Below are 284,176 nucleotides of genomic sequence, written 5' to 3' on the forward strand. Positions count from 1 at the left end.
ACTGGCATTGGGGGGGGGTTACCTGGTTTTCGTAACTCAGAGGCCCCAACTGGCATTGGGGGGGGGGTTACTTGGTTTTCGTAACTCAGAGGCCCCAGTCGGCATTGGGGGGGAGTTACTTGGTATTCGTAACTCAGAGGCCCCAACTGGTATTGGGGGGGGGTTACTTGGTTTTCGTAACTCAGAGGCCCCAACTGGCATTGGGGGGGGGTTACTTGGTATTCGTAACTCAGAGGCCCCAGCCGACATTGGGGGGGGGTTACTTGGTATTTGTAACTCAGAGACCCCAACTGGCATTGGGGGGGAGTTACTTGGTTTTCGTAACTCAGAGGCCCCAGCCGACATTGGGGGGGGTTACTTGGTATTTGTAACTCAGAGACCCCAACTGGCATTGGGGGGGGTTACTTGGTATTCGTAACTCAGGGGTCCCAGCCGGCATTGGGGGGGGGGGTTACTTGGTATTTGTAACTCAGAGGCCCCAGTCGAGATTCATATGGTTACAGGGCGAATTCGCATGACATCTTGGTTTTAGTTTGCAGCTGCGGAAGGGATAACAACTGGTATAATAATAATAGTATTGTGGCATTGGAAGTACCCGGGCTTATTTGTATTTAAGATAAACAGATATTGTAAAGTTGTGATGTGTGTGTGTATTGAGTGTTAAATGAATGAGACGCAGTCTGACTGCGAAGCGAGTGTGGAGTCCTTATCCGCGGTTCCGTATCTCCGCCAGGAGACCGTCCGGAGACGGATGAAGCGTGTCAAGTAATTGTAGTGTTTGTTAACTTGTCTACATATGTTTTATGTGAACTAAGGGAGCCAAGAAATATTTTAATAGTACTGTTTTACACTATCAAGGTAGAAGATAAGGAACGTGAACGAGTTTGCCGGTGGCTTCAGCTCCCCGGTGTTAATGCATTAATGAAAACTTTATAGTGCCCTGGGGGGGGTGGGGAGAAGATCCCGCCCCAAACGGGAGGATCCGGAGTATATAAATATCAGGGAATATACTTAACTTTTGTGTGTAAATTATACAGCGGAGAAGCAAGAACTCCATCCACTGCCCCCGTTCGAAATTCCCTGTTTGAAACGCCCCTTTTGGAACATGCTGGGTGGGTAAAACTGAAGCGTACTTTTTGCTAGAATATATAACTGTAATAGCATTGGAAGGGGTGGTGACTACAATAAGCATTGGTGCTGGTGTCCTGAGTGTGAAGAACACATAGCTGAGATTACAACCGTGTTTTGTGGTTGGGGGTTGGAATTACCTATTTTGAGAAACATTTCGGAGAAACAGTTACAAAGGGTAATTGGAGAATATAGAAAAATAATGGGAAACTCTCAGAGTGTGAGAGCCGAGAAAAGTCCATTAGGATGCATATTGGCACATTGGAAAGATCTTGTGGGGACTAGGGGTACAGAAAGTAAAAAACCACTTATAAAATACTGCAACCAATGGTGGCCGCTCTATAAACTAGACGATGGGGAGAAGTGGCCTCAAAATGGAACTCTGAATTATAATACCCTCCTATAGTTAATGTTGTTTTTAAGGAGGGAAGGAAAATGGGATGAGGCTTCTTATGTAGATATGTTTTTCACTCTGAGAAATTACCCAGAGTGGCAGCAGGCTTGTGGGCTAACTCCTCCCCAAGATCCCCTGGTACCGGCCCTAGAACAAGAAAACAGGGGAAGACTAAAAAGGTGCTGTTCGTCCTGTAGTGTTGGACAACACTGCACCAATAGAGATAAGGTGTATCAGGCAAATGATTTAGAAAGCCTAGAAGGCTTTTCTCCATGCCCCCTCCTAATGAAAGGGGGACAGAAGTAATAAAAGAGAAAATGAGAATGGAATATATGGGTCCTCAGGGGACAGTGAATATGGGCGTGCCTACTGGCAACCAGGGCCCTCCTCCAACAATGAGTATAAATATGAATGACAGAGGAACTTTACCTGGCCCTGCAATGGGTCCTGGTCCTTCTGTGGGACCAGACAGGACTGTAAATATGGGAACACCACCGATACCAGACAAAGGAACAGTGAAAAATGAGCCACAGGGCCCTGGATTCAGTCCCATTACATCAAGGACTCTGAGTAAAGTGGATCCAATAATTCAAGCCCCGCTGAGACAGGAGATGAGCCCAAAGGGGCCTGCAAAAATAAAGGTTCCTTTTACCATTAATGACTTAGATTCCTGGAAGGAAACAGTAAGAGATTACCGAGAGGACCCTATAGGCATTGCTAAAAGGTTTGATATGATTATTAAAACTTTAGATCCAGACTGGGGAGACATAAATGCTATGTTGGATGCACTAACCGAAACAGAAAGGCTGTTGGTATTGAAAACACAAGTACAGGCCCAAATTACAGAAGAGACATTAGTGGGACAGACAGTTGATCAGCGTATACCTTTGACAGACCCAGGGTGGGATCCAAATGATCATGACGATTATCAGCAGTTGCAACAATATCAACAGTGGATAAAATATGGGTTGGAAAATTGGTCAATGTTATATGCCATAAGACAAGGCCCTTCTGAAACCCCTTCAGAATTTCTAGATAGAATAAGACTTGCTATGAATCCGCTGGTTACACTAAAGCTGGGGAAAAATGAAAAACAAGTAGAATTTCTAATAGATACAGGGGCGACATTTTCGGTCTTAAATGTTTTGGCCTTAAACTGTTACCGCAAAGTAATGATTATGTTATGGTGATGGGAGCCACTGGTCAATGTGAAAAGTCATACTTTTGAGTCCTTAAAGTACAAATTGGGGAAAGCAAGTAAAATTCACAGGTTTTTGTATATGCCCAATGCCCCAAAAGCTCTTTTGGGAAGAGATTTACTGGAGCAGTTGCAAGCCACGATTAAATTTGAAAATGGTCACATTAGCTTGGAGGTGAATGGTCAAAATTATATACAAATTATGAGCCTGTTACTAACTAATATCGATACGGAAGGAAACATTAACGAAGACATCATGAACCAAGTATATCCAGGAGTATGGGCCACAGATGTACCCAGAAGGGCAAAGAATGCCCTACCAGTGGAGGTAAAACTTAAAGGACAACAGCCGGTAAGGACTAAACAGTATCCCTTGAGGAGGGAGGACAGGGAGGGGATTAAACCAATAATAGAAAAATTCTTACAGTTAGGACTTTTAAGAGAGTGTGAGTCCAGCTTTAACACTCCCATATTACCAGTCCGCAAGCCGGATGGGTCTTATCAGATAGTCCAAGGTAGTCCATGAAGCCAGCGAGAAAGTATTTGCATTTGAATGGGAAAGTCCTAAAAGTGTACGTAAAACTCAGCTTAAACTCAGCTTACTTGGACTGTGCTGCCTCAAGGATTCAAAAATAGCCCCACCATATTTGGCAACCAGCTAGCCAAAGATCTCGAATCATGGGAAGCCCCATCTGAAGAAGGGAAACTCCTGCAGTATGTGGACGATATATTGATCGCTACCAAAATAAAGGATGCCTGTCTCACCTGGATGCCCTTTATGTGATGATGAATCTACAATGGAATGAAGAAGCTGCATGGACCTTTGATTAGATAAAGAAGGCTCTGATGTCTGCCCCAGCCTTAGGACTTCTAGATGTGAGTAAACCATTTTTTTTCTTCTCACACGAAAGCCCAGGATTTGGGCCCATATCGTTGGGCAGTTGCTTATTTTTCCAAACAGCTGGATGCAGCAGCAAAAGGCTGGCCTGAATGTTTGGGGCAGTTGCAGCCATTGTAATAAACATTCAAGAGGCCCAGAAATTTACTCTGGGCCAGAAGACGACAGTGCTGGTGTCTCACACAGTATCGTCAGTTTCAGAAGAGAAAAGGGGGACACTTGCTCTCTCTCCCTAAAGATTCTTAAAATATCAAGCCATAATAGTGGAACAGGATGATGTGGAAATTGTGGTCACTAACATTATCAGTCCAGCTTCATTTCTTAGCAGAAACTCAGGAGAATCAGTGCAGCACGATTGCTTAGAGACCACCGAAGCAGTATATTCAAGTCACCTGGACCTGAAGGAGACCCATCTGGACAATATGGAAAGCTGGTTTACAGATGGACTTGATGCCATACAACTCCCTGAGAAAGTGGCTATTATGCATGAGGGCGCACCAAAAAGTAAGCTCGGAGTTGGAAAGAGGAAATGAGCTGGCGGACAGAGAGGCAAAACAGGCTGCAAAAGGAGAGGTAAGGTTTGAGGGAGCCTTGATTCCAGATGGACAAATCTCCCTGGAAGGTAAGCCTAATTATACTAAAAAGGATAAGAAATTGATCACAGATCTAGAGGGCACATATAATGAGGAAGGATTGTGGGCTGTTACCCCACAAGGAAAATTAGTATGGTCTTTAGTGAGCGAAGAACAAAAAGGAACACTGGGGAGGCAGAGGCTCTGCACAGACATCTAATCAGGCAAATTATAGCCAGGAATTTATATAGTACTGTAAAACAAGTAACTAGCCAATGTGATCTTTGCCTCCAAACTAATCCAAAGAACGTTCCTAAACCAGAGATGGGTCAAATTGGCAGAGAGAAGGGACCTGTTAGTGCTAACTGACACCTTTTCAGGTTGGCCAAAGGCATTTCCCACAAGAACAGCAAAAGCGTGAGAAGTGACAAGAGTTATGAAGTAAATTAACTTCATGGTTACCTAACTTTGCTGGGTTGAAAGAACTTTTGTGGTAATAAGTCTGATAATTGTTATCATTGTGCTATTTGTCATCTGTATCAGATGTTTCTTTTGTTGTCAGCACCGGAGATGCATGCTCTTAAGTGGAAAGAACACCAGCTAAGACAAGCCTGATTCAAATAAGTACTTTAGTAAAATCCTTAATAAGGAATCACTGTATCAATAGTAAAAGAATTTACTAATTTTATAGAAAAAGGGGGGATTGATGTAGAGCTTTATAATAACATGTGCTAATAAACCTTATCCTAACTTATCGCAATAGTATAAAGCTTATTTCTCAGACAGGACAAAATTCACACAAGCTGTAAAAGGTCACGCTTATCTCCTCACACAATACCTCCGGGGTCCTCCAACTTCCTTGAGGGCAGAAACTGGTTCTGCGAGGGGCCAAGCGATATCTGAAGATCAGGGGTGAGAAAGCCTCAGGACTTATCAGCCTTCATCTCCCAAGGCCCCAAAGACCATCACCGGCCATCACCGGGAGACATCACGCAAATGAAAGGAAGAAAAGACCTAATTTACATGTGAAAATCGGGACAGGTTGTGTCTTTGTCTAGGCGGATAATGTCATCATATGATTTTGTAACTTTGTAACAAATATAAGTTTGTGGTGGAGAGATATCCCCCCCCCCCCCCGTGCGACCGGCGCCGAATAAACATACCTTCTTTATAACTCTTTGAGTTACAGAGTCTGATTCCGCAAGTCACCTTCTCCTTTTGTTGGAGCTGGTTTCACTATGCTGTTAACAAAATCAATTCCTGTCTTCCCCAGCCCACAAGATCCTTTTCTATTTCAATAGACAATTTTCATTTTTCTTTTTTTCCTCATTCAGGAACGTTAAGTTGAACTGATACGTTTAGTTTATAAAACAATCCTCTCTGTGACACTACATTTATTTTGTCAAATGACAGGGACAATGAGAAAGACACAGACATCAACAAAAAGACCAGTCCCACTTTACCACTTTACTCTCTACGTCAAAATGTCACAGAAAACAAGACAATGCATTCAGCCACCACAAAAAGTCCACTACACTCTGAGCAACAACAACAAAAACCAAAAGAAAATGACAAAACAAAACAACACACGTAATCATTTATATATTATGCAAGTTTTCAGGTGAGCTCACTCAATGTCAATAATTGGATGCTTAGAGGCAACAAAATCTAAGGTCCACAAACACTCATGCTGCCAAAACTTGTTTCCTCATCTCTTTAGACCACATAAAACAACAGTACTGTATCCTGAGTACCCGACGTCTTCTCAGCTTCCAACATCCTCCCAAAGGACTATCTGGAGGAATGTTCCCAGGACCCTTTTCCTCGTCCCTTTTATTTCCCTCAGGCCTGGCACTTCTATTTCCCATTCTGACTTCCCGAGACTTTTACTGTCACTCTGTGCTTTTGCTTCGTCCTTCTCCGTCTGTTTTCCTCGCGGAACAACAGAACCGCGGATCCAGACTCCGCACTCACTTCGTACCTGTGGTACGTCTCAAGCACACACACGCACACAGAAAGTCTCTCAGAATGCTCCATCCAGGTAATAATTAATAGTCAATTTTCTTACCCTGGATACCCGACCACCAAAGTAATACTTAATAGTCAATTTTCTTACCTTGGTCCATGCACAGAGTTTCCTGGTCGATATGATCGTGCCTACTATTCCTATTCTTTCCCCCTGTGGTTCACTGGGTCTGTCTTGGTCTCAGGATCCGGTCGGTCTCCTCTGGAACCCCTGTCGATGATTCACGGGACAGTTGAAATCAACGGGACGCGTCTTCCCGTCCTTCAGTGACAGAGGTCCCCCAGGAAGACGACTTCATATCCCAGACGAGCCCCCAACTGTGAGAAACAAAACAAGCTTTCTCGCGAAAGACTCAGGTCAGACTCTGCAGTGAAGCACTTTTATTAAGCGTTCTTGCAAGAGCGGGTGTCCTAGCTAGTAGACACACCCGATGGATACAACATTTGGCTTTTTATTCCCTATCCCGGCCTCAAGGTCCCTCCCTTGTTTCCCCATTGATTAGGTACTCCAGGATTTACAACTTCTCGAGGCGCCTAAAATCCTCCCCAGAGGATGTCTGGTTTTTGTATCTTATCGTGGATTCCCCCCCACAATCCTAAGATTTAAACTCTAATTACAAACAAACAGATAACAGTCTCATGGTTAGTCTACTGATTTACACTACACAGAGGCAGATAACAGTCATGGTTAGTCCACTGATTTATATTACACAGAGGCAGACAGCCGTCAAAATTCCTTGTCTTAATTTCTTTCTGATTCTGCAAAAGCAACATCAATATTTCTCACAGGGAGCTCAGGGGTATCTGAGATGGCCTGAGGACATGGCCAAGGTATGGTGGTAGCAGCATAATTTCTTGGAACAGCTCCTAGAAGATAGTATCTCTTGCCATAGCTGCTCTGGGTAACACTTTGCTTTTTGAAACCCAAAAGGTTATTGCTTTCAGGGGTGTGGGGGCTTTTGAACGCTCTTGAACTGGTTGGGGCTTTTTCTTCTCTAAAAACAGAGGCTTTTAAAGAAGCAATGAAGCTCTGCTTTTGAGGAGAGAAAACCACCGGCCTCACTGGCCACGGAGCACACTCCTTAATCCCTGGTGCCTCAGGGGAGACGGGAAGTGGAGCCCAGGAGCAGCGGCTGGAGGAAGGAAGCGGAAGAGGTACTGGTGCAACCTCGCAGGAGCGGACGTGCTTTATGCAGCCGCGGGCGGGCTCTAGGACACAGCTCTTGGGCTAGGGGGCGGGGCCGCAGGGCAGCTCGTCACGATGACTGACAGCCCTTTGGGGCGGGGCAAGGGCTGCCGGGCGAGTGGGCGTGGCTATCCCACGTGATTGGCCCTCGTGATTGGCGGGCGGTGCGTCTGTCGGCAACGCCGATTGGCCAGCGGCGCCGTCGGGTGGGTGTCTCGGCGGCGCGGATTGGCGGCTGGCGACGGGTCGCTCCCTGTGATTGGCAGGCGGCGGCGGGTGCGCAGCGGCTGCCGAGCCGTTTGTTTTGCTCGCGGCCCGGGCGCCTAGTAGCGGCAGTGGGGAGCGACTGCCCCTGTCCTTTCCCCATTCCCCGGCCGCCGTGCCGGGACCCCGAGCGCGGCTGCCGGAAGGAGGCGGCGGCGCGGGCTTGGGAATGTGGCGGCGGCTGTGAGCCCTCCCCCTCGGCCCAGCCGCCATGGAGCCGCAGCGGTGACAGCCCCGTACCTCAGCGCGCCGCCGCCCGCCGACATGGGTGAGAGCCGCGGCGGGGGATGAGTGGGGCGGGCGCGGCTGGCTGCCTCGGCGGGGCCCGAGGCCGCGGGAACGGGCCGCGGCGGGGGCTCCGCACCGCACCGGGGAGGGGGTGGGGGACTCCGGATCCACGATTCTCAGGCGGGCGGCGCGATGAGGGCAGCAGCCAGAGGGAGCCGAATGGCAACCGAGTGCCTTGGCCGGGCTTCTTGGGGCTGGGGAGTGGAGGCCGCGGCGGTGAGGCCGCCGCCGGCCTTCGGTCTGCGGCCTCGGGAAGTTTTCGTCCCCACGGGGTGTTTACATCGGTCCCGGGCAGCACTGAAACCACTCGCGATGCACAAACTATGTCTTTAAGAGTTTGCTTTGCAATCATCAAGAACCCCGAGTGTTTAACAGTAGTGAGTGTGGCGAGCACCTGGCGCTTTGGCACACGCACACAACCTCGAGCAGTAGGTCAGGCTGGAGGGGAGTTGAGGGAGTGTTTGCTGCTTCCAAGAATCATCTTGCTTGTTTTGAGACAGATATTTACGTGTTTTAACTTAACTTGAGCAAATGTTTTTGGACTCTTATGTTCTCTATGATGGGGTGGGAGGGGAGTGAGGGGTTGTGCTCCCTGGTTCTCTTTTCAGTTTAAAGTTGGGTCTCTCCTACTAGGATTAAAAATGTAATTGCTCTGAACTAGAAGTTACTCATTTCTTGCATCTTGGCAAGAAAATTACTACTGCTGTCCTAAGTGTGCAGTTGTATGGCTTTGTGGGCTACCATTTGAATGATTCATCCCTTCAGCAGAGTTTAGTTTTCTAAGGCTCTCCTTCATTATTTAGCCTGCATGTGTGATTAGTTCTTACACAGTTGTGGTAGTTTGAGCCTGGCTGGATGCCAGGTGCCCACCACACCGCTTTATCCCCCACCTCCTCAGCAAGCCAGGGAAAGGAGAAAATAAGATGGGAGTCTCGTGGGTTGAGATAAAAGCAGTTTAATAAAGAAGCAGCAAAGCCGCGCGCGCGGGAAGCAAAGCAAAAGCAGATAAAGCTGTTACTCTCTACTTCCCATCAGCAGCGATGTCCGGCCACCTCCCGAGAAGCAGGGCTTCAGTACGCGTAGCGGTTGCTTTGGGAAGGCCAGAAATGAATCTCACCTCCCCTTCCTGCTCCTCTCCCCCAGTTTATATTCCTGAGCTGAGGTCATATGGTATGGAATATCTCCTTGGTCAGCCTGGGTCAGCTGTCCTGGCCATAGTCCCTCCCAAGATCATGCCCACCCACAGCTATTGGTGAAGATGGGGGAAGGAGTGCTGGAGGGACAGCCCTGATGCTGTGTGAGCAGTAGTCATAATATTGATATCAACAGTAAGCACAGCACTGCAGGAGCTGCTATGGAAAATCACTACCATCCCAGACCCACTACAGTCTCCACCCCTTATTCCATACCATTTATGTCATGCTCAGACAAACCATCTTAACAACCCATATACATTCTTATATACTCTCATTAACCAGTACCCCCACTCTTCAACAGACAAACATCATTCTTGTATTCCCTCTTGCATCTTGCATCAAACAAACAAACAAACAACATTCTTACATCTTTCATCCTCGGTAGATGTTCACTGGAGCAGGCCATAACTTCTGTCTCATCCATCAAGATGGATATCCAGGCCAGGGGAAACTATGTTCAGTGTTGGGCACCAGCACCGGCTTGGTTTGTCCACTTGTCCGTTTTTTCTTGCGAAGTTCATCTACAACAGATAACTCACATAACAGGTTATTTTTCCCCCAAGGTTAAGTCTCCTTGAGGTACACATCGAGTTTCCCCATCCTTTCTCATCACCCACCAAGTACAGCCAGGCCCTTGAGCAAAGACAACCCCACAAATGGGTTTGCCCTTTCCCATGGGAGGTGCAACCCATACTGCCTTCCCCAGCCATTTCCCTGGGTGCACTACAGGGACCTTATCTCCTCCCACAGTATGTAGGGGTTTTGTTTGGGCAGGACCAGGACGGTTAGTTGAACCTCTACTGTTAACCAGCCATGTGGCTTCTGCCAAATTTTTATCCCACTGCTTCCATGCCCCATTGCCCAGTGCTCTCAACATGGTCTTTAGTAATCCGTTATATCTCTCAATCTTTCCAGAGGCTTGAGGGTGATAGGGGATGTGGTATATCCACTCAATGCCATGTTTCTTTGCCCAGGAGTTTATGAGATTATTTTGAAAATGAGTTCCATTCAATTCTTTCTGGAGTGCCGTGTCGCCACAAAACTTGCCTTTCAAGACCCAAGACAGTATTTCGGGCAGTGGCATGGTTTACAGGGTATGTTTCCAACCAACCGGTAGTTGCTTCCACCATGGTGAGTATATAACGCTTGCCTTGATGTGTTCGTGGTAGCGGTCCAACATAGTCAATTTGCCAGGCCTCACCATACTGAAAACCCAGCCATCGGCCTCTGTTCCAGGGAGACTTGATTCGTGTGGCTCACTTGATTGCAGCACACGTTTCACATTTGTGGGTGACCTGTGTAATGGCTTCCATGGTCAAGTTCACCTCTCGATCACAAGCCCATCTATATGTTGCATCTCTTCCCAGATGTCCTGATGTTTCATGGGCCCATCGAGCTATAAATAGCTCATCTTTACACTCCCAGTCTAGGTCTACCTGAGCTACTTCAATTTTGGCAGCTTTATCTACCTGTTGATTGTTCCATTGTTCTTCATTGGCACGGCTTTTTGGCACGTGAGCATCTACATGACGTACTTTCAGAGTCATATTTTCCACTCGAGGAGCAATGTCTTGCCATAATGCAGCAGCCCAGATGGGTTTACCCTTGCGCTGCCAGTTGATCTTCTTCCATTGCTGGGTCATCCCCATAGAGCATTAGCCACCATCCAGGAGTCGGTATAGAGTACTGGCCACTTCTCTCGTTCTGCAATCTTTAGAGCTAGTTGGATGGCTTTCACTTCAGCAAACTGACTGGACTCACCTTCTCCTTCAGTGGCCTCAACAACTCGTCGTGTGGGACTCCACACAGCAGCTTTCCACTTACGATGGTGTCCTACCACGCGGCAGGATCCATCAGTAAACAAAGCATAATGCCTCTCATCTTCTGATAGTTCATTATATGGTGGTGCCTCTTGGGCACGAGCTACTTCCTCAGGCAATGCTCCAAAATCTTTGCCTTCTGGCCAGTCCATGATTTCTTCCAGGATTCCTGGGCAATTAGATTTCCCCAGCCGAGATCGTTGTGTAATCAACGCCATCCACTTACTCCATGTAGTGCTGGTTACATGATGTATAGAAGGGGTTTTCCCTTTGAACATCCAGTGTAACACAGGCAGACGTGGTGCCAAGAGGAGATGAGCTTCTGTGCCAATGACTTCTGAAGCAGCTCGAAGTCCCTCATATGCTGCTAGTATTTCCTTTTCAGTTGGGGTGTAGTGGGCTTCTGATCCTCGATATCCTCGGCTCCAAAACCCTAATGGTCGACCTCGGGTTTCTCCAGATGTTTTCTGCCAGAGGCTCCAGGTGAGACCATGCTCTCCAGCGGCAGTGTAGAGGATATTCTGCACATCTGATCCTGTACAGATGGGCCCAAGGGCGACTGCACGAGCTATTTCCTGTTTAATTTGTTGAAAAGCTTGTTGTTGCTCAAGGCCCCACTCAAAACAGTTCTTCTTTCTGGTTACTCTAAAGAGAGGGCTCACAAGCTGACTATAACCTGGGATATGCATCTTCCAGAATCCCACAAGGCCCAGGAAAGCTTGTGTTTCTTTCTTATTAGTCAGTTGAGACATAGTCGCTATTTTGTTCACAACATCCATAGGCACATGCTGACGCCCATCTTGCCATTTTATGCCCAAAAACTGTATCTCTTGTGCAGGTCCCTTTACTTTGTTTCTTTTTACAGCAAAACCAGCTTTTAGGAGAATCTGTATAATTCTTTTCCCTTTCTCAAACACTTCTTCTGCCTTGTTGCCCCATACAATTATGTCATCAATGTACTGTAAATGTTCAGGGGCATCACCTGTTTCCAGCACAGTTTGGATTAGACCATGACAAATAGTAGGACTATGTTTCCACCCCTGGGGCAATCGATTCCAGGTATATTGGACACCTCTCCATGTGAAGGCAAATTGTGGCCTGCACTCTGCTGCCAATGGAATTGAGAAGAATGCATTAGCGATGTCAATCGTAGCATACCACTTGGCTGCTTTTGACTCCAGTTCATACTGGAGCTCTAACATGTCTGGTACAGCAGCACTCAGTGGTGGAAACATAGTCCTACTCTTTGTAGGACCCCTCAGGGCTCAGCTCTGCAGCTGTGTGACTACACAGAGCTATGGCTGCCCCAGCCTGGTGCTGAGGATAGTCCTGCTCTGTGGAAGGCTGCACTGGAGCTGCCAAGGGCCAGCATTTTTGTGATAGCTAAAGAAGATCTGGTGTTTGGAGGTCCTGCTTTTAAGGGGTGATGGTGTGAGCTGGTTCTCACCAGCAAAGCTGCAGGTGTAGTAGAGATCTCTGGATTCTTTGAGTCAGTTCTTCTTTCCCTCCTTTTGCCAAAGACCAGCTGCAGTCAACTGGAGGCCATGGTGCTCTGCTTGTCAGACAAATGAGGGCAACATTTAAAGCTGCACAGTGTTGACAGTGTGGAGCTTGCCAAGAGGGATGAAATGGACAAGGGGGATTTGGACTCTCAAACCACTACAGGCCTTTCATCAATGTCACAGGAAGATCCTAGGACCATTGGCTGTGATGTTGAGCAAGAGAGTGTACTGTCAGTTACACTGGGGTCTGAGCACAGCAGCAGTACTGGAGGTGGAATGTTTCCTCTTGCCGCAAATGCAGAGTTTATGGAGATGTCTTAAACTCAAGCAGAGCAAGCAGCTGCTGTTTACCCAGTAACTGGGCACCTCTCTTGTAACACATGCAGGAATAAATACTACACCCTACTAGTTTCCTGAGACCTAATAATTTCCCAAAGTCTATAGAAAATAATCAATCTCTCTAGTCATAAATTCCCACTAGCAAGGAGACTAAAGGCTGTGCACTGCCCATGCTCATGTGAGATGCCCTTCAGGTCTTCCCTGAAAGCAGTAGCTCAGGTATAGTTTGAATTGCCACCTCAGCCATAGTTCTCTGAGAGGACTGGATTGCGACTGACTCAACCATGTTGGTCTCAGGTACCGTTTGAGTTTCCACTTCAATTATAGTTCTCTGAGAGGACTGGAATGCAGCTCAGTAGGCAGAGGCTAGGCCCCAGTATAGTGCCTGAACCTGATGGGCCTCATTAGGATAGGTAAGACACCCTTCTATCAGGTGGCGTGCCAGTAAAGCAGGGTTTTTTAATTGTTCAGGTGTAAAATCCCAGGTTACAGGGGGTGATAACCGTCCTAGGAATTTGCCCAAATTCATCCACACACCCTGCCACCCAGGGACTGGCCGCTTCAGGGGGCATTTTAACATGTTTCCATTGCAAATTTGTCCTCTCTGATACCCAGATGAGTCCAGATTCCACAAGATATATAATATACCAACCATGTTAATTAGTAAAATTAAAACTCTCGTATAAGGGTGACTAAGGACCTGGGAAGTCTGTGTAACAAAATTGTCTAGATCAGTCCGAGCTGAGGGGAAAGAGGTGCTTTGCCCCATGATCTCCACAAGATAGCTCCCACAGCACAGTAAATCCATCAGTAACAGAATGAGACTTGCTATTATTATTTGGGCCATCATGTTCCCAGGCCCTTTCATCCTTTTCACAAAATTATATAGCCAGCTTAGCAAAGCTATCAAGGTTAAAGCACAGCACAGAGTCAATGTTAGTAGCATCGTGTTCCCAAACATTAGAAAGTGTAAGATAAGCTGCATAACAGCAAGGCTCCGTGACCAGCACGGGAACTTTGCACTCATTGGCTTACTGTAATTGCAATGCAGTTAATGTAAAACTGCTATTATCTCGCCCCACGTTGGGTGCCAAAAGGGCTGTGGTAGTTTGAGCCTGGCTGGATGCCAGGTGCCCACCACACCGCTTTATCCCCCACCTCCTCAGCAAGCCAGGGAAAGGAGAAAATAAGATGGGAGTCTCGTGGGTTGAGATAAAAGCAGTTTAATAAAGAAGCAGCAAAGCCGCGCGCGCGGGAAGCAAAGCAAAAGCAGATAAGCTGTTACTCTCTGCTTCCCATCAGCAGCGATGTCCGGCCAGCTCCCGAGAAGCAGGGCTTCAGTACGCGTAGCGGTTGCTTTGGGAAGGCCAGAAATGAATCTCGCTTCCCCTTCCTGCTCCTCTCCCCCAGTTTATATTACTGAGCTGATGTCATATGGTATGGAATATCTCCTTGGTCAGCCTGGGTCAGCTGTCCTGGCCATAGTCCCTCCCAAGATCATGCCCACTCACAGCTATTGGTGAAGGTGGGGGAAGGAATGCTGGAGGGACAGCCCTGATGTTGTGCAAGCGGTAGTCATAATATTGATATCAACAGTAAGCACAGCACTGCAGGAGCTGCTGTGGAAAATCACTACCATCCCAGACCCACTACAACAGTGAACTCGTTAAGCGTTGCAAATGTTGCTCCAAGCAAAAGTAAAGTGATTTCACTTCCTTTCTGCCTTGATTTTGGAAATGCAACAGGTAGAGGCAGATCTATCAGTAGAGTTCTTGCTTACAGGGTGTTAACCTATCACATCTTCTCTAAAGGAACCAACCAGATGGTCCAGAAGCTTAAAATAAGTCAAGAAGGAAAAAGTTGGGTTTCCGCAGGAGTATTTGCCAACTGGATGCTTCTAAAGCACAGTTTTGTAGACTCTAGCTTGTGCTGGTATAATGAAGGGCCAGCCACAAGCAGCCATAGGGAAACTCTTCCCTCAGTTCATTAGGTGGTTGTGATCTGATCATCTTAAAGGATAACAGGTGACAAACTATCCCACTCTGCTAGTTTTTCATCAGCTAGTCTGAAGGATCCATGGGGTGGTTATTAGTTTGTCATAACTCCTTTGGTGTGGCTGGAGTTCCCCGGCAGTGCCTCTGGAGCACTTTGAAGTCGGTTTCAGAGAGTTTGGCAGTGCTTAAAGCGCAGATATGCTTCTAATACTGAGCAATACCTGTCTAGCTGGGGAACTGAGGGAAGAGTGGTGTTGGAGCTGGATGGCAGGCAGGGCTCAAATGCACCCTGCAGGCCCAGCTGCAGTCAAGTCTTTCCCTCAAGCTGCTTTTTTTTCCCCTGTCTGTGTCACTTCCTTCCCCTGGCTCGCACGTGCACCCACAGCTGAGCTCACAGCACTGACACCCCCAGTGTGCCGAGTGCTGAGCTACAGGTCAGGAGAAGCTGAAATCCCAAGCAGGGGAAGAAGAGAATACCCCAAATACATCCCACATAGCTCTAGGCTTTGTTTCTTTTCAGTCTCCAAACCAAGTCACTTGATGATTACCTAAGAATTGAGCCAAAACCCCAGCATTTTATTACTGTTGGGAGTATCCACAGCAAAGGACTAAACGTGAAACCTTTTCAGAGCTTTAACATTCCTCTGCTTCATCTCAGTAACATCCTGGTTGTCCCTAAATCTGCTGATCCTTTGCATGAGCCATCAGCTCTGGCTATTGTGGAGGTACATAACACACACACACATACTGTTACATGCTCACTTAAACATGGCACAGTGTCTCCTATTATCACACTGTATCAAATAGCATCCTGCTTTATTGGGGTTTACAGACTTCCTGTTTTTACCAACATGCAGATGCTTTGACTCAGAACTCAGTGATTTTTGGGAGGAGGTAGGATTGTTTTTGAAAACTTTCCATTTCTGCCACAGCAAATTTTACTGACTTGCTCAGACCTGGGTAACAAACCCCAGAGGAGCCTCAAATAAATGCTTTCTGCAGAGGAATAGCTTTCTCTCTTGGAGTAGCAGTCTCCTTTTATCCATATAGAAAAATCCTTGAGTGTAGTTTTTTTAAAACATGAAAAGCATTTCCTGGACAACATCTTTCCTGCACAAAGCAGAACTGTGTTTCTCAGACCTACTGGAGACCTAGCAAAACAGGATCTCTCAGTGCACATCCAAAACTGCTTGGCTTTTAGTTGCTCCTAGCTTTGGCATTGTGTGATTAATGTGTTGCTGTGTCAAGCCAGTTAGTGAAAATCCTCTTATTTTGATGGAAATGAAGTATTTTTGCTTCTCAGAGTCCAATCCATCCTCTCTGGAAACGTTTTTTTTTTTTTTTTTTCCTATACAAGCTTAGATCAATATTGGATGTTTATTTTCTGTTTTCACAAGATGAATGCTCCATCCTTTCCTACCCCGTGAATTACAGAATGTGTGTTTTGATGCTAAGGAGCTGATAGCTCTGAGTGAGGTTGTTAAAAACCTGTGTACAGGTTGGGGAATGAACTCTTAGAAAGTAAGAGAGAGGAAAGGAACTTAGGAATGCTGGTGGGCAGCAGGCTGAGCAGGAGCCAGCAATGTGGCCTCGTGGTCAAGAAGGCCAATGGCATCCTGGGCTGGATTAGAAGGGCTGTGGGCAGGAGGTGCAGAGAGGTTCTGCTCCCCCTCTGCTCTGCCCTCCTGAGGCTGCACCTGGAATATTGTGTCCAGTGCTGGGCCCCTCAGTTCCAGAAGGACAGGGAGCTGCTGGAGAGAGTTCAGTGCAGGGCCACAGAGATGCTGAAGGGAGTGGAGCATCTCCCTTGTGCTGAAAGGCTGAGGGAGCTGGGGCTCTGCAGCTTGGAGAAGAGGAGCCTGAGGGGTGACCTCATTCATGTTACAAACACATCAAGGGTGGGTGTGAGGAGGCTGGAGCCAGGCTGTGCTCAGTGATGGCCAATGATAGGACAAGGGGCAATGGGTACAAGCTGGAACAGAAGAGATTCCAAAGCAACACAAGGAAGGATTTCTTCCCTGTTGAGCTGAGGGAGCACTGGAAGGGGCTGCCCAGATGGGCTGTGGAGTCTCCTTCTCTGGAGACATTCCAACTCAGCTGGATGAGTTCCTGTGTGCCCTACTCTAGGTGGTGCTGCTCTGGCAGGGGGGTTGCACTGGATGAGCTTTCAGTGTGCCTTCCAACCCTTAAGATTCTGTGATAATCATGTAAGATTCAGGTTCACCTGAAGTTGTCCCATCAGCCCCTCATAGTACGTGAGAAGTTCCCTTCCGCCTGAATGCAGGTAAAGGTTTCAGCATCAGCACTTGACTACAGGGGAAACTGGGTTTACTGTGAGCAAGATGCAGACCTTGCCATGCCCTAACTTGCCAGATCCCAGAATCATAGAATCTCAAGGGTTAGAAGGGACACAGGACCTCATCCAGCTGGGTTTGGGATGTCTCCAGAGAAGGAGACTCCATAGCCCATCTGGGCAGCCCCTTCCAGTGCTCCCTCAGCTCAACAGGGAACAAGTTTTCCCTTGTATTTCTTTGGAACCTCTTATGCCCTGAGAAGGTTCCTGCTGTATTGTAAATTCACAAGTTGCCTTAGCTAATAATGAATCAATTCACCACATAGCCATGCTGCAGTCTTTGTTGAGAGATAGGTAATTGGTTAGATGCCTTCTGAGATGAATGAGACTCTGTAAACCATCTGATTTTACACACAGCCTGGGATTTGGGATCATAAAATCACAGAATGGTAGGGGTTGGAAGGGACCTTTAGCGCTCATCCAGTCCAACCCCCCTGCAGAAGCAGCTCCCACCTAGATCAGGTCACACAGGAAAGTGTCCAGGTGAGTTTGAAGACCTTCAGAAAAGGAGCCTTCACACTCTCCCTGGGCAGCCTGTTCACACCTGTAACCACCAACTGCATTGTAACCATTGATGCTAATTTTCAACTGATGTCCCATACTCCTTAGACATGAATTCTTCCCACACCTATGCTTTGATTGACTTGATTTCTTGTCATGAGTGCTTAGTTATAAACTATTTTCATAGCTGTTTTTCTTCTTGCCCAAAGGAACTCTTCCAAGACAAGCTCTTCTTCGTCCTCCTGGCTTCTGGCCAAACCCAAACTGCACTGTAGTGGAAAACTTGTATCTGAGCTCTTTGCAGCGTGTTTTGGGTGGCAGGCACTCCAGGGATATGCCAGTAGTATTTAGTTGTGCATAGTTACAGCCTTTGTGTGCCATGTGACTCAGGCTTTGCTTAATATCAAACAAGATTAAAGAATCAGAGTAAACTGGACACATTCCAGGAAGGTAAAAGGTTAAACATTCAAATGTAAAGTTGGAAACAGGGTTGTAAAAAGCAACCCTTGTGCTTTTAACTACCTGGGACTCGAACTTCATTCACCAACTGCTTTTTCACATTTTCTTCCCACAAGGCGTTTCTTTAGTGCCGAGATAGATCCCAGCAATTTATTTCATTTGGCTGATGTGCTTTTCAAAAAAAGCAACCTCTTGCTTTGCTTGTGTTACTTACACCCCTCGTTCCTTTTGCATGCAGTTGGAATTTCAAGGAGTCCTCTCCTTTCTCCACTCCCAAAACGTACTTATTGTCTCATTTGGCTTGTCTTGGACAGCAGAGATATGGTGGGTTTTGATTTGGGGGTTGGTTTTCTTTCTATTAAGGAACTTTATTTGCTCTTCTCTGCTTTCCTTTTTTTAAAGAGTTTTACTCTTAATTAACACCTTCTGCAAATGCTTTGGGGGAGATTTCTTTCCCTTCCCCTCCATTTCTGGTTTGAGGACCATAGTGGAAGTACCTCTTCTTGAGTGTTTAGTCCTTTCAGAAGCTAAATCAGACCTTCTGAGCAGAAACTCTTGGTTTTACCAGAGATAATGTTAGTATAACTTTTGTCCTCACTGGGACTTTTTAAAGATGTTGCCCCTTTCTTCTTTCCCCCCCTTTTTGCTTGTAGATTTTAGTAGCCTACCCTCCCTGTGTGTTTTAGAAGCTGTTATATGTGCCACATCTGTTACCTCTTAAGCATTGCCAAAACCTAGTTTGCTGTTATTCAGACATTGGTTAATTAAGAACCCAGCCTTCTGCATATGAAACTGAAGAAACAAACAGCCCCAAGGAGTCTCCTTTTACAGAGAAATACAGATGTGAGACAGTCCATCAGTTCCCAGGACAGCCCTTGCACTTACCCAACCAAATCAGTGTCATGAGTCAGAAGCCAAGGAGTAGCTTGGATTTTAAAACTCTCAAGTTTTAATTATTTACAGATCAGGCTCAAGTGTTCATTTCCATTTAAGCACGTCACACTGATATGTTTTGAGACTTCAGGCTCAAAAGCACTGTGCACCTGACATTCATACCAGTAGGGATGTGACAACCTTGTCCGTGCTTTTATTGATTCCCATGGCTTCCAAAAGTTCCAGTTGTCAAAAAAGGGAAGAATACAATTCCATCCAAAGTTGTGCAACCAGAGACTTCTTCTTCTGAGCTGATCTCATCTCTGGTTTGAATTTCATACTTAAATTATGCCTTGATAGGAGGAGGGATTTCACTGAACATATTTGCCAAGGAAACAAAGTTTTAGCTCTGACAACTACAGAATCACAGAATCTTAATGGTTGGAAGGGACCTGGAAAGCTCATCCAGTGCAACCTCCCTGCCAGAGCAGCACCACCTAGAGTAGGGCACACAGGAACTCATCCAGCTGGGTTGGAATGTCTCCAGAGAAGGAGACTCCACAGCCCATCTGGGCAGCCCCTTCCAGTGCTCCCTCAGCTCAACAGGGAAAAAATTCTGCCTTGTGTTTCAAAGGACTTTGGCCTTTCCCTTTGCTTTGGAACCTCTTCTGTTCCAGCTTGTACCCATTGCCCCTTGTCCTATCATTGGCCATCACTGAGCACAGCCTGGCTCCAGCCTCCTCACACCCACCCTTGATGTGTTTGAACATCAGAGCAGAGGGGGAGCAGAACCTCTCTGCACCTCCTGCCCACAGCCCTTCTAATCCAGCCCAGGATGCCATTGGCCTTCTTGACCACGAGGCCACATTGCTGGCTCCTGCTCATCCTGCTGCCCACCAGCAGCCCCAGCTCCCTTTCCCCTCGCCTGCTCTCTCGCCTGTTCATTCCCCAGCCTGTGCTGCTACATGGAGTTGTTCTTTCCCAGATGCAAGACTCTACACTTGCCCTTGGTGAATGTCATTGGATGTCTCCCTGCCCAACCCTCCAGCCTGTCCAGGGCTGGTTGAATGGCAGCACAGTCTCTGGGGTGTCAGCCACTGCCCCCAGTTCAGTATCATCAGCAAACTTGCTGACAGTGTCTCTGTTCCCTCAGCAAGGTCATTAATGAATAGATTGAACAGAACCGGTCCCAGCACCAACCCCTGAGGGACTCCACTAGACACAGGCCTCCGACTAGTCCCTGCCCCATTGACCACAACTCTCTGCCTTCTTCCCTTCAACTAGTTCACAACCCACTCCTTGACCATCCAGCCCACACCTTCTCACTTTTGCTGCCAGGATGCTGTGGGAGAGGATGTCAAATGTCAATTCTAGAGCCTTGATACAAGAGACAATAGCCTCAACCATCCAGTAGGCACCAGTGTGCCAGAAGCACGTCCTCTGAAGGACAACATCTGATGCTGCTTGTTACCTTGGTGGCTCAGTGCCCACAAGCAAAGCAGCCAGCAGAGACCCATTTGGAACCAAACTTCTCGTGTCAGGTGGTTTTTTTTTTTTTTTTCCCCTTTTGCAGTATCAGGGATCATCACAGAGGATTATTTTCCCCTACTCTGCATTCCTCTTCTTTCTCTGCCTCTTTTTCCTAGGCTTCTTACAAAGTTTTGCTAAATATCGCCCCTCAAAACTAACAAGCAATGGACGAACACTTGAATTCAGTTCCATCAGGAATCTTAGCTTCAGGAAGTAATTTTCAATCACTAGTATGTGTAAGAAATATTTCAACCTGTGTTTGCAAAGAGCTTTGAATTGAACCTGCTGCATTCAACTGTGCCAGGAGACAGCATTCTTAATGCTTTGATTGTGCTTTGGAGGAGATCTTGAAGTCTCAGAAAATGGTTTGAACTTTGTTCTATCAGCTCGTTTTGGGGGAAGAGAGGAATGTGTTGGGGAAATCAGTGCAAGTGGTTTTGGATTCAGGAGATGCTCTTAAGATGAGTCTTTTATCTTTCTGCTGGCTGTGGTTGGTTTGGAGCAAGAGTTCTAAGTTAACAGGATATAAAATTGGAAAGAACAGAGGGTTTTCCTTGCAGAAGCACATCAGTTTGCCCTTCCTAAATGAACTGTGATAGTCTAACAAATCTGTCCAAGTTGTACTGTTTGTTGGGAAGCAATTTGAACAGAACCAGGGGCTTGGGGGTATTTATTCTGCACCTTCCTGTGGCCAGATCCTTCCGTAACCTAGGACAAATGACTTCACATTTATTTATCTGTTTACTGCTTCATGGCAGTAGATTGAATATGGACTGTTTATGTATGAAATACAAAGGATTGTATTTTTGGGAGCCAGTAGCAGGCAAGTCCAGAAGTGTTACAGTTGATATTCAGCCAGGCAACTCACTACTAAAATTCTCCTTGTTCACAGATGATCAAGAGGCCTTGAAATCCATCATGAAGGACCTGGTAGCTCTCCAGATGAGCCGACGTCACAGACTGACTGGATATGATACCATGAAGAATAAAGACACTCCTCACTCCAACAAACAGGTAATGAGCCATTCAGGGACTACTTGAAATCATTACTTGGAGGTAGAAGGGACAGAGTAGCTTGTCACTGGGTCTGCTGATTGTGTTGTCTTGTGCTTCTGACTGCTGAAGCATCACATTAGCTCCCTGTTCTTACTCAGTCTTGCCAACATGGTAGGGTTTTTTTTATTTGCTTACTTTTATGGTCCAAGGAGTGTATAGTTTTGGTGATTTCCAACATAGAATCAATGTTAAGGGTTGGAAGAGCCCTCTAAAGATCATCTAGTCCAATCTCTCTGCTAATCTTAGTATTCTGCCTTCCTCCCATGGGTATTGTTGATGGGGTTTGGTCTGTGTAGAATAAGCTGCAAAGTTTTATCAAGTGGTTTTCTGGTTTCAGGGTCATAATGTCATGGGGATTTTTTTTAAAGATGACTTTATTCTCTTTAAAGAAAAAACACAATGCCAGCAGTCCAACCCTCTTGGGCAGCCCTGCAATAACAAACCAGTGTGCCTCTGCAGTGGATGAAAAGAAAATCTCGGTAAGAAAAGTGACTTTCCTCTTGTAATATTAACAAATCTAAATTAGGAGCATGTTTTAAAATTGTTTGCGCTGACCTTGATAGAATTCATTCAAGGGAGGCCAGGAAAGCTTTTCTATACTGACACTGTGATGATGGAACAGCACTTTTCATTGTAGTGGAAATGAAACAAATGTGAAAGGAAGCAGGAAAGTGAGATGAAACATTTCATAATGATGAAAAAAACCCAAATATTTCCATTTCTGATGCAAAAAAAAAGGCCACTGCAAGATTAAAGCCTCATAAAGCAAGTCTGTTGGATAATAAACCCTACTGGTCTCATTTTAGAGTCATAGGATTGTAGGGGTTGAAAGGGACCTTTAGAGATCATCTAGTCCAACCCCCCTGCATGTTTAAATGGAACTGTTTGTGTTCCAGCTTCATCCCATCACCCCTTGTCCTGTCACTGGATACCACAGAAAATAGTGCTGCCTCAACCTCCTGACACCCACCATTGAGCTATTGGTCAATATGAATGAGATCCTCCCTCAGTCTCCTCTTCTCCAGACTGAACAGCCCCAGGGCCCACAGCCTTTCCTCAGCAGGAAGATGCTCCAGTGCCCTGAGCATCTTGATGGCCCTGTGCTGGCCTCTCTCCAGCACTTCCCTGTCCTTCTGGAGCTGGGGAGCCCACAACTGGAGACAGGACTCCAGATGAGGCCTCAGCACATATGGCAGAGCAGAGGGGGAGCAGAACCTCCCTGGCCCTGCTGCCCACACTCTGCTGGATGCCCCCAGGCTGCCATTGGCTTCTTGCCCACGAGGGCATGTTGCTGGCTCATGGTCAGTTTATTATCCCCCAGCACTGCCAGGTCTTTCTCCTGGAGCTGCTCTCCAGCAGGTCACCCCCAGCCTGGCCTGCTGCAGGGGGTTGTTCCTCCCCAGCTGCAGGACTCTGCCCTTATCCTTGGTGAAGCTCAGCAGGTTCCTCTGTGCCCAACTCCCCAGCTGGTTGAGATCTGGCTGACTGGCAGCACAGCCTCTGGTGAATCAGCCAGTCCTCCCAGTTTGGTGCCAGCAGGGCACTTGCTGGGGTTGGTAGGAGTTAAAAGGGACCTTTAGAGATCATCTAGTTCAACTCCCATCTTCACATGATTCAGATTGCATGTGAATAGGGAATGGAGATCCCAATAAAAGGTAGCCATGCTGAAGTTGATGCAAGGATAGGAAACGAGATTGTGTGGAAGGATCAGCTTTAGTGAAACTGTAATCATTTTGCTTCAGTGACAAAAGAAACAGCTGTTTACAGGTGTCTGAATAGAGGCAACATCTTTAACAGGGAGGACAAAGGCCACGCAAAGAGGGGAGCACTCAAAGGTCACACAAAGAGAGAAACAAAACTAACCCTTGTTAGGTGAAGTCCACTTTCTAAAAGAAATACTTTTCCCAAGGTAATAAGTGGCAGGGTCAATACTTTAAAACAATGAGTCCATTTTACATTGCTACAGACTTTTTTCATACAGAAAACTATAGCCCTGACTTCCTGGCAGAAGAACATCACTCTGTCAGTGTGTGCTGTGTGTCATTTGAATGAAATGCTTCAAAGCAATCATTTCAGTCCAGAATTCATGAAAGTCATAACAAATTAATTCAGATTACTTGCAGTTAGACTAATGTGACAGGAGAACCTGGGTTAATGAAATAACTCTTTCCAGTTCTATCCTTATTTAAGACTTTTAAGCTAGTTGGGGCAGGTTTGAACAGTTCATGTCTGTCTCTTCCTTATGCTTTGCTTATAATCTACTTGTTCAACTGGGAGCTGGGATTTCCTCACATGTGCCAGACAAATCCATAGCTGGAGTTGTACAGATTCCTTTCCAAATCACTTTGAAACGTAAATTCAGAACCATTTTAAGTCCAAATCTGTGATCCTTATTTATGGGATCTCATAACTGGAATGTTAAAGTACTAAACTTGGGTTTAATTTATTTCCTCATCTTTTAGGACAGGTTATGTGAGTTGCTTTAGGAGGTGGTTTACATAGGTGATAGCTTCATTGCTTTCAAAGGAAGCAAAAAGCACTTGGTGTTACACCCCTCTGGGTTCTCAATTGAAACACTTCTAATACCTTTTTGTACATATCTGTAAAATAGACACAAATGAGCAGTGTTTGATCCCTTTGGAAGAGTTATAATTAGTTTAGTGATGTCATCAGGAGGTGCCAAATTTCCTCCCCCTCTGTTACAAATCACAGGTTTGAAAGCTGCAATGGAGTTGAGAAAGACACCATAGTTCCTTTAGGTACCATCAGGTTTGAGAGGTTGCCACAGAGCCCTGAAGATCTTGGTGTTGTCTGATTCTAACTCAGGAGAGCTTTCTTACTTAACTATTTCATGACCTAAAACACATCTTGAGGTCAGAGGCTTAATCTGAAAAGTTCAATTAGAGACCTTGAAAATCCTAATACAAAGGAATTATGTTCTCCATCAATTGTGTCTAAGAAACAAGTGTTTCATCAGTAGTTGGCTGGTGGGCATGTTTCATAGTTTATGATTGCTGTGCTGTTTGTTGCACTTTTCCCCTTCCCTTCCCTTCCCTTCCCTTCCCTTCCCTTCCCTTCCCTTCCCTTCCCTTCCCTTCCCTTCCCTTCCCTTCCCTTCCCTTCCCTTCCCTTCCCTTCCCTTCCCTTCCCTTCCCTATGACCCACCTGCAGATGATTGTTTCCCTGACTGGGAAGCTCATTTCTCAGGATCAATTCTGGACCTACAGGCCTGCTGCAGGAATATTTGTGTCCTCACAGTGATTGCCTGGATCCCTTTGAATTGCATTCTTGACCATTGGGCCTGCCAGATACTTCCTCTAGCTAAAGAGCATTTCCTGGCCACATTTTTTTGGAAGTTCCTAGATGTATGATTGCCTATTGTCTAAAGCTTTCACAGATGGCTTAATCTATTCCAATCACATCAATTGTGCAGCAGAAATGATGGAGTCTTATCAGAACAGATTTTTCCCTTTTATTTATATCTTTGTGACCTAAATTAGTATTTGAACTTTGATCTCCAGAGTTGAAAGTTCAGCATGTTGACTCTTCCTTGCCGCACAGCAGCATCTTCTGAGTTTCCAGTTGAAATGCACAGGTTCAATCTTTTGAACCATCTGCCAGATAGGGATGCTGAACCCTTTTGCACTTAAAAAGATGACTTGTTTGGAACTTCATAGTTTGAGTTTCACAGGCTTCACACCTACAAGAGCAGAGATTTAGATTTAGCCTTAAGAATCAAGAATGTAGCACGTTCCCTATACCTCATTTGACTTTTTTCCATAGAAGAAAACCTTTAAATGCCTTAAACTCTGGCCTTAAAATTGTGAGAGGATCCATTTGTGTTGCTTTTCTGTACACCAGAGTTTCCTTGTGAACTAAACTGTTGTTCTTTCTTCTGCAGAATGATGTGAGGATAAAGTTTGAGCACAATGGGGAAAGACGGTGAGTCTACCTTCACTGCTTTGATCCTTTGCTTAGGAGAATCATTTAGTCATCAGGAATTGAAGTGAAAGATTTTATTGGCTTCATTTTCTTTGTTCCTGGATGAAAAACACCCAGTCAAGGCAACAGCAAACAGGGTCACTCACACAACTTGGTTAAATCAGCATGTCATATAACGCTTTCCGTTGATTTATTTCCAGGATCTCTATTTGTAAGTGAATTGAAGGAATGTTAAAAGCTGTCCAGCCTGAAATAAGTTAAATCTGATCATCTTATTTCAGATGTGTGCCCTTTTGGTTTCATTTTAACTGCAACCAAATGAAACTGATGGAATTAGTGCCATTCTTTTCTAGTTCCTCACTTCCTGATGAACTCTCACTGTCGCTGGCCTGCTGTGACTGAGCAACACATACAGCAAGGGAAAGAGTTGTTTCACTTTTGTAGAAGCTTCCTTGTTATTTCCTCTGCTACCTGGTTTTGAGAGACTTTTCTTTAACACAAAACCAGAATTAACTGTTTACAGTATTGTTTGCAGTGGATAAGATTGCCTGGTAGGTCTCAAAAAGCCCCTTATTTGCCATCTGATTGAGAGGAGCTCTTGATGCTGTTTTGACAATTCAGGGGCTGTGTGAACATCTAGGAAGGCTCCTGGACACTGCTTTCAACATAGAATCATAGAATGGTAGGGGTTGGAGGGGACCTTTAGAGATCATCTAGTCCAACCACTCTGCTAAAGCAGGTGAAGTAGCTCATGGGTTCATGGTAAAATGTGACTTTGAAGTTGAGAGTACAACCGTGCAAGTGGTATGTGGTGATCCCAATAGCCTGTTACTAGCAAAGGTTACTGGCTGAGCTGCTCAAACTCCTCCTTAAGCATCCTCCTTTGTCAAATTGAGTGGTTTTTATCAAAACAAAAAAGCAGAGGCCTTCTTTGATAAAGGCAGGCAGTAGAGAATCAAAAGAGAATCAATCTTCCTTGAAAATTGAACAGTTTCATTCAGTGTAGTCCTACACAGTGTGTTCTGCCACTAAAAACCCCCAGATTTTTGGTGCTCAAGGAGAAACTTGTAATCACAGCTGGGACCTAGTGCTACCTTTGTCAGCCAGATCTTCTCAGCACTCCACTGTGGTACTGCCATTGTGTGAGCTACAACAGAGCCACAACAGAATCTCTTGTGACACCATGGTAGGACAAGGTGACTTGGAAGCAAAATCTTGTCACCACACTCCTATCATCTCACATGTCCTCTGCTTGAGTGCATTTAAAAGATGGTTCAAAGCTCAAGGGAGAAGAAAGGGGTGGTTTGGTGAGGGTGTTTTTTCCTGAAGAAACATGAAAATGAAAAGGTTGATTGTGTGTTAGTCTAATTATGCAGCCTGAATTCCCCATTCCCAAAGTGGTATGCAGTTACAGACAGCAAGCTTGCACTGAGAAAGTAAGTGTGTGTGTGCTTGGTTTCAGAGGAGCTGCCAGATCTAACCACAAATATTTAAGGTGGTCAGACAGGAATGGGCTCCTTAAAACCCTGCAGTCCATGATTTTGTGTTAGAAGAGCATACAGAGTTTTGAAACTAAAGGGAATTTGTGGCGCCTGACAACAGCTCTGTTTTTTAATGCATTGAGAGGGTAGAATGAGGGGAGCCTTTATAAGGGACTTGAGCTCAACTGAGAGCTCAGTTGCATTTGTGTGGTGCCAGAGTACTGTGATTTCATGGATGGGTAGGAAAAAATGTTATTGTGGGCTGCTTTTTAACAAGGACAATTCTTTCTGAAGGGCTGAATGTTGTAGGTCTGGTAGCAAGATGAACCCTTTTCTGGGAAAGGCCTAAGGAAGCCAACTAACAGCAGAGCTATTTAAAACAAAAGCTTCAAGGATACTCAGTGCTGGCAATGGATGTTTTGGAGACTAAGCTTTCTATCCAAAAAAGCACAGGTTTAACACAAACTCCTTTGAGCTTCCCCAGAGGTGATTCAGGGTTTCACTGAGCTCAGGGAGTTAACCCTGTTGAGCAAGATAGGTCTTGAGTTTTAATGGTCAATTCATTCTGCCTGGTGCTAATAATGGAGCTTTTTGTGGCAGTGTTTCAGCTAAAACCAAAGCAGAGTTGGGATAAGAAGCTCTCAAAGTGGTCTGATGGCTTGCAGAAGGATGCTGGCTGTGAGCTGTGTGCCAGAGGGTAGAACAGAGAGTGTCTGGGCATGATTTCATGAGGTCTTACTGTTTGTTGAGCCAGTGGTGGAGATGCAGTGTGATCTTGTGCCCTCTGGAAGCAGATAGCCAGGAGCCCCAAGGTAGGAACAACCAACCATCTGGGCCGTGTGCAGCAGAGAGATGACACAGGGATTTGTGAGCAGTAGACATCCTTGGTTTACTAGAATAGTGGCTTGTAAACTTTAGTTCACATTTGAAGCCTCCAGTTCTTGATCTGGGATATTTTACTCTCTGTTTCTTCTGGAGACAGTGAAAATTGTCCTTTTCCACAACTTTCAAGGTAACGACTGAGTACTTGGGCAACTTCCTATAGAAAGAACATCTCAGCAAAAGAAACAGGTTTAGATATTTTGCTTAAAACCTTAGAGTTTCTAGTCCAAGGTAGGCCAAACAGTACTAAAACTGTCATCTGAAGAGCATGCTTGTGCCACAGGCTTCTGCAGGCTTGCCCTAGGATGACTGAGCCTCTTGCCATTTTGGATTCCTTGAGACCATTCTTGTATTTGAGTGTGAAACTCCTGCATCCAGCTAGTGGGGAAACAGCTGAGTATTTAAACAAGCCAGGAGTGACAATGGTTACACAGCTCCAGTTAGATTTGTTTAAAAAGCCCCTGCTGTGTTGCACAGGATTTGAAGAATCCACAGCAGAGAGTGTGGTGAGTCTGTGATTCAGGTGTTAATGTCACAGATCACCTTTGGGAAAGAGAGTTTGCAGATTCCTTTGTGTCCTCCTGCTGATGCCTTCCCTCAGGAGTTCAGGCCTGACTCTGCTGTGGGAATGTTTGTTCAAACCTGTTGACTGTAGTTTGGAAATTGTTATGGATTGAGTTTGGAGCTCAGATGCTGGAGGCCTGAAAACCAAATACATTTGTAGTTCTTTTGGACCTTCTGAATGTATTTGTTTGTGTTTTGTGCCTTATGCAATATTCTTTAAGCCAAAGTGCAGAAGGGATTTGTATTCTGTTAGGTGAAAGACATTGATTCAGTAAAGGAGACTTTTCTATCCAGGGACAGAGGCATTTTATCTAAAATCCATTGCATTTTGACAACCCATTTGGGAATGGACCAGAGATCAATAATTCCTTTAAATCAATTCAAACTACAAAGGTTCACTACCTGCTTGAGGATGAAAGGAGAACATTCCAATGTGGTTTTAATCCTTCAGCCATTTAATTTGATTGCATTCTCAAGTATATCCCTCAATTCAATCAGTGATTCTCTTTCATTCCAGAATCATCCCCTTTGTCCGTCCTGTGCGCTATGAAGATGTGCAACAGAAAGTGAAAACAGCTTTTGGCCAGCCACTGGACCTCCACTACATGAACAATGAGGTACAGAGCATTGTTAACAGTGCTCAGAACGTGTAACCCTCTGGATGGCACCTCCTTTTCCTCTCCTAAACTCTGTAGCCTTAAAGTTTTCAGTTCTTGCCTCTGTAACAAACAGTAGCTGAGTCACTCTGCTCCAGGGGAAAACATGCTGATGCTGACAAAACATCAGCATCTTGCTTCCTCGTACTGGTATTGTTTGAGAGACTCTTGGGGAAGTAAAGAAATGTATTTGAAGTGTTTTGACTGTTGAAAGCAACTATTCCAGGCCAATATATATACAGTGTGAGGACTACAGGTAGTCCCAGGGTCATTTCTTCAGCTGCTCCATAACAGAGTCAGTAGCTTGTGGTGTTTTCTGACTGCTGACCAGCAGCATTTATAACACATTTACCTCCTGCTGACTGCAACACTTTCTGCTTATTGCCCAGCTATTAGGAGAAGAAGGGGAGTTAGGGAATAGGGGAGAAGCTCTGTGGGATGAGATGCAGTAAGGGAGGCTGTGGGCACTGCCATTGGTAAAAGTGACACAGAGGGATAGCATTTGTGTCTGAGGAACTGAGTACTCCATGGTAATTATCTGTTGTTTTCCTCAATCTGGACAGCCTGTCTTCCTTGGATTTTGTTTTTTTTTTTGTTGTGGTGTTGCCCTTCCACTACAGGGAACTGCATCCTTCATGAGAGAGATGCAAAAGCTCATTCAGCAGCAGGAGGCAGACAAAAAGGAAACGGATTCTTCAGGTTCAGGTCTGGAGATGAGTGTGCTGTAGAACAGGGGGTGTCTGGGCGTGATTTCATGAGATTTTAAATTCTTCTTCAATTCTCTTTCAAAGACATACTCTCCTTTTTACTAGCCTCTGTCTGAAACTCAATTATCACTTGGATTTAGAAGTATTCTGAGATGAGATTCTCATCAGGGAGTCCAAGGGCTTGTCTCTATTCTTTGCAAACAAGCAATCCAAGAAACAATTAGTACTTTTGTGGATGAGAAATTTGCATAGGGTCAACCATTTCTCTGATTATGTGGGAGGATGATGGCCTCATCATCCTTGATCTGATGGCATCATCAAAAAGGACAGTAAGACAGTACTTTAATGTGTGGCTTGGATGAGTGAAGGGTGAGGTGGATGCAGAGCTGGCTGAATGACAGAGCCCAGAGGGGGGTGATCAATGGCACAGAATGGAGTTGAAGGCCTGTGGCCAGTGGAGTTCCACAGGGATGGGTTCTGGGGCCAGTCTTGGTCAACACCTTCATCAACCACCTGGGTGAGGGCACAGAGGGACCCTCAGCAAGTGCCCTGCTGGCACCAAACTGGGAGGACTGGCTGATTCCCCAGAGGCTGTGCTGCCAGTCAGCCAGATCTCAACCAGCTGGAGAGTTGGGCAGAGAGGAACCTGCTGAGTTTCACAAGGACAAGGGCAGAGCCCTGCAGCTGGGGAGGAACAATCCCCTGCAGCAGGCCAGGCTGGGGTGACCTGCTGGAGAGCAGCTCCAGGAGAGAGACCTGGCAGTGCTGGGGGATAATAAACTGACCATGAGCCAGCAACGTGCCCTCGTGGGCAAGAAGCCAATGGCAGCCTGGGGGCATCCAGCAGAGTGTGGGCAGCAGGGCCAGGGAGGTTCTGCTCCCCCTCTGCTCTGCCATATGTGCTGAGGCCTCATCTGGAGTCCTGTGTCCAGTTGTGGGCTCCCCAGTTCCAGAGGGACAGGGAAGTGCTGGAGAGAGGCCAGCACAGGGCCATCAAGATGCTCAGGGCACTGGAGCATCTTCCTGCTGAGGAAAGGCTGTGGGCCCTGGGGCTGTTCAGTCTGGAGAAGAGGAGACTGAGGGGGGATCTCATTCATAGTTACCAAGATCTAAATGGGTGGGTGTCAGGAGGTTGGGGCAGCGTTTCTTTCTGTTGTATCCAGTGACAGGACAAGGGGTGATGGGATGAAGCTGGAACACAAACAGTTCCATTTAAACATAAGGTCAGACTGTTTCAGTGAGGGAGCCCTGGCCCAGGCTGCCCAGGGAGGGTATGGAGGCTCCTTCCTTGGAGCTCTTCAAGACCCACCTGGACACGTTCCTGTGCTCCCTGATCTAGGTGGGAACTGCTTCTGCAGGGAGGTTGGACTGGATGAGCTCTAAAGGTCCCTTCCAACCCCCACCATTCTGTGATTCTATGATTCTAATGAAAATTCCTGCAATAATTGAGCAATCAGAGCTTTATCTTCTCTTCTGATTTTTCTTTTTCTAATGTTTGTTTAATTTGTGGAAGTAGACTTATTGTTTCTATCTTTTCTAATTATTTTGGTTTACCACTGTTCTTTATTTTGCAGCTATCCATCCCTTTGAAAAACCAAGATGACCTGGATAAAGCAGTAGATCTCTTAGACCGAAACTCTAATGTGAAAAGCCTTAGAATATTGTTGCTGTCTCAGGACAGGAACTATGTGAGTAACAGTCTCTGCAGCAAAATGAAGGTTCTTAGCCTTAAATCTCTGAAAAATGATGGTTACTGTATCTGAGAGTAATGGGGAGTAGTAAAATCACTCTTGACAGACCCAAACGCATATGTTTATCCTCTTTGCTTTGGCTTAGCTGTAGGTACCTCTGTTTTTTGGGGTTTTTTTTCCTGGCTTCAGCAGCTGCTCAGGGACAAAAGCACTGCAGCTTTTTAAGCTAGAATATGAAGGTTATTTTCTGTCAAGTACCCAATGACTGCATTCACAAAACACTTAATGAGTTTGGTTCATAGAGAATTTTCTCTTCCTTTGATTAATAGCAGCTTGTGTTGAAAGTGTGTGTCATTACCTTGCCTTTGAGAAAGCACAGATTGTCCTTGAAGACAAGCTATTAGCACTTCTTTCCTGACTGAGAAGCTTGAAAACAGCTCCCAATGACTTTTTTTTTTTTTTTTTTACAGTTCTGTAGCCTATTGCATTGAATCCAGCCTCACTCTGTAGAAACTCAGTTGCTTGTAGGACATAGGGATGTATTTCCACCTGAGATGGATTTGAATCTGTTCACTTTCCTCTGCTACATGTGGCTGTGACAGTGAGTGTCAATGTAGTTTGAACTTTTCAACTGAAAAGATGATAATATGACAAATAAGCCTTTAAATTAAGCTCCCAGAGCTGCCCATTTTGGACAGTAAATTGAACCACAAGCTACAGGGGGCATAAAGAGACAGAAGTTTCCCTTATTCCTGATCTGTGACTGGAGAACTTTGTTCATTCAATCAGTGGTTGATTGGTTTGGGGTTGTTTTTTCTTCACAATTAAGGTCTAGTAGCTTAGACACTTCATTTGCAAATTACCAAATTCTCTTGAAGAGGGTGACTTAGCAAAGCTCCTCTGTTGGTAGGAGCTTCCCAGTCTTGAATGTTCAACCCTGTTCAAGTTCTGCAGGCTCTGAGCTCAATCACACCTGTAATTCTTGGAACTGTCAGAACTTAAATATACTTCTCACTGGTTTGGATCATCCATGTTAAGAGAAATACAAAGACCTCTTAAAAGCCCTTTCCTGGATGCCAAAATCTGGAAAGGTTTAGGAGGGGATGATGCTGTTCCTTGTCCTATGCCCTTTCCCAGAGTATTTGTCAGTGACTTTTCTGAAGACAATACTTGGCAAGAAGGCCTTTGATCTGGCCTAGTGCAATCAGACATTCTTCTGGGCTTTCAGGAAACAGTCTGTTAAAGGTGGCCTCAGCTTTGAATCTAACACAGCCTTTTAGAGCCCTCTCTTCATTTCAGTGTTCTTCAGACTGCAAACCAGATGTTCAATGATACTGTCTAAACTTTCCATAAGCCACTTACAGTAAGCACTTGGTAAATCTCAGCCCTACACCAGCCTGTAGCCAGTTGTCCTTTTATTAGCTGTTTTTTCCTCTTTTGCTCAAAGCAGAAACAAACAGCAAAGTCTTCAGTAAGTGCCACTATTTCCTCTCCCCTGACTTCCTCTTCAGCTCTTGAGTTGCCTGACAGGAGAGCCCTACTTGTGTCAAGTAAAAGCCCACAAGCCTGAAGGAGGTTTCTTGGCTGCATGATCTCATCCCACTGAGGGGAGTGGGAAGCAGCATTTTTCCTGAAGTACAGGATGCAGATTTTGTTTTGGTTGTACTTTTTTTTTTTTTTTTTCAGGGGATGGAAAGGTAAATGCCCTGACTTTGGCACAAATCTGTGTATAAACCAAATACACTTTCCAGCAGTAGCTCTGTGACTAGGACTGAGAGACAGGGTTTGGGAATAGCAATCATATTCATTTCCTTGTGCTTCTTCCTGTGGCTCATTTGTGCTTTCTTTTCTCAAGCAACTCATTGCTCTTGTCAGTCCTTTTCTTTCTGTTTAGAAACTGATGGGAAGAACTGGTTAAGTTAGACACCAAGAGTCCTAAAACCAAACTGTCCACCTCAATGGTGTGACCTCTGCATCCTTTATTCCGCTCCTATGAATCTATTCATGGGAGAGTTTGTTTTAAATCAGCTCCCTCCTTACTCTATTCAAGGGTAAGTGCTGATTAAATGAGCAGCTCTTTGATACTTTACTTTTTGGATTCTGTGGCCTCACACCTTGTTTGCCAGTTAAATTCAAATGCTTTTCAGAAGTGAGAATTCATTTCCTTGGGGTATCTTTGGTTCTGTTCATCTCAATAAAAGAAGTCAACAGTAACTCTTAACACACAAGAGGAAGGGAATCTTGCATCCTCTTGTAAACCTAGGTACTGTGGGACAAGATTAAACATCTCCTAGCATTGAACACCTGCTTTGACATGCACAGGATCTCTAGGGGGGAAGGCTGCCAATTCAGTGTTTTGTGTGCTCAGACCTTAGCGCACCATCCTCAAATGGTTGGTGTCCTGTTCAACCCTCTGTGAAGAGCCTGTGTTCTCTGTATCATCCATGCAGAGAGCACAGAGGTGACACAGCTGCCTGAAGCTGCAGTCTGGATATTCCCAAGTGAGTATCCTCTGAAGACTGAAGTGGCTTTGCAGTTTCTCATAGCAGAGCTGCACAACAAGGGCAACAGTTCTGGGCAGCATCCTACTGCCCTAAATTGCAAAACCATCCTGCAACTCCTCTATCTACAAAGTGTGCTGGACATCCCCCTTCTATCTTTCTCAACAATTTGGGCAGAACTCCTTTCTTCCTCTTCCTGCTTTGAATGAGAGGCACTGTGGAAGATTGATCTTTAATCAGATTATGCCTTTAAGCTCAGGGAAGGATGGATAAAAAGCAACATGAGCAGCTTTCATCTTGGCATCTCCAAACTGTGCTCTTCAGCTCTAGGTTTTCTTTTTAGGTGGTCTCAATGGTCAGGTTTACTTTTTAAAGGTTGTGCGGATCCAGGTTACTATCTAACTGCTTCTGAAAGAGTGCAAGATTCCTAATTTATCTCTGTTGGCCAAGGTGACTGAAAGAAATTGTGGGTTCTTCCATGTTCTGCTCTCAGTGAGTGATATGAGCCCCTTCTTATTGGTTTCATAGGTAGCTGCTAATGGAAGAGAAGCACTGAGACCTGGGAATTTGAGGCTGGAGGGTGACATGCTCTAGTTGTTAGGCTCCTATTTTACACTATACTTGTAAAACTTGCTCTTTTGCTGCCTTTGTTGTTTGTGTTCTGTGAGTTTAATAAGATTTCAGGCTCTAGAACTCTTTCTTAGCTACTTATTTGCTACTAAACACACCGATACTTTTGAAACTGTGGCCAGGCTGCTTGAAGTCCTCAGTCTCATTTGATTTTGTTTCCTTTCATTTGTATTTTACCCAACAGACCAGTTCTTCACCCCATTCTGGACTGCCCAAACAAGTCAGGATTAAAACTTCCCAATCTGTGGGGGATGTGAGCGCACCTTATCAGCAGCCAGAACCCAGAAGTAGGCATCTGTCTGTCAGTGAGTATTTTTTGCCACTTCTACTTGTCTTTGTTTTGTGAATCCTGTCTTTTGGGCACCAAGTGTTTGTGAAAGCCATGAGAAATGGAAAGGTTATTCTAGGACACAAGGCAGCTCTTTTTCAAGAGCTCTTAATATGTTTATAGTAGACTGTTTCAAAGTTCCTTACTAAGTTGTTGAACTGCTGAGGAGCTGCTAAAGGGAATGTCTTAAAGCCAGCTTCATTGAGGTTAGAAATCTGGAAAGCTTACATGAGTCCATTAAGCTTTTTTAGATTGGCAATTTCAGTCCATGAAACCTAGATTTTGGTATTATTTGATATTGGGCTTTCAAATCTGTCCTCACTCCTGTAATCAAACATTTCACTAGTGGCATAGGAATTGTCACTGCATATCCAATCAGTGCCCTACATACCTAATCTTTCACTCTCATAATTACCAGATGAGTAGAGCACAAGGCTGATATCACAGGTGACTGATCCAGCTCCACAAATGATAATGAGAAAAGTCAGGCTAATATGTACATTTGTCTCGTCCTTTGTGTTTCTGTTAGCTCTAGTAGAAAGGCCCATGTAAGACCCCTGTAATTTCTGACTTCTATCTCTAGTAGATTTGTCTGAGCTTTCCCAATTTCTGTATTACAATCCCCTGTGTAACTGTGCAGTATTATTCAAATCTGAGATTTATGGGACAAAAGTCTGTAGTTTGGAATCTGGTTACTTGGTGTGAAACTCAGGGAGCAGTGAAAGAGCAGGAAGGAAGTGAGCAATGATAGGGATCTGCAGTATGAAGGCAAAAAAGCCTAGAGATGGTATTCTGTGTGAATGACTTTTGCTTTAGAAGTGAGTAAAGCTCAATTTTGCTGGAAACGGAAGCACAGGATGGCTGTGTTTGTTCCAACAGCTGTTTTAGGGCTTGTCAGACCTAATGCTTCAGGTGATGTGTGCTGCAGATCACGAGGGCAGTACTGGGAATGTCAGAGCTGTTTTGTTTCCAAGCTCTAAAGCAGCTCCCTCTGTGGAAAGAGTGATTCAGTTTCATTACCTGTGTACACTTGAGGCATAATCATGACAGGATTTTAGACCAGTATTTGCAATGCAATCTTAGTGTCAAATAACAAATCCAATTAAAGTAGGACAGACTCTATGATTCTATAACTCCATGGGAGAGATCTCTGCTCTGACCAAAGGTAATTGGGAGTCTAAGCTCAGGACTTGATAACTAGACCAGCAGTTCTCAATACTAGACTTTCTAGCAAACCTTCTTGTATCCTAAGGTCTACTGATCCCCTTTTTGTACAGTTTGCTTTTAGGAAGTAACAAACAAAGAAAGAAGTGCTGAAAGCTTATGAAGTACAAGGCTGAAACTGGGACAAAAAAGAGTTTTCCCATCCTTTCTAGTTTGAAGTTAATGTATTTAAAAAGAGCAACATGCCTTGGTCCTATGAAGAAGGCAGCAGTGTCCACGTATGTTAGAACACCATGTTTCTTCTTTCAGAAAAATTCAAGGCCAAAAATATTCTATTTTTAAAAAATATAGAGTCTTTCTTCTTTATTGGCATTCTAAGGTATCCAAATAATGATGCCAAAGCTAACAGACTGTACCGAGTGTCTGCCGTGGGTAAAGTGTAGGGTGATAAGGGGCACCTTCTGTATCCAAGACTTTGCTCTTATCCCAGTTTATGGCAGCTTTCTGATTAGCCTGTCAGTCATCAATCAAGAAAGCACTGAGTTTCTTTTCAGAACATGTCAAAGTACCAGACTCTTCCATTATGAAGAGGTCTAGAAGAATTGCAGTTCTGTCAGAGGTCTGATAGTAGTTTGGCAGTAGCTCGGCCTCAAATCCATTTCTCCTTTTCCTTCTCTTTTCCTGTGTTTGGTTTGGAAAAGGAACATAACCCCTGTTTCCTAGTGTTTCAGACTTAGAGGCTTTTCTATTCAGACCACGTCATGCAATGAAAGTGGGAAGCAGAGTTCACCAGAAGTTGTTTGCACGCGGGAGGTAGAACCGTGTCGTTCTAAAGCTGCCAGGCCTCAGGCCTGCCGTCACCAATTCAGCCCTTTGGAAAGATCACTTTTAAAACAAGAAAGAGGGGAAAAAAACCCCACAAAGCCCCAAGCATTCTGGCAGCACTTGTGTTTTTTTCCACTCACTTCCTTTGATATACATTGATTTAGTGCTGACTTCCTTTTCCTGCCCAGTGATGGTGGCCTTTCCACAATAGCTGCTGGGCCTACATCAGCAAGGCCACGGCTGCCTTTTAGCCATGGCATTGTGTCAGAAAGAGTGAAAGCATGCTCCCATGACTCAGTGCAGCCCCAGAGCATGCTCTCTTGTTTATCTCCACGTTGTAATGTCATGTGAGCTACTTGGAAAATCAGGTGGTAGCTCTAAAATATCAGATTTGAGGTTATTTGGGGGTTTTTTTGCATGGAGTTTACCTCCCCCGTTCACTTTAAGCTGTGCCAGTGTTGGGTTTTTTTTCCCCTTCCACAGTCTGAAAGGTGTGTGCACTGGTTTTCAGATAGTTTCTGCAGATGTTTACCTTCACTCTTTATTACAATAACTTCTGTAGGAAATATTTTACTTGGGAGAGAGGATCTGCTGATCTTTACCCATCTGTCATAACACCAGAGTACACACAGTTAGTTAAAGACAGCATGGTGAAGAGCACAGCTTGAGAGCTGATCTTAAAATGCTATCTCTGACTTCATAGGTGACCTTGAGCAGATTGTCCGGGCCACAGCATTTCTTGGAGCTCACAATGTGAGCTGCAGGTGGAGAAATCACTGCAGAAGGGATTTTGAATCTCCCTGTTTCTAAAGTATCATCTTCTCAGAGATCTACAAGACAAAAAATACAACCTAGGAGTGAAGTTTCTCTCAGTAGTAACACAACAAAACCTCTTTAGGTGGAACCATTAACACGAGTAAAATGTTTTCCTCATCCTTTGGCCTCTAAACACACTCTCTGTCCATCTAGCTGTCTCATCTAATTAACACAAATTGTACAATTCATCTCTGTGTGGTTTTGTCCAAGCTAGTCATACGGTTTCTTTCATTTTCCCCCACAGTAAACCAGAAATGTTGGGGCTATTTACAAATGGAATAGTGCTCCCATGTGACACTGAAATTGCTCAGTGTCAGTATAATTAGCTCAGCTGATGATAACTAGCAGGAATAATGCTACCACTCCAGGTAAGTTATACTAATTGAGGCAAGTCAGAAGATCAGTTGCCCTGACAAATGTTTTGTTGAGGTGAGCAGTGAAGGGAAGTTCATGCCCAAAAAGCCAGGGATTCCTAGAGCCCTCTGCCTTCCTTGAGATATCAGTGTTGAGCAGGAGAGGTTAAAAACAGCTGACTGCTCTGTTAGGAGCTTCAGCATTTAAAATGACTAACAGTTTGTTTTTTGACATGGCACCTCCTGGTTCCATTTGTGTCCAGACTATAAGGTTGCCATCATTATATAGGTCTAGCATTCGAGTGGTATGTTTGGATTTTGTGTGTGTGCATGTGCAGTCTCATTTCAGTTAGCCTAGATATCAAAATATCCTTCTTTTCTGGTCCAGGTTCCCAGAACACAGGCCGAAGTTCACCACCTCCTGGCTACGTTCCAGAGAGGCAACAGCGCATTGCTCGGCAGGGTTCCTACACCAGCATCAACAGTGAGGGTGAATTCATCCCAGAAACCAATGAACAGTGTGTAAGTATGAGGATTAGGGTGTCAAAAAGTCAATCCTCTCCTGCTCTCTGGGCCCTCCAGAATATTGACTAGCTGGAGTTGCATTAACACCCTACTGGTATTTGAACTGTGCTTCAAACTCATTTGTAGATGTGTTTAAGTGCAAAGTGCCTTTGCTGGACTGCCAGAGGCAGTTGCCATGTGTACTGAGCATTGTCTCCCCACCTCTGAAGAAGTGATTTTGATTATACATGTGTGCTCAGGTTTCCTATTACCAGCTTTCTGTGACCCCTCTTGCATTTAAAACTGTGCTCTCCATTCAAAGGAATAGGAAATAAGGTCAAAGGATGACTTGCAGGTGAAGGCAGCAGCACAGCAGCACCAGCTGAAACTGTGTTGCTGAAGTCACTTGGGATCAAAACAAAGCACAGGGCTGACTTCAACTTTCATTTTTCACAGCAGAGTGCTTCAACACTTAAAGCAGTGTCTCAAATTTGATACAACTCCTACAGTTTCTATAGGAGTTACATGAAAAATGGACATTCTGAATAGCTTTAGACTCCCTTCTTAGTCTAAATGTCCTCCAGGCAAGAAATAGTAGACTGATCCTCTTGCACAGCCTCTTTTAGGCATTACACTGTACTGATGCTGCCATGTGATTTCTTCTGTGTTGCAGATGCTGGACCCTTTAAGCAGTGCCGAAAACTCGGTGTCAGGAAGCTGTCAGTCTTTGGACAGGTCAGCAGACAGGTACAAAAGTACAAGCTGGTAGGAACTTCTGGGCTTCAATTGCAATTTTCCATCCCATAGATTTTCTTGGAGAGAAACAGGAACTTCTTTCCTCTGTATATCCCAATAGATTTCTGGGAGAGAATGAACTATGTCTTAAGGTTGTTTTGTTTTTCTGGCAAAACCAGACACCAACAAACTGGTGCTTCAGTAGCTCTGTTATAAATACAGAGTTCTAAGTCTATGTGGAGCCTGGACTCCAGCAACTTCTGGCTGCAGGGGATTTAAATCTCTTTTTAGACAAGGCTCTGCTTGTTCATTTCAAACCAAACTGTTCTAAGGTTACAGAAGTATAGCATTACACTAGATTCCTGCCTCCTGCAAGATAGAATATTAATTCCAAAGGTAAATAAAAGGAGGGGGAGTTTCTTCCTTTGTCATGCTCTAATGCTCTAGATCTTTTTCCTCCCTTTCTTTGCTGTTGGTGTTGCATGAAGTGGTGGTGGGCAGCCATAGCTTCCATGAACTTGACTAGCAACTTATGACTTCCCAACACCTGTAAGTTTAGACTTAGGCATGTCTTTAAGATTCCTCCAAGCTGATTCCTGTAGGTAGTGTATGTTTCTATGGCAAGCACTTGAAGGTTTGGTTTTGCAGCCTTTCACTTCCTCCAGTTTATGACAAGGAAGCATTTGGATTCATTTATTTAGCCGAGAGTGGAAAGACATTGCTAATTTGTTACCCTTTCCCTGCTCTAAGTGGAGGGGAAGAGAGAGGAGGAAAAGGCTTTCCTGGTTACTTGTAGGAGTGGGCATCATCTGTTGTTCTTTGCCTGGTGGAAAAGGAATCTTCATTTAGGAGTCTGAAAGCTGTATCTTTCTCCATTTACACTGGTTAACAAAAGCAAAAAGTGCAAATAGCCTGGCTTTGGCACAGATTGGTGTAAGAATTTGTGTAATCTCTTAAGAGATGTTAAAGACCTTCTGCCAAACAAGGGACTTGCTTGAGGAGTCCTGCTTATTGAGGAGAAACATGAGGATTGTAAGCCATGTTTGTGTTGAGGCTGGCAGAAAGGAAAGCACACAGGATTTTTTTAGGAGAGGAACTCTTCCCCCTCATGGTAAATCCCTGGGGGCAGTAATCCCCATGAGCAACATGCTGCCAGTCATGCCCTCTTCTGCTCTTCCTCTTAGCCTTGGTTTTAACCTTACACTTTATACATCTAAAGGAAGCACTAAACCTTATACCACAAGCTGGGGAACTGCTGAATAAATGGCACAAAGTGGAACAGAAAGGATAAATGGTCACCCTGGGAAATAGTCTGGTGAGCTGGGGCTTAGCCTGACTTGAGCTTTGCAGGTGTGGTGTGAAATGATTGCAGAGACACGGATTTGAGAATCAGCATCGCCCATGTGCAAATATTAGTGGCTTGTGTTTCAAGTCCTTGAAGGTTTCTGTCTTGTAGAAAGCCAAACTTACTCTTGTTTTCTTTCTTTAACAGTCCTTCATTTCGGAAGTCAAGGATGTCAAGGGCACAAAGCTTTCCTGATAACAGGCAGGAGTTCTCAGGTATGTCAGTGTCTTCTATAAAGATGATTCTCCTGTTTGGTGGTTACACTTCATGCTTGCTGGGGTTATATTGATTGAAAAGCCAGGAAGTTCTTTATTACCTCTTCCTAAAACTGGTGTTACAGAAGAAATCTATGATTTAGAAGGTAGACCTTTTTGAAGGAGCTTGATTTCTCTCTTTGCATCCCCTTCCAGACCGTGAGAACCAGATCTATGACAAGGTGGGCAAAGGTGGCACCTACCCTCGGCGCTACAATGTTTCCATACAGCACAAGGACTACAACGATGGTGAGTTCTTCTCAGACCTTTGATTCCAGCCTTAAAATACAAAGTGAAGCAACAGCAACTCCAAGGGTGAATGCAACTCCTTGTTAACAAGCCTGAAAGTGATCCTTGCTGGAGTTAACGCTGCTGTGCCTAACTGTTAGATTTTTGCATCTTGGCTGATTGGCAGTAGATTTAACTCCATGGGAACAGACCAGAACATGTTTCTTCTCTCCTTTCTCATTGTTGCTCAACCTCCAGCCATTACCATTGTCAGCATCTTTAAAACTGTTTCTCTGGGGTTTTTTTCTCCAGGCAGGAGGACATTTCCCAGGATACGACGTCACCAAGGGAATCTTTTCACTTTGGTCCCTTCCAGTTGTTCCTTAAGCACCAATGGAGAAAACCTGGGCCTGGCTTTGCAGTACCTGGACCCTTGGAGCTGCCTGAGGAGCGCCGATAGCGAGAACGCCCTGGGTGTGCAGGAGAGGAACATTCCCACCAAGTGTAAGCAGCTACCCTGCTGATAACTGGGGTGACACACAAGAAAAAGGCTTTGAGAGATGAACTCCAGACCCAGTGAATTAACATAGTTGGATTTTTAACAAGCCCTTCAAACCCACAGAATGGCATGGTGATGTTTTGGCATCAGTCCATCTCACCTATAAGACTCTTTTTCTTCTAAGAGTATAGAATCATTTCAGTCGGAAAAGACCTTTAAGATTGAGTCTTAACCACTCACATAGAACCATAGAATCACAGAATGGTAGGGTTGGAAGGGACCTTTAGAGATCATCTAGTCCAACCCCCCTGCAGAAGCAGGTTCATCTAGATCAGGTCGCATAGGAACATGTCCAGGCGGGACTTGAAGACCTCCAAGGAAGGAGACTCCACACCCTCCCTGGGCAGCCTGTGCCAGGGCTCATCACCTGAACAGTGAAATAGTTTTTTCGTATGTTTAAGTGGAACTTTTTGTTTTCCAGCTTCATCCCATTACCCCTTGTCCTGTTACTAGCTACTATAGAAAAGAGGGATGTCCCAACCTTCTGACACCCACCTGTCGTGGTTTAGGCCCATCAGGGAGCAAAGGCCACGATTAGCCTCGAGTACTGAAGAGGCTGAGGATTGCTCGAGGGCAGGGAGAGCTTAATTGCCGCTTAAGGTTCAGGACAAAACAGACCAGGCCACTCGGTTTGGGGAAGAAAACAGAAAATAATTTAATGCAACATCAACTAAAACATAACCCCAAAACCCAAAACATAACCAAAATGAAACAACCCAGAGTAATACATCAATGAAGAGTCCAACCAGCCTTTTTAAGAACACCTTCTTGCCACCCCTCCCCTCTTCCCGGGCTCAGAGCTCTGATCCCGGTGTTTTTACCCTGTCCCCCCCTGAACGGTTCAGGGGGGCAGGCAGTGGAGGTTTCAGTTAGTCTATTCCCGATAGCTTCTGCCGTTTGTCCCTCCTCAGGACGGGTGAACTCCACACCAGTCCTCCCTGCAAGTCCGTGGGGTAACTCACACGCATGGCAGACCTGCACGGGCTGCTCCGACGCGCACTTATTCCAAAGGCTGCAGCTCCTCTTTGCCTCTCGTGTGGGGCTGCTCTGTGACGTGCAGGCTCTCCAACACGGCCTGCTCCATGGCCGTCTCCCCACACAGTCCCTCGCCCGTCCGGGCTCACTCACATGGAGCTGCTGGTGGCTCTCAGTCTTGCCACGGATCTCCATAGGTTTCAGGGGCACAGCTTGTATTCTCGCCACGGCTTGCAGAAGGGTCTCCGGTCTACTGCTTCTCCTTCCTTCCTCCTTCTCTGGCTGAAGGGTCCGCGTGGTCGCCTCCATCTTGTATCACTCTCACGCCTCCCGACTCGCATTTCAAATTCCCGTCCCCTAAATAGTGATCGCAGAGGCGCCAGATTGGCCCAGGTGGGGTCTGAACCTAGGAGCCGGGGGAGGATCTTCACTGCAACCCGCTCCCCCTGTTACTAAGCCAAAAGCTGCTCCTTGCTAAACCAGAACACCACCCTTTAGATATTTATAAATGTTAATAAGATCTCCCCTCAATCTCCTCTTCTCCAGACTAAACAGCCCCAGTTCCTGCAGCCTTTCCTCGTATGAAAGATGTTCTATACCCTTGATCATCTTGGTGGCCCTGCACTGGACTCTCCAGCACTTCCCTGTCCCTCTTGAGCTGAGGAGCCCAGAACTGGGCACAGGACTCCAAATGAGGCCTCGCCAGGGCAGAGTAGAGGGGGAGAAGAACCTCCCTTGACCTGCTGCCCACACTCTTCTTGATGCATCCTAGGATGCCATTGGCCTTCTTGGCCACGAGGGCACATTGCTGGCTCATATTTAGTTTATTATCAACCAGTACTCCCAGGTCTCTCTCTGCAGAGCTGCTCTTCAGCAGGTCAATCCCCAGCCTGTACTGGTGCATGGGGTTGTTCCTTCCCAGATGCAGGACTCTGCACTTGTCCTTGTTGAACCTCATGAGGTTCCTCTCTGCCCAACTCTCGAGCCGGTTGAGATCCTGCTGAATGGCAGCACAGCCTTCTGGGGAATCAGCCAGTCCTCCCAGTTTGGTGTCATCAGGGAACTTGCTGAGGGTACACTCTGTCCCCTCATCCAGGTCGTTGATGAAGATGTTGAACAAGACTGGCCCCAGAACCCATCCCTGTGGAACTCCACTGGCCACAGGCCTCCAACTCGACATCACACTGCCAAGCCCACCACTAACTCACAGAATCATTTCAGTTGGAAGAGCTTTGAGATCAAGTCCAAGCCCTGCCCTCACACTGCCAAGCCCACCACTAAGCCATGGCATTGCAATATCTCCAGGTATGGGGACTCCCCCACCTCCTTGAGCAGCCTGGCACAGGGACTGACAACCCTCTCAGGAGAAAACGCTCTCCCTCACCTTCAATCTAAACCTCCCCTGGGGCAACTTGAGTCTCTTTTCTCTTATCACTCATGAGAGAAGACACCAACCCCTCACTTCAGTATATAGCCTTGCACTGGGAGCTGGCCTTTAGAAAGTCTTGAGAATACAGCCCTTGATACACTAACATTTGTAGTCAGACTTGTGGATTACAGTTATTTCACTAGTTAAGAGCTGTATTCCTTTCACTTGCTCCTTAGTTGAAAGCTTTACTTCTCTATTAATAACACTCCTGCATTGGGTTATGGGGAACTTTATAATCTATAAAAAACAGAAATGGAACATAAATGATTAGTGATGGACTTCAGATATGTCAGCAAGTAATTTAAAGTTCAAAATGAAGACATTAATGTAACACACTAAAATACTGACTGACAGTAAAGCTGATCAAATTAGACATGGCAAAGCTGATCTCAACACTTGTGTGTTTTCACACTGTCCAGATTGCTGGTTCCTGTCTTTGTTTTTAGAGTTTCTTGTTAGATATGACATAATTGGATGCATTGCACTGCATGAAGCTGGTAGTATCATGTTCAAAGTTAGAGCTCAAAGCCCTGATCTTTGATTAATATGTCTTTAGGTGCAGAAAGCTGGGCTCAGGTGTTAATGTCAGGGTGAGGAGACTGCTGTGTGTGCAGCTCCTCGTTCCCTGCTGGGGTGTTGGAGGTGGCTGCTTTACCTGCTTCTGATTTATTAGTGTGACTGTTCAGTCAGTTAAAGGAGACACCTGCACTGTACTTACAATATGGCCCTTACTTTACCAGTTTCTATCTGGATCTAGACTGCTGTAATGATAGCCACAAAGTGAAATCCTTCAACAGGAGGAGGAACTCCAAACTAATGGTTGTCAAAGAACTCAAATGTCTTTCAAGTTATCCCAGAAGCTTAACAGTCATTCCCAGCTGGGTGGGATTGATTTAGCAAGGTCAATTCTCTCCTTCATCTGACATACATAGTAACTACAGATGAAGGGTTGGAAGATGCTGGTTAATTTCTGCCTCATCTTTTCAGATGGTGATGTTGTAGAATCCTCATGGAATAAATTGTCTAAGGATGTCTTTGCAAAGTGTTTCCCAGTTTCATTTTAATGGGACACCATTCAGCAGGTCCTGAGGGGCAGAATGGTTGGGTTCTGTTCAGAGCCATCCACCGACTCCCCTATGCTAGGAGAGTGACTCATCTCTGTTTCTTCAGTTGCCAAATTATCAGTTTCAGTCTCAGTCCTGTTGAAACTGAGCTTTGAAAAGATCTTTAAATAACATAAAGACAAGAGAAAACCGTTCCTGATCTTTTTTAGCTCCGAGTGCTCCGATAAACTGGCGACGAGGAAAACTCTTGGGCCAGGGGGCCTTTGGACGGGTGTATTTGTGCTATGATGTGGACACAGGCAGAGAACTTGCAGCTAAGCAGGTCCAGTTTGACCCAGAGAGTCCTGAAACAAGCAAGGTAATTCTCATTCCACCTTCTAAACTTCATTTTGCAGGCTGTGAGATCTTCTGAAGTGCCTGGATCTGTCTTATCCTCAAAAGCTAAGCTCTTCTTTAGTTTGTACTAGGGCTTCAAGTCATGTGGAAAGGAATAAGAGTCATTTAAACATTACTTTTATTCTTAACTTCAGTCTGAAACTCAAATCCGTTTGCTGTCTTTGTTTTTGGCTCTCCCTTCTCAGCTTTTTGATTCGTTGCCAGGTTACTTGAGGAATACTGGACTGCCCTGTGTTGCTGGTTAATGAAACTAAACCCAGAAAGTGCAGAATTTCTTTAAACAACAACAAACCTGCATGCACTTGCAATACTGGGGCTTATCCAGTAGATCCTGTATCAAATGTATTAATAACCAATTGCTGCTTCTGAATTCTCCCTGTCCTCCAAACAAACTGGTGTGTAAATTAAGAGCAGTGATGTGACATGAAATAGGGTGATTGGAAGAGACATCTTGCAATGATAGGTTAGCACACGACTCCCTGCACAGCTGGAATGGCTCTTAAGTTCTTTGCTATTGTTTTGAGCAATGTATCACTTTCCCCAATATTGAACAAATTCACTTTGAGCCAGAAGAACTGATCCATGAAGATTGAATGATTCAGGTTTTATATGGGATGTTGGCACCAAGATCAGTTCTAACTTGGTAAGATCTAAGTTTATACCGTGTCTCTTTTCTAAATCAGACAGTAACTCTGAGCCAAAGAAGAACAGCCTGGAATGTATTTTGAAGGCACTGAAACTCCAAACTTTAAATAAGCAATGAAGGAACTTCCTCTGGTTCCTTCCTCTCTCAAAGTGGGACATGAACTTGACACCTTCCAGTAGCAGGAGTGGAGAGTGTTAAGCAGGACTAATTTGGGGGGAAAACATTATTTCTTGTTCATTCTCTGGACTCAGCAAGAACCTGATACTTTTCCTGGGCAACAAACATCTTTGGTTCAGTCTGAAATTGTTGGATAGACATTTTGCCTTTGCACTGTGACACAGAGAATCAGTTTCATGTGCAGAGCTGCAGATTCTTTGAAGTAAATGAGAGAGGAAACTGTTTCCTGAGAGCGATTCAAATAAAATCATCAGTATGAATCAGAACAGAACTGTCTGACAGAAGACATTTAGGAATTCTTAGCACTTGTAGTCTTGCTCTCTAGTGGGTTGAGGTTCCTGCAGAAAGATTCCTAACAATTCCTTAACTGTATTTAGAGCTTTTACATAACTGCAATTACCTCTCACTGCTTAACGGTGAGAAGGAAGGTTTTACCTGTGGTGTGTGTGAAGAATGCTTTCAATCTACTTGGGTAAAGCCATTCAGCTGATGGAATCAAGACAAGAAACAGAGTTGCTGGTACTAAATCCATTTATGATAACTGTTTGTGTTGTAACTATCAAAGCTTACTGCACCAATACCTATTTATTATACAGTAAGAATTCCTGTGAGGCATTGCTGCTAAGAAGTAGATGAGTCAATGCCATGGATTAATAGTGACCTCACACTTCCAGTGCCCTAAACATATCTATTAGGGTGAAATATTTCCTGGGACCAACACCTTCTTTTCTCCTTTAACATCCATAGGAAGTGAGTGCCCTGGAGTGTGAAATTCAGCTGCTGAAGAATCTCCAGCATGAACGTATCGTTCAGTATTACGGCTGCTTACGGGATCGAGCAGAGAAGACTTTGACCATCTTCATGGAGTACATGCCAGGGGTAAGAGCTGACACAAGTGGCACACTTACAGATCACAAGAGTGAGATGGATGCTTTTGGTAGCTGCTTTATTAGTTGCTGTGATCATAGGATCACAGAATGATGGGGATTGGAAGGGACCTTTAGAGCTCATCCAGTCTAACCCCCCTGCAGAAGCAGCTCCCACCTAGATCAGGGAGCACAGGAACGTGTCCAGGTGGGTCTTGAAGAGCTCCAAGGAAGGAGCCTCCACACCCTCCCTGGGCAGCCTGGGCCAGGGCTCCCTCATCTCACACTGAAACAGTTTGGCCTTATGTTTAAATGGAACTGTTTGTGTTCCAGCTTCATCCCATCACCCCTTGTCCTGTCACTGGATACAACAGAAAAACAGTGCTGCCCCAACCTCCTGACACCCACAATTGAGATCTTGGTAACTATGAATGAGCTCCCCCCTCAGTTTCCTCTTCTCCAGACTGAACAGCCCCAGGGCCCACAGCCTTTCCTCAGCAGGAAGATGCTCCAGTGCCCTGAGCATCTTGGTGGCCCTGTGCTGGCCTCTCTCCAGCACTTCCCTGTCCCTCTGCAGCTGGGGAGCCCACAACTGGACACAGGACTCCAGATGAGGCCTCAGCACATATGGCAGAGCAGAGGGGGAGCAGAACCTCCCTGGCCCTGCTGCCCACACTCTGCTGGATGCCCCCAGGCTGCCATTGGCTTCTTGCCCACGAGGGCACGTTGCTGGCTCATGGTCAGTTTATTATCCCCCAGCACTACCAGGTCTTTGTCCTGGAGCTGCTCTCCAGCAGGTCACCCCCAGCCTGGCCTGCTGCAGGGGGTTGTTCCTCCCCAGCTGCAGGGCTCTGCCCTTGCTCTTGTTGAAGCTCAGCAGGTTCCTCTGTGCCCAACTCTCCAGCTGGTTGAGATCTGGCTGACTGGCAGCACAGCCTCTGGGGAATCAGCCAGTCCTCCCAGTTTGGTGCCAGCAGGGAACAGTGATCACCCTAACTGTGTAATCCACTTTATTACCCTTTCAGCTACATCCCTTTCTCAATCTAGGTTATAAAGCCACTATTTTATTTAGGCCTAAATCACCTCTTTTGATTTGTTGGGTTGATTCCCCCCCCCCCAGATGTTTTGCACTTCGAGTACATTCTTGGGATAGATGAGTCATAAAAGCCAGTTCTTTTCTCCAATCTAAATTTGTTCTACCAAAGTGCTTCAGAGGACTTGGGCCAGCTTTTAAAGCAGACTGACTGAATGAGCAGAGTCATACAGCACAGCAAATTAGGCTAAAACCGACCCTGTAAAATGGGAGACTTTTGACCCGGATCAGTCTGCTGAACTATTTTGTTGCTTGTCTTCACAAACAGTTGGACCAGCACAACTGCAGGATGAAGGAAGCAGACAGAACCTCCTTATTTTTCTTGTGCTGTAAATCAAAGCCACTTGTTTTCCTTAAAAGAGGCTTCTTAGGACGAAGATGCTTTGAGAACCTCACCAAAAAAAAAAGGCTTTAGAAGAAGCCAAGAATTCATTACTGTGGGTGGACAAGGCATTCACATCTTTTTGGGCATTGAGTAGTGACTGTAAGATTTGTGGGTTTGTCATTGCTTTGCCAATCCTTTCTGTTTGCTTTTGGTACAGGGTTCAGTGAAGGACCAGCTGAAGGCATACGGTGCCCTCACAGAAAACGTTACCCGGAAATATACTCGCCAGATCCTCGAGGGAGTCTCCTACCTTCACAGCAACATGATTGTGCACAGGGACATAAAGGGTGAGAGATCAGCTGCTTGATTGATGTATATGGCACATGCTAAAGGAACTCTGAGAACAGAAACCATGTGTTAAGCCACTGGCTGGGGCTTCTGGATGTTGCTTTTGTTGGTTATCCCTTCTTGGCTTAACGCAGGGCTTAGGGAAGGTGATGTTCTGGGCTGAGTAAGGGATGTTGGGCTGTTCTCTCTACAGGACCTGAGAGCATGGCAGTTGGTTATAGGAAGGAAGATTTGAAGCCTCTGATTCTTAGGAACACTCTTACACTCCAGCAAAATGAGGCTAAGTTGCCTCCTGGCTTCTCCTGCTAAAGCTTGCTCATTTCCCTTGGATTCTCTTCTCATTTCCTCTCTCCTTGGCCAAGCTGGTAAGCCTGCCAGTTACCATAAGAACCTGATTTCACAATCCTCAGGCTCTTGTGACCATCCTGCTTCCTTTCTGTAAGAAACATATTCCATATAAAGAATAATCACCTCTGTGATTATTCCTTCATCTTCCTCTTCTCAGTATAACCCCATGGAGCCAACCAGTCTCCTTAAGAATTAATATCAACAGATGTGACAGAGACCACACCAATTATTCTGTGCTCCAAAGGGACCAGGAGGTTTGCTCACTGCAGGAAAAATTATCTTCTTGTTCCTGCTTATAAGTCTTCATTTCATCCCCTCTAGGCTGGCAAAGGGAAATCTGGAATAACCCCCTTTCTATTGCTTTGTGTGGTGCTCTTCACCAAATGATTTCCTACCTGGTGGGTTACTCACCATTTGTACCCATCTAAGCCAAACCATTACTTTACCTGCAAGGTGATGGATGGACAGACTTGTTCTGAATTCAACTCTTCCAGTGGGGAAGTGTTAAAAGGCTGTCTCCTACATTTGAGGGCAGAAGGATTTCACTTAGACACATGCCAGGTAATGGGGGTTGGACTAGATGATCTCTAAAGGTCCCTTCCAACCCCTGCCATTCTATGATTATGACAACACAGGGCTCTCAGCTTTGGAGGAAGAATTGGTTTTGGTGCCTTAAGCTGTAGTTTGTGTCCATATACAAGCTAAACTCTTTCAGTTTGCTTTTTCCTCTGATGCTTCACGTTCAGGACCTCTGACCGAGTGGCTTGTTTATTGTAGGAGTTCAAAGTGATTTAACTAGCTACATCTGTTCCTTGGCTGACCAGAAAGCAATGATTATACTCCCCAACACAGCATCCCAAGAAAATCCCTTTGTGCCTAGCTATATACAGTCTAAGCTGTGAGTCTGGGGCCCTGCATAGGTTGTCTGAGCTGTTTACAGACAATGTTAACAATGATGGTGCTGACTCAGCTCTCATTTCCCTCTCTCCTCCCCCTCCCCTTCACTTCCTTGTGTTTTTCCCTTCAAGTTTTTCCCATTTGCAGCCATTAGCAATTGGCTTGTCTACAGCCTGAGCTAAAGAAGTGATGTTTAGCAGGTCACCTGAGGCTCAGTGAGGGTAAAAAAGCCCTTACCATGAGCATGGGTATATCTGGGTTGGATCTCAGCTTTGTGAGCTGTGAATCTTAACAGCTGGATTGTATGAAAACAGCTGTTTCCATTCATTATTTCTTTTCTTGTCCAGGAGCCAATATTCTTCGTGACTCTGCTGGGAATGTGAAGCTTGGGGACTTTGGGGCCAGCAAAAGGCTACAGACAATCTGTATGTCTGGCACAGGCATCCGCTCTGTCACCGGCACACCGTATTGGATGAGCCCAGAGGTGATCAGTGGAGAGGGTTATGGAAGGAAAGCTGATGTATGGTAAGGCTTTTAACTTTCTATCCATAGATCAATTGACAGCTTCTTTAGAGTATGATAAAGACAAATCCATTCCTTCATCCCCATAATCCAAGCTTTTGTCTGGATCAGAAGTTTAAGGTGAATTGAGGTGGTTGGTTTGAATTGGACACATGACCTGCTGCAGTGCAAGATCCAACCCAAAACTGCTCTCTTAGGTTTTCAGCAACAATTTCCACTCATTCCTCCCTCCAACTGATAGCTGATTTTTCTCACTGGTGTAAGGTTTCCACCCTCCTGAAGGTTGTTTAGGGAGAGTCCATTTAGTTACAAAACAATTATAAGGCAGAGGAAATGAAAGGAAGAGAATCTGAGCTTTAAAAGATGCTCAAACCTGGAATAACACAAAAGATACAGCTCAGAAAAGAGAATAGAATTTGAGCTTTAAAGGAAAGATGCCCCAAACCTGGAATAACACAAAAGATACAGGTCAGAGCAGAGGTGATTTGAAGTATGCATGAATGGAAACTGTAGTCATGCTATTATTGGCATAGCCAAGAAACAACCTCTATTGAAAGGAAAGAGCAAAACGATCCAGTGGCCAAATGTGAGTTTTGGAGGCCTTTAAAAGGTGAGATTAGAAACCTAAATGACAGCAACAAAAGGTATGTTTGTGTCTCCATGACAAAGCAAAGCCTGTGCTGCTTCTTGTGCCTCGTGCAAAGAGTTTAATCCTCCAGCCTCTCCGAGCCAGGATGCTTGGAGAGAGAAGTGAGCACGTGCCCTTCCCCCTGACTTGATGCAGTTGTGGATTTTCTCTGGTGCTGCCATCACTCTGCTCCCATCAAAGAGCCTCTGCTGTTGGCTGCTTTCCAGTTCCTACAATCCCTGGTGTTATTTAGAAGAGGGGAAGGGGGATGGGTCAGAATTTTCCAGCCCAACATTAAGATGTTGTATGGCCAAGAGACTCAAAGACTTAACAAATCTTCCCATCTGACTCTTTGCCACCTTTACAGGCCCCTCTCCCACTTATTTTTTTTCCTCTAGCAGAATATTTGAGCTATTTGTTATTTCTGGAGTGAGTTGACACAAAAAACATTCCTGCTGTTTGCTTGAATATCTTAAAGAAACCGGATCTGCTTCAACGGTATAAATCAGTCTAAACAATAATATAGCCCTGCTTGCTCTTGAGCAAAAAACCCCAGCCCCTAGCCCTTCAGCACACATGGTTTGCATTTGCTGTACTCTCTTCTAGTAAGTCTGAAATGACTGGAAACCAGGGTAAAATGTTCACGTTGGATTTTGAGCCTTGTCAAGAAAGTAATTTCTTGCATATTGACTGGGGTTTTAATTCCTTTCCTTCCTTGTCTTGGCAACTGATGCAAAGCTGCCTCTGAAGATGTCTTATCTTTGCTTTTCACTTCAAAAGAGGGTTCAGCTTCAAGGTAGAAGAGGCAATTTTGTCTGTTTAATGGGATCACAGAATCACAAGGGTTGGAAGGGACCTGGAAAGCACCCAGTGCAACCCCCCTGCCAGAGCAGCACCACCTAGAGTAGGGCACACAGGAACTCATCCAGCTGGGTTTGGGATGTCTCCAGAGAAGGAGACTCCACAGCCCATCTGGGCAGCCCCCTCCTTTAGCTCAACAGGGAAGAAATTCTGCCTTGTGTTGCTTTGTCTGGTGGAAGGAATTAATCCTTTTGGAACAAAACCCAATCACTGCAGTACTTCAGAAACCCCATCTTCCTGTGCCAGTATTGGCTGGAGGTGGCTCAGCAAGGTTTTCTACCTTACATCTCAGCAACTGCCTTTGAGGCACCTGCAGGACCACTGAGATCCCTTCAGGGACATCTCGTGTGTGTCTCTAGCCCCATGTTGTTAAGTCAAACGTTGAATTTGAGCAAAAGGAAAGCTGGACAGATGACACTTCAGTGAGAAGCGTGGTAAAATCATCCTCCCTGCCTCAGCACTTTTACTGCTGTAGTAAAAAGAGGTTTGGCAGGTCTGGCTCAGAGTCTGTGCACACTTTGCTGAGCACAAAGCTGGTTTAGAGATGCTTTCAGAGCAGAGCTCGTCCCTTGATGTTGGCTGCTTGGAAGTTCTCTCTGAATGCTGAGTCGATTCTGTTGATTTATTTTCTCCTGTCTCCTTTTCCAGGAGCCTTGGTTGTACTGTTGTGGAAATGCTGACAGAGAAACCCCCCTGGGCAGAGTTTGAAGCCATGGCAGCCATCTTCAAAATCGCCACCCAACCAACCAACCCCCAACTCCCCTCTCGCATATCAGAACATTGCCGGGACTTTCTAAAGCAGATCTTTGTAGAAGCCAGGCACAGACCCTCTGCTGAAGAGCTGCTCAGACATCAGTTTGCACAGCTCCAGTACTGAATTATGCCTCCCTATGCTCCTGCTGGGCTTTCCATGCCCCGTCTGGTCTAGTTGCAACTATCCGTTGTGGTGCTGCATCTTCAAGAATGCCAACTCAGCTGGCCTAAGTCCTTTGGGGAAACAATGCCAAGGAACCTAGGGTCTGCTAGCCTGATACCTTTGGTTTGATGGACTAATGCTGTCCAAAGAGAGCTGCATTTTTGCCCTAGTTACCTTGCTGTGAAATTTGCAGCTTGCTGCGTGTTTTTCTACAGGCCCCAAGAACCAGGAACCTAAGAAATGTCTCACTGGTTGAACACAAGAAATCCAAGCCAAAGTGGGAACTGGAAGAGCTAACAAACACTCTTCAGACCAGAAAACATGCACCAGATGCAACAGCCATCCAGACCAGCTTTCTTTACGTGTGGGTCACTTGTTTTGCGGTGTTGGGGCTTCAGAGGTCCATGCAGCCAGCCAAAAGCCATGTGTCATTGAGCTATATAATGTTCTATTTTTTTTTTCTTCTCTCCTTAAGTATTCTGAATCAATATTTTCTGAACACCTTCAGATGCTGAAGTATGTGAATAGTGTTATTTTATAACAAAACCATGGGATTTTTAGGGGGAGTGGGGAGTGAGGGGAGGTCTTTTTAGCTTCAATGTCAGGATAATCAAGTTTGGGCAGAATTGTTCCAGGGCCTAACGTAAGGGTTCTCTCCCACTGACCTTAGAAACTCCAGAGCTTGATTTCCAAGGCTCAGATCTGGTTCAGCATTAAGACAGTGTCAGTTAATTTGTGTCCTCATAGCCAACAAATCTGTGCTCCTTCATCTGTCTGGGACTTATTGGGTCTAAACAAAACCCTTCTGGAAGAGAGTTTTACAGAACAGCTTTTTGCTGCAACTGTCTTTTTAGCTGGTAATTTCTTACCATCCCTTAAACCAAAGAGAGTTCATCTGGTGCCCAGGAATATCTTGCAGGAAAAGCTTATGTGTTTCTTTAAGGACCTGACCTAATGGAAAACTTGAGTTTTTTTCACAGGGAGGATTTACTGGACACTAGTTTTACCTATGCACAGGAAGTTAGAACCAAGCTCAACCCTTCAGTATGTGTGTGTTTTGTTTTCTAGATGTGCAAGTGTTCATTTCAGATTTCCAGAAAGTGTTATGGCCCTATTTAAATAAGCCAAACAGAGAACCAGAGAGAACATTTGTCATGCTAGAACATGTCTCAAGTTAACTGGAGGTCCTCATGCAGGTACCAGCAAAATGTATCCAAGTGGGTTTTTGCATTTGAAAGGTGCCACGACTTGAGAACTGAGTTCCTGGCCTCAAATACTGTCTGTGGATGTGGACACTAGTAGTCCTCATTTCACTTAGAAAGGACCAGCATCCTCTATATGCTGGGAATTCACAGAGTGAATATAAATTAGCTGTGTGAAATGAAACTTAAGCAACTGTATGAGCTAAAATATTGCTAAAGAACAATGCTAAAGATGTTCTGCTCGTGTATTTGGAATTATATTAAGGCTCTACATACCTCCACTCTTCTCCCTCCTAAAAACTTGAAACTTGCTTTTGTAATGCAGTAAACTCAACAAGTTAGAAGTGAATGTCAATAGGATAAGACAAGTTTTAATGAAACCAAGCTCCTTGAGCTCATGATAAAGACTGTATGGAATTAAGAGGGAAGGAAAAAAAAAACCTAAAAAAAACCCCAAACAACTAAAAAGCCCTGAAAGTGTTTAAGAATCTGAAGTGGAGTTTTTTTCTGTGCCAAACTTGGAGCAATGTGTAATCGGTGAAAAGCAGCCTCTTGTTGCTTTCACTTTGAAGCACTCCTGCACTGTTTAGGTTGCAGGCACTTAGAGGGATATCTTTTCTGAAAGCCCTTATTCCCATGTGAGAGCACTTCTCTTGATCCTTTCCAAACCTGGAACTTGACTCCAAATTGTCAAGACATGAGGCCTGATTTTTGGCCTGCACTTCACTGTCACTAAGGGAAGTGAGGCCATGACACTTCTACTCTGGTTTAAAAGAACCTTTTTGCACCCCTTTGCTGTGGTGCAGGTGGCTGTGATGCTGTAGAGTGATGTGAAATCATTCCTGGAGTCTTGATCAGGCAGAATTAGGGTGGGCAGCACTCCCGTGGGGCCTAGTAGCACTCCTCAAGCCTTGCAACTAGCACCTGAATATACCAAAGATTGGAATCTTTTATCCATCACACTTTACCCTGTAGACATATAGCAGCAATCAAGAGTGCAGTGAACCTATCTGCATAGGCATCTGTCTACCCTTGGCTTGTCCTCACCAAATTGAGACCTCCTTCCATGGTCTTGTTATCCCCCACGTCGTGATTTGGGAGAGAATAGGGCATGAGGGAATGATGTAACTTTTAAAGCAACTAAATCCTCAGGATCTGCTGTGGCTTTTACCTCATATACTTCAAGGAAGGCTGTTCCAGAGCAGAGCAAAAGAGCATCATGGACTGATGGGCTCAGTCCTTTTCCCCACCAGAGCTTCTGGTCCTTCCCACCACCCACACTGCAATGTGCCTACTCAGTGTCTCTACACTCCTACTCCAGTCTTTGTCAATGAAAGGAAATAGCAATTACACAGTGACAGAGGACAACAGGGGTGCCATCTTGGACCTTCTTATATCCCAATACCTGACCCAGTGCCACCTGTTTGGCACAGGAACAAGCCAAAGCATTACTTATATGTTTGGAGATGCACTTTTATGAATGTAGTTTCTATCGCTCCATTTTTTAGCTCTTTTTGCATCATGTAAACAGTGATGCCTCATACTTTTTTGTTTGTTTGGTTGTTTTTTTTTGGGGGGGGGAGGGGGAGGGAGTTGGCTTATTTATATCTTTTAAAGATCATATTTGATGATTTATATATATATATATATATATATCGACTGTTACGGGGTTGGGGGGGAGGATAGGAAATCAATTTGATGCCTTTTATGAACTGAAAAAAAGGGAAGAAGAAGCAAAAAGAAAAAAAGCAGCTGGTTTTGCCGAGAATTTGCTGATGGTTTATAATGAGTTAGAGCCAAACCAAAATGCCTTCTTTGTTTCCTCACACCCCTCTCAATGATGGGAAGGGAAGATCTGCTTAACAGCAAATAAGCTGGAGGCTGACAATTCTTAACGCAGCCCTGGCAGCAAAAAAAAAGTATCAAGTGGACATAAATGTGATTATAGCTCTAAATTGAATTACATCTGGTCTCTTTATCCTGGTAAGGTTGGAGAAAAAACTGGGAATAAACTCATTTAGGGGAAAGTGGAGGAGGAGTGCCAGACTAACAGTAAGCTATTGTGTCCATTCCAAATGTCACGTTGGGTTTTTCTATGAGTCCTTCTAGAGAGAGAGATAGAGTGAACGCTGAGTATTGGGATCCTCAGTGGAAGGTGCTGCACATTCTGTTTGAAGAAAAACATCTTAACAAGAGTCCCATGATCCTGAAATGGTTGAAACTGAGCAGGAAAATGTCTGAGGTTCCTTGTTAAAGGAAGAAAAGGGGGGATTTGGCTTTCCCTGAGCTTGTTAGGAAACAAACTCTTGGCATTTTGGTCTTGGCGTGACGATTCTGTGCTTTCCAGGTTATTTGCTTGTTCTCCACTAAGTCTGATCTTTGCCTGTTCTGGTGGCAGGAGGTTGCAGCAATTTGGAAAGATTTCTCTTCATATTTTTGGAGTAGTATTCTGAAGGACTTGAAGATGCTCAAAACACTCCCCATTGCTATTAATTACCAAAAGGAATCGACCAAGAGGGAAAATGGTACCTGCTTAGGTGATACATGTTATTTCCAAGTGCCCAGAGAGCCAGGATAACTTGTCAAACCTCAGTAAATATATATCTATATAAATATATATATAGAGAGAGAGAGACATAGATATATCTCCCTGCTGTACATGCTTTGTCTGGTAGGCAAAAGCCAGATGCTTGAGCTGTACAGGAGAGCTGAATGAGATCCCAGTGATTGGTGCTTAGCTGCTGGATGGAAAGGTTTGCTACATTTAAGTGCAGTCCTGTGACTGTCACCTTGGTACCTGCCCTTGGAGCTGGGAATCTTCAATCTGCCTTCCATTTTCAGCACAAAAAGAAACAAGTATCCTTTGTGGTTTAATGGTGTTTTAGCTTGGAGTTGTTAAACCCCAGCCTTGTTTAAGAGCAAATCTTCCCGAAGGGAGTTGAGAAATGAAAAGGACTTTTCTATCCTTTTCAATACCTATCTAAATGGCAACTGCAGAGCAGGGAGAAATTGCTTTAACCTGGATTGTGCAGAAGACCTTGAAGCAGTAGTCTCTATATACCGACCTGGGGCTTGCAGTGCAAAGCCAGGCAATGTATCGTTTTATTTACAATAAAATTATCGTTTATATGAATTGGAGCCTTGGGGGGCTTGTTTGTTTTGGTGGTTGTTTGCCAGAAGGTTTCTCTTGCTTCCTGTGGAAGCATCTGTTTGACCAACCTGATGCCTTCTATGAGTGCCCAATTGGCTGGCTGGATGAGGGGAGAGCAGTGGATGGCATCTACATTGACTTCAGCAAGGCTTTTGACACTGTCTCCCATCACATCCTCATCAGAAAGCTCAGGCAGTGTGGCTGGGATGAGTGGAGGTGAGGTGGATGCAGAGCTGGCTGAATGACAGAGCCCAGAGGGGGGTGATCGATGGCACAGAATGGCGTTGGAGGCCTGTGAGCAGGGGAGTTGCACAGGGATGGGTTCTGGGGCGTCTTGGTCAGCATCTTCATCAAGCACCTGGGTGAGGGCACAGAGGGACCCTCAGCAAGTTCCCTGCTGGCACCAAACTGGGAGGACTGGTTGATTCCCCAGAGGCTGTGCTGCCAGTCAGCCAGATCTCAACCAGCTGGAGAGTTGGACAAGGAGGAACCTGCTGAGCTTCACCAAGGGCAAGGGGAGAGTCCTGCAGCTGGGGAGGAACAACCCCCTGCAGCAGGCCAGGCTGGGGGTGACCTGCTGGAGAGCAGCTCCAGGAGAGAGACCTGGCAGTGCTGGGGGATAATAAACTGACCATGAGCCAGCAACGTGCCCTCGTGGGCAAGAAGCCAATGGCAGCCTGAGGGCATCCAACAGAGTGTGGGCAGCAGGGCCAGGGAGGTTCTGCTCCCCCTCTGCTCTGCCATATGTGCTGAGGCCTCATCTGGAGTCCTGTGTCCAGTTGTGGGCTCCCCAGCTGCAGAGGGACAGGGAAGTGCTGGAGAGAGGCCAGCACAGGGCCACCAAGATGCTCAGGGCACTGGAGCATCTTCCTGCTGAGGAAAGGCTGTGGGCCCTGGGGCTGTTTAGTCTGGAGAAGAGGAGACTGAGGGGGGAGCTCATTAAAGGTATTAGAAAAGTAGATGTCAAGGGGATGGGACAACACTTTGTAGTGTCCAGTGACAGGACAAGGGGTGATGGGATGATGCTGGAACACAAACAGTTCCCTTTAAACATAAGGCCAAACTGTTTCAGTGTTTCAGTGAGGGAGCCCTGGCCCAGGCTGCCCAGGGAGGATGTGGAAGCTCCTTCCTTGGAGATCTTCAAGACCCACCTGGACACATTCCTGTGCTCCCTGATCTAGGTGGGAGCTGCTTCTGCAGGGGGGTTGGACTGGATGAGCTCTAAAGGTCCCTTCCAACCCCCACCATTCTGTGGTTCTATGATTATATGAAGTGCCTCGAGGTAAGTAAATAAAATAATGAATTGGTTTCCCTTCTAACCAAGGAAATGTTTCCTTTCAGAAGCTGATTCTTTGGGACAGATGATGAAGTGTCCTACTTGTGAAGCATTGCTTCTTGGATCAGGGAAGTGTTTGTCCTCTCACTGGGCTGCCTCTGAAGAAGGTGACGTTCATCCCGTCTCAGTCTTCCAAGAGAGAGGTAGAATGGCTCCATCCCTCTTGGTAGCGTGTAGAAAATAGCAGTTATCTCCATTTCAGCTTGCAGGAGAGGACCTGGACTGGTTTCTTGGCTATTGTGGATATCACAGAATCAGTTAGGTTGGAAAAGCCCTTTAAGCTCATCAAGTCCAACCTCTCCCCTCACACTGCCCAGCCCACCACTAACCCATGGCCCTCAGCTCCATGGCTTTGGGATCCCTCCAGGGCTGGGGACTCCCCCACTTCCCTGGGCAGTGCTTAACAGGGTAGATGGTCATCAAGGCAGTGGGTAACAAGAAGATGGTCAGTGTGATAGTATCTGATTCCCTGCTGTATTTTGCTTCACCTGAAAACTCTAGGGCATCCCCCCGAGTATCTTCTGAAGTGAGGAACTGCAGCTTGTGAAGCTCAGGCTGCTTGAAAACACATTCATTCTAAATAACCTGGAAACAGCTAAAGGTTCCTGAATAGTTTCTCCATGGAATGTGTTGTCTGGTCATTTTAGAAAGCAAGAATTTGGAGAAGTGAGGCCTCTGGACTTCAGAGTTATCATGAGCTCCCTTCCAGAAATGAAGCCTTGCAGCAGAAGTGGAACAAATCTGGATATTCTTGCATTGAGCACCCTGGGGAAAAGCTTCAGAATGAGGAACCACATTTTCAGGCTGTATCCTATCTTAGGAAAGAACTGAAATAATGCTCCTATCAAATCCATCTCCACCACTTGCTGAAATGCTTTTTTCCCAACCCCTTGAGCTGTTTTGTTTCTGCAGCTCCCAACATTGTGTCCCACTCAAGCAGTGGTCTGAATGCCATAGTGATTCCCCTGGGTCTTAACCACAGCCCTCCCTTTATTCACCTTTTCCCAGGCTCGTTGCTATGTCAATTGAATCCTGAACTAGTTGTTAATTAGGAACAAGTGAGACTGAAGGGGTTAACAAGCTGATGCAATACAGATCCCTGCACCATGAAGCAAGGACATGCATGGTGGTCCTGTGCTGTTGCAGAGCAGATGAGAAGCACACAACTCAAGTTATCCCCAACCAAGCCAAAAATGCTTTGTGGAAGGAACAATAAGCACCTCCTGCTGCTTCCTTGTGTGGCAGGACCTGACAATTCTGCCTTTGCTGAAAAAGGAACTTGGAAACTCTTCAGTTACCTCAAGGTCCTTGCTAAAGGTGATGCCTTTGTTCTCCTTTCCACTGGGTATGTTCAGTTGGCTTTATGAATGTTGAGTCACATCTGAGGCTTGTGTGGTGGCATGTTTTCTCCTGGACTCCCTTCCCACTCCCTCCTCTTGCCAGAGGAGCTCTGCACAAATTCTGGATGCCATCAAATACCAAATGTATGGTCCTGACTTGAACCTTCACCATGGTGGTTGAGAGAAGGAAGTGTCTGGAGGCTTGGGTGAGGGTGGAAACGATCAACCATGAAACACTGACCCAACAGCTAAAAAAACCTCTCTTCTGCCTTTGCATCTTTGCTTCTTTCTAGTAGGACAGCAATGTCTAAACCAGGAATAGTATCTTCTGGGTTTAATAATGTCTGGGTGTGGGTGTATTGCATTCTGTGCAGGAAATGCTGGCACAATGAACTGTCATGTCACTTGGTCTGTTGCTGAGCTCTGTGTCTTATCCATCTGGATGGTATGAGTGTATGTGGATGTATACAGATTCTTACTGAGGTGGGGTGGGGTTTTTTACCTCCCTGGACAGTTTTTAATGTGTGAATTTGTTGGTTTGAATGTTTAAGCTCTGGGAAGTGTCCTCTGTTGAGCTCAAAGGCAGGTTGGTTCCTCCTGCTTGGAAGGAAGTGTGTAGAAGTTGTGATGTGTGTAATACAAATGCAGGTAGTTTGTTGCTTGTCAGTACTTTGGTGGCAAGGCCAGAAGTGAGGAAGAGCAGGTGGCAGTGGGGCATCTATCTGTGCTTCAGGGGAAGGTTTAAGTGTTGCAGCATCATTGATACACCCCAGAACAACCCTTGTGCTGCTATTAAAGCTGCTATTCTCTTGCTGCATCACCTTGGAGCCCAAGAGAGTTGTCAGATGCTCTGCTTTTGCTGCTTTTCTGTCTCCTTTTGCTGGGGATATGTGGTGGGTTAACTCTGGCTGGCTGCCAGGTGCCCACCAAGTCATTCTATCACTCCCCTGCCTAAAGTGGACAAGGGGGAGAGAAATATAACAAAGGGCTCAGGAGTTGGGGTAAGGACAGGGAGATGACTCAGAAATTACCTTCACAAGTGTGGTAATTTGAGCCTGGCTGGATGCCAGGTGCCCACCACACTGCTTTATCCCCCACCTCCTCAGCAAGCCAGGGAAGGGGAGAAAATAAGATGGGAGTCTCGTGGGTTGAGATAAAAGCAGTTTAATAAAGAAGCAGCAAAGCCGCGCGCGCGGGAAGCAAAGCAGAAGCAGATAAAGCTGTTACTCTCTACTTCCCATCAGCAGCGATGTCCGGCCACCTCCCGAGAAGCAGGGCTTCAGTACACGTAGCGGTTGCTTTGGGAAGGCCAGAAATGAATCTCGCCTCCCCTTCCTGCTCCTCTCCCCCAGTTTATATTACTGAGCTGAGGTCATATGGTATGGAATATCTCCTTGGTCAGCCTGGGTCAGCTGTCCTGGCCATAGTCCCTCCCAAGATCATGCCCACCCACAGCTATTGGTGAAGGTGGAGGAAGGAATGCTGGAGGGACAGCCCTGATGCTGTGTGAGCAGTAGTCATAATATTGATATCAACAGTAAGCACAGCACTGCAGGAGCTGCTGTGGAAAATCACTACCATCCCAGACCCCCTACAGTCTCCACCCCTTATTCCATACCATTTATGTCATGCTCAGACAAACCATCTTAACAACCCATATACATTCTTATATACTCTCATTAACCAGTACCCCCACTCTTCAACAGACAAACATCATTCTTGTATTCCCTCTTGCATCTTGCATCAAACAAACAAACAACATTCTTACATCTTTCATCCTCGGTAGATGTTCACTGGAGCAGGTCATAACTTCTGTCTCATCCATCAAGATGGATATCCAGGCCAGGGGAAACTATGTTCAGTGTTGGGCACCAGCACCGGCTTGGTTTGTCCACTTGTCCGTTTTTTCTTGCGAAGTTCATCTACAACAGATAACTCACATAACAGGTTGTTTTTCCCCCAAGGTTAAGTCTCCTTGAGGTACACATCGAGTTTCCCCATCCTTTCTCATCACCCACCAAGTACACCCAGGCCCTTGAGCAAAGACAATCCCACGAATGGGTTTGCCCTTTCCTATGGGAGGTGCAACCCATACTGCCTTCCCCAGCCATTTCCCTGGGTGCACTACAGGGACCTTATCTCCTCCCACAGTATGTAGTGGTTTTGTTTGGGCAGGACCAGGACGGTTAGTTGAACCTCTACTGTTAACCAGCCAAGTGGCTTCTGCTAAATTTTTATCCCACTGCTTCCATGCCCCATTGCCCAGTGCTCTCAACATGGTCTTTAGTAATCCGTTATATCTCTCAATCTTTCCAGAGGCTTGAGGGTGATAGGGGATGTGGTATATCCACTCAATGCCATGTTTCTTTGCCCAGGAGTTTATGAGATTATTTCGAAAATGAGTTCCATTATCTGATTCAATTCTTTCTGGAGTTCCGCGTCGCCACAAAACTTGCCTTTCAAGACCCAAGACAGTATTTCGGGCAGTGGCATGGTTTGCAGGGTATGTTTCCAACCAACCCGTAGTTGCTTCCACCATGGTGAGTATGTAACGCTTGCCTTGGTGTGTTCGTGGTAGCGGTCCAACATAGTCAATTTGCCAGGCCTCACCATATTGAAAACCCAGCCATCGGCCTCTGTTCCAGGGAGACTTGATTCGTGTGGCTCGCTTGATTGCAGCACACGTTTCACATTCGTGGGTGACCTGTGTAATGGCTTCCGTGGGCAAGTCCACCCCTCGATCACAAGCCCATCTATATGTCGCATCTCTTCCCAGATGTCCTGATGTTTCATGGGCCCATCGAGCTATAAATAGCTCATCTTTACACTCCCAGTCTAGGTCTACCTGAGCTACTTCAATTTTGGCAGCTTTATCTACCTGTTGATTGTTCCACTGTTCTTCATTGGCACGGCTTTTTGGCACGTGAGCATCTACATGACGTACCTTCAGAGTCTTATTTTCCACTCGAGGAGCAATGTCTTGCCGTAATGCAGCAGCCCAGATGGGTTTACCCTTGTGCTGCCAGTTGGTCTTCTTCCATTGCTGTAGCCACCCCCATAGAGCATTAGCCACCATCCAGGAGTCGGTATAGAGTACTGGCCACTTCTCTCGTTCTGCAATCTTTAGAGCTAGTTGGATGGCTTTCACTTCAGCAAACTGACTGGACTCACCTTCTCCTTCAGTGGCCTCAACAACTCGTCGTGTGGGACTCCACACAGCAGCTTTCCACTTACGATGATTTCCTACCACGCGGCAGGATCCATCAGTAAACAAAGCATAATGCCTCTCATCTTCTGATAGTTCATTATATGGTGGTGCCTCTTGGGCACGAGCTACTTCCTCAGGCAATGCTCCAAAATCTCATCCATGTGTCTTTTCATTAGCTCCAGGGCTGAGGACTCCCCCACCTCCCTGGGCAGCCTGAGATAGGGGCTTACAACCCTCTCGGGGAGAAAAAGTTCTTCAGCTCCGATCTAAACCTCCCCTGGGGCAACTTGAGCCCATTTCCTCTTGTCCTAAAAATGATGGCACTAGTGCCAGCTGTGTGTGCAGACAAATTAGTGTGCCAGTTTCCCAGTGCTGAAATTAGATTATGGTGTTATGTATTATTCAGAAACCATCCCAGTGCTCGCTGAAGTAATCCAGCAACAACTGAGCTCTAAGCCTACTGACAGACTTTGGTGTTCACATTTGTGATGTTTAGATTGCAGTTCTCTGGTTACTGTTGGGTTTTTTTTTCTTCAGGGGATGATGGCACTAATAAAGAAGCTACCAGCACTGGAAAACTAAATCAAGAAAATGAACACGTATATAACTTGTGGTGCTCTGGAAGGGTGTGTTGTGAGGGAATGCTCATCCAGCTAAAGGTAAGGATGAGAGTGTTGGTTGTACCGTTTAACTGTCACCAGCTTTCAGGTTTTGGAGTCTCTTCCATTGTTGTGTGAACAACAAGGAGTCCCACTTCAACTCTTTTGCTGTCAGTCAGATACAGGGTTCTGAATGTGGACAGATGTGTACAGGCCTGTATCCTGCCTACCAAAGTAGGTAAGAGTGAATGCTTACAGAAATGGATTAGGCTGAAGAGCCCAGCTGCCATTTAGAGGGATTTAACGTCAAGAGTTCCAAGGAAGTACAGCAATGACAAATGCAGAGTCATGCACCTGGGATAGAACAACCCTGCACATGGGTTTAGCTCCTAACTTGAGGGAACAAGGACCTGAGAAACTTGCCTAGTGCATAAAGCATTATTCTGTGAAACACTTCTACTTAAAACTGCCCTATTTTTTTCCTTGAGCCCCACTGCTAACCGCCAATGAAGTGCTGTGCTCTGGGTATGTTCATTTCTCTTCTGTGTTTACAAACTTTGTGTTTTTAGTTTCTCAAGAGACAAGACCTACTGAATGTTCTTGCACGCATGATGAGGCCAGCTTCTGACCAAGTGGTATGTAGTCAGCCCTTCAGATTAGCTGTGATATAAACTGCTGCACTCCTTTGCTTCAGCTCTGCTGCTTTTGGCAAAATGCAAACTGCTGATGACTGGAAATTGGTTTTGTCTGTGAGTTTTAAATTGTTTGAGTTGTTTGGTCAACAGTTTATTGTGCTTCAAGACTTAGTGATTGTTCTTCTGTCTGTTTGGTCTGTCTGAACAGAGCCACTTGATGCATATTACATCCTGTAATGTTACTTTTTGCCTTGCTTTTGGAGATGAGAGTAATCTTGAACTGCATAAATGCCAAGAGAGGTTACAAGAGAGAATAGTGTCTGTGTGCACTGTGAATACTCTTTCCCTGTATCTATAATTGTATTTTCTTACATCTAATTAGATGCATGTAAGCAACAGACACTTGCACTGCAAAGGAGTCTTACAACTGCTGTTTTAGTAGCTGTCATTACACTGTAGCATGATACCAGAACACTTTGTACTCAGTATCACTAAAAAGCAACCTTACCTTAAGGCACATTGAGAAGCTTTAAATCAACAACCTTTTATTTTAGCTCTGTATGGCTTTGCTTAGTCTTTATTCTTATGAATCAATGTCAGACAAACATTGAAGTCACAGAGGATACAGTTGTCTGTTTGGCCAGTAGTCTGAAGGCAGAGTATACATTATCTAGCTCTGATCCAGGCTAATAACATTTTGTCCCACAGCAAATAAAAGTAACAATGAACGATGAAGATATGGACACCTACGTGTTTGCTGTTGGAACAAGAAAAGCACTGGTGCGACTTCAGAAAGAGATGCAGGACCTGGTATGTTCATGTTGGGAAGTAAACTTAACTAGTGATATGTGATGTGAAAAGCTTGGGTCTAAGTCATCTGCTTTGACATGATCTGAAATGAAAACTTTACATGTGTTCACACTCTGCAGCTTGCAAAGAATCTGGTGATAACAAGCAGTGGTTTGCAAATATTTTCCCTCTCAACTTCTCTCAAGCAACAGCGCTAAAGTGTGGTCAGTAGGAGGCCAGTTGGGTTTTGTTCTGTTCCTGTTAAGTGGAAGCAAAAAGCTTTCCTCCAACTTTGAGCATACCAACATGGATGTATTAGAATTGTTTTCTCTTTTCCCTTAAAATCCTGACTACTGAAGGGAAATACTAACTTGGAAACTATTGATACTGGAACAGGTCAGTCTGATAAGCTACTTAAAAGCTTGTGTTTTGTTCTTATTTCTTTGTTCTCTTTGAAACAGAGTGAGTTCTGCAGTGATAAACCTAAGTCTGGTGCAAAATATGGGCTTCCAGATTCGCTGGCTATCTTGTCAGAGATGGGAGAGGTCACAGAGGGAATGATAGACGCTAAGGTAATCTTGAATGAGTTAGTACAAGTCTTCCTTGGTAAACCTTGCCACTTACAGCCTATGCAAAAAGTCTCTCCTGTTGGGATGTTTACAGGAGATGAAAAGGGGCCCTAGTGAGATCCAAAGAAGTCAAGACCCTAAGGAAGTTTAAGGGTTGGAAGAAGGGTGTAATTCTTCCATCTTTATTCCTTTGACATAACAGCTGTTTAGTCTAACACGAACTGCAGTCTTCTAACTGCTTTTCAAAGCCTGGAAGTTAGTTCCGACAGCCTGTTTAGAGGAGGGTAATGATGGTGTGTGTCTGCAGGGCTTCAAAGTTGACATGTTATCAAACCTGTATGGAGTGTGGGGAGGCTGCAGATGGATTGATGTTGGGGAGGGGGAACTTAACTCCAGTTTCTGCTTTAGATGATCCATTTCCTCACGCACTACGCTGACAAGATTGAGTCCGTCCAATTCTCGGACCAGTTCTCCGGTCCAAAACTTATGCAAGAGTAAGTATAAAGTTAAGTCTCTCCTCCCAGTAGCTACTGGAACACTAAGCAAAAGAGAGGCTGGCAAAACTGTTTGCAGCGTGGATCTTGCTGGAATGCACACAAAGATAAATTGGGAGCAAAGGTGAAACAGGTGAATAAATAGACTCCAAATACTTCCAAATGCTGTGTTAGTTCAGAAGATCAAGGTGCTGTATTGCCCTTAATATTTATTTTGAGTGTGCTGGTTCCACTGTAGTTTGAGCAGCTATAAATTTAGATAACCCCTGGCAGCTACAGTGTACACAGCAGCATGGAAAATACCTGAGTAAGCCCACTGAAGGTACACAGCATGGGAAGAGTTTAAGGGCCAAGAAACAACCCTGCAGGAGGAGAACACATTAACTTGGATGCTCTTGAGTGCATTGAGAACTACATTTAAGTCAGGTCTGCAGTGGAAGAAACAAACATTGGCCCTTCTCTAGCTGATCTGGCTTAAATGTTCTGCTGTTGAATCCATCTCTTGGGTACTCCAGGTTGATTCTCAGCTGTGCTGGAGAAATAGATGCAGTATATCTGCTGTATCTCTAAGCCTCCTAATCGTGAGGTGCTTTCAGCTGCTGCATCAAAATTGCCAAGTGATGGGTGATTTAGGTTTTTTGCAAGGGTGTGTTATGCTCACAGGCATATAAATAAATGATCTGTATCCAAACTTGAAACTGTCCTCCAGAAAAAGGAACATACTTTTGATTTAATGATACAACAGCAGTTTAGGTACCTTGTACTGAAGTGGCTTTGGAGGATGTGGGAAATGCAGGTCTGGCTTTCTACATTAGAATACTCTGATGTTTGGGGCAGTGAAGACTTGAATTCTTGGGGTTTTTTCCTGCTATTTATAGACGATCTGGAGTAATGTAAACAACAGGGTATATGTAAACCAGAATGTCAGTGGGACTCGGGTGCCAGAGCTCAGCTGACCTCTGCTGAGATGAGATGATGCTTTTTTACATTAATGCCTTTTCACTGCATGCTTTTGAGTCAAACACTTCAGGAATCTGAGTAGAGACTTAAATATGGGGGTTACAGCCAGGCTTTTCATCTTTTTTTCTTCAAGTAGTCCACAAGTGTCTCTCTTGACAAGGTTTCCTCTAACAATGTGAGGTATTTTGTATGCTTGTATTTTTCTTCCCTCATTCCAGCCCCTTTTTTTCTTTCCCACCAGGGAAGGTCAGCTTACAAAACTGCCTGAGACTAAAAAGACACTTTTGTTTACATTTAATGGTAAGAGAACTGGTGTGCAGGGATGTCTGTGTATCTGGGGGAGAGAGTCATGCATTATATGTCACATGCTCAAGTTCTGTCACCTATGGAAGATAGAAGGAGGAGGTAGGGAACAGTGAGTGATCATTGTTCTTCCTCACTTTAACAGGCCAACATTTTAAAGCTGGGGTTTTTTTCTCCCTCCCTTTACCCCCCTAAAATCATCTGGTCTTAGTTCAGAATGCTTTGTATTCTGCCTGTGCTGAGCAGGAAAGAGCAGCAGCAGCCTGCTGAGGGGAGGGAAACTGGCAGCAAGAAACAGGAAGCAAACCCAGGAGTCTGCTTTCAGTTTCTAAGCCAATCTTAGGAAGGAAGAGGCCCTAACCCCATGAAAAAAAGCATCACGAGACCTTCACCACAGAGCAGCTCTTGAGGGTTTGTTTTGTGATGTAAATCTTCTTGCTTTTGTGTTGTTGTGAGGAGGAGGCACCACTTAAAGCACCTGGTAAAGGTTGAAACTCCCTTGGAGCCTTGGCAGGGTCTCTGTTGGTCTGCAGAGTCTCAGGCAATCCCCTGAAGAGCTGACAGGCCTGCTCTTGAAACATAAAGCCCTAAACTTTAACAAGGAGAAATAACTTGTCAAAGAAAAGGGACATCAAGCTCCTGGGGTCACCCACACACATCATTCCTGAGATCAGGTGTGACTGCAGCCAACTTCAGCAGCAAAGGAGAGCTGTGGAGATGCTCCCCTAATAATGCAAAACAGCCTCATCTGCTTGCCTTGATCCAAACTAGACCTTGGATTGCACCAGTCAGCCCAGCTCTGATGCCCATCCTGGTTGTTGGGCATTGGGCCAGCATCTGCTTTCCTTCATTGGTATGGGAGGGGGAAGCCATTAAGCCCCAAGATGTACCAGCAAAGGACTAATGAATTCACAGAATGGTGAATTCCCTTTGAGGGTGGTCTGGGAAATCTGTGGAAGCTGCTCTGTGGTTACATCTGGGGTGTGGAGCTCACAGGGTGAAATGCTGCTGTGCAACTGGCAATCCTGAGCTCAGGCCTCAATGGACCCATCCTACACACAGGTACCCAGCAATGCTTCCTTGATCCTGCATAAGGAAAGGCTCTTTCCACAGCAACTGGGCAGTAAGAATCAGAGAATGATTTCAATTGCAAAAGCCCTTGAAGCTCCTGGAGTCCCAGCCCAGCACTAACCCCTGGCCCTCAGCACCTCAGCTCCACAGCTTTGGGATCCCTCCAGGGCTGGGCACTCCCCCAGCTCCCTGGGCAGCCTGGCACAGGGGCTGACAACCCTCTCAGGGAAACGGTTCTGCCTCAGCTCCAACCTCAACCTCCCCTGGGGCAACTCCAGCCCCTTTCCTCTGGTCCTGTCGCTTGTGACTCGGGAGCAAAGATGGCCGCCTCTCCTCCCCTCAGCCTCCTGTCAGGGAGCTGCAGAGAGTGCTCCTGTCTCCCCTCAGTCTCTTCTCCAGGCTGAACACCCCCTCCCCAGCACCCTTGTGCTCCAGCCCCTTCCCTGGCTCTGGCCACTCTCCAGCCCCTCAGTGTCCCTCTGGCAGCGAGTGAGGGGCCCAGCACTGAACACAGCCCTGGAGCTGCAGCCTCCCCAGGGCCCAGCGCAGGGGAACAGTCCCTGCCCTGCTCCTGCTGCCACACTAGTGCTGATCCAAGCCAGGATACCACTGGCCTTCTTGCCCACCTGGGCACACTGCTGGCTCATGTTCAGGTGGTTGTTGATCAACACCCCCAGGTCCTTTGCCACCAGGCAGCTTTCCAGCCCCTCTGCCCCAGCCTGGAGCTGTCTGGGCTTGGGGATGCCCAAGGGCAGGCCCCAGCCCTTGCCCTTGTTCAACCTCATCCCATTACCCCCATCCCATGGCTCCAGCATGGCCGGGTCCCTCTGCAAAGCTTTCCTGCCCTCAAGTAGAGGCAGACCTGTGCACTATTCCACTTCCCCAGGACCTTGGGAGAATATAAGACAAGACAGGGAAGGCTCCACAACCTTGTATTACAAAAATAAAAGAGCGTGTGGCATGGTGCTGAAGCTGCTGTGCCCGGCTCCAGCACAGAACGTACCAATCAAAGGCAAATATCAAAAAGACAAGACACTGTTAAACAGTCACAGGGCAAGATCCTTAAGGCTGAACAATGCCAACTGAGCTGATGTAGACCAAGGACACACCAGGATTGGTGTGGTGGGAGCTGGCAGCTCTGCTGAAACTTCTAGGCCCCAGATCATCTTTTCCATAATTGGCAGGCCTGAAACTGCCCCCCAGGCTCAAGCTCAGCCTTTGCTTTACATCAGCTCAGTTAGGCCCCGGCTCAGCACTGCTTCATCCCATCTCTGCTGAGCTCCAGGGAGGTAGGTAGGGTGCTTGGCCTCGCTCACGCCGTCTTGGTCCCGCTCTCCACCTCCTTGTGCACCCACAGCTCCTTGTGCTGCTTGCGCCCGAAGCCCTCATCGTAGTTGCCTTTACTCTTGAAGAGCTGCTGGAAGTGGGGCTTGCAGTAGAATTCCCCATGGAGAGCTGCATAGGTGCCCAGGCTAGGGAAGGAGGCAGGGTTAGCTGGGCACAAGGATATGGGCTGCATGGTTCAGGGGAGTGGAAGACTCAAAGGGCATCAGGATAGGAGGAAGGAGAAGGGAACGTGCAGGTAGGGAGTGTGAGAAAGGCCTGAGAGCTTGCTCCAGACAGCTCAGGCATTAATGGTAAAAAGGGAGGGGGTCCTGCAGGGCTCTGCATCATCTAGGAGGAAGCTCTGCCTCAGCTCCACATTGGGGCTGCTCTCAAGGGCAAAAACCTTTCCTCCATCATACCAGAGGGGATTTAGTTGACACTCAGGACCAGGCTGAATGGGTTGTGGGGGTGGTTTCTTTAGCTGCCCAAGGAGCTTTCCCTCCCCAGGGTGGGCAGAACCACAGTGCCATCCCCTTTTCCTCCTCACCTGAGCTTGGTGTGGCAGTGCTTGCAGCAGAAGCAGGTGTTGTGGAAGACAAACTTATCTGCCACCAGCCGCTCCATGGGGTAGACGGTTTTCTGGCAGGCGGTGCACAACTCCTTCACTTGTGCCTTCAGGCTGAAGGACTGGACAAAGGGGAAGTCAAAAAAAGGGGAGAGAGAGGATGAGGAAGAGGTTTGGGAGATGCTGTGCCTGGTTCCCAGCTGGAGCAGTGGTTGGCATGAAGCAGTTCAGTCTCCTCATGCCACTCCACTGCTGCTGGGTTACACTGGTGCTTGGGCCTTTGGGTTTCAGTCCTTTCCCCTCACTGTGAACCAGCAGGATGTTGCTGGGCTTATTTAGCCTCAAGGAGGCTGAGGGGAGACATGATCACCCTCTGCAACTCCCTGACAGGAGGTTGGAGTGAGGTGGGGGTCTGTCTCTGCTTCCAAGTGACAGGACAAGAGGAAGCAGCCTCAAGTTGCCCCAGGGGAGGTTGAGATCAGAGCTGAGGAAGAGTTGTCAGCCCCTGTTCCAGGCTGCCCAGGGAGCTGGGGGAGGGCCCATCCCTGGAAGGATCCCAAAGACACGGGGCTGAGGTGCTGAGGGCCATGGGGTAGTGACGAGCTTGGCAAGAGGTTGGACTCGAAGGTCTTTCCCAACCAAAATGCTTCTGTGATTCTATGCTGAGGTAACAGAGCAGATACCTTGGAGCGCTGCACGGTGCTGCCTCCTGAGCTGTTCTTTCCCTCCTAAGAAGGGAAAGAGAAAAGAAACACAAATGAAGAGCCTGGAGTGACAAACCTGGCACTGAATTGTGCTTAAAGGAGGAGCACAGGAGGATCAGTACCAGCAGCTGAGCTGCAAGGACACACAGGGGGCACGCAGGGTGTGAACTGGGCACATGGGGGGAGAGCAGCCAGCTCCCATCCAGCACTGCTCACTCAGGCCTCTGCCTTGGACTTTGTTTCTTCCACAGCCAGGGCATAGCTGAGCTCTTTTTGTGGTGGTATCAAGCACAGATGTCACAGCAGGGACTTTGCAGAGCACAACATCTTAGGGAAGAACTTTTTCTCCCCGAGAGGGTTGTCAGCCCCTGTGCCAGGCTGCCCAAGGAGGTGGGGAAGTCTCCAGCCCTGGAGAGATTGAAAAGACACATGGATGTGATGCTGAGGGCTTAGTGATGGGCTTGGCACTGTGAGGGGAGGAGTTGAACTTGATCTTAAAGGTCTTTTCCAACCCTGGAGTCACAGCTCTCCCCATCTGTGGGTATCCTTGGCTACCCAGTACAGCCACCATGTGTCTGGGGACCCCCATCAGTATTACCCCTCAGGAAGAACAGCAGAGGATCCCTCCCTGTGTCCCTGAAGCTGCCCATCCCTGGGGGCAGTTTGGGCCTGGGGTGGGCAGAGATGTGAGGGAACTCCACTCCTTCACTGCCACATCCTCCCCAGCTGTCTTAGCAGCTCTGCTTCATCCTCCTTCAAGCCAACATTTACCCCACAGAGCTGGAGAGTGGTAATGCTGCCAGCCTGCAGGCAGAGAGAAGCTGGTAGACAGGCAGTTCCTGGGGTGCTCCTGGTTCTCACAAAGCCTGTGCTGCTGTTTCCCAACCCCCCCCCTCAGTGGATGTTTTGTTTCTGAGTTCCTCTGTGACACTGCACAGGAAACTCCTGGGCTGGAAGCCACAGCAAAGAGCCTCCTCTAGCCCCTTTGAGCTCTATTGTGAGGATGTGGAGGGCACGAGGGGCACTGACAGAGCTGAGGACGTGCTCCATGGCACCTGCAGCTTGGTGAGGGCTGATGGTACTGATGCAAGGCAAGAGAGATATGAAGACTGAGGCCCTGTCCCTCTGCCCTCAGGATTTCAGAGTAAGCTCTCAGTGGTCCCATCTGCAGCTGCAACAGCTCATCTCCTCCCAAATCCCCTCCCACTCCTCCCCCACAGTCCTGTACCCTCATCAAGCTGCTTCAAACAGCCAGGATCAAAAGGGGCAAACACACTTTTAACAAGGTGGACCAGCCAGAACTGCTTCCCAACAGCCTGTCTCTCCCCTCTCTGCTCTTTGCTCTTTTCTGTGTGACCCCAGAACATCACCCCACCAACCTCTTCACCCTTCCTCTTGGTTCTGCTTGGCTAGCACTGTCCTTTCTCTCTGTCCCCAGGCTGATCATCCATCTCCAGGCTGATCTTCCACCCTCCCCCCCCTTTTCCTCCCCCATAGTATCTTTGTATCTTTGGAAACAGCTTGTCTGAGCAAAGCACAGGAAACTCTCACTTTGCTGAGCTGCTGCCTCTTTCCAGACATTTCCCAGCTGCTCTCATTGACTGAAGGGGCAGGGACGTGATTTTTTTTCCTCTCCCACAAAGCTGGAAGAGGAAGCCAAAGTCAACAGAGGGACACAGGCAGCGAGACTCGGGGCTGTGTAAAACCAGTCGTGTCCCTCAGCTCTGGTAAAACAATCACAGGTGCTCTCCTGGGGTTTAGGATTTCATAGGCTTGGGTTTAGGCTCAGTTTTAGGCTCAGCTGAGCCAGAGCTGCCTCTTTGGAACTGGAACACATCCTTTCCCAAGGCTCCAGGCAAGCTGCTTTCTGGCTCTCATCAGCCTCACTATCTAGTTCATATCTGAGATCTCCCTTGAGGGGAAGGACCATATCCTGTCCCAGCAGGAGATGTTCTTGAGCCTTTTTGTTTTACCATCTCCCTCCAATCCTAAGCAGCTCAGATGCTCTCAATCGTCATCCCAGAAAGCCATGGAAACACAAACACAGAAAGGCCAGAGGAGAATAGGTGAGGAGCTCTGAGCCCCCTCAGCTGACCTGGCAACTGGTGCTCAGCAAACAGCACCTTCTGCTGGAACATTTGCTCGCTTGAGCAGCACTGCCTGTGCCTTTCATCACCCTACAAATGTCAAGCTCAGAAAACAGCTTCTGGACACACAACCCTCCATCCCTCAAGAGCCAAAAGCCAGGGGGGAAAGTCCTCACGGGGGACGCTACGTACGTGAGTTGAAGCTGGGCTGGCAGCTCCCGTGGCCTGGAACATGGTTCCTTCCCCTCCTCTGTCTATTTAATCCTGAGCTTGAAGTTGGTGGGCTGCTGTTCCTCGAGGAGGTGGCTCAGACAGAGCTCTTGCAACACCTGGAAAGGAAATGTCGTGGCTGGTTTCATCACCTCAAAGCCAGCTGTGTGACAGCAGCACCCTCAAGGCTCCTTCCGTGGGGATTTCTTGAGGGTTCCAAGAGATTTAGGCAACAGCAAACCTGGTCTGGCAGCCAGGAGATGCAGGTCTGGGGTACTGCTCAGTTTTAGGAAGCTGGCACGTGATCTCTGGGACACTGCCTCAAGAGTTCTAGTCAAGATAATGGGCTAGAATGGGAGAGGGCTGCTGGAAACACAAGCAGAAGGTGGGGTGAGGGCTTCTGCTCCAAACCCACTCGTGGAAAGCAATTACCAAGCTGTGAGCAGCAAGGCTACAACTCCCATGTCCTGTCAAACCAGCACCCAGTGTTTAACCAACATCACCACTAAAGGCCTGGTGCTGCTGAAGGAAAACCTGGTCATTTTAGTCTCATTTTAGCCCAGAGAAGCTTTTCTGAACAGCTCAGATCCCAGCTCAACAGAGCAAGTGCTGGGGATTTCTGTCTTCTCTGGGGAGCCCACGATGCCTTTAGGCTGAGCCTCATCAGCTGTGACTTCTGTGACCTGGGCTGAGTGAACAGGAGGATGAGTTTGACAAGTCTCAGACCAGTTAGAATGCAGCACAGGAGAAAAACTACCTCACTAGTGTTGCAAACCATCCATTTGGGTTAAAAACAATGAGCTGGAAAGGCACTGACAGAGCTTCAGGGGGGTTTTCCCCTGTGCTCTTCACCTTCAAAACAGCCTTAAAAGATCAGGCTTGGTCAGGGCTGTTTTGCATATGCAAAGCAGAGATGTGGGGCTGAGCAAATGATGCTGAGGGAGGAGCAGAGCAGGGGTTCAAAAATCCCCTTCTTGCTGCTCAAGGCCTGGGGTAGACTCTGAGAAGGCCCCAGGGTAGATGTGGTGGGGTGGAAAGCTTGGGGTGGGGGATATCCCCACATTGCCAAGCTCACAGAGCCATTTGCACCAGGGTTTTGGGTGGTTTTTAGATGCCTATAAAGTCTCAACACTCTGCAGTTGCCACCAAGCTCATGTAGTACCCAGCAAAGAACCCAAAATGAGCCAGGGCTTGCTTTCTAGACTCGAGAGGCCTTTGCCACAGGGTCTTGAGCAGTGGTGGCTGAGCTGAGCTGGCTCTCCCCAGCTCCTGGGAGCTGCACAACCCTTGTGACAAACATTTCTAGGCCCCTTCTGAGTTTTACCCCCATCATTACCTGTCTCCCCTGCGGTTTGGGTGTTATTTCCTGCTCACAGTACTCAGGGAACAGGGCAAAGCCTGAACTCGCAGCCTTTCTCTGCTTCTCCCCCACCTCTTCCCACTCGTATCTCTGGGGTCTGGGAGGTTCCTGCAGCCCGAGGGGAACCTGAGGCACCCAGAGAGCTTGGTGGCCTTACCCCCAGTAAATGCAGAGGCACAACCCTCCCCCTTCTCCCCCTGCTTCTCACCTTCTCCCCTGCCTTTACCGCAAGCATTTCTCCACCCCCAGCTCCCCTTCATCCCTCACAGCTCCTCTTCCTCCCCTCCCTCCCGCTCCAAGCACCTCAAACCCTGTTCCCTTCAATGCCATCCCACTTTTGCAGCCCCCTCCTCCAGCTTTCCTTCTTCTGCCTCCATCTCTCTGCCCTCACCTTGCTCCCAACCTTCATTTCAAACCAGAGGGGCCCCTCTTGTACTCAAGTTGCTAAATGTTCCTTCCTGCCCAAGGACAGGAGGCCAAGGGGAGAAATCTCAAAGGGGAAGGGTGTGCTGAAAGTGATAAGGGAAACAGAACAAGACACAAACCACAGCAAGGGTTCTAAGAGGCTCTGAGCTGCTCTTCTTGAGGAGGTTTTAGGCTGCAGAGGATGGGGTTTAGGCACAAAGGCAGGCAGCACAAGCTTCCACGAGCAGAGGAACCCAGCACAAACAGTATGCGGGTCCCTGATGATTGTCTGAGGAGGGCAGAGGACATCTGGGACGAAGCAAAGCCAAGTCTCCCATGGCAGAGGTTGGCACTGGGCCTGTTAGATGGGATTTCTCCAAACCTGTGTTCTGGGACTGGCCTCTTCAGCAATGTCAGGTTATCTGGCTCAGGACAAGCTGAGAAACCCCTTGCTTTACAGTTTGATTCTTCCTGGCTCTCCTGGGAGCATCTGATGGGTTTGTGTGGACCAAAGAAAGGCCCCAAAACTTCCACCAAAGTCTTGTGCTGTGTACCCAAGGAGACAGAGCAGCTTCTGCTGGCAGCAGTGATGGCCAGAGCATGACAGACATGAAAGGAAGGTGGGTCTTGTGCTCCAGAGCTAGTTCCACCTGCCCCATGCCTCACCAGCTCAGGGAGGGCTTTTTGGGGTGACCTCAGCAAGCTGGGGATTGACTCAGGCCTTTGGGGTTGAAGCTCATCTGGTATCTGCAAGGGGACATGTGCCTGCAGGATTGGTACTGGGGGCTTTTAGCACTGCCCAGGGATGTTTTGGGTGAGGAGGGCAACATTCCCTCTGCTCAGTGGCAGAGCCTTTGCCTACAGCAGCCTCTTCTGTCCCCTCTCCCCTTCCCGCCTGACCCTTAGGGCACATGTAAGGAGTCAGAAACATCTGAGGTGGCCCCTCAAGGAAATTCCCTGATCCCTCCTGACTGTGACCCACCTCCAAAAGCAGTCAGGCCAGGTGTGGGGAGCCTTCCTCACTCCCCTTCTGTAGGGGGGTGTCTGGGCTGCTCCCAGGAGCCCCCCCCCCAGCCTCTCCCAAAGCCACTGAGTTTCCTGGACAGGAAAGCAACATGACTGCAGAGGGCCAGAGGCCCCTTTCTACCATATGGTTCCCGTTAGCAGCTCTGGGAAGTGTCTGTTTACTGCTGGGATCACTGTTACCATTGCAAGAGGCTTTTCCCCAAGGCAAAGCACGGTGTGGGGGAGCCAGGCCCCTTTCCTCTTCCATCCTGGGAGGATGCTGATTGTCCCCAGCAGCACAGGGAGGCAGGGGCAGGAGCTCAGCACCTCAGGGAAGCTTCTCAAGCCTCTCCTCCAGGGAAATGGGGAGCTAAAGCCATTGCTGTTGGGGCTGAGGGCCCCAAAATTGTGTGCAGGATTGGTGCAGCCCCTATGGGACAGGCACTGATGCTCCAGCTCAGCAGGGCTATATGGGGAGGAGGTGAAGAGGAGCTGGAAGAGCCTGATCCTGGGAATCACCCCAGGCTTACTGCTCCGTTTCTCCAGCCTCAGGGCCTCACAGCCAATCTACACCATGGCACAGGGTCTGTGTCAAAAGGGACAGGGCCAGAGCTGGCCACAGCACTGCCAGGTAAGAGGGCACAGCATCCCCAATCCTGCTTCAGCTTCTCAAGGGTAGAAAGACACAGCAAGATGCAGTTTGGGTGGTCATAGCTCTAGCTTTAGCCAGAGCCCTTCAGCTACTTAGACCTTAATTCAGCTTCAGATCTTGGTTCCTTGTGTGGCATAAAGCCAAGCACTTGACCTCCCCAGTATCTGAGACCCAGGGCAAGTCCCTGCTGGTTTGACACAGGGTAGAGGAGACCCAGGAGGAGCAGCCAAATCAATTCTGTAGAAACCATCACCCTTCTTCATCATGTTTCTGAGGTGCAGCCCTGTCTCTGCCCACCTTCTGTACTACCTTCCAGCCTCCTGCCCCACTGATCTGCTTTCCAGCCATGTTCTGCCTCTTGAAAGGCTGCCAGTGGGCAGGAAATGTGCAGCCCAAATGCTGAGGGATGCTGACAAGGAATAGTTGTGGGGAAGGAACAGGGCTGCCTTTGTCAGGGCAACAATGCAGGACCCACACAAGCAAGGAGGGAGCCTGAGGGAAACCCCTGCTCACTACTCTCCCACCTTCATCTCTGCCTCCCCTGAGGAGGAGGTGCATGGCCCTGGAAGGATCAGGGTCAAGGAGAACCAGGCTTCTCCTCAGCCTTTGTCTCTCAGCACAGAAGCAGAAGGGCCAGGAGGATGCTCCTGGGACTCATCCCTTTTCCAGAGGCAGAAACTGAAGCAGGGAGCTGCCCATTGCTGGGCCTGTGGCCATGTTTAATGGCATCCATTAAAACTCCTGGTCTGCAGGTAGTCTCTGCTCCCTGGCATCTCCTGACAGAGCAGAGAAATACAGAAGCAAGCCTGCTGGGAGGATGAGGACAAGAGGCAAAGAGCAGCTCATGCTCCTTCTCTCCCCTTTACAAGCTTTCCAGAGTCTCTTTAACCATGCTCTGCTTGGAAACCTCCCCATCTGTTTTCCTACACCAATGTACAGCCACTTCCCATCACACTGCCATGATGCTCCCAGTTCTTCTCCCAACAGAAGACTTGCCTCTCACATCCCTCAGCAGTTAGGGTGGCTTTTTTTTTTTTAAGCAGAAGCCAATTCCTTTTTGATCTCTTCCCCATCAGCTGGGTTCTATTTCTACAGGAGGTGAGCCAGCCTGGCTGCTCCCCGCTGAAGGAGAGCTCAGACCTTTGTGTTGTGGTACAAACACTTCTCTGCTACCTCTGGACACCTCTGGCCAGATGTGTTCTTCCTCTGTCATCCTAGATACTCCTTCAATGCCTTCCACTAGCTGAGGTCCTTCAGGCTACAGCAGCTTCACTTTGCAGCTGCTTGCTCTGCCCCAACTCCTACTTCAGCCATTTCTAAGCCTTCAGTTCTCATCCTCCTCTTTGCTGAGCTGGTTTTTCCTTACCACAGGTAGATCTCCTGACTTCTAAAGGGGCTTGTTAATAAGCTCAGACCCCAGATCTCTCCTTTTGGAAGGATCCAAGTGTTCTCCTTCCATTTTGGCTCTCTCTTCCCCATCTCCAACTAAAATAATGACCTCCTTGGGGGGACTGTGTCAAGTGCTTTCCTTAAACCCAGACTCATGAGGCTCTGTTGTCAGTTATAGCCAAGGAAGATGCTTCTTGACCTGTGTTTAAAAACCACCCTGTGTTTTATTCTGCTCCCCTAACACCATATATTTGATTACTCCCCTAAAACCTATTGTAGAAACTCACCTTTTCTTGTACCCCAATGAAGTGGAGCTGTCATGGCCTCTAAGCTCCTCTTTCCTCAAGCACCACCTCTAAAGGTTATGCTGGTTAATCTCTTGTGAACTATCACCTAGAAAACCTCAGGCATGTTTTATGTGGGTTAACCCTCCTGAGAGCTTCTGCTGTCCCACCATCTGCAAACACAGCCAGAACAGGAGTGAGTCCTGTTCCAGGTCCCCCTAAAAAACACAAGCACAACCACTTTCCATAGGCCTTGTCTCCAACGCCACCCCTGCAAGAGCTGCTGGGTTCTGTTTGCTGGCCAAACACAGCAAGGAAAGCCACCAAAACCACATTCCTAGGTTAAATCTCTCAAAAGATCATTGGTCTGGAGCTGCATTTCACCTCCACCTTCCCTTTTAAGATCCAAGATGCCACCCAGTATAGCATCTGATGCTCTTTGGAGAAGCAAACCCTGGAGAGGCACATCAGAGGGTGCTCTGGTGACCCAAAAAGAGGCCAGGAACCCTGGTTTTGAGCTGTATGAAAAGCCCAAAGAGGTTGATTCTAACAGATCTTAAGTGGGAATTTGCTTCTTGCAGGGCTCCCACTGAAAAAGGGACTGAGCTGGAGTCATTTCAGCCTGAGCTTGATCAGTTGCCCTGCAATTAGTTTGCAGTTTATGGTAATAATGCTGCAGATGTGCTACTCCTGGCCTTAAATAAACAACAGCTCAGCTGGGGCACCAGATATCTTCCCTGCAAGAGCCTCACATGAGGTCTTTAGTGGACAAAGCCCAGTTTCCAAGGCATGATCCAGGCTGTTGAATTAACAAGTTCTTTCCCAACTGATACCCCACCAAAGAAACAGCAGACAATGGCTCAAAACCACGACCTCTGACGTATTTGAGCTGGTCTCAAGTGATCCAAGGGGATTAGACAGATCAGACTGACTCAAAACATGGTAGTTACAGCACTAGACTGAGACTCAGGAGACTCGGCCTTGTTTCTCACTTAGTTTCAAAGTGATAGTGGACAAACAACTTCATTTTATTTCCTGTTCCCTTTTCAACCCCTCCCTGATGCAAACAGAGCTACTGTCTTTTGTGAAGCCTTGGGAGATCCCTGGCTGTTCAGAGTTATGTCAGAGCTCAGGGTATTTGTGTTGTTATTAAATCTCCCAACCATGTAACAGCCTCCCAAGAGAAATGATGAAAGACCTGTGGCTGGAAAGGCTTCAAACCACGTTGGTTGAGGTGGCAAGAGACACACCAGGGAGAATTAGGAGGCATTAAGGAAGAGGGATGAGGATGTAACAGGTTTTCTTCCATTTCTGCTCTTTCTGATCAGCTTAATAAAATGGATCTGGCATCTGCTGCATCACACAACAAAGAAGGATTTGCAGCCTAAAATGAGGAGTGGGAGCCCTGAAACACTGCACCCCAAGATGCTCACTGCAGGGGATTCAGCACACACAGGCCTCTGCTCCTGGGTGGGTGATGGGTGCAAGCCCCTCATTGCACACACCTCCCTCAGATCAAGGGGTGCTCACCCCCTCCCCTCAGCAGCATCATTCCCCAACACGTCCTGGAGCTCAGGCAGCATCTCCTCCCCCTCACCTGACCTCAGCCAGGCCACCCAGGGCTGAGAACAGACTCCCTCACATCCCCCCCCCCCCCCCCCCCGAAGCTGCTTCCAGGGACCCCCTCGGCTGAACCTCCCCCCAAAGCAATAAAGTTCAGGGCACATCTGGGTGGGATCTCATCCCGGGGGTCTGGGGGGGGGGATGGATGAACCCCCATCTGCCCGTGTTCTCCTTATCTTTGCATTCCTCCCGCCTCTCCATCCCTTTCTGCTCCTGTGTCTCCCTCCTCACCGCTCCATCTCGCTTTCTCCCCCCTCCCACCACCGCGATGGGCACCAGCACTGGGATGGATGAATCCCCCACCCCCTTTTCATCCCCTTTTCCCCACATCTCAGGGACCGTCATTGTTCTTCCCCAGCCCTCAGCGCCCTTGTTCTCCCCGAGCCAAGGCTCTCACCATATGCTCCGTCCGTCTGGCTGTCCCGTCCCCTTTTCCACCCCCCAACAGCGGGAGTCTCGTCGTTGCCTTTTCTCCCCTCTGCCCAAGCCGAAGCTGAAGGAGCCGAAGCCGTTTCCTGCGAGCTCTCCCCTCCCCGGGTCCCTTCGCAAACCCTTTTATCGCCGGGCTGCCGCCGTGATTGGTTCTTCGCTTCTTACCGTCTTCTCAGCCGCTTGTTCCTTTGTGTTGAAGCCAACCTCTAACCCCCAAACCTTCCCCAGCCCCTCTCTTCGCCCGTTTCCCTCTCCCCAGCTGCCTCCCCCAGCCTCCCCCGACACCCAGAACTTTGCCTTTCTCTTCCCCTCCCCGCCGGCAGCATCCACATCATCTTCCTCCCCACCTCCTCCCGCTTTTGCCCAACCTCTCCCCTTTATGTGCAGAGTTTCCTGCAAGGATTCATCCTCTCCAGGGACTGCAAAAGCTAAACTCATCCCCTCCTAAATTATTTGCAGAGGAAGGATCTCATCAGGCAGCAGCAGCAGGAAAGGAGGATCCTCAGTTCCTCCAATCCCTCAGCTCCCCCATTCCATGGGGACAAAACTGAGCTGGGATGGGTTCAGAAAGGCAGATTTCATTCCAAAGAGTGTTGGTTGCTGGAGAAATGCCTGGGTAGGGTCTTGTGGGGTGAGGAAAATTGAACAACAAAGGTAGCTTCCCTCCTTTGGGGTTTGGGAGTAGGAGGTTGAAGGTTTGGAGGGCTGGGATTTGCCCAGGAACAGGACAAAATGTGAGGAATAATGAGGTGAAATGTTACTAGCTAAAACCTGAAGGGAACTCAGAGGTGGTTTGAGACCAGTCAAAGGAGTTGAAATGGCTGTGAGCTGGCAGAAAGGACCCTGTGGCTTTGAGGACTTTGCCTTAACCTCACAAACCTCTCCAATGGCAAAGAATGCAATGGAGTGAGGAGAAGAGCTTTGATAATGACAATGAAGGAACAAATAGTCTTGTTTGGGCTTCTCCACACAGCCTGGTGCTGCTGGAAAGAGCCAAACACCGACTGGAAACAGCCCAAAGTCTGAGCCTTGAGGCAGGAGTAGGTGATGTTTGTGTGTAGAGGCTGTGTGTGATTCCTCCTTCCCCCCAAAAAAAGCTGATTAAGGGGTTTATGGTGGTGTTTACCGGACAAGGAGACAGCAGTGATATGATTTATCACCTCTGTCACTCTGCATTGGCTAAATAGCATATGGGAAAAAAGGCTTTGCTGCCACTGAGAGCAAATAAAAGAGGAATTTAACTGGAGAGGAAAATGAGCTGATCCAGACATTGGGTATGGTCATGTGTATCACACAGCAGGAGACTGGCAGGGCTGCCAAAGCCAGTGTCCATCTGGGCATGAGGAAGAGCATCCAAAAGCATCCAAGGCATCAGCACGCTGCCCTGAACTGAGGGCAAGCCTGAAGGAAGAGTGTGTGGCATCAATGTGGCAAACGAGTCCCTTCTTCAGGTTTGGTCTGTCTTCTGTCCCATGGGGCTGGGGGCTGGAGGAGGAGAGGATTGGGAGCTCACCCTGTCACTCAGCCATGGGGCATACAGAGAGAGGCCAGCACAGGGCTACCAAGATGCTCAGGGGATGGAACATCTGTGTGAGGAGGAAAGGCTGTGGGACTGTCGTGGTTTGGCCCAGCTAGCACAGCAGCACCACGACAGTCTCTTGCTCGGTGCCCCCATTCACCCCCACCCTCGTTAGGATGGCAGAGGCCCCAGTGAAATGGGAGTAAAAAAGATAAGCAAGGTTGTTGTGGATTGAGACAAGGGCAGGGAGGGCTCACTGCCAATTATGGTTCTGGGCAAAACAGACTCCAGTACTCGACTTAGAGAGGAAAGTAGGAAAGTTTATTCTACAAGAAACAGAACAGAATAAAAGCAAAAAAAAAAAGGGAGTAGGATGATGAGAAAATTACAACCAGCACTTTAAGATCTCCCTCCCCCATCCCTCCTTTCTTCCCGGGCCCAGCTCACTGCTCCCGATATCTCTACCTCCTCCCCCCACAATGGCTCAGGGGGGCAGGGAATGGGGGATGTGGTCAGTCTCTCACAGATGGGCTCTGCTGCTTCTGTCTTCTCAGATGAGGACGACTCCTGGCATTCTTCCCCTGCTCCAACACGGGGTTCCTCCCTCGGAACATAGTCCTTAACAAACTTCTCTGGTGTGGGTTGTTCCCAGCAGCTGCAGCTTCTGCCCATACAGGGTCCCTCACACGGGACACAGTCCTTGGTGAATATCTCTGGCTTGGATTCTTCACCGCGGTTGCAGTTTCTGCAGTTGCAGGGTCCCTCTCTCAGGACAAGGCCTGCTCCGGCCATAGTGATAAAGGGCCCCTACTTCAGAACACGGCCTCCTCTGGCCATAGTCACTGTCCCTGGCTCGGGGCCTTTAATGAAGTGAATCACTGCCCCTGGTCCGGGGTCAGCTTTAGCAAAATAAGTCTGCCCCTGATGCGGGCTCATTATCAAAATGAGTCTCTACCGCTGATGCGGGGTCTTTAAAGAAATGCAAATAAATCTCAGCTTCACCAGTTCTCTCCATAGAATGCAGGGGAGTCTCTGCTCCAGCACACCTCCTCCTCTCTTTCGTCACTGACCTTGGAGTCCGCATGGTTGTTTCTCTCACCGTTCCTACTCCTTGCACCACCACCAGCCAGAAGAAGGAAGAAGGGGCAGAAGAAGGAAAGAAGATGGAGGAAGAAACTTCCCCTTCCGGCTTCTTCTCAAAAAAGTGATTGTGGAGGCGTCTAATTGGCTCAGCCCCAGAAGTGGGTCTGTCTCTGAGCTGGGGAGAGTTGCGAGCAACTTCTTACAGGAGCCATCTTTACAGCCCCTTCCCCCTTACCAGAAAAGGCTGTCATGTCAAACCATGTCAGGGACCTGGGCTGTAGTCTGGAGAAGAGAAGAACAGGCTTATGAGTACCTAAAGGGTGGGTGTCAGGAGGATGGGGGAACACTTTGTTCTGTGGTGGCCGGTGACAGGACAAGAGGTGATGGATAAAAGCTGGAACCCAACCAGTGTCACTGGAACAGGAGGAGAAACTCCTTTGGTGCTGAGCTGAGGGAGCCCTGGCCCAGGCTGCCCAGGGAGGGTGTGGATGCTGCTTGGAGGTCTTCACGACCCACCTGGACACGTTCCTGTGCCCCCTGAGCGAGAGGAACCTGCTTTAGCAGGGGATGAGCTCTGCAGGGGGGTTTGGGGTGGTGCTGGGCTGGGGTCCCATCCTGCACACCCCTCGGAGCGGGCCCGGGGCGATGCTGAGGGGGCTCCTTTGCCCGTTGTTATGGCGACGGGGAAGGCGCCAACAGCCCTGAGGCGACGAAAGGGGGCGGCAGCGAGGGGAACGGCCCTCACCCATCATCACACGGCCGAGAGCAGGAGCCGAGATGCCACCCCGGGGGCGCAGCGTGTGCAGAGGGGAGCGGCCCAGAGAGCCCCGAGGGGGCTTCGTCAGCCCAGGACTCCCTCACCCGACCCCTCCAAGCTCCCGCCTTCATTCTCCCGCCCCGCCGAGTCCTTCCGGCCGCCAGAGGGCGCTGCGCGGCGGCCGCTCCGCCTCAGCGCGCGGCAAGATGGCGGAGGAAGGGCCCGTCTGCGGCTTCGTGTTCAAGAAGCGGGGCCCAGGGGCGGGAAGGGGCCGGCGCAAGCGGCCCAGCAGCGACCAGGAGCGGGGTGAGGGCTGCTGGTGGTGGGGAGGTGGGAGACGGGCCTCGCGGAGGCTGAGCCGGAGCGCTGCGCTGCCCGGTGAAGGGCTTTTCCCCGGCCTTTCCGCCGAGGTGCTGCCTCGGGTTCCCCCTCACTCTGGGCTTTTACCCCTCAGAGAGCAGCGGTGAGGAGAGCAGCACGGTGGTGAGGAAGGAACGGCGGCGGGATACTCCTAACCCTATGATTCAGAAGGTAGGGGAAGCCCCTGAGGCATCTGCAGGGGCTGGAGCTGGGTGTGATATGTGAGCTTTCCATCCTTCACGGCTGGTGTTTTGCTGCCCCTCAGACCAGGAGATGCACGAAGGAGAAAGCCACGTATGCACTGAGCAGCAGTGAGGATGAGGATCCAGCGAAGGACATCGGAGTCGCTTACAAATCGACAAGGTCGGCGGTAAGGATAGGGCAGGAATGGGCTTCTGGGCTGTGGGCTCACGTTGGATTGGCTTGAGAGAGACAATTTGCCTCTGTGGGATCAGCTGTTCCTTCTTTTTTATCTATAGATGCATCTTCTTGGCTCTTTCTTAATAGACAAAGCACTTTGTCACAGAGTGATAGAATCACAGGATGGTGGGGGGTGGAAGGGATCTCCAGAGCTCATCCCCTGCTAAAGCAGATTCCCCTCGATCAGGGGGCCCAGGTAGGTTTGAGAACCTCGTGAGAAGGAGCCTCCACACCCTCCCTGGGCAGCCTGGGCCAGGGCTCCCTCAGTTCAACACCAAACAAGTTTCTCCTCCTGTTCCAGTAGAGTCTTTTGTGTTCCAGCTTTTATCTGTTACCCCTTGTCCTGGCACTAGATACTACAACAGAAAAGTGTCTCCCCATCCTCCTGACACCCACCTTGTGTTAGGTTTATTCTCCTGCTACCTCCTCCATCCTCAGGAGACATCTAAGTTTGGCCTTTCCCTCTTAGAGGTGAGAATTAAAATGCCAAGATGCCACTGGAGTTGCCCAAAGTCACCCAAAACCATTCAGGAGAGGGAGCACTTGAATCAGGTGAATTCAAGGTGGATTAGAAGGTGTTCCCATCTTTATCCTTGTGACTAGAGGTGGAATAAGACCACCAGAGAGACAGAGATGATTGTTTTCTTGGGATTGATATCGTGTTCTGGGTGTCCTGTTACCATCTAGAGCGGAGAGACATCAGTTGTGAAGGTTTGAGCATTCCAATTGCTCTTCTCACTAGATTTGTCTCTTGATGCAGTGAGGTTTTGCCCATTAGTAGGAGCTTGGGCAGGATTAAAAGCAGATAGCAACACATCTTCCTCTTCAGACCTATTTCTTTATTCTTTGTACTCACATTAGAGATGAAGAGGAGTATAAGCTGCTGTAATTATTTCCTCCTTCGATTGGGCAGCATATTGTTAACCCTCAGTGCTGCAAGGGAACAGGAGAGAGGACAACTTTGAAGCTGCAGAAGCTTTTGGCACCTAAGCTGAGTTTGGTTCTCTTCTCTTCAGTAACAAAGTGACAGGACAAGAGGAAATGGGCTCAAGTTGCACCAGGGGAGGTTGAGATTTAAGCTGAGGAAGAACTTTTTCCCCGAGGGGATTGTCAGACACTGTCCCAGGGAGTCCCCAGCCCTGGAGGGATGCCAAAGATACACAGATGAGGTGCTGAGGGCCATGAGTTAGTGGTAGGGCTTGGACTCTATGAGTTTAAAGCTCTTTTCCAATCCAAGTGCCTCTGGTTTTAACAGAGGCTGGCTGTAATGAGTCTTTGGTTTGTGTGCAGCTGTTCCTGGAGCTCTGCTAAAGCCTGGGAATAGGTGTCTCTGTTCAGGTCATTACAAGAGGAATTTAAAGCAGATGAGTGGATTAAAAGTGAACGTGGGGCACCCACAATTGGGTTCAAAAGTGGGACACAACATCCTGGGCGTGGGTGAGACTGGCTGATGGGGAAAGGTTTGAACCCAGGAGAGCTGAGTTCAGCTTCCAGTGAAGCTGGAAGTAAGGATCAAGTGTTTCTGACTCTGCAGCCTCAAAGGTGGGAGAGGTGGGGAATGAACACTGACCTGGGCAAGCACTAGCCCAGGAGGGGAGGATTCTCACTGGCACGTGCAAAGCCAGGTAGAAGCTCCAACAGCCCATGTCTAGTGCTTAGTCTATGCCCAACCCCTTCAGATAGCCAAGGCAGCTCTTGTCTAGGTTTTCTCTTTGCTCTTTTCACAAGTTTTTATTGTGTTTTTTTCCAGAAACCTGTTGGCCCAGAAGACATGGGAGCCACAGCAGTGTATGAACTGGACACAGAGAAGGAGAAGGATGCTCAGGCCATCTTTGAACGTAGCCAGAAAATCCAGGAGGTGAGTTTAGCCTTGCTCTGCAAGCCCTGATGTTCTGCAGCAGGAATATCTGCACCTCAAGAAGAGTTTGAATCTCTTCCTCCCTGGAAATTTGAGAAGTCAAGAGTTTAACCCCTTGCAAAGAAAGGGATTTTTCTGGCTTTCTTAAGGAAGGAAGGGCTGGGAATGGAGACTGGTGAAAGCTGTGTCATGAAGCATTCCTGACCTTTATTCTTCTTTCTTTTTGCTTTCTTAGGAGCTGAGAGGAAAGGAAGATGATAAAATTTACCGTGGTATTAACAACTACCAGAAGTATGTGAAGCCCAAGGACACGTCTATGGGAAATGCCTCTTCAGGAATGGTCAGGTAGGTTGGGAATGAACCTCAGAGGAGCTCAGGCATCATCCCCAAAGCCCTTGAGCTTTGTAGTTTGTGTCGTTTCTGGTTGATTCTGTCCAGGGCCCTCCCCCAGCTCACCTGAGCCTTCTCCCACCCTTTCAGGAAAGGCCCCATCCGTGCTCCAGAGCATTTGAGGGCCACAGTCCGATGGGACTATCAGCCTGACATCTGCAAAGACTACAAAGAGACTGGGTTCTGTGGCTTTGGAGGTGAGTGAATCTCAAAAAGAACTGAAAGGGGATCCAATCCAGCTTGTGATCCTGTGCCTGACAGGCCACCTGTATGCAAAGCTGCTGTGTGTGATGCTGTTGGCAAAGCTGTTTCATGGGGAGCTTCTCATCCTTTGTGTCAGCCCACTGAGGAATGGGATTATCTGCTCCTGTGGCACTGTCACACATGAGTGTGATCACACAATCCCACAGTGGTGGGGCTTGGAAAGGGACCTCCAGAGGTACTTAGAAGTGTTGATGAGGACCCCTCTCAGCTTTCTGTTCTCCAGCCTCAGGTCCTACAGCCTTTCCTCATAAGCAAAGCTCTTCCAACCCCCTGATCCTCATGGCCCGTCACCCCAAGATGGGTCATGTGCCATCTCCAGGAGCTTTGGGGAAGCAATCTGGCTTCCCCTTCTGCTGGGCAAAAGCTCAGGTCTCCTGTTAACCCTTCCCCCTCTACAGCCTGGCTCTTAATTCTTCTTCCTCTGTGCTTCTCAGACAGCTGCAAATTCCTCCACGACCGCTCTGACTACAAACACGGCTGGCAGATCGAACGGGAGCTGGACGAGGGTTGCTACGGAGTCAATGGTACAGCAGCACCCCCTGCTGCCCCTTTCCCTAGCTGAGGGTCCTGATTTTAGAGGGGGATATCAGCTCACTAACTGCAGTGGGCCATGGCTCAAATTGATGTTAGACACAATAGATTCTGCATTGCAGAACTGGGGATTACCTTAGCAGCTGGTTTTGGAAGCAAAGGGAAAAAGAGGAGAGGGCTGGAGGGTTGTGTCTCTTTATAGCAGCGAGTGGGTGAGGGAGGAAAGGATTTGCTCTTGTGAGATGAGCAACAGGCACACTGGATTCTTAGACCTAATTATGTCTCAGTCCCACACGTGTTACTGACATCAGCAACACCCAGATGCCAGAGCAATTTGCTATTGTTTCCAGCAAAGATTTAATCCTCTCTCCATGTTCAGTATTTGAAGCCCCGTGCAGGAGCTGGGCTGGCTGCCTCTGCTTTGGGTTCTAGGGTTGCTTAACTTTCTCTTCTACAGAAGATGAAAACTATGAGGTGAGCAGTGATGAGGAGGATATGCCTTTCAAATGCTTCATCTGCAGAAGTTCTTTCAAGAATCCCGTGGTCACCAAGTAAGTGGGTTGGGCAAGAGGAAGCAAAGTGTCTGCTGGTGTGGTGGGTTTTTTGGTGAGTGGGGAAGTCTGTACTAACCAGGGACTCTCTCAGCTGCAGCTGGAGCATCTCCTTGGAAGGCATCTCAAGCTTTTATTGTCCAAACACCATGGCTGTTGCCTCATTCCATCATCTTTCCCCTTGTTTTTTATGCCTTTGGTTCCTCCTGGGCACTGAATGGCAACTCTGCCCTAGCATGAGCAGAGCAACAGAAGTGTGGGGAAGGCAGAGTCTGGCAAGGGGTGAGGAGGAGATCAGGGGCAGCAGGGATGCCCCACACTGCTGGCTGCCTTCCCTGGGTTACCTGATGTCTGGAAGAGCTCAGGGGTGGCTGTGCCACTGTTCCACAGCAGTGAGTGATGCCGAAACACCCTTCCTGGGGTCAATCTTGCAGAGGAAGCTCTGCATGCACCTCTCTTCTGCATCCCCTGAGGACATAGCTATTTCTAACTCCTAGGCACAGGGATGGGCAGTGTGGCATGTGTTTATCTCCTCAGGTGCAGGCACTACTTCTGTGAGAGCTGTGCCCTCCAGCACTATCGCAAATCCCAGCGCTGCTACGTCTGTGATAAACAAACCAACGGCGTCTTCAACCCCGCCAAAGGTAACGGGCAGCGGCGGGGGAGGGAGGGAAGGAAGGAAGGAGGAGCCTTTCCCAGGCTTTGAGCTCCTCCTAGTGCCAGCACGCACCGGCTCCCGGCCTGGAGGGGAGTTCCAAAGGCCATGGGAGGGAGTGTGGGCAGAGCTTGGCTGAGGTTGTAGTTGCAACCCTGATGGATCTAGAGCTGGGAGAAGTGATGTGGGAGCTCCTTTTGAGTCTTGGCAGCTGCCCTGGTGTGTTTACAGGACCAGGATTGGTGTAGGACAGCTTAGTCTCTCATCCTGCCTCTTCCCTGTTTTTTTCAGAGCTCATGGCAAAACTGGAGAAACACAAAGCAGAGGAAGAAGAAGAAGAGGAGCAGCGGCAGCATTCAGACACCAGAGAGGCTCCCCAATAGCAGAACACTTTGTTTTTTTGTATCTAGATAAATAAAGCTTTCATGGGGGAGTTAAAAAACCACCCTCCCAGCAGCTGTTTGTATCTAACCAGCAGCTCCTGCCTGTGCTGGACTCAGCTGTGTGAGCTGAGCCAGGAGCCAGAGCAGATAAGGTCAGACTCCAGCAGCACCATCCCCTATGTTTGGTTACTTCATCACTTTTTTTTTCTGATCAAGGTGCTGCTGTTTCACTAACTTGACACTGTCCCTGCTGCTTTGAGCATCAAGCCAGCTCAGACGTCATGTTTGTGATCTCTGAGCACAGAGGGAGCTGAAAGGGAAGAGGATGAGAAATAGCTTGTACTGAGTTCATCCTTCACCCTAAAAATGCCAACTTAGGGGGAAAGCAGCCTGGGAGTGCTGCAGTTCTTGGGGATTTAGTGGAGCTCAGTGTGTTCCCTCCTGTCTTTGCCTGCTTTTTGCTTCTTATTGTTCACAAGAGGCTTAGAACTGCAGTGGGCAACACCTCCTGAATCACCCCACACCTCCCGGATCGCCCCTCTTGGGTGAGGAAACCCAACAGCAGCAATCTCTCACTAACTCAGCCCTCAGTATTCATGTTGGGAGTTGGACTCTGGCTTTTTTTTCCCCTTCTCTAAGTACCAACACTTCAGTCCCTGTCCAGAATGAAAGATTCTCACAAGCTGCAGCCTTCAAGCTAGAAAATGAAGTGCCTTAAGGAAGGAAATGAGTTCAAAGTCTGCACCACAAGCCTGTGGCATCATTTGGGACCTTCTGCAGCATCTTCTAGCACCAGCAGACTTTAAAAAACAACAACTTCAGAAAGAGTTTGTTTTGGCAAAAAAAATACACCCCAAACCCAACCCTGGAATAACAAACTGGGGCTTCAAGTACAGTTTATAAATATAAGGACCTGTTGGCAGCACCACTGTTGCCATCCCTCACACCTCCAGGATTGGATTCTCAGTGCTTCACTAAAGTAGTAGAAAGACATCAAGCACCTCCAGTCCTTGGAAAGGGTTAAACTAAAAGCCTTAAATCCACCTCCAAAAGCCAGACAACCATGGAAGAGCTGCTGCAGCAGCAGGATGGTCACAGCCACCAATCAAGAGGAGGAAGCTTTTAGCTGGGCAGTGGGGGAAGGCTGAACAGCAAAGGAGAGATAATTCTGTACAGGATGTTCAAGGGAGTTGTGAGCAAGAGGATTTCACATCAAAGTCAGCTTGGTTTATCCTCAGGGCCAGGGTAAGTCACTGAACAAGCTGGTGAGTGTCAGGGGCTGTGAAACCAGCCCAGTTCATGGAAGGAGGGGGGGAAAAAAATGGGCTGCAGTGCCCTGTCTGACTCGGAGGAGTCTTCAAAAGCTCTCTCTAGCACTGAAAGAGAAGCAGCCCAGTGGTACAGAGCAATGCCCAATGCAGCAAGTGTGCCTGGAAGGGAATGGGCTTTCATCTCCCCTTTTCCATCACAAAGCACTGACAAAGAACATCATCATCCCTTTTTTTCCCCCATCCTAGAACTTGTCCTGTGCCAACACTGTAACAGTAATTGGAGTAGCTCGAAGAGAATGCCCAAAATTAAGAGCTGCCTCTCCCTCCCCTTCACTCTAAGGCACCCTTAAAAGAGAAAGAACCAAAGAGGGGAGGATGATGCAACATTCAACCGTGAGAGGAGGAAGCCAGTGATTTCTTTTTTTAGAACAACATAAATAAGGGCTAAAACAGACTCAACCCCATCTCAGTGATCTACCTGTGCTCAGCTGCATGAAGTCGGTGCTCTTGGTCCTTAGGGGTTGTTCCTTTCCCAGTTCAGGTCTGGCCTTTTTTGTTTTCAGGTTACTGAAGTAAACAGGCAGTTGCAAAGTTCCTTCCCAAGGACCTGTAAACTCTTCTACGTGCAACATTCGTCATCTTTGATGAACAGGACCAATAAATTACAATGTCCACAACCAGGTAATAAGTCTCTGGTGGGGTTGCTTTTTTTTCCCCCCTCTAGAATTCCCAGTCATCCACATCTAGCTGCTCCAGGTTTGACACCAGCCCAAAAATGCCACTGGGATCCTGAGGCCATGTCCCTTCAAAGTTGGTGATGGGAGTGACGGGGCGCAGCAGCTCGGGCAGCGCTTCGGACACACGGTGCTTGATCTGCAGCCAGAGGAGAGAAAAGCGGCTGCTGAAATGCTTCCCCCAAGGGCTGCCCCTCAAAGCCAGCACCACTCTGGGTCGGTACAAGCTGAAAGGAAGAAGGCAGCTTTCTCTTTTCCCCCTCACCCTGCACTGAGGGTTTGCATCGAATCACAGAATGATGATGGTTGGAAAAGATCTTCATAATCGAGTCACAGGATGGTTGGGGTTGGAAGGGCCTCCAGAGCTCATCCAGCCCAAGCTCCTGCTAAAGCAGGTTCCCCTCCATCAGGGGGCACAGAAACATGTCCAAGTGGGTTTGGAAACCTCCAGAGAAGGAGCCTCCACACCCTCCCTGGGCAGCTTGGGCCAGGGTCCCTCACACTCACAGTAAAGAAGTTTTTCCTTGTGTTTAAGTGGAACTGTTTGTCTTCCAGCTTCATCCCATCACCCCTTGTCCTGTCACTGGACACTACAAAGTGTTGTCCCATCCCCTTGACATCTACTTTTCGAATACCTTTAATGAGCTCCCCCCTCAGTCTCCTCCAGACTAAACAGCCCCAGGGCCCACAGCCTTTCCTCAGCAGGAAGATGCTCCAGTGCCCTGAGCATCTTGGGGGCCCTGTGCTGGCCTCTCTCCAGCACTTCCCTGTCCCTCTGCAGCTGGGGAGCCCACAACTGGACACAGGACTCCAGATGAGGCCTCAGCATATATGGCAGAGCAGAGGGGGAGCAGAATCTCCCTGGCCCTGCTTCCCACACTTCTTGATGCCTCCCAGGATGCCATTGGCCAGCTCCTGTCCTCACACTGCCAGGCCCATCACTAACTCTTGGCTCTCAGCACCTCAGCTGTGTGCCTTAATAGACCAGCACCTTGTCATAGAATGGCTGGGGTTGGAAGGGCCTCCAGAGCTCATCCAGCCCAAGCTCCTGCTAAAGCAGGTTCCCCTCCATCAGGGGGCACAGAAACATGTCCAAGTGGGTTTGGAAACCTCCAGAGAAAGGAGCCTCCACACCCTCCCTGGGCAGCCTGGGCCATCCACCTCCCAGGAGAACATGAACATCACCAAGCTGCACTAGGAGTGTAGCAAACTAACTTCATTCTTTGAGATGACAGAAAATACAATTTGACATTCCCACCCTCAAGTTCAGTGATGCACCAAGACACCAACTACAGAGGAACCAGTGTTTTTGCCTTGCAGATGAAATGAGTTCCTTACCTGCTTGAAAAAGGGGTGAGTCAACAGAGTGCCTGCGCTCGGCCTGGAGAAGGGAATAAAACAAGCACACGACCCCTCATTAGTGTTTAAAGTCAGGTGGGGGGTGGTGGAAGAAAGAAAAGCCCAGGGTTCATCCTCCTTCCCCTCTCTCAGCAATCTCCCTGTTGTAATCAGTACTGCTGTTTCATTATGTTCAGGTGATGTTTGATGTTCAACCTTCTGCATAAGTCACCTACTTACAGACCCCAGCACTTGGTCAAAGGGACAGTTTCTGAACGGTGTGGCACGCTACAGAAGTTCATTGTGGCTTAAAGACAACCTTGTGCTTATTCCAGAGAATACAGCTCTCCATCACTTCATAGAATCACAGAATGGTGGGGGTTGGAAGGGAGCTATAGAGATCATCCAGCCCAACCTCCCTGCTAAAGCAGGTCCCACAGGAAAGTGTCCATCCATCATTCTTAACTTCTCATCCTCATTTTCAACAGCAGACACTGACAGGAATGGAAACTGGGTAAACCAGTCTCCCAGAGAGCAGAAATTCAAGTTGTTTATTCTCCTGATGTGTAACACCACTCTTAACTCCTCAAAGAGCCTTGCTTCCAGAAAGTCCTCAAAGCCTTAACACTGCTCATTTTCCATCCTTGGATTGTTCCTCTCAACCTATGAAGCATATCCTAACTGCTCTATGCTTTTGGAAGGAAAACTAAGGGTTTCTTAAACTAAGGCCCTTAGAATAGTGTGAAGGTCTGTGAGGAGCAGCTTTACTTGGGCCTTACCTGAAATCAGGGTTCCTCTGCAGACATTGCTCTACAAAGTTGTGGAAGTAGGTGGAGAAGGTCCGAAGGTAGGGGTGCAGGCTTGGCTCCCCGTTGGCTGCTCTCACATTGCTGGTGGCCATGCTCTCAGCCATCCCATAATTAGCACTTGAACGGGAGGTTTTCATACTCAGCTCATCAGCAGGGATGGTGGTGGTGTCCAGAAGACAGGGAACAGTCCCATTCATCTTCTCCAGGAGCATCTGGAAGAGAAAGGATGGATGGAACATCACACAGACAAAGGCCAGATAGTTGAAATGCCCCATTCAGGGAGGTATGGCAGCCTTTTGGCTTCACATCCCAGTGCAGCAAAGCAGTTCCACATGCCAGGATGAAGGATGAGAAAGGAAAGGCTTTCATAGAATCATTTTGAAAAGATCTTGAAGCTCCTGGAGTCCATGGCCCTCAGCACCTCAGCTATGTGCCTTTACAGTCTCTCCAGGGACTGGGATTCCCTCACCTCCCTGGGCAGCCTGTTTCAATGCTTAACAACCCCCTCAGGGAAAAAGTTCTTCCTCAGCTCCAATCTAAACCTCCCCTGAGGCAACTTGAGGCCATTTCCTCTTGTCCTATAATTCATTAGTGGAGAAATCAACCTCCACCTCCCTCCAACCCTTTTTCAGGTAGCTGTAGAGAGGGTTCATACATCCTTTCAGACCTTACCTGAGTAGAAGCCATGTCTTTAAATGGTACATGTCCATTTGCCAGCTCACAGGCTGTTATCCCCACGCTGTAGATGTCAGATTTTGCATCATAACCTTGCAGATTCTAGATGAGAAAGCAAAATCAGCCTTGGGATTGTTGCAGATACACAATTATTTTAATTAACATCATCACAATAAGTAGTTAAGCACTTGTTAATCACCTAGTAATAGTTCAATCAATTAGCTAAGCACTTGCAAATAACTCAAACACCTATTGATTAAGTAAGTATTCATTTGAATGAGGATCAAACTGCAAGAGTTACATACCACACCTGATAGGGACCTGTTACCTTAGAAGTGCCTGCTTATCTGCATTCCTGTGTAGATAAGTTTTTCCATCAACAGGATTACATGGGCAATACCCAAAGGGGGGGGGGGGTGGTGGTGTCAATGTGTACAACAGCAAAGCCAAATGATCAGAGCAGAAATAGTACAAGTTGAATATAAGCTGGTTTGTTGTGGTGCTGGGGTTTCTGTTTGTTAAAACACAACTGAGGGTAACGTTTATTTGACTGAAATCAGCCAGCTGGTAGGGATGGCATCTACCTTTGGGGAACTGGGATCTAAAGGAACAATTTGCTAATGGGAGAATCTGCAGAGGTGCCTACAAGAAAAGTATTTAATCTAATAGATCAGATTCTACCCACTTGCCCTGTGCCCACCCCAAATGTGTTTCCTTTAGCCTCTCCCCTTATGTTCACTTTTTTTTCTGGAGGGAAAGTAAAGACAATGTTTTAACATGGGCTTCTCAGCAATTGCTCCTTTTGATAGAAGCAATTTGATACAGCTTCCCCTTGCCAGGGATCACCGGTTTTAAGGTAAAATAGATAGGAAAAAAAAGGACAAGAGCTCACCAGGAGGAAACACAACCCTTGTTGTGGCCACCCCCACACCCCTGACTATGCCTTAAGAACTCAGGAAATTATAGAGATCTCACTAAAAACTGGCAGTGTTCTTCAAACAAACCTGCTGCAAGACTTCAGGACTGAGCCAAGGCAGGACTTTGATGCTGTATTTGGGAAAGTCATGAACAACTTTGAGCCGTTGCCCGTGGTTGATCATGCTGAGGTTGCTTCGCAGGCCGGAGAGGTACACTTTGCCATCCACAGAGATCAGGATGTGGCTGGCTTTAACACTCCTGAAAGCAAGGAAAAAAAACAAGTCAGGTTCTCTGGTTTCAAAGGAATTAAGTCCTTCCCAGCTTACTCAGGAGGATTCAGTGGGAAAAAGTACTACGAAGGAGTTATGGGTAAGCTGAATTCCTTTTACAGCATGTGGAATAAAACAAGATGTAGTAACTATTAACCTAGAGTTTACCCTCACAACAGAGGGATGTATCAGAGGAGAGGGAAAACATGCTAAGAAGTGGAGACAGGGACTTAGAAAGAAGTTGTAGTACTAAACAGAAACAAAGTGAGACTCCCAAGAATCATAGAATGGCAGGGGTTGGAAGGGACCTTTAGAGCTCATCCAGTCCAACTCCCCTGCAGAAGCAGCTCCCACCTAGATCAGGTCACACAGGAACGTGTCCAGGTGGGTTTGAAAACCTCCAGAGAAGGAGCCTTCACATCCTCCCTGGGCAGCCTGGGCCAGAACCATCCTGAATTCTGTGCAAAACCACTTCTACAAGCATGGACAGGACTCTACTCCCCTATTTTGCAGGGTTCCAGTGAATCTTTCTGGGGCAGGAACTAAAGTTATGGACCCAGGACCTTCAAGAGCAAAAGGGCAAATCCTCCCATGGCCCTGTCAGTCTCAGTTTGGAGAGTATCTGAACACTGCAAGTGAGCCTTGTGGGCTGCAACTGTGATTTTTAGCTACACAGTGGTCCTTGGGATAAGCTTGTTGCACAGTGAAACTTTCATCAAATGATATCATGATTAATATCCCACGTATCAAACTGACTTGATCTAAACAGCAAAGTAATACAAAGCTTGCTCATGTGCTCCACATCTCTCCCGACTATCCACTCTGCTCTGATGCTGAGCAGGATTTCTGCAACACAAGAAAAAAGGATGACTGGTTTATCACCTATGTACATAGCCCATATGGTGGATGTAGTCCAGTGCTTTGAGTACACCTTGGAGGATGTATGCAATGGCCAGTTCACTCATTCCATCCATGAAATGGGTACAGATTAAATCTTTTGCAGAACCTGAAAAGAAACAAACCACCTGTTAAATTGAATTTCACAGAATATGATGATCAGACAAAGGTATTCCCTCTGCACCTACCGTAGGCCATGAAAGATGTCACCACCCACAGCTCGTTGTCAGCTATGAAAGTTGCTTTGTATGGCACGATGTTAGGGTGGTTGAAGAGTTTGGAAACATGGAGTTCCCCCTAAAAGTAAAGAAAAGGTTACTTCGATTCAATTTAGTAAATATAGAAATAGGGATATAGTATTGAGAAAGCACTGCTCTTGCTATCTGTCCTCTCCTAAAGTTTCATTATGGTACAAAGGGATTTGTGTTACCTGCAAGAACGTGACCATTTCATTGGTGCAAGCCTCCAGGTTCACTCTTCTGACTGTGACATACCCTCCTGTGGGTTTATACCTAGCCAGGTTCACCACCATTAAATCTTCAAAGCCTCTGCCTGAAAGAAAAAGGCATTAGAGCTTCAGCAATACTTCTGGAACCACACACTTCTGGACAACTCCTCCATTCCTTGACCTTTAAATAATCTTCACACTCATTGACTGAAACTATTTTTGGCCCCCATGAAAAAGATTACTGTTCCATCAAACACTGCCTTCCTTGACATCCAGAGAAATCCTCCCAGCCAGGAATATGAACTTCCAGGTTCAGAACTGAGATAGAAATTATTAGATTTGCAGTCCCATCGAGGACAGGGAGAGGGTTTCAGGCTGCTTCTGCTGACTTTGTACTTCACACTCAGTATCATTATGCCACCACAGGCCTCTTTCAGTTGGAAGCCTTTGGGATGGGCATCTTATGTGTTTTTTATTAAAGCAAACATAAAAATCAAAGAGGACAGAAACACAGAATCTCAAGGGCTGGAAGGGACCTCAAAAGATCATCTAGTCCCACTCCCCTGCCAGAACAGCACCACCTAGAGTAGGGCACACAGGAACTCATCCAGCTGGGTTGGAATGTCTCCAGAGAAGGAGACTCCACAGCCCATCTGGGCAGCCCCTTCCAGTGCTCCCTCAGCTCAACAGGGAAGAAATTCTGCCTTGTGTTGCTTTGGAACCTCTTCTGTTCCAGCTTGTACCCATTGCCCCTTGTCCTATCATTGGCCATCACTGAGCACAGCCTGGCTCCAGCCTCCTCACACCCACCCTTGATGTGTTTGTAACATGAATGAGGTCACCCCTCAGGCTCCTCTTCTCCAAGCTGCAGAGCCCCAGCTCCCTCAGCCTTTCAGCACAAGGGAGATGCTCCACTTCCTTCAGCATCTCTGTGGCCCTGCACTGAACTCTCTCCAGCAGCTCCCTGTCCTTCTGGAACTGAGGGGCCCAGCACTGGACACAATATTCCAGGTGCAGCCTCAGGAGGGCAGAGCAGAGGGGGAGCAGTTTTGGATTGACATCTCAGTGCTCCTTATTAAAGCAATCTAAAAGCAGCAATCAATCAAGAAGAAGCCAAGTAATTAGCACAAGTTCTTTTCTCCTCAAAGCAGGCTTCTGATCCTCCAATCTATAAGCAGTTATTACCTATGATAGTGAGCAACTCATAACAGCTGCTGTCTGGTAGGAAGTTGCTCATGGTGTCCCTTTTAGGGGAAGAAGCTATCGACTCGGAGCTCGCTTCATTTGTCTGGGGGGGGGAAAAACAAAACCATCAAGTCAGATCAAAAGAAATGATCACATGCTGGAAAAAAACCATCATCTGCTCCTTCCTACAATCATATACCTCATATGACAGTGAGTGAATATAGAAGAGAGAGTTTAATTGCTGTTACAATGGTTACCGATCAATTGAAATCCAGGAGATGCCTCATTTCAGAAGATCCAGACATCTGTGTTTCAAGCCCTGTAACAGGTAGTTTCTTAATTACTGCAAGCTCCCATTTCTTTAGGAATATTTGGATGAGGCCAGTCACTATTCCCCAGGATAGTTTAAGTACTACCTTTCTCCCCCGAATTACAAAGCTTCTTACTCCGCCATTCTCTTGCCTGAGCAAAAGGCCATCTAAGGAAAGCTTCTAATATCAAAAAGCAGCAATCAAGCAAGGCAATTGCACAAGTTCTTTTTTTTACAAAGCAGACTTGTGATCCTCCAGCCCACAAGGCACTATTTTTAGACAGTGAGCAACTCCTAACACTTTCTAGCACTGTGGCAGCCAATATTCCTGGCTAGTGCTGGAGCTTCTGGCTTTCAGCTGCTTGTCTGTGGTAAGGCCACTTAGCTGAATGGTAGAAGTGATGAACCAACTTAAAGATATGAAGATTAGACACACATGAAAAGAAAAGCTTCAAATGAAAGCAAAAACTTAACTGCAAAGCATTAGGTGCTTACAGGAAGTGGGAAAAAAAAACAGAGACCCCACAGCACATAGCATTCTTAAGCCTGTCAGCTTTTCTTCACTACATCTGACAGAAAGCTACCTGCTTTATTTACACATCAATCTTTCCAAGCAGGATTTTGCTTAAACTTCAACATATTTGCAAGTTCTATTTTACCTTCCAACTCCCCTCAAATTTCCAAAGGCAAAGGGAGAGCATCCTAATGGGAAAACAAATTTCTTTAGTGTCTAAGATGAGATTTAGTTCTCTCAAATTTCTAGCACATTAACTCCTCCTGACATTTGGAACTCACTCCAGCTCATTTTTTGTTTCCACTTCATTCTTCATCAACAGCAAATGCCCTTTATCAGACCTTTTCTCATGGTACATGAAGCAGAAAAGGAAATTAGAATTGAGGTGTTCTGAAGGGTTTGGAGGCCTAGTTTTCTCAAGTCCCACAGACTAACCTCTTCCTTTTACTCTAGGAGAGAGTCATAAGAGATTAGCATCACTGGAAAAATCAGGCCCTTGGGAGGCTTGAGGGGAATGAAAACATAAATATAAGAGAGGAAGTTTAAAGCTTTGACTTGTCACCTTTCGTTTAAAAACAACCACACACCAAAATCTCTGCTCCAGGGTGAAACTTGTTTCCACCATTTGTAGAGCTAAATATTGAGATGAAATATAGAACTAAGGTTAAAAGAAAAGAACTCAAAACTTCCACAAGGAATAATCTACATGCAATGAACCACAGCACCACAGCCTGCAAAAGTCACTTACTTTTCTCCAAGAGTCACCCGGAGGCTGCTCTGGAGAAAAGAAATTAATCGTTCACCAGATGTGTGCACATTAAAGAGACAGTTGGAACAACTGAGTAAAATAAGCCTGTGTTGATACTTTTTTGATACCAAATTTATACAACAATTGCTTTCAGACATGTTTAATTTACACATAAGGTTGTAGCATTAAAAAGAATCCAACTGGAGTATGAGGGAATTCAATAGCCAACAGAAATGGCATTTATGCTTTTAATTACAGCTGTAAATGCATTCAAAAATGGCACCTCTACTTTGTTTAAATACAAAAGAAACCATCTAAAGTTTATTTAGAGAAAAATCACAGAATCCCACAACGGTTGGGGTTGGAAGGGTCCTCCACAGCTCATCCAGCCCAATCCCCTGCTAAAGCAGGTTCCCCTTGATCAGGAGGCACAGGAACATGTCCAGGTGGGTTTGGGAACTTGCTGAGAAGGAGCCTCCACACCCTCCCTGGGCAGCCTGGGCCAGGGTCCCTCACCTCAGCACTGAAAGATCTTTTCCTTATGTTTAAATGGAACTTTTGGTGTTCCAGCTTCATCCCATCATCCCTTGACTTGTCACTGGCCACCACAAAAAAAGTGTTGCCCCCTCCTCCTGACATCAACCCTTTAGGTACTTATAAGTGTTACTAAGGTCTCCCCTCTGCCTTCCTCTTCTCCAGATTGAACAGCCCCAGGGCCCACAGCCTTTCCTCAGCAGGAAGATGCTCCAGTGCCCTGAGCATCTTGGTGGCCCTGTGCTGGCCTCTCTCTCGCACTTCCCTGTCCCTCTGCAGCTGGGGAGCCCACAACTGGACACAGGACTCCACATGAGGCCTCAGTAGATGTGGCAGAGCAGAGGGGGAGCAGAACCTCCCTTGCCCTGCTGCCCACACTCTTCTTGATACCCCCAGGATGCCATTGGCTTCTTGCCCACGAGGGCACGTTGCTGCTCATGTTTAATTTGCTGCCCGCTAGAACTCTCGGGTCCTTTTCCATGCAGCTGCTTTCCAGCAGGTTACCCCTTCCTTAGCCTTCTCCCACTCCCCCTGGAAGCTCAAGATCTAGATCTCTTTCCTATGCTCTGATTGCTTTCCATGCACTAGTCAGGAATTCTGTATCCAAGAGGTCAATTTTGGTCATTCTGCACAAAGCAGAAGAGAAATGGCTCCTGCAGGAACATTGGGGAACTATCATCAGTGTTTTAAACCCCATTTTAACTTGGAAACAGGTAATTCATCCTCCCAATCCCAAATCTTACCTTTTGCATAGGAAAAAAAAAATCAGTGGTTATGCAAAGAAATACAGAATGCAGGGTCTGAAAATAGTCCTGCCACCAACATGAAACTGATTTCTAAAGAAACTTGTTAGATCTTAGACAATTGCATCTTAACTTTATATAATGAGTCAGTTGGAATGACCAGATCTGGTGCTACAAGCAGATTTATTCATCTCTTTTACTATAAAGATTCATATTCACCCGCAAATTAGCAGGCCTCACAGCTAAAATATATCTAATAGCATCAACTAGTGAGAGGAAAACTTACCTTCAAACAGTTCAAAGTCTCTTAAGCCCTCAACAATGAACTTTTCAGACACCCACCGCTGAAAGAAAGAAAAATCCCCTCAATAATCAGTTATTTCACCTAGAGACAAGTTTCTTTTCCCCCTCTCCCACAAAAAAACCCATAAGAGAATGAGAATACTTCAAGCCATTCCACAGTGTCTGACACTGATTAGCTGCAATGTCAGTTATATCCTTCCTTCTTGTGCCATTACCATGGCAGGCACACAGGCTGAGATCATTCCAACATGAATTTGTATACATGCACATATAGCAACAACGCTAAGCATGCTACAGCTCCTTTCTATAGGCAAATAAAAGTAGTTTGCTTGGGTGTAATAGGTGTAAAAAAAGCTTTCAACTGGTTTACAACCAGGTGGTGACTTGGAGAACTTTGGTTACACATCAATGGACTGAATGTCAAATTGGAACACAGATGTTTTAAAGCTGTTGTTCTCTTCCAGAATTCATGCTTCAAAGTCACAGCAAGCATTAGGTCATGCAGAATTTGTCTACTTGGTAAAAGGAGTGAAAAAGGAATAAGCTTATGTTGTTTAGTGCAAGGGAAGGCAGTCCTGGAAAGCACTAGAGAGTCTCAAATAGAACAAAAGCATTTTAAGGCATTAAAAGTGGTTTTCTAATATGAAACTTGCTTGCTCAAAGACACAGAATTCAAGACAGATGTTACATTGTGTTTTGCTTTTTAAGCTTAGTTTAGGGGAAAAACCCACACACACAGTAGCAGAAACCGTAGGTGGTGTGAGGCAGAAAGGGATCAGCGTTACGGTGCTTTTTGTTACTTGGGGCAACGTGTGGCCACGCAAAGCTTTGGCACCACACACCAAGGAGACACGGCTATGTGCAAGCAAAGGATTTCAGCGCGAGGTTTGTTGGTTTTGTTGCCCCTCGCCCGCACACCGTATCCTCAGCCTGGTGTTAACGAGGCTCTCAGGTGCTTTGTAGGAGGCCGGCCCCGCCGCGGCTCCTCCCGCGCACACGCGCAAGGCAGGCGGCTAACGAAGGGAAGTAAGGTGTTTAACAGTCACCCTAATCCGCTCGGGTTTACTTACAAGGAAAGACATGGAATCCGCGTGTTTTACCACACGCAGCTCGGGAAGGGACGGAACAACCTGCGGGTACACCACTGGGTCACCTCCTCACAGCCCCGGCACCGGGCGGCGCGCCGAAGAGCGCTCAGCAACCCTCACCTAACCCTCTCGCCACAGGCCTCGCCGGCCTCAGCCGCTCGCCCGGGCAGCCCCGGCGCGGGCTCAGCGGTCTACCCGACCCGTTCCTTCCCCACCCTAGGCCCCGCCGTCCCCTCACCCGCCTCAGCCCGCGGCCGCCGCTTACCGGCAGGAGACGCCGCGCGTGTGACGTCAGTGCGCCGTCACGTGACGAGGAGCGCGCAGCTCGCGGCGCCTCACGTGACGTCACCTCGCGCAGTCCCGAGGCGGGAAGGAGCCGGCGCCATCTTGGGCTGCCTCAGCGGGCGAGGCTTCGCCACCCCATCCCCACACCCCCGCGCCCTCGGGGCCCACACGGCTCTGTCCTTAACAGCAAGGGGTAAATCCTCCATCTGTGCGCACCTCGACGGAAAAACTCACTAAAAGAAAGACATTGAGGTGCTGGAGCATGTCCAGACCTGGACAAGGGACTGGATCACAAGGGTGAGGGGGAGCAGCTGAGGGAATGCAGGTGTTCAGCCTGAAGAAGAGGAGACTGAGGGGAGACAGGAACATTCTGCAACTCTCCGCGAGGAGGCTGCAGTGAGCTGGGGGTCAGCCTCTTCTGCCAAGTAATGAGTGACAAGAGAAAAGGGGCTCAAGTTACCCCAGGGAAGGTTGAGATTGGAGCTGAAGCAGAACTGTTTTCCCTGAGAAGGTTGTCAGCACCTGTGCCAGGCTGCCCAGGGAGGTGGGGGAGTCCCCAGCCCTGGAGGGATCCTTAAGACAGAGCTGAGGTGCTGAGGGCCAGGAGTTAGTAGTAGGCTGGGCACAGTGAGGTCCTGGGACTCCAGGAGCTTAAACATCAGGGCTAATAGGATGAAGTTGGAACACAAAAAGTTCCACTTAAATATAAGAAAACACTATTTTACTGTGAGGGTGACAGAGCAGTGGAACAGGCTGCCCAGAGGGGTTGTGGAGTCTCTTTCCTTGGAGGTCTTCAAGACCCACCTGGACATGTTCCTATGTGACCTGATCTAGGTGAACCTGCTTCTGCAGGGGGCGTGGACTAGATGATCTCTAAAGATCCCTTCCAACCCCTACCATTCTATGATTTTCCAACCAAAATGATTCTCTGATACCTTCCTCCATCTCCAGGTCCTCCTTCAGCACCCACCACCCTCCCAGGGAACAGCTCTGGAAAGAATCATTTCTGTCCCCATCACTGCAGAGAACACCAGCTCCCACCTGTTTAAAAATCAACACTGAAACCTATCTAGGACAAACGAGGCTTCAAGATTCTACTGCTGAAAGGAACACAGAGTCCAGCCAAGCACAGCAGGCAGGTGGAGTGTTTCAATTATATTTTTACTCTTCAGAAGATTGTTTATATTACAAAATTAGCTGCCATGGGCCACAAACCTATGGGACTTAAGGAAAGCTGTCCACTTAACTCAAAAGAGCACAAACTAGAATCTCCTTTCAAAGAACTTAGTGAAACAATACCATATTAAATCTTTAAAGCTAAATAGTGCTAAAATTTCACATAATTACATTAGTTTTGGTTTTAAAGAAAAGTTTACCAACCATTATAAAATTAATGTATTTGCATGTATCAGCTTACAGATATTTGCATTTCAATCAGTGTGAAGTATCCCAAAGCTGGAACAAGAAGCTGAAGCAATTGCTGTTTCAACAGCAACTCCTTTCTTATTGCCTCAAAACCAAGTTTGCACAAAAGTAGTGAACAAGAAAATGCAAGACAGTTCTTCTTATCCCCACCCTCCCCACAAAACTGTTAAAAGTCTGTTACAAGCAACAATAAAATTCCTTCTAGACAGGAAGCATTTATAAAATGCAGTGCTCAGTTAGCCAAGTGCTTGCACAGGGGCAATTCACTTCATTCTCCCCCTTTATATTCCAAAACCTGAAGCAACCATTTACCAAATGAAGAGGATCCCACATCCCCTGAAGCATTCTATTGTTTTTTACTTGCTTGGGGAAATTTGCAATTGCAGATACTTCACTGAATTTCGTTTCTGGGCTGAAGTGAACCGGGCAGCAGCTGCTGAGATCAAGAGAAAAAGTTTATGAGGCAAACTTGTACAGTTAAAAAACTATTTAAGGAAAGCTAGTTGAAGCTTCTAAGTTTACCATGCACTCAACTCCTGAAGAAACACCACGCTGACATTACAGATTTCACATTGTATTAAGCTTGCAGCATTCAAAAATCACAAGTAGGAAACTGTTCATGTATTCCACTCCCTCCTATAACCCCTCTACGTTTTACACACAAGGCCAATCATGCCCCACAGGTGACTTAATACTGTTTCAGTCCCCAATTTGTACAAAAGAAGAATCACTAGTCTATTTTACTGGGCTTAAATCCCTGAAGAACCCATACTGTGTATGGAAGGCTCTAAGTTTTGTGCCTTTAGAAGCTCGATGCAAATAAATGCACAGTAAATGTTTCTTGTGCAGTTTTCCTCCCCTTGAGTTTTTCCCCACCCCCCCCTTCCCTCCCAATAACTAAAGCCCCGAAAAAGTTTCAAACCAAAGCCATAAATATGTTACCAGCACACGTGGACATGTTTACAATCTTCTGTTTTTAAAGAACAAATGACAATAAATACTCAAGAATATTGTAATTCTTTGTTGGTTTGTTTGTTAAACAGACAAGTAGCAAAAAAAAAAAAAGCAGTTTTATTCCAGGTGGCTGACGAGACAAAGCTCTCTACAGAACACCTGCATGTTGCTGTCATACTTCAATAAGTAACACCACAATGCAAGGAGCATTTCTCTTTGATGGCTACGAGTGTTCAAAAGAAAGGTGGGGTTTATGGATGAAGTCTTTGTACCCTGCAAATCAAAAGTTGTACAGGTAGCACTGAGACACTTCTCACCATGGAGTCACATCGCTTTCACTTTGATTTGCTTCATCTTCATCTGCTTCTTCTCAAGTTTCTTCTGCTCACGTCGCAAAGCAGCTTCCTGGAAGCAAGGACAAAGAGTGAACATCAGCCATGTGAGCATGTCACAAGAGCCAAACAAGAAGGACCTTCATTACTTGAGTTCACATGAGCTGGGCCAAGAGCATACACGCTGCAAGTTATCTGCCTGCAAGCAAAACAAGATGTCAAAGTTGGACATTGCTGGTCTATCTACAAGCAGCCCTAAGAAATACTGAAGGGGAAAATGTGCCAGTGGCTTGGACCAGTCTAAATCTGAGACCTGGGCAGAGAGGAACTTGCTGAGGTTCACCAAGGGCAAGGGCAGAGCCCTGCAGCTGGGGAGGAACAACCCCCTGCAGCAGGCCAGGCTGGGGGTGACCTGCTGGAGAGCAGCTCCAGGACAAAGACCTGGCAGTGCTGGGGGATAATAAACTGACCATGAGCCAGCAACATGCCCTCATGGGCAAGAAGCCAATGGCAGCCTGGGGGCATCCAGCAGAGCCCCCTGGGCAGCAGGGCCAGGGAGGTTCTGCTCCCCCTCTGCTCTGCCATATGTGCTGAGGCCTCATCTGGAGTCCTGTGTCCAGTTGTGGGCTCCCCAGCTGCAGAGGGACAGGGAAGTGCTGGAGAGAGGCCAGCACAGGGCCACCAAGATGCTCAGGGCACTGGAGCATCTTCCTGCTGAGGAAAGGCTGTGGGCCCTGGGGCTGTTCAGTCTGGAGGAGACTGAAGGGGATCCCATTAATATTTATAAGCATCTCAATGGTGGGTGTCAGGAGGTTGGGGCAGCATTTTTTTCTATGGTATCTAGTAACAGGAGAAGGGGTGATGGGATGAAGCTGGAACACAAAATGTTCCATTTAAACACAAGGCAAAAACTGTTTCAGTGAGGGAGCCCTGGCCCAGGCTGCCCAGGGAGGGTGTGGAGGCTCCTTGGAGGGCTTCAAGACCCACCTGGACACGTTCCTGTGCTCCCTGATCTAGGTGGGAGCTGCTTTTGCAGGGGGGTTGGACTGGATGAGCACTACAAGTCCCTTCCAACCCCCACCATTCTATGACTCTATGACCATTCACCTCACCTCCAGCCGACGCTGCTTTTCAGGATCCTCTTCGTTCATGATTCTCTCCTTCTCTGCCCGTTTCTTTTCCTCTCGCCGCGACTGGGCAGCCTCCTGCCTTTGCACATGGGTCAGTTTAAGGAAGTTCTCTTCCACTCGAGCTCTGTTCTTGTCAGCTTTTTGTTTACCCTTTGCACAGAGAATGATGGTTAACGTGCAGAATGCAGTTAAGGCTCCTCAACCTTAAGGAGCCAGTGGTGACCATGCAATTTCACCCACACTACTTACTTCTCTGTTCAGACGGAACTTCTTTGCTTTGTCAATACAGTAGATAACCATGCTCATCAGAGGCAGCAAAGACTCCATGTCCTTTGGGGAAGTGTTGCCTGAACCAGGCACTGAAATAAAGGAATTTTCTTGTTAATTCAGAGGTTGGCAGGATTCTTGTACTTTATGTAAGACTCTTTCCTTAATTGCTCACACCATCTAGGTGGGACCTGCTTCAGCAGGGGAGTTGGACTAGATGATCTCTAAAGGTCCCTTCCAAACCCCTACCATTTTACGATTCTGTGATACATGAAACAAAGATGTTCTTGTCCTCTTGAGGAAAGACAAAGCATAGTGCCGGGTCCTACAATTAGGTTACAACTCCATGCAAAGGGTTGGAGAAGCATGGCTGGAAAGCTGCCTGGTGGCAAAGGACCTGGGGGTGTTGATCAACAACCACCTGAACATGAGCCAGCAGTGTGCCCAGGTGGGCAAGAAGGCCAGTGGTATCCTGGCTTGGATCAGCACTAGTGTGGCAGCAGGAGCAGGGCAGGGACTGTTCCCCTGCGCTGGGCCCTGGGGAGGCTGCAGCTCCAGGGCTGTGTTCAGTGCTGGGCCCCTCACTCGCTGCCAGAGGGACACTGAGGGGCTGGAGAGTGGCCAGAGCCAGGGAAGGGGCTGGAGCACAAGGGTGCTGGGGAGGGGGTGTTCAGCCTGGAGAAGAGACTGAGGGGAGACAGGAGCACTCTCTGCAGCTCCCTGACAGGAGGCTGAGGGGAGGAGAGGCGGCCATCTTTGCTCCCGAGTCACAAGCGACAGGACCAGAGGAAAGGGGCTGGAGTTGCCCCAGGGGAGGTTGAGGTTGGAGCTGAGGCAGAACCGTTTCCCTGAGAGGGTTGTCAGCCCCTGTGCCAGGCTGCCCAGGGAGCTGGGGGAGTGCCCAGCCCTGGAGGGATCCCAAAGCTGTGGAGCTGAGGTGCTGAGGGCCAGGGGTTAGTGCTGGGCTGGGACTCCAGGAGCTTCAAGGGCTTTTGCAATTGAAATCATTCTCTGATTCTTACTGCCCAGTTGCTGTGGAAAGAGCCTTTCCTTATGCAGGATCAAGGAAGCATTGCTGGGTACCTGTGTGTAGGATGGGTCCATTGAGGCCTGAGCTCAGGATTGCCAGTTGCACAGCAGCATTTCACCCTGTGAGCTCCACACCCCAGATGTAACCACAGAGCAGCTTCCACAGATTTCCCAGACCACCCTCAAAGGGAATTCACCATTCTGTGAATTCATTAGTCCTTTGCTGGTACATCTTGGGGCTTAATGGCTTCCCCCTCCCATACCAATGAAGGAAAGCAGATGCTGGCCCAATGCCCAACAACCAGGATGGGCATCAGAGCTGGGCTGACTGGTGCAATCCAAGGTCTAGTTTGGATCAAGGCAAGCAGATGAGGCTGTTTTGCATTATTAGGGGAGCATCTCCACAGCTCTCCTTTGCTGCTGAAGTTGGCTGCAGTCACACCTGATCTCAGGAATGATGTGTGTGGGTGACCCCAGGAGCTTGATGTCCCTTTTCTTTGACAAGTTATTTCTCCTTGTTAAAGTTTAGGGCTTTATGTTTCAAGAGCAGGCCTGTCAGCTCTTCAGGGGATTGCCTGAGACTCTGCAGACCAACAGAGACCCTGCCAAGGCTCCAAGGGAGTTTCAACCTTTACCAGGTGCTTTAAGTGGTGCCTCCTCCTCACAACAACACAAAAGCAAGAAGATTTACATCACAAAACAAACCCTCAAGAGCTGCTCTGTGGTGAAGGTCTCGTGATGCTTTTTTTCATGGGGTTAGGGCCTCTTCCTTCCTAAGATTGGCTTAGAAACTGAAAGCAGACTCCTGGGTTTGCTTCCTGTTTCTTGCTGCCAGTTTCCCTCCCCTCAGCAGGCTGCTGCTGCTCTTTCCTGCTCAGCACAGGCAGAATACAAAGCATTCTGAACTAAGACCAGATGATTTTAGGGGGGTAAAGGGAGGGAGAAAAAAACCCCAGCTTTAAAATGTTGGCCTGTTAAAGTGAGGAAGAACAATGATCACTCACTGTTCCCTACCTCCTCCTTCTATCTTCCATAGGTGACAGAACTTGAGCATGTGACATATAATGCATGACTCTCTCCCCCAGATACACAGACATCCCTGCACACCAGTTCTCTTACCATTAAATGTAAACAAAAGTGTCTTTTTAGTCTCAGGCAGTTTTGTAAGCTGACCTTCCCTGGTGGGAAAGAAAAAAAGGGGCTGGAATGAGGGAAGAAAAATACAAGCATACAAAATACCTCACATTGTTAGAGGAAACCTTGTCAAGAGAGACACTTGTGGACTACTTGAAGAAAAAAAGATGAAAAGCCTGGCTGTAACCCCCATATTTAAGTCTCTACTCAGATTCCTGAAGTGTTTGACTCAAAAGCATGCAGTGAAAAGGCATTAATGTAAAAAAGCATCATCTCATCTCAGCAGAGGTCAGCTGAGCTCTGGCACCCGAGTCCCACTGACATTCTGGTTTACATATACCCTGTTGTTTACATTACTCCAGATCGTCTATAAATAGCAGGAAAAAACCCCAAGAATTCAAGTCTTCACTGCCCCAAACATCAGAGTATTCTAATGTAGAAAGCCAGACCTGCATTTCCCACATCCTCCAAAGCCACTTCAGTACAAGGTACCTAAACTGCTGTTGTATCATTAAATCAAAAGTATGTTCCTTTTTCTGGAGGACAGTTTCAAGTTTGGATACAGATCATTTATTTATATGCCTGTGAGCATAACACACCCTTGCAAAAAACCTAAATCACCCATCACTTGGCAATTTTGATGCAGCAGCTGAAAGCACCTCACGATTAGGAGGCTTAGAGATACAGCAGATATACTGCATCTATTTCTCCAGCACAGCTGAGAATCAACCTGGAGTACCCAAGAGATGGATTCAACAGCAGAACATTTAAGCCAGATCAGCTAGAGAAGGGCCAATGTTTGTTTCTTCCACTGCAGACCTGACTTAAATGTAGTTCTCAATGCACTCAAGAGCATCCAAGTTAATGTGTTCTCCTCCTGCAGGGTTGTTTCTTGGCCCTTAAACTCTTCCCATGCTGTGTACCTTCAGTGGGCTTACTCAGGTATTTTCCATGCTGCTGTGTACACTGTAGCTGCCAGGGGTTATCTAAATTTATAGCTGCTCAAACTACAGTGGAACCAGCACACTCAAAATAAATATTAAGGGCAATACAGCACCTTGATCTTCTGAACTAACACAGCATTTGGAAGTATTTGGAGTCTATTTATTCACCTGTTTCACCTTTGCTCCCAATTTATCTTTGTGTGCATTCCAGCAAGATCCACGCTGCAAACAGTTTTGCCAGCCTCTCTTTTGCTTAGTGTTCCAGTAGCTACTGGGAGGAGAGACTTAACTTTATACTTACTCTTGCATAAGTTTTGGACCGGAGAACTGGTCCGAGAATTGGACGGACTCAATCTTGTCAGCGTAGTGCGTGAGGAAATGGATCATCTAAAGCAGAAACTGGAGTTAAGTTCCCCCTCCCCAACATCAATCCATCTGCAGCCTCCCCACACTCCATACAGGTTTGATAACATGTCAACTTTGAAGCCCTGCAGACACACACCATCATTACCCTCCTCTAAACAGGCTGTCGGAACTAACTTCCAGGCTTTGAAAAGCAGTTAGAAGACTGCAGTTCGTGTTAGACTAAACAGCTGTTATGTCAAAGGAATAAAGATGGAAGAATTACACCCTTCTTCCAACCCTTAAACTTCCTTAGGGTCTTGACTTCTTTGGATCTCACTAGGGCCCCTTTTCATCTCCTGTAAACATCCCAACAGGAGAGACTTTTTGCATAGGCTGTAAGTGGCAAGGTTTACCAAGGAAGACTTGTACTAACTCATTCAAGATTACCTTAGCGTCTATCATTCCCTCTGTGACCTCTCCCATCTCTGACAAGATAGCCAGCGAATCTGGAAGCCCATATTTTGCACCAGACTTAGGTTTATCACTGCAGAACTCACTCTGTTTCAAAGAGAACAAAGAAATAAGAACAAAACACAAGCTTTTAAGTAGCTTATCAGACTGACCTGTTCCAGTATCAATAGTTTCCAAGTTAGTATTTCCCTTCAGTAGTCAGGATTTTAAGGGAAAAGAGAAAACAATTCTAATACATCCATGTTGGTATGCTCAAAGTTGGAGGAAAGCTTTTTGCTTCCACTTAACAGGAACAGAACAAAACCCAACTGGCCTCCTACTGACCACACTTTAGCGCTGTTGCTTGAGAGAAGTTGAGAGGGAAAATATTTGCAAACCACTGCTTGTTATCACCAGATTCTTTGCAAGCTGCAGAGTGTGAACACATGTAAAGTTTTCATTTCAGATCATGTCAAAGCAGATGACTTAGACCCAAGCTTTTCACATCACATATCACTAGTTAAGTTTACTTCCCAACATGAACATACCAGGTCCTGCATCTCTTTCTGAAGTCGCACCAGTGCTTTTCTTGTTCCAACAGCAAACACGTAGGTGTCCATATCTTCATCGTTCATTGTTACTTTTATTTGCTGTGGGACAAAATGTTATTAGCCTGGATCAGAGCTAGATAATGTATACTCTGCCTTCAGACTACTGGCCAAACAGACAACTGTATCCTCTGTGACTTCAATGTTTGTCTGACATTGATTCATAAGAATAAAGACTAAGCAAAGCCATACAGAGCTAAAATAAAAGGTTGTTGATTTAAAGCTTCTCAATGTGCCTTAAGGTAAGGTTGCTTTTTAGTGATACTGAGTACAAAGTGTTCTGGTATCATGCTACAGTGTAATGACAGCTACTAAAACAGCAGTTGTAAGACTCCTTTGCAGTGCAAGTGTCTGTTGCTTACATGCATCTAATTAGATGTAAGAAAATACAATTATAGATACAGGGAAAGAGTATTCACAGTGCACACAGACACTATTCTCTCTTGTAACCTCTCTTGGCATTTATGCAGTTCAAGATTACTCTCATCTCCAAAAGCAAGGCAAAAAGTAACATTACAGGATGTAATATGCATCAAGTGGCTCTGTTCAGACAGACCAAACAGACAGAAGAACAATCACTAAGTCTTGAAGCACAATAAACTGTTGACCAAACAACTCAAACAATTTAAAACTCACAGACAAAACCAATTTCCAGTCATCAGCAGTTTGCATTTTGCCAAAAGCAGCAGAGCTGAAGCAAAGGAGTGCAGCAGTTTATATCACAGCTAATCTGAAGGGCTGACTACATACCACTTGGTCAGAAGCTGGCCTCATCATGCGTGCAAGAACATTCAGTAGGTCTTGTCTCTTGAGAAACTAAAAACACAAAGTTTGTAAACACAGAAGAGAAATGAACATACCCAGAGCACAGCACTTCATTGGCGGTTAGCAGTGGGGCTCAAGGAAAAAAATAGGGCAGTTTTAAGTAGAAGTGTTTCACAGAATAATGCTTTATGCACTAGGCAAGTTTCTCAGGTCCTTGTTCCCTCAAGTTAGGAGCTAAACCCATGTGCAGGGTTGTTCTATCCCAGGTGCATGACTCTGCATTTGTCATTGCTGTACTTCCTTGGAACTCTTGACGTTAAATCCCTCTAAATGGCAGCTGGGCTCTTCAGCCTAATCCATTTCTGTAAGCATTCACTCTTACCTACTTTGGTAGGCAGGATACAGGCCTGTACACATCTGTCCACATTCAGAACCCTGTATCTGACTGACAGCAAAAGAGTTGAAGTGGGACTCCTTGTTGTTCACACAACAATGGAAGAGACTCCAAAACCTGAAAGCTGGTGACAGTTAAACGGTACAACCAACACTCTCATCCTTACCTTTAGCTGGATGAGCATTCCCTCACAACACACCCTTCCAGAGCACCACAAGTTATATACGTGTTCATTTTCTTGATTTAGTTTTCCAGTGCTGGTAGCTTCTTTATTAGTGCCATCATCCCCTGAAGAAAAAAAAACCCAACAGTAACCAGAGAACTGCAATCTAAACATCACAAATGTGAACACCAAAGTCTGTCAGTAGGCTTAGAGCTCAGTTGTTGCTGGATTACTTCAGCGAGCACTGGGATGGTTTCTGAATAATACATAACACCATAATCTAATTTCAGCACTGGGAAACTGGCACACTAATTTGTCTGCACACACAGCTGGCACTAGTGCCATCATTTTTAGGACAAGAGGAAATGGGCTCAAGTTGCCCCAGGGGAGGTTTAGATCGGAGCTGAAGAACTTTTTCTCCCCGAGAGGGTTGTAAGCCCCTATCTCAGGCTGCCCAGGGAGGTGGGGGAGTCCTCAGCCCTGGAGCTAATGAAAAGACACATGGATGAGATTTTGGAGCATTGCCTGAGGAAGTAGCTCGTGCCCAAGAGGCACCACCATATAATGAACTATCAGAAGATGAGAGGCATTATGCTTTGTTTACTGATGGATCCTGCTGCGTGGTAGGACACCATCGTAAGTGGAAAGCTGCTGTGTGGAGTCCCACACGACGAGTTGTTGAGGCCACTGAAGGAGAAGGTGAGTCCAGTCAGTTTGCTGAAGTGAAAGCCATCCAACTAGCTCTAAAGATTGCAGAACGAGAGAAGTGGCCAGTACTCTATACCGACTCCTGGATGGTGGCTAATGCTCTATGGGGGTGGCTACAGCAATGGAAGAAGACCAACTGGCAGCACAAGGGTAAACCCATCTGGGCTGCTGCATTACGGCAAGACATTGCTCCTCGAGTGGAAAATAAGACTCTGAAGGTACGTCATGTAGATGCTCACGTGCCAAAAAGCCGTGCCAATGAAGAACAGTGGAACAATCAACAGGTAGATAAAGCTGCCAAAATTGAAGTAGCTCAGGTAGACCTAGACTGGGAGTGTAAAGATGAGCTATTTATAGCTCGATGGGCCCATGAAACATCAGGACATCTGGGAAGAGATGCGACATATAGATGGGCTTGTGATCGAGGGGTGGACTTGCCCACGGAAGCCATTACACAGGTCACCCACGAATGTGAAACGTGTGCTGCAATCAAGCGAGCCACACGAATCAAGTCTCCCTGGAACAGAGGCCGATGGCTGGGTTTTCAATATGGTGAGGCCTGGCAAATTGACTATGTTGGACCGCTACCACGAACACACCAAGGCAAGCGTTACATACTCACCATGGTGGAAGCAACTACGGGTTGGTTGGAAACATACCCTGCAAACCATGCCACTGCCCGAAATACTGTCTTGGGTCTTGAAAGGCAAGTTTTGTGGCGACGCGGAACTCCAGAAAGAATTGAATCAGATAATGGAACTCATTTTCGAAATAATCTCATAAACTCCTGGGCAAAGAAACATGGCATTGAGTGGATATACCACATCCCCTATCACCCTCAAGCCTCTGGAAAGATTGAGAGATATAACGGATTACTAAAGACCATGTTGAGAGCACTGGGCAATGGGGCATGGAAGCAGTGGGATAAAAATTTAGCAGAAGCCACTTGGCTGGTTAACAGTAGAGGTTCAACTAACCGTCCTGGTCCTGCCCAAACAAAACCACTACATACTGTGGGAGGAGATAAGGTCCCTGTAGTGCACCCAGGGAAATGGCTGGGGAAGGCAGTATGGGTTGCACCTCCCATAGGAAAGGGCAAACCCATTCGTGGGATTGTCTTTGCTCAAGGGCCTGGGTGTACTTGGTGGGTGATGAGAAAGGATGGGGAAACTCGATGTGTACCTCAAGGAGACTTAACCTTGGGGGAAAAACAACCTGTTATGTGAGTTATCTGTTGTAGATGAACTTCGCAAGAAAAAACGGACAAGTGGACAAACCAAGCCGGTGCTGGTGCCCAACACTGAACATAGTTTCCCCTGGCCTGGATATCCATCTTGATGGATGAGACAGAAGTTATGACCTGCTCCAGTGAACATCTACCGAGGATGAAAGATGTAAGAATGTTGTTTGTTTGTTTGATGCAAGATGCAAGAGGGAATACAAGAATGATGTTTGTCTGTTGAAGAGTGGGGGTACTGGTTAATGAGAGTATATAAGAATGTATATGGGTTGTTAAGATGGTTTGTCTGAGCATGACATAAATGGTATGGAATAAGGGGTGGAGACTGTAGGGGGTCTGGGATGGTAGTGATTTTCCACAGCAGCTCCTGCAGTGCTGTGCTTACTGTTGATATCAATATTATGACTACTGCTCACACAGCATCAGGGCTGTCCCTCCAGCATTCCTTCCTCCACCTTCACCAATAGCTGTGGGTGGGCATGATCTTGGGAGGGACTATGGCCAGGACAGCTGACCCAGGCTGACCAAGGAGATATTCCATACCATATGACCTCAGCTCAGTAATATAAACTGGGGGAGAGGAGCAGGAAGGGGAGGCGAGATTCATTTCTGGCCTTCCCAAAGCAACCGCTACGTGTACTGAAGCCCTGCTTCTCGGGAGGTGGCCGGACATCGCTGCTGATGGGAAGTAGAGAGTAACAGCTTTATCTGCTTCTGCTTTGCTTCCCGCGCGCGCGGCTTTGCTGCTTCTTTATTAAACTGCTTTTATCTCAACCCACGAGACTCCCATCTTATTTTCTCCCCTTCCCTGGCTTGCTGAGGAGGTGGGGGATAAAGCAGTGTGGTGGGCACCTGGCATCCAGCCAGGCTCAAATTACCACACTTGTGAAGGTAATTTCTGAGTCATCTCCCTGTCCTTACCCCAACTCCTGAGCCCTTTGTTATATTTCTCTCCCCCTTGTCCCTGTAGTGTACCCAGGGAAATGGTGGGACAGCTGCCATGACTAGAGCACAGCCATGGAGGATTATGTATTGTTCAGGAAAGACAGACTGACAAGGCAAGGAGGTGGAGTTGCTTTCTATGTGAGAGAACAATTAATGTGCACTGAACTGTGCCTGGGTGGGGATGAGGAGCAGGCAGAGTGCTTATGGGTAAAAATTAATGGCCAGGGCAAGGCAGGTGATAATGTTGTAGGAGTCTGCTACAGGCCACCTGATCAGGAGGAGGATGTGGATGAGGATGAGGCCTTCTACAAACAGTTGAGAGCTGCCTCACGATCACAGTCCCTGGTCCTCATGGGGGACTTCAACCACCCTGATATTTGCTGGCAAAGCCACACAGCCAAGCACACGCAGTCCAGGAGGTTCCTACAGATTGTTGATGACAACTTCCTGTTGCAGGTGATCGAGGAACCAACAAGGAGGAGTATGCTGCTGGACGTGGTACTGACAAATAGAGAGGGCCTGGTTGGGGATGTGAAGGTTGGAGGCAACCTCGGCTGCAGTGACCATGAGATGGTAGAGTTCAGGATCCTGTGTAGAAGAGGAAGAACACAAAGCAGGACCGTGACCCTGGATTTCAGGCGAGCCGACTTTGGCCTCTTCAAAGATGTACTTGGATGGATTTCAGGGGATATGATTCTAGAAGACAGAAGTGCCCATGAGAGCTGGTCGATCTTCAAGCACCACTTCCTCCAAACCCAGGATCAGCGTGTCCCAATGCGCAAGAAAGGAGGAAAAGGAGGCAGGAGGCCTCCATGGATGAGCAAGGATCTACTGGGACAACTCAGGCAGAAAGCAGCCATCTATGAGAGGTGGAAACAGGGGATGGCTTCTTGGGAAGAGTATAGGAACATTGCCAGGGCATGCAGGGGTGCAACTAGGAAGGCTAGAGCCCTTCTAGAATTAAACCTAGCCAGGGAAGTTAAGGACAGTAATGAGGCATTTTTCAAGTACATCAGCAGCAGAAGGATGGTGAGGAGGAATGTGGGCCTGCTGCTAAACGCTGAGGGTGCCCTGGTGTCTGAGGATGCAGAGAAGGCCAAAGTACTGAATGCCTTCTTTGCTTCAGTCTTTACGACCAAGGCTGACCCTCGGGAAGCCCAGACCGGCAAGGATAACAGGATGGCCAGGACAGCAGAGGATTTGCCCTGGGTGGAAGAGGAAGAGGTTAAAGACTTGTTGGCCAAGCTTAAGGCTCATAAGTCAATGGGTCCTGATGGGATGCATCCTAGAGTGCTGAGGGAGCTGGCTGATGTGATTGCTAAGCCTCTCTCCATCATTTTTGAACAATCATGGAGGACAGGCAAGGTGCCTGAGGACTGGAGAAAGGCCAATGTCACTCCAGTCTTCAAAAAGGGCAAGAAGAATGACCCAGGAAACTACAGGCCGGTCAGCCTCACCTCCATCCCTGGAAAGGTGATGGAACACATCCTGAATGTTATCACTGAACATATGAAGGATAAGATGGTTATCAGGGGAGTCAACATGGCTTCACCAAGGGGAAATGCCCTTTGAACAACCTGATATCCTTCTATGAGTGCATAACCAGCTGGCTAGATGAGGGGAGAGCAGCAGATGTCATCTACCTTGACTTCAGCAAGGCTTCTGACACTGTCTCCCATAACATCCTCATCAGAAAGCTCAGGCAGTGTGGCTTGCATGAGTGGACAGTGAGGTGGATCAAGAGCTGGCTGAATGACAGAGCCCAGAGGGTGGTGATCAATGGCACAGAATCGAGTTGGAGGCCTGTGGCCAGTGGAGTTCCACAGGGATCGGTTCTGGGGCCAGTCTTGGTCAACATCTTTGTCAACCATCTGGGTGAGAGGACAGTGATCCTCAGCAAGTTCCCTGCTGGCACCAAACTGGGAGGACTGGCTGATTCCCCAGAAGGCTGTGCTGCCATTCAGGGGGATCTCGACTGACTTGAGAGTTGGGCAGAGAGGAACATCCTGATGTTTAACAAGGACAAGTGCAGAGTCCTGCATCTGGGAAGGAACAACCCCCTGCAGCAGTACAGGCTGGGGTTTGACCTGCTGGAGAGCAGCTCTGCAGAGAGAGACCTAGGAGTCCTGATTGATAATAAGCTAAATATGAGCTAGCAATGTGCCCTCATGGCCAAGAAGGCCAATGGCATCCTGGGATGCATCAAGAAGAGTGTGGGCAGCAGGTCGAGGGAGGTTCTTCTCCCTCTCTACTCTGCCTCATCTGGAGGCCTGTGTCCAGTTCTGGGCTCCTCAGCTCAAGAGGGACAGGGAACTTCTGGAGAGAGTCTAGCGCAGGGCCACCAAGATGATCAGGGGACTGGAACATCTTTCATGTGAGGAAAGGCTGCAGGAACTGGGGCTGTTTAGTCTGGAGAAGAGGACACTGAGGGGAGATCTTATTAACATTTATAAATATCTAAAGGGTGGGTGTCAGGAGGTTGGGACATCCCTTTTTTCTATAGTAGATAGTAACAGGACAAGGGGTAATGGGATGAAGCTGGAACACGAAAAGTTCCACTTAAACATAAGAAAAAACTATTTCACCGTGTGGATGATGGAGCCCTGGCCTAGGCTGCCCAGGGGGGTTGTGGAGTCTCCTTCCTTGGAGGTCTTCAAGACCCGCCTGGACATGTTCCTATGCGACCCGATCTAGGTGAACCTGCTTCTGCAGGGGGGTTGGACTAGATGATCTCTAAAGGTCCCTTCCAACCCCTACCATTCTGTGATTCTATGATTCTGTGATCATCCATCTGCATTGAAAAGGTGACTCTTCTCTATATAGCCTATGTGCTGGTCTAGTGTTACTCAGATAAACTGAAGTGAATCCAGTGTTTAAGAGAACTCACCAACAAGAGCAAAATTACTTTCTAGCAGCTCCCTGTGTGTATTGAACCACACATGAGCCAGACGGTTGTTTTTGTTCTTCCCAATGATGTAATTCATGATGTAAGCAAGGAGACCTGTTACCATCAGGATCTCCATGTAGTAACTCTCCCAGCTGTTTTGGAGGTGAGCAGGGACCTGTGGTAAGCAAACAGAGACTTTTACACATTGAATGAACAGATTCCATCCACACAAAGTGGAAAACGCCTGGAGAAGCTTCATCCCACACACAGCAGTGCACTTCACAAAGGCAACTGGATAGAGCTAAGCCTACATAATGCATTTGGCTCTACTGGGACACAGTAATCATAAAGGAAACAACTGCTAACAGCATTCTCAAAATACCTGGCTAACACAAAAATAATACTTCTCGTTAGCCTGTACTAGCATGTATCCCTCCGAGTCATCAACAGCCAGGCATGTCAACCCACTGATTAGTTCAGCTTGATCTCCTGCCCATCACCTGATCATCATGCAACTTCTGTTGAAATCTAAAGCAATACCCAATGTCCAGGACCATTTTCAGGATGCCACCAAGAGCCACAGACTGAGTGGGGGAGCAAAGAAGCCTGCCTGACCTTGCCATCTTCAAGAAGGAATTAGTCCTCCTGCTATCACTGTATCACCCTCCAGTCCTAAGTACCTAAACCTTCATTCTCACTACCAAGGCCAGCCATAATGCTTAAAAAAAGATCTCAGGGATAATAAAAATGCACCTGAAGGTCATTACTTCTAGGTCCTCCACTTCTCCCCCACGGTCATACTGGTAAAAGAAGCAAAATCATAAATGCTATGGTCAAAATTATGTTTCAAAACATCATTTTAAACTATCCATATCCTAATGACAAGTCTCCTTTTGAATACAGCATTGATCCAAGGATGGCAGTTCCAGCAGCTTAAAACAGACCAAAAGCACCTGCACTGGATGTTTTACTTCAAGCCAAAAGAGCAAGGATGGTATCCTGCTGCTATCCTCTTGTGTTATTTCAGGTATTTCTAGTCTCCACACTTCTTCCCATCTCTGCACTGCCTCTTGTTAATTCAAATAGCAAACTCTTGAAGACAGATCCTCTCTTCTGTGCACGTTACTAGCCTAGTGCCTTAAAAAAGTGATGAAACACCAAAGAGAAAGCAGATCAACATGTATACTTACATTAACTATTGTTATGGGGTCTTTATTTTTGCCATGGGATGCGTCTGGTTTCTCTTCATAGCCTTCAAACTCCTCATCATCATATGGTTCACTCTCGGTATCACCTTCCTGAAGGACAAAGACCACAAACAGCATGAAAATTCAAAGCAAAAAGATCAGGTGAGAAAGACAGGTGTAGAGGTATTGTTAGGAAACACGTAGGGGAAGGAGACGAGGCATTACCTGTGCATCCGTGTCACCAAAGTCTGCCCGATTCTCATCCTGACCTTCAAGCTCTACGGTTGCTTCTTCTTCATCATCTTCTGTAGTGATGATCCTTTGAGGAGACTCTGTGACTGCATCTTCGTTAACATCTTCAAATTCAGCAAAGTCATTATCATCATATTCCATAATGTCATCTCCATCCTCAAACTCATCATACTTTGCCAAAGCAAAACTCCATGGGATGAAGAGGACAGCAATAAAAAGATACAAATTCTTCATTTTCACTGAAAAAGAACCACCCAAACACTGAATTAAATGTTTATATCACACCTCCAGTAATGCCCCCAAGTCATTCACACCAGCAAGTTCTGGAAGCAGACACATTCTGCTATAAAACTGACTCTCCAAAGTCATCCCTCAGCCTTGCCAGCTCATTTCAAAGACCACACACTGTGCCTACAGTCATTATTCATTAGCAATTAGACACAGTTGGATCAATGAAGCTGTAACAGATCTTAGGATGCACTTCATTAATTGACTGGAAACAGCAATGCTCTGATAGCTTCTGCTAGGGGAAAAGTGCTCAGCTTGGATTTCCTACCCTGCATGCTCAAAAGCAGGTCCCACAGCATCCCATCACTACTTCTGTTTAAAGAGAAAGAGATTTGGTTGCAACCTCTACCAGCAATAACCTGACTGTGATGTTTCACAACAGCTACGGAGCATCAGCTCCATTAGACGTGGCAGTTAAGACACATTTTGATTCCCTCCCACAACCAGATCTGAGTGGGAACTTGAATGTTAATGAGATTGTTCTCCTAAAAACTGAAAATAGAGATGATTTGTTTTCTAAATTAGACCAGCAGTCCTCTGAGTACCACATGCTGGGAACCCGCTGCTACAAGTGACAAAGATAACTCAAACGCCTTCGTCAGAGACTCCTCAAGCTAACAGAAATCTGATGGAAAGCACAGCAAGGCAAAGCCCATGGATTTGGCATGTTGTTTGGGTACTTCAAAGTGTGACATGAATTTCCCAAGAGAAACGGGGCAGAAGTTGCATTCAGAAGCTAAAAACACCAGGACGACACAGCCACCTGCTCAATCGAACCCCAACAGTTTCAACAGTAAGAAGTCTGAGGCTAGTTGAGGATATTCACTTTCAAAAGATGCTCCCAAGTCCATAAAGCTTTATGCAAAAGAAACTTCTGCAGCTGATTCCAAAGAGATGGTTGAACTAGAGGTGGGTGAAAAGCAAAACGTGCTCCTAACTCGGCTGTCCTCAATCACAAGGCAGAACAGGTTCTAAGCACAAACGACTCTGCTAAGCAGAATGTACTTTGGCAGGCCCTCCAAGATCCATATGCCACCGACTTCCTTCCCCTTACCAGAGGAGCCGGTTCACGCACCCATCTCCACTCAGGCGAGTGGGAAGAGAGAGCAACCCCCCTCTAGCCTCGCCAGGACTGATCGCCAGCCTGACGCGGGGACACCCACCCGCGAGCGCTGCCCGCGTCCCACTCCGCCGTGAATTCCCTGGCTCCAGGACCACGCCACCCTTCCCAGCTCCTTCTAGGGACACAAGCCACAGCTAGCGAAACTCAAATTATCTCCTTGTCCCCGTCCCGGCCTGAGGCGCGGGTCCTCCTCTCCTCAAACCAGCCCCACAACCCCGCTCCCCGCCGCGGCTCACAGCACAGGTCCCGCCCGCCCGCTGTCCTCAGGGCCCGGATGCCCCTCTCCAGGGCAACCACGGGGCCAGGGGCGGCCGGTAACGCGCGGAGTGAGGCGGTGGAGAGGCCGAGGCTCTCCCAGGGAGGCGGGAGCGAGGTGTCCCGTCTCCTGCAAGGCACAGGACGGCGACGGGGCCGCGGGAGACCCGACCCGAGGCCGCGTTACCTGAGTCACGCGGAACCGCCGCGACCTAGGCCCAACCCTCGCCCTGCGCTCCGCTCCGCGGCCGCCAGCAGCGCAGTCTGCGTGCTTTGCGTAGTGGGGGACATGCGCACCGCGGGCTGCGCAGACGCGGGGCCGGGCGGGACGCCGAGCGAGCGAGGGGCAAGCCCCCTGACAGACGCGGCTGCGAAGGCGACTGAACCTCGACGCTGCCGGGAACGTCGGCCCGGGACATTCATACCTTGCCCGCTTCCCCCCCAACCCTCCTGCCGCGGCTTCGGCCCTTGCGAGTGCGCACGCTCCGCGCCGCCGCTAACCTCAGCGCGGAAGCCACGTCCGGACGGGACGTCGGCGCGTAGGTACGTCGTGTCTCCATCCCCCTCAACAGTTTCCCCCTCCCCGGTAACCGGGGTAGCGGCGGCCGGCGGCTGCGGTGCCCGAGGGGTGAGTGAGGGGCGCGGGGCCGGGCGGGGAAGGACGGCGCGGCGGCTCCTCCTCCCACCACTTTCCCTCCTCCCCAGCCCGGCCAGCGGCGACCCCCTGAGGGTGGGAACTGACGGGACCGCGGCCTAGTGCGGGCTCAGGTAACCTGGGCCTGGCCTGCACAAAGGGCCCGCCCCCATGCCGGAGCCCCGCGGGCGGGAAGGGCCGTCAGGGGCCTCGCTGAACCGGGAGACTGAGCCTCGCTGAGGGCTGCGGCTGCCCCGGGACAAGGGGGCTCCGGCGCTCCGGGCCACTGGTCTCTGCTGAGGGAAGGGCGATGTGGGTGGGGTGGTGTTGCGGGGATCCCTCTCTTCAGAATCCGCCAGAAACGGGAGCAGCCAGGACAAGCTGCTGCGTTTCCCTCAGAGCCAGGGAATCCTTGGGAAGGGTCCGTGCCGTCGTGTTTCCTCCTTCGGAACGGTGTTGGCTGGGAAGCAAAAGCCCCGTCACTTTGCCTCGGGGTTTCGTCTGCGTTTCATCGCTGCTCTCTGGAAACCCTCACCCTGTCAACTCACTAGTGGGGTCTGTGGGCAGACAAACCAAACTCGGCACTTTTCCAGCTGTATGATAGAATAAAAGGACGATTGTTTTTATTTTCTGGGGCAGTAGGGAGTGGAAGAAAGAAATCAGTAAGTACAAAGAAGAAGAGTCCTTAAAATCAGATGTGATTACTTCCAAGTAATCAGCAGCAGAAGTGCAAAGTTCTACCTTTCATCCGTTGATCCAGCTGGTAGATGTTCTACACAGAGAGCAGTAGCACTATTTACTCTCAGGGTTTCTTTTTTTTTTTAAAGTTGCTTTTCTTGCCAGTGCATTCTGATCTCCTTGGAGGTTTCTCACTGAATGTGAGGATTTGTTTACTAAGACTTAAAGCCTTTGGGCCACGTAATTATAACATACTTGAAAAGCAGTCTTTGGCTGCCCTGAAACTATGACTGACTTGACCATGCAAGATGAAATCATTAAATAACTTGAAATGAGAAGTGTACATCTGATCAGTCTTCATCTAACGTAGTACATCGAGTTACACAGAATCTTAAGGGTTGGAAGGGATCTTGAAAGATCATCCAGTCCAACTCTCCTGCCAGAGCAGGAGTTCTGGGCAGACATGTGGCTTGAAAAATGGAGGTTGGAGAAAATGTTCAATGATGCTTTCTGAAGGAAGGAGGCAGTTGGCTTTGAGTCTCATCATGGAGCTGTAGTGGTTTGCAGTGGTGTGGTGTGTTTTGTGAAACACACAAGGATGGGGCTGTATGGACATGTCAAATATGTACTGAGGTTGACTTTCTACCTGTTGTTCCTCCTGACATTGAAAGTTCTGGCCTTGAGTTTGTTTGTCTTAGGTTGCAAAACAGACAAGACAGATGACATCTTAAATATGCTGAAGTCATCATTGAGATACTTGATCTATTTTAGAAGACAATTTCTTTGTTTTATCCTTTATTTTCAAGTTGTGTCTATGTTCACACTTAGAAGAAAAGAACAAAGCCCAATCCTTTTTGGAAGCTGTCATTTCCACAAGTCTCTTTATCTTGAGATACAAGGAAAACCCTGAGGATTCCATAGAACTGCCTAAAGCAGAAAGGGCATTCACTTATCTATTCTGATTTCTCAACAGATACATCATGAATTGGAATAAAGGTGGACCTGGGACGAAGAGAGGCTTTGGTTTTGGTGGCTTTGCCATAACACCTGGGAAAAAAGAGGAACCTAAACTCTCTCAGCAATCTCACAGTGCTTTTGGAACAGCCGGTTCCTCTGCTGCCTTTGCGAAATCAGGGCCTCCTCAGCTGCCTTCTTTCTACAAAATTGGGTCAAAGCGAGCGAATTTTGATGAAGAAAATGCGTAAGTACAGTTATTTCTTGTGTTTAGCCACCAATAGAGTTTTGGGTGGCAAAAGTTTTCAATGTCAGGGAAAGCAGAGAATCATAGAATCACAGAATGGTGGGGGTTGGAAAGGGACTTTTAGGGCTCATCCAGTCCAACCCCTCTGCAGAAGCAGCTCCCACCTAGATCAGGGAGCACAGGAACGTGTCCAGGTGGGTCTTGAAGAGCTCCAAGGAAGGAGCCTCCACACCCTCCCTGGGCAGCCTGGGCCAGGGCTCCCTCACCACAGCACTGAAAGAGTTTGGCCTTATGTTTAAATGGAACATTTTGTGTTCCAACTTCATCCCATCACCCCTTGTCCTGTTGCTAGATACCATAGAAAAAAGTGCTGCCCCAACCTCCTGACACCCACCATTGAGATATTGGTCAATATGAATGAGCTCCCCCCTCAGTCTCCTCTTCTCCAGACTAAACAGCCCCAGGGCCCACAGCCTTTCCTCAGCAGGAAGATGCTCCAGTGCCCTGAGCATCTTGGTGGCCCTGTGCTGGCCTCTCTCCAGCACTTCCCTGTCCCTCTGCAGCTGGGGAGCCCACAACTGGACACAGGACTGCACATGAGGCCTCAGCACATATGGCAGAGCAGAGGGGGAGCAGAACCTCCCTGGCCCTGCTGCCCACACTCTGCTGGATGCCCCCAGGCTGCCATTGGCTTCTTGCCCACGAGGGCACGTTGCTGGCTCATGGTCAGTTTATTATCCCCCAGCACTGCCAGGTCTCTCTCCTGGAGCTGCTCTCCAGCAGGTCACCCCCAGCCTGGCCTGCTGCAGGGGGTTGTTCCTCCCCAGCTGCAGGGCTCTGCCCTTGCCCTTGGTGAAGCTCAGCAGTTTCCTCTCTGCCCAGCTCTCCAGCCGGTTGAGATCTGGCTGACTGGCAGCACAGCCTCTGGGGAATCAGCCAGTCCTCCCAGCTTGGTGCCAGCAGGGAACTTGCTGAGGGTTCGTCTGTGCCCTCACCCAGGTGCTTGATGAAGATGTTGACCAAGACTGGCCCCAGAACCCATCCCTGTGCAACTCCACTGGCCACAGGCCTCCAACTCCATTCTGTGCCACTGATCACCCCCCTCTGGGCTCTGTCATTCAGCCAGCTCATTACAGTTGGAAAAGACCTTCAAGATCATGGAGTCCTTTGAGTTATTTAGAAAAGCCTGCTCTACAGCAGACTTTTGACATCAGCTTGGACCGATTGTTTACCCTTTCTCTGGATGTTAGCCCATCATCTGAAAATGAGAATGATAATCCACCCATGGCTTTAAATGTATTTAAAAGACTAGGAGTTATGACGAGCCCAGGGAGAGCTCTTCTCCTCTAGCTTTCATCTCCCTAAGAACTTAGCTCAGCTGAGCCTTAGTGAGCTCAGTCTTATTCACACTCTGATATGTTCAGGATTGGAGCCAAGCAGGATAAATTTGAGTGATTTTTGTACGGGGAAGCATTCAAATCCACAATTCTTCACTGACCCTTGGAGTAGCTGTGTAAATGTGTGTCCTGGTTTTGGCTAGGATAGAGTTAACTTTGAGGAGGAAGTAGGAAGGGGCACAGCATGGGCAGCTGACCTGGGCTGGCCAACAGGTATTCCATACCATACTGACATCATGCCCAGTACCTAGAAGCAGGGAGCTAGTCGGGGGCGGGGCTTCGGGAGCACAGGCGGGGCTACCGGTCGGAGGGGGAGTCGCGTCGGGTCCCGGGTGGTGAGCAGCCGCGGCACGCGCCATTCCTTTTGTATATTCCCCTCGTGTACTGTTAAAACTGTTCCTTTTTCCCCCTGAACCTGTTCATTCTTATTGTTGTTCTATTAAACCGCTCTTATTTCAACCTACGCGGGTTTTTCCCCTTTTTCTCTGGTTCCCCTTCCCACTCCACCGGGAGGGGAGGAGTGAGCGAGCACCCTCGTGGCTCTTTGTTCCCGGCTGGGTAAAACCACGACAATGTGTTGAAGGGAAAGGAGGTCAGAAGAGCATTCTTGAGCCACTCAGGAGATCGATTTCATACCATGTATTTGCCCTAGCACCACTTTTAGCTTACAACATGAATAATGGGAAAGGAAGAAAGAAATCTCAACATCTTTTCCTGTGGAAGAACTGACTTTTGTTAAGCATAGGATCACAGAATGGTTGGGGTTGGAAGGGTCCTGCAGAGCTCCTCCAGCCCAATTCCCTGCTAAAGCAGGTTCCCCTCGCTCAGGGGGCACAGGAACGTGTCTAGGTGGGTTTGGAAACCTCCAGAGAAGGAGCCTCCATGCCCTCCCTGGGCAGCCTGGGCCAGGGTTCCCTCACCTCAGCACCAAGGGAGTTTCTCCTTGTGTTTAAGTGAAACTCTTTGTGTTCCAGCTTGTGCTCATCACCTCTTGTCTTGTCACTGGCCACTACAGAACAAAGTGTCACCTCATCCTTGTGGTGACCTCATTCATGGTTACAAACACATCAAGGGTGGGTGTGAGGAGGCTGGAGCCAGGCTGTGCTCAGTGATGGCCAATGATAGGACAAGGGGCAACGGGGACAAGCTGGAACAGAAGAGATTCCAAAGCAACATAAGGAAGGATTTCTTCCCTGTTTAGCTGAGGGAGCACTGGAAGGGGCTGCCCAGATGGGCTGTGGAGTCTCCTTCTCTGGAGACATCCCCAACCCAGCTGGATGAGTTCCTGTGTGCCCTACTCTAGGTGGTACTGCTCTGGCAGGGGGATTGCACTGGATGAGCTTTCCAGGTCCCTTCCAACCCTTAAGGTTCTGTGATTCTGTGATCCTCCTGACACCCACCCTTTAGGCACTTGTAAGTACTGATAAGGTCTCCTCAGCCTTCTCCAGGCTGAACAGCCCCAGGTCCCACAGCCTTTCCTTCTCAGATGCTCCAGTGCCCTGGTCTTGGTGGCCCTGCACTGGCCTCTCCCCAGCAGTTCCCTGTTAAACTGGGGAGCCCAAAACTGAACACAGGACTCTAGATCTGTGCGTGGGAAACAACTCAAGAAGACAATGTCATGCTTTAAACTCTGTGCTGGCCCACCATTATTTGTTTCTTTGCAGCTACTTTGAGGATGAAGAGGAAGATTCCAGCAATGTGGAATTACCTTACATTCCAGCAGAGAATTCCCCCACCCGCCAGCAGTTTCATTCCAAATCGGCTGAGTCCGACAGCGACGATGATCCCCTGGAGGCTTTCATGGCTGAAGTAGAGGCAAGACCTGGCTCCTGAAATGTTGATTTGATTTCTGTGGCCGTGCTTCTCTCCAGTCAGGAGCACCACATGTCACTCCTGTCTTTGGGCAGCTGTATGAGTGTTGCTTAGCTTTTGCTTTTTAGCTAAGACACTATGTTAATTAGAACTCAAAGGTGGGTTAAATAGAGAGTGGCTATAATTTCCAGTATCTTAACAGTTTATCTCTTTTGAGCTTGAGCAAAACAGTACAACAAAGAGCTTTGAGTTTCTCTGAGGATGAAACTCAGGTTTTGTGTGTTTTTCACTACCTGAATTGAAATTATTTGTATTTCTCATGAGCTGTTTGTTAGCTACAATTCTGTTACTAACTGAACTCTATCAGGAGAGATGCAGAGAATGGATTTTTTTTCAACATTGCTGCAAAGTTACTGTACACATTTCAAAAGAGTAGGATATGGAACCAGGAGAAAGCTTCATCCAAAAAGTGTTGTCACTGTGGTGTGATGATTTAGTTATGTAGGAACATTTTTCCCTCCCATGTTTTATCACCTTGGGGTTTTTTAACGTGTCATTTTATGACCTGTTAGGATCAAGCTGCTCGAGACATGAAGAGACTGGAAGATAAAGATAAGGAAAAAAAGAATGTGAAGTAAGTTCTCTTTTATCATTCCCCTACCTGCCTGTGTCTTGTGTAGTGCTAAAACAATTCCAATGCCTTTTGTTGATGATGATTGTTCTGTAAACAATACAATCTATACATAGTAAACAGCATTAACCAGTGCATGGTATCCCCCATGGGTAAAGTTCTGTGCAATAGAAGTTGAATAATAAGAGGGAACAATCCATCCTACAGTAAAATGTAACAACACTTAGAGTTATCTCACACCAGAAGCTTTTCTAGGCCACACAAATTGGGGCAGCACATTGTACTGCTACCACCTTTCCAGTTCAGCCTGAATAGTTTTACTTCTTTCCACATCCTTACAGTGATCAGGCTGCTTTTGCATTGATGGGAGCAAAATAGCTTTGGTGTACCTGAGAGATTCTTCCAAACTTGAACTAGGCTTTAGGATATTCCCTGTAAAGCTGATTTATTATGTAGCACACGACAATTAGGGTGTTAAATTGGGAGTTGATCTTTCTGCAGCTTATCTGTGCTGCTTATGCTGTTGATAATAAATGTCAGGTAACATTGGCAGAACTTGCATTGCATGGGGCTGATCAGATGGTCCTGAAACAGAACACCGGATCCAAATCACCACCTGGGGAAGTTCTGAACTGGATTTGCATTTGCTGGCTCATATTCCTCTTCAGTTATGGGACTTCTGTAGCATCAAGAACTTAGACCAGGATGATCTTTGATGTGGTTTCTACTGGGAAGATGGAGATCTTAATCTTTCAGTTCTCATTACTAGAAGTAAAAAGAAATCTTTGCAGGGTTGTTCTGGTTGACACCAAATATACAAACTCCATGGGTTGGGATTAGAAAATGTTACCGAATTGTTAAGTGTTGTGTCTTCAACCAAACATGGAGCTCAGCACTAATCACATGAAGGATGGAGCTGAGTATGTGGAACACTTGCAGGGAAGTTTTTTTTTCTCCGCTTGTTTTTCCAGGGGTATTCGAGATGACATTGAAGAGGAAGATGACCAAGTGAGTTCCTATGCAGTCTTTCTATTTTCTGTTGTTGGTGGTAGTGGTGTTTCTTTCTTTTTTCTTTCTTTTTTTGCCTTTGCCTTCCCTCCCCAAATATGTAACTACTAGGTACAAACAAAACTCCAGTGTATCCGGACAGTTCAGCAGGAAGCTCTAGTGGTTACTCCACTGCCTCTACCCTTCTAGGTGTTTCACTAAAAAGACAAAGAATATTAGGAGCTGATTTCATTCTTTTTACTCTTAAGAAGATTTTTCAATTGAACCTCCACTTCTTGTACAGGTTTTTACAGTATCTGAGGGTCTCATCACATATAAAATTAGTAGAATCAACTAAAGTGGAGCACCAGTGGGAGGCTGCGAAACTCTGGAGGCTGTTTGAAGTGCAATTTTAAGGGGAAGAATCAGGGTTTTTGCTCTTTATTTTCAGAGGAGCTCCTGTTGTGATTGAGGATTCTAAGCATCACTGTAATAGAAATAATAAACAAAGAGGAAAGACTTTTATTTCAAGGTGTACCTTGCTGTAACGAATAACTACTGTGTTGCTCTCAGAAACTCGAGAGCATGGAAGGGTTGTCTGGCCTCTAGGCCTTTGCTTCTAATTTCTGGAAGCTTTTCTGCTTCCAGGTGAGTGTAGCTGTGCTAGAGTTTGAGCAAAGGTGACTCACACTGGGGGACAGCTGTTGTTCAGGTGGATTGTCTACATATCTCTGTGCCTGAGTGATGATGGGCAGTGTGAGTGAAAAAGATGAGTACATACCTTTATTTCTAATTGAACCTTGCTTCAAAAGTTTGATCTGAAATACTTTGCTTGCAAGTCAAGCAAGACTGGTGTTTCCTCCACTAGAATGTCTTAGTGTGCCAGTGTCGTTCTGTGGGACACACACATACTATTGAGCTGTGAGGATGGCACGTGGTAGTGGTGACAGTAGCTTCTAACTTGGGCTTGTGTTGAAAGACTCTTCTGAAATAGTTTCTTTCCCTTTTTGCTGTTGAATGTCTTGAGGAAATACCTTCTTATTTCTTAGAGTCTAGTTAGGGGAAGTGGAGAAACTACCCTTGGCATAGTGTGTTTAAAAACAAATGGAAGCATCATCTGCTTGGTAACATTGCGTTCTCTGTTCAAAAACCTGCAGAGTTTGTACTTTGTTCACATGGACAATAAATTCTTCTCTTGTTAAAGCATAAAAAGTCTTTGTAGGAGGAGATGTTAAGCAGACATGCAAGAGAAATGTGGGTTTTAAAAGCATTTTGTGGTCTAACTGACACTAGAGTTTTTTTCTTCATTTGTACGTACTGTCTGTCCTTCTTCTGGATGTCACTGCTTGTGTTTGGTAGAAGAATCAGTTCTAGTGAACCCTGATGGGTTTTTCTTTCGCTCAGTGGTGGGTGTGAAAGCAAACAGCTCTCTAGCCATATACATCATTGAAACCAGTGTAGTGGTGTTTATTACATGCTATTGTGTGTGATTTTACTGATATGTTTTACTGCAGGAAGCTTATTTTCGCTACATGGCTGAAAACCCAACTGCTGGGGTGGTCCAAGAAGAAGAAGAAGACAACCTGGAGTATGATAGTGATGGGAATCCAATTGCACCATCCAAAAAAATCATTGATCCTCTTCCACCGATTGACCATTCAGAGGTAGGAAAGAAACTAATTCCATTCCAATCTGAACTGCTTCCCTGTAATGTTTCAGTGCGGTCTTACAAAAGTGGCTTCACATCAAACAAATGTTCTTGCAGACAATTAAGAACTTTGGAGAATAAATACGCTTCCCCTCCAAAACTTAAATGTATAGAGAGAAAGTCCTGGACTAACTTCAGTAATTACCTTTACAGATTGAATATCCACCTTTTGAGAAGAATTTCTATGATGAGCATGAAGAAATCACCAGTCTCACCCCACAGCAAGTGGTGGAGTTACGGCATAAGCTAAACCTCAGAGTAAGCTGCTCACAAAACTATCCTCCCAGGGTCTTTTTACTCCCTTTTTAGGGAAGGAACTTAGGAGTTGAAATGAAGATTTTCCCAAGAAACTCCAGCTTTTGAAAACCAAGCCTCTCAGTGACTTCCATTGAAGGGGGCTTGTTTTTCCCTTAGTTCTTGAATGCATTCATCAAAATTGGCACTAAAAATTGCCAGTTGCATGGTTGCACTTGGACTAAAGAACTCCAGAGCTAAGAATTGAAACTGGAAATGGCTGCAGGAATTAGTTCTTTGCCTTTTGTGACATGTCAGTGGAGTGACTGTTCTATGAAGGGAATTATTTGAGGAAGAAGCCAAATTATGCAAGGAGGTAGACATGATGTTTAGTGGCTTCTGTTGATTGATAGTTTACCTACATTTTTACACCTGAGAGGACTGTTTACACAACCCATTTGGAATCTGCACCTATTTAAACTTCTTCAAAAAGCCATTTTCAGATGCAGAAAAACCTTCTTTACATTTTTGTACAGATTGCTCTTTGCTTCTCTCTCACTGTTCATGAATGTTTTTGTTTCTAAGGTTTCTGGTGCTGCTCCTCCAAGGCCTGGCAGTAGTTTTGCTCATTTTGGTTTTGATGAGCAACTTATGCATCAAATTAGGAAATCTGAGTATACCCAGCCCACTCCCATACAATGTCAGGTGAGTGTTGTTACTTCTCTTAACATCTAGAGAGAGTTACTGGTCTGTGTACAACTCCAGTTTCCTGTATAGAGCTGCCAAGGAGAAAAATAATCAGTTTTTTGCTAGGAAAATGTGATTATAACCCACTCCACTTTTCTTGAGGTGTGACAAAATGAACATAGTGCTCTGTCCAAGGGATGTTTATTAGGATCTTAGTCCATTCTGTTTGCAAAGAGTAACTGAGGGACTTCAGCTCTCAGAATGGCTACACAAAGAAAAGGCTCAAAGGATTTGTTTTTAGCATTCTTCCAGGTAGACAAGATGTGTTTGTGTACATGTAAATATGCACTTGGGATGTTGCAGCTGTGTTCAAACACTAATTTCATACAGGACACTAACACTCATAACGTGGTAGTTGTTTCCTCTTTGTTTTTAGGGTGTTCCAGTTGCATTAAGTGGCAGAGATATGATTGGGATAGCTAAAACTGGAAGTGGAAAAACAGCAGCCTTCATCTGGCCCATGCTGATTCACATCATGGATCAAAAAGAGCTTGAACCAGGGGATGGTCCCATTGCAGTGCTTGTCTGTCCCACCAGAGAGCTTTGCCAACAGGTAAGATGTACATTAAACACATCCATACCATACAATGTTCTTAGAGACAACAAAATGCTGGGCATATACTCTCAGAGAGCCTCAATATCAACTTAGAGTGCCTCCACTACACACTCACAATTCTCTCCTACCCTTCTCTTTAGTGAAGGATTGGGACAAAGCTGAAATGGTCCATTTTTACACAGTGCTGCCACATTATTTTTAAGCATTTAAGAAAACTTAGGATGCATTGTCACAAACTGGATGTGTAAAAGGTTCAGTTAGGGTTGGATTCTTAAAGATATTTCTCAGATGATTAGAACATTATCCACAAGTATTGAAGTTCTTCAGCCCTGAGGATTTCTGATATTGTTTCATTTAATTAATTAGCTGCAAAGTTGTTTTCAGGAGCTGTGTTTCCTCAGGGGTTGGTGCTGGGTCCAGTACTATTCAATCTATTAATTAATGACCCTTGCTGAGGGAACAGAGGCACTGGCAGCAAGTTTGCTGATGATACTGAACTGGGGGCAGTGGCTGACACCCCAGAAGGCTGTGCTGCCATTCAACCAGCCCTGGACAGGCTGGAGGATTGGGCAGGGAGACATCCAATGACATTCACCAAGGGCAAGTGTAGAGTCTTCAAATCTGGGAAAGAACAACTCCATGTAGCAGTACAGGCTGGGGAATGAACTGTTAGAGAGCAGGGGAGGGGAAAGGGAGCTGGGGGTGCTGGTGGGCAGCAGGATGAGCAGGAGCCAGCAACGTGGCCTCGTGGCCAACAAGGCCAATGGCATCCTGGGCTGGATTAGAAGGGCTGTGGGCAGGAGGTGCAGAGAGGTTCTGCTCCCCCTCTGCTCTGCCCTCCTGAGGCTGCACCTGGAATATTGTGTCCAGTGCTGGGCCCCTCAGTTCCAGAAGGACAGGGAGCTGCTGGAGAGAGTTCAGTGCAGGGCCACAGAGATGCTGAAGGGAGTGGAGCATCTCCCTTGTGCTGAAAGGCTGAGGGAGCTGGAGCTCTGCAGCTTGGAGAAGAGGAGCCTGAGGGGTGACCTCATTCATGTTACAAACACATCAAGGGTGGGTATGAGGAGGCTGGAGCCAGGCTGTGCTCAGTGATGGCCAATGATAGGACAAGGGGCAATGGGTACAAACTGGAACAGAAGAGGTTCCAAAGCAACACAAGGCAGAATTTCTTCCCTATTGAGCTGAGGGAGCACTGGAAGGGGCTGCCCAGATGGGCTGTGGAGTCTCCTTCTCTGGAGACATTCCAACCCAGCTGGATGAGTTCCTGTGTGCCCTACTCTAGGTGGTGCTGCTCTGGCAGGGGGGTTGCACTGGATGAGCTTTCCAGGTCTCTTCCAACCCTTGAGATTCTGTGATATCTGAAACTTACAGAATTTCAGTCTGATGTGAACTGGGATGTGCTTTGTTTCAAACTCTCAGATCCATTCGGAATGTAAACGCTTTGGGAAGGCCTATAACCTGCGCTCTGTAGCTGTCTATGGAGGAGGAAGCATGTGGGAGCAAGCCAAAGCCCTCCAGGAGGGGGCAGAGATAGTTGTCTGCACACCAGTAAGTACATTTATGCACATAACACAATTTTTTTATGAGGCTTAACTGAAATGAAGACAGTTCTTTGTAGTATCTGATGATACAGAATTGGTTCTTTGCTGAAACCTGGTTTCTTCACAAGGGATCAGATGCTGAGAGCAAATATGATGGGATTGTTTTCTCCCCTAAGAAATTGAAAGAGATCAGGTATGAACTCCAATAGAAGACAGAGTAGCAAGTGACAAGAGGGTCATTACGAGCAGTCATTATGGTTTTACCAAAGGAAAGTCATGTTTGCCCAACCTGGCAGCCTTTTGTGAAGATGTAACCAGGTGGATAGATGGTGGTAGTGCAGTAGATGTGGTTTATCTTGATATCAGTAAAGTATTTGACACCATCTCCCACAGTATCCTCACAGCAAAACTGAGAAGGTATGGGCTGGATGATCAAGTAGTGAGATGGGTTGTGAACTGGTTGAAGGGAAGAAGGCAGAGAGTTGTGGTCAATGGGGCAGGGATTAGTTGGAGGCCTGTGTCTAGTGGAGTCCCTCAGGGGTCGGTGCTGGACAGTACCAGTTACTCTTCAATCTATTCATTAATGACCTTGCTGAGGGAACAGAGACACTGTCAGCAAGTTTGCTGATGATACTGAACTGGAGGCAGTGGCTGACACCCCAGAGACTGTGCTGCCATTCAACCAGCCCTGGACAGGCTGGAGGGTTGGGCAGGGAGACATCCAATGACATTCACCAAGGGCAAGTGTAGAGTCTTGCATGAGCTTTCCAGGTCTCTTCCAACTCTTGAGATTCTGTGACTGTGTGAATCTGTGTCAGCTTTTGATGGCTGAGCCTTAAATTCATGTAGAAAATTCCCCAAATACATAGTGCCATCTTCCTGTAGCAGCACAGAGCCTGTGGCAGTGGTACTGAAGGGCTGAAACATTGAATCAGGACAGTTGTTGATGCTGACGCGGTGATTTAAATGAGCCCCATTGTCCAACTGGCAAAAACTAGGTACAATCTTGGGCAAAACTGAGCAACTAGTGGGTGGAGAATGTTTGATTGTGACTATTTATTGGGGTATTAGGCAAGAATATCAAGTATGAAGAACTCACTTGCCAAAAATAGTGGCATTAAGTAGCCAGTTCTCATTTAAAATGTCACTGTCATGAAGAACAGGGATTTTTAGGATCTCAGCACTGTTAAACCTGAAAAAAACAGTCAAGTATAGTTGATGGAAGTGTTAAGAATCTGTTTCTGACTTGAATATTGACACTTACTTCTAGACTGAAACCTTTAGATGTTTTTTCTTCTAAATGAATCCTTTCTTTACCTAGGGTCGTTTGATTGATCACGTGAAGAAGAAAGCTACAAACCTTCAAAGAGTCACTTACTTAGTGTTTGATGAAGCTGACAGAATGTTTGACATGGGCTTTGGTATGTCATGAGCAAATCTCACTCTTATAGTATCCAGTTCCCAGTTTAGTAGGACTGTTCATAACCCCTTTAACTTCCTATAGTTGAAAAGGACATCAAGCCAATACTTGATAGCCAAAAATCCTATTGAAAAGTCTAATATCTATTACTAAAAAAGAGATCAGCAAAGTCCTGTTGATGTTGGGAAGTCCAGAAACCCTGTTTTTTTTAGTCTAGTTGTTGAATTGGGAAATCACTTCTGTGCTTTGAACTGGGCAAATCACTTCTGTGCTTTGAGTTGGGGAAATCACTTCTGTGCTTTGATTCTGTGGGTACAAATTAATGGTGTTGAAAGAACTATGTGCTTGGAAGAGGGTTGGTCATTCAAGAATCATGGGAGACAAGGGAGATTTGAGTACTATAATAGCACAAAGGCAAGGAGGCACTGTAGATATCTAGGTTGTGCACAGATTCTGCTGGGATTTGTGGAAGTTCCTTAAGCAAAACAAGTTCCTTTGTAGAGCAAAAGAAGGTTCATTGTGCAGCAAAGAGCACTTGGAAGTCAGTAGAACTTAATACCAAGGGAGAGGCAGTTATTCACTTGATGATTAGTTGTTTAAATAAAGGAATCAAGTTGTATTTGGAGTTCTTTTACTAAATAATGAGCATAAAATCTTGATGAGGACATTTTCTTTTCCAGAATATCAGGTCAGATCAATTGCAAGCCATGTACGTCCTGACAGACAAAGTAAGTCCAAGCATGTTTCCAACTAAGCTGGGAGTCAAAGGGGGTTGGCTCTGGGGTAGGTTACTGCTTCAAGAGAGATTGGATTTCCTCTTTTTGACAGAGCCACTCAATAAGACCTTCCCAAAAGCCCACTAGTGGTATTGTCCATGGGAGAGAGCACTTGTGAAGTGTGGGGCATCCAGCCCTTGTGTTCATCCCATCTGTCATCCCTCCACGGACTTTACTCGGGGAAAAGACAATCAGCTGAACTAACGTTGGTATGCTCTGAGCTCCTGTGTTTTAAGCTGCCATGAAAAGCAATTTCACAGCAGTGCCACCTATTAGCAACATCTTCCTTTCAGGTGGTTTGAAATGTGTTTCCAGTTTGAGATCTACTAGTGTGATTGATTCTTTTCATTGGAACCAGTAAAACAGACCGTGGCTTCACTTCACTGACACCTAACACACTTCTCCACTTCCCTGCTTCATAAAACCCATGAAGAAAGGGGTTTCTTTTCCCCCCAAGGAGTTCACATTGTGTTTTTCTCTTGGCTCCCTTGTTCAGTGCCACAGTTCACATTGTGTTTCTCTTGTAGCCCTCTTGTTCAGTGCCACTTTCCGTAAGAAGATTGAGAAATTGGCTCGAGATATTCTCATCGACCCGATTCGAGTTGTGCAGGGAGACATTGGAGAGGTAATTCCACTTGACTTCAAAGCCAGTCACAAAAATCAACCTTTCTGGGGTCTGAAATTGAAGTTAAACTGCAGTAGTCATCATTTAGACTTAAAAAGAAATACTTTCTGCTTCACCCAAAGCAGTAACATTGTAGGTTTGTTATTCGTTGAGCTTTATTTGTTCCAACCATGAAGGAGAAACAAATGCAGTGGTGGCTGATTTCTTTTTATTAGGCTGAATCAATCCCCCTTTGTTTTGACTCAGAACTAGAAAATCATCACAGCTTTTGCAATGAAGGATTTGAAACTTAGGCTGGACGTGGGAATGTTGATTCTAGACGTGACAGTAGCAGCTGAACTAAGGATTTGGTTAATAAGTCAGGGAAGTGGGCAGATTACACTTGCTGTGAAGGAACTTTGCTTATCCTATGTGAAAACTGGTGAGAAGTTTCACACAGTGCCTTCAGAACATCCTCCTTTTCATCAGTTCTCTGCATTTTCATTGTTCTTTTCACTCAGGAATGGGAAATGGCCCCCTCATAACCATTAAAATCAATAGCTACCTGAAGGTCTTTCCCTCTGGGATACTCTTTTTCTTAAGTTTCACTTAAAAAGCAGCAGCTTTCCTAGCTGAAATCACAGTCTCTGATCTAAATTATCTATGAGAGCAATCACCCTTGAAATAATTAATTCTGAAGTGTGTGAAAGCAAAATCCTTTTCTGCACTGTCAGCAGTGAGACAAGAGCTTAAATTCCTGCCCACATGTGTGTATTGGCCATCCTGTCCTTTCCATCCTTGGTTATGTTGAGTTTGTTATCCCCCTGCAGGTTTCCCAACTCTCAAGCCAAGAGGAACCTGCTGAGGTTCAACAAGGGCAAGGGCAAAGTCCTGCAGCTGGGGAGGAACAATCCCCTGCAGCAGGCCAGGCTGGGGGTGACCTGCTGGAGAGCAGCTCCAGGAGAGAGACCTGGCAGTGCTGGGGGATAATAAACTGACCATGAGCCAGCAACGTGCCCTCGTGGGCAAGAAGCCAATGGCAGCCTGGGGGCATCCAGCAGAGTGTGGGCAGCAGGGCCAGGGAGGTTCTGCTCCCCCTCTGCTCTGCCATATGTGCTGAGGCCTCATGTGCAGTCCTGTGTCCAGTTGTGGGCTCCCCAGCTGCAGAGGGACAGGGAAGTGCTGGAGAGAGGCCAGCACAGGGCCACCAAGATGCTCAGGGCACTGGAGCATCTTCCTGCTGAGGAAAGGCTGTGGGCCCTGGGGCTGTTTAGTCTGGAGAAGAGGAGACTGAGGGGGGAGCTCATTAAAGGTATTCGAAAGGTGGATGTCAAGGGAATGGGACAACACTTTGTCGTGTCCAGTGACAGGACAAGGGGTGATGGGATGAAGCTGGAGCACAAACAGTTCCATTTAAACATAAGGCCAAACTGTTTCAGTGTGAGATGAGGGAGCCCTGGCCCAGGCTGCCCAGGGAGGGTGTGGAGGCTCCTTCCTTGGAGCTCTTCAAGACCCACCTGGACACGTTCCTGTGCTCCCTGATCTAGGTGGGAGCTGCTTCTGCAGGGGGGTTGGACTGGATGAGCTCTACAAGTCCCTTCCAACCCCCACCATTCTATGATTATCTCATTTCTCTCCTTCAGGCAAATGAAGATGTTACTCAGATCGTGGAGATCTTCCCCTCTGGCCCAAGCAAGTGGAACTGGTTGACCCAACGCCTGGTGGAATTCACTTCTTCTGGCAGCGTTCTCCTCTTCGTCACCAAGAAGGCAAACGCAGAGGAGTTGGCCAATAATCTCAAACAGGAAGATCATAACCTGGGCTTGCTTCATGGTGACATGGATCAGAGCGAGAGGAATAAAGTCATCTCAGAGTTTAAGAAAAAGGGGATCCCCATATTAGTAGCTACTGATGTTGCAGGTATGGAATGTGCTAAGGAACAGCACGCAGCAGATAACGAGGTTGAGTGTAAAATCCTCCCTTCCTGGTTTCATTCAGAAGCACACAAGTGTTAGCAAGGGATTTAATTTTTGAAATGACAGCCTGAAAAAGTACTTTTTACCATCCACAAAGCAAAGAAACTGATTCTTCAAGTAGTTGCTAATCAGCCAACACATGAAGCACACTGATACAAAGAGGAGATGGACACACTTAAAGCCTTCTCTAGAACTGCTTTTTGTACCCAGATGTTAACAACTGATTTTTAGTGTCCTTTTTCCTTGGGAGAACAGGTATTTAAAGAGATCTCTTCCATCTCCTGTCCTGGGAACTTGGGGATTGGTGTAACTTATACTACTGCAGGAGATATTGATACGCTTCAGAGTTTTCTCCACCAAAGGGTGTCAGCTGGGGTGGAAATTCCTCTTGTGTGCTGGCATGAATGGGATTGGTTGGAGTTAATTTGGGATAATCACACTTAGCACTGTGTTACTCTGTTCCAGCTCGTGGGTTGGATATTCCTTCCATTAAGACTGTCATCAATTATGACGTGGCTCGGGACATCGATACTCACACCCATCGAATCGGTCGCACGGGCAGAGCTGGAGAGAAGGGAGTTGCCTACACTCTGCTGACTCCCAAAGACAGTAACTTTGCTGGTGATCTTGTCAGAAATTTGGAAGGTGCTAATCAACATGTTTCCAAAGAGCTGTTGGATCTAGCAATGCAGGTATGAACAAACAAAAAAACCTTGAGCAGAGGGAGGCTCCTTCTGTGATCGAGAGCTCGGGGGCTCCTTTGTGACTCCATCATGTGATAGCAGTGACCTTTGGTTTTTAAGTTGGCTTTCTAGTGGTTTTTCATGGCCTTTGAAAGAATCCATGAAGACATGAAGGTTTTGGAGTGCAGTGTGTAATCTATTTTGGGGTCAGGCATTGCCTGGAGAGGAGCTGTACGCTGATTGGTGCCAGCAGAGCACTCCAACTCCTGTATCTCATTACAACCACATACACATACACATTTCTGGCAGGCATCTGGGAAATGGAGCTTAGTTGAAAGCTAAACTAGAAAATTAATTACAGGGGCATTCACTCTGTGAAATGGTTGCTGCTTGATCATTACATATTGCTTGACAGTGCTGCATGGGAGGTTTGCTATCTATAGGTGTGACAGCTTAAGCAATTGTGCTTGTACTCCTGTACCCATCAGCTCTTGGAAGCGTTTTTTGTCTTGTGCTGCTTATGTAGGTGCAAGAGAACAAAGGCTTTTTAAATTCAGAGATGGATTAGCATGCTTGTGGCTTGCCAAAGCAGCTTGGACACTAGCTGCTAGAAGTAAATGTCATTTCTGAGATACAGTGGCAGTGTTTTCAGAAGGAGCAGAATGTGAGGCAGAGCTCCACAGGCTGCTTTTGAGACTGTAGAAGCTGGATGACTTGGCTTACTGGCTGCTCGAGGTTTCAAGAAATGTCTAGGTGTACACAACCATGATTTAAAAAACCTGGGAAGAGGAGATCTATCTTTCCCTGGCCACCGCTCATGGCAGCAAGTTTTGCTGGCAGAACCTCGTTTCTACTTAGCTGGCCATGAGCTAAAAATCAATAAAACCCAAGTGTGGGAAAGCACAGAGCTCCCAAGTGAATGCCATTGGAAACTGCCCTTATTCCTGGCTTTATTGCAATGCAACTCCCAAAAACTTTAACAAGGGGGAAAGCTCAGCTCATCAAATTAGTTTCAGACCCATCTGCAGCTTAGTTTCAAACTGCTGTAGCCTGAACCAGGATGGGAATGGGAACAAGGTTTTATATGCTTAAAAATCCCATCTTTTCTGAACTTCATGACTTGCATTTCTAAAGCTGCTTCTTCCCTGTTGTTGAGAAATGTTTGTCTTCATTTTGTACAGAATCCTTGGTTCAGGAAATCACGTTTCAAAGGAGGAAAAGGCAAGAAGCTGAATATTGGTGGTGGTGGTTTAGGGTACCGTGAGCGACCTGGCCTGGGATCAGAAAATACTGTAAGTTGATGTGATGATTTAGTCCTGGCTGGGTGTCAGGTGCCCACCAAGTCATTTTATCACTCCCCTTCCTGAACTGGACAGGGAGGAGAGAAATATACTCAGAGGTTTGTGAGTTGAGGTAAGGACAGGGAGATCACTCAGCAATTAGTGTCATGGGCAAAACAGACTCAGCTTGGGGAGAAAAGGTCTGATTTATTAATGAACCATCAGAGCAGGGAGATGAAAAATAAAACCAAATCTTAAAACACCTTCCTCCACCCCTCCCTCTGCCCAGGACTCTCCTTCCCTCCTCCCCATGGCATGGAGGATGGGAGTTGGGGTCGGTTTGTTACAGATGGACTTTGCTGCTGCTGCTTCTCAGGGGGAGGCCTCCTCACACTGCCCACTGTTACAGTGTGGGGTCCCTCCCACGGGAGACAGTCCCTTACCAACTGCTCTAGCGTGGCTCCTTCCCATGGGCTGCAGCTCCTCAGGAACTGCCGCAGCCTGGGGCCTGCCACAGGGCAACTCCTCACACCCTGCCTCGGCGTGGGTCATGCATGGGGAGAACAGTTCTTCAGGGACAGACTGCTCCAGCCTGAGTCCCTCACAAGGTCACAAGTCCTGACAGCAAACCTGCTCTGGCCTGGGCTCCTCTCTGCCCACAGACTCCCAGGTGCTGCCAGGAGCTTGCTCCAGGATGAGCTTCCCACGGAGTCACAGCCTCCTTCAGGCATCCACCCGCTGCGGTGTGGGCTGCAGCATGGGCTGCCAGTGGGTCTCTGCTCCCTGGGCTGCAGGGGCACAGCTGCCTCACCATGGGCTGCACCACAGGGCACAGGGGAATCTTCCTTCCAGGGCCTAAGCACCCTCCTCCCCCTCCTTCTGCACTGACCTTGGTGTCTGCAGAGATGTTTTCACACTCTCACTCCCTGTTGCTGCTGCAGTTCAGCAACTGCACAGCAACTTCTTCTCCAATACATTAACCACAGAGGTGTTACCTCAGTCACTAACTGGCCAGGCCTGGGGTAACTGTGGGTCCAGCTTAGCACTGGCATCAGCCCTGGCAGCTCCAGGGGAAGCTTCTGGCAGCTCTTTGTTTAAAGAAACTACCCCTGTAGCTCCCCCTGCTACCAAAACCTGACCCAGACAAACCCCCCCCAGTTGAGATGCCCAAGAAGTTATCTGCAGATTCTTGACTACTCTCTAGTCCTAGTGCTGGAGGGTGTCCTCTGCTTTCAAAGGTTTATGTAGCTCTGAACCTTTCAGAGTTTTGTCTTGATTGCAATGTGCTTTGGCTTCTACTGTGAGGAGCTGGGGAATGGGGTTGAACTTGAAAGGGGCTCTGTGTTGGATAAATCACTCCAGTTGGCTTTATCTTTCTACACAGGACCGTGGAAACAACAACAGTGTGATGAGTAACTACGAGGCCTACAAACCATCCAGTGGGGCAATGGGAGACAGGCTGACAGCAATGAAAGCAGCTTTCCAGGTTGGTTTGATCCCTGCTGCTCCAACTTCTCACTTTACAACAAAAGCGCCATAACGGGGGGGGGAGGGAATACCACTGCTATTCAATCTTTTGCTTTTCCTTCCCTTAACATGTTGATGTCAGAGCTGGTGATTTTGGGTGTTGTGGGTGTTTCTTAGCTACTTAAAAGCACTGCAGCCCAAAGTGTGGCAAGAAACACCAGGGTTGGGTTGAATGTGTTTTTGCTCAAAGTTAATTTGCCGAACTTAGTTTCCTGCTGCCTCTTTGCTCTTTTTCCCTTCTGGATTCTTCTCCTGGGCTTGATCCTGTTTGGGTTGTTTAACAGCAATTGTGTAACTGGAATCAAAAGAAACAGGGAACAGAGAAACTCTTTCTCTTCAGTGTAAAAATTAACCCCACAGTAGAGGAGTTCCCTTGTTTGTGAGCACCAAGGTGCTGAGGGGACTGGAATGTCTCTCTCAGAGGGAAAGGCTGTGGGACCTGGGGCTGTTCAGCCTGGAGAAGGCTGAGGGGAGATCTCATCCATACTTATAAGTACCTAAAGGATGGGTGTCAGGAGGATGGGGGAACACTTTGTTCTGTGGTGGCCAGAGACAGGACAAGGGGTGATGGATAAAAGCTGGAAGACAAGGAGAAACTCCTTTGGTGCTGAGGTGAGGGAGCCCTGGCCCAGGCTGCCCAGGGAGGACGTGGAGGCTCCTTCTCAGGAGGTTCCCAAACCCACCTGGACACGTTCCTGTGCCTCCTGATCAAGGGGAACCTGCTTTAGCAGGAGTTTGAGCTGGAGCAGCTCTGCAGGACCCTTTCCAAGCCCCACCATCCTGTGATTCTGTGAAGACTTGACTATTTCCAAGAACTCTTTTACCTAAGGGCTTCCCACTCCTCCACACAGACCTGTGTTACCCGTCTTGTGGTGCAATATAGAGCCAAACACCCTCTCTTTGGTTTTTCTTTCTCTCTCTTTCCAACAGTCCCAGTATAAAAGCCACTTTGTTGCTGCAAGCTTAAATAATCAAAAGACTGGGAGCTCTGCTGCTGGTGCCAGTGGTTGGACAAGTGCTGGGAGCTTAAACTCTGTCCCCACGAGTTCAGCTCAGCAAAACGCCTCCAGTCCCGACAGTCCCGTCTCCAAGGGAGTCCCTGGTTTCACCAGCACTGGGACATTGAGCAGTGTTCCCACCTTCCCCAGCATGGGAGGACAGAGTTTCAACACCACCAACAGTCGGGAAAGCACTGGGGTTGGTGGTGGAGGGGTTGTCAGAGAACGCTACCCCGAGACCCGGAACAGTCGGCACAATGAGATGCCGCGGCGGGGAGAAGCCGGTGGAGGTGGCCGCTACAACGACATGCAACGCCTCGGGGAAGAAGGAGGAGGAGGAGGTGGTGGTGGTCGCCATAGTGACGCTGCTTATCGCCAAGGAGAGAGCCGGCACTTCCCCGATGTGGGCGGAGGGAATCGCAACAACAACGACGGCGAGAGCAGGAATAGCAACGAAGGGAGGAGCAACGAGAAAAGGAACGGGGAGAACAGGAAAAACGCCAACAGCCGAGACAACAAGACAGATGGTTTTGCTGTCCCAGAGCCCCCAAAACGGAAGAAGAGCCGGTGGGACAGTTAAAAGCTGGTGTTTCCCAGCCTGGAATCTGCAGGTAGTGGTGTCTTTTGGCAGAGGATTGCTTGGGGGAGGGGGGAGGGCTTTGGTAACTGGTTGTTGAAACAGCTGGGGGAGGAGAAGGAAACCCTGACAAACCATCTGCAGACACTCAGTCTAACAATGTGTACACACAATGCTTAGTAAAGAGAAATCATTTTGATAAAGCTCCCTGGGTTCTGCTTTTAAACATTCAGTGTTCAAGTGACTCTCTACTGGATTTCAACAGATCTCCTTGACAAGACAGAAGCTGGTGTGACATCCTTGGAATGTTAAGAAACTTGGCTGTAGCAGTATAGTCTTTTCCTAAGCAGCATTCAACATTTAAGGACCAGCCCATGTAGAGATGCTCCTGTTAAAACACTGATCTTAGGAACAATTTGTTCAGTTTGGTGAGTTCTTCCCCAATCTCTTCCACATACTCACTAAATCCCTGAACCATTTGACCTCCAGGTTCCCCTTCACATCTCCCCCAACCAAGAATACATCAGTTGGCATTGGGTTTTGTTTCCTTTTAAGCTGTTGAAGGGATCCTTTTCCAGACCAGCTAATAGAAGAGACCCCCCCCTCCAACCTTGTTTTGTCAGTACATCAATCCCACTCTGTAGGCTTTGGGGGGAGGTTTCTTTTCTTTCAAAGAAGCTTATCTTTCCTTAGCACCTCCATTCTGGTGGAAGCTGTGCCTATGAACCCTCTATTATGAGAGGCTCCAGTGCTTTCTCCAAATTCATAACAAAAAGGGAAAAGAGATGTAGATCCAGCCCAACAAAAGCCAACTTTTGTCTTTGTGAAGGAAGAGGCTTTGTTCAGCGATTCAGGGACCTGCTGCTCAAAAACTTTAGGGAGAAGCTGAAAAGCTTCTTGGAGTGGAACAGCTCAAGTGTTGGACACATGGAGTTAAAACTGTCAAGTCTTGCCTGACCCATTTTCAACTCATCATCTGTATCACACCCTTTTTTTAACTTCTTGGGGTTTGGGGCTTTTTTTTTTTGGCACCACAAAGGTGAAGGAGGAACTGTTGAAACGTGGCAGCACCCACCTCTGTCTGTTTCTACTGAGAAGAAGGATCAGAAACTGTCAGAGGGGGTTTTTGTGACATTGTGATGTCTTCTTTCTCAGCTGTGCATTTACTTTCTGCTTGCTCTAGTAAATGTTTTATTACTGGGACAAAAATCTCTGGCATGTCCTTTTTATTCTCCACTTTCTGCCTTTTTCTGGCATCTGAATGGAGATTTGACCCATTGGAAATTGAACTGTTGCACTTCCTTTTGCCCCAAGTCATGGATTGTAGTTGATAAAAGACTTCCTTGGGTTGTTTTTTTTTCCTCAGTGTCTTTCACCCCAAACTGTGTTACAAATGTTACTTTAGCTTCAAAGCTTCTTGGGGGAAAAGCTGTTTCTCCAAGTGAGGAGAATCCAGCCCAGGATACATCACCCCAGCTCGTGGCTTGAGTGGGAATGCCAACTCTGGAGCCTTGTGATGTGATTTGGACCTGTGTTGGTTTTGATTTAAGACACCAAAATGGTTATTTGAGCCCCTTTCACTCTCTATTCTCTTCCAGAAACCTCCTTGTGCAGCTTTGAGCTCTATGTATTCACTACTAGGCCAAGTATCTCCCAGGGCAGAGGTTGTCAGAGCTTCAGAAGCTGTTCCACTTTATCACTTTGCACCATTAAAGGTTTGAGTTTCAAACCAAAATAAAGGGGGGAAATTGCTCTGCTCCCTCCCTCCCTGGAGCTCATCTCACTGCAGCTGGGAACTGGCCTCCTCTGGGCCACAGACTTGGCTTTCTCCTCCTTCTTCTTAACCCTCTCTGCTTCTCCACAGGATGCTTGAAATTCCTCACCTCTCTCAGCTCCCAGCAGCCTCTTGAAGCTTAAAGGAGTCAATATTGAGCACTTGCAGAGCTCTAAAGGTCAGCTCACAGGTCTTTGGTAGATGCCTCAGTGGGCTGCCTACCTCTCTTGCACAGCAACCCTCCTGACAGCAAAGCTCTCCCTGGGGCAGAGGGTGAGCTGCCTCCTCCTTAAGTGCCCTGAGTTAATCAAGGACAGGAACTTTGAGTCCTGCTCCTGCCCTTCAGCCTCTTGTCCCCAGAGTGAAGCAGGTTGGAGCTGAGGCAGAACTTCTTCCCTGAGAGGGTTGTCAGCCCCTGTCCCAGGGAGGTGAGGGAGTCTCCAGCCCTGGAGAGATTGAAAAGACACGTCAGTGTGGTACTGAGGGCCAGGGCTTGGTGGTGGCCTTGGCAGCTGCAGCCCCTCCTGGGAATTCTCCCCTCCCCTGTGTTCTTGCAGTTGTCAGGGCTGGGCACTGCCAGCTCCTTGGGAATGCCTTTGCTCCTTTCCCCCCCTTTCCCCTTCTCCCCTTTCCTTTTCTCCCCTTCCCCTTTTCCTCTTCCTTTTCCCTTCTCCCCTTCTCCCCTGTCCCCAGGCAGTGATTTGCACCCCACTGCCTTCCAGTGCTGTGCCTACTCCTGATGGAGTATAAGGATGGAACCAAAACATACAGATGATCTCTTTATTCACTTTTTAACCCCCTTTCAACCTCAGGAACAGCTCTGTGGGCTCTGCTAGCCCCACAACCTGGTGCTGAAGGGGGAGGAGCTGGAGGCTTTGTACACTCTGGAGCTGAGGTTGCCCTCCAGAATGCTGAGGGGAGACTGAGCACAGGGGAGGGGTGTTTGGGGGTGATGATTCAAGGCTTTGCACGCACAGACACTTCAACTCAACCACTTGCATGGGGAAGGAAGTGAGGGTTTGAGCTTGGCTGAGGAGGTGGGAGGAGGGAGAGCAAATGGGCCCTTTGCCCCCCTCCCCCCCCCCCCCCCCGGCTGGGAGGGAAGGGGGGAGCTGCTTTGTTCCAGCTGCTCCCCCTCCCCCAGCTCTTCCAGGCAAAAAGCCTAAAGCACGAGGCTCAGCATCTTCGAAGGCACAGTGGGGCAACACCCTCTTCACAGCGTGGTCTCTAGCTCTTGGGTGAGGTTCGGGTGAGTCTGGCTCAGGGCTGCTAAATCCACTGTGGCCACCCCGCAGCCTTTGTGCCTCCTATCCTGCATCCCCGCGGCCGGGGGAGGCGGAGCCCGGGAGGCTGGAGGGGCCGGGCAGGGCCAGCCCCTGCTGCTGGCAGCCCCCTCGCTCTGCCAAGCTGCCGCCGAGGCTGCTGCTGGGCTGGAGGCTGGTGCCCTGGGAGGTGGGGCCGGCTGAGCAGCAGCTCCCCGCCCCGCTGTTGCCGCGGGCTTTCTGCTTCAGGTCCAGCGCCAGGCTCCTCTGGAAATAGGCTTTCCTGATCTCTGCCTGCACCTGCGGGCCAGAGACACCGAAACAGCCCTTTCTCCCCTTTCCCTTTTTCACTTCCCTTCTCCTCCCTTTTCCTTTCTCCTTTCTCCTTCTTCTTTCTCCCCCTTCTCCTCCCTTCTCCTTTCTCCCCCTTCTCCCTCCTCCTTCTCCTCCCTTCTCCTTCTTCCTTCTTCCCCCTTTCCCCCTTCCCCCTTCCCCCTTTCCCCCTTCCCCCTTTCCCCCTTCCCCCTTTCCCCCTTCCCCCTTTCCCCCTTCCCCCTTTCCCCCTTCTCCCTTTCCCCCTTCTCCCTTTCCCCCTTCTCCCTTTCCCCTTTCTCCTTGCTTTGGCTCTTCCCTTCCCTGTGCTTTTCCCTCTTAATGCTTTGACTTTGCCTTTCCTCAGAGGGATTGTCTCCAAGCTTTTTTCCCCTCTGGTTATCTCAGCCTGGGGGCTGCAGGGTTAACTCCCCCCCCCAACCCTCCAGAAGCTGCAACACATCTCTAACTTGCCTCCCCATTGCAAAAGCAGTAGATAAAAGCCACAAAGAAACCCTGCCAAAAGAGACAGAGGTGGAGCTTAAGCCCTGAGCCAGGCCTGGCTGGTTTGGAGCAGACAGGCAGCCCTAAGCTTGACTTACCTGAGAGGAGTTGAAGAGCATCTCATAATGCATCTGGTTCTGCCACAGCACCCCAGAGACATCAGTGTAGGGCATTGCCATGAACACCACGTAGTGCACCCCAAAAAGGGGCATCAGCACCAGTGTGGACTTGAGCAGCTTCCTGAGAGGAGAGAGCTGTGAGCTGCTGGGCCCTGGCAGCCCCCTTGCAGCAGGACAAGGCAAGCTGTCTGGGGTCCAGCTTCCCTGTGGTTGTCTCACAGAGCTTGGAGGCCAACACCCTCATGATGTTGAGGAAGAAGTTCACCTGCCAACATACACATACTCACCAGGCTTTTGATGCCTGGAGAGACCTCAGGGTTACACTGGAAGCTTCCTGAGGTGAGGACAAGCAGCTGCAGGCAGGGATGTGGGGGTGATGCTGTGGGCAGAGCAGGGTGGGACCAGTGTCCCCACACTCCTCTGCATCACAGGGGCCCTCCCTGGGTGCTGGGGTGCCTGAGGGTCTGACCCCACCACAAACAGCTCTGGGGCTCAGTTGATCCCTTTTTCCCCTCCCATGGGAGATTCAACCACAGGATTCTTACCACGATGGAGGCCAAGATGGGCACTTGATAAATCCACTTCATGTTCCCTGCACTGAGGTCATAGCACCTGAGAAAGCAGCAAAGAATCACCTTGGAGAATCCTGAACATCCTGGGAAGGAAATTTGCCATCTTCCAGCTCCCTCTCAAGCAGCATTTCACTGGCAGAGGGTGGAACCTATGTACTGTGTATCAGCCAGAGAAGCCCTGACACTGTCCCAGATGGACACAAACACAGCAGGGAGACCTGGAAAGGCAGAACCACGGTGAGGAGCTTGGATGAAGCATCATGTCATCAATCCAAAGCAGTTCCTGGCAGCTGGGCTGCATCCCCTCACCTTTATCTGGGCACTTGGTGCCACTCAGCCATGGCTGGTGCCACAGCTCCCAGCTGGTCTCAGTGGCCACAGCATTGGATTGGGGGTCTAGGGGGGGGGTCCGTGCTTACCCCAGCCAATGATGATGAGGACCCACAGGTAGTTCTTGTTGGAGAGGAAGGCCATGAAGATCAGGCTGTGCAGGTAGAGACCTTCCACCAGGATCCAGTAGTGGTTGGTGGCCAGAAAATAGAGGAAGAGAGTCACCACCACCTTGCAGCCAACCTGTGGGTGTAGGGTCAGCAAGATGCCTGTACCAGGCTGTCCCCTGAAAGCAAACCCTGGTGGCTTTTGCTCTCTGGCAGCCAAACTCAGGCTGTGTCCCAAAAGCGATTCGTTCCTCATCTTGCAGGGAGCTACAGCTCCCCTGGAGTGTTCCAGCATCTGCTGAGGACTGGCTGCTCCAGCTCTTTCCCACAGGAAAGGGATTTCCCCTTGAGCTCAGCCCAGCATGGGGAGGAGTGGAGCAGAGTTGTCTGTGGTTCTCCATCCCCTCTGAAGAAGGAAGAAGCTCCTATATCTACATCCCAACCACAAGCCTCACCTGGGGAGGGTCCCAAGCACAACCCCTTACACCAAGGCTCCCAAATCCCCTTGCTCCTGGCTCTGTTCTCAGTGCCCCACTTGCCAAGTGGCTCTGTTGACTGAGAGGGACTCATTCCTGCTTTGAAGTCTTCCTCCCTCATCTTGCTTGTCTCATTGCCTGAGTAGAGCACCATGTCCTTGAGGAAGATGCTGAGAGCCCGGCAGATGAAGGAGGTGAAGAGGTGGACGTGGATGTAGTTGCGTGTGCAGTGCAGGCGCCTGTGGAGAAGGAGGTGAGACATGAGCCCAACCCCCAAAGAGCTCCTCACACAGGGGCTCAGGCAAGGGGAAGGGGGTCCCAGGGAAGGTGGAGCTCAGGGTGTCAGCCCTGCCATGGGTACAGAAGGCAGATTTAGGGGTAAGGGAGGTGGCAATGGCAACAGGGGCAGGGTGGAGCTGGTTGTACCTGAGTGGTTTGGGCTTTGGGGAATTAGTCTGATGTTTGTGCTGAGCTTTGGGGATGGTTTCTGCTCACTCTCAGGGGATGGGATGGTTCTCCCTGACATGGGGATGGGGCTTTGGGCTTCTCCCTACTTGAAATAGGAGAGGATGCAGACAGCAACAATGAGGAAGGCCAGGGAGATGGAGTAGCCAATGGTGTACATCAGGTGCAGACGGTCAAACACCTCCTGGAAGAGAAGGGCTGAGCTCCACCAGCCCTCCTCAGCCCAGTGCCCTCAGGGTGAGAGCACAAAGGGAGGGTTTGTTTGGGGAGGGGGAAGGGGAGGAAGAGCTCCCTACTCCCACTGGTGCCCATCCCCATCCCTTTTCCCTTTCCTTGGCCAGGACAGGTCACCTTCTGGCAGCTGCAGCTCTTGGAGGAGAAGAGCAGAGCACATTCAGTATAGTTGGCCCAGGTCTTGTTGGTACTACATCCTGCCACCAACACCACCAGGTAGCCAGGAGACCAAAGCCACTCCTCATAAAAATCACCAATGTTATGTGGCCAGCAGGTCAAGGGAGTCGATTTTACCCTTCTACTCCACTCTGGTGAGACCCTACCTGCAGTACTGTATCCAGTTCTGGGGGCCCCCAACATAAGGAGGACACGGAGCTGCTGGAACATTTCCAGAGAAGGCCATGAAGTTGATCAGAGGGCTGGAGCAACTCTCCTATGAAGACAGGCTGAGAGAGTTAGGATTGTTCAGCCTGGAGAGGGGAAGACTTCAGACTGAAGAGCAGCCTTCTAAAGGGGTCTACAGCAAAACTAGAGAGGGACTTGATTCTGCCCTGGTGAAGCCTCATCTAGAGGCATTCCTGTGTGACCTTGTAGTGGGTCTGGGATGGTAGTGATTTTCCACAGCAGCTCCTGCAGTGCTGTGCTTACTGTTGATATCAATATTATGACTACCGCTCGCACAACATCAGGGCTGTCCCTCCAGCATTCCTTCCCCCACCTTCACCAATAGCTGTGGGTGGGCATGATCTTGGGAGGGACTATGGCCAGGACAGCTGACCCAGGCTGACCAAGGAGATATTCCATACCATATGACCTCAGCTCAGTAATATAAACTGGGGGAGAGGAGCAGGGAGGCGAGGCGAGATTCATTTCTGGCCTTCCCAAAGCAACCGCTACGCGTACTGAAGCCCTGCTTCTCGGGAGGTGGCCGGACATCGCTGCTGATGGGAAGTAGAGAGTAACAGCTTTATCTGCTTTTGCTTTGCTTCCCGCGCGCGCGGCTTTGCTGCTTCTTTATTAAACTGCTTTTATCTCAACCCACGAGACTCCCATCTTATTTTCTCCCCTTCCCTGGCTTGCTGAGGAGGTGGGGGGTAAAGCGGTGTAGTGGGCACCTGGCATCCAGCCAGGCTCAAACTACCACAGCCCTTTTGGCGCCTGAACAGGGACGAGATAATAGCAGTTTTACATTAACTGCATTGCAATTACAGTAAGTCAATGAGTGCAAAGTTCCCGTGCTGGTCACGGAGCCTTGCTGTTATGCAGCTTATCTTACACTTTGTAATGTTTGGGAACATGATGCTACTAACACTGACTCTGTGCTGTGCTTTAACCTTGATAGCTTTGCTAAGCTGACTATATAATTTTGTGAAAAGGATGAAAGGGCCTGGGAACATGATGGCCCAAATAATAATAGCAAGTCTCATTCTGTTACTGATGAATTTACTGTGCTGTGGCAGCTATCTTGTGGAGGTCATGGGGCAAAGCACCTCTTTCCCCTCAGCTCGGACTGATCTAGACAATTTTGTTACACAGACTTCCCAGGTCCTTAGTCACCCTTATACGAGAGTTTTAATATTACTAATTAACATGGTTGGTATATTATATATCTTGTGGAATCTGGACTCATCTGGGTATCAGAGAGTACAAATTTGCAATGGAAACATGTTAAAATGCCCCCTGAAGCGGCCAGTCCCTGGGTGGCAGGGTGTGTGGATGAATTTGGGCAAATTCCTAGGACAGTTATCACCTCCTGTAACCTGGGATTTTACACCTGAACAGATAAAAAACCCTGCTTTACTGGCACGCCACCTGATAGAAGGGTGTCTTACCTACCCTAATGAGGCCCATCAGGTTCAGGCACTATATTGGGGCCTAGCCTCTGCCTACTGAGCTGCATTCCAGTCCTCTCAGAGAACTATGATTGAAATGGAAACTCAAACGGTACCTGAGACCAACATGGTTGAGTCAGTCACAGTTCAGTCCTCTCAGAGAACTATGGCCGAGGTGGAAATTCAAACTATACCTAAGACTACCATGGTTGAGTCAGGGAATCAAACAACAACCACAGTGGTTGCCCCAGTAGTGAAAAAGAAGCAGTGGATAAGGAGGTCAAGTCCATATCATCGATTAGTAAGGGCAGAAGAGGAGGAAGAGGAAAGGCTAGAAGAAGAAACTGGTCCTTCGAGACCTGATCTGGGTGGACCTGCTTTGGCAGGGGAGTTGGACTGGATGATCTCACTTTTTGGATGATCTCACTCACTTTTTCCTATCAGGGTTATCCATGCAGGTGGGCCTGAAGACCAATTAATGGCAGCAATTCCAAACAAAGGTATTTCCATATTACTTCTAGGAAGAGCTGTACATATCCAACAGTCAGATTTAAAGCCCATTCAGTTGCCTGCATTAACTGTACATAAATATTGTCTTTCCAAACAGTAAGGGTTCCAAAGAACAATACCATTAAATAAACACAGTTACTCCTCATTTTGCTGCCTCCGCAGTTTCAACTTCAAAGTTCCTTGAGGTTCAGAGGTTCGTGTTCTTCTGGGGCCCTTCTCACTCAGGAGTAATGAATCCAGGCAGCTCGCTCTCGTATCTTGATGGCTATGAAAGTTGTTAACAGCACTTGATATGGTCCATCCCACTTCTCCCAAAGAGGATCATCTGAAAAATTCTTAACATAAACCCAGTCTCCAGGGTTAAAAGAGTGTATAGGGTGATCCAAGCCCTTGACCCTGGTTCCCAATATATTCTTACTGATTTGTTTCAACTGTTTTCCCAGAGATATCACATAATTCTGCAGGTAAGACTCTCCTGACTTAGGTCTTCTCCTTTATACTCAGTGTGATATGGTCTCCCATATAATATCTCAAAAGGGCTGAAATTTTCTTTAGCCCTAGGTTCTACATGTATCCCGAGCAAAGCTACTGGCAATGCTTGATATCAATGCAGATTTGCCTCTTGGCATATTTTGGCTATTTGTTGTTTTATCAAATGGTTAATTTTCTCCATTTGTCCACTTGCTTTTGGCCTGTAAGGAGTGTGTAATTGCCAATCAATTCCCAATAGCTTGCTCACTTGTTGCACTACTTGTGCACAAAAGTGTGGTCCTCTATCTGATGAAATGACTGTAGGTACCCCAAATCGAGGTATTATTTCATTTAGTAATACCTTAGTTACTTCTGTTGCCTTGTTCGTTCTGCAAGGGAAAGCTTCTGGCCATCCAGAAAAGGTATCTGTCTGTACCAACTGGTACTGCTAACCCCTTTTTCTTGGGAGTTCAGAGAAATCAATTTGCCAAACATCTCCTAGATCATTTCCTTTTCTGATTGTGCCCAATTGTACCCAGTTCCTTATATTGGGATTATTCTTTAAGTATATTTCACATTGTCTCGTTACCTGTTGAATGGTAGTATAAAATTCCTTCCTATCCATTTCTGACATATATTTGCACAGAGCATCTGCTCTCCAATGGGTCTTACCATGTTCTGTCTTAACTAAACCCCAAATCAGGGTGGAGGGTAATATTATCCTTACATCCTCTAGTTGTGCCCATCCTTTAGGAGGGAGTTGTACCCCAAGTTCTGACATTCATTCTTGATCTAATTTAGACTACTTAACATCTTCTTTTTCACCTAATTCACTATTTGTATTAGTCGGAATTAAAGTTAAAATTTGACCTCCAGGTTTCTTTTCTGAAGCCTGCTTAGCCTCATTATCAGATAATCTGTTACCTCTTTCTGGATCAGTGTTACCCTTCATGTGTCCTTGAAAATGCATGATTGCAACTTAAATTGGCAGTTGCACTGCTTCCAATAAATGAAGTATTGCAGCAAGTGAAGACATGGACCCCGGTTATGGTGCAAGTAGAAACGGAATTGGAATATTTAATTGTACAAGCATCCCCTTTACTTATATCCCCCTTAGTTCCTTCTAATCAGGATTGGTTTTGTTCAGTGGCCTTCAGAGCAGCTGTGCTGATAACTTGTTTGCTACATGCATCTCCTGTTCAGGCAGAGGCTCCTCCAATCAGCTGCATGTGCACACTGTGTTCACACATCAGTCCACTTCTTTCTCACACTGTATTGAATCCTGCATCTTGGTTTCCCACATCTCCCTCTTCTTTGTTTAATTGCTGAAGAAGCAGCACAGTCTGTAGCTGAGCATGCAGTACTTGACTCATTGTTCTTGCAATCATAAAGCGCACAAATTCTGCAATACAAGGCAAGCAACAAGCAAATGAGGAAGCTGGATAGGAGTATTAGTTCCCCGTGGAATACTACATATGGTATCATTACACCACAGGCTATCCTTTTTATGTACAAGTGTTGAGCCATTTACCAACCAAGTTTTGCTTTGATTTCTATCAGTGTAATTTATATAAAAGCGTCAATTAGCCCTCATTGTTCCACATAGGTTTAGTTCTTACAGCTCTAATGCTGCTCGTAGCAAATATGGCATCCATCCATCGATTATTTTATTGGAAATACTATTACAGCCTTTACCCCAGTACCCTCACACAATTTAAGCCATCTTTGGTTACTCAGAAGAACTCCTACCAAGTAAGTAGAAAAACAGTAGGTGTAGCTGAACTATGACAGAGTATCTTGTCCTGTGACATTTGCTGAAGTGACCCAGACATTCTGTCGGGGCTGTGTGACTGCCCATCCTTTTGGTGTTACCCATAACAGTATTCCTGTAAGGACAAAAATCCCATTCCTGTGAACTCCTCTGGTGTCGCTCCGCTCAGCATTATATTCTCATTTGTCAGATGGGACCGAATGTATCGTGCAGGAACCCACTTTGGTCCTGTGGAGACACAAGTATATCCCTGTCCCCAAGTTATTAAATGCAAGGGTCCTTCCCATTGTCCCATAGCCATGTCTTGGACATGGACCAAAGGCTGTGTCTAGAACATAGGAGAAACCCCAAAATGGCAATTCACGTGTCATATCTGCATGATAACGATTTAAAACATTTAACACAAATGTGGCTTTCCATAACCGTTCAGAAGGTGTATCCCCCATATTCCCCCTCTTTTGTTTAGTCAGCATTTGGGCGAGTGTGGAATTCCTGTTGTGTGTCGGATGCCCCATTCTTGTAACAATAGTTGTATGGCTCTTGATATAAATGTAGGCCCATTGTCAGTTTTAATATGCTGTGAGACTCCCATAGATGCAAAAGCAGCAAACCAGTGACGGTGTACGTCATGACTTTTTTCTCCCGTGTGTGCAGTGGCAAAAATAAATGCAGAATATGTGTCTATGGTGACATGCACAAATTTAAGACAACCAAATTCAGTAATATGAGTTACATCTGTTTGCCAAATCTGTAAAGGAGAGATGCCACGAGGATCGACTCCCATTTGAGGCATTGGGGTGAGAGCTTCTTCTGTGGTTAATTGAAATTGTTTTTGCAATGCTCATCTGTTTTGGTGAAAAAAGTTATGTGAAAGTTCATCTTATTGAAATAAGTGAGGGGTAGCCAAAGCTACTGTAGCATGATCTGCAATACGATTACCCTCTGTCAAAGGTCCAGGCAAAGATGTGTGTGAGCGCACGAGTGATAAAATATGTGTGAAAGCCTTGAAACATAATACCACAATATTTTAAGCTGGATAAACAGTTCAGGATTATTGACTTCCTTCAAAAAGAACTTTTGATCTCCTTCACTATACCTGTAACATAAAGAGAATCAGAAACAATATTAAGGTTAGTTGTTGGAAATAACTGAAATGCTCGAGCTACCACAGCAAGCTCCACCACTTGAGGTGAGCCTTTGATTATCTGAATGTCCTGATTCCAGTCATGTGTCCTCCAGAGCACCACTGCACGATGTGTTTTCCCAGACCCATCAGTAAATACAGTGATACCTTTGGTAAGAGGTACATGAGACAACAGAACTTTAGCTCCTAGAGGAAAGTCACAGAGATAATTTAACAATACATGTTTAGGTAAACGTACAGATATTTGCCCAGTAAATTCTGCAAGAGCAGTCTGCATGGTCAGTGATTCTGCAGTCATACAGTCCAGGTCCCTTTAATTACTAGGTACATAAATTACATCAGGATCTGATGCTTTCAAAGTGTGCAAATGGAACCTTCCTTTGTGGATCAACATAGAGTGCATCTCTACTCATGAAGTGATTGCTTTTGAAAAAGCACGAGGCAAAAAGACACATTCTATGATCAAAAGAGGATCTCTGCTTTCTGGATTCTATTGACACAAAAGAGTTAAGGTTGAAAGGAAGTGTCACTGGTGTGCCCGCCGGGCTCAGTTCCCACCATCTCGCAGTCTATGGCCGCCATTTTAGCAGATGGTGGGGAGGTCTCCAGGGGCTACTGGGCTTCTGTCAGCTCTACTGCGGGCCCACGCCACCTTCGGCTTCAGGGGAGCCACCGGGGACCGCAGGCAGCTGTTTCTGCCTCAGCACCCTGCACTGCTCCAGCACCTGTCAACGCTGCACAAACTGCTTGTGCTTTTCTGTTCCTGGACTCCTTCCCGCCGTGCCCCTCGGACGGAGTGAAGTCCACGTCCCCTATCCAGTTAACCTCTCTACACTCATCATTGTGAGGAAATAAATCCTGTCCTTGCTCAGAATCAATAGAGCCAGGGTCAAAAGGAAAAAGATTCTCCTCCTTAGAATCTGAGCGTCCCACTGCTGAAAACTGTGGCCGTTTATCTTTTGACTCCTTACGCATTTGCTCTAAGGCTTTGAACACCTAGCGCCACACTAGCAGATGTTGCACAGCTTTTTTATCATTTCTGGTGGCCGCATCCCAGAGCTTTTCACCTATTTTAGTCCACATTCCCGTGTCAAAAGCACCCACAGGAGGGAAGTCTGGCACATTCTTTTGAACTCAATCAAGAAAAGTTACTAAAAACAGTGTAGGCACAGTTCGCTGCTGATTGTCCAAGATGTGGAGTAACACATGTAGATTTATTTGTTGTTCCCGGGTGACTAATTCCCCATGACTCCCATTCCCGACTGCTCACCTTCTGTCCTGCAGAAAGGTGTGGACGCGCATGGTGTGTGATCCTCATCCCCCTGTGGTTCGGTTGGGCTGTGCTGCCAGAGCGGAGTTCTGAAATGCTCTTGTGAAGTCTTCGCCTGGGATCCTTAATGTAAGGATCACCCCACAGGGACCCTTAATGTAAGGGGAGCCTGACATTGGGTGCCATTTGCAGCAGGTGAAGACACTGACCCCAGTTATGGTGCAAGCAGAAGACAAATCAAAATTGTTTATTGTACAAGCATCTCCTTTACTTATACTCCCCTTAGTTCCTTCTAATTGGGATTGTTTTTTTTCAGTGGCCTTCAGAGCAGCTGTGCTGATAATTTGTTTGCTTCTTGAATCTCCTGTTCAGACAGAGGTTCCTCCAATCAGCTACATGTGCATGCTGTGTTCACGTGCCAGTCTGCTGCTTTCTCACGCTGTATTGAGTCCTGCATCTTGGTTTCCCACAAAGTATCTCTTCTGCATGTGCATGTTTAATATGTTTCCCTTGGCTTGTTAAAAATCCACATTCTTTCCAGATCACTCCATGGGTGTGCACAACTCCAAAGGCACACTTAGAATCTGTCCATATATTTATCTTATTCCCAGCTGCAAGTTCTAATGCTCTGGTTAAGGCAATAATTTCTGCCTTCTGGGCTGAGGTCCTAATAGGTAGAGGGTTTGATTCTATTACCTTGTCTGTGGTGGTCACTGCATATCCGGCCTTACAGGTACCTTGCCAGACTAAAATGCTACTGTGAAATGCGTTCCCTTGATTCGTGTCAATGTGGATCAACGAATATGGATGATAATTTTTGGTAACTTTATTTGTTCTTGTGTAACTTGTTCTTGCTTTTCGTGGCGGCAGCTTGACAGGTGTCCTGGAGGACTAGCTTGAACCAGGTTTTGATAAGGAGGGTGTTTCTGCTTCTTGTAACAGCAGCTTGGCAGATGTTTTGGGGAGATTGGCTTGAACCGGTTTTGCAGAGGTCGCCTGGGGGACACATGGAGGTCGCCTGGGGGACACCGTGAGGAGGACTGCTGACTTCCTCCGAGGATCACCTAGGGAGGGTGAAAAAGACCCCCCTCCGAGATGGAACAAAGCATGCGCCAGAAGCAGAGGACCCTTTCCCAGAAATGATTAACATTTTTCAGCCCCTTCGAGGAAAAGTCATGAATACGTATAAGGCCTTCCCTACTTAATGCGAACTCGGGATGTGACAGGGGTGCATCCTGATAGAGCAGAGACTCTCAGTGCACCCAGCGCTGTTTGCTTGCTCTTCTTCATCCAATAAATTTCTAAACTCAACCGGAATCCTGCTTGGGGATACTTCATTTATCACAATTGGGGGCTCGTCCGGGATGGTCTTGGTTCCTGAATTCTGACTTGATTTAGGAGGGGCGCCCCACCATTTGGTGGCTCCTGATCAGGTCGGGTCAGGACTAACACCAGCCTGAACCTGAATAGGGGCAAGCAAAGAATTTGATTTTTATGAGCTCCCTTGCCGGCTGCAGCAGTTTATTTTGCCCATAATTCTGCGCACAAAGATCCAAACGAAGACGACAGAGTTGTAAGTATTTAAGACTTATCCCGTTCGGTTGGGTGGGTTTCGGTTGCCTGTGTGTGTAAGAGTGTGATTGAGACGGAACCTGGTTCCGAAGCGAGTGTGGAGGTCTTCTAACCGCGGTTCCAATCTCCCACGAGGGACTTGGCCGGTGAAGGACCAAAGCGATTCCTATAGTATTCGTGGGTGGGTGATAGGTCCTAAACCCCCTGCAAGACACTCTTACTGGTAACCAAGGGCTGTAGGAATTGCCACAGTAAAATTCCTAGATGGGTCAGAAAAAGTCAAAGACCCAGGACCTAAGAAAGGGAGCAAATTACCAGACATACCATCAGAAAGTCCATTAGGAATAATGATTAGGGATTGGAATGAAAGGGGCCCCAGAAAAGGAAAAAGTAAATTAAAATTAGTCCAATATTGTATAATTGAATGGCCAAAGAAACCTTTAAAGTCACATATCTTTTGGCCTGTTTTTGGATCTTTTGAGGACTGGATTTGCCAGGCCTTAAATATATACGTTAATTCAAAGGAACCTTTTAGTCAGGAGGAAAGTGATTATGCAGGATTATGGATTAGGACTTCACGTCCTTTTCCGGCCTCAATACTTACATTGAAAGCAAATGAAAAGTTTGAGGAAGAAGAAGGGGATAAAAATGGAAAAGTAAAGGAAAAAGATGATAAATGGGAGCCACTGGATAACTTACCGCCTCCATATCCTAACAATCCACCTCCGGCGGCGGCTCCCCCTCTAGTGGCCGTAGTACCTCCACCAGCACCACCGTTGCCCCTGCCTCCACCACCAACAGCACCGGAATTAGATCTACCTCCGGCTGCATGTACGAGAAGTAGGACTGCCACATCTGAGGGAGCTTCTCTATATCCCTTACGAGAGGTACCCCTCGGAGGTAATCAGGGAGGCATTGGGTTTGTGGCAGTCCCTTTAAATACCACAGATGTAAGAAATTTTAAGAAAGAAATGGGGACCCTATTAGATGATCCCCTTGGGGTAGCTGAAAAATTAGACCAATTCTTAGCCCCCAATACTTATACCTGGGAAGAAATACAATCCATTTTAGGGATCTTATTTACTGCTGAGGAAAGGGGTATGATTAGACAAGCTGGAATGAGAATTTGGGAAAGACAAAATCAGGCTGGACCTCCTGGGGATCATAAATGGCCAAATATGGACCCTCACTGGGATCACCAACAACCCCAAGGGAGGCAGAACATGAGAGACCTGAGAACATTAATTATCCAAGGGATAAGAGAAGTGGTCCCCCGAGGACAAAACATTAATAAAGCATTTAATGAGGAACAAGGGAAAAACGAATCACCAACGGAATGGTTAGAAAGGTTAAGAAAAAGTTTACAAATGTATTCTGGAATAGATCCAAATACAGTGGCTGGGACTGCACTCCTTAGAACACAATTTGTAGCAAAATCTTGGGGGGATATAAGAAGAAAATTGGAAAAATTAGAAGACTGGCAAAATAGAGGGTTAGAGGAATTACTTAGAGAAGCTCAAAAAGTCTACATAAGGAGGGACGAAGAAAAGCAAAAAGCAAAAGCAAAAATTTTTGTAGCAGCCATAAGAGAGAGTAAGAAAACTGAAATCTCATCTGGGGAGAAAGGAAAAAAGAAAATAGAGATGACACCCCAGGGACGACCTTCTAGAGAGAGGTCTGGTATTCCTGTCTGTTACTACTGTAACAAGAAGGGGCATATTCAGAAGAACTGTAGAAAACGGGAACAAGATGAAAAAATGTTTAAAGAAGAATAGGGGAGTCAGGGGCTATATTTGTTGGGGACGTCAACATCAACAGAGCCCTTGATAAAATTACTAATAGGTCCCCATAAGGAAGAAGTTTTATTTTTAGTCGATACGGGTGCTGAAAAGTTAACCATCCAAAAGCTCCCAAAAGGGATAGAAAAAGAGAAAAATTATATTTCAGTAATTGGGGCAAAAGGAGAACCCTTTAAAGTGCCCATTTTAAAAGATGTAGAAATAGAGTCAGAGAAGAAAATTGACCTTAATGATTTGTTGTTACTCCCTGAAGCAGAATATAATTTACTGGGGAGAGATCTGATCCTGAAATTAAATCTAAGCATCCAGAGTCAAGGGGACAAGTTATAGATTAAGTTATATCCCCTAACACAAGAAGATGAGAAAAATATTAATCCCTTAGTATGGTATAAAGAGGGAGAAACTGGAAAAATACAAATGGACCCCATAAGTGTTCAAATAATAGACCCACATCGCCCAATAAGAATCAAACAATACCCCATATCCATGGAAGGTCGGAAGGGGTTAAAACCAGTGGTTGACAGACGTTTAGAACAGGGGACTTTGGAACCCTGTATGTCACCCCATAATACACCTATCCTCCCTGTAAAGAAACCAGATGGATCGTATAGAATGGTACAAGATCTGAGGGCTGTAAATCAGCGAACCATCACTAAATTCCCTGTGGTGGCAAATCCTTATACTCTATTGAGTCATATTTCTCCAAAATATACTTGGTATAGTGTGATACATTTAAAAGATGCATTTTGGGCTTGTCCTTTGGACGAGGGGTCCAGAGATTATTTTGCTTTTGAATGGGAGGATCCTGAGACAGGACGAAAGCAACAACTAAGATGGACCGTGCTGCCACAGGGGTTTACGGAATCACCAAATTTATTTGGACAAACTTTAGAAAGAATTTTGCATGATTTTTTAATACCCAAAGAAATTAAATTATTGCAGTATGTAGATGATCTATTAGTGGCAGGGGAAACTGAGGAAGAGACTCGAAAGGCTACCATAAAGTTGTTAAACTTTTTGGGAGAGAGAGGATTGAAAGTGTCCCGGTCAAAATTACAATTTGTAGAACAAGAAGTAAAATACCTAGGACATTGGCTAAGTAGAGGAAGTAAAAAATTAGACCCTGAACGAGTATCTGGGATTTTATCTTTAAGACCACCAAAAACAAAAAAAGAAATTCGGCAGATATTAGGATTGTTAGGATATTGCAGACCATGGCTTGAAAATTATAGTGAGAAAGTAAAATTTTTATATAACAAATTAACTAACAACCAACTTAAGTGGCTTACAGAAGATGACCAGAGATTTGAGGAAATAAAAAGTGCATTAATACAAGCACCTGTACTGAGTCTCCCAGACTTAGAGAAACCTTTTTATCTTTTTGTAAATACCTCAAATCAAACAGCGTATGGAGTCCTCACTCAGGATTGGGCAGGAACCAAAAAGCCTGTGGGATATTGCTCTAAACTACTTGACCCAGTAAGCAGAGGATGGCTCTCTTGTCTCCAAGCCCTAGTCGCGACGGCTTTATTAATAGAGGAAGCCAGGAAAATTACCTTTAGTGCACCCTTAAAGGTGTACACCCCACATAATGTTAGGACAGTTTTACAACAAAAAGCAGAAAAATGGTTAACGGATTGTCGGATTTTAAAATATGAAGCAATATTAATAGATTCCCCTGACCTAGAATTAAAAGTAACATCTGCACAGAGCCCAGCACAATTTTTATTTGGAGAACCATTAGAGGTACTACAACACAATTGCTTAGAAATAATCCAGACCCAAACAAAAGTTAGACCTGACTTAAGAGATACTGAACTAAAAGAAGGGGAAATACTGTTCATCGACGGATCTTCTCGAATGGTGGACGGAAAGAGAAAATCGGGGTATGCAATAATAAATAAAGGGTTAGACATAGTAGAGTCAGGACCCGTGAGCCCAACATGGTCAGCTCAAGCTTGTGAGTTGTATGCCCTTTATAGGGCCTTAGAATTATTGAAAGGAAAGAGCGGGACTATATTCACAGACTCTAAATATGCATATGGGATAGTACATACTTTTGGAAAAATTTGGGAAGAAAGAGGCTTAATTAATACCCAAGGGAAGAATTTAATACATCAAGAATTAATAATAAAAATCCTAAAAGCTCTAAGGGAACCAAAGAAAATAGCCATAGTACATGTAAGAGGACACCAAAAAGGATTAGATTACCGAACTAGAGCAGATAAGGAGGCTCAGGAAGCAGCTCTCAGGGCTCAGACGATTAAAGTCTGTGTAGTACAAACTAAGAGAGGCAACAATGAAAAGGAACAAGAACAAAGAGAAAAGAAATTTACCCCTGAGGAATTAAATAAGTTGGAGAAAATAGGGGCCAAATTAGAACAAGGGAAATGGATGTTACCTGATGGGCGAGAAACGTTGTCAAAAGCCCTTGCTAGACAGATTATGGAACGCTTACATGCACAAACGCATTGGGGTACAAAAGCATTAAGTGATCATTTTCTTAAACAATTTGGCTGTATTGGAATCTTTGAAATAACAAAGCAAATTACACGGGGTTGCTTAACGTGTCAAAAGATAAATAAGAAAATATTTCGACAAGTAGCAACTGGAGGAAGAAAAACAGCTTATAGACCTTTTGAAAGAGTACAAGTTGATTTTACAGAATTACCCAAGGTGGGAAGGGTAAAATACTTACTAGTAATCGTGGATCACTTAACACAATGGGTAGAGGCTTACCCTGTGGCACGAGCCACGGCACAGATGGTAGTAAAAATTTTATTAGAATACTTAGTACCTAGATATGGGATAATCCAGTACATAGACTCAGACCAAGGCACGCACTTTACTTCTAAAGTAATAAAATTATTATGCCAATCACTAGGTATCCAGTGGGAATACCATACTCCCTGGCACCCACAGAGTTCAGGAAAAGTAGAAAGGATGAATCAAACAATAAAACAACAGCTAGCTAAATTGATGATTGAGACCCAAATGTCTTGGACAAAGTGCTTGCCATTGGCACTTTTGAATATAAGAACTAAACCTCACAGTGAAACTGGATTATCACCATATGAAATGTTATATGGCATGCCCTATTCCCAAGGGATGCCTCTGGAGAACAATACAATTGAGGATCAAACTATCCAGAAATATGTGGTAACCATTGGGAAAAGATTAAAAGAATTAAGGGAAATTGGGATGTTAGCCCAGACTCCACCACTTGGATTTCCAATTCACCAATTAGAACCAGGAGATAAAGTTCTAATAAAAGCATGGAAGGAAGAAACCTTATCTCCTCTCCTCTCTGGGAGGGACCTTTTCTTGTTTTATTAACTACAGAGACGGCTGTGAGAACTGCTGAAAAGGGATGGACCCACGTTTCACGAGTAAAAGGTCCAGTGAAAGAATGGAAAGTCGCATCTGAGCCTGGAGAGACTAAATTGACCCTCAGACGATCTTGAAAGAGCACGCAACAAAGGAGACTTTGTGACGGTAACTGAGAGTGGTGGTAAGATCATTTTGCGAAAAATTCCCTCCCTCAACACCTAAGCACACTTTGAAGATAAAGTGCTATTACAATAAGGTAGGGAGAAACTCCACACAAGTTTAAAGGATTATTAGGCCACGTGTTAGAAACTGAACTAAATAAACCGGGAAATCCCTTTAATACTGAAGTTTGGCAAAAACCATATGAGTCTCATTTAGCATGATTCATATGAGACCCCTGAAGAATACCCCTGCTGCCGTGAAGATGAATAACCCCGCTGCTGGAAGCACCCCAGTAGGCGGTGGAGGCAGAGGAGTAAAAAGGTGGGGTTTGATTTTGTTTGTATGGATCAACCTAATCCTACATGGAGTTTCAGCCGATTCGTGCTCCAAATGCTACCAACAAGTGGCATATGGGAAACAAACGGTGTCAACTCTGGCCTATCATACCCACATAAATGCTGGGTGTTATAAAAGAACTCAATTGGAAAAATGCCAAACAGCGGGATTGACTCTTTGGGTAGCTGAGAATCTTGGAGACAAGACGGGAAGAGTAGTCCATGGCTATGGAACTTGTCCCAAGGGAGAGAAATATATATGTTTCACTCAAGGAGGAATGTGGGGGTATTCAGATGGAGGAGGACAACAAGATAGATTTAAAGAAGAATTAGTAAAGAATGTTACATGAAGATTAAAAACAAATCGCAAACGACCTCCTTCAACTTCAAAATCATTATATGAGAAACTCAAAGAAAGGATGAGCACATGGGATTTACCAACTAAAGGACAGAATTTATTTGTAGATTTGATGCAGAAAATAGCTACAGAATTGAATGTATCCTCTTGTTGGATATGTGGAGGGTCTCAGATGACTGAGCAGTGGCCATGGAGAGGAGAGAGTGTGGAACCCCAACAATTATTGGAATGGAACAACACCCATAAATCCAGCACAAACAGACCTGAAGGATGGGTGCTAAGTCATGAAGTAATAGGCCAGTTTTGTATATCTAGAAATAGCAGTGATTTTACACAATATGTTGGACATACACCTTGCAAAATGCTCTTGACCACTAACTCAACAAGTAGTACCTGGTGGCCAAAGTCACCCGATGGGTATTGGACTACCAACTGCCCTGGCAATCAAACTCAATGTTGGAAAAACAAAATGAATGCAAACCCATTTGAAGAAATTAGGGATTTGAAGTCCTTTTGGGAAAACCCTAGAAAAACAAATAGCAACTGGAAGTCTCCTGATGGGCTATTTTGGATATGTGGGCAAAGAGCATATAACGAATTACCAAAGAGATGGAGAGGTAGCTGTACCATTGGAATGATCCAACCCGCCTTTTTCTTGCTGCCAAAAATGAAAAATAATCATTTGGGAATACCTTTGTATGAGACCCTGAACCGAAGAAAGAGAAGTATATTAATAGGGGGAGCACAAAAGTGGAAAGATAATGAATGGCCCCCTGAACGAATCATTAATTATTATGACCCAGCTACATGGGCACAAGATGGAAGTTGGGGTTATAGAACTCCTATCTACATGCTAAACCGCATCATTCGGTTACAAGCAGTAGTTGAAACAATTACTAATCAAACTGCTTGGGCTTTAGAATTAGTAGCAAAACAATTATCTCAAACTCGAGCAGCCGTGTATCAGAATCGGCTAGCCTTGGATTATCCACTGGCAGCAGAAGGAGGCGTGTGTGGAAAATTTAACACGTCTGAATGTTGTATAGAAATTGATGATCATGGGGATACAATTACAAAGATTGCAGATGAAATTAAACGAGTCGCACATGTACCTGTACAACGATGGGACTCAATTTTGAAGAATGACTGGTGGGATAATTTATTTGGCAGTGTTTGGTGGAAGAAATTAGAATTTATGATATTGTGTTCAATATTAAGCTTATTGTTTTTACCTTGTATGATCCCGTGTTTGATTAGACTGATCCACTCTATAATCCAAGGTATGCAAATTACTGCTATGCCCATAGATCCTGAAAAAGCAACAAGCGGTAAAACCAACCCTTTGATGATATTAAAATTAAAGGAAGACTCAAAATTGATATAGATCAAACAAGTATTAACTCAGAAGCTAAAACAAGAATCAATAGAAAATGGGGGATTGTGAAATGTGTTCCCTTGATTCGTGTCAATGTGGATCAACGAATATGGATGATAATTTTTGGTAGCTTTATTTGTTCTTGTGTAACTTGTTCTTGCTTTTCGTGGCGGCAGCTTGACAGGTGTCCTGGAGGACTAGCTTGAACCAGGTTTTGATAAGGAGGGTGTTTCTGCTTCTTGTAACAGCAGCTTGGCAGATGTTTTGGGGAGATTGGCTTGAACCGGTTTTGCAGAGGTCGCCTGGGGGACACATGGAGGTCGCCTGGGGGACACCGTGAGGAGGACTGCTGACTTCCTCCGAGGATCACCTAGGGAGGGTGAAAAAGACCCCCCTCCGAGATGGAACAAAGCATGCGCCAGAAGCAGAGGACCCTTTCCCAGAAATGATTAACATTTTTCAGCCCCTTGAGGAAAAGTCATGAATACGTATAAGGCCTATCCTACTTAATGCGAACTCGGGATGTGACAGGGGTGCATCCTGATAGAGCAGAGACTCTCAGTGCACCCAGCGCTGTTTGCTTGCTCTTCTTCATCCAATAAATTTCTAAACTCAACCGGAATCCTGCTTGGGGATACTTCATTTATCACACTACCATCTGTGACCCAAGAGTCTTAAGCATCTTCCAAAGGTTCTTCTTTCAAATCTGGCCTGTTGGAATACACACCTTCCATACTCTCTAAGAAGTTATGGGCCAGTGGTTCAGTGATTGTTTCACTGAGAAAAGAAGCTGGGTTCACAATGTTAGTTACTTCATCAGACTCCACAAGGGTAGCTTGATATTTCAGAAACCTGGATGAGGAAAGCCAGTGGCTTCCCTTTTGCTCCAAAACAGCAGATACGCTGTGAGAGATCATCACTGACATCTTTTGGCCCAGAGTGAATTTCCGAGCTTCTCTGATGTTAAGTATTTGTCGTGGTTTTGCCCACCCGGGAACAAAGAGCCACGAGGGTGCTCGCTCACTCCTCCCCTCCCGGTGGAGCGGGAAGGGGAACCAGAGAAAAAGGGGAAAACCCGCGTAGGTTGAAATAAGAGCGGTTTAATAGAACAACAATAAGAAGAAACAGGTTCAGGGGGAAAAAGGAACAGTTTTAACAGTAAACGAGGGGAATATACAAAAGGAATGGCGCGTGCCGCGGCTGCTCACCACTCGGGACCCGGCGCAACCCCCCCCCTCCGACCGGCAGCCCCGCCTGTGCTCCCGAAGCCCCGCCCCCGACTAGCTCCCTGCTTCTAGGTACTGGGCATGATGTAAGTATGGTATGGAATACCTGTTGGCCAGCCCAGGTCAGCTGCCCATGCTGTGCCCCTTCCTACTTCCTCATCAAAGTTAACTCTATCCTAGCCAAAACCAGGACATTCCACCCCTTATTCTATACCATCTACATCATGCCTAGTTTCACAATATACAACATCTGAGCACCACATTTCCTCTCCCTGAAAAAATATGGGCACACACAGAGAAGTATATCATTCCCTCAGTTTATAGGCCACCCCCCTAACATTCCCGTTAAGTCCATTTAGCCGTTTAGTCCATAACGTCAGGTCTTATTCATCATAAATCTTTCACAGCAGGGCAGATGGGGTGTGTGTGTGTGGGATAGGTCACTGCATGCAGTATCAGGATTTTGCAGTTGGTCTTTTAGGTGTGTCTTATCTGTAAGTTGAAAGCACTGATCTTGAGGACGTCACTGGGCACCAATTCACATTCTGCTATTCTGTATCTTGCTTGTCCATGTCCATCTTTCAGTGATCTGGGTGGTTCTTACTTGTAGTGTCAGTGATATGGCATAGAGCAACTATGGTAATGATGACATACAACAACAATGTTATTTAACAACTAACATAATGCAATTTGATTCATGGAATTCACAGGCTATTCTCACCCAAAATCAATTTTCCTTGAGGTACACACTGGGTTGTCCCATCCTTACACATCACCCACCAAGTGTACCCAGGTCCCTGAGCAAAAACAATCCCACGAATGGGTTTACCTTTACCCAAGGTAGGACTCACCCAGACTGCTTTCCCTAACAGATCTTTTACGTGCACTACAGGGACTTTATCCCCTTCTACAGTATGTAAAAGTTCCAATTGGGCAGGGCCAGCTCTGTTCACAGATCCTCTGGAGTTGACTAGCCAGGTGGCCTTTTCTAAATTTGTGTCCCAATGTTTGAATGTCCCACCCCCCATTGCTCTCAGTGTGGTCTTCAATAGTCCATTGTGTCGTTCAACTTTTCCTGAGGCTGGTGCATGATAGGGGATGTGATAAACCCATTCAATGCTATGCTCTTTGGCCCAGGCATCTATGAGGTTGTTCCTGAAGTGCATCCCATTGTCTGACTCAATTCTTTCTGGGGTGCCATGTCGCCAGAGGACTTTCCTTTCAAGGCCCTGGATGGTGCTCCGGGCGGTGGCATGAGACACAGGATACGTTTCCAACCAGCCGGTGGTTGCCTCCACCATTGTGAGCACATGGCGTTTGCCTTGGCGAGTCTGTGGCAGTGTGATATAATCAATCTGCCAGGCCTCTCCGTATTTATATTTCTGCCATCGTCCTCCATACCATATGGGCTTCCACCGTTTGGCTTGTCTGATTGTAGCACATGTCTCACACTCATGGATAACCTGTGCAATGGCATCCAAGGTTAAATCCACCCCTCGATCACGAGCCCATTTATAGGTGGCATCTCTGCCTTGATGACCTGAGGTGTCATGGGCCCACCGAGCTAAAAATAACTCCCCCTTGTGTTGCCAGTCTAAATCTATCTGAGCTGCTCCAATCTTTGCAGCCTTGTCCACTTGCTGGTTCTTCAGTGGCCCTGTTCTTAGGTATATGGGCATCTACATGGCGCACTTTCACAACCAGCTTCTCCAGCTGAGCAGCAATGTCTTGCCATATTGGGGCAGCCCAGATGGGTTTGCCCTGTCGTTGCCAGTTGTTCTGCTTCCATTGCTGTAACCACCCCCACACAGCATTTGCTGCCATCCACGAGTCAGTGTAGAGATAAAGCCTTGGCCAGTTTTCTCGTTCAGCAATGTCTAAAGCTAACTGGATGGCTTTTACCTCTGCAAACTGGCTCGATTCACCCTCTCCTTCTGCAGCTTCTGAAACTTTGCGTAGGGAGCTCCACACAGCTGCCTTCCACCTCCGATGCTTCCCCACAAGACGACAGGACCCATCAGTGAACAGGGCATACCGCTTCTCATCTTCTGGAAGTTCCTCATATAATGGAGCCTCTTCAGCATGGGTTGCCTCCTTTTCTGGTGATATTTCACTGTCTTCACACTCTGGCCAGTTCGTGATCAGTTCCAGAATTCCAGGGCGGCTAGAACTTCCTACACGAGCTCACTGTGTGATCAATGTGATCCACTTACTCCATGTAGCATCAGTTGCATGATGTGTGGAGGAGGCCCTCCCTTTGAACATCCAGCCCAGCACTGGCAGTCAGGGTGCTAGGAGAAGTTGTGTTTCTGTGCCGATCACTTCTGATGCAGCTTGAACCCCTTCATATGCTGCCAGTATCTCCTTCTCAGTTGGAGTGTATCGGGCCTCGGATCCTCTGTATCCCCGACTCCAGAATCCAAGGGGTCGGCCTCGACCCTCCCCAGGTGCTCTCTGCCAAAGATTCCAAGTAGGGCCATTCTCCCCAGCTGCGGTGTAGAGCACGTTTTTAACATCTGGTCCTGTCCGGAGTGGCCCAAGTGCCATTGCATGAACTATCTCCTGTTTAATTTGTTCAAAACTTTGTTGCTGTTCAGGACCCCATTCAAAATCATTCTTCTTCCGTGTTACGTGGTAGAGAGGGCGCACAATCATACTGTAATTTGGAATATGCATCCTCCAAAAACCCACAACACCTAGGAAAGCTTGTGTTTCCTTTTTGCTAGTTGGGGGAGATATGGCTGCAATTTTGTTGATCACATCTATTGGGATATGGCGACGTCCATCCTGCCATTTTACTCCTAAAAACTGGATCTCCTGCGCAGGCCCTCTGACCTTATTTCGTTTAATGGCAAAACCAGCCTTCAGAAGAATTTGAATTATCTTCTTTCCCTTCTCAAGAACTTCCTCTGCTGAGTCACCCCACACAACAATGTCATCAATGTATTGCAGGTGTTCTGGGGCCTCACCCTTCTCCAGCGTGGCCTGGATCAGTCCATGACAGATGGTGGGGCTGTGTTTCCACCCCTGGAGCAATCGATTCCAGGTATACTGAACCCCTCTCCAAGTGAAAGCGAACTGGGACCTGCACTCTACTGCCAAAGGAATTGAGAAGAATGCATTGGCAATATCAATGGTGGCATACCATTTGGCTGCCTTGGACTCCAGTTCATATTGGAGTTCCAGCATGTCCGGCACAGCTGCGCTCAGCGGTGGCGTGACTTCATTCAGGCCACGATAGTCCACTGTCAGTCTCCACTCTCCACTCGACTTTCGCACTGGCCATATGGGACTGTTAAAGGGTGAGTGAGTTTTGCTGATCACCCCTTGGCTCTCCAGTTGGCGAATCAACTTATGAATGGGAATCACTGAATCTCTGCTGGTGCGATATTGCTGCCGGTGCACTGTTGTGGTTGCAATTGGCACCTGTTGTTCTTTGACCATCAGCAACCCCACAACAGAAGGGTCCTCTGAGAGGCCAGGCATGCTGGATAGTTGTTCAATTTCCTCTGTCTCCACTGCAGCCACACCAAAGGCCCACCGGTACCCTTTTGGGTCCTTAAAATACCCTCTCTTAAGGTAGTCTATGCCCAGGATACACGGGGCTTCTGGGCCTGTTACAATGGGGTGTTTGTGCCACTCATCTCCAGTTAAACTCACTTCAGCTTCTAACAAGGTTAGCTGTTGAGATCCCCGTCACTCCAGAAATACAAACAGATTCTGTCCCTTTACAACTTGATGGCATCAGAGTGCACTGTGCTCCAGTATCCACTAAAGCCTTGTACTCTTGTGGGTTTGATGTGCCAGGCCATTGGATCCACACTGTCCAATAAACTCGGTTGTCCTCCTGTCCTCCGGCAGGGCCTCCCTAGTACTGGCCATGGCAGTCATTGGATACTTTTTGTAGAAAAGAGCTAGAAGTCCCCTCGAGGGGACTAGAATAGAGCTCAACCCTTCTATTCTGTCTAGGGAGTTGCTCACTGGAAACTGGAACAGCATCTTTCCAAGAGAAATTGCTCCTTGTAGCGGTTTTTCCCCGTAGCTGCCGTGCCCGTGCCCTTAAGGCCGAAGTAGGTTGCCCATGACACTTGTTCATGTTCTCTCCCTGGTCCCGCAGGTAAGACCACAAAGCACCTTGTGGTGTCTGCCCTCTATATTCCCTCTCTTGAACAGAGGGACATCTACTAATAGCTGAAGTATGGACTCGGGCAGGTGGAGTGCGGGACATATCTTCTTTGAATTGGTGGAACTCTTTTGACATTTTATCTACATCTGAAACAACAGCCTGTAGGGAGGAAGACAGACTTTCTTCATATTGCCGAAGTTGAACGCCCATTTCCCCCACTGTTTTCCCCTCACCTTCTTTCCAGGAGATGACTGCCAATGAATTGGCATAAGATGATGGTGCACTTTGCAGAAATCTTTGCCACATAGACTGTGTGCACTGGACCTCATCTGGGTCTGTTGGTAACTGCTCATTATAAATCATTTCCCGCACAGCTAACTCCCTCAGGTACTGGATACCTTTGTCCATTGTGGTCCACTTGCCTGGGTGGCATATGATATCTTCTTTGAAGGAGTATCTTTCCCTCACACCAGACAAAAGTCTTCTCCAGAGGCTGAGGACTTCTGTCTTCCTTCCAATTGCCTTGTCAATGCCGCCATCCCGGGACAGAGAGCCCAGCTGCCTGGCTTCCCTGCCCTCCAAGTCCAAGCTGTGGGCCCCATTCTCCCAGCATCGGAGCAGCCAGGCGACAAGGTGCTCGCTTGGGTGGCGACTGTAATCTTTTCGCACTTCTCGCAGTTCGCTCAGGGACAAGGATCGGGTGATTATCTCTGGCTCTGACTCTGACTCTTCCTCCCGTTCCCGTGATGACACTGGTTCATCTTCATCCCTCACAAGGCGAACTGATTTTTTTATGTGTTTCTTTTTCTGGACAGGAGCAACTGACACTGCCACAGGTTGATCCTCTGATTCAGGATCAGTGTCTGCTGTTGGAGTTAGGGCAGCAACAGCATCAGTTGCCTCAGTTTGAATAGCCACAGTGGTTGCTAGGGTGGCATTCCTAATCTGTACAAGTAAAAAACTCTTCCAATACCTGTTCATATTCTTCTGTATATCAATCCCTCCATAGCTGCCCAACCTCATAACAGTCTGGAAAACACATTTCACAACTCTACCCAAGAAAAACACCCTACCTAGAGGACAGAGCAATAAAACCACAATGGCTGGGACATCCCAAGTGCATTCTGAATTGTCAAAAGCTATTGCAGTTAACTTGAATGAGTAAGGGAGGATGGAAAAAATGGAAAAATGACATACCTCCATTTTTCCCATGAACTGAGTGTCATTACTGTCACTACATTCTGAAAATAAATGTCCAAGTTGCAGAAATGCCAACCAAGTCATGTACAAGTATTGGCCTAGCTCCATACCCAGTGATACAACCATACCATAAGCCAGTAACAACCAGTATATCAGAACGAGTGCTTTCGTCCCTTTTCCAAAGGACATAAACACTATCAGAGAGAATACATAGTGCATATGACAAATTATGGGCCAACATACATCAAATACATCAACATTGTGACAATTGTTTCAGCCTACCGTGTCTTATTTCAACCCTGCGGGCCCCACGTTGGGCGCCAATAAATGTCGTGGTTTTGCCCAGCCGGGAACAAAGAGCCACGAGGGTGCTCGCTCACTCCTCCCCTCCCGGTGGAGTGGGAAGGGGAACCAGAGAAAAAGGGGAAAACCCGCGTAGGTTGAAATAAGAGCGGTTTAATAGAACAACAATAAGAAGAAACAGGTTCAGGGGGGAAAAGGAACAGTTTTAACAGTAAACGAGGGGAATATACAAAAGGAATGGCGCGTGCCGCGGCTGCTCACCACCCGGGACCCGACGCGACTCCCCCTCCGACCGGTAGCCCCGCCTGTGCTCCCCAAGCCCCGCCCCCGACTAGCTCCCTGCCTATATGTACTGGGCATGATGTCAGTATGGTATGGAATACCTGTTGGCCAGCCCAGGTCAGCTGCCCATGCTGTGCCCCTTCCTACTTCCTCATCAAAGTTAACTCTATCCTAGCCCAAACCAGGACAGTATTACAGCAGCTACTGCTCATAAACATCCTGGTCAGCCTTTGCTTACTTCATCTAATTGTTTAGAGAAGTAGGTCATTGCTCCTTTATAGGGTCTCAAACACTGAGCCAAGACTCCCAAGGCTATACCTTGGGGATGAATGATGTAATGAAAAGCAAAATCTCCAGGATCAAAAAGGATATTAAAACCTTGGGGAAGCAAGTAAAAAGTAGGGGGCCTCAGGTTATTTTCTCCTCCATTCTGTTCACCAAAGATAAAGGGGGAGTCAACAATGAAAAAATCAGTCAAATCATGGAGGACAGGCGAGGTGCCGGAGGACTGGAGAAAGGCCAATGTCACTCCAGTCTTTAAAACAGGGCAGGAAGGACGACTCAGGAAACTGCAGGTCGGTCAGCCTCACCTCCATCCCTGGAAAGGTGATGGAACAACTCATCTTGAATATTATCATTGAACATATGAAGGAAAAGGTGGCTATCAGGGGACGCAACATGGATTCACCAAGGGGAAATGCTCTTTGAACAACCTGATGCCTTCTACGAGGATAACTGGCTGGCTAGATGAGGGAAGAGCAGTGGACGGCATCTACCTTGACTTCAGCAAGGCTTTTGACACTGTCTCCCATAACATCCTCATTAGAAAGCTCAAGCAGTGTGGCTTGCATGAGTGGACAGTGAGGTGGATCGAGAGCTGGCTGAATGACAGAGTCCAGAGGGTGGTGATCAATGGCACAGAATCGAGTTGGAGGCCTGTGGCCAGTGGAGTTCCACAGGGATCGGTTCTGGGGCCAGTCTTGGTCAACATCTTTGTCAACCATCTGGGTGAGAGGACAGTGATCCTCAGCAAGTTTCCTGCTGGCACAAAACTGGGAGGACTGGCTGATTCCCCAGAAGACTGTGCTGCCATTCAGGGGGATCTCAACTGGCTTGAGAGTTGGGCAGAGAGGAACATTCTGATGTTCAACAAGGACAAGTGCAGAGTCCTGCATCTGGGGAGGAACAACCCCATGCACCAGGACAGGCTGGGGGTCGAACTGCTGGAGAGCAGCTCTGCAGAGAGAGACCTGGGAGTGTTGGGTGATAGTAAACTAACCATGAGCCAGCAATGTGCCCTCATGGCCAAGAAGGCTAATGGCATCCTGGGATGCATCAAGAAGAGTGTGGGCAGCAGGTCGAGGGAGGTTCTTCTCCCTCTCTACTCTGCCCTGGTGAGGCCTCATCTGGAGTCCTGTGTCCAGTTCTGGGCTCCTCAGCTCAAGAGGGACAGAGAACTTCTGGAGAGAGTCCGGCGCAGGGCCACCAAGATGATTAGGGGACTGGAACGTCTTTCATACGAGGAAAGGCTGCAGGAACTGGGGCTGTTTAGTCTGGAGAAGAGGAGATTGAGGGGAGATATTATTAACATTTATAAATATCTAAATGGTGAGTGTCAGAAAGTTGGGGCAGCATTTTTTCTATAGTAGCTAGCAACAGGACAAGGGGTAATGGGATGAAGCTGGAACTATTCACTGTGAGGGTGATGGAGCACTGGAACAGGCTGCCCAGAGGGGTTGTGGAGTCTCCTTCCTTGGAGGTCTTCAAGACCCGCCTGGACATGTTCCTATGCAACCTGATCTAGGTGACCCTGCTTCTGCAGGGGGGTTGGATTAGATGATCTCTAAAGGTCCCTTCCAATGTCTACCATTATTTGATTCTATGGTTTTATAAGGGTATATACTGACAGAACAAGGGACAACAGCTTTAAACTGAAAGATGGTAGATTTAGACTGGATACTAGGAGGAAGTTTTTCCCTGCAAGGATGGTGAGGCACTAGAATAGATTTCCCAGAGAGACTGTGGCTGCCCTATCTCTGGAAGTGTTCAAGGCAAGGTAAGATGGGGCTTCCTGATTTAGTGGAAGATATCCCTGGCCTACAGCAGAAGGATTGGAACTGGATGATCTTTAAGGTCCCCTCCAACCCAAACCATGGCCCTGCCCTCCCCTCCTCTCCTCTCTTCCCGCCCCCCCCCCCCCAACGCAGCTAACAGCGGCCCCTCAGGCCTCCCACCTGACCTGCAAGCAGAGGAGGCTGGAAGGGAAAAACATCTTTCCTTTCCTTTAGCTGACTCAGCTCCTAGCTGGTCAGTGGCTGCAACAGGGCTCAGCTATTCAGGTTGCAGGGCTTGATTCAAAGTTGGAGCTTCCAAATCCCCTTGCTTTCTAACATTCCTCACTGAGAGTGGGAAGTGAGGTGTGGCTGGGTAAGGATTCCGAAATACTCAATAACAAGGGAGTTGTTATGAAGTAGATATTCTTTAATACAGTGCTGGATGCACAGGGATCCTTCCACCAAACATGTATGCCACAAGACAAAAGTACACTCTATTTATACATGAAAACACAAATATTCAGCACCTTTTATGGGGTTATTTACCATACACATGCCTACTCCAAGAAACAAATACCCAGTTTTACAATTCATTATTTCCTCCAGTGGTCATTCCTTGCTTGTCTTCTAGATTTGCTGAAGTGATTTGCTATCACTGGCTTGGTAACACTCTGCTAAATCAGTTAACTTACATCTTGAACATCTGCTGGTCTTGAGCATTCTCTTTCCAGACAATACTTTGTTTGACGGTCGTAAGGCCTTGAGAAACATTAACAGTCTTAAGAAACTTTAACCACACAAAGGTCCTGAGGGCCTTTAGAAACATTAAGAATCAATATATAAAAATTCAGTAGTATCAGTCTTAAGAAACTAAATTGAAATATTTCAATAATTCAACGGCTCTATTTCAATTCCCCCTTTTCTTTCTTGTTACAAATTCTTTTGCAAATCAGCATTCTAAATGATACCATTTCGTTTGAGTGTTTTTGAAAAATACTTCCCAGTTTCTACCTGTTGCCTAACCTTGTTTCATTTCCATTCCTCATAATTTATAGTGAATTTCTTACAGGACCAAAGGAAACATTGCATTATTAGACATGTAAACAGTGTCAAACCACCTATTACAATAATGCTGACAAAAAGTTGTTTAAGCCAAGCTAAATTTGGAAGCCAAGGAGTTAGTTTGTTCCATACCTCTTCAAATCCACACGATGTATCATTTTGAGCTACCTGGTGAAGAATTTGTGTTTGTTTCTGCATATCATTCAAATCTGTTTCGATTTCCTTTTCCTGGTGTATGTATGCACAACGGCTCTGATTTATTACCATGCATACTCCCTCTTCTTTGGCAAGCATCAGATCTAATGTCACTCCATTTTGTTTAACTACATTACTTAAAGAAGAAATCTCTACCTGTGCCCTAAAATAGCATCCCTTGTGTCATTTTGAAATTATTCCAGGCTGGCTGATATACTAACTATAGCCTTTTCCAATTCACTTCCTCCAAGCCACGTGAGGAACCATCTTGCAAAGCTATGAAAAGTGGTTGGCCTTATGACTAGGGGATTTAGTTCCCTTGTATGTATTTTCCTCCAAGGGGTTCGCAAAATTCCTGGAGGAGGGTGTGAATGATTGTAAACCCTGTCTTGTGGTATTAAGTATCCTCTAGTGCAGGTCTCTGTCCAATTCTGTGGTGGAATTTTTCTAGCGTAACCATCACCACATAACTACCAATATCCATATGGTAATTTACAATTTGTTGGGCTTAACATAGCAGTGTTGGCTCCTACAACATTGAGCCTGTTTGGCTTTGAAGAACTACCTGCTTCTACAGGAGGGTTGGACTAGATGATCTCTAAAGGTCCCTTCCAACGCTACCATTCTATGATTCTATGACCACGACAGTCTCTTGCTCGGTGCCCCCATTCACCCCCACCCTCGTTAGAATGGCAGAGGCCCCAGAGAAATGGGAGTAAAAAGATAAGCAAGGTTGTTGTATATTAAGACAAGGGCAGGGAGGGCTCGCTGCCAATTACGGTTCTGGGCAAAACAAACTCCAGTACTCGACTGAGAGAGGAAAGTAGGAAAGTTTATTCTACAAGAAACAGAACGGAATAAAAGAAATGTCCATGTTGTATAAAATTATTAATTGGGTTCTCTATTCCTTTTTGATCTTCCAATCTCAGGGGATACTGGTTTTGTTTTGGTTTTTTTTACAAACAGAGGTTGCTCCCTCCTTAATTTTGATCACTATTGGGGTAGCATTTTTCACTCTCCCTGGAATTCCTGAAGCCCATAATCCTGGGTATACCTGATTAATAACTTCCTCAAAGTCTGGTGTTATTTCAAAAAATTTGGCAGGGGTTATCTTATTCAGACTTAGAAAGTGAATTAGTCAATCCTCTTTTATTTTTAATTACACATTCCCTTGCCTAAATTCTATTATTGCTTCTAATTGTTCTAATCTGGCAATTTGAAGACCTGCTTCCTGCAGGATTTATTTCGAGAGGACCTAAATCCCTTCGTCTGGTCAAAGCTGTTTGCAAACAGAGTGCTAAATCCCAGACTGGTAGCCTCCTACCCACAGCATTTGAACCAGCTGGGATAAAAGAGGGGCCACCAGGAGCACGGGGAGGCAGATAGCTGCTCAGAGATGCCTTTCCTAGGAGCATCTCTCAAAAACCCACATCCCTCCAAACCTCAGCCCACTGAGGTGCTGATGCCCTCGGACGCATGGCTCAAACCGCTGTGCATGAGTGCACACCTGCACACACATCCAGGAGTACTATTGGCATTATATGAAGCCAGTGGGAAAGGGCTGTGGTCAGCCAGGGCTGCGGAGCAGGTTTGGCTGTCATGTTGACCTCAGCTCATACTTGTGGTGTTTTAACTCTGGCTGGGTGCCAGATGTCCACCAAGTCATTCTGTCACTCCCCCTCTCTGAACTGGACAGGGGAGAGAGAAATATAATGAGAGGTTTGTGAGTCGAGATAAGGACGGAGAGATCACTCAGTAATTAGTACCCCATTAGACTCAACTTGGAGAGAAATGGTTTGATTTATTAATGAACAATCAAAACAGAGTAGGGAAATAACAAATAAAAATAAATCTTAGAACACCTCTCCCCACCCCTCCTTCTTCCCAGGACTCTCCTTACTTCCCCCCCAGCAGCACAGGAGGATGGAGGATGAGGGCTATGGTCAGTTCATTACATATGGACTTTGCTGCTGCTTCTTCTCAGGGGGAGGCCTCCTCACACCTCCCACTGCTACACTGTGGGGTCCCTCCCACTGGAGACAGTCCCTCACCAACTTCTCCACTGTGAGTCCTTCCCATGGGCTACAGTTCTTCATGAACTGCTCCGGCATGGGGCCTCCCATGGGGGCAGCTCTTCACACACTGCCCCAATGTGTATCCTTCCCACAGGGTAAATAGTCCTTCAGGAAGAGACTGCTCCACTGTGGATTACTTAAGGATCACAAGTCCTGGCAGCAAACCTGCTCTTTGGTATGTGCTCCTCTCTCCCCATGGGCTCCCAGGTCCTGCCAGGAACTTGCTCCAGGGTGAACTTCCCACAGTCACAGCCTCCTTCAGGCATTCACCTGCTCTGGCGTGGGCTCCTCCATGGGCTGCGAGTGGATCTCTGCTTCCCTGTGGTCCTCCATGGACTGCAGGGGCACAGCTGCCTCACCATGGTCTTCACTACAGGTCACAGGGGAATCTCTCTTCCAGTGCCTGGGCACCTTTTCCCCCTCCTCCACTGACCTTGGTGTCTGCAGATATGTTTTCACATTCTCACTCTCTGTTGCTGCTGCAGTTCAGCAACTGTGCAGCAACTTCTTCCCCTTCTCAAATATGTTATTAACAGAGGTGTTACCTCAGTCACTAATTGGCCAGGCCTTGGTCAGCAGTGGGTCCATCTTAGAATTGACTGTCATTAACCCTATGAACTACAGGGGAAGCTTGTGGCAACTCTTTGTTTAAAAGAAGCCACCACTGTAGGCCCCTGCTACCAAAACCTGGCCCAGACAAAACCATTACAGTACTCATCCACTCTCCCTCTGCACCGCCTTGTTCCACCCTGGGGCCTTCCCACAAATGCCACTGCTGCAGAAATGCTCTGGTCCCATGGCAGCTGTTGGGAGCTAAATCTTCAGCGAAAACCTCAGCACATCCCTGGGCACAGCATCACTTGCAGATGCCTCAAGATTACCCATGGGCAAAGCCGGCTCCTGCCTGGGACTCTCTCCACTAGATCTTTTTAAACCATCTCTAATCCCCTTGGCCACCCCACAGCAATGGTTGGATTTTTTCCAAATGTCACATGTTTGTCCCCATAAGCAGTTCTCAAAATATCCCCCAGCTCTAAGATGGACCCACCTCTGTCCCAGCTGGGCCAACCTGGCTCCTCTGCCATCATTATTTAAGGGAAATCTGCAGTGGAAGAGGAGGTGTAAGAGTGGTACAAGATGGAGGTGACCATGCGGACTTCACAGTCAGAGAAGGAGGAAGGAAGGAGGAGCGCCAGACCAGAGACCCCTCTGCAACCCACGGTGAGAATGCAGGCTGTACCCCTGCAACCCATGGAGGGCAGTGGCAGGACTGAGAGTCACCAGCAGCTTCAGATGAGTGCACCCGGATGGGCAGGAGACTGTGTGAGGAGGTGGCCATGGCACAGGCCATGCTGGAGAGCCTGCAGGCCCCAGCAACCCACACAGAAGGTGGAGAGGAGCTGCAGCTCTTGGGATGAACGCACGACAGAGTGGTCTATGCAGAGCTGCCCGGTGTGTGATTGACCCTGCGGTGGAGCAGAGGGGACTGTCAAGGAGTCCGTCTGCTCTGAGGAGAGAAAAGCAACAGGAGCCATTGGGTTATGGTTTTGGTTGGTGATGGATTAAATTAATGTATGTTGTCTTCCTCAAGTTGAGAAGTCTTGTCTGTTTTGCCTGGGTCCATAAGTGACAACTGAGCCCTCCCTGTCCTTAGGAGATTCCAAAAGCCCTTGGTACTTATAGCTGATTGTGGTTGGCTGATGATATTGCTAAGCCACTCCAACATTTTTGAAAGATCGTGGAGGATGGGTTGGACTAGATGATCTCTAAAGGTCCCTTCCAACCCTATCATTCTATGACTCTATGACTGATGAGTTGCCTGAGGACTGGAGAAAGGCCAATGTCACTCCAGTCTTCAAAAAAGGGCAAGAAGGACAACCTGGGAAACTACAGGCCACTCAGCCTCACCTCCATCCCTGGAAAGGTAATGGAACAACTCATCCTGGATGCCATCTCAAAACACATAAACGAACAAATGGTTATCAGGGGGAGTCAACATGGCTTCACCAAGGGGAAATCCTGTTTGACTAGCCTGATGTCTTCTATGAGTGCATAACCAGCTGTCTAGATGAGGGGAGAGCAGCAGATGTCATCTACCTTGACTTCAGCAAGGCTTTTGACACTATCTCCCATAACATCCTCATCAGAAAGCTCCAGGCAGTGTGGCTTGGATGAGTGGACAGTGAGGTGGATAGAGAACTTGCTGAATGACAGAGCCCAGAGGGTGGTGAGGCACAGCATCGAGTTGGAGGCCTGTGGCCAGTGGAGTTCCACAGGGGTTGATTCACGGGCCAGTCTTGTTCAACATCTTCATCAACCACCTGGATGAGGGGACAGAGTGTACCCTCAGCAAGTTCCCTGCTGGCACCAAACTGGGAGGACTGGCTGATTCACCAGAGGCTGTGCTGCCATTCAGCCAGATCTCAACCGGCTTGAGAGTTGGACACAGAGGAACCTCATGAGGTTCAACAAGGACAAGTGCAGAGTCCTGCATCTGGGAAAGAACAACCCCATGCACCAGGACAGGCTGGGGGTCGAAATGCTGGAGAGCAGCTCTATAGAGAGAGACCTGAGAGTCCTGATTGATAATAAACTAACCATGAGCCAGCAATGTGCCCTCATGGCCAAGAAGGCCAATGGCATCCTGGGATGCATCAAGAAGAGTGTGGGCAGCATGTCGAGGGAGGTTTTTTTTCCACCTCTACTCTGCCCTGGTGAGGCCTCATCTGGAGGGACAGCGCAGGTCCACCAGAATGATCAGGGGACTGGAGCATCTTCCTTATGTGGAAAGGCTGGGTGAATGGACAAAAGCTGGAACACAAAAAGTTCCACTTAAGGAAAAACTTCTTTACTGTGAAGGTGACAGAGCACTGGAACGGGCTGACTGGAGAGGTTGTGGAGTCTCCTTCTCTGGAGGTTTTCAAAACCCACCTGGACATATTCCTGAGTGAACTGATGCAGATGAGCCTGCTTGAGCAGAGCATGGTTTAAGTCCATCAAGGGACAAAAGACCATGACTAGACTCAAGTACCGAAGACTTGAGAATTGTCAAATAGCAGGGAGAGCTTAATTGCCACTTATGGTCCAGGACAAAACAGACCAGGCTACTCAGTTTGGGGAAGAAAACAGAAAATAATTTAATCCTCCACCAGTCAAAATATAACTATAAAACCCCAAAACATAACCAACACAAAACCAACACAACACAAATCAACACATTGTGAAAATCAACACAATGATGAAGAGCACAACCAGTCCCTGTAAGACCACCTTCTCCCCACTCCTCCCCTCTTTCTGGGCTCAGAGCCCTGATCCCCGTGTCTTTATCTCCTCCCCTGCTGAACAGCTCAGGGGAGCAGGGAATGGGAATTTCAGTCAGTCTATTGCTGGTAGTTTATCTCTCCTCAGGGCAGGTGGGCTTCTTGCGGTCACCCCTGCACCTCCTCGGGGTACCTCACACACACGGCAGCCCTGCACGGGCCACTCTGGACGTGCGTTCATCCCAAAAGCTGCAGCTCCTCTCTGCCTCTTGTGTGGGTCTGCTCTGTGGCACACAGGCTCTCCAGCACAGCCTGTGCCATGGCCCCTCCTCACACAGTCTCCTGCTCATCCAGGTGCACTCACACGGAGCTGTTGGTGGCTCTCAGTCCTACCATTGCCCTCCATGGGTTGCAGGGGTACAGCTGCATTCTCACCACGGCTTGCAGAGGGGTCTCTGGTCTAGTGCTCCTTCTTCCTTCCTCCTTCTCTGACTGTGGGGTCCACGTGGTCACCTCCATCTTGTATCACTCTTATACCTCCTCCCAAGCACTTCAAATTTCAGTCCTTAAATAGTGATGGCAGAGGCACCAGATTGGCCCAGTCGGGCCAGAGGTGGGTGTGAACCCAGGAGTCGGGGGAAAGTCCAAGAACTCTTTACCGGGTCTTCACTGCAACCCGCTCCCCCTGTTACCAAGCAAAAGCTTCTCCTCACTAAACCATGACACCATTCCAAGTATCATAGAATCATAGAATAGTAGGGGTTGGAAGGGACCTTTAGAGATCATCTAGTCCAACTCCTCTGCAGAAGCAGGTCCACCTAGATCAGGTCACATAGGAACATGTCCAGGCGGGTCTTGAAGACCTCCAAGGAAGGAGACTCCACAACACCCCTGGGCAGCCTGTGCCAGGGCTCCCTCATCCTCATGGTGAAATAGTTTTTTCTTATGTTTAAGCGGAACTTTTTGTGTTCCAGCTTCATCCCATTACCCTTTGTCCTGTTGTTAGCTACTATAGAAAAAAGGGATGTCCCAACCTCCTGACACCCACCCTTTAGATATTTATAAATGTTAATATGGCCAGAAACACATAGCTAACCAGAAATCTTCACGGTGGCAAAGAAGTGTGGGACCTCATCAGAGCAAAGAAATAGAATTAAGTAGATGTTTGTAGTCATTGAAGCTTTAAACAAAACTACAAGAGTTTCACCCTGGGATTTAGGCAAGCACCCAGCAAGTTTCTGACAGTCACTGAAAGAAAATAAAAGCCTCCAGAAGAGCTGTAGCTCAGTTCCTAGCTTGAACACTACCAGCTCCTTGCCCATGGGATGGGGTCAAAGGGATGCCAAAGTCCCTCCTGGCACTTGGGGACCACAAAGAGCCACAACAGTGATTAAAATGAGCCTTGACAATCTCTCACTGCTTGGATGGATGATGGTTTGTTACATGTCATCTGGTTCATTAAGTTTTACCTGTCTGCATGGGGATGGAGCATCACCCTGCCATCAGCAGCAGTGACTTCATAGCTTTTTGGGGTTCATGGTACAACAACCAGAGTCCTCGATGTGTCGTATGCTTTTTTTGTGTATGTGTGGGGGGGTTATATTCTCCACCTTAGGAAAAAGAAAAAGCCAAAAGGGTCAAAAATTCAAGAGGACTAAACCAATCCATACCTATAGATCAGGGACAAAGTGGAAAAGACTGATTTTGATTGTCCAAAGTCGGTGGCTCTGGCAGCTTTATTTCAAAACCATGGTGAATTATGCAAAGAGAACTAAGGGGAAGTTGATATGCTTCGCAATGTGCTAGCAATATTGTGTCTCATTTTAAATCACCAATTTCCTTCTTGCATAGATTGGTTTGTGCCCTTGTTTTTATATTTCAGGTGCATTTGTTTTCAGCATCAGGCAAGAGAGTGAATTTATCTGATTTCTTAGCTGTTGCTATGGGCTTTACAAATAGCAACAAGGAGGAGAAACCTGTGGGGGAGAAAATTGGGATGCAGACAGCTTTAACCTTGAGACAAAGCTCTTCCCTTGAAGCACACAGATTAATAGCTCTGAGAAAGAAGTGGAAAAAAAAAGGATGCAAGCATACCAAAGAAGCAGCAAGAGTAGCACATGAACAATATAGCTTAGCCAGTCATTATGTTAGCATAGGTGCATGCTTTGAGACTGTTACCCAATTAACAAAGAATAAACTGTGTGATTGTCATGGTTTGACATGACAGCCATTTCTAGTAAGGCGGAAGGGGCTGTAAAGATGGCTCCTGTAAGAAGCTTGAAACTCTCCCCAGCTCTGAGCCAGACCCACTGCTGGGGCTGAGCCAAATAAACACCTCACAATCACTTTTTAAGAAGTCAGAAGAGGACAGTTCTTCCTGTAGCTTCTTTCTTCTGTCCCTTCATTTCCAGCTGGTGGTGGTGCAAGGAGTGGGAAGAGAGAGAGAGAAACAACCATGTGGATACCAAGGTCAGTGAGGAGGAGGTGTGCTGAAGCACAGACTCCCCTGCATTCTACAGAATGGACTGGTGAAGCTGAGATTCATTTGCATTTCATTAAAGACCTTGCATCAAGGACAGAGACTCATTTTGCTAAAGCAGACTCCACACCAAGGGCAGTGACTCATTTTGCTGAAGATCCTGCATCAAGGGCAGAGACTTGTTTTGCTAAAGACAACCCCAAGCCAGGGGCAGTAATTCTCCTCATTAAAGACCCTGTGGCTGCAGGAGGCCATGTCCCATGCAAGGATGTAAAGAAACAAGGAATACATGTAAAAAAATACACATAGGTAGCACAGTACAACCAGCAAGACTGACTCAAAGCCACCCCTTACCTGCCCTCCACTTCCTTATGTATGCTGTCTCCTCCCACGTGATTACTCAGGGCTCAATTGATTAATCTGCAACACCTGTTTCTGATAATGGAAAGTTATTTGCCTGCTGTATCACCTTTATTAAAGAAATTTCTGGTGGGTCCAAGTCATATTCATATTCATATTCACAGGAGGGATCCAACATTCACAGAAGCTGTAACTGTGAGAAGAAACCATGCCAAAGAAGCACATTAAAACTATGATCAGAGAAGGTCATGTCCTGTGTGAGGGACCCTGCATCTGCAGAAGCTGTAACTGTGGTGAAAAACCCATACCAGAGATATTCATTAAGGACTGTGTCCCAGGGCAGAGACCCCATATCAGAGCAGGGGAAGAATGCCAGGAGTCATCCTCATCTGAGAAGACAGAAGCAGCAGAGCCCATGTGTGAGAGACTGATCACATCCCCCATTCCCTACTCCCCCCCTTCCCCCCCACCGTGCTGTTGAGGGGAGAGGAGGTAGAGATATCAGGAGCAGTGAGCTGGGCCCGGGAAGAAAGGAGGGATGAGGGAAGGAGATCTTAAAGTGCTGGTTGTAAGTTTCTCATCATCCTACTCCCTTTTTGCTTCTGTTCTGTTTCCTGTAGGTAGTAGAATAAACTTTCCTACTTTCTTCTCTAAGTTGAGTACTGGAGTCTGTTTTGCCCAGAACCATAATTGGCAGCGAGTCCTCCCTGCCCTTGTCTCAATCCACAACAACCTTGCTTATCTTTTCCCTCCCATTTCACTGGGGCCTCTGCCATCCTAATGAGGGTGGAGGTGAATGGGGGGCACCGAGCGAGAGACTGTTCTGATGCTGCTTTGTTTGCTGGGCCACACCACAACATTTCCTATTGTTAAAGTAACCTTAGCTTGGAGGGTGGGTATCGTACATCCCCCCAGTCCACAGATAAGTGATGTGGCTTCTTTATTATCAATATTACTATGTAATACGGCATTCTCAACCCCAGTGTCAATAAGAGCTAATACATTTAGACTCCTTCCAGACCGCCATCCTATTGTTAAAGGAATGTAAGGACGTCAGTCCCCCTCATGGTGAGTGGCTATAGTGGCAGCAATTTCAGGGGACCTACTAAACGTTCATTTCTGTTGATTTGGCATTTGCCAAGCAGTACCATGCATTGAGGTGGCAGGTGGGAAGGAGGGTGGTCGTGAAACAGGCGGTGTGGCTAGGGGTGGTCAGCTTTTTTGTGCAAATGTTAACTTTTGCCATCACTAGAACATTTCTGATGTTGTGATCCCATTTATTTTTTATGGTGGAACACCAGCTTTTATAAGATCATTCCACATTTTTTTTCTTCTTACCTATAAAGTAATTCCTTTTGGTTTTGGCAGCCTTCCTTTATTTACCACCCAGACTGATGGCCTCAAAGCCAGTTCCCTGACTTCCCTCAAGGCATCTGCCAGGGCACCTGTATTACCCGTAGCATTTGTCACTGGTGGTATAATCAGGGGCTTTAGTGAGGCAGGCGCTCCTTTCACAAGCTGCATTTTCATGCTTTTTGTTAGTGCTACCCAGTCTGGATTAGATGCCATAAATAACACATAAGCCATCCCCATCTGCTGCAACAAATTAATACCTTCTTGCATTGTACACCAACTCCCAAGAGATGACATAAATTCGGCAGGTTTTGTATATACTGTTAAAACTGCTACACACAACCATTGATACAGTGTAGGTGCTATAATATCTCATCCATCAGGACATCTGATATGTTGCAATTAAACATATCTTCATTGTACCTGATAGGCTATAGGGCTTAAGAAATCTTTCTACCTCACTATTAAATTAAGGGATGCAGCTCTGGTGTCCCAAGCTCTCAAAATCCATGCCAGTATACTTTCTTCATCCCTTGGCTGATAAGCCTCTAAAAATTCCTTTAGCTCTTTTGGGACGGAAGTATGTGTAAGCTGTACTTCCCCCTTGGCTTGCTCTTGCTGCCCCATCATTTGTATTAGAATCATAGAATTATAGAATGGTAGGGTTGGAAGGAACCTCCAGAGATCATCTAGTCCAACCCCCCTACAGAAGCAGATCAACCTAGATCAGGTCGCATAGGAAGATGCCCAGGCAGGTCTTGAAGACCTCCAAGGAAGGAGACTCCACAACTCCTCTGGGCAGCCTGTTCCACTGCTCCCTCACCTGAACAGTAAAATAGTTTTTTCTTATATTTAAGTGGAACTTTTTGTGTTCCAGCTTCATCCCCATTACCCCTTGTCCTGTTGTTAGCTACTATAGAAAAAAGGGATGTCCCAACCTCCTGACACCCACCATTTAGATGCTTGTAAATGTTAATAAGATCTCCCTTCAGTCTCCTCTTTTCTAGACCAAAATTGCCCCAGTTATTAGGGGTTGAGCTTCTAAAACTTCTTTGTCCTTTAAGTCTGGATCAAATTCAAACTCAATTTCTGAGTCTGAGGAGTCACTCTGAATATTACCATCCCATTCCTCAGCATCCCATGACATGCAATAGGGGCATGAACTTGGGAAATTGAAACCTTACTTTTCCCATGTTTGTCCCTTATTTTATTAGCAATATGCACAACCAACTGCTCTGCATGATCCTCTGCAATCATCTTTGCATCTTGTAGGGTCCTGAATTCTTTATCTAATTCTCCTGCTTTACTCTGCACTGCGAAGAGTAGCAACTTCACAATGAAGAGCTCTAAGTCCAGTAGCTAACAACCATCCCAATCTCCCTCTGTTCTTGCAGGAAGATCTTGATGCATTTTGTTGCCGCCACTGGCAACACCACCAGGCCGCCCGCACGGATTACTCAGCCTCCTGCTGAGGGGACAAGGATCACCACACACTCAGCATGGATGATACTTTATTCCAACCCCTTGTTTACACCATGTGCTTATATCTGCTACCACCAGCACCTCCTCTCACTCCACCCCGTGCCCACCTCCTCTGTACCTTCCACCTCTCATGTTACAACCCGAGATCTTCCAGACGCCTACCACACATCTTTCCATGGCAACTTGTGCATTGCCTGGGGGTAACCACCACCCCATTGTCTAGTTCAGGCCATGCTTCTGGTGCAGACAATTTAGCCAGGAAAGCAGCCTCAGGGGTCCAGTCCTCAGTACTGAGCCACTCCGGAATACGAGGAGTCACCATCCGAGCCTCCCCAGTTTCCAACTTTTTCCTAAACCACAGCATGGCTCTTCCTGGATAATACCAACTACACCAAATGTGTGAGACGACACAGGCAGGACACAAGAACAATAACAGAACCATGGATAAAATGCCAAGAGCAAATTTATTCTCGTTACCTCACAATCCAGGGGCTTTCCAAAACTGCACCCGGGCAGAGGCACGGAAACGGGGACACAACACCATGGTGATTGGTCCTGCCAGCAGCAGAGCAGGAAAAACAAAGAGACCGAATCTGCTGTTTTTCTCCTGTAAATCAGGGATTGTTTTTCAGGTGTAATTTTCCACTGTGCTTTGATATTTCCCATAGTAAGGCAGGAATCTCGAGAATGTCTGATAGGTGCCTCTGAGTCCATCACAGGCCTGTGTTGTCTAAACAAGGATGTTCTACTTGCTGAGCACACAGGGCTAAGCAACAATTAGTATCATTGATATATGTTTTTCGACACTCCAGCTGCAGGTCACTTGAGCATGTTTACAATCCCCTTCACCAATCTTACGTTGTGTTCCCACAGTAATGTTGGACTAGGTCATAGAATCATAGAATAGTAGGGGTTGGAAGGGACCTTTAGAGATCATCTAGTCCAAATCCCCTGTCAAAGCAGGTCCCACCTAGATCAGGTCACATAGGAATGTGTCCAGGCAGGTTTTGAAGGAGAAGGAGAGACAAGGAGACTTTACACCCTTCCTGAGCAGTAAAATAGTTTTTCCTTATGTTTAATGGAACTTTTTGTGTTCCAGCTTCTTGTGGACAACATCCTATTAGCTGCTGAATCCTGAGAAAATTGCATACAAATGACAATCTGCCTTTTGAACTTTCTGGGTCAGGGAGGATACCGAGTATCAAAGAAAAAGGCTCAGATTGGAAAAGAGACTGTAACTTATTTGGGTTTTGAGATTTTGCAAGGTTATTGAAGGCTGGGGACCAAACATAAAGAAGCAATTTGTCAGACTCCAGAACCAAGAGAAGCCCGGGATCTGAGAGTATTCCTTAAGATGACAGGATGATGCTGATTGTGGATCCTCAACTACAGATTGGTGGTAAAACCTCTCTATGAAACCTTAAAGGAATCAGAAGGGAATCAAGCAGGATCAAAACCCTGGAATTTAGCAGGGCCAACTTTGGACTTTTCAAGCAATTGCTAGGGGACATCCCATGGGACAGGATGCTAGAAGGTAAAGGGGCCCAAGATAGTTGGTCTCTGTTCAAAGATCACTTTTTCCAAGCTCAGGATCAAAGCATCCCAGTGGGTAGGAAATCAAGAATGGGAGCCAGGAGACCCACATAGTTAAACAGGGAAATGTTGGGCAAACTCAAGTGGAAGAAGAGAGGCTATAAATGATGGAAGGAAGGAATGGCCACTTAAGATGAATCTAAAAGTGTCATCAGAGGATATAGGGAGGCAACTAGGGAAGCTAAAGCCTCGTTGGATTTGAGCCTTGCAAGGAAGGTCAAGAACAACAAGAAGGGTTTCTTCAAATACACTGCAGACATAACTAAGACCAGAGGCACCGTAGACCCAGTGCTGAATGAGGCGGGTGGCCGGGTGACAGAGGATACAGAGAAGGCAGAGTTACTGAATGCCTTCTTTACCTCTGTCTATACAGCTGGACACTGTCCTCAGGAGCCCAAGACTCCAGAGGAAGTCAGGTTAAAGGAGGAGTTTTGTTTAGTTGATGAGGTGAAGGATCAGTTGAGAAATCTGGATGTACATAAATCCATGGGCCCTGATGGGATGCACCCATGGGTGCTGAGGGAACTGGTGGAAGTCATTGCTAGACCACTCTCCATCATCTTCAGTAAGTCATGGAGAACAGGAGAGGTGCCTGAGGGCTGGAGGAAAGCAAATGTCACTCTGGTCTTCAAAAAGGGGCAAGAAGTAGGAGCCAGGTAACTACAGACAAGTCAGCCTCACCTCCATCCCTGGAAAGGTGATGGAATGACTTATCCTGGGTGCTGACTCCAGGTATTTAAAGGACAAGAGGGTCATGAGGAGCAATCAACATAGTTTTACTAAGTAGAAGTCATGTTTGGCCAACCTGACAGCCTTTTCTGAAGATGTAACCAGGTGGATAGATGGTGGTAGTGCAGTGGATGTGGTTTATCTTGATTTCAGTAAAGCATTTGACACCATCTCCCACAGCATCCTCACAGCAAAACTGAGAAGGTGTGGGCTGGATGATAAGGGAGTGAGGTGGATTGTTAACTGGTTGAAGGGAAGAAGGCAGAGAGTTGTGATCAATGGGGCAGGGTCTAGTTGGAGGCCTGTGTCTAGTGGAGTCCCTCAGCGGTCGGTGCTGGACAGTACCAGTTACTGTTCAATCTATTCATTAATGATCTTGCTGAGGGAACAGAGGCACCGCCAGCAAGTTTGCTGATGATACTGAACTGGGGGCAGTGGCTGACACACCAGAAGGCTGTGCTGCCATTCAACCAGCCCTGGACAGGCTGGAGGGTTGGGCAGAGAAAAATCCTATGACATTCACCAAGGGCAAGTGTGGAGTCTTACATCTGGGAAAGAACAACCCCATGTAGCAGAACAGGCTGGGGAATGAACTGTTAGAGAGTAGTGTAGGGGAAAGGGAGCTGGGGTTCATGGTGGGCAGCAGAATGACCATGAGCCAGCAATGTGCCCTCATGGCCAAGAAGGCCAATGGCATCCTGGGGTGGATTAGAAAGTCTGTGGGCAGGAGGTCAAGAGAGGCTCTCCTTCTCTCCTCTGCCCTTCTGAGACCACATCTGGACAGTAACCCTCTAATGTGACTCTAAGACATTTTCAAATGCAATTTTCAAATTGCAGTTGCATTTTCAAAGCTTCTGCTCTTGCTAAGCAAAGGAGTTAACTCTTAGTTCGTCATCCTTCATGAATACAGCTTGCAGGAAGGAGGAAAGTGAAGAGGAAGAGAAATATTAAAAATTGATTATCAGAACAAAGCAGAAAAGACTTGAAGATAAATTTTCTTCTCATATTTACATAAAGTGCCAGTGTCATCTCGAGGTCCAGTTTACAGTAACAATTTCTGTTGCTGGGCACTGGTTTAATGGCATATGTAGCCTCCTCCTCTCCTGGTGAGACTTCCTCTTCTTGGAGTCACATGTTCCTATATCAGATCCCATTTCTTGTTCTCTAAGCCCAAAGAATAAACCGATTCCTTCAGATGAAAAATATATCAAGAGAAAACAATACAATTGCTGGTAGAGCACACCCCATGGAGAACCCTGCTTGCAGGCAGGCAGTGACCATCCATGGGAGAGCAGCTTAAAGGAGGAGGAGAACAAGACTTCATCCTTTCATTGTGATATATCAAAGCTGATTAGGGGGAAGAAATGCCACATGACAAATCAAAAAGTTACATCAGCCTCAGGGCAGCCTGGGCTAGGGGAAGGGGACAACAGGCAGAGCAGCTGAGCCTCCCCAGGAACACAGGCAGAAATACAGAAATAGCTCCAAACTTTGCTTCTCCCTTCTCTCCCAGCCTTAGGCTGGTTCAGAAAAAGCCCGTGCTGGAGGCTGGCTGCAAGGACAGGTGTTTTAATTACCATAGAAATAGGGGCAGCCCTGAGAGGGCTCTAGTCCTGCACATTGAATCAACCCAACATTTTCCTCCAAGCATGAGCAAAGCCATATTTCACTGGCAAGCTGGGATGCCCTGTTGATGGAGCAGGTCATTGCTGTCTGATGTCAACAGAGAAGGTCACAGTGTGGTACTCCAGTTGAGATGCAGTTAGACTGGTTAGCAATGAAAATGAAGCACATAGAGGGGCAGCTAGAATTGGATGCTGAGGCTGGAGTGTTTGGGAATGATAGTAACTGTGACATTAAACCTAGGTGTTTGGGAGGTGGGGATGGAGTTGGAATGATAGGTGGTAGGGTTTGAGGAGCAGGGAGCAGTAATGAAGCATGAGCAGCTGGGACGGAGCTGTGGGGACTGGGAAGGATTGGGATGAAGCCAAAGACTCATTGCTGACCCACATAATGGGGCTGAGTGGGACATGGCATGCAGGTGTGAAGCACTTTCTCTCTTCCAGGGGAAGTACTGCTGAGAGCATCTCCCCAGCTCTGAGCCAGACCCACTTCTGGGGCTGAGACAATTAAATGCCTCTATGATCACTTTTTAAGAAGAAGCTAGAAGAGGAGGCTTCTTCCTTTATCTTTCTTGCTATTGCTTTCTTTTCCGGCTTGTGGTGGTGGAAGGAGTTGGAGGAGAGAGAAGCAACCCTAATGTCAGTGAGGAAAAAGAGGAGGAGGTGTGCTGGAGCAGAGATCCCACTGCATCCTGTGGAGAGAACTGCTGAAACAGAGACTTGTTTGCACTTTGTAAAACACCCCATGGCAGGGGTAGTGACTGTGCCCAGAGGAGGCCGTGTCCCGTGGGAGGGACTCTGTATTTGCAGAAGCCGTAATTGTGGGGAAGAACTCTCAGAAAAATTTAAGGACTTTGTCCCGTGGGAGGGACCTTGTATTGGAGCAGGGGAAGAATGCGAGGAGTCCTCTGAGAAGAGAGAAGGGACAGAGCCCATCTGTGAGAGACTGAGCATATTCCCCATTCCCTGCCCCCCCCCTAGCTGTTGACGGGGGGGGGGGGAGGTAGAAATATCAGGACCTGAGCCAGAGAAGAAAGGAGGGATGGGGGAGGGAAATCTTAAAGTGCTGGTTGTATTTTTCTCCTCATCCTTCTCTGTTTTTGCTTTCCGTCTGTTCTGTTTCTAGTAGGCAATAAAATAAACTTTTCTTTCTTTCCTCTCAGTCGAGTAGTGGAGTCTGTTTTGCCTGGAACCATAATTGGCAGTGAGCCATCTCTGCCCTTGTCTAAATCCACAACATCCTTGGGTATCTATTTTCCTCCCATCTCGCTGGGCCTCCCCCATCCTAATGAGCAGCAACATATGGTGACCCCGACATGATCGTCAGAACGCAGGACGTCTGCGGCCATGGCACATTTGGAACAGGTGATTAAGGTACTCAAGGCAGTAGCGCTTGAGGTGGGTGAGCAGGTTCACTGCATGCCCATGGCCGCGTGCATCCTACGGATGCGGAGACAGGGTGTGTTACAGGCACCCACAGAGTTATTGTCCAGAATTGGACGGTGGTAGAGGAGGAGATGTTACAGGCTGCTTTGGCGGGGGCCAAGGGGATGGATCAGCATCTTAAAACATGGGAAGAGATTAAGAGGACTCTCTAAGGCAGCAGAGGAGAAACAGTTCTGGTTGTCGGTGCAGGAAGCTATCCGGTGAGAGGGGTGGAAAGCGCAGAGGAGAGAGTTTGTAGTGATCAGGAGGCTCAAACGAGCGTGGAAGTGGAGAAACTGGGGCGCAGACGTGTCTGTCGCTGTGTGGGGACGCGGAATGTGATAAACTTGACAGCGAGGAGGAGAGTGAGGGGTGCGGCCCCGGAGCGGAGCCCCCGCGGGAGAGCTGCTTCCCAGTCGAGCCCCGCCCGCCGGGTTACCCCTGGGATGACTTGCAGAGGATGCGGGAGGGGAATGCCGAGCGGGCGGAGTCGGGCGGGGGCACGGTGCAGGATGATCAGGGGAGAGTGGGGGGGCGCGACCCTGTGTTATAGCAGAAAATGCTATACTATCTGCGTTCCCAGTAGACGCTAAAAGGTTCTTTGGAGGTGGTGACTTTATAGTGCCATCGGCTCCACCTCTAGAGGAGGAGAGTATGGATGTGAGCCCACCTCCCCCAGAACCCCCTAGAGCACCGTTCCAGGAGCCGAATACATTGTTTCTCCTCCCCTCCCACCCATCTTTCACCATCCTGCCCTGTCCCATCCTGCTGCTATGCCTGAAGGAGTACCTGGCAGAGAACGAAAGTTACGCTTTGCCCACAATGCTACAGATCTGCCATTGCCCCTGAGCTCATCAACTCCTGAGTGTATTCCTCTTCCATCATCACCCCCAACATCTAGTGAAGATCAACAAAGACAATTGTTACAGGAAGAATTAATAAGACATGGAGAAGATATGAAACAGACTTTGGCCCACTTGGAGGAACTGATGGAAAAGCCAAAAGCAACAGCGAATCAACTGTTGAAACAGCTTAACGACTTAACTAAACCAGAGATTAAAGTTTCACCCCCACAGGTGCTCAGAGACCTCGGGCTAGATGACTATGATCTGGCTAAGAAATGGAGAGGCCTCATACGCGATGTGGTAATTGAAGGAGAATTTATTCCACAAGCCTTTCCAGTAATAACAGCACATGATAATCCTACACAACGACAATGGGCACCTTTGGATTGGAAGTTGGTAAGGGAAGGCCAGAAACCTTCAAACCTTATTAGATCATATTTTTGCCAGTGGATTAATGACTCCATTTGACTGCCGGAAGCTAGCAGAAACCTTCCTGAAGCCTGCTCAGGTATTACTGTGGGAGTCTGAATGGGAAAAAAGAGTCGATGTGGCAATAGTAGAAAATATGGACTTACCACAGGGAGATACGTGGCGAGTAGTCACAGCAGATATGATGTTAGGAAAAGGACCGTTTGCTGACCCTCAGGTACAAGTCCGACTCCATGAAGCTATTTTGCAGCAAACACAGACGCTGGCTCATCAAGCATTTAAGATCGTCCCTGACATGGGGGTTGCAGTTCCCTCATACACAACCATTATACAGAAACCCAATGAACCTTTTATGACCTTTTTAGACCGTCTAAGAGCAGCTCTTGATCATATACCAAACATGTCAGCTGAAGTAAAAGCGGAAATGGTATTACACTTAGCAGTTGCTAACGCTAACCATGATTGCAAAAAGATCCTGCAGACTCTCCCAAGGATGGCAGCTTTGATTGACATGATAGAAGCCTGCTCTCGGGTAGGATCATCAGCACATCTAGCTGAAGCTATAGCAACAGCATTGAAACCATTAGTTCAACCTCACAAAGGAAATCGGAGGCCAAAATGCTTCAATTGTGGAAAAATGGGACATGAAAAAACAATGTTGGTCTAGACCATTGATATGGACAAACAGCACCATCAGATCATTGGGGTCCAATGGCAGATTTAATGGCAATTGTTACAAATGTGGCAAGTTTGGACACAGAGCCACTGAGTGCCACTCTCGAGTGGCCAGACACGTAACACCTAAGGGAAACGGGTTAACGAGCGCAAAAAGGGTGAGCGCGATGACACAAAAACGCCTTTCAACACCAACAGCTGCCTGGATGGCCTCAGATCAGCCACTGCAGGAAGCGCAGGAGTGGATGTGGAAACAGCAATAGATGTAACCATCCACAATACAGATATAATGGTTATCTCATCCAATGCTCATGGACCCCTTGGCTATGGTTTAAGTGCTCTGCTTTTAGGACGGTCATTGGCCTCTCGACAACTCCCCCATGTTATTGATGCAGATTATGAAGGAAACATTGGAATAATGGTTAAAGTTTACCAGCCACCAGTTTATATACCTAAAGGAACTAAAATAGCTCAATTGGTTCCTTTCAGAGCTAAAGTTCCATTTGCAGGTAGTCATGAGCGTCAAGATGGTGGTTTTGGATCCACTGGAGTACCTGAGGTAAGACTGGCAATGCCACTTTCGCAGGGAAAGCCCACTCAGATGGTTGTATTCCAACATCCAAATGGTGAACACATGGTTGGGTACAACACATTATTGGATGCGGGAGCAGACGTTACCATTGTTCCATTATCCTTGTCTTGGTTTTGCCCAGCCGGAGTCAAGGGAAAAAAAACCGCGACTCCTCCCCCTCCCGGCGGAAAGCAGAGGGGATCGGAGAAGAAAAAAAAAAAGTAAAAGAGCCTGCGTAAGTTGAAATAAGAACAATTTCCTGGGGAAAATTGAAGAACTATAACAAAGACAAAGGGATATTACAAAGAAAACTGGTGAGTGATGCAGTTGCTCACCACCCGGGATCCGACCTAAGCAACCGCTCTGGACGGGCGACCGAGAGCCCGTGACCCCGGAAGAGAGCTTCTTCCGGCCAGCCCCCACCTATACACTGGGCATGACGTTAGGATGGTATCGAATACCTGCTGGCCAGCCTGGGTCAGCTGTTCAGGCTGTATCCTTTCCTGGTTCCTCACGGGAATTAACTCTATCCTAGCTCAAACCAGGACATTCCACCCCTTATTCTAGACCATCTACACGTCATGTCCAGGTTTACACATCATAATCATCTACACATACATAACATAGAGCAACTATAGGAATCATGACATTCAACAGCTATCATTATACAACTTAATTCACAGGTTATTCTCACCCAGAATCAAATTCCCTTGAGGCACACACTGAGTCTCCTCACCCTTGCACATCACCCACCAAGTACACCCAGGTCCCTGAGCAAAAATAATCCCACGGATGGGTTTGCCTTTACCTGAGGTAGGACACACCCAGACTGCCTTCCCTAACATGTCTTTTACATGTACCACAGGGACTTTGTCCCCTACTACAATATGTAAGGGTTCTGATTGGGCAGGGCCAGCTCGATTGACAGATCCTCTGGAGTTGACTAACCAGGTGGCCTTTTCCAAGTGTGTATCCCAATGCTTGAAAGTTCCACATCCCATTGCTTTCAGTGTGGTTTTCAATAACCCATTGTATCTCTCAACTTTTCCTGAGGCTGATGCATGATAGGGAATATGATAAACCCATTCAATGCCATGGTCTTTGGCCCAGGCATCTATGAGGTTGTTTCTGAAGTGTGTCCCATTGTCTGACTCAATTCTTTTTAGGGTGCCATGTCACCAGACGACTTTCCTTTCAAGGCCCTGGATGGTGCTCCGGGCAGTGGCATGAGCCACAGGATATATTTCCAACCATCCTGTGGTTGCCTCCACCATTGTGAGCACATGGCGTTTGCCTTGGCGAGTCTGTGGCAGTGTGATGTAATCAATCTGCCAGGCCTCTCCATATTTATATTTTTGCCATCGCCCTCCATACCATATGGGCTTCCACCGTTTTGCTTGTTTAATTGTAGCACACGTCTCACACTCATGGACAACCTGTGCAATGGTGTGCAAGGTTAAGTCCATCCCTCGATCACGAGCCCATTTGTATGTACCATTGTGGAGAAAAAATGAGGGAGCATGGACATGGATCCCGGGGTATAGTGCTAGGCCCATTGGGGCAAGGCAGCCTGGGCTCTAGTTATATGGATTTAATGCACAATCAAGACCAGAGTCAGAGCCATGGTTAAAGTAGTTGCTGTCACGTAGTCAGCGCAGACAGCAGGCCGCTTTCTGTTCCCTCAGGGTCGGACTGTTTTCAGCTAAAAGTGGTAAACAACTTCGGGGAAAAACAAGATGGGAAAACGTGAGGGAGCTTGCTTATGGCAGAAACCGCAAGTAGGATGAACAAGAAAATGTAATCTATTAGCTGCTGTTGCTGAGCTAGCTTTGAAGCTGCTGTGTATGTAAGTTAGAGCCTGCTTTCAATGAAGAAGAAGATTTCTGCTATCACTCACATTGAGTAGGACTGGATTTCTTCCCACCCAGCTGAGAATCGGACCCTGGGTTGATCGCCGCATGAAGTAGGCTTAGAGCTGGTTTTCTTTTTTAGGCTTCAAGCTGGTTTCTTAGGCTTCGAGCTGGTTTTATAGGCTTCGAGTTGTTTTTTTTTTAGGCCAAGAGCCGAAAACTTTGCAGCATAGCATCTGTTCCTTGATGACCTGAGGTATCATGGGCCCATCGAGCTAAAAATAACCCCCTCTTATGTTGCCAATTCAGATCTATCTGAGAAATCTTAGCAGCCTTGTCAACTTGCTGGTTATGCAGATGTTCTTCCGTGACCCGCTTTTTGGGTACGTGAGCATCTACATGGCGCACCTTCACAACTAGTTTCTCCATTTGAGCAGCAATGTCCTGCCATACTGGGGCAGCCCAGACAGGTTTGCCCCGTCGTTGCCAGTTGTTCTGTCTCCATTGCTGTAGCCATCCCCACAGAGCGTTTGCCACCATCCACGAATCATTTAGAGGTAGATCCTTGGCCATTTTTCCCATTCAGCAATGTCTAAAGCCAACTGGATGGCTTTTACCTCTGCAAACTGACTGGATTCACCCTCTCCTTCTGCAGCTTCTGAAATTTTGCGTAGGGGACTCCATACAGCTGCCTTCCATCTCCGATGCCTTCCCACAAGGCAGCAGGACCCATTGGTAAACAGGGCATACCGCTTCTCATCTTCTGACAGTTCATCATACGATGGGGCCTCATCAACACGTGTCACCTTTTCTGGTGATATTTCAGCATCTTCGCACTCTGGCCAGTTTGTGATCACCTCCAGAATCCCAGGGTGGCTAGGCTTCCCTATGTGAGCTCGTTGTGTGATCAGTGCAATCCACTTACTCCATGTAGCATCAGTTGCATGATGCGTAGGGAATGCCTTCCCCTTGAGCATCCAGCCCAGCACTGGCAGTCGGGGTGCTAGGAAGAGTTGCATTTCTGTGCCAATCACTTCTGACGCAGTTTGAACCCCTTTATATGCTGCCAGTATCTCCTTCTCGGTTGGAGTGTATCAAGCCTCGGATCCTCTATATCCCTGACTCCAGAATCCAAGGGGTCGGCCTCGACCCTCCCCATATGCTCTCTGCCAAAGACTCCAAGTAAGGCCATTCTCCCTACCTGCAGTGTAGAGCACATTTTTAACATCTGGTCCTGTCCAGACTGGCCCAAGCGCCATCACATGAACAATCTCCTGTTTAATTTGTTCAAAACTTTGTTACTGTTCAAGATCCCATTCAAAATCATTTTTCTTCCGTGTCACACGGTAGAAGGGGCTCACAATCATACTGTAATTTGGAATGTGCATTCTCCAAAAACCCAGAACACCTAGGAAAGCTTGTGTTTCCTTTCTGTTAGTTGGTGGAGACATGGCTGCAATCTTGTTTATCACCTCTATTGGAATATGACGACGTCCATCCTGCCATTTTACTCCTAAAAACTGTATCTCCTGTGCAGGTCCTTTAACTTTACTGTGTTGAATGGCAAAGCCAGCCTTTAGAAGAATTTGAATTATTTTCTTTCCTTTATCAAGGGCTTCCACTGCTGAGTCACCCCACACAATATCATCAATGTATTGCAGATGTTCTGGGGCCTCACTCTCCTCCAGTGTGGCTTGGATCAGTCCTTGGCAAATGGTGGGTCTGGGTTTCCATCCCTGGGGCAGTCGATTCCAAGTATACTGCACCCCTCTCCAAGTGAAAGCAAACTGAGGCCTGCACTCTTTTGCTAAAGGGATTGAGAAGAATGCATTGGCGTGACTTCATTCAGGCCACGATAGTCTACTGTCAGTCTTTGTGGAGAAAAAAAAAGGGAGCATGGACATGGATCCTGGGGTATAATGCTAGGCCCATTGGGGCAAGGCAGCCTGGGCTCTAGTTATATGGATTTGATGCACAATCAAGACCAGAGTCAGAGCCATGGTTAAAGCAGTTGCTGTCATGTAGACAGCAGGCCGCTTTCTGTTCCCTCAAGGTCAGACTGTTTTTGGCTGAAAGTGGTAAACAACTTTGGGGAAAAACAAGATGGGAAAATATGAGGGAGCTTGCTTATGGCAGAAACCGCAAGTAGGATGAACAAGAAAATGTAATCTATTAGCTGCTGTTGCTGAGCTAGCTTTGAAGCTGCTGTGTATATAAGTTAGAGCCTGCTTTCAATGAAGAAGAAGATTTCTGCTATCACTCACATTGAGTAGGACTGGATTTCTTCCCATCCAGTTGAGGATCGGACCCTAGGCTAAGAGCCGCAAAACTTCCCAACAAATGGCGCCCGAACAGGGACCACTCACTGGGTGTTGTTGGGTAAATAGCCTGCCTGCTGGGAGCTGAGACTCCAAAATCGGGAGGCAGGGGCGGTCGTTGGAGATGGAAGCCTAACCATTCCCAAGTGGAGTTTGCTGTACCCGGGAGAGTGACTATGGATCTTGGTGAGACGTGGAACGTGGTGGGACGCGGAGCGCGGTGAGACGCTGAGCTCAGTGAGATGCGGAGTGCAGTGAGACGCGGAGCCGGCCGGCAATATGGATAAGTGAGTAGCACTCTCACTTTTACATCGCTTTTTAGAAAAGCGGGGGGTGGACTTTAAATTGACCGATTTATCTGGTCTACTTGCATAGGGTAATTGCAAAGGCTTTTTTAAAGACTCTGAGAAATATTTTGATGAGGAGGAGTGGAGAGCATATGGGACTTGTCTTTGGGACTTGGTTATAGATGAAGACAAAACTGCTCGGAAACTGATAAAACCGTGGAGAGAGGTCATTAACTGTCTGAAGAGGTATAAGATGGAAAAGGATTTGTCCGCTGCTGTAACTCAGCGGCTTGATATGCCTGAGACTGTGGCCGAGCTGACAGCTGGACTGTTTGGTATCGGGACTAATTATGTCTCACCTCCCTATTCTGGTGAGTGGCAAAAAATTGGAAATCTTCTCTGGGAAGCCACTATTAGTGGTGATAAGGACAATAGTAAGATCAGTAAAGATCTAGGTCTCGTTTGGAGAGACGTGATAAATACTTTAAAAGAAATGCAAGCAGAACAGCGTGTGGCCATGGCTGCAGCCCAGGCGTTGGCCTTTGCACCGAGGCCGAAGGAGATAGACAGGGGAGCGGACAGGCTCCTGCAGGAAGTATTAAAGAAACTGGAGCGACAAGAGACCATCGAGACACAGCCCGTCGCCACTGAAAGCCAGCCCGGTGCGCAGCCCGTCGCCGCTGAAACACAGCCCGTTGCCGCCCGTCGCTGAGCGGGGCGTGCTGCGAGGGGAAAAAAAAAAAAAAAAAAAAAAAAGAGTTCTTCTCTACACAAGAGTTTTTACAAAGTCAGAGAGGCGAAGGGGCTTCGGAGCAGAGCCCCCGCGGGAGAAATGCTTCCCATTCGAGCCCAGCCCGAGTTACCCCTGGGACGATTTGCAGGGGAATGCCGAGCGGGCAGAGTCGGGCGGGGGTGCAGCGCAGTTTGATCAGAGGAGAGTGGGGGAGCGCGACCCCGTGTTAGACTGGGCACCATCGGGCACCCTGAAAATGGTAACTAACCAGCACTGCATAATAAAGAAGTGCCTGGCTTATCTGCATTCCTGTGTAGATAAGTTTTTCGCAGTTGCTGATCCGTCAACAGCCCTGGGAAAACACGGGGGATAGCTCCTCCCTACATGCTTCCTTATTACTATTAAGTTCCTTAGTTACTATTTTCAGCTCAGGTAACAGGTCCCTATCAGGTGTGGTATGTAACTCTTGCAGTTTGATCCTTATGTGATTCAAATGAATACTTACTTAATCAATAGGTGTTTGAGTTATTTGCAAGTGCTTAGTAATTGATTTAACTATTACTAGGTGATTAACAAGTGCTTGACTACTTATTGTGATGATAAGTAGTTAACTAAAATAATTGTGTATCTGCAACATGGGGAGCAGCTTCACCAAGGAGACCTAGTTTTGCTTAGTTATGCTGACTTATTAATTTTACTAAAATAAAAAGAACTATTCAATATAATTACTTGAATTTTTATACCTTCTATAACATTCCCCCCCTTTTTGAAAGTACTGATAATCATTACTCAATACTTTCACCTATTTACAATGGAACATAATAGGCTGAATTGTCATGTGATGGTGGATTCTCAGTTTATTTTTATTTCTTGTTTCTGCTTGAATAATCGTTTGATTAATTTTTTTTTGTGGCTTAATTGCCATTTCAGACAAGTGTAAGCCAGACCAATTATTAGAAATACCTATACCAAAATGAGCAATGTTTTGATTAATGTTACATTTACTCACCAATCATTTGGATTATGGGTTTGAATTTGAGTATCATTAGTTACCCAAACTAGGCCTGATGACAATCTTTATCTATGTTTCCACCATCACAGACTGTAAAAATAACAGAAAAACAAAATACAGACAGTTAATCATGTTTCAAAGTCAGCTTCAAAGTCTCTGGGTCTCCCACTATTCTCCAGTTTGGGGATGGTGTTTTCTTAACTCTGGTGTAGTGGATCTGATTCAGCCATCTTGATTGCAGTGAATATGGTCAGTAACACTTGATAAGGTTCCTTCTACTTTTCTTGTAAGGGCTCTGTTGTCCACGTCTTTACATAGATGTCAGGTTGAAAGTTATGCACAGGATTCTCCAAGGTCAGAGGTCAGTTCCACACCACTATGTTCCAGAGTTTGGCTCACGTTTTCTGAGAGAAAGCAAATAGTTATACACATCTTGTTTTCCTGTTATGTGCATATTTGGATTGGGTTCTGGTGATTTGTATGGTTTCCCATACATTAATTCATATGAACTGACATTCTGCTTCTTGGCTGTACTCTAACATGCCAGTAATGCCAGTGGGAGTGCCTGAGGCCACTTCAATTTGGATTCTTGACAAACCTTACTTATTTGTCGTTTCAAAGTTTGATTCATTCGTTCTACTTTCCCGCTGGACTGTGGCCTACAAGATGCATGGAAATCCCAGGTTATTCCTAGGGTTTTGCTCGTGTCCTTTACTACAGCTGATACAAAATGTGGGTGTCATGGTTTAACATGACAGACATTTCTGGTAAGGGGGAAGGGATTGTAAAGATGGCTCCTGTAAGAAGTTGCTCAAAACTCTCCCCAGCTCTGAGCCAGACCACTTCTGGGGCTGAGCCAAATAGATGCCTTCACAATCACTTTTTAAGAAGAAGCCAGAAGAGGAGGCTTCTTCCTGTTTCTTCTTCCTTTTTCTGTCCCTTCTTCTTCTTCTCTGACTGGTGGTGGTGCAAGGAGTGGGAAGAGAGAGAGAAACAACCATGTGGACTCCAAGGTCAGTGAGGAAAGAGAGGAGGTGTGCTGGAGCAGAGACTCCCCTGCATTCTATGGAGAGAAACATCAGGGGCAGAAACTCATTTTGGTAATGACCCCAGACTAGGGGAAGCAATTCACTTCATTAAAGGCCCCGTGCCAGGTGCAGTGACTATGGCTGGAGGAGGCCGTGTCCCGATGGAAGGGACCCAATATTCAAAGAAGCTGTAATTGTGGGGAGGAACCCGCGACAAAGCAGCTCATTAAACTTATGCCCAGAAGAGGTCTTGTCCCGAGAGGGACCCTGTATCTGCAGAAACTGCAACCGTGGCAAAGAATCCACGCCAGAGATGTTCATTAAGGACTGCATCCCGTGTGAGGGACCCTGTATCAGAGCAGAAGCCGTAGCTGCTGGGAACAACCCATACCAGAGAAGTTCGTTAAGGACTGTGTCCCAGGGGAGGGACCCCATATTGGAGCAGGGGAAGAATGCAAGGAGTTGTCCTCATCTGAGAAGAGAGAAGCCGCAGATCCCATCTGTGAGAGACTGACCACATCCCCCATTCCCTGCCTCCCTGAGCAGTTGAGGGGGGAGGAGGTAGAGCTATCAGGAGCAGTGAGCTGGGCCTGAGAAGAAAGGAGGGATGGGGGAGGGAGATCTTAAAGTGCTGGTTGTAATTTTCTCATCATCCTACTCCCTTCTTGCTTTTGTTCTGTTTCTTGTAGGTAGCAGAATAAACTTTCCTACTTTCCTCTCTAAGTCGAGTACTGGAGTCTGTTTTGCCCAAAACCATAATTGGCAGTGAGCCCCACCTGCCCTTGTCTTAATCCACAACAACCTTGCTTATCTTTTCCCTCCCATTTCGCTGGGGCCTCTGCCATCCTAATGAAGGTGGGGGTAAATGGGGGGCACCGAGTCAGAGACTGTTGTGGTGCTTCTGTTAGCACAGAAGCTGGGCCAAACCATGACAGTGGGCCTCAATTCGATGATATTCTGAGAGGCACTCCAAACCTCAAAATTATTTATTGTAACAGCCACTTAACTGTTTCTTTATCTTCACCCAGTAAAGGTATCAACCCCTACCAGAATGTATCGATATTTTTTTACATCTGTGTAGTTCTGTTAAATCAATTTGACAGTAATCACCAGGTTTTAATCTGGTTCTTAGTTGGCCCATTTGAACTTCTTTTGCACAACTGGATTATTTTAATATTTTTTTGTAATTAATGGAGACATGACAACCTGACCCTCAAGGTTGTCTGCAGGGATGCAAATGGACAACGCAGCGCAACCAATATGATTGATACGAATGCCGTTTATTGTTCACTTTCTACTTATATATATATGATTGTTAGTTCCGTACACGCGATCATGCAAAGCTTAATTGGTTACTCTATCTTGTTGACACAATGTGCATGCAGCACTTGCTCTTTAATGATTGGAAGTAGCTTGCCAACTCCAGCCCCTCAGCATTCCATTCCTGTATCAACTTGTTCCTCTTATCTCTTTCTTCCTCCCTTGTTATATAACAACACCCTATTTATTTAACCATTACCTCTCTTCAAACTAGGGAGATATCTGGCTGGTACAAATCATGTCCTCTCTCAATTAAATACGCACCCACAGTTGTTCACTATCAGAATTTTTTTGCATTCAATAAATGAATTTATTTATTCTTTTCTGCTATTTTCTTATTTCAAGTGTTTTATAGTGCATCATTGTTATTTGGGCTGGCTTTTTAATTGCCATCAGTAATCACAAAATGACTTTCTGATGCTTAATATTTGTCCCCTAGGAGGATAATAATCCTCGCTCTTTCGACAGGGCTCCATGGACATGGACTACTCCAAAAGTATACTTTGAGTCTGTCCATATGGTTTTTTGTTTCTTTGTTTGTTTTTACTTCGTTCCAAAGCTCATATCAAAGCAATTAATTTTGCCTTTTGTGCTGATGTCACATTGGGCAATGCATTTGCCTGTATTACTGTATTTATGGTTCTTACCGCACATCCAGCGGATCAGGTTCCTCTCTACATGAAGCTGCTGCCATCTATAAACAGCTTCCATTCAGGGTCTTCCAGAGGGATATCCTTCAGGTCTTCTCAACTGGAGTACACATGTTCAATGGTTGCTATACAGTCATGTTCTGGTCTTTCTTCCTCCTGAGGGGCACTTAAGAAAACTGCAGGATTCACAAGATTGGTAGTTTTCAGGAACACATAGTTCTGTTCTGTAAAAATTACCTGATATTTTATCATTCTGCTGGGAGAGAGAGCCAATGCCTCCCTTTCAGTTGTAATACTGTAGTAACTATGTCATGACTCTCCAAAGTAAGTTTCCAGGCTTCTTGTATCAGGATGACCATTGCTGCTACTGTTCACAGATAGGAAGGCCATCCTTAATTTACTGTGTCCAGTTGCTTGGAAAAGCATCCCACCAGTCTCTTCCAGCTTCCCATTTCTGTGTCAGGACTCCCAGGGCAAGGTGTTGCCTTTCATGGACAAAGAATTGAAAGTCTTTAGTTAGATCAGGTAATCCTAAAGCTGTTTTTGACATTAGAGCTTGCTTAAGCTTTCAAAAGGCATTTCAAAAGGGTGACTCCATACAAAAGGAGTAGATTTTTGGCTTTTTCATAGCAGTTTGCCTATCAGGCCATAGTTCATATTCAAAAATAACCACCCAGCTATTTTCAGGAACGACCTAAATTCTTGCACAAGTCCATGGTTCAGGAATGGCACAGATTGTTTCATTTTGATTGGTTCTTAGTTTTCTTTCTGCTTTTGAAATTTCAAAGGCTAAATATATTACAGTTTGGCTTGCTATCTGAGCTTTCTTCTTGGACACTTTATATTCATTAAGTCCCAAAAAGTTTAAAAAATCAATGGTTACTTGAACATAGACCGACTTTTTTTCGGTGGCTATTCAAATGTCATCCACACACTGCAGGATCAGATGTTCTGGTCATGGAGTCACTGTTTCTTCCTTCTTCCAGATTTTTAGTTCCTTTGCCAACTGATTCACGAAGATTGTTGGACTATTTTTGAATCCCTGAGGTAGTCATGTTCATGTCAGTTGTACCTTGTGCCTTGTCTGTGGATCCTTCACTCAAAAGCAAACTATTTATGGCTTTTCTGCTCCAGGGGTATACAAAAGAAAGCATCTTCTATATGAAGCACTGTAAACCACTGGTATGCTTCTTTAAGAGCAGTTCACAATGTGTACAGATTTGCCACCGCTGGGTGGATGTACTCACCCATGGGCTTCCATACTGGCAAAATAGGAGTATTACACTCTGATTCACACTTCTCTAGGATTTACCTTCCTTTAACTCAACCTTCACAGGTTGGGCCAATTTAGATTTTTTTTGGAATATCAGTTTCTCATACTGTGGGATTACTGCATGATCCACCTCTGGGGGAATTTTTGTACCTTTATTTTTTCTTGTATCATTAAAATTTCCCCTGATTCAGGTTTTTTCAACAATTCCCCACCTTCAAGAACAATTTGTGCATTTAATTTAGATAAAACATTTCTTCCTATTAAGGGCATCAGACATTCTGAAACATATAAAAATTCCTATGTTATAATTTTGTTTCCAAATTTCAGATCCAGGGGTTGCAAAAATGGTTATTTTTTCTTTTCCATGTGGCTCTAACAATATCTGCTATTTTGGTTTCTATTGTTCCTTTACATGTACTTAAAATTGAGAACATTGCTCCTGTGTTTATCAAAAAGTAATTTATTTTTCTCCCAGCTTAATTGTAACCAGAGGCTCAGCTGGGTTTGTCTTCAGGCCCCATCAATCGGTATATTTTCCCAAAATTATTAGTTGTGCTGTTGCTCATTGGTCATTTAGTATTTTTGGGTAATTTTGGTTTCAGTGTCCCTCTTCTTTACAAAAGGCACATGGATTTATTTCAAGAGGGATTCTATTCTGTTTTTTTCTTTCTCACTTCATCTGGGTCCTCCTTATAGGAGCCAGTTGATTTTTCTCAGAGAATTAAATCGGAAAGTGAGAAAGGCACTTTCATGTATACTGTTTTACTCTGCCCAACTCCTTGCCTTAATGAGGCAATTATATGCTGTTTGACTTTAGATTTTAAGGGAGTCCTTAAGGTGATCATTAAATGTGTACAGCATTGAGTTCTCTTGGACACCAATGAGGAGGGTTTTGTGTCATATTCCTCGTTTTCCCCATTACTACTATCTGGACAGGGCTGGGAGCCTTCCCTTGAACCAACACCCTGGGATGTATCGCTGTCAGGTTGCTGGGTCTCTGTTCAGGTTCATGCTGGTGAGTGGCTCCTGGAGGTGTGTCCTGGTTTGAGCCAGGATAGAGTTAATTCCCGTGAGGAACCAGGAAAGGGCACAGCCTGAACAGCTGACCCAGGCTGGCCAGCAGGTATTCGATACCATCCTAACCATCATGCCCAGGGTATAGGTGGGGGCTGGCCGGAATAAGCTCTTCCCTGGAAGAAGCTCTTCCGGGGGGTGCGGACTCTCGGTCGCCGGTCCGGAGCGGTCGCTCACGTCGGGTCCCGGGTGGTGAGCAACTGTATCACTCACCAGTTTTCTTTGTAATATCCCCTTGTCTTTGTTATAGTTGTTACTCTTCAATTTTTTTTCCCAGTAAACTGTTCTTATTTCAACTTACGCGGGCTCTTTTACTTTTTTTTTCTCTCCGTCTCCGATCCCCTCCGCATTCCGTCGAGAGGGGGAGGAGTCGCGGTTTTCTTCCCCTTTCCTCCGGCTGGGCAAAACCACGACAAGGTGATGGAAATAGGAGAGGGGGCATATATAGGAACAGCAGGAATTGTTGGGGCATTTGGGATCATGTCTAATTCAGGACCCATATCAGTTCGCCCTTCTCCCTTAAGGGCCACGTTTAAGACACATTTTGGTTGTAGTACATGCAGAGCAACGGTTTTGAACCTTTTGTTTTTCTACTGTGAGTGACATTACCCGATTTGTTCAATCAGATTCTTTCTGCCATTCAGATTTTTCTCTTAAATAAAAGAATAGATCTACATATGGGACTTCATCTCACTTTCCCTTGCTCTTATAAAACAACATCAATTGCAAGATAGTATTATAACTTAATACTACACACTTCCTCATCATCCAGAGCATACGTTGGCCACGTATGATTGCAATATTCAATAAGCTGCTTTTTACGCAAACCATTATGCATTTCTTTCCAGTGAGCCAAAAGGAAGCCCAGAGGAGAGGGTTTTGGCACAAGGCCCTTGTTAGAATTTCCTCTCCTAAAAAGGTTTGACCACGTAAATGCCATAGACAAAAATTATGGTGCCCTTCAAACACAGAGACTTAAGGCACAGTTCAATATTTCCACACACATTTTGTCCTTTCGCTTTGCTTTTCTCCAGCTGCACCCCTCGTGGGGTCACGGAACTGTGGATTAAAGCTCCCTCTCACTTCACACTCAATTGTGCATCTCTGTGGTGGTTTGACCGTGGCTGGATGCCAGGCGCCCACCATGCCGCTCTATCACCCACCTCCTCAGCAAGCCATGGAGGGGAGAAAATAAGATGAGAGTCTCGTGGGTTGACATAAAAGCAGTTTAATAAAGAAATAGCAAAGCCGCACATGAGAAGTGAAGCAAAAGCAGATAAAGCTGTTACTCTCTACTTCCCATCAGCAGCGATGTCCGGCCACCTCCCGAGAAGCAGGGCTTTGGTGCGCGGAACGGTTGCTTTGGAAGGCCAAAAATTAATCTTCCCCCCCTTCCTGCTCCCACGAATGGCTTTGCCCTTTCCCATGGGAGGTGCAACCCATACTGCCTTACCCAGCCATTTCCCTGGGTGCACTACAGGGACCTTATCTCCTCCCACAGTATGTAAGGGTTTTGTTTGGGCAGGAGCAGGACGGTTAGTTGAAGCTCTACTGTTAACCAGCCAAGTGGCTTCTGCTAAATTTTTATCCCACTGCTTCCATGTCCCATTGCCCAGTGCTCTCAACATGGTCTTTAGTAATCCGTTATATCTTTCAATCTTTCCAGAGGCTTGTGGGTGATAGGGGATGTGGTATATCCACTCAACGCCATGTTTCTTTGCCCAGGAGTTTATGAGATTATTTCAAAAATGAGTCCCATTGTCTGATTCAATTCTTTCTGGACTGCTGTGTCGCCACAAAACTTGCCTTTCAAGACCCAAGACAATATTTCGGGCAGTGGCATGGTTTACAGGATATGTTTCCAACCAACCGGTAGTTGCTTCCACCCTGGTGAGTATGTAACGCTTGCCTTGATGTGTTCGTGGTAGTGGTCCAACATAGTCAATTTGCCAGGCCTCACCATATTGAAAACCCAGCCATCAGCCTCTGTTCCAGGGAGACTTGATTTATGTGGCTCGCTTGATTGCAGCACGTTTCACATTCGTGGGTGACCTGTGTAATGGCTTCCATGGTCAAGTTCACCCCTCGATCACGAGCCCATCTATATGTTGCATCTCTTCCCAGATGTCCTGATGTTTCATGGGCCCATCGAGATATAAATAGCTCACCTTTACACTCCCAGTCTAGGTCTACCTGAGCTACTTCAATTTTGGCGGCTTTGTCGACCTGTTGGTTGTTCCATTGTTCTTCAGTGGCACAGCTTTCGGGCACATGAGCATCTACATGATGTACTTTCAGAGTCATGTTTTCCACTCGAGGAGCAATGTCTTGCCACAATGCAGCAGCTCAGGTGGGTTTACTCCTGTGCTGCCAATTGGTCTTCTTCCATTGCTGTAGCCATCCCCATAGGGCATTAGCCACCATCCAGGAGTCAGTATAAAGATAGAGTACTGGCCACTTCTCTCGTTCTGCAATCTTTAGAGCTAGTTGGATGGCTTTCACATCAGCAAACTGACTTGACTCACTTTCTCCTTCAGTGGCCTCAACAACTTGTTGTGTGGGACTTCACACAGCAGCTTTCCACTTACAATGATTTCCTACCACGCGGCAGGATCCATCGGTAAACAAAGCATAATGCCTCTCATCTTCTGATAGTTCATTATATACCTCTCCATGTGAAGGTGAACTGTGGCCTGCACTCTGCTGCCAAAGGAATTGAGAAAAATGCATTGGCAATGTCAATAGTAGCATACCACTTGGCTGCTTTTGACTCCAGTTCATACTGGAGCTCTAACATGTCTGGTACAGCAGCACTCAGTGGTGGTGTCACCATTCAGGCCACGATAGTCTACTGTTAACCTCCACCCTCCACCGGATTTTTTCACAGGCCATATGGGAATATTAAATCGGGAATGAGTTTTGCTAATTACTCCTTGAGCCTCCAGTTGTTGAATCAACTCATAGATGGGAGCCAGGGAATCTCGGTTTGTGCAATATTGCCTCCGGTTCACCGTCCTGGTAGCAATTGGTACCTGTTGCTCTTGAACTCGCAGCAATCCCACAACAAAAGGGTCTTCTGAGAGGCCAGGTAAACTAAGTTGTTTGATTTTCTCTGTATCTACAGTGGCTATACCAAAAGCCCATCAATACCCCTTGGGGTCTTTGTAGTACCCTCTCCTGAGGGTAATCTATGCCAAGAATACAAGGGGCCTCTGGACCAGTCAAAATGGGGTGTTTTTCCCATTTGTCCCCTGTTAAGCTCACTTCAGCCTCTAATACAGATAATTCTTGACATCCCCCTGTCACTCCAGAGATCCAGACAGAATCTGTGCCTCTATACCTTGATGGCATCAATGTACTCTGTGCTCCTGTGTCTACTAAGGCTTTATACCTTTGTGGGTCTGATGTGCCAGGCCATCGAACCCACATAGTCCAGTAGATTCGGTCATCCCTTTCCTTCTCCTGGCTGGAGGTAGGGACCCTCTATTTCTGTTCTTCTTCAGAGTATTCGTTATCTGATCCTTGCAATTTTAGACCTGAAGTCTCCTCATTGGCATCGAAGGAGATGATTGCAGTTCTTCTATGTCTTGGAGATTGCTGACTGTCCTCTTTTGTTCTGGCAGCTACTACACTGACAGCCCTCTTGGGTGATCCTTTTCTAACAGCTGTCTTCCCCCTTAGTTCACGTACAAGAACTTCCAGCTTAAAAGTGGGTTCACCATCCCATTTCTTCATATCCTCTCTTTGGCCACGCAAAAAGAGCCAGAGTTCATTTCGTGGTGTACTCCTGTGTCTGGGACTTCCTTTTCCCCTGGTCGGGGTGACTTGCGGAATCAAACTCTATAACTCAAAGAGTTATAAAGAAGGTATGTTTATTCGGTGCCGGGCGCACGGGGGATCGCTCCACCACAAACGTGCGCACCAGACTCGGCAACTTGCTTGACTTATATTTGTTACAAAGTTACAAAATCATATGATGACATTATCCGCCTAGACAAAGACACAACCTGTCCCCGATTTTGCGTGTAAATTAGGTCTTTTCTTCCTTTCATTTGCGTGATGTCTCCCAGTGATGGCCGGTGATGGTCTTTGGGGCCTTGGGCTGATAAGTCCTGAGGCTTTCTCACCCCTGATCTTTGCACAACTTCAGATATCACTTGGCCCCTCGCAGAACCGGTTTCTGCCTTCTAGGAAGTTGGAGGACCCCGGGGGTATTGTGTAAGGAGATGAGCACGACCTTTTCCAGCTTGTGTGTGAATTTTGTCCTGTCTGAAAAATGAGCTTTAAACTATTGCGATAAGTTGGTATAAGGTTTATTAGTACATGTTAGTATAAAGCTCTACATCAGGGGCAGTGGATGACCGAATTCTTGGGGCAGTTCTGACAGTCAGGCCATCATCCCACACTGGTGAGGAGGTGCAGAGGCTCTCTTCACAGTTTTGTAACCAAGAAGATATTCTCTCCACTGTCGGTATATCCATGTCTGGGTGATACACCATTGCCAAGATATGAGAATACATAGCTGGGGCACTCTGAATCACTTTTCTCAACATGGCCCGTGTACACTGGACATCGTCTGGTTCTGTGGAGACCTCAGCATTATCTAGATCACCATAGATGACTTCCAACACAGCTAATTCCCTTAGGTATTGGATGCCTTCATCAGCTCTAGTCCACTTTCCTCGGGCATTTACAAGGTCTTCCTTGAATGGGTATCTTGCCCTTACACTTGAGAGGAGCCGTTTCCAGAGACTACAAATTGAGGTCTTCTTTCCAATGCCTCTATCAATTCCCCAGTCCCTAGCAAGAGATCCCAGCTGTTGGGCTTCTCTACCTTCCAATTGTTGATTGTCAGGCCCGTTATCCCAACATCGGAGCAGCCAGGCACCAATCCGCTCACCTGGCTGGCGACGGGAATCTTTTCGCATATCTCGAAGTTCTGATGAGGTGAGGGACCGAGTAGTTTCCATTTCCTTTTCGATTTCTTTCACTCCTTCTCTTGATCTCCTTACTGAAGGACCAGCTTCTTCTTCTAACCTTTCCTCTTCCTCCTCTTCTGCCCTTATTAATCGATGATATGGACTTGTTGACCTCCTTATCCACTGTTTCTTTTTCACTACTGGGGCAACCGCTGTGGTTGTTGTTTGATTCCCTGACTCAACCATGGTGGTCTGAGACACCATCAGGAATAAACTGAAACCCCCACTCCCTTCCTCCCTGAGCCATTCAGGGGGGAGGAGGTAAAAACACCAGGATCAGGGCTCTGAGCCTGGGAAGAGGGGAGGAGTGAGGAGAAGGTGGTCTTAAAGGGCTAGTCGGACTCTTCATTGTTGTACCACTCTGTGTTGTTTTATTTTGGTTATGTTTTAGGGTTTTATGGTTATGTTTTAGTTGGTATTGCATTAAATTATTTTCCGTTTTCTTCCCCAAGCCAAGTAGCCTGGTCTGTTTTGTCCTGAACCTTAAGTGGCAATTAAGCTCTACCTGCCCTTTGCAATTCTCAGCCTCTTCCATACTTGAGGCTAATCGTGGTCCTTTGTTCCCTAATGGGCCTAAACCACGACAGGGCTGCGTTGTTGTTCTGGTTTGGATTTGTCTTGCAATCGCCTCCTATTAAGAGCCTCTACGGATGTCTGGTCGATTCACATTAGTGAATCTCGGTTTTGGCACACAGAAATGTGTGCTTCTGGTTGATTCATGTTAGTGGATCTCAAGTTTGGTATTAACATAACCTGGTATAGATCTGGAATTTGTAATAAGTATTTCTGAATTGTTTTTACTGTTTTTTTTTATCTCTGGTTGGTGGTATCTTTTTGAGAATTGTATTATTAAGTTTTGTTGATGGTGTGCGTTTATGAGAGTGAACGAGATTGTGAAGCGAGTGGGATGCCGCCAGAGACGAATAAAGTGAGAAATTCATTGATGTTTTGAAACCCAGATTTGTCTATTATAATTATGTTTGTGAATGTCTCTATGAGTATGGAAGCAGGATCGTGTTTGTGTGGTATGAGTGAGCGAATCGCATGTTTGTGTGGTGTGAGAAATTGAAAGAAAAAAAAAGACAAGGAAAAAAGAAAAAAAAAAGAGGAAAAAAAAATCAGTCTAGGCTCAAAATATTTCTGATTTCGATTATAATAATCAACTAGATAAACATGATTTGCCAAACAATGGTTAAAAACCTGAAGAGCAGCTCTGCAGAGAGAGACCTGGGAGTCCTGATTGATAATCAAGTAACCATGAGTCAGCAATGTGCCCTCCTGGCCAAGAAGGCCAATGGCATCCTGGGATGCATCAAGAAGAGTGTGGGCAGCAGGTCAAGGGAGGTTATTCTCCCCCTCTACTCTGCCCTGGTGAGGCCTCACCTGGAGTCCTGTGCCCAGTTCTGGGCTCCTCAGCTCAAGAGAGACAGAGAACTGCTGGAGAGAGTCCAGTGCAGGGCCACCATGACGATCAGGGGAATGGAACATCTTTCATATGAGGAAAGGCTGCGGGAACTGGGGCTGTTTAGTTTGGAGAAGAGGAGACTGAGGGGAGATCTTATTAACATTTATAAATGTCTAAATGATGGGTATCAGGAGGTTGGGGCATCCCTTTTTTCTATAGTAGCTAGTAAGAGGACAAAGGGTAATGGGATGAAGCTGGAACACAAAAAGTTCCACTTAAACATAAGAAAACATTGTTCAGGCAACAGAGCCCTGGCACAGGCTGCCCAGAGGGGTTATGGAGTCTCCTTCCTTGGAGGTCTTCAAGACCAGCCTGGACATGTTCCTATACGACCTGATCTAGGTATACCTGCTTCTGCAGGGACTGGATGATCTCTAAAGGTCCCTTCCAACCCCTACCATTCTATAATTCTATGATTTCTTTCCATTTCCCAAACCATGATTCCAACCACCCTGTAATAGAACTATCTATCCCTAAATTCTCAGCCAATTCCTCTGCTAATGTAGTAAGTCCTTGTAATGCTCTGGTTACGGTTTCATCCGGTGCTGTGTTGTTTGGTATAAAAATACATTTGTCCCCTAACATTACACAGACCCCTCCCTTTTCTGCTAACATCATATCTAGAGCTATTCTGTTCTTCCAAGCCATTCTACTAGTGGTATCTAGTTGTTCTGCAATCCCTTCGATTGCATCCCTTGTATAATTGATAAATCACTGCTGGTTATAATAAATATAATTTTTCCAATCCACATTTTTGTTTATTGTCCCCCACCAAAATAAAAAGGATTCAAACCCTGCTGCTACTTGATTTCATGCTTTATGTTCATCAGGTACCCCCCTGGGGACTCCAATTGAATCAATATAGATTCTGTCATCGAATAACACCCCCAGATCTCTTTTTATTCTTTTTCATGAAGTATATGATTCTCTTTCAAATGCCAGGGTAAATGGAATGGCCAATTGAATGAGGGCACGTGCCTTTCCAATTTGGAGGTAGCATAGGCCTCAGTATTCTTTCTCCACAATACCACCACATATCTGCCCTAGGGATACTCATGGCAAAGTAATTTCCTGCTTTATCCTCAGTCACATTCAATGACTCAGTACACATTTCCAGGTCTCAGGTCTCCCAGATACCTGGTAGCCCCTCCACTCTGTCATGAGAGGCAAGCTGTGTGGTTACTGGCCACTGCAGAGAGAACAGGAGGTACTTTGATGTCTTTGCTCTGCAGAGCAGGGAATAACAGTGAGAGAGGCTCACAGCTCTCATTTGCCCATGCAGTCTTTTCTTGGTATAGGGCAATCATACATCTCATTCTCTGTGATCCTTTACTAATAGAAAGGGAACCACTTGTGCAGTGGGTCTCCCTGAAGCACATCCATAGCAATTACTGTGATTCAGACTTTGCACTGTATATTTAACCCAATTCAATCCAGGCATTTGCATCTCCATATCCTGTTTAAATTTCAAATGTTTGTGTTAAATTCTTTACTTCAGTTATAGTTACAATCTTTGGGTCATTTGGTGGGTCTCATTGTTTTATTTTGGGTAATTTAGTAGGAGTTGCTATCCTTTGGCTTGGTCCCCTCTTTGATTTCCACACTACAATCCTGAATCTGCCAATGGGATCTGTTCCACTTATATCTGCTCCAAGTCCATATGTTCTATTAACTAGCCAATCAGCTTCTTTGACAGTAAGCATTATGGGATTACATTCTAAATTGTTATAATTAGGCTTTACTGTCCATTTAATCATAGTAATTCTGTTTTTCAGAGGTTTTCCTCTTGAATCTGGAGTAGCATTATCTAGATCACCATAGATGACTTCCAGCACAGCTAATTCCCTTAGGTATTGGATGCCTTCATCAGCTCTAGTCCACTTTCCTCGGGCATTTACAAGATCTTCCTTGAATGGGTATCTTGCCCTTACACTTGAGAGGAGCCATTTCCAGAGACTACAAATTGAGGTCTTCTTTCCAATGCCTCTATCAATTCCCCAGTCCCTAGCAAGAGATCCCAGTTGTTGGGCTTCTCTACCTTCCAATTGCTGACTTTCAGGCCCGTTATCCCAACATCGGAGCAGCCAGGCACCAATCTGCTCACCTGGCTGGCGACGGGAATCTTTTCGCATATCTCAAAGTTCTGATGAGGTGAGGGACCGAGTAGTTTCCATTTCCTTTTCTATTTCTTTCACTCCTTCTCCTGATCTCCTTACTGAAGGACCAGCTTCTTCTTCTAACCTTTCCTCTTCCTCCTCTTCTGCCCTTACTAATCGATGATATGGACGTGTTGACCTCCTTATCCACTGTTTCTTTTTCACTACTGGGGCAACCACTGTGGTTGTTGTTTGATTCCCTGACTCAAACATGGTGGTCTCAGATACAGTTTGATTTTCCACCTTGACCATAGTTCTCTGAGAGGACTGGAGTGCAGCTCAGTAGGCAGAGGCTAGGCCCTAGTATAGTGCCTGAACCTGATGGGCCTCACTGGGGTAGGCAACACACCCTTCTGTCAGGTGGCGTGCCAGTAAAGCAGGGTTTTTTTATCTGTTCAGGTGTAAAATCCCAGGTTACAGGAGGTGATAACCATCCTAGGAATTTGCCCAAATTCATCCACACACCCTGCCACCCAGGGACTGGCCGCTTTAGGGGGCATTTTAACATGTTTCCATCCCAAATTTGTCCTCTCTGATACCCAGATGAGTCCAGATTCCACAAAATATATAATATACCAGCCATATTAATTAGTAAAATTAAAACTTTCATATAAGGGTGACTAAGGACCTGGGAAGTCTGTGTAACAAAATTGTCTACGTCAGTCTGAGCTGAGGGGAAGGAGGTGCTTTGCCCCATGACCTCCACAAGATAGCTGCCACAGCACAGTAAATCCATCAGTAACAGAATGAGACTCACAGTTATTATTTGGGCCATCATGTTCCCAGGCCCTTTCATCCTTTTCACAAAATCATACAGCCAACTTAGCAAAGCTATCAAGGTTAGAGCACAGCACAGAGTCAGCGTTAGGAGCAGCATGTTCCCAAACATTGCAAAGTGAAAGTTAAACTGTATTACAGCAAGGCTCCGTGACCAGCAGAGGAGCTTTGCACTCATTAGCTTACTATAATTACAGTGCATTTAATGTAAAACTGCTATTATCGTGCCCCACATTGGGCGCCAAAGACTGTGGTGGTTTGACCCTGGCTGGATGCCAGGTGCCCACCACACCACTCTATCACCCACCTCCTCAGCAAGCCAAGGAGGGGAGAAAATAAGATGAGAGTCTAATGGGTTGAGATAAACACAGTTTAATAAAGAAGCAGCAAAGCCGCGCGCTTGAGAAGCGAAGCAAAAACAGATAAAGCTGTTACTCTCTACTTCCCATCAGCAGCGATGTCCGACCACCTCCCGAGAAGCAGGGCTTCGGTACGCCTAGCGGTTGCTTTTGGAAGGCCAGAAATGAATCTTGCCTCCCCTTCCTGCTCCTCTCCCTCAGTTTATATTACTGAGCTGACGTTATATGGTATGGAATATCTCCTTGTGTTGTAGGCGTCCGGAAGATCTTGGGTTGTAACGTGAGATGTGGAGGATACAGAAGAGGTGGGCACGGGGTGGAGTGAAAGGAGGTGCTTGTGTTAGCAGATAAAAGCACATGGTGTAAACAATTAGTTGGAATAAAGCATCATTCATACTGAGTATGTAGTGATCTTGTACCCTCAGTGGGGTTGGGCTGAGTGATCTGTGCGGGCGTCCTGGTGATGTTGCTGGTAGAGGCAACATATGGTGACCCCGATGTGATCGGCGGAACGCAGGACATCCGCGGCCATGGCACAGTTGGAACAAGTGATTAAGGTACTTAAGGCAGTGGCGCCTGATGCGGGCGTGTGGGTTCAATGCACGCCCACAGCCGCGTGCATCCTATGGATACGGAGGCGGGGTGTGGTACAAGCACCCACAGAGTTATTAGGTGTCCAGAATTGGACGGCGGTGGAGGAGGAGATGTTACAGGCTGCCTTAGCAGGGACCAAGGGGATGGATCAGCATCTTAAAGCGTGGAGGGAGGTTAAGAGGACTGTCTAAGGCAGCAGAGGAGAAAGTTCTGGTTGTCGTCGCAGGAAGCTATCCGGGGGGAGAGGCGGAAAGTGCAGACAGAGGAGAGAGTTTATAGTGATCAGGAGGGTCAGACGAGCGTGGAGGTGGAGAATCTGTGAGCGCAGACGGGTCTGTCGCTGTGTGGGGACACGGAATGTGATAAACTTGACAGCGAGGAGGAGAGTGAGGGGTGCGGTGTAGGCACAGATGTAGCTTGGACCAGCCAGCTTGAATAAAGATGGTAGGGATAAGTTAATGCAGCTGGCATGCTACTTCAGAAACAGGTGCTGTGCGTTAATCAATTGGGCCCTGGGTGATCTCATGGGCAGAAGCAGCATATAAGGAGGTAGCTAGCAAAGGAAGGGTGGCTTTGAGTCAACTCTGGTGGTTGTACTACGTTGCCCCTGTACGTCTCTGCACATGCATTACTTAGACTCTCTACGTCTTCAAGTGAATATTGCCTGCACTACTACAACATTTGGTGACCCCGACGTCATACGCCGAATTGGTTGGACTAAGAACCCTCGGCAGAAAAGCACTTGGATTCCTGCTTGAAAAGGCAAGTGATCTGAGTAAAGTGATATAATGGGAAAAATCATAAGCAAAGAGGAAAATCCTATTGACACCCTTCAGCATATCCTTGCTGAGAAAGGATTCAGTTATGAAAGAGAGGATTTGCTAAGACTTGTAAGATGGGGACAGGAAGTAGGTCTCTCCCCCCAAGAAGTATATGAAAAGGGACACTGGGAAAACCTAGGAGACATGTTGAATAATGCTATCGGCTTGTGTAAATTGGTATCATCCATTATACACCAGCTAGAAGCTGAGCGTGCTGCAGCTGCTGCCATGAAAGCAGAAGCTGCTGTACCATCTGCGTTCCCGCTAGATGCTAAAAGGTTCTTTGGAGGTGGTGACTTAATAGTACCATCGGCTCCACCTCTAGAAGAAAATACTAAGAGAATCTTCGGAGGGGATAATGTCGTAATACCCTCGGCTCCACCTCTAGAAGAGGAGGATATGGATGTGAGCCCACCTCCCCCAGAACCCCCTAGAGCACCGTTCCAGGAGCCGAATACACGCATTGCTTCTCCTCCCCTCCCACCCACCCTTCACCATCCTGCCCCATCCCATCCTTCTGCTATGCCTGAAGGAGTACCTGGCAGAGAACGAAAGGTACGTTTTACAAATGACAATGTGGATATGCCATTGCCCCTGAGCTCATCAATCCCTGAGTGCATTCCTCTTCCATCATCACCTCCAACATCTAGTGAAGTTGAAGATCAACAATTATTAAAGGAAGAATTAATACGACATGGAGAAGATATGAAACACACTTTGGCCCACTTGGAGGAACTCATGGAAAAACCAAAAGCAACAGCTAATCAAATGTTGGAACGAATTAATGAATTAACCAAACCAAAGATTAGAGTTTCATCCCCACAGGTGCACAGAGACCCCCGGCCAGATGACTATGATCCGGCTAAGAAATGGAGAGGCCTCATACGTGATGCGGTAATCGAAGGAGAATTTATTCCACAAGCCTTTCCAGTAATAGTAGCACAAAGAAAACGACAATGGGCACCTTTGGATTGGAAGTTGGTAAGGGAAGGCCAGAAAGCTGTAATGCAATATGGCTTGTTCAAACGTTATTGGATCATATTTTCGCCAGTGGATTGATGACTCCATTTGACTGCCGGAAGCTAGCAGAAACCTTCCTGAAGCCCACTCAGGTATTACTATGGGAGTCTGAATGGGAAAAAAAGAGTTGATGTGGCAGTAGTAGAAAATATGGACTTACCACAGGGAGATCCGCGGCGAGTCGTCACAGCAGATATGATGTTGGGTAAAGGACCGTTTGCTGACCCTCAGATACAAGCCCGACTGCATGAAGCTATTTTGCAGCAAACACAGACACTGGCTCGTCAAGCATTTAAGATCGTTCCTGACATGGGGGTGCCAGTTCCCTCATATACAACTATTATACAGAAACCTAATGAGCCTTTTATGACCTTTTTAGACCGTCTAAGAGCAGCTCTGGATCGTATACCAAACATGTCAACTGAAGTAAAGGCGGAAATAGGGTTACACTTAGCAGTTGCTAACGCTAACCATGACTGCAAAGAGATCCTGCAGGCTCTCCTGCGGACAGCAACTTTGGTCGACATGATAGAAGCCTGCTCTCGGGTAGGATCATCAGCACATCTAGCTGAAGCTATAGCAACAGCATTGAAACCTTTAGTTCAACCTCACAAAGGAAATCGCAGGCCAAAATGCTTTAACTGTGGAAAAATAGGACATGTGAAAAATCAATGTCAGTCCAGACCATTGGTATGGACAAACAGCTCCGCCAGGCCATCTGGGTCCAACGGCAGATTTCATGGCAATTGTTACAGATGTGGCAAGTTTGGCCATAGAGCCACTGAGTGCCGCTCTCGAGTGGCCAGACATACAATGCCTAAGGGAAACGGGTTAACGAGCACAAAAAGGGCAAGCGCGATGACACAAAAACGCCCTTCAACACCAACAGCTGCCTGGATGGCCTCAGATCAGCCACTGCAGGAAGCGCAGGAGTGGATGTGGAAACAGCAGTAGATGTAACCATCCACAACACAGAGGTAACAGTTATCTCATCTAACGCTAACGGACCCCTTGGCTATGGTTTAAGTGCTTTGCTTTTAGGACGGTCATCGGCCTCTCAACAGGGTATTTTTGTGCTCCCCGGTGTTTTATTGATGCGGATTATGAAGGAAACATTGGAATAATGGTAAAAGTTTGGCAGCCACCAGTTCATATACCTAAAGGAACTAAAATAGCTCAATTAGTTCCTTTCAGAGCTAAAGTTCCTTTCGCAGGAAGTTGTAAGCGTCGAGACGGTGGTTTTGGATCCACTGGAGTACCTGAGGTAAGACTGGCAATGCCACTTTCACAGGGAAAGCCCACTCAGATATCCAAATGGTGAACACATGGTTGGGTACAACACATTACTGGATACAGGAGCAGATGTTACTATTGTTCCATTATCCTATTGGCCAAAAAGCTGGCCTTTAGAGAATTTAGACACCCCTGTTGTTGGAGTAGGAGGAATACAGATGACAAAAATTAGCACAGACCTAATTTCGGTATGCATACAGGGCGAAGAGAATAGATATGTGCAAATTAGGCCCTATGTAATGAATACTTCAGTCTGGCTTTTAGGTAGAGATGCCTTAAGCCAAATGGGCTTTTGTTTGTCAAATGAAAATTTTTAATGGCGGCCATTGATGGGCGACCAATCCTGAAGTTAACCTGGCTTACAGATAAACTAGTTTGGATTGATCAATGGCCGCTAAGCAAAGAAAAGCTCGACCACATTCATGAATTAGTAAATGAACAATTAGAGAAAGGTCATATTAAGCCATCCACCAGTCCATGGAATACACCAATTTTTACTATCCCTAAAAAATCAGGGAAGTGGAGGCTGTTACATGATTTAAGAGCTGTTAATGCAGTGATGCAGGACATGGGTACTTTACAGCCAGGATTACCCTCTCCTGCAATGCTTCCAAAAGAGTGGCCCCTGTTGGTGATTGACCTAAAGGACTGTTTTTTCACAATTCCCCTACATGAGGATGACAGTGAGAAGTTTGCCTTTACAGTACCATCGATTAACAAACAAGAGCCAGCAAAACGATATTGTTCTGGTTTAGCAAGGAGCAGCTTTTGGCTTAGTAACAGGGGGAGCGGGTTGCAGTGAAGACCTGGTAAAGAGTTTGCGGACTCTCCCCTGCTCCTGGGTTCAGACCCACCTCCGGCCCAGCTGGGCCAATCTGGCGCCTCTGCGATCACTATTTAGGGGACGGGAATTCAGAATGCGAGTCTGGAGGTGTAAGAGTGATACAAGATGGAGGCGACCACGCGGACCCTTCAGCCAGAGAAGGAGGAAGGAAGGAGAATCGATAGACCAGAGACCCCTCTGCAAGCCGTGGCGAGAATGCAAGCTGTGCCCCTGCAACCTATGGAGACCCATGGCAGGACCGAGAGTTACCAGCAGCTCCATGTGAGTGAGCCTGGACGGGCGAGGGACTGTGTGGGGAGACGGCCATGGCCCAGGCCGTGTTGGAGAGCCTGCGCGTCGCAGAGCAGCCCATGCAGGTCTGCCATGCGTGTGAGTTACCTCACGGACTTGCAGGGAGGACTGGTGTGGAGTTCACCCGTCCTGAGGAGGGACAAACGGCAGAAGCTATCGGGAACAGACTAACTGAAACCCCCACTGCTTGCCCCCCGAACCGTTTGGGGGGGGGGGTGGGGGGCAAGGTAAAAACTCCGGGATCAGGGCTCTGAGCCCGGGAAGAGGGGAGGTGTGGCAAGAAGGTGTTCTTAAAAAGGCTGGTTGGACTCTTCATTGATGTATTACTCTGTGTTGTTTCATTTTGTTTATGTTTTGGGTTTTTGGGGGTATGTTTTAGTTGATGTTGCATTAAATTGTTTCTCTGTTTTCTTCCCCAAACCGAGTGGCCTGGTCTGTTTTGTCCTGAACCTTAAGCGGCAATTAAGCTCTCCCTGCCCTTGAGCAATTCTCAGCCTCTTTGGTACTCGAGGCTAATCGTGGTCTTTGTTCCCTGATGGGCCTAAACCACAACAGATATCAATGGACTGTTTTACCTCAGGGAATGAAGAACTCGCCAACTATTTGTCAAACTTATGTTGCCTGGGCGCTGGCACCTCTGCGCAAAAAATACTCTCGTGTCTTATTTTACCATTATATGGATGATATCTTGATTGCAGGAAAAGACCTGGACCAGCATCGCATTCTACAAGAAGTGAACCAGCAGTTAAGCATCTCCGGGTTGGTGATCACGCCAGAGAAGGTATAAATGCACGCCTCTTGGAAATATTTAGGTAATATCATCACCCATGCACGCATTTATCCTCAGAAGGTGGCAATTAAAACAGATATTGCTAACTTAACAGATGTTCAAAAGCTAATAGGTGATATCCAATGGGTACGAACCATATGTGGTATCACGAATGAGGATCTTGCGCCACTAATGCCTTTGTTAAAGGGCTCAGTAGAGGCTGATAGTGCACGAAAAATGTCTCGGCAGCAAATCCAAGCAATAGAAAAAATAGGAAACAAGATAGTCAGTAACTACAGTCACTGATATGATCCTGACTTGTCAATTAACATTGCTGTGATAAGTCAAAACCAGCATGTAATGGCAGTCTTGATGCAATGGGATTCAGTAGCGAAAGACCCATTGAGGATCTTGGAGTGGATATTTTTGCCATATAATTTGCAAAAAACAATTACCACGAGGCTAGAGGCAATTGCGAAAATAATAGTTAAGGCCAGGAAATGTCTGCTGGAAATAGCAGGGATTGAGGCAGACGTCATTTTCGTTCCTCTCACAGATGAGTTCTTGAACTGGGCACTGCAACAATCTGATGAATTACAGTGGGCCTTATTGTCATATCCAGGAGCTATAAATAATCATTATCCGGCCCATAAATTGTTTTCTGTTAAATTTCAAATGGAAGACCGGCCGTTGAGATCAGCAGAACCCGTTAAAGGCCTGACTGTTTTTACCAACGCAAGTAAGATCCAAGCCAAAGCAGGAGTGGTTTGGTGGGAGAATGGAAAATGGCAAAATCTGACTGTTCCCTCCCCAGGCAGTTCAGTTCAACTGCTGGAACTGATGGCTGTAGTTAAAACTTTTGAGAAATGGCCAGACGTCCCATTAAACATCATTTCTGATTCCCTCTATGTGGTCGATGCTGTCACTCGATTAGAGAGAGCGTTGTTGAAAGAAATCTCTAATCAGAATTTGTATAACTTATTCCTGCGGCTCTGGCATCAGATAAATGAACGTCAAACTGCTTATTATATTGGACATATTCGAAGCCATTCGGGCTTAAAAGATGGCCTATCAGTTGGCAATGAAATTGTTGACAAGATAGTAGCAGCTCCTTTATTGATACCTATGGGGCCAATAATTGACAAATTTTCTCAAGCCCGAAGATCGCACGATTTTTTTCATCAAAGTGCGAAAATGTTGGCGAAGCAGTTTGATCTGACCATATCAGACGCTCAGGGTATTGTTTCCACGTGCCCTGCATGCCAGAATCAAATCGGCCTAGGAGTAGGAGTCAATCCCAGGGGTCTGGCACCATTAGGTATATGGCAATCAGATATCACTGTCTATGCTCCTTTTGGACTATTTAAATGTATACATGTTACTATTGATACTTATTCAGCCATGGTTTGGGCCACAGCCTTAACCAGTGACAGTTCTCGAGATGTCATAAGACATTGGAGGAGTTGCTTTGCAGTCCTTGGTGTTCCAAGAGAGATAAAAACTGATAATGGCTCGGGATACATAGCCAGTAAAACACCTAAGTTTCTGAACTTATGGGGTGTTAAACATACTACTGGAATCCCAGGAAATTCTACCGGTCAAGCCATTATCAAACGTACACATCAAACCTTAAAAGGCCTGCTAGAAAAACAAAAAACGGGGGGAAGAGGGGGTGAGCCCTCAAGATAGACTAATGAAAGCCCTTTATACAATGAATCATCTCAGAATTGTGGCAAACCGGAATGAACCACCGGCATTAACACACTTTGCCCAAATGAGTCGGGATTTGGATTTTACTGACAAACCTAAAGTTTGGTATAAGAATCCCACTACTGGAGAGTGGCAAGGACCTGCAGATCTGTTAACATGGGGAAGAGGCTCTGCTTGTGTCATTACAGATCAAGGTCCCCGATGGATTCCGGCAAAATGGATCAAGCCACATCAACAGAAAGGACTTAACTGTAAGACCAATGAAAAAAACAATCTTGAGGAAAGAACCAAGTGATCCACCCTCAATCCATCACTCTGTTAAAATGTAAACCCTCGCAACTGTGGCACCATATATGCGCTGCTATAAATTCCTCCAGCTATCTGTATTGCATTAAAAGAATTGAAGAACTTAAGATGACCACTGGGAGCTTGAAAACAAAAATGGTGTATTTTCTACAGATGAAGAGATAATTCCGTCTTACAGATAATGCTCACAGATCAGCATGCTAAAGGATCTGAAGAAAAGTCCAGAACTACATCAGGAAAAAGAAATATCAGTGGAGCTACCAAGAACTCATCCCTTCCTGCCAGTGTGCGCCCCTCCTAGCAACACATATCAGATTATGTTTATTTTGACTTTATGGATTTCTGTATTGTATTGTTCAGCGATGTAGCTGTTATTGACCTTTTGTTGTAAACTCATGGCCATGGGTAAAAATATTTTGTTTTCTTCATGTACTTTTAATTTTGAAATGTGTTGCTAAAGGCTGGCTGGTTCAAAAAAGAAAAAGGGGGGAATTGTAGGCACAGATGTAGCTTGGATCAGCCAGCTTGAATAAAAATGGTAGGGATAAGTTAATGCAGCTGGCATGCTACTTCAGAAACAGGTGCTGCAAGTTAATCAATTGGGCCCTGGGTGATCTCATGGGCAGAAGCAGCATATAAGGAGGTAGCTAGCAAAGGAAGGGGGGGGGGGCTTTGAGTCAACTCTGGTGGTTGTACTACGTTGCCCCTGTACGTCTCTGCACGTGCATTACTTAGACTCTCTACGTCTTCAAGTGAATATTGCCTGCACTACTACAACAGTGCGGCCCCAGAACAGAGCCCCCGCGGGAGAGCTGCTTCGCAGTCGAGTTCAGCCCGCCGGGTTGCCCCTGGGACGAGTTGCAGAGGATGCGGGCGGGGAATGCCGAGTGGGCGGAGTCGGGCGGGGGTACGGTGCAGGATGATCAAGGGAGAGTGGAGGGGCGCGACCCCGTGTTAGACTGGGCACCATCGGGCACGCGAGGGGAGACAAAGAAAAAGAAAAGGCAGGAGAGCGTAATACTGACTGCGGCGCCGGCACAGAGTGAGCCAGACCCCCCCCGCCCCTTCCATCGGCAGCCGCCGCCGCGCAGCCGCTTCCCGCGCCCGTTAAGTTTCTCCGTAGTGCCCCCCCCCCCCCCCTCCCCGCGCACTGACACCACCGACTATAAATGTGATGATGAATAGTGGTTTTCTTACAGTGGAAACTTTCTAAGGTGTTTTTAGGTGTCAGGAATGGAACTTGGAAGAACAGAACATTTTGGCATTGAGAAGTCAGTGACACATTAAAAAAAAAAAAGGGTGAAGAAGGTTTATAAAAAGTGGTTTCTGTTTTGGACTCATTGGTAAGGGTAATGGCAAAGTTGACAACTGGGATTTGATCATTTCATGGTTACCAACAATGACAACAGAGCCACAGGAGTTAGAATTATTGGGATCTATAAAGATGGATTTTTGTGTTGTGTTTAATTTTACTGGCAATAAAAAAAAAATTTAGACAGAATGTGGATCCCAGGCTGGGTGTGTATAAGTATCTGCTTCATTAACTCAGCTATGCAAATTAGGATGCTGGCTTAGCAAGCAAAATAATGAAACCCCAATAACATTAGAAGGCTTGATTAGTGATGTAAATATTATTAGACATGCAACCTTGCAAAATAGAGCTGCTATAGATTTTTACTTTTAGCGCAAGTGTAATAATTTTGTTTGTCAGCTGTGCTTTTTTTTCAGTGTATAAAAAGAAGCTTACCAGGCATGAGTTGCTCAAAAAGAAAAAGGGGGAATTGTGGAGGAATTTCTGTCTGAAAGAGGCCATGGCCTGGTAACAGTGAACAACCCATGCTTTGAGAACTAATGTGCGGATTGTCCTTGAGCAGCTCTCCACTGTGAGAAAAGAAGAAGAAAGAATGCCTACATGATAACAAGCTCGAGCAAGGAGGAGGCTGAAGCAGTATGTAAAATCACAAGACTTATCACAGAAAGCACAGCTGGCTTTTAGAGAAAGGACCAATTAGAAGTAGTGTAAACATGCTAGCTTTGCTGCTGATTATAAAACTCTGATGCTTGTTAGTAAAATTGGAGTTATGACCTAAAAAAAAAAAAAATTGCCTCTTAGATTCAAGGAAGGGCTGCAGGAACTGGGGTTGTTTGGTCTGGAGAAAAGGAGACTGAGGAGATCTTATTGACATTTATAAATATCTAAATGGTGGGTGTCAGGAGGTTGGGACATTCTTTTTTCTATTGTAGCTAGTGACAGGACAAGGGGTGAAGCTGGAACACAAAAAGTTCCACTTAAACAAAAAAAAAAAAGAAAAAAAAAGAAAAAAAAAACCCAAAAACTGTTTCACTGTGAGGATGAGGGAGCAGTGGAACAGGCTGCCTGGGGGGATTGTGGAGCCTGCTCCCTTGGAGGTCATCAGGAGCCTGTGTGACCTGGTATGGGTGAACCTGCTTATGCAGGGTGGGGGGTTGGACTGGGTGATCTCTGGGGGTCTGTTCCAATCCCTAACATTCTAACATTCTATGATTCCATGATTCTATGATTCAGTGACCAATGGGGGCAGATATGAATGGGCTCCCCTAGAAACAAAGGTTGTGAAGGAGCTGCATGGGACTGTAAAGACATACGCTTTACAGATGCCTCATCAAAGACCAACACAGCGGCAGTGGTGTGGAAACAGGGAGACAGATGGGAGAAAATCTTGCATACTGATGCCACAAAATCGGTGCAATATCTAGAGGCCAAGGCTGTCGCCCTTGCCCTGGAGGCATGGCATTCAACGCCGCTCAATATCGTCACCGACTTGAGATTCGTTGCTGAACTAGTTCAACAATGTGCACAAGCCATTTGTGCCTCTACTAGTATAGCAGACCTCATATTGAATGCCTTACAAACTCGTGCTGCCCCCTGCTCTATTGTACACATCAACAGTCACACCAATATTCCGGGGGCTCTTACCAAAGGTAACCAAAAGGCAGATGAAGCAGCGACGCATGTATGGCCTATCACTGCTCAAGAGGATTTCCCAGCGGCCAGACAGCTACACGCCTTTTTGCATTGTGGAGCGCGGGCTCTACATCATCAGACCAAGATCCCTCTCCAAGTGGCAAAGCAGATAGTTGCTGCTTGCCCTCAATGTGCTTCGGTGCCACCATGGGAAGCCGGAGTTAATCCCCGAGGGTTGCTCCCGAATCAGATCTGGCAAATGGATATCACAATTTATGAGCCCTTTCGTCCCAACCATCACCTCCATGTCACCATTGACACTTGCAGTGGCTACATACTAGCTACCCACATGCACCAAGCCACAGTGCGCCACGTGATCAGGCACTGGCTACAATGTATAGCCGTCTTAGGGTGTCCTGAACAAATCAAAACTGACAGTGGGCCTTGTTACACCTCCCATGTGACACAGGAATTCTGTCAAATCTGGCAGATCAAATTGGTACAGGGTATCCCTCACAATAGCCAGGGACAGGCGATTGTTGAACACGCTCACACTACGCTTAAAGTACAGCTCAACCGTCTTAGGGAGGGGGAGAGCATGAGACATAGAATTACCCCCAATAGGCAACACGATATTTTAATGCACTGTCTGTACGTCCTTAACCATTTTGTTCAAGGGTCAGGACCCATACCGGCGCAAGCACACTTTAGGGAGCAAGAACCGGTAGCAGAAGATAAATTACCAGCAGTCAAATTACGGCAAATCGACACTGGGGAGTGGGAATCAGGGTGGAAGCTTAGATGCCTGGGCCAAGGGTATGCTTATGTAGAAAAGGAGGGAACCCAGCAGTGGGTCCCGGTGAAATGAATACGACCAGAGATATGAGTCTAACGGTCTACTGAGTCTCTTTTGCAGGTTGACATGTTCTTTGGAGCGCTCGCCATGATGCAGATCCAGCTGGAGTCACTCAACTATTGGTGAGATTGGGCAGTGAAGTGGAACACGACCAGCACCTGTTTAGATCTTCCCACAATTGGCTCAGCTAGCACGTGTGCTGGGCAGACACAGGATGCTGGAGTCATCGAGTTTAGGGAGGGGGAGATGTTGTAGGCGCCCGAAAGATCTCGGGTTGTAACGCGAGAAGTGGAGGGTACAGAAGAGTTGGGCATGGGATGGAGTGAAAGGAGGTGCTTGTGTTAGCAGATAAAAGCACATGGTGTAAACAATTAGTTGGAATAAAGCATCATCCATACTGTGTATGTAGTGATCTTGTCCCCTCAGCGGAGTTAGGCTGAGTGATCCGTGCGGGTGGCCTGGTGATGTTGCTGGTAGCGGCAACATCCTTGGTCAGCCTGGGGCAGCTGTCCTGGCCATGGTCCCTCCCAAGATTGTGCCCATCCACAGCTATTGGTGAAGGTGGAGGAAGGAATGCTGGAGGGACAGCCCTGATGCTGTATGAGCAGTAGTCATAACATTGATGTTCTATCAATACCAACAGTAAGCATAGCATTGCAAGAGCTGCTATAGAAAATCACTACCAGCCCAGACCCACTACACAGTCACACCCAGTCATGCTTCACAACTTTGCAAATATAAGTTTCAGTTGCAATATAGTACTATACATATATATATATATACACATACAACAGATTCAGCAGAGTACTCCAATTATCAGACAGAAATTCTGTAAGTTTCAGATGTATGCACATAATAAATTCAGCAGAGTACTCTATCAGATAGATATTCTGTACATTTCAGATATGTGCCTTCTGTTGGCAGTTAAAAATGTGTATTTATAGCATATCAATGTTGTGACTACTACATGCACAGCATCAAGGCTGTCTCTCCAGTATTCCTTCCCCCACCTTCACCAATAGCTGTGGGTGGGCACGATTTTGGGAGGGGCCATGGCCAGGACAGCTGCCCCAGGCTGACCAAGGAGATATTCCATACCATATGACGTCAGCTCAGCAATATAAACTTGGGGAGAGGAGCAGGAAGGGGAGGCGTGATTCATTTTGGCCTTCCAAAGCAACCGTTACCGGTATTGAAGCCCTACTTCTTGGGAGGTGGCCAGATATCGCTGCTGATGGGAAGTAGAGAGTAACGGCTTTATTTGCTTTGCTTCACTTCTCCTGCGCGTGGCTTTGCTATTTCCTTATTAAACTACTTTTATCTCAACTCACAAGACTCCCATCTTATTTTCTCCCCTTCCCTGGCTTGCTGAGGAGGGGGATGATAGAGCGGCATGATGGGCAACTGGCATCCAGTCAGGGTCAAACCACTGCAGTGCACACAAATTCAGATTACTCTATCAGACAGAAATTCTGTACATTTCAGATATGTGCACACAAATTCAGCAGAGTACTCAGACAGAAATTCCGTAAGTTTAAATTCAGCAGAGTACTCTATCAGACAGAAATTCCACCCTGTACCACTTTCATGTGCAGCTTACAGAGTGGAGGCCATGGCTTACATGGACAGGGATCCCCTAGCCCAACCATGCGAGGCTTTTGTCCCGTCTGACTGGCAGGCTCACCGCTGGCTCATTCATACAGCGTTTTCACCCAGACTCACAGACAGGTTAACCACAAATTACACAGACAAAAAGAAAGAGGAAAGGGGAGGAAAAGAAAAAAAATAGGAAGTGTCTGAATTCTTACCCTTCCCAGTAGAGTGTTGCAAGGAACCTTAGGGGCAAGATGGATGTTTCTCCCTGAGAATCCCTCAGTACTGGCCGGAGTCTGATCCACTCTTGATCCCATTTGGTCTCCTCGCAAGGCTCCTGCCTGGCTCGCCAAAACTGTTGGAAATCTGCTGGGTAAAAAAAACTTATCTACACAAAAGTTAGATAAGCAGAGACGTCCTTTATTTGACAATGCACCAGGGACACAGGATCATTCCCAAAGAATGTCTGACAAGGCATTAGAATTAACAAATATTTAAATCCAACATTCTTTTGTTCTTTATTACTCTGCATAGAAGCCTGTTTATAATTGTTCATTACACTTACCTTTTACCTTGATTGGTTATTTGTTACTTTTACAAATTACATCACTCTAATCGATTGGTCCCTTATTACACAAGTTATACATATTCATATATATTTCAAAATCACTTGGCCAACTAAATAAATTGGCAGATCGTGAAGCTAAACAAGCAGCATAATAAGCTGAAATCAGGACACTAGCTTTGAGCCCAGATGGTAAGCTTCCAGCTTTATATTTACAATCAGAATTGCCAAATTATTCTGGAGAGGATAAAGATTTGGTCAATGATTTAGAGGGAAAAGAACAAACAAATACCCTCTAGTATTTTATGGAGATTAGTTTGGAACAATGGAAAAGGTAATATTCCAGCACAACATTGGCAAAATGGTTTTTTTCTGAGCTCCTAGGGGATATGGATATTTGTCAGTATTAACAGACACTTTTTAGGCTGGCCAGGAGCTTTCCCTTGCAGAACAAACAAGGCAAGAGAAGTTACCTGAGTGCTACTAAATAAAATTATACCCTCTTTTGCAGTACCTATGGTAATATTTTCAGACAGAGGTATGCATTTTTGTGCTCAGATAGTACAAGGTAGTAAACAATTAAAAACTGATTGGCAATTACACACCCCAGATCAACCACAAGCGAGTGGACGAGTAAAAAATGAGTCACTTGACAAAATAGCAATTAGCAAAAATTTGTCAAGAGGCATATTTGTACTGGTATCAAGCATTTCCCATAGCCTTGCTCACAATACATATAAAACCAAAGGCTAAAGAAAATCTAAGCCCTTTTGAAAAATCAAACCCTATGTGGTGTCCACCAAGTCATAATATCACTCCCTCTCCTAAACTAGACAGGAGAGAGAGGGACTGGAACATCTTTCATATGAGGAAAGACTGTGGGAACTGGGGCTGTTTAGTCTGGAGAAGAGGAGATTGAGGGGTGATCTTATTAACATTTATAAATATCTAAAGGGTGGGTGTCAGGAGGTTGGGACATCCCTTTTTTCTATAGTAGATAGTAACAGGACAAGGGGTAATGGGATGAAGCTGGAACACAAAAAGTTCCATTTAAACATAAGAAAAAACTATTCCACTGTGAGGATGAGGGAGCAGTGGAACAGGCTGCCCAGGGGGTTTGTGGAGTCTCCTTCCTTGGAGGTCTTCAAGACCCGCCTGGACACGTTCCTATGCGACCTGATCTAGGTTGACCTGCTTCTGCAGGGGGGTTGGATCTCTAAAGGTCCCTTCCGACCCCTACCATTCTGTGATTCTATAATTCTATGATAAGGATGGAGAGATCGCTCAGCAATTAGCATCACGGGCAAAACAGACTCAACTTAGGGAGAAAAAAATTTGATTTATTAAAGGATCAATAAGAGCAGGGAGATGAGAAATAAAACTGAATCTTAAAACACATCCCCCCACCCCTCCCTCTTCCCAGGACTCCCCTTCCTTCCCCCCCAGCAGTGCAGGGGATGAAGGATGGGGGTTGCAGTCAGTTCATTACAGATGGACTTTACCGCTGCTTCTTCTCAGGGGGAGGCCTTCTCACGCTTCCCACAGCTACACTGTGAGGTCCTTCCCATGGGATACAGTCTCTCACAAACTGCTCTGGCATGGGGCCTCCCATGGGGGCAGCTCCTCACACATTGCCCCAACGTGGGTCATCCACCAGGAGAACAGTCCTTCAGGGACAGACTGCTCCAGCCTGGGGTCGTCACGGGATCACAAGTCCTGACAGCAAGCCTGCTCTGGCCTGGGCTCCTTTCTCTCCAGGTCCTGCCAGGAATTTGCTCCAAGGTGAGCTTCCCACGGAGTCACAGCCTCCTTCAGGCATCCACTCGCTCAGGCGTGGACTCCTCCATGGGCTGCGAGTGGATCTCTGCTTCTCAGTGTTTGTCCATGGGCTGCAGGGGCACAGTTGCCTCACCATGGTCCTCACCACAGGTCACAGGAGAGTCTTTCTTTCAGAGCCTAAGTACCCTCCTCTCCCTCCTTCTCCACTGACCTTGGTGTCTGCGGAGATGTTTTCACATTCTCACTCCCTGTTGCTGCTGCAGTTTTGCAACTGTGCAACAACTTCTTCTCCTTCTCAAATACATTATTCACAGAGGTGTTACCTCCATCACTAATTGGCCAGGCCTGGGTCAGGTGCAGGGTCCAGCTTAGAATTGACTGACTCTAACCCTATGAACTATAGGGGAAGCTTCTGGCAACTCTTTGTTTAAAGAAGCCACCCCTGGAGTCCCTCCCTCCTGCTACCAAAAAACCTGGCCCAGGCAAAACCAGTACACTCTATCAACCATATCAGACCATATCAAACTGAATATAAAGGAGAAGAATTAAATCAGTTAAGATAATCTTATCTGTAGAATTATATTGTCTCCTTAGGAAAACAATTGGAACAAAACAGTAGAAATGTACTGGGAACCAGACCTAAGGGTTTGGATCACCCTATCTACCCTTTTAACTCTGAAGACTGGATTTATATTAAGAATTTTTCAGGTGATTCACTGGAAGAAAAGTGGAAAGGACCGCTTCAGGTGTTGATGACAACTTTTTTTGTGATCAAAATCCGAGAACAACCAGCTTGGATTCACTACTTGCAAGTAAAGAAATCGCTAAAAAAAACCCCATCTGAATGCTTGGGAACACTTAAGTTAAAATTATAACATAGTTGTTTGTATGCTTATTGTAAACACTGTTATTGCTTGGGAAAGGAATATTCACTTTAAGGCTCTACAAAATGGGTTAATGAAACTAAAATGAAAGATTGTTGGATACAGTACTACCGAAGGGAAACAGCTGTACAGAATAGCCACCTCATATGATGACGGACCCAAATCTGATCTTACAACTCTTATAATTGGAAGGTCTGCTCACAAACTTGTCAATACCCAGGGACAATAGGGAATGGTAACAGAAACTGCTTTTGTAATGATGGCTGGAATAATCATTGGATAAATAAGCCAGATATATTAGTCTGGGAATGGAACCTCACTAGAATTAATGTCTTATATAGTCTTCTGTGATCAAGCACAGCACCTATGCCCCTATCCAGACAGATAAAGAAACCTTAATGGCATATGGGTGGCATAGTAAAGGTGGTTTAGGTCCATCAAGGGGCAGGGGAGTTGGACTAGATGATCTCTAAAGGTCCCTTCCAACTCTTCTATGATTCTATGATTAGACTGAAGTACCAAAGACCTGAGGATTGCCAAAGGGCGGGGAGGGCTTAATTGCTGCTTATGGTCCAGAACAAAACAGACCAGGCTACTCGGCTTGGGGAAGGAAACAGAAAATAATTTAATCCACCACCAACTAAAACATAACCATAAAACCCCAAAACATAATCAACACAAGACAACACAGAATGGTACAACAATGAAGAGTACAACCAATCCCTTTAAGACCACCTTCTCCCCACCCCTCCCCTCTTCCCAGGCTCAGAATCCTGATCCCTTTATCTCCTCCCCCCTGAATGGCTCAGGGGGGCAGGGAATGGGGGTTTCAGTCAGTCTATTGTTGATGGTTTCTGCCCTTTGTCTCTCCTCAGGGCAGGTGGGCTACTTGCGGTCCCCCCTGCTCCTCCCCAGGGTACCTCACACACACGGCAGCCCTGCACGGGCCACTCTGGACGTGCGTTCATCCCAAAGGCTGCAGCTCCTCTCTGCCTCTCGTGTGGGTCTGTTCTGCGGCCCACAGGCTCTCCAGCATGGCCCCTCCTCACACAGTCTCTCGCCCATCCGGGCACACTCACCCAGAGCTGCTGGTGGCTCTTAGTCCTGCCATTGCCCTCCATGGGTTGCAGGGATACAGTCTGCATTCTCACCACATGTTGCAGAGGGGTCTCTGGTCTGGTGCTCCTCCTTCCTTCCTCCTTCTCTGACTGTAGGGTCCGCATGGTCACCTCCATCTTGTATCACTCTTACATCTCCTACCAGCACTTCAAATTCCCGTCCTTAAATAGTGATGGCAGAGGCGTCAGATTGGCCCAGCTGGGCCAGAGGTGGGTCTGAATCCAAGAGTCCGGGGAGAGTCCGAAAACTCTTTACTAGGCCTGCACTGCAGCCCCCTCCCCCTGTTACCAAGCAAAAGCCGTTCTTCGCTAAACCATGACAGTAAGTATTACGGGGCTAATCTTACAGCCACTCATGGCCCCTGTAAATTAGCTGATGGATATTGGTAGTTATGTGGAGGTGAAAAAAGTAGAAAACAACTCCCTGCTGGCTGGAAAGGCATGCATACCATAGGATATTTGATATCACAAGACCAAATATATAACCAATTTCAAGCTCCTGTTGGAATACTTAGGACACTATGGAAATAAGTTAAACGAGGATTCAGTCTACTCATAAAAAGAGCAAATGAGTTTCACAGCTTTACTAGATGGTTTAGGTGTGAGTGAACTGGAAAAGGCTGTAGGAACAACTCCATTACAATGGAGGAGGCTTTTAATGAAACCTCAGACATACTACGAGCCCTTAAGGCTGAAGTCAGGTCCCTGGCTGAAGTGGCATGCCAGAATAGAAAGGCTTTAGACCTATTGACCCAGAAAGAAGGAGGAGTTTGTACCATAACAAACCAAAGGTGTAGTTTATATGTATACCAGGGCCAAAAAGTTATAGGAAAAGACACAAGTTTTACATGAAATTGGTAAGGATGCTACATCCAGGGGACTAAAAGAAATTTGGCACAAGTTAACATCCTGGTTCCCAAACTTTGCTTGACTTAAGCAACTTTTTGCATTTATTACCATAATAGTCCTAGGTTTTATTACTTGTGTGATGCAGTGTTTTCTATGGTGTTGTAAATGGACCACTATAAATTATTTTGTGCTTTGGATAGACACTGCTTGTATTATCTTTTGGAATTTCATAAAAATATCAGTTTAGAACAAACAACAAAAACCTATTTCACAGTCGCCTCTAAAATTGTCCCCAAGGATTTCAATAATTGGACTCTATGCAATTAAATTGACTGGACAACAACAAATACTCCTTAATTCTTTGTGGTCACTATAGAGTGGACATACCTATGATAAACGTTGATCTTTTCTAAGTACTTCCTATACTGTATGGTACTCCTGGTTGCATCAAAGCAATCTGTCACACTCCAAATGGGATGTAACTGGCATGTTGGGAACTGGACCAGAAGTCTTAAACACAACTGATTCTGAGATCCTTGCTAATAAACTGAGTGCAACTGTTAATGACTTGCATGAATTAGACCAATCCTTCAAGTCCTCTTTGTGGGGTTTAGGGACTAATCAGTGAATGCTTTCAACTCTCTTTTTGGATTCTGAAAGAGCATATATGGGTGACCATCAACTATTAGCCAATGCTATAGACACTGTTCAAAATAACGTGTCCCTGGCACTGAGCTGTATTCAAGCTCAGGTGTGGATACATGTGGTGGTTTAGTCCAATGTCCATCCAGTCATAAAATCACTCACCCTCCTAAACTGGACAGGAGAGAGAGAGAAATATAACAAATGGCTTGTGAGTTGAGATAAGGACAGTGAGATCACTAGGCAATTAGTGTCATGGGCAAAACAGACTCAACTTAGGGAGAAAAAGGCTTGATTTATTAAAGGATCAATAAGAGCAGGGAGATGAGAAATAAAATCATCTTAAAAACATGACCAATATGATCGATAAGCATGATTCGTTTATTGCAGCTCTACGCTTGATTAATATAACACTAACTCATGAATATGGAAATACACACACTATGATTGGTTTGATAGAACTGAGGGCATTACATAGGACAGATATTTTCGTGGCTTACAAAGTACATTCTCAGATCCTTTTTCTCAGGCATCTGTCCCTGTTCATGAGTTACAGATAACCGCCAAGGATACATCATCCTTGCCTAAGATTAGCTGTTGCCACCTGCAGCTGGCCATATTACTACATTTGCTTATTAGCTGGTGCACTAAGGTCTGCAAGCATACCTAACATATTTTACAGTTTCAGCTCTGCTTTGTTCTGTTTTATCTCACTGATGGGAACATGACCTTTTAATGTAAGCTGTGGGGAGTTTTGTGGAGACTTGGCTAGAGAAAAGAGGACATGATAGAATACAGCTGGTTAGGCAGTGAGCACTAAGCGATAAGCTACTGGACTCCTGCTCAAGGCCGTGAGAGCAAGAGAGTGGTATGATAACAGGATGAGAAAATCAGGAGCCTGGTTTGGGCTGAGCAGCCACAAGCATCCGAAGCATGTTGAAATGGGGGGGGGGGTCGTACGTAATTGGGAACCAATGATGAGCTTAGCTTTTGCAATATGTATGAGCCTGATTATTGTATCTATAAAAGAGCTGTATCTTTGCAAATAAAGTTGAGACTTGTTGCACTACAGGGTGGGCTTGTCTCCCGTCGTCTTCAGCAAATGGTGACCCCGACGCGATACACGAAGGACGTGATATACCGACTGGGCGCCACGGCGGAGCGACGAAGGGGTTCGGGTCCTATGCAGCAAGGACGGCAATAAGCGTGAAAATTGGGAACACGCCGTGCCCTGGGTGACCGTATAGACGAGCCCGGCCGATACGTGCCGCCGGACCTTGAAGGGCTGCAACAGCGCGCTGACAAATAGGTATGGAAAGGCAAGCGGCATATAATTTATTTACTGCATTCTTGCAGAAGCGGCAGATAAAGGGTATAGATCTGCAAAAAGACCTACCAGGGTTGTTATCTTATGGGTATGCTAAGGGAGTGTTTCTGAATCCACATACAGTGCATGAATTGAGCGAATGGCGTAAATTTGGGGATTTGCTGTGGGAAGCTACCCTGGAGGACGATGAGATAGCTGAAAAGTTAGGGAAGCTTTGGAAGATAGTGTATAATGATTTATTGCAACATCAGGCAGAAAAGAAGGCTGCTGAGCACGCATCAGCAGCACAGAGTAAGAATAAAAACTATGAGCATGACCGGTTACAATCCACCTCGCTGGCTCCTACTGTTTCAAAAGTAGTTCTCCCCCGCCCGCGTGTAGAAAATGACCCTGAAGGCACGGATGGGGTACGGGAACCATATGAGCCATCAGCCCCTCCCGAGGAACGAGAGTGCCGGCCTAAAGAGCCCCCGCCTCTCCCCCCGCCACTTAGTGAGCCTGTCCCTGGGGCAGAGAGTGAACTGGCAGAGGCACCGAGAGTAGCGCCGGGAGAAGCGCCGGGAGAGGGGTTGAGAGCAGCGCCGGGAGCGGCGCTGAGGCGGATGATACCGAGAAAAAAGAAAAAGGTTCTTCTCTACACAAGAGTTTTTGCAAAGTCAGGGAGGCGAAGGGTCTTCGGAGCAGAGCCCCCGCGGGAGAGCTGCTTCCCATTCGAGCCCAACCCGCCGAGTTACCCCTGGGACGACTTGCAGGGGAATGCCAAGTGGGCGGAGTCGGGTGGGGGTGCAGCGCAGGATGATCAGAGGAGAGTGGGGGAGCGCGACCCCGTGTTAGACTGGGCACCATCGGCCACGCGGGGGAAGAAAAAGAAAACACGGGAGAGCGTAATACCGACTGCGCCGCCGGCGCCGGGGACGGCACGGAGTGAGCCAGACCCCCCCGCCCATTCCATCCGCAGCCGCCGCCGCGCAGCCGCTTCCCGCGCCCGGTCAGTGTCTCCGGTGCCCCCCCACACACACCGCGCCGACACGGCCGGCCCCGGCCCTCACGGACCGCTGTGCTCATCCTTTCCATCCTCAGTCCCTTGCCTCAACGAGTGTAAAAACTGTTGGTCGTGATGTTATGCCTTTTGCTGTAAATGTGATGATGAATAGTGGTTTTCTTACAGTGGAGGCTTTCTAAGGCGTTTTGGGTGTCGGGAATGGAACTTGGAAGAACAGAACATTTTGGCATTGAGAAGCTAAAAGGTGGTTTATGTTGATGCTTCAAATGATTGTAGTAAATGGTTTTAGACAATTTCAACAACCCAAGCAAAACATGTGGCTTACACTGGCCAAAGCAATCAATCAGTCTACAATATGTTTATCAATGGCCACTCCAGATAATCCTTTTTCTACCTGTTTGGTGGGAGTTCCATCAGATGTGGCACAATGCCTGTATCAAATGCATTAAAAACAAATCCCTTACTTAAGGGTAATGGCAAAGTTGACAACTGGGATTTGATCATTTCATGGTTGCCAATAATAACAACAGAGCCACAGGAGTTAGAATTATTGGGATCTATAAAGATGGATTTTTGTGTTATGTTTAATTTTACCAGCAATGCCAAAACATTTGGGACAGAATGTGGATCCCATCCTGGGCGTGTATAAGAACACAACATCTTGGTGCAATTATACTTCACCAAAAAGATCCAGGTCTTGTGCTTGTACAGTTACCAAAGGGAATTTTTCTGATCTGTGGGGACCAGGCATGGCCTGGGATAACCCTCGAGATTACAAAGGGGACCGTGCAGTTTGGGACAACTGACGATCTTGATGCCTAATCACACAATGATTTAGAAACATCATTGTCCAAAACAATTTGTGCATGCATTTACTGGCGAATGTGATGACTATGTTACCTTTGGTCTCCCTCAACAATAATAGCAACTAGTATATTTGCTCCAGGTGTAAGAGTATCTGCTTTATTAACTCAGCTATGCAAATTAGGATACTGGCCTAGCAAACAAAGTAACCAAACCTCAATGACATTAGAAGACTTGATTAGTAATGTAAGTAGTATTAGCCATACAACTTTGCAACATAGACCTGCTAGAGATTTTACCTTTAGCACAAGTATAATAACTTTCTTTGTCAGCTGTGCTTTTTTTTTTTCAGTGTATAAGAAGAAGCTTACCAGGCATGAGTTGCTAAAACTAATGTGCAGATTGTCCTTGAGCTGCTCTCTACTGTGAGAAACAAAGAAGCAAAAATACCAACGAGATAACAACTTGGAGCAAGGAGGAGGCTGAGGCAGCATGTGAAACTGTAAGGCTTCTCGCAGAAAACTACAGCTGGTTTTTAGAGAAAGGACCAATTAGAAGTACTATAAACACGCTGGCTTTGCTGCTGATTATGGAGGTCTGATGCTTGTTAGTAAAATTTGAGTTATAGGCTGCCCGCAGGGGTCATGGACATACCAGCTATCCCCATGCATTGAGCCACGGTATCCCTCACACTAGTCTTAGGGAGGGGGAGAGCATGGGGTGTAGAAGATATGAGTATAATGGTCTACTGAGTCTCTCTTGCAGATTGATGTGTTTCTCGGAGTGCTTGCCGTGATGCAGATCAAGATGGAGTCGCTCAACTATTGGCAAGATTGAATAGTGAAGTGGAACACGACCAGCACCTGATCATATCTTCCTGCAATTGGCTCAGCTAGCATATGTGCTGGGCAGACACGTTATGTATCAACCCGTGCCACAGGATACTGGAGTCATCGAGCATAGGGAACGGGAGATGTGGTAGGCGTCCGGAAGATCTCGGGTTGTAACGTGAGAGGTGAAAGGTACAGAAGAGGTGGGCACGGGGTGGAGTGAGAGGAGGTGCTGGTGGTGGCAGGTGTGAGCACATGGTGTAAACAAGGGGTTGAAGTTTGGCAGATGGATGTCACTCGTGGCAGAGTTTGGAAGACTGAAATATGTGCATGTAACCATAGACACATGGAGCAAATTTGTTTGGGCAACAGCACAGACAGGGGAGAGGGCCATACATGTGGAGCGTCGTTTATATAGTTGTTTTGCAATAATGGAAATTCCTCAGAAAATAAAAACAAACAAGGGTCTAGCCTATATAAGTAAAAGCATAGAACAGTTTATGAGGCAATGGGGAGTTAAACATGTAGCAGGGATTCCCCATTCCCCCACAGGACAGGCCATAATAGAAAGAGCTAATGGGACTCTAAAAAGATATCTTGGTAAATATGGGGATGTCAAAGACCCACATATTAAATTGTTAAAGGCTTTATTTGTTATGAACCACCTGTGTGTGTTTGGGGAACAGAAGCTACCACCTGCAATAATACATCATAATCCAAAGGCACAAAAGGAGAGAAAGAAATATGGGTTAAATATCGTGACCCTAAAACAGGGATATAGCAGCCTCTGGCCAAAGTACTATACTGGGGACGTGGGTATTTGTGTGTTGATTCTCATACAGGATCCATTTGGGTGCCAGCCAGGTGGACAAGAGCTGTCCTTGAAGCTGCAAAGATCAAATCATCTGATGAAAAAGGACAAGAAGAGATTGAAGAATAAATACACCCTCGTCTTGTGGTCATTGGAGGACTGGCTAACAATCAAAAGACTGAAGGTTATATAACAAAAATATAGTGATTTTTAATGAATAATAATGTAATGTTTTGTTATAACCATAGCTTCTAGTGTAACTATCATTGCTAACAGCTTGATGCATTTTAATCAGCCTAGAGATAATATTTGGATAACCTTTGCTAATCGAACTGGTCAATCATCTCTTTGTCTTAGTTTGGGAGGGGTTACTAATCCTTTTAAAACATATTTGATAGAATTGCCCGTGTGGAATTTAGAGGAACTTTGTGGATTAATAGATAATAACACCTTGTGTAATAGAATGGGACTAAGCACAATTAGGATGAGATACATCAATGTAAGATAATTAAGTCCTTTAATACCACATTAGCCTCACCCCCTGAGGAAATAGACCTGTTTGGAAGTGCCAATGCAAGCTTTGGTATTAATGGAACTGGGGGAAAATTGGGTAAGTTTTATGTCATGGGATATCCACGATTTTAATAGAAATTGAAAATATTGGGCCACCTTAGACTCTTCTTTGAAGCCAGAAATGGTATTTAAGCAATTGTATTCCAGCTGTAATGGCTCTAGTATCACATCACCGAAGAAATTACCCACGGTTATATTTTTAACCTGTGGAGAAAGGGCCTGGAATGGAATACCAGTAAATCCCCCAGGTGGACCCTGTTATTTGGGGAAACTTTCTTTATTCCACCCTTACTTAACCATGCTAATGCAGCTTGCTGACCATAATAACAGCTCTTGCAAAAAACATAGTTATTATGAGTTTGATTGTGCTAATATTGGTCTCCCACGATTTTGGAGTGAACTGAAGCAAGTCATAGTTGCCACCCTTTTTGCCAGGAGCAGCAGCCAATAAGGCCATGAATTTGGCTAAACAGTTAGGATGTTGGATTAAGGACGAGGTCAATTAAACTTCAGAAATTATTGGTATTTTAACAGCTGATGTTCGAAGTGTAAATCATGCAGTGCTACGAAATAGAGCTGCCATAGACTTTTATTAGCCCACAGACAATAGAAAGAACATTTGAGAGGATGTGGCAGGCTAATACCATTTTCCAAAAAGAAAACGGGGGAAATGTGGGGAGTTTTGTGGAGACTTGGCTAGAGAAAAGAGGACATGATAGAATACAGCTGGTTAGGCAGTGAGCACTAAGCGATAAGCTACTGGACTCCTGCTCAAGGCCGTGAGAGCAAGAGAGTGGTATGATAACAGGATGAGAAAATCAGGAGCCTGGTTTGGGCTGAGCAGCCACAAGCATCCGAAGCATGTTGAAATGGGGGGGGGGGGTCGTACGTAATTGGGAACCAATGATGAGCTTAGCTTTTGCAATATGTATGAGCCTGATTATTGTATCTATAAAAGAGCTGTATCTTTGCAAATAAAGTTGAGACTTGTTGCACTACAGGGTGGGCTTGTCTCCCGTCGTCTTCAGCAGTAAGCCACTCTTCCACAATTCCCCCTTTTTCTTTTTGCACAAGCAAAACTGAATCAGTCAATTTATACACTGCCTTCATAATAAAACTATATATTATTCTAAACACTATAAGCAAAAGCAAAATAATCAACAGGCACCTTAACCCTTCTTTGATCAACACAGTCAACCAAGGTGACAACCTCCCAAAAGCGGATTGAAGCCAATTATCAAAAGGGTTATAACCCACTGTAATATTCTTAGCATGAGCCTTTAAATATGCCAAAGCTTTGTGAATAGACTCACTATGATCAGAAAGATTAAGCCAACACATGTCCTTCAAAGTCTTGACAACCTTGACTATGAGCTAAAAGCAAAAAATCTGTAGCAGCTCTATTTTGCAAAGTTGCATGTCTAATACTACTTACATCACTAATCAAGCCTTCTAATGTTATTGAGGTTTGGTTACTTTGTTTGCTAAGCCAGCATCCTAATTTGCATAGCTGAGTTAATAAAGCAGATACTCTAACACCTGGAGCAAATATACTAGTTGCTATTATTGCTGAGGGAGTCCAAAGGTAACATGGCCATCACATTCACTAGTAAATGCATGTACAAATCGTTTTGGACAACGATGTTTCCAAATCATTGTGTGATTAGGCACCAAGATCGTCAGTCGTCCCAAACTGCACGGTCCTCTTTGTAATCTCGAGGGTATTCCAGGCCATGCCTGGTCCCCACAAATCAGAAAAATTCCCTTTGGTTACTGTATAGGCACAAGATTATAGACCTGGGTATTTTTGGTGAAGTATAATTGCACCAAGATGTCACGTTCTTATACATGCCCAGGATGGGGTCCACATTCTGTCTAAAATTGTTTTGGTATTGCTGGTAAAATTAAACATAACACAAAAATCCATCTTTATAGATCCCAATAATTCTAACTCCTGTGGCTCTGTTGTCATTATTGGTAGCTATGAAACGATCAAATCCCAGTTTTCTACTTTGCCATTACCCTTAACTAAGGGATTTGTTTTTCATGCATTTGGTGCAGGCCATTGTGCCACATCTGATGGAACTCCCACCAAACAGGTAGAAAAAGGATTATCTGGAGTGGCCATTGATAAACATATTGTAGACTGATTGATTGCTTTGGCTGAAGCATCAACAGTATGACAAAATCCATTTTTTACTCCTGATCAAAAAAAATCCTTCACCAATGAGTCTAAAACACAAACCACCTTTTAGCTTCTCAATGTCAAAATGTTCTGTTCCTGACACCTAAAACACCTTAGAAAGTTTCCACTGTAAGAAAACCAGTATTCATCATCACAATTGCAGCAAAATGCATAACATCACGACCAACAGTTTTTACACTCATTGAGGCAAGGTATTGAGGATGGAAAGGACGAGCCCAGCGGTCCGTGAGGGCTGGGGCCGGCGGTGTCGGCGCGCGGTGTGTGTGGGGGGGCGCTCCGGAGACACTGACCGGGCGCGGGAAGCAGCTGCGCGGCGGCGGCTGCGGATGGAAGGGGCAGGGGGGTCTGGCTCACTCCGTGCCGTCCCCGGCGCCGGCGGCGCAGTCGGTATTACTGTCTCCTGCATTTTCTTTTTCTTTGCCTCCCCACGCGTGCCCGATGGTGTCCAGTCTAACACAGGGTCGCGCTCCCCCACTCTCCTCTGATCATCCTGCGCTGCACCCCCGCCCGACTCTGCCCTCTCGGCATTCCCCGTCCGCTTCCTCTGCAAGTCATCCCAGGGGTAACTCGGCGGGCTGGGGTCGAATGGGATGGTGCTCTCCCGCGGGAGCTCTGCTCCGGAGCCTCTTCGCCTCTCTGACTTTGTAAAAAACTCTTGACGAGAACTTTTTCTTTTTTTTTTTTTTTTTCCCTCGCAGCACGCCCCGCTCAGCGACGGGCTGCGCACCGGGCTGTGTTTCAGCGGCGACGGGCTGTGTCTCGATGGTCTCTTGTCGCTCCAGTTTCATCCCTCCTCTTCCAAGGCCTCCCTTTCCTTCCCCCCTAGCGGTGCAGGGGATGGGGGTTGTAGTCAGTTCATTACAGATGAACTTTGCCGCTGCTTCTTCTCAGGGGGAGGCCTCCTCACACTTCCCACTGCTACACTGTGGGGTCCCTCCCACGGGAGACAGTCTCTCACGAACTTCTCCAGCCTGGGTCCTTCCCACGGGCTGCAGCTCGTCACGAACTGCTCTGACATGGAGCCTCCCATGGGGGCAGCTCCTCACACACTGCCCCAGCATGGGTCAGCCACCAGGAGAACAGTCCTTCAGGGACAGACTGCTCCAGCCTGGGGTCGTCCTGACAGCAAGCCTGCTCTGGCCTGGGCACCTCCCCATCAAACTCCCAGGTCCTGCCAGGAATTCACTCCAGGATGAACTTCTTATGGAGTCATAGCCTCCTTCAGGCATCCACCCACTCAGGCGTGGACTCCTCCACAGGCTGCGAGTGGGTCTCTGCTTCCCAATGGTTGTCCATGGACTGCAGGGGGACAACCTGCCTCACCATGGCCCTCACCACATATCACAGGGGAGCCTTTCTTTCAGGGCCTAAGCACCCTCCTCTCCCTCCTTCTCCACTGACCTTGGTGTCTGCAGAGATGTTTTCACATTCTCACTTCCTGTTGCTGCTGCAGTTTTGCAACTGTGCAACAACTTCTTCTCCTTCTCAAATATGTTATTCACAGAGGCGTTACCTCCATCACTAATTGGACAGGCCTGGGTCAGGTGTAGGGTCCAGGTGACTGGCCCTAACCCTGTGAGCTAAATGGCAAGCCTCTGGCAACTCTTTTTGTTTAAAGAAGCCACCCCTGTAGCCCCTTTGCTACCAAAAAACCTGGCCCAGGCAAAACCACTACAATACAATACACAGTTGCCGCAATAATCTAAAAAGGGGAAAGTGGAATTTTATCCATAAAAGTTAGAAAGGTCATCTGGGATCATGCCACGATTTTGAAAAGAAATTCCAATTGTCGTGGGGCTGTGGTAGTTTGAGCCTGGCTGGATGCCAGGTGCCCACCACACCGCTTTATCCCCCACCTCCTCAGCAAGCCAGGGAAGGGGAGAAAATAAGATGGGAGTCTCGTGGGTTGAGATAAAAGCAGTTTAATAAATAAGCAGCAAAGCCGCGCGCGCGGGAAGCAAAGCAGAAGCAGATAAAGCTGTTACTCTCTACTTCCCATCAGCAGCGATGTCCGGCCACCTCCCGAGAAGCAGGGCTTCAGTACGCGTAGCGGTTGCTTTGGGAAGGCCAGAAATGAATCTCGCCTCGCCTCCCTGCTCCTCTCCCCCAGTTTATATTACTGAGCTGACGTCATATGGTATGGAATATCTCCTTGGTCAGCCTGGGTCAGCTGTCCTGGCCATAGTCCCTCCCAAGATCATGCCCACTCACAGCTATTGGTGAAGGTGGGGGAAGGAATGCTGGAGGGACAGCCCTGATGCTGTGCAAGCGGTAGTCATAATATTGATATCAACAGTAAGCACAACACTGCAAGAGCTGCTGTGGAAAATCACTATCGTCCCAGATCCACTACAGGGACCTTGAAAATTTCACATATCGCCAAGATACTAGCTTTAGGAATTTTAAGAGAAAATTTTATATTATACATGATAGAGCACCAAGTATGGGCTTTTAAAAACAACCACATCCATTCATGGCAAGCTATTGATGTTTAGTGATAACATTCAGGATGAGTGGGCCTGCTGCTAAACACAGCAGCAAGTGGTGACCAAGGATGCACAGAAGGCTGAACTACTGACTTCTTTGCTTCAGTCTTTACAGTCAAGGCTGGCCCTCGGGAAGCCCAGTCCAGCAAGGATAACAGGATGGCCAGGACAGCAGAGGACTTGCCCTGGGTGGAAGAGAAAGAGATTAAAGAATTGTTGGCCAAGCTTAAGGCTCATAAGTCAATGGGTCCTGATGCGATGCATCCTAGAGTGCTGAGGGAGCTGGCTGATGTGGTTGCTAAGCCTCTCTCCATCATTTCTGAGCAATCATGGAGGACGGGCGAGGTGCCTGAGGACTGGAGAAAAGCCAATGTCACTCCAGTCTTCAAAAAGGGCAGGAATGATGACCCAGGAAACAATCCTGCTTGGTGTCCTGCTTCTTCCACACAGGATCTTGAATGTCACCATTTCATGGTCACTGAAGCCAAGGCTGCCTCCAACCTTCGCATACCCAACCAGACTCTCCTTATTTGTCAGTACTAGGTCCAGCAGCACACTCCTTCCCATTGGTTCCTCAACCATCTGTGAGAGGAAGCTGTCATCAACATTCTGTAGGAACCTCCTGGACTATGTGTGTTTGGCTGAGTGGCTTTGCCAGCAAATATCAGGGTGGTTGAAGTTCTCCCATGAGGACCAGGGATTGTGATCATGAGGCAGCTCTCAGTTGTTTGTAGAAGGCCTCTTCCCCTTCCTCCTCCTGATCAGGTGGCTTGTAGCAAACTCTCACAGGTTGGGTGATGTGTCCCATCATCCCTACATCCTTATGAGGCTTGAACCTTCTCCCTTGACTCCATCACTGCTCACTGATTTCCCATCCTGATGACAGTCTGTTGTAGGAGAATCCAATAGGGCTTCTCCCTCCAAGTCTCCTTTCAAGAGGAGTCTAGGTGTGTCCAAATCCAATCTTAGCCCTTGACCATAATGAAGAGTTCAGACTCTAGGTTCTAGGGCAGAGTCAGTTTATTACAGCTCAAGCTGGACCCCCTCTTATGAGAGCAGTCCTGAACCAAGAAACCCCTGGGTTATTATACCCTTACAATCCAAGTTTCCCTCTTCTCTTGTGACAGCTTGGTCTAACAGTGATATTTGAGTCTGAGGTCTTCTTATTCCTTTCTCCATCTCTATCTGATTTCTGTCCTTATCTTGGAAGTTGGTTTCTGTTACTTATCTCGGAAGTAGCAGTTTTATGCAAATTTTAAATCATCTTAGCTTATCTGCACTTGTGGTCCTCAGTATTGCCAGTCTTTTGTTAACTTCAGGTAGGATTACCTCCTATTATTGTTTAGCACCAGAGGACTCCCAGTGCTTTGCCACCTTGAAGTTTGTGGCCTCAGCTCTCATAGTTGTTCAGTTTTTGCAAGTTTAAATTAATCCTGGTTTTGTACAATTAATTCTAATATTTTGCAATCAAGTTATTTTAATTTCCAACATGGCCTCATGGGCATGAGATGACCATTAAACTTGTTTCCTGCCTTTTCCAGAGCCATGGACTTTCCTGAAGGCACAGGACCAATGGCGAGGGCTCCTTGCATTGGTGGAAGACCACGTGGCTGGGGCAGCCTGTGCTGCAGATGGACCTTGAAGTCTCTGCCTGACACTTGGCAGCCATGGCTCTTTCTCCAAATTTTCACCCAGGGAGGAGAGCAGGAGGAAGACTGTTTTCCCCAAGCACTAGGACAAATTTGCTGGTGGTGACCACAGCATCCTTCCCCTTGTCCTTGCAATTGCTCTGCTTGCCCTGCTCCCGCCTCTTGGGCTCTCCCCAGGGATATCGCCATCAGCTCCACCAAAGATGCTCCAGCACTGGCAGTGGTACCCAGCCCAGGGGTTGTGACTACCTCCAGGCTGTAAAATACTCCAACTAAACATATCCAAGGATAGAGGCCCTTGCAAAATCCCATCTCACCCTGGAGAACGTCTCTGTGGGAACTGGCATGTTTGTTTTTCACAAGCCAGGTAAAAGGAGTCTCGTGCATACCTCTCCCATTGTATGCAGTTTGACTATGAGACAACTTTATCCCATAAATATGACAGCCCACATGAGCCATCTTTGAGCTCTCACTGCTAGGCAGTGTGGCTGCATGGTGGTGATCTTCCCATGAGCTGGGATGCCTCTCAAGGCTGCACCTCAAAGCAACAAGATCTTTTAAAAACAACAGATTGTGGGGCAAGCCCAATTTGAGTTCTCCCTGGACAGCTACTGGATGGCATGCTGGGCAACTCTCCCCTTGAGCAGGGATGTCTCTCAAGGTTAAGAGATATTAGTTGTTTGGCTTAAATAAGTATATTTTAAATAGAATTAATCACTTCAAATTATAATGTTATGTGATTTAGTATGCTGTTTGCTTAACTTCACTTACTTAAAATGAGTAGCTGGATTTGCTGAAACTTTAGTCTGCAAATTGTAAACTTTCATTGAGATTTACTGAAGGTGTACCTGCTTAAGTAAAATGGCCTTCAGAGCTAACCCAAACCAGGAGATGAGTAGGTTGTGATCTCAACAGTAACTGCAATTACACAAGATAATGTCCTGTCTGGAAACAGAGAAAGAAGGAAATCAATTGTCTGTAGTGGTCATTGTGTACCCTGCTTTGCACTGACCATTTCTGACGAAGCTGCTGCTGTCTGTATACCATGTGTCCTCAGCATCCTCCAGCAGTTGATCCTTCAGATCTGGTCGGCTGGAGTAGACTGCCTCAATGGTTTCCAGGCAATCATGAGTCACTGGTTCCCCTGTAACTCCACTAAGGAAAGATGCTGGGTTGACAATGCTAGTTACTGTTATCTGGACATCGTCCTGTTCTACCATAATGGTCTGATATTTAAGGAATCTTTGTAGGGATAACCAGTGCCCCCCTTTTGCTTCCAGTACGGTGGACACTGTATGAGACACTAACATTGTCGTCTTTTGGCCTATCGTGAATTTACGAGCTTCCTGGATGTTAATTACTACTGCCGCCACCGCCCTCAGGCAGCTAGGCTATCCTCCACTTACTTCATCCAATTGCTTGGAGAAGTATGCCACTGCTCTCCGGTCCAGGCCAAGGTCCTGAGCCAGTATTCCCAGTGCAATTCCTTACTTTTCATGAGAGAATAACCAAAAGGGTTTTGTAGAGTCTGGCAAGCCGAAGGCCGGTGCCTGCATTAGCTCTCACTTTAATTTGTGAAAAGCCTGAATGGCTTCCCCAGTCCAGGCGAGATTCTTTGAGTCTCTCTTTAAAAGTTCATAGAGTGGCTTCACCAACAGTCTGTAATTATAAATCCATAACCGACACCAACCTGTCATTCCCAGGAAAGTACGGAGCTCCTTAGCTGTTTATGTTCTGGGAGCCTGGCAGATGGCCTCCTTCCATGCTGCTCCTAGAGTCCGTTCGCCAGCTGTGACTTCATATCCTAGATATGTCACCTTTTGCCAGGCTTTTTGAGCTTTCTGTGGAGAAACTCAATAACCACTTAGTCCAAGAAAATTCAATAAACTTACAGTCCATGCTATATTCTGCTCATCCTGCTAGCCACAGAAACAGAGGTCATCCACATACTGCAACAGTGCTCTAACCCCAGATGGTTGCCCCCATTGCTCTAAGTCTTTAGCCAGCTGGTTGCCAAAGAGAGTTGGGCTGTTGTCTTGTTGGAGTACAGTCCATATAAGTTGTATCCTTCTCCCCGTCTCTGGATTCTCCCACTCAAAGGCAAACAGCAGTTGACTCTCAGGGCTCAAAAGTAGGCAGAAGAAAGCATCCTTTAAATCCAGTACAGAAAACCAGGCCAATTCAGGTTCCAGTTTTGTCAGCAAAGTATATGGGTTGGCCACCACAAGGTATAAATTCTCAGTTATTTTGTTCATGACCCTATGGTCCTGAATTACTCTAATTCCCATCGGCTTCTTTACTGGTAACATGGGAGTGTTCTATTCAGATTCACATTCTACTAGTAATCCATATTCCAAAAATTATTCCACGATCAGACAGATCTTTTTTCTATCTTCTAACCTCAAAGGATATTGCCTCACTCTTACCGGTTTGGTTCCTGGTTTCATTTTAACTGCTATAGGTAAGGTTGTTCTGCCTAGCTGGACATTTCAGTGGCCTGTACCCCAGGGAATGCCTGGTTCACCACTCCTTTGATCTTCAGAGGGACTTATCAGGGATAAATTTAAAAGTTCAATTAACTAGTCACCTCCCACTTTAATTTCTATTCCATCTTTTCCAATTTTTTTACTTCTGCTTCCAATTTTCCTAATAAATCCCAGCCCAATAGTGGCTTGGGGAGTTCGGCATATAAAGAAACTTATGGATCCCCAATTGTTTTCCAATTCAAATTTTAAAGGTTGGAGAAAATATGCCTTTTCACTTCGGCCAGTAGCTCTCTTTACCATTACAAAATCATCATCTACAGGCATCAAAACTTGATTCAATATCGAAAACGTAGCACCAGTATTCACTAGAAATTCTGTTTTCCAATCTCCCTTCAAGCAATAGATATGCATTTGGCAAATGAATTCGCGCATATGAAAAGACAGGGGGGAATTGATGAGCAAAAGCAGACCTATAGAGGGTAAAAACCTAAGAAATTAGAAGTACTCAGTTCACTGTAAACTAACACCATAACTCAGCTCACTAGAATTCAAACCGTTTGTCAGTGAAGGCCTTGAAGACCCTGAATGCTGATAACGAAGAAGCTAGTGTGCAGACAGTTGCAGATAATAAGGAGCTTGAATGTGGAAAACAGAATTGTTTGCATCCTGCTCTGTGGCTTGGAAATTTAGCAGGAGACACTGTACAAGCGCAAGTTCAAAGAGGACTTATTACAATATGGAACAGGGATAGGTAATATGTAATAGGCGCTTATGCATACCCCTACCTGTACCCTATAAGTAGCCCCTTGTTAGACAATAGTGTGTATGAGCTGGGCAGAGTTATCTCCCTCACACCCATCGGTGCAGTACATACCTGCTTTATAACCCTTAACCGTGTTATAGAGTTTGTTCCGCGTGTCAACTCCATCAGTGTTTCTGCAACAATTAAGAGATCAATTGAGAAAATATTCAGGAAAGAATCCTGGAGACCCTGTGGCCCAGGGACTCTTAAAGGTCCACTTTATTACTAAAGCTTGGCCAGATATCAGTGAAAATTACAAAAATCAATGGCTAGAATGAGAGGCCATTGGAGGATTTGTTGAGGGAAGCAGAGAAGGTATATGTGAGAAGGGAGGATGAGAAGCAAAAACAGAAAGCAAAGATTATAGTTTCTACTGTTGATCATGTAGTGAAACAGAGGATGGAACCAATAATGCAGCAAAGCCAGGAAGCACAGTCGAGGGAGAAGGGAAGAGGTATGAGAATGTCTCTCAAGGTTAAGAGATATTAGTTGTTTGGCTTAAATAAGTATATTTTAAATAGAATTAATCACTTCAATTTATAATGCTATGCGATTTAGTATGCTGTTTGCTTAGCTTCACTTACTTAAAACGAGTAGCTGGATTTGCTGAAACTTTAGTCTGCAAATTGTAAACTTTCATTGAGATTTACTGAAGGTGTACCTGCTTAAGTAAAATGGCCTTCAGAGCTAACCCAAACCAGGAGATGAGTAGGTTGTGATCTCAACAGTAACTGCAATTACACAAGATAATGTCCTGTCTGGAAACAGAGAAAGGATTCAATGAGGAACAAGAAGGCTCTATCATTCCCCTCCTAAGCAAGCCAGGGAGGGGAGAAAATAAGATGGGGGCTTCGTGGGTTGAGATAAAAGCAGTTTAATAAAGAAACAGCAAAGCCACGTGTGTGAGAAGCAAAGCAAAGCAAATAAAGCTGTTACTCTCTACTTCCCATCAGCAGCGATGCCTGGCCACCTCCCGAGAAGCAGGGCTTCGGTACATGTAATGGTTGCTTTGAAAGGCAAAAGTGAATCACAAATGCCTCCCCCTTCCACCTCCTCTCCCCAAGTTTATGTTGCTGAGCTGACATTATATTTTATTGGCGGGACACACGGCGGAGGCAAGGTTCGTTTATTTGCAGCTGTGCAGGTGACTGAGGTAATCCAGGGGTTCCTGGAGCACAGGGAGTGGAGAAGTGAGGAGAGCCGCCAGGAGCAAGCAGCTCTTGCTAGGGAGGACGTGAAGGGAATGACCCCACAGCCCACACAGAGAAACGGAAGTCAGAGAAGTACCCCTGCTTCAATGGAACAAGATGGTGAGCACTCGCCTGAGGGCTAAAGCCAAGGCTGAGGTGGACAAGCGGTGCAAGGTATATTCATTCAAAGATGTAGAGAAGCTAGGTAATGCACATGCAGAGACATACACAGGCAACATAGTACAACCAACAGTGTTGACTCAAAGCCACGCCAAACAGAGGAAAGAGGAACAGGTGGCATCAATGACACTTGAAGATACTGAATAGGGAGGTCAGAGGTTTCCTAATTTAAGGTCATATCAGGAGTTCTTGATAAATCTAAAGGTGAGAGCCCAGGAAGACAAGGTGGTCTTCCTAGTTAATACAGGAGCCTCTAGAACCACATTAAGTTTTATACCACCGGGAGCAAAAATGTCAAATCAAAATATGATGATTACAGTGGTTAAAGGAGAAGAGCTTCCCGTCCCTTTGTTTGAACAATGCTACTAAAAAAAGGTGAAAAAGTAACATAGGGACAAGCATTATATGTTCCCAAAGTTGGGACAAATCTATCAGGAAGAGATTTAATTATACACTTGGGGGTTGGGAATAGGATTCTATAATGAACAGATTGTAATTTCCATGAATTTGATAACAGAAGAAGATAAAGAACAAATAAATCCAACAGTATGGGAGAAAGAAGGAAATCAAGGGGAATTAAAGATAACCCCTTCAAAAATTAAACTTCACCAATATTATGAAACAATAAAACAAAAGCAATACCCTATCCCTTTAGAAGGACAAAAGGGTCTCCACACAGTAATTCAAACTCTTGTTAAGGATGGGTTATTAGAACCTTGTATGTCTGTCTTCAACACCCCAGTCTTACCTGTAAAAAAGGCAGATGGGTTTATGTTGTAGTGGTGCAAGCTAAATTCATTCAAAGATGTAGAGAAGCTAGGTAATGCACATATAGAGACACATATACAGGCAACATAATACAACCAACAGAGCTGATTCAAAGCTCCTCTTCCTTTGCTAGCTACTTCCTTATATGCTGCTTCCGCCCATGTGATCACCCAGGGCCCAATTGATTAACTTGCAGCACCTGTTTCTGATAATTGGAAGTAGCTTGCCAGCTGCATTAACTTGTCCCTACCATCTTTATTCAAGCTGGCTGGTCCAAGCTACATTTGTGCCTACAGTTCCACCCTTTTTCTTTTTGGACCAGCCGGCCTTCAGCAACACATTTCAAAATTAAAGGTACATGAAGAAAACATAAATATTTTTACCCATGGCCATGAGTTTACAACAACAGGTCAATAACAGCTACATTGCTGAACAATATAGTACAAAAATCCATAAATTCAAAGTAAACATAATCTGATATCTGTACTTCCACTGAAATTTCTGTTTACTGAATGCAGTTTCAGAGCTTTCTTCAACTTCTTTAGCATGTTTATCTGTGAGCATTATCTGTAAGATGGAAGTATCTCTCCATCCGTAGAAAACACACCATTTTTGCTTTCAAGTTTCCATTGGCTGTCTTGTTCAGTTCTTCAATTCTTTTAATGCAATACAGATTGCTGGAGGAATTAACAGCAGCATATGGGGTGCCACAGTTGAGAGGGTTTACATTTTAACAGAGTGATGGATTGAGGGTGGGTCACTTGGTTCTTTCCTCAAGATTGTTTTGTCCATTGCTCTTACAGTCATTAAGTCCTTTCGGTTGATGAGGCTTGATCCATTTTGCCAGAATCCACCGGGGATCTTGATCTGTAATGACACAAGCAGAGCCTCTTCCCCATGTTAACAGATCTGCAGGTCCTTGCCACTCTCCAGTAGTGGGATTCTTATACCAAACTTTAGGTTTGTCAGTAAAATCCAAATCCCGACTCATTTGGGCAAAGTGTGTTAATGCCGGTGGTTCATTCCGGTTTGCCACAATTCTGAGATGATTCATTGTATAAAGGGCTTTCATTAGTCTATCTTGAGGGCTCACTCCCTCTTCCCCCATTTTTTCTTTTTCTAGCAGGCCTTTTAAGGTTTGATGTGTACGTTTGATAATGGCCTGACCGGTAGAATTTCCTGGGATTCCAGTAGTATGTTTGACACCCCATAAGTTTAGAAACTTACGTGTTTTACTGGCTATATATCCCGAGCCATTATCAGTTTTTATCTCTCATGGAACACCAAGGACTGCAAAGCAACTCCTCCAATGTCTTATAATGTCTCAAGCACTGTTGCTCGTTAAGGCTGTGGCCCAAACCATGGCTGAATAGGTATCAATAGTGACATGAATACGTTTAAATCTGATGCTGGTCCAGGTCTTTTCCTGCAATCAGGATATCATCCATATAATGGTAAAATAAAACATGAGGGTATTTTTTGCACAGAGGTGCTAGCGCCCAGGCAACATATGTTTGACAAATAGTTGGAGAGTTTTTCATTCCCTGAGGTAAAACGGTCCATTGATATCGTTTTGCCGGCTCTTGTTTGTTAATATATGGTACTGTAAAAGCAAACTTCTCACTGTCATCCTCATGTAGGGGAATTGTGAAAAAACAGTCCTTTAGGTCAATCACCAACAGGGGCCATTCTTTTGGAATCATTGCAGGAGAGGGTAATCCTGGCTGTAAAGCACCCATGTCCTATATCACTGCATTAACAGCTCTTAAATCATGTAACAGCCTCCATTTCCCTGACTTTTTAGGGATAGTAAAAATTGGTGTGTTCCATGGACTAGGGGATGGCTTAATATGACCTTTTTCTAATTGTTCATTTACTAATTCATGAATCTGGGCGAGCTTTTCTTTGCTTAGCAGCCATTGATCAATCCAAACTGGTTTATCTGTGAGCCAGGTTAACTTCAGGATTGGTTGCCCATCAATGGCCGCCACTAAAAATTTTCGTTCGACAAACAAAAGCCCATTTGGCTTAAGGCGTCTCTACCTAACAGCCAAACTGAAGTATTCATCACATAGGATCTAATTTGTACACATCTATTTTCTTTGTCCTGTATCCATACCAAAATCAGGTCTCTGCTAATTTTTGTCATCTGTGTTCCTCCTACTCCAACAACAGGAGTGTCTAAATTCTCTAAAGGCCAGCTTTTTGGCCAATAGGATTGTCCTGGTTTGAGCTAATATAGAGTTAATTCCCGTGAGGAACCAGGAAAGGGTACATGCCCAGTGTATAGGTGGGGGCCGGCCGGAAGAAGCGCTCTTCCGGGGGCGCGGTTTCTGGGTCGCGGGTCCGGAGCGGTCACTTAGGTCAGGTCCTGGGTGGTGAGCAACTGCATCACTCACCAGTTTTCTTTGTAATATCTCCTTTATCTTTGTTATAGTTGTTCCTCTTAAATTTTCCCCAGTAAATTGTTCTTATTTCAACTTACGCGGGCTCTTTTACTATTTTTTTCTTCTCTGATCCCCTCCGCATTCCGCCGGGAGGGGGAGGGGGAGGAGTCGCGGGTTTTTTCCCTTTTGCTCCGGCTGGGCAAAACCATGACATTAATTGGCGCCCAACGTGGGGCCTGCGAGGTTGAAATAGAACAGAGTGGGTTTAAACAAACTCCTTGTGTACTCTCCTAACACTAATTAACTGATTGCTGATCACAATGTTGGCTGATATGCTTGTATGGTGGTATTACATGTCCTCTTATCTGCATCATGTATGTCCCGTGGTAGTGTTTCTCGTCTGTGGAAAATGTATGAAAATTCTCATACTACTGCACTGGATGAGATTGGCTTATGATATGATTGTGTCATGGATTGTTAAGTTGGGTTGGAATGTGTACATGGCTTTTTTGTCTCTTCCACATTTTCTCCTAGAACTTAATAATGGCACTCAATTTATGGGAAAAACTGAAATGTTTAATTCCTCCCACTGTGTTACTTACCCTCATTTCTTAAAGGTGCTTCTAATGGATTCTAACAATAATACTTGGAATGTTCTAATTACCATGTTTGTATTATTTTCCCTTGTTTTCATCTCAGCTTGGATTGTAAAAATTGGTTTTTGGAGAACTGTGAGGATCAGCCAAGGCTGACCCTCGGGAAGCCCAGTCCGGCAAGGATAACAGGATGGCCAGGACCTGAGGACTGGAGAAAGGCCAATGTCACTCCAGCCTTCAAAAAGGGCAGGAAGGACGACCCAGGAAATTACAGGCCGTCAGCTTCACCTCCATCCCTGGAAAAGTGATGGAACAACTCATCCTGAATGTTATCACTGAACATATGAAGGATAAGATGGTTATCAGGGGGAGTCAGCATGGATTCACCAAGGGGAAATCCTGTTTGACTAACCTGATATCCTTCTATGAGTGCATAACTGGCTGGCTAGATGAGGGGAGAGCAGCGGATGTCATCTACCTTGACTTCAGCAAGGCTTTTGACACTGTCTCCCACAAAATCCTCATCAGAAAGCTCAGGCAGTGTGGCTTGGATGAGTGGACAGTGAGGTGGATCAAGAGCTGGCCGAATGACAGAACCCAGAGGGTGGTGATCAATGGCACAGAATCGAGTTGGAGGCCTGTGACCAGTGGAGTTCCACAGGGATCGATTCTGGGGCCAGTCTTGTTCAACATCATCAAGGACCCTCAGCAAGTTCCCTGCTGGCACGAAACTGAGAGGACTGACTGATTCCCCAGAGGCTGTGCTGCCATTCAGCGGGATCTCAACTGGCTTGAGAGTTGGGCACAGAGGAACCTCATGAGGTTCAACAAAGACAAGTGCAGAGTCCTGCATCTGGGAAGGAACAAACTCCTGCACCAGTACAGGCTAGGGGTCAAACTGCTGAAGAGCAGCTCTGCAGAGAGAGACCTGGGAGTCCTGATTGATAATAAGCTAAATATGAGCCAGCAATGTGCCCTCATGGCCAAGAAGGCCAATGGCATCCTGGGATGCATCAAGAAGAGTGTGGGCAGCAGATCAAGGGAGGTTCTTCTCCCTCTCTACTCTGCCCTGGTGAGGCCTCATCTGGAGTCCTGTGTCCAGTTCTGGGCTCCTCAACTCAAGAGGGACAGGGAAGTGCTGGAGAGAGTCCAGTGCAGGGCCACCAAGATGATCAAGGGTATAGAACATCTTTCATATGAGGAAACGCTGTGGGAACTAGGCTGTTTAGTCTGGAGAAGAGGAGATTGAGGGGTGATCTTATTAACATTTATAAATATCTAAAGGGTGGGTGTCAGGAGGTTGGGACATCCCTCTTTTCTATAGTAGATAGTAACAGGACAAGGGGTAATGGGATGAAGCTGGAACACAAAAAGTTCCACTTAAACATAAGAAAAAACTATTTCACCGTGAGAGTGACGGAGCAGTGGAACAGGCTTCCCAGGGGGGTTGTGGAGTCTCCTTCCTTGTAGGTCTTCATGACCTGCCTGGACATGTTCCTATGTGACCTGATCTAGGTGAACCTACTTCTGCAGGGGGGGTGGACTAGATGATCTCTAAAGGTCCCTTCCAACCCCTACCATTCTAGGATTCTAGGATTCTATGATTCTATGAAACTCAGACTGCTGCTGCTACAACTGTGAATTCTCAAACCTAGACTGTTGCTGTTAGAACTGCAGCTACTCAAACCCAGGCAACTGATACAATTGCTGTTGAATCAGAGTATCAATTTGTGCCAGTATCAGTTGCTCCTGTACAGAAAAAGAAATACACAAAAAAAACCAGTTCACAGCACTAAGGATAAAGATGAATAAGGGATATCACAGAGGGAAGAAGAGTTGGAGCCAGAGATAATCAGCCAGTCCTTGTCCCTGAGTAACTGCGAGATGTGCGGAAAGATTACAGCCGTCACCCAGGTGAGCACATTATCACCTGGATGCTCCGATGCTGGAAAAATGTCCCGTGGTAGTGTTTCTCGTCTGTGGACACTCACAACTAACTGGAAATGGAACTTTAGCCCTGAAAGGAACTAATTGAGCTATTTTAGTTCCTTTAGGTATATAAACTGGTGGCTGCCAAACTTTAACCATTATTCCAATGTTTCAGTAGTCAGTATCCTTCACCAAGTGAAAACCATTTTGACCCAGAGGGCTGGAAGTTGGCTAACTGATTCAAGAATATTAAAATATGAGGCAATGTTAATAGAAAAGGATGATTTCATCTTAACTACCAGCTCATGCATCAACCCAGCCACTTTCCTATGGAAGGGAGATACAAAAGACAAGGACCTTGAACACAATTGCTTGAATATAATAGAATATCAGACTAAAGTACGACCTGACTTGAAAGAAATACCCTTACATGCAGGCTTTTGCCTATTTATTGATGGCTCCTCAAGAGTAATTCAAGGCAAGAGACACAATGGCTATGCAATTATTGATGGAGTGAGCCAAGAGGTAAAGGAAGCAGGATGATTACCAAATACCTGGTCAGCCCAGATTTGTGAATTATATGCTTTAAACAGAGACTTATAATTACTAGAGGGAAAAGAAGGGACACTATATAGTGATTCAAGGTACGCCTTTGGAGTTGTGCAAAATTTTGGAAAAATATGGGAAAAAAGAGGCTTAATTAACAGCAAGGGAAAAGAATTAGTGCATGAGGAATTAATTAAGCAAGTGTTAAAAAGCTTGTTACTTCCAAACGAGATTGCAGTGGTACATGTAAATGGGCATCAAAAGGTGGAATTCTTTTAGGACTAAGGGAAACAGCCTGGCCTATGAAGCAGCCATAAAGGCAGCATTAAGTCACAAGATGATGAGCATGTATATTCTCACCCCTCAAGTACCTGCACCAAAACCAACTCCTGTATTTACAGAAAGTGAGAAAGAAACATTAAGGATTTTGGGGGCTGTTGAAACAGAAGGAAAATGGTTTCTCCTAGGTGGAAGAGAAATGTTAAATAAACAGGCTATGAGAGAAATAATGGCTATTTTACATCAAGGAAGTCACTGAGGGATGCAAGCAATGTGTGATTTAGTTTTAAGAAAATACGGATGTATAGGAATGTATACAGTGGCCAAACAAATTTGTGAACGTTGTGTGATTTGTAAAAAGCTAAACAAAAAGGTTCTAAGAGAACCTGGCTTAAGGCCCTTTCAAAGTATACAGATAGATTTCACTGAATTGCCCCCAATGGGCAGGTTGAAATATCTCTTAGTACTAGTGGACCATCTTACTGGATGGGTAGAAGCTTACCCTATGGTAACAGCCACTGCAGCTGGAGTAGCCAAAGTGATCTTAGAACAAATCATTCCTAGATACGGAATGGTAGAAAACATAGATTGTGATCAAGGTAGCCACCTTACTTCCAAGATACTCCAGAGAATTACGGAGTGCCTGGAAATATCTTGGGATTTCCACACCACTTGGCACCCACCATCCTCGGGTAAAGTTGAGAGAATGAACCAGACAATAAAAAAACAAATATCAAAGTTGGTCCTGGAAACTAAGTTGCCTTGGACTAAGTGCCTACCCATATCTTTATTGAAAATTCGGACCTCCCCTAGGAAAGATATAGGCATATCACCTTATGAAATTTTATTTGGGATGCCTTATGTGGGTAAAGGTGATGACCTTCCCCTCTTTTAAACTAAGGATGCTTTTCTTAAAAGCTACATACTACGGTTGTCTTCGTCTCTGTCCACTCTCAGGAATAAAGGACTTTTGGCCCAGACTCCACCTCTTGAATTTGCTGTCCACACCATCCAGCCTGGAGAGTGGGTCCTGATCAAGTCTTGGACAGAAACCAAACTGCAACCTGAATGGGAAGGCCTGTTCCAGGTGAGACAGCGATAAGAAGAGCTGAGAAAGGCTGGACTCATTACACCAGACCCAAGGGACCAGTGGACCCTCCTCTCAAGGACAAACAATGGTACGTATGTCAAACTGCAAACCCCTTGTGTCTTAAACTAAAGAAGCAAGGACACTCGTTGATATTTCTGACTGATGGGGTGGTGGTAGCAGAAATTTCATTAATTGGTGAAAAATGAAGGGGATCATTGTAATAATGATATATTGTTTGTTGGAAATACAAGGAATAGCATTAAAGAGTCATGATTTCTGGAGGGGGGCAAAGTGGTATATCACTTTACTCAGATCACTTGCCTTTTCAAGCAGGAATCCAAGTGCTTTTCTGCCAAGGGTTCTTAATCCAACCAATTCGGCGTATGACGTCGGGGTCACCAAATGTTGTAGTAGTGCAGGCAATATTCACTTGAAGACGTAGAGAGTCTAAGTAATGCACGTGCAGAGACATACAGGGGCAACGTAGTACAACCACCAGAGTTGACTCAAAGCCACCCTTCCTTTGCTAGCTACCTCCTTATATGCTGCTTCTGCCCATGAGATCACCCAAGGCCCAATTGATTAACGCACAGCACCTGTTTCTGAAGTAGCATGCCAGCTGCATTAACTTATCCCTACCATCTTTATTCAAGCTGGCTGGTCCAAGCTACATCTGTGCCTACACCGCACCCCTCACTCTCCTCCTCGCTGTCAAGTTTATCACATTCCGTGTCCCCACACAGCGACAGTCCTGTCTGCGCTCACAGATTCTCCACCTCCACGCTCGTCTGACCCTCCTGATCACTATAAACTCTCTCCTCTGTCTGCACTTTCCGCCTCTCCCCCCGGATAGCTTCCTGCGACGACAACCAGAACTTTCTCCTCTGCTGCCTTAGACAGTCCTCTTAACCTCCCTCCACGCTTTAAGATGCTGATCCATCCCCTTGGTCCCTGCTAAGGCAGCCTGTAACATCTCCTCCTCCACCGCCGTCCAATTCTGGACACCTAATAACTCTGTGGGTGCTTGTACCACACCCCGCCTCCGTATCCATAGGATGCACGCGGCTGTGGGCGTGCATTGAACCCACACGCCCGCATCAGGCGCCACTGCCTTAAGTACCTTAATCACTTGTTCCAACTGTGCCATGGCCGCGGATGTCCTGCGTTCCGCCGATCACATCGGGGTCACCATATGTTGCCTCTACCAGCAACATCACCAGGACGCCCGCACAGATCACTCAGCCCAACCCCACTGAGGGTACAAGATCACTACATACTCAGTATGAATGATGCTTTATTCCAACTAATTGTTTACACCATGTGCTTTTATCTGCTAACACAAGCACCTCCTTTCACTCCACCCCGTGCCCACCTCTTCTGTATCCTCCACATCTCACGTTACAACCCAAGATCTTCCGGACGCCTACAACACAAGGAGATATTCCATACCATATAACGTCAGCTCAGTAATATAAACTGAGGGAGAGGAGCAGGAAGGGGAGGCAAGATTCATTTCTGGCCTTCCAAAAGCAACCGCTAGGCGTACCGAAGCCCTGCTTCTCGGGAGGTGGTCAGACATCGCTGCTGATGGGAAGTAGAGAGTAACAGCTTTATCTGTTTTTGCTTCGCTTCTCAAGCGCGCGGCTTTGCTGCTTCTTTATTAAACTGTGTTTATCTCAACCCATTAGACTCTCATCTTATTTTCTCCCCTCCTTGGCTTGCTGAGGAGGTGGATGATAGAGTGGTGTGGTGGGCACCTGGCATCCAGCCAGGGTCAAACCACCACAGTCTTTGGCGCCCAATGTGGGGCACGATAATAGCAGTTTTACATTAAATGCACTGTAATTATAGTAAGCTAATGAGTGCAAAGCTCCTCTGCTGGTCACGGAGCCTTGCTGTAATACAGTTTAACTTTCACTTTGCAATGTTTGGGAACATGCTGCTCCTAACGCTGACTCTGTGCTGTGCTCTAACCTTGATAGCTTTGCTAAGTTGGCTGTATGATTTTGTGAAAAGGATGAAAGGGCCTGGGAACATGATGGCCCAAATAATAACTGTGAGTCTCATTCTGTTACTGATGGATTTACTGTGCTGTGGCAGCTATCTTGTGGAGGTCATGGGGCAAAGCACCTCCTTCCCCTCAGCTCAGACTGACGTAGACAATTTTGTTACACAGACTTCCCAGGTCCTTAGTCACCCTTATATGAAAGTTTTAATTTTACTAATTAATATGGCTGGTATATTATATATTTTGTGGAATCTGGACTCATCTGGGTATCAGAGAGGACAAATTTGGGATGGAAACATGTTAAAATGCCCCCTAAAGCGGCCAGTCCCTGGGTGGCAGGGTGTGTGGATGAATTTGGGCAAATTCCTAGGATGGTTATCACCTCCTGTAACCTGGGATTTTACACCTGAACAGATAAAAAACCCTGCTTTACTGGCACGCCACCTGACAGAAGGGTGTGTTGCCTACCCCAGTGAGGCCCATCAGGTTCAGGCACTATACTAGGGCCTAGCCTCTGCCTACTGAGCTGCACTCCAGTCCTCTCAGAGAACTATGGTCAAGGTGGAAAATCAAACTGTATCTGAGACCACCATGTTTGAGTCAGGGAATCAAACAACAACCACAGTGGTTGCCCCAGTAGTGAAAAAGAAACAGTGGATAAGGAGGTCAACACGTCCATATCATCGATTAGTAAGGGCAGAAGAGGAGGAAGAGGAAAGGTTAGAAGAAGAAGCTGGTCCTTCAGTAAGGAGATCAGGAGAAGGAGTGAAAGAAATAGAAAAGGAAATGGAAACTACTCGGTCCCTCACCTCATCAGAACTTTGAGATATGCGAAAAGATTCCCGTCGCCAGCCAGGTGAGCGGATTGGTGCCTGGCTGCTCCGATGTTGGGATAACGGGCCTGAAAGTCAGCAATTGGAAGGTAGAGAAGCCCAACAACTGGGATCTCTTGCTAGGGACCGGGGAATTGATAGAGGCATTGGAAAGAAGACCTCAATTTGTAGTCTCTGGAAATGGCTCCTCTCAAGTGTAAGGGCAAGATACCCATTCAAGGAAGATCTTGTAAATGCCCGAGGAAAGTGGACTAGAGCTGATGAAGGCATCCAATACCTAAGGGAATTAGCTGTGCTGGAAGTCATCTATGGTGATCTAGATAATGCTACTCCAGATTCAAGAGGAAAACCTCTGAAAAACAGAATTACTATGATTAAATGGACAGTAAAGCCTAATTATAACAATTTAGAATGTAATCCCATAATGCTTACTGTCAAAGAAGCTGATTGGCTAGTTAATAGAACATATGGACTTGGAGCAGATATAAGTGGAACAGATCCCATTGGCAGATTCAGGATTGTAGTGTGGAAATCAAAGAGGGGACCAAGCCAAAGGATAGCAACTCCTACTAAATTACCCAAAATAAAACAATGAGACCCACCAAATGACCCAAAGATTGTAACTATAACTGAAGTAAAGAATTTAACACAAACATTTGAAATTTAAACAGGATATGGAGATGCAAATGCCTGGATTGAATTGGGTTAAATATACAGTGCAAAGTCTGAATCACAGTAATTGCTATGGATGTGCTTCAGGGAGACCCACTGCACAAGTGGTTCCCTTTCTATTAGTAAAGGATCACAGAGAATGAGATGTATGATTGCCCTATACCAAGAAAAGACTGCATGGGCAAATGAGAGCTGTGAGCCTCTCTCAGTTATTCCCTGCTCTGCAGAGCAAAGACATCAAAGTACCTCCTGTTCTCTCTGCAGTGGCCAGTAACCACACAGCTTGCCTCTCATGACAGAGTGGAGGGGCTACCAGGTATCTGGGAGACCTGAGACCTGGAAATGTGTACTGAGTCATTGAATGTGACTGAGGATAAAGCAGGAAATTACTTTGCCATGAGTATCCCTAGGGCAGATATGTGGTGGTATTGTGGAGAAAGAATACTGAGGCCTATGCTACCTCCAAATTGGAAAGGCACGTGCCCTCATTCAATTGGCCATTCCATTTACCCTGGCATTTGAAAGAGAATCATATACTTCATGAAAAAGAATAAAAAGAGATCTGGGGGTGTTATTCGATGACAGAATCTATATTGATTCAATTGGAGTCCCCAGGGGGGTACCTGATGAACATAAAGCATGAAATCAAGTAGCAGCAGGGTTTGAATCCTTTTTATTTTGGTGGGGGACAATAAACAAAAATGTGGATTGGAAAAATTATATTTATTATAACCAGCAGTGATTTATCAATTATACAAGGGATGCAATCGAAGGGATTGCAGAACAACTAGATACCACTAGTAGAATGGCTTGGAAGAACAGAATAGCTCTAGATATGATGTTAGCAGAAAAGGGAGGGGTCTGTGTAATGTTAGGGGACAAATGTATTTTTATACCAAACAACACAGCACCGGATGAAACCGTAACCAGAGCATTACAAGGACTTACTACATTAGCAGAGGAATTGGCTGAGAATTTAGGGATAGATAGTTCTATTACAGGGTGGTTGGAATCATGGTTTGGGAAATGGAAAGAAATCATAGAATTATAGAATGGTAGGGGTTGGAAGGGACCTTTAGAGATCATCCAGTCCCTGCAGAAGCAGGTATACCTAGATCAGGTCGTATAGGAACATGTCCAGGCTGGTCTTGAAGACCTCCAAGGAAGGAGACTCCATAACCCCTCTGGGCAGCCTGTGCCAGGGCTCTGTTGCCTGAACAATGTTTTCTTATGTTTAAGTGGAACTTTTTGTGTTCCAGCTTCATCCCATTACCCTTTGTCCTCTTACTAGCTACTATAGAAAAAAGGGATGCCCCAACCTCCTGATACCCATCATTTAGACATTTATAAATGTTAATAAGATCTCCCCTCAGTCTCCTCTTCTCCAAACTAAACAGCCCCAGTTCCCGCAGCCTTTCCTCATATGAAAGATGTTCCATTCCCCTGATCGTCATGGTGGCCCTGCACTGGACTCTCTCCAGCAGTTCTCTGTCTCTCTTGAGCTGAGGAGCCCAGAACTGGGCACAGGACTCCAGGTGAGGCCTCACCAGGGCAGAGTAGAGGGGGAGAATAACCTCCCTTGACCTGCTGCCCACACTCTTCTTGATGCATCCCAGGATGCCATTGGCCTTCTTGGCCAGGAGGGCACATTGCTGACTCATGGTTACTTGATTATCAATCAGGACTCCCAGGTCTCTCTCTGCAGAGCTGCTCTTCAGGTTTTTAACCATTGTTTGGCAAATCATGTTTATCTAGTTGATTATTATAATCGAAATCAGAAATATTTTGAGCCTAGACTGATTTTTTTTTCCTCTTTTTTTTTTCTTTTTTCCTTGTCTTTTTTTTTCTTTCAATTTCTCACACCACACAAACATGCGATTCGCTCACTCATACCACACAAACACGATCCTGCTTCCATACTCATAGAGACATTCACAAACATAATTATAATAGACAAATCTGGGTTTCAAAACATCAATGAATTTCTCACTTTATTCGTCTCTGGCGGCATCCCACTCGCTTCACAATCTCGTTCACTCTCATAAACGCACACCATCAACAAAACTTAATAATACAATTCTCAAAAAGATACCACCAACCAGAGATAAAAAAAAACAGTAAAAACAATTCAGAAATACTTATTACAAATTCCAGATCTATACCAGGTTATGTTAATACCAAACTTGAGATCCACTAACATGAATCAACCAGAAGCACACATTTCTGTGCCAAAACCGAGATTCACTAATGTGAATCGACCAGACATCCGTAGAGGCTCTTAATAGGAGGCGATTGCAAGACAAATCCAAACCAGAACAACAACGCAGCCCTGTCGTGGTTTAGGCCCATTAGGGAACAAAGGACCACGATTAGCCTCAAGTATGGAAGAGGCTGAGAATTGCAAAGGGCAGGTAGAGCTTAATTGCCACTTAAGGTTCAGGACAAAACAGACCAGGCTACTTGGCTTGGGGAAGAAAACGGAAAATAATTTAATGCAATACCAACTAAAACATAACCATAAAACCCTAAAACATAACCAAAATAAAACAACACAGAGTGGTACAACAATGAAGAGTCCGACTAGCCCTTTAAGACCACCTTCTCCTCACTCCTCCCCTCTTCCCAGGCTCAGAGCCCTGATCCTGGTGTTTTTACCTCCTCCCCCCTGAATGGCTCAGGGAGGAAGGGAGTGGGGGTTTCAGTTTATTCCTGATGGTGTCTCAGACCACCATGGTTGAGTCAGGGAATCAAACAACAACCACAGCGGTTGCCCCAGTAGTGAAAAAGAAACAGTGGATAAGGAGGTCAACAAGTCCATATCATCGATTAATAAGGGCAGAAGAGGAGGAAGAGGAAAGGTTAGAAGAAGAAGCTGGTCCTTCAGTAAGGAGATCAAGAGAAGGAGTGAAAGAAATCGAAAAGGAAATGGAAACTACTCGGTCCCTCACCTCATCAGAACTTCGAGATATGCGAAAAGATTCCCGTCGCCAGCCAGGTGAGCGGATTGGTGCCTGGCTGCTCCGATGTTGGGATAACGGGCCTGACAATCAACAATTGGAAGGTAGAGAAGCCCAACAGCTGGGATCTCTTGCTAGGGACTGGGGAATTGATAGAGGCATTGGAAAGAAGACCTCAATTTGTAGTCTCTGGAAACGGCTCCTCTCAAGTGTAAGGGCAAGATACCCATTCAAGGAAGATCTTGTAAATGCCCGAGGAAAGTGGACTAGAGCTGATGAAGGCATCCAATACCTAAGGGAATTAGCTGTGTTGGAAGTCATCTATGGTGATCTAGATAATGCTGAGGTCTCCACAGAACCAGACGATGTCCAGTGTACACGGGCCATGTTGAGAAAAGTGATTCAGAGTGCCCCAGCTATGTATTCTCATATCTTGGCAATGGTGTATCACCCAGACATGGATATACCGACAGTGGAGAGAATATCTTCTTGGTTACAAAACTGTGAAGAGAGCCTCTGCACCTCCTCACCAGTGTGGGATGATGGCCTGACTGTCAGAACTGCCCCAAGAATTCGGTCATCCACTGCCCCTGATGTAGAGCTTTATACTAACATGTACTAATAAACCTTATACCAACTTATCGCAATAGTTTAAAGCTCATTTTTCAGACAGGACAAAATTCACACACAAGCTGGAAAAGGTCGTGCTCATCTCCTTACACAATACCCCCGGGGTCCTCCAACTTCCTAGAAGGCAGAAACCGGTTCTGCGAGGGGCCAAGTGATATCTGAAGTTGTGCAAAGATCAGGGGTGAGAAAGCCTCAGGACTTATCAGCCCAAGGCCCCAAAGACCATCACCGGCCATCACTGGGAGACATCACGCAAATGAAAGGAAGAAAAGACCTAATTTACACGCGAAATCGGGGACAGGTTGTGTCTTTGTCTAGGCGGATAATGTCATCATATGATTTTGTAACTTTGTAACAAATATAAGTCAAGCAAGTTGCCGAGTCTGGTGCGCACGTTTGTGGTGGAGCGATCCCCCGTGCGCCCGGCACCGAATAAACATACCTTCTTTATAACTCTTTGAGTTATAGAGTTTGATTCCGCAAGTCACCCCGACCAGGGGAAAAGGAAGTCCCAGACACAGGAGTACACCACGAAATGAACTCTGGCTCTTTTTGCGTGGCCAAAGAGAGGATATGAAGAAATGGGATGATGAACCCACTTTTAAGCTGGAAGTTCTTGTACGTGAACTAAGGGGGAAGACAGCTGTTAGAAAAGGATCACCCAAGAGGGCTGTCAGTGTAGTAGCTGCCAGAACAAAAGAGGACAGTCAGCAATCTCCAAGACATAGAAGAACTGCAATCATCTCCTTCGATGCCAATGAGGAGACTTCAGGTCTAAAATTGCAAGGATCAGATAACGAATACTCTGAAGAAGAACAGAAATAGAGGGTCCCTACCTCCAGCCAGGAGAAGGAAAGGGATGACCGAATCTACTGGACTATGTGGGTTCGATGGCCTGGCACATCAGACCCACAAAGGTATAAAGCCTTAGTAGACACAGGAGCACAGAGTACATTGATGCCATCAAGGTATAGAGGCACAGATTCTGTCTGGATCTCTGGAGTGACAGGGGGATGTCAAGAATTATCTGTATTAGAGGCTGAAGTGAGCTTAACAGGGGACAAATGGGAAAAACACCCCATTTTGACTGGTCCAGAGGCCCCTTGTATTCTTGGCATAGATTACCCTCAGGAGAGGGTACTACAAAGACCCCAAGGGGTATTGATGGGCTTTTGGTATAGCCACTGTAGATACAGAGAAAATCAAACAACTTAGTTTACCTGGCCTCTCAGAAGACCCTTTTGTTGTGGGATTGCTGCGAGTTCAAGAGCAACAGGTACCAATTGCTACCAGGACGGTGAACCGGAGGCAATATTGCACAAACCGAGATTCCCTGGCTCCCATCTATGAGTTGATTCAACAACTGGAGGCTCAAGGAGTAATTAGCAAAACTCATTCCCGATTTAATATTCCCATATGGCCTGTGAAAAAATCCGGTGGAGGGTGGAGGTTAACAGTAGACTATCGTGGCCTGAATGGTGACACCACCACTGAGTGCTGCTGTACCAGACATGTTAGAGCTCCAGTATGAACTGGAGTCAAAAGCAGCCAAGTGGTATGCTACTATTGACATTGCCAATGCATTTTTCTCAATTCCTTTGGCAGCAGAGTGCAGACCACAGTTCACCTTCACATGGAGAGGTATATAATGAACTATCAGAAGATGAGAGGCATTATGCTTTGTTTACCGATGGATCCTGCCACGTGGTAGGAAATCATTGTAAGTGGAAAGCTGCTGTGTGAAGTCCCACACAACAAGTTGTTGAGGCCACTGAAGGAGAAAGTGAGTCAAGTCAGTTTGCTGATGTGAAAGCCATCCAACTAGCTCTAAAGATTGCAGAACGAGAGAAGTGGCCAGTACTCTATCTTTATACTGACTCCTGGATGGTGGCTAATGCCCTATGGGGATGGCTACAGCAATGGAAGAAGACCAATTGGCAGCACAGGAGTAAACCCACCTGAGCTGCTGCATTGTGGCAAGACATTGCTCCTCGAGTGGAAAACATGACTCTGAAAGTACATCATGTAGATGCTCATGTGCCCGAAAGCTGTGCCACTGAAGAACAATGGAACAACCAACAGGTCGACAAAGCCGCCAAAATTGAAGTAGCTCAGGTAGACCTAGACTGGGAGCGTAAAGGTGAGCTATTTATAGCTTGATGGGCTTGTGGAAAACAACTTTGGAGAAAAACAAGATGGGAAAATGTGAGGGAGCTTGCTTATGGCAGAAACCGCAAGTAGGATGAACATGAGAATGTAATCTATTAGCTGCTGTTGCTGAGCTAGCTTTGAAGCTGCTGTGTATATAAGTTAGAGCCTGCTCTCAATAAAGAAGAAGATTTCTGCTATCACTCACATTGAGTAGGACTGATTTCTTCCCACCCAGCTGAGAATCGGACCCTGGGTTGATTGCCGCATGAAGTAGGCTTAGAGCTGTTTTTTCAGGCTTCGAGCCTGGGTTTTCAGACTTTGAGTCTGGTTTTTCAGGCTTCGAGCCTGGTTTCAGGCTTCGAGCCTGGTTTTTCAGACTTCGAGTCTGGTTCATTTTTCAGGCTTCGAGCCTGGTTTCAGGCTTCAAGCCTGGTTTGCAGACTTTGAGTCTAGTTTTTAGGCCAAGAGCCGAAAACTTCGCGGCAAATGGCGCCTGAACAGGGACCATCACTGGGTGTTACCGGGTAAGGAGCCTGCCTGCGGGGAGCTGAGACTTGAAAATCCAGTAGCAGAGGCAGTCGTCGGAGGAGGAAGCCTGCCGGATCCCAAGCAGAGGTTGCTGTACCCGGGAGAGTGACTACAGGTTGTGGTGAGACGAGGAGCCGGCAACATGGAAAAGGAGGTAGCACTCTCACTTTTACATCGCTTTTTAGAAAAGCGGGGGGTGGACTTAAAACTGACCGATTTATCTGGTCTACTTGTACATGGTAATTGTAAAGGCTTTTTTAAGGTCTCTGAGAAATATTTTGATGAGGAGGAGTGGAGAGCATATGGGACTTGTCTTTGGGACTTGGTTATAGACGAAGATAAGACTGCTCGGAAACTGATGAAACAGTGGAGAGAAGTAATTAACTATTTGAAAAAGTATAAGTTGGAAAAGGATTTGGCCGCTGCTGTAACTCAGCGGCTTGATATGCCTGAGACTGTAGCCGAGCCAACAGCTGGACTGTTTGGTATCAGGACTAATTATGTCTCACCTCCCTTTTCTGGTGAGTGGCGAGAAATTGGAAACCTTCTCTGGGAAGCCACTATTAGTGGTGATAAAGACAGTAGTAGTAAAATCAGTAAAGATTTAGGTCTCATTTGGAGAGACGTGCTAAATACTTTAAAAGAAATGCAAGCAGAACAGCGTGTGGCCATGGCTGCAGCCCAGGCGTTGACCGTTGCGCCGAGGCTGAAGGAGACAGACAAGGGAATGGACAGGTTCCTGCAGGAAGTATTAAAGAAACTGGAGCGACAAGAGACCATCGAGACACAGCCCGTCGCCACTGAAAGCCAGCCCGGTGCGCAGCCCGTCGCCGCTGAAACACAGCCCGTTGCCGCCCGTCGCTGAGCGGGGCGTGCTGCGAGGGGAAAAAAAAAAAAAAAAAAAAAAAGAGTTCTTCTCTACACAAGAGTTTTTACAAAGTCAGAGAGGCGAAGGGGCTTCGGAGCAGAGCCCCCGCGGGAGAGATGCTTCCCATTCGAGCCCAACCCGCCGAGTTACCCCTGGGACGACTTGCAGGGGAATGCCAAGTGGGCAGAGTCGGGCGGGGGTGCAGCGCAGGATGATCAGAGGAGAGTGGGGGAGCGCGACCCCGTGTTAGACTGGGCACCATCGGGCACGCGAGGGGAGACAAAGAAAACTCAGGAGAGACTAATACCGACTGCGCCGCCGGCGCCGGGGACGGGACGGAGTGAGCCAGACCCCCCCGCCCCTTCCATCCGCAGCCGCCGCCGCGCAGCCGCTTCCCGCACCCGTTCAGTGTCTTCGGAGTGCCCCCCCACACACACCGCGCGCCGACACCGCCGGCCCCAGCCCTCACGGACCGCTGGGCTCGTCCTTTCCATCCTCAATCCCTTGCCTCAATGAGTGTAAAAACTGTTGGTCGTGATGTTATGCATTTTGCTGTAAATGTGATGACGAATAGTGGTTTTCTTACAGTGGAAACTTTCTAAGGTGTTTTAGGTGTCAGGAACAGAACATTTTGACATTGAGAAGCTAAAAGGTGGTTTGTGTTTTAGACTCATTGGTGAAGGATTTTTTTTTTTTTATCAGGAGTAAAAAAAAAGGAATTTTGTCATACTGTTGATGCTTCAAATGATTGTGGTAAATGGTTTTAGGCAATTTCAACAACCCAAGCAAAACATGTGGGTTACACTGGCCAAAGCAATCAATCAGTCTACAATATGTTTATCAATGGCCACTCCAGATAATTCTTTTTCTACCTGTTTGGTGGGAGTTCCATCAGATGTGGCACAATGGCCTGTACCAAATGCATGAAAAACAAATCCCTTAGTTAAGGGTAATGGCAAAGTTGCCAACTGGGATTTGATCATTTCATGTGATGTAGAGCTTTATACTAACATGTGCTAATAAACCTTATACTAACTTATCGCAATAGTATAAAGCTTATTTTTCAGACAGGACAAAATTCACACAAGCTGTAAAAGGTCACGCTTATCTCCTCACACAATACCTCCGGGGTCCTCCAACTTCCTTGAGGGCAGAAACCGGTTCTGCGAGGGGCCAAGCCTGAGAAAGCCTCAGGACTTATCAGCCTTCATCTCCCAATGCCCCAAAGACCATCACCGGCCATCACCAGGAGACATCACGCAAATGAAAGGAAGAAAAGACCTAATTTACATGCGAAATCGGGACAGGTTGTGTCTTTGTCTAGGCGGATAATGTCATCATATGATTTTGTAACTTTGTAACAAATATAAGTCAAGCAAGTTGCCGAGTCTGGTGCGCACGTTTGTGGTGGAGCGATCCCCCGTGCGCCCGGTGCCGAATAAACATACCTTCTTTATAACTCTTTGAGTTATAGAGTTTGATTCCGCAAGTCACATGGTTGCCAATAATGACAACAGAGCCACAGGAGTTAGAATTATTGGGATCTATAAAGATGGATTTTTGTGTTATGTTTAATTTTACCAGCAATACCAAACATTTGGGACAGAATGTGGATCCCATCCTGGGCATGTATAAGAACACAACATCTTGGTGCAATTATACTTCACCAAAAAGATCCAGGCCTTGGCTTGTGCCTATACAGTTACCAAAGGGAATTTTTCTGATCTGTGGGGACCAGGCATGACCTGGAATACCCTCGAGATTACAAAGGGGACAACTGAAGATCTTGATGCCTAATCACACAATGATTTAGAAACATCATTGTCAAAAACAATTTGTGCATGCATTTACTGACGAATGTGATGACCGTGTTACCTTTGGTTTCCCTCAGCAATAATAGCAACTAGTATATTTGCTCCAGGTGTAAGAGTATCTGCTTTATTAACTCAGCTATGCAAATTAGGATGCTGGCTTAGCAAGCAAAGTAACCAAATCTCAATGACATTAGAAGGCTTGATTAGGGATGTAAGTAGTATTAGACATGCACTTGTGTATCATTGTATGCATGATATCCTCATTGCTCAGGAGGAGGCATTTACTGTAGATCAAGAGAGAGATCTAGAAACCGTATTACAAGCACAGGGACTGACTATTGCTCCTGAAAAGGTACAAAGACGTCCAGCATGGCAGTATTTGGGCTAGAGTATTACAGAGGCTCATATTAGGCCGCAAAAGCTCCATATTCATACCGAGATAAAAACTGTAAATGATGCACAAAAATTAATGGGGGATTTGCAATGGTTGCGGCCTATTGTTGGAATCACTAATGACATGCTAGAACCGCTGCGCCCCCTATTGAAGGGAACAGACCCATCGGCAGAAGTACAGCCGACAGCAGAACAACTGCAAACCATTGCTGAAATTTCTGACCTCATTACCACTCGGCAAGTTGATCGTCGTGATCCAGATTGCCCCATTGATTTGACCATTTTGCAGGGCAAAGAACAATTTCTTGGTGCATTAACACAGTGCAAAAAACAAAAAGAGAGGCTAATCGTCCTGGAATGGCTATTTACCACGTTACAGCCTAAATGGACAATTGAACAAAAAACTGTGAGCTTGGCAATGCTTATTAGAAAGGGATGCACTCAAATTTTACAGGTGAGCGGCCAAGAGCTAGGAACAATGTATGTGCCTATAGCAAAAAGAGATCTGGAATGGATCATAGCAACATCAGAGCCTCTACAGCTTAGTTTATTGTCATCTGCCCATAAAATAAACATACAGTCCCTAAAATCTAAGGTGTTGGCGTGGATGACACAACAACAGTGGATTATTCGTCCTAAGCTAAGTGAGCAACCTTTGTCAAATGCTGTTACAGCATATACAGATGCAGGAAAGAAATCTCAACGGGCTGTAATAGTCTGGGAAGAGGCAGGACAATGGAAACACCAGCTATTACATGCCACGGAAATGGACTCTTTACAGAACTTTTTGTGGTTGTTCGGGCCCTTGAAATGTGGTGGTGTAAACCGTTGAATATTGTAACTGACTCTTTTTATGTTGCAGGAATTGCTCAGCGAATAGAAGATGCTCGCATTAAAGATGTGCGCAATCGACGCCTTTTTGACCTACTTAGAGCCATGCAGGAAATGCTAGAGTGGACAAGCTGGTAGCTTTGGGAGTGCCTGTAAATAAACTCAATCAGGCAAGAGAAGTCCATGCCACCTTTCATCAAAATGCCAGAGGCCTAAGGAGAAGTTTTGACCTTTCAATAGAAGATGCTCGAGCGATAGTGAGGGCTTGCCCGCAGTGTAGCCACTACGGCCCAGGGTTAGGTCTGGGAGTCAACCCCAGGGGTCTGGGACCATTAGAATTGTGGCAGATGGACGTCACTCACATTTCTGAATTTGGAAGGCTTAAATATGTTCATGTAACTGTGGATACATTCAGTAAGTATATATGGGCAACAGCTCAAGCAGGAGAAAGGGTAACGCATGTAATCTGACATGCCACTGCATGTTTTGCTGTTATGGGGGTGCCAGGCACCATTAAGACTGATAATGGCCTTGCGTATGTTAGTCAACGGGTGAGACAGTTTTTCCAAACCTGGGGAGTGAAACCCATTACAGGGGTACCACATTCACCAATAGGACAGGCTATAGTGGATCGAGCTCATCGAGTGTTAAAATCATATTTAAGTAAGATGTTCAACATACAGGACCCACAGGAACGGTTGTCTAAGGTATTGTTTGCTATAAATCATTTATGTATCTTTGGGGAGGAGAAAGAACCTCCAGCTCGACTACATCAAGGAAAGGTGGAAACATCCAAAAGACTGACGGCAATGTGGGTAACTTACAGAGATCCACGAACAGGTATATGGCAGGGCCCAGCTAAAGTGCAGTATTTAGGCAGGGGTTATATGTCTGTGCTTACACCTACAGGTCCAATATGGGTTCCTGCGAAATGGACTAGAGTGGCTGTTACTCCTAATAATCCTGATGGTGACAGTTCACACATCGCCATTGGATCAAGTGAATCCACGTCAGAACATGTGGGTCACCTGGGCGAATCAGACAGGCCAAGTTGACTTTTGTCTGAGTCTTCAGTCGGTGAGTGATACATTCCGCACCTGCCTGGTTGGGATACCAGATTTTGATCCTAGTGATTTCCAGAAATATGTCAGCGGGAGCGCCTCCTGTTCCAGCAAAGTGACATCGGACTGTGCCGCGGACTTATTAAGTCGGCTCAAAGTCCCTCTTCCCTGGGACCCACAAGAGTTGGAGTTGCTGGGAAGTCAAGCAATTGGAAACATAACAAATGGGAGTTGGACTCGTACTTGTTTTAGCTTTGGGACTAAATATCAAGGACTAAGAGGAATGGAACAATATAAAAATATGGTTAAGCAGTGGACTGATGTTTCCCCCAAAGGTGCATATAGTCGATTTGTAGATCCAAAAAGGAGGATATTGTGGATTGGCCATAAGACAATTTGGTGGAACTTGGATGGCCAATTTATCTGGGTCGATATATGGGGGGAGTAACACTGGTTGGGAATGCGGAACCCCTCAGGGGCCTACTCTGTGGAGCAATGGGTCTGCTAAAGCTCTACCCAATAACATCTTTTTGATATGTGGGGATCGAGCGTGGCAGGGAATCCCAGCTAACCCAATTGGAGGGCCATGTTATTTAGGGAAACTAACTTTGTTTGCTCCTCGACAGCAGGAATGGTTAAAAATTACCAAGTTGCAGAAAACAAGAAACACCCACAATTTAAAAGGAGATTGTGATGGTAAAATACAATTGTGGTCCATTACGGCGAATGTATTTGCGCCAGCATATGTACCTGGGTTGGCTGCAGCCCAGGCCTTATGGCAGTTAGAAAAATTAGTGTGTTGGTCGGAGCAGCAAGTTAATGTTACTGCTGATGTTATTGAAAAATTGTTGGCAGACCAGAAAAGCCTTAGACATGCCTTATTGCAAGATCGTGCACCTATTGATTTTTTGCTATTGGCACAAGGGCACGGATGTCAAGACTTTGAAGGCATGTGTTGTTTTAATCTTTCTGATCATAGTGAATCTATTCACAAAGCTTTGGCATATTTAAAGGCTCATGCTAAGAATATTACGGTGGGTTATAACCTTTTTGATAATTGGCTTCAATCAGCTTTTGGGGGGTTGTCACATCGGTTGACTATGTTAACCAAAGAAGGGTTAAGATGGATATTGGTTATTTTGCTTTTGCTTGTAATGTTTAGAATAATATATAGTTGTATTATGAAGGCAGTGCATAAATTGACTGACTCAGTCTTGATTGTGCAAAAACAAAACGGGGGAATTGTGGAGAAAAAATGAGGGAACATGGACATGGATCCCGGGGCATAATGTTAGGCCTGTTGGGGCAAGGCAGCCTGAGCTCTAGTTATATGAATTTAATGCACAATCAAGAGCAGAGTCAGAGCCATGGTTAAAGTAGTTGCTGTCATGTAGACAGCAGGCTGCTTTCTGTTCCCTCAAGGTCAGGCTGTTTTCAGCTAATGAGCTAACAGCTCAAGGTGGAAAACAACTTCGGAGAAAAACAAGATGGGAAAATGTGAGGGAGCTTGCTTATGGCAGAAATCGCAAGTAGGATGAACATGAGAATGTAATCTATTAGCTGCTGTTGCTGAGCTAGCTTTGAAGCTGCTGTGTATATAAGTTAGAGCCTGCTCTCAATAAAGAAGAAGATTTCTGCTATCACTCACATTGAGTAGGACTAATTTCTTCCCACCCAGCTGAGAATCGGACCCTGGGTTGATTGCCGCATGAAGTAGGCTTAGAGCTGTTTTTTCAGGCTTCGAGCCTGGGTTTTCAGACTTTGAGTCTGGTTTATTTTTCAGGCTTCGAGCCTGGTTTCAGGCTTCGAGCCTGGTTTTTAGGCCAAGAGCTGAAAACTTCGCGGCAGACTTGACCATGGAAGCCATTACACAGGTCACCCACGGATGTGAAACGTGCTACAATCAAGCAAGCCACATGAATCAAGTCTCCCTGGAACAGAGGCCAATGGCTGGATTTTCAATATGGTGAGGCCTGGCAAATTGACTATGTTGGACCGCTACCATGAACACACCAAGGCAAGCGTTATATACTCACCATGGTGAAAGCAACTACCCGTTGGTTGGAAACATACGCTGTAAACCATGCCACTGCCCGAAATAGTGTCTTGAGTCTTGAAAGGCAAGTTTTGTAGCAACACAACAGTCCAGAAAGAATTGAATCAGACAATGGGACTCATTTTCGAAATACTCTCATAAACTCCTGGGCAAAGAAACATGGCATTGAGTGGATATACCACATCCCCTATCACCCACAAGCCTCTCAAAAGATTGAAAGATATAATGGATTACTAAAGACCATGTTGAGAGCACTGGGCAATGGGACATGGAAGAAGTGGGATAAAAATTTAGCAGAAGCCACATGGCTGGTTAACAGTAGAGCTTCAACTAACCGTCCTGGTCCTGCCCAAACAAATACTGTGGGAGGAGATAAGGTCCCAGGGAAATGGCTGGGGAAGGCAGTATGGGTTGCACCTCCCATGGGAAAGGGCAAAGCCGTTTGTGGAATTGTTTGCTCAGGGGCCTGGGTGTACTTGGTGGGTGATGAGAAAGGATGGGGAAACTCGATGTGTACCTCAAGGAGACTTAACCTTGGGGGAAAAATAACCTGTTATGTGAGTTATCTGTTGTAGATGATGAGGTATGAACTTCGCAAGAAAACCGGATGAGTGGACAAACCAAGCCGGTGCTGGTGCCCAACACTGAACACACTGTTTCCCCTGGCCTGGATATCCATCTTGATGGATGAGACAGAAGTTATGGCCTGCTCCAGTGAACATCTACAGAGGATGAAAGATATAAGAATGTTGTTTGTTTGTTTGATGCAAGATGCAAGAGGGAATACAAGAATGATGTTTGTCTGTTGAAGAGTGGGAGTACTGGTTAATGAGAGTATATAAGAATGTATATGGGTTGTTAAGATGGTTTGTCTGAGCATGACATAAATAGTATGGAATAAGGGGTGGAGACTGTAGTGGGTCTGAGATGGTAGTGATTTTCCACAGCAGCTCTTGCAGTGCTGTGCTTACTGTTGATATCAATGTTATGACTACTGCTCGCACAGCATCAGGGCTCCAGCATTCCTTCCCCCACCTTCCCCGCACGCGCGGCAGCCAGGGTCAAACTACCACACACTCTTACACCTCCTGCCAGCACTTCAAATTCCCGTTTCTAAATAGTGATGGCAGAGGCGCCAGATTGGCCCAGCCGGGCCGGAGGTGGGTCTGAACTCAGAAGCCGGGGGAGAGTCCAAAAACTTTTTACTGGGTCTTCACTGCAACCCGCTCCCCCTGTTACCAAGCAAAAGCTGCTCTTTGCCCCTAAGAATTCCCAATCAGACATACAGCTGTTACTAACCAAGTGTACTGGAGTTCTGGGCTCCCCAGCTCAAGAGGGACAGGGAACTCTGGAAAGAGTCCAGCACAGGGCCACTTAGATGATATGGGGACTGAGGAAAGGCTGTGGAACTGGGGCTGTTTAGTCTGGAGAAGAGGAGACTGCAGGGGAATCTCATTAATATTTACAAATATCTAAATGGTAGGTGTCAGGAGGTTGGGGCAGCACTTTTTTCTATTTTATCTGGTGACAGGAGAAGAGATAATAGAAAGAAGCTGGAACACAAAAAGTTCCATTTGGACATAAGGAAAACCTATCTTACTGTGAGTGTGATGGAGTCCTGGCATAGGCTGCCCAGAGGGGGTGTGGAGTCTCCTTATATCATGGTTTTGCGAGGAGAGGCTTTTGCTTGGTAACAGGGGGAAGGAGCTGCAGTGCAGGCCCGGTAGAGTCCTCTTACTTTCCCTAGTTCTGAGGTTCAGACCCACCTCCAGCTCAGCTGGGCCAATCTGGTGCCTCTGCCAGCACTATTTAAGGATGGGAATTTGAAGTGCTTGGGAGGAGGCAGAGGAGTGGTACAAGATGAAGGTGACCATGTAGACCCCACAATCAGAGAAGGAATGAAGGAGGAGCTTCGGACCATAGACCCCTCTGCAGCTCGACCACTCTTTCTTGAGTCCGCACCCTGAATTGTTTGTAAGCTGTACCTTTAATTGCGAGGCGAGAGAATTTTACACCAAATGTAATAAAGGTATTTATGACTAAAGCCACTCAAATTCCACCTTGAAGGTAAAAGAAGGTATAAAAATGGTTAAAGAACAGGGGAATATTGAGGGAAGACACCATGGTGAACAAGTCAAGGAGACCTGACTCATGGGATCAGTTGACAGGCTGGGCCTTTCTTCCTCCCCCCTTGGAATGCCTTGGGTGAGACTTAAACTAAGTGCTTCTTCAGGAAACTCAGAAATTTCTCTAGAGAATTACTCTAACTTTTTAATAGCCAGGCTGTATTGTCTATAACTTTGCATGCTGTATTACTTATAGACATATTTTTGCACATGCTTTTTGCAGACAGTCTCTATCACCGACAATCCATAAGAACCTGTATATCAGTTGCATGAATAAAACTGCACTGTTTCAGTCATCACAGGTTCTCACTGAATGTGACCAAACCCTGGAGTGTGGCCCTGATAGTTCATGAGCATGACTGGACTGAAGGTGCAGTCCACTATCAGTGAATTCAGAATGGTGATAGTTCACAGGAGGTGAAAGTGCCTGGACTGATTGTGGTAAATTGGGCATGTAGTGGGTCTGGGACGGTAGTGATTTTCCACAGCAGCTCCTGCAGTGCTGTGCTTACTGTTGATATCAATATTATGACTACCGCTTGCACAACATCGGGGCTGTCCCTCCAGCATTCCTTCCCCCACCTTCACCAATAGCTGTGAGTGGGCATGATCTTGGGAGGGACTATGGCCAGGACAGCTGACCCAGGCTGACCAAGGAGATATTCCATACCATATGACGTCAGCTCAGTAATATAAACTGGGGGAAAGGAGCAGGAAGGAGAGGCGAGATTCATTTCTGGCCTTCCCAAAGCAACCGCTACGCGTACTGAAGCCCTGCTTCTCGGGAGGTGGCCGGACATCGCTGCTGATGGGAAGTAGAGAGTAACAGCTTATCTGCTTCTGCTTTGCTTCCCGCGCGCGCGGCTTTGCTGCTTATTTATTAAACTGCTTTTATCTCAACCCACGAGATTCCCATCTTATTTTCTCCCCTTCCCTGGCTTGCTGAGGAGGTGGGGGGTAAAGCGGTGTGGTGGGCACCTGGCATCCAGCCAGGCTCAAACTACCACAGCCCTTTTGGCGCCCAACGTGGGGCGAGATAATAGCAGATTTACATTAACTGCATTGCAATTACATTAAACCAATGAGAGCAAAGTTCCTGTGCTGGTCACGGAGCCTTACTGTTATGCAGCTTATCTTACACTTTCTAATGTTTGGGAACACGATGCTCCTAACATTGACTCTCGGCTGTGCTTTAACCTTAATAGCTTTGCTAAGCTGGCTATATAATTTTGTGAAAAGGATGAAAGGGCCTGGGAACATGATGGCCCAAATAATAATAGCAAGTCTCATTCTGTTACTGATGAATTTAGTGTGCTGTGGGAGCTATCTTGTGGAGGCCATGGGGCAAAGCACCTCTTTCTCCTCAGCTCGGACTGATCTAGACAATTCTGTTACACAGACTTCCCAGGTCCTTAGTCACCCTTATACGAGAGTTTTAATATTACTAATTAACATGGTTGGTATATTATATATCTTGTGGAATCTGGAGTCATCTGGGTATCAGAGAGTACAAATTTGTGATGGAAACATGTTAAAATGCCCCCTGAAGCGGCCAGTCCCTGGGTGGCAGGGTATGTGGATGAATTTAGGCAAATTCCTAGGACGGTTATCACCTCCTGTAACCTGGGATTTTACATCTGAACAGATAAAAAACCCTGCTTTACTGACACGCTACCTGATAGAAGGGTGTCTTACCTACCCTAATGAGGCCCATCAGGTTCAGGCACTATACTGGGGCCTAGCCTCTGCCTACCGAGCTGCATTCCAGTCCTCTCAGAGAACATGAAATGGAAACTCAAACGGTACCTGAGACCAACATAGTTGAGTCAGTCGTAGTCCAGCCCTCTCAGAGAACTATGGCCGAGGTGGAAATTCAAACTATACCTGAGACTACCATGGTTGAGACAGGGAACCAAACAACAACCACAGTGGTTGCCCCAGTAGTGAAAAAGAAGCAGTGGATAAGGAGGTCAAGTCCATATCATCGATTAGTAAGGGCAGACGAGGAGGAAGAGGAAAGGCTAGAAGAAGAAACTGGTCCTTCGGTAAGGAGATCAGGAGAAGTGAAAGAAATCGAAAAGGAAATGGAAACTACTCGGTCCCTCACCTCAACAGAACTTAGAGATATGCGAAAAGATTACAGTCGCCAGCCAGGTGAGCGGATTGGTGCCTGGCTGCTCCGATGCTGGGATAACGGGGCTGACAGTCAGCAATTGGAAGACAGAGAAGCCCAACAGCTAGGATCTCTTGCTAGGGACCGGGGAATTGATAAAGGCATTGGAAAGAAAACCTCAGTTTGTAGTCTCTGGAAACGACTCCTCTCAAGTGTACGGGCAAGATACCCATTCAAGGAAGACCTTGTAAATGCCCGAGGAAAGTGGACTAGAGCTGATGAAGGGATCCAATATCTAAGGGAATTAGCTGTGTTGGAAGTCATCTATGGTGATCTGGATAATGTCGAGGCCTCCACAGATCCAGACGATGTCCAGTGTACACGGGCCATGTTGAGAAAAGTGATTCAGAGTGCCCCAGCTACATATTCTAATATCCTGGCAATGGTGTATCATCCAGACATGGACATACCAACAGTGGAGAGGGTATCTTCTTGGTTACAGAACTATGAAGAGAGCCTCTGCACCTCCTCATCAGTGTGGGATGATGGCCTGATTGTTAGATCTGCCTCAAGAACTCAGTCATCCATTGTCCCGACCAGGGGAAAGGGAAGTCCCAGACGCAGGAGTACACCGCGAAATGAACTCTGGCTCTTTTTGCGTGGCCAAGGAGAGGATATGAGGAAGTGGGATGGTGAACCCACTTTTAAGCTAGAAGCGCGTGTACGTGAACTAAGGGGGAAGACAGCTGTTAGAAAAGGACCGCCCAGGAGAGCTGTCAGCAGAGTGGCTGCCAAAACAAAAGAGGACAATCAACAATCTCCAAGACATAGAAGAACTGCAACTACTTCCTTCGAAGCCAATGAGGAGACTTCAGGTCTGCAATTGCAAGGATCAGATAGCGAATACTCTGATGAAGAACAGAAATAGAGGGTCCCTGCCTCCAGCCAGGAGGAGGAAAGGGATGACCGAATCTACTGGACTGTGTGGGTTCGATGGCCTGGCACATCAAACCCACAAAGGTATAAAGCCTTAGTAGACACAGGGGCACAGTGTACATTGATGCCATCAAGGTATAGAGGCACAGATTCTGTCTGGATCTCTGGAGTGACAGGGGGATGTGAAGAATTATCTGTATTAGAGGCTGAAGTGAGCTTAACAGGGGACAAATGGAAAAAAACACCCCATTGTGACTGGTCCAGAGGCCCCTTGTATTCTTGGCATAGATTACCTCAGGAGAGGGTACTTCAAAGACCCCAAGGGGTATCGATGGGCTTTTGGTATAGCCACTGTAGATGCAGAGAAAATCAAACAACTCTCTAATTTACCTGGCCTCTCAGAAGACCCTTTTGTTGTGGGATTGCTGCAAGTTCAAGAGCAACAGGTACCAATTGCTACCAGGACAGTGCACCGGAGGCAATATCGCACGAACCGAGATTCCCTGGCTCCCATCCGTGAGTTGATTCATCAACTGGAGGCTCAAGGAGTAATTAGCAAAATTCATTCTCCATTTAATAGTCCCATATGGCCTGTGAAAAAATCTGATGGAGGGTGGAGGTTAACAGTAGACTATCGTGGCCTGAATGGTGACACCACCACTGAGTGCTGCTGTACCAGACATGTTAGAGCTCCAGTATGAACTGGAGTCAAAAGCAGCCAAGTGGTATGCTACGATTGACATCGCTAATGCATTCTTCTCAATTCCATTGGCAGCAGAGTGCAGGCCACAATTTGCCTTCACATGGAGAGGTGTCCAATATACCTGGAATTGATTGCCCCAGGGGTGGAAACATAGTCCTACTATTTGCCATGGTCTAATCCAAACTGTGCTGGAAACGGGTGATGCCCCTGAACATTTACAGTACATTGATGACATAATTGTATGGGGCAACAAGGCAGAAGAAGTGTTTGAGAAAGGGAAAAGAATAATACAGATTCTCCTGAAAGCTGGTTTTGCTATAAAAAGAAACAAAGTAAAGGGACCTGCACAAGAGATACAGTTTTTGGGCATAAAATGGCAAGATGGGCGTCGGCATGTGCCTATGGATGTTGTGAATAAAATAGCTACTATGTCTCAACCGAGTAATAAGAAACACAAGCTTTCCTGGGCCTTGTGGGATTCTGGAGGATGCATATCCCAGGTTATAGTCAGCTTGTGAGCCTTCTCTTTAGAGTAACCAGAAAAAAGAACTGTTTTGAGTGGGGCCTTGAGCAACAACAAGCTTTTCAACAAATTAAACAGGAAATAGCTCGTGCAGTCGCCCTTGGGCCCATCCGTACAGGACCAGATGTGCAGAATATCCTCTACACTGCCGCTGGAGAGCATGGTCTCACCTGGAGCCTCTGGCAGAAAACATCTGGAGAAACCCGAGGTCGACCATTAGGGTTTTGGAGCCGAGGATATCGAGGATCGGAAGCCCACTACACCCCAACTGAAAAAGAAATACTAGCAGCATATGAGGGACTTCGAGCTGCTTCAGAAGTCATTGGCACAGAAGCTCATCTCCTCTTGGCACCACGTCTGCCTGTGTTACACTGGATGTTCAAAGGGAAAACCCCTTCTATACATCATGTAACCAGCGCTACATGGAGTAAGTGGATGGCGTTGATTACACAACGATCTCGGCTGGGGAAATCTAATCGCCCAGGAATCCTGGAAGAAATCATGGACTGGCCAGAAGGCAGAGATTTTGGAGCATTGCCTGAGGAAGTAGCTCGTGCCCAAGAGGCACCACCATATAATGAACTGTCAGAAGATGAGAGGCATTATGCTTTGTTTACTGATGGATCCTGCCGCGTGGTAGGAAATCATCGTAAGTGGAAAGCTGCTGTGTGGAGTCCCACACGACGAGTTGTTGAGGCCACTGAAGGAGAAGGTGAGTCAAGTCAGTTTGCTGAAGTGAAGGCTATCCAACTAGCTCTAAAGATTGCAGAACGAGAGAAGTGGCCAGTACTCTATCTTTACACTGACTCCTGGATGGTGGCTAATGCTCTATGGGGATGGCTACAGCAATGGAAGAAGACCAACTGGCAGCGCAAGGGTAAACCCATCTGGGCTGCTGCATTATGGCAAGACATTGCTGCTCGGGTGGAAAATATGACTCTGAAGGTACGTCATGTAGATGCTCATGTGCCAAAAAGCCGTGCCAATGAAGAACAATGGAATAACCAACAGGTAGATAAAGCTGCTAAAATTGAAGTAGCTCAGGTAGATCTAGACTGGGAGCGTAAAGGTGAGCTATTTATAGCTCGATGGGCCCATGAAACATCAGGACATCTGGGAAGAGATGCAACATATAGATGGGCTCGTGATCGAGGGGTGGACTTGACTATGGAAGCCATCACACAGGTCACCCATGAATGTGAAACATGTGCCGCAATCAAGCGAGCCACACGAATCAAGTCTCCCTGGAACAGAGGCCGATGGCTGGGTTTTCAGTATGGTGAGGCCTGGCAAATTGACTATGTTGGACCACTACCACGAACACATCAAGGCAAGCGGTATATACTCACCATGGTGGAAGCAACTACTGGTTGGTTGGAAACATACTCTGTAAACCACGCCACTGCCCGAAATACTGTCTTGGGTCTTGAAAGGCAAGTTTTGTGGCGACACGGCACTCCAGAAAGAATTGAATCAGATAATGGAACTCATTTTCGAAATAATCTCATAAACTCCTGGGCAAAGAAACATGGCATTGAGTGGATATACCACATCCCCTATCACCCTCAAGCCTCTGGAAAGATTGAGAGATATAATGGGTTACTAAAGACCATGTTGAGAGCACTGGGCAATGGGGCATGGAAGCAGTGGGATAAAAATTTAGCAGAAGCCACTTGGCTGGTCAATAGCAGAGGTTCAACTAACCGTCCTGGTCCTGCCCAAACAAAACCACTACATACTGTGGGAGGAGATAAGGTCCCCGTAGTGCACCCAGGGAAATGGCTGGGGAAGGCAGTATGGGTTGCACCTCCCATGGGAAAAGGCAAACCCATTCGTGGGATTGTCTTTGCTCAAGGGCCTGGGTGTACTTGGTGGGTGA

General features: G+C 46.6%; 8 protein-coding genes across 29 annotated transcripts; 4 read left to right on the plus strand and 4 right to left on the minus strand.

The window, feature by feature from the left end:
* The first annotated feature begins 7,688 nt into the window (after positions 1-7,688).
* LOC133628534 (mitogen-activated protein kinase kinase kinase 3-like) lies at positions 7,689-55,992 on the plus strand. 2 transcript variants are annotated; one of them, XM_062016832.1, is made up of 17 exons: positions 7,689-7,933; positions 21,413-21,534; positions 21,966-22,055; positions 25,478-25,518; positions 28,963-29,062; positions 31,383-31,496; positions 34,815-34,935; positions 38,505-38,638; positions 39,294-39,367; positions 40,848-40,915; positions 41,111-41,203; positions 41,495-41,686; positions 45,419-45,567; positions 47,176-47,307; positions 48,930-49,059; positions 50,653-50,830; positions 52,965-55,992. In XM_062016832.1, the coding sequence occupies exons 1-17, from the start codon at positions 7,930-7,932 to the stop codon at positions 53,191-53,193; spliced, it is 1,971 nt and encodes a 656-aa protein (XP_061872816.1). In that variant the 5' UTR covers positions 7,689-7,929; the 3' UTR covers positions 53,194-55,992. The 2 variants fall into 2 exon arrangements, with proteins under 2 accessions (XP_061872816.1, XP_061872817.1); XM_062016833.1 differs by having other exon boundaries at positions 39,294-39,355.
* Positions 55,993-64,011: 8,019 nt separating this feature from the next.
* On the plus strand, positions 64,012-68,306 carry LOC133628397 (PAT complex subunit CCDC47-like). 2 transcript variants are annotated; one of them, XM_062016560.1, is made up of 7 exons: positions 64,012-64,128; positions 64,638-64,703; positions 65,412-65,513; positions 65,954-66,064; positions 66,470-66,555; positions 67,757-67,815; positions 68,275-68,306. In XM_062016560.1, exons 1-7 carry the CDS (start codon positions 64,111-64,113, stop codon positions 68,289-68,291), a joined length of 459 nt encoding a protein of 152 aa, XP_061872544.1. In that variant the 5' UTR covers positions 64,012-64,110; the 3' UTR covers positions 68,292-68,306. The 2 variants fall into 2 exon arrangements, with proteins under 2 accessions (XP_061872544.1, XP_061872543.1); XM_062016559.1 differs by lacking the exon at positions 68,275-68,306 and having other exon boundaries at positions 67,757-67,949.
* Positions 68,307-69,318: 1,012 nt separating this feature from the next.
* Positions 69,319-81,150, minus strand: LOC133628398 (LIM domain-containing protein 2-like). Of its 2 annotated transcripts, XM_062016561.1 has the most exons (5): positions 80,897-81,150; positions 73,764-73,900; positions 71,464-71,508; positions 70,763-70,902; positions 69,320-70,361 (listed from the first exon to the last, which is right to left on the minus strand). In XM_062016561.1, the coding sequence occupies exons 2-5, from the start codon at positions 73,803-73,805 to the stop codon at positions 70,202-70,204; spliced, it is 387 nt and encodes a 128-aa protein (XP_061872545.1). In that variant the 5' UTR covers positions 73,806-73,900; positions 80,897-81,150; the 3' UTR covers positions 69,320-70,201. The 2 variants fall into 2 exon arrangements, with proteins under 2 accessions (XP_061872546.1, XP_061872545.1); XM_062016562.1 differs by lacking the exon at positions 71,464-71,508 and having other exon boundaries at positions 69,319-70,361.
* A 1,599-nt stretch (positions 81,151-82,749) lies between these two features.
* On the minus strand, positions 82,750-102,890 carry LOC104563882 (STE20 related adaptor alpha). 10 transcript variants are annotated; one of them, XM_062016553.1, is made up of 12 exons: positions 102,752-102,882; positions 101,382-101,439; positions 98,504-98,565; positions 98,247-98,349; positions 97,044-97,165; positions 96,802-96,910; positions 96,599-96,722; positions 95,534-95,705; positions 94,527-94,631; positions 93,825-94,066; positions 93,046-93,088; positions 91,658-91,846 (listed from the first exon to the last, which is right to left on the minus strand). In XM_062016553.1, the coding sequence occupies exons 4-12, from the start codon at positions 98,296-98,298 to the stop codon at positions 91,694-91,696; spliced, it is 1,122 nt and encodes a 373-aa protein (XP_061872537.1). In that variant the 5' UTR covers positions 98,299-98,349; positions 98,504-98,565; positions 101,382-101,439; positions 102,752-102,882; the 3' UTR covers positions 91,658-91,693. The 10 variants fall into 10 exon arrangements, 9 of the variants coding, with proteins under 9 accessions (XP_061872537.1, XP_061872542.1, XP_061872541.1 ...); XM_062016558.1 differs by lacking the exons at positions 98,504-98,565; positions 102,752-102,882 and adding exons at positions 99,819-99,847; positions 102,469-102,687; XM_062016557.1 differs by lacking the exons at positions 98,504-98,565; positions 102,752-102,882 and adding exons at positions 99,819-99,847; positions 102,445-102,687.
* On the plus strand, positions 84,458-92,205 carry LOC133628396 (E3 ubiquitin-protein ligase RNF113A-like). Of its 3 annotated transcripts, XM_062016547.1 has the most exons (11): positions 84,458-84,596; positions 84,745-84,821; positions 84,916-85,020; positions 86,821-86,928; positions 87,164-87,273; positions 87,409-87,515; positions 88,017-88,106; positions 88,571-88,664; positions 89,202-89,308; positions 89,611-90,947; positions 91,537-92,205. In XM_062016547.1, the coding sequence occupies exons 1-10, from the start codon at positions 84,497-84,499 to the stop codon at positions 89,700-89,702; spliced, it is 990 nt and encodes a 329-aa protein (XP_061872531.1). In that variant the 5' UTR covers positions 84,458-84,496; the 3' UTR covers positions 89,703-90,947; positions 91,537-92,205. The 3 variants fall into 3 exon arrangements, with proteins under 3 accessions (XP_061872531.1, XP_061872530.1, XP_061872532.1); XM_062016546.1 differs by lacking the exons at positions 89,202-89,308; positions 89,611-90,947; positions 91,537-92,205 and adding an exon at positions 88,759-89,193; XM_062016548.1 differs by lacking the exons at positions 84,458-84,596; positions 84,745-84,821; positions 89,202-89,308; positions 89,611-90,947; positions 91,537-92,205 and adding an exon at positions 88,759-89,193 and having other exon boundaries at positions 84,930-85,013.
* Positions 102,891-102,988: 98 nt separating the features above from the next.
* Positions 102,989-122,249, minus strand: LOC104562499 (PAT complex subunit CCDC47). 6 transcript variants are annotated; one of them, XR_009820684.1, is made up of 15 exons: positions 121,784-122,030; positions 119,904-120,169; positions 119,682-119,789; positions 118,492-118,666; positions 112,715-112,836; positions 112,140-112,205; positions 111,330-111,431; positions 110,779-110,889; positions 110,288-110,373; positions 109,028-109,086; positions 106,862-106,971; positions 106,595-106,762; positions 105,468-105,555; positions 104,509-104,629; positions 102,989-103,004 (listed from the first exon to the last, which is right to left on the minus strand). XR_009820684.1 is itself a non-coding variant. In XM_062016545.1 (14 exons), exons 2-13 carry the CDS (start codon positions 120,162-120,164, stop codon positions 105,475-105,477), a joined length of 1,449 nt encoding a protein of 482 aa, XP_061872529.1. In that variant the 5' UTR covers positions 120,165-120,169; positions 122,098-122,249; the 3' UTR covers positions 103,914-104,629; positions 105,468-105,474. The 6 variants fall into 6 exon arrangements, 4 of the variants coding, with proteins under 4 accessions (XP_061872529.1, XP_061872528.1, XP_061872525.1 ...); XR_009820685.1 differs by lacking the exon at positions 102,989-103,004 and adding an exon at positions 103,798-103,812; XM_062016545.1 differs by lacking the exons at positions 102,989-103,004; positions 121,784-122,030 and adding an exon at positions 122,098-122,249 and having other exon boundaries at positions 103,914-104,629.
* LOC104562428 (ATP-dependent RNA helicase DDX42) lies at positions 121,834-144,758 on the plus strand. Of its 3 annotated transcripts, XM_062016539.1 has the most exons (19): positions 121,834-122,139; positions 123,882-124,109; positions 127,171-127,321; positions 127,891-127,952; positions 128,921-128,957; positions 130,451-130,600; positions 130,798-130,902; positions 131,464-131,583; positions 132,002-132,178; positions 133,601-133,729; positions 135,044-135,143; positions 135,823-135,870; positions 136,446-136,543; positions 138,166-138,442; positions 138,964-139,190; positions 140,363-140,473; positions 141,846-141,947; positions 142,919-143,597; positions 143,829-144,758. In XM_062016539.1, exons 1-18 carry the CDS (start codon positions 121,886-121,888, stop codon positions 143,564-143,566), a joined length of 3,024 nt encoding a protein of 1,007 aa, XP_061872523.1. In that variant the 5' UTR covers positions 121,834-121,885; the 3' UTR covers positions 143,567-143,597; positions 143,829-144,758. The 3 variants fall into 3 exon arrangements, with proteins under 3 accessions (XP_061872523.1, XP_061872522.1, XP_061872524.1); XM_062016538.1 differs by lacking the exon at positions 143,829-144,758 and having other exon boundaries at positions 121,835-122,139; positions 142,919-143,766; XM_062016540.1 differs by lacking the exon at positions 143,829-144,758 and having other exon boundaries at positions 122,138-122,224; positions 142,919-143,766.
* Positions 144,759-146,644: 1,886 nt separating this feature from the next.
* On the minus strand, positions 146,645-159,119 carry LOC133628643 (parathyroid hormone/parathyroid hormone-related peptide receptor-like). Its single transcript, XM_062017053.1, has 11 exons — positions 159,048-159,119; positions 149,836-149,958; positions 149,574-149,668; positions 149,110-149,258; positions 148,526-148,705; positions 148,264-148,324; positions 148,080-148,146; positions 147,711-147,799; positions 147,514-147,655; positions 147,386-147,427; positions 146,645-146,899 (listed from the first exon to the last, which is right to left on the minus strand). The coding sequence occupies exons 1-11, from the start codon at positions 159,117-159,119 to the stop codon at positions 146,645-146,647; spliced, it is 1,275 nt and encodes a 424-aa protein (XP_061873037.1).
* Between the last annotated feature and the right edge of the window lie 125,057 nt (positions 159,120-284,176).

This window comes from Colius striatus, chromosome W (assembly GCF_028858725.1).
Source record: "Colius striatus isolate bColStr4 chromosome W, bColStr4.1.hap1, whole genome shotgun sequence".
NCBI classification, from domain to species: domain Eukaryota; kingdom Metazoa; phylum Chordata; class Aves; order Coliiformes; family Coliidae; genus Colius; species Colius striatus.

What these genes read in the sequence shown, in the direction of transcription:
- LOC133628534 (XM_062016832.1), top strand. An exon ending in TCCACTACATGAACAATGAG is followed by an intron (nt 29,063 to 31,382) that starts GTACAGAGCATT and finishes TTTATTTTGCAG; the next exon opens with CTATCCATCCCTTTGAAAAA. An exon ending in AGAGTCCTGAAACAAGCAAG is followed by an intron (nt 45,568 to 47,175) that starts GTAATTCTCATT and finishes TAACATCCATAG; the next exon opens with GAAGTGAGTGCCCTGGAGTG.
- LOC133628397 (XM_062016559.1), top strand. An exon ending in AGGGAATGATAGACGCTAAG is followed by an intron (nt 66,065 to 66,469) that starts GTAATCTTGAAT and finishes TTTCTGCTTTAG; the next exon opens with ATGATCCATTTCCTCACGCA. An exon ending in GGTCCAAAACTTATGCAAGA is followed by an intron (nt 66,556 to 67,756) that starts GTAAGTATAAAG and finishes CTTTCCCACCAG; the next exon opens with GGAAGGTCAGCTTACAAAAC.
- LOC133628398 (XM_062016561.1), bottom strand. Translation starts at nt 73,805, where the DNA reads ATGTTCCAGGCCACGGGAGCTGCCAGCCCAGCTTCAACTCAC. An exon ending in CCAGCCCAGCTTCAACTCAC is followed by an intron (nt 71,509 to 73,763) that starts GTACGTAGCGTC and finishes TTCCCTTCTTAG; the next exon opens with GAGGGAAAGAACAGCTCAGG. An exon ending in GCACCGTGCAGCGCTCCAAG is followed by an intron (nt 70,903 to 71,463) that starts GTATCTGCTCTG and finishes CCCTTTGTCCAG; the next exon opens with TCCTTCAGCCTGAAGGCACA.
- LOC133628396 (XM_062016546.1), top strand. Translation starts at nt 84,497, where the DNA reads ATGGCGGAGGAAGGGCCCGTCTGCGGCTTCGTGTTCAAGAAGCGGGGC. An exon ending in CAGCAGCGACCAGGAGCGGG is followed by an intron (nt 84,597 to 84,744) that starts GTGAGGGCTGCT and finishes TTTACCCCTCAG; the next exon opens with AGAGCAGCGGTGAGGAGAGC. An exon ending in GGGTTGCTACGGAGTCAATG is followed by an intron (nt 88,107 to 88,570) that starts GTACAGCAGCAC and finishes TCTCTTCTACAG; the next exon opens with AAGATGAAAACTATGAGGTG.
- LOC104563882 (XM_062016557.1), bottom strand. Translation starts at nt 102,480, where the DNA reads ATGTCTTTCCTTGTAAGTAAACCCGAGCGGATTAGG. An exon ending in CATATGGGCTATGTACATAG is followed by an intron (nt 95,706 to 96,598) that starts GTGATAAACCAG and finishes CCTTGCTTTCAG; the next exon opens with GAGTGTTAAAGCCAGCCACA. An exon ending in GTCCTGAAGTCTTGCAGCAG is followed by an intron (nt 94,632 to 95,533) that starts GTTTGTTTGAAG and finishes TTTCTCATCTAG; the next exon opens with AATCTGCAAGGTTATGATGC.
- LOC104562499 (XM_062016545.1), bottom strand. Translation starts at nt 120,164, where the DNA reads ATGAAGAATTTGTATCTTTTTATTGCTGTCCTCTTCATCCCATGGAGT. An exon ending in ACCCCATAACAATAGTTAAT is followed by an intron (nt 118,667 to 119,681) that starts GTAAGTATACAT and finishes TGCTTACCACAG; the next exon opens with GTCCCTGCTCACCTCCAAAA. An exon ending in GGTCCAAAACTTATGCAAGA is followed by an intron (nt 109,087 to 110,287) that starts GTAAGTATAAAG and finishes CTTTCCCACCAG; the next exon opens with GGAAGGTCAGCTTACAAAAC.
- LOC104562428 (XM_062016539.1), top strand. Translation starts at nt 121,886, where the DNA reads ATGCGCACCGCGGGCTGCGCAGACGCGGGGCCGGGCGGGACGCCGAGC. An exon ending in AATGTTTGACATGGGCTTTG is followed by an intron (nt 135,144 to 135,822) that starts GTATGTCATGAG and finishes TTTCTTTTCCAG; the next exon opens with AATATCAGGTCAGATCAATT. An exon ending in TGTTGGATCTAGCAATGCAG is followed by an intron (nt 139,191 to 140,362) that starts GTATGAACAAAC and finishes CATTTTGTACAG; the next exon opens with AATCCTTGGTTCAGGAAATC.
- LOC133628643 (XM_062017053.1), bottom strand. Translation starts at nt 159,119, where the DNA reads ATGCAGCCGGAGGTAGATCTAATTCCGGTGCTGTTGGTGGTGGAGGCA. An exon ending in AGACTTCAAAGCAGGAATGA is followed by an intron (nt 148,706 to 149,109) that starts GTCCCTCTCAGT and finishes AGCCTGGTACAG; the next exon opens with GCATCTTGCTGACCCTACAC. An exon ending in ACTGCTTTTGCAATGGGGAG is followed by an intron (nt 146,900 to 147,385) that starts GCAAGTTAGAGA and finishes TCTGGCCCGCAG; the next exon opens with GTGCAGGCAGAGATCAGGAA.